This window comes from Onychostruthus taczanowskii, unplaced genomic scaffold, assembly GCF_017590055.1.
Source record: "Onychostruthus taczanowskii isolate IOZ18803 unplaced genomic scaffold, ASM1759005v1 scaffold14, whole genome shotgun sequence".
Taxonomy (NCBI): domain Eukaryota; kingdom Metazoa; phylum Chordata; class Aves; order Passeriformes; family Passeridae; genus Onychostruthus; species Onychostruthus taczanowskii.
This window is the reverse complement of record NW_024498573.1, coordinates 9,318,345-9,554,662: the sequence shown is the minus strand read 5'-3', so window position 1 is coordinate 9,554,662 and position 236,318 is coordinate 9,318,345. Positions and strand designations below refer to the sequence as shown.

Genomic DNA, 236,318 nt, shown 5'->3' with positions numbered 1-236,318 from the left:
TGGGGACCAGCTTCCCTGTGCTCTGTGCGTGCAGAGGTTTTGCTTAGTGATGTAAACAATACGAAGATGTTACCACAATAATTTTATGACTTTTCAAGTCTAGTTTGATGGCAAGTTGCACTCCAGCCCCATGGGCAGGTGATTATGGTGCAGAACACCAGAGCCATCGCTGCTCCTTGTCCCCATTTACCTGTCCTGGTGGCACGAGCTGGTGGGTGAGAGCGAGGCTGGAGCTGACAAAATAAATCCATAAATAATAAAAACCTTCATAAAGAAGCAGCACTCAGCCTGCTGCAGACAGGGTTTTCCCCAGCCCTCTCCAACTCTCCCAGACCAATCCTGGACCAGGGAGCAGAGGTGACCCAGAGTGACACAGGGCTGTGCCTGAAGGAACAGCTTTTGTGGTAGCCGCACGTGGGAATTGCTCTTTTCTGCAGGAATATGAGGCCCCAGCAAGGCCACTGCCAAGATCCTGATGATGAACACCCCACTTGTGCATGCTCCAGCCTGGACACTGCTGACTCTGGGCAGGCATCCCAGTGCTGGGGAAAGCATTTTTGGGAGTGCAGTGCCACTGGGCTGCTTTGCATTGCCACGTGGACTACACCAAGTGCCTGCAGAGCAATTTCATCCCCTGGGACAGACTAGGAGCAGCTGAGGAAACTGCCTGCAGTGGCACTTGCTGTGCCTGTGGAGGGACAGCTCTGCTATGGCTCCCAGCTTTGGCACTTTTAGTGAGCTCCACGTGAACCACAAGAGCAGCAAGCAATGCAGCAAAGCCACAGGGGAAGGGTGGAGCATCTGAAATCGTGGGCTCTTGTCAGGTACAAACACTGCTTGGCTGTACAATAGCTACTTCCCATGTGGTTAGTGCAAAGAAATGGTGAAAATAGCTGAAAGCAGCCTTTGCTGTCGTGATGGAGCAAAATCCACCTGACAGAGACAGAGCCCTGTTCCAGCTGCCCAGAAGCTGCTGCATCCCCAGCTCAGAGTCAAAAAGCACTTGGAGATCTTTTTTGGGTAAAGGCATGGAGTGTTTGAGCCAGAGGGGAATGGCTGAACTTCTTCTGGAATTAATTGCGGGCCCTTGGTGTGGGAGCAGCAGGACAGATGGAGGCTGGGAATGACAGATCAGAGCCCAGCCTGAGCAGGACTTCTACTGAGTGACACTTAAACTGCAAATGTCCCCCACTCACTGCAACTCCTCTCTGGGTTTTCCCAAGGAAGATGTGAACCCCAATATGAAATGCCTTTAAAACACAAACATGGCCTAACACTTGTCCTAATGTTTCCTACCCTACCCTTGATGAGAGAAGAACAACCAAACCAGCAACCACCAAGGAGCAAATCTGTGCTGAAGCTATGGGGTTAAAGAGCTTCTCCTTAGTCAGCTCCCACCCACGGGCACAGGAGATACTCAGGAATTACAGCTGAGCAACCCACCAATGCCAGCATCCACACTTTCCTGAAATTACAAAGGTTTTTATCTTATAAAAGTATATTACAGGCACATCTATAATGAATATCTTGAGATATCTGTATATGAAAATCTATATGGGTAAATACTATAGACAGATAGCTCTATAAATATAGGTTTTTATCTGCAGATATCCAAGATATCTTGAATATCTGTAAATGAAAAACTATATTCCTAGAATTTAAGGCTGAAAAATCCAATTCCACATGGGAAGAGAGAGAAGAGTTTGCCTGTGTGCTGAGCTGTACTCAACGATACTTATGGGTCTCCTCCAACTCAGAATATTCTCTGATCCTATGTGATTCTGTGTGGCACCAGCCACCACCAAGGCTCAGTCTTGGGGTGCTCACAGCACAGGAAGTTCCCTGCAGCCCCATGGCAGTTGTTCACCCTGGATAGGATCCATCCTCTGAACTTTGCCTCCAAGGAAGTATGACATTAGCAGCTACCAAGAAGCTGGGGTATACATCAGTGGCTTGAATAGTGGTTATCTTAAAAATATTTTTATTTTTTTCTAGTGTTCCTGGGTATTGGGAGCATGGCAGATGGGTGCTCAGCACCAGTGAGGGTGATCCAGGCTGAGGGCTTCCCCCTCTCCCAGCCCAGGCCAGGCAGCAGCACAGGACAGCCACTGTCTGTGTCATGCACAAATCTGCATTTTATGCCACAGCAGATGAAGAACTGCTGTTCTCACAGCTGTCTGACACAGCAATCATGCTTTGGGAAGCTCCTGGAGGAGGCAAAGTAAAAATCCACCCAAATACAGGCAGAACACTGCAGAAGCCCAGTTTTCTGAGCAGCCTCCACTGCCCAGGCAGGACCTCTCTCCCTGACCCCCTTTTCCCCCCAGGATTTCAGCACCCACTCCCACCCCCACACTATTGCTTTGTAACCAAAGGCCACTGCAAACTAGACTGAGATCACCAGATCATTTTATGTTAGACACTAAACAGACGTGAGATGATCACTTCAACTTAATTATATCATAATTAAGCCTTCATATTCCTGTCATCTGGAACTGTCAGAGGCAGCCTGAGTGGAGCTGCTGCTCCTCTCCAAGAGCCATCACTCAGTGCTTCTGAGAGGTGTCAAAATAGGGGTAATTTTGCCTGCAGAGCCAGCTCGTGGCTGTAAACAAGCGGCCGTGCTTCACTTCAGAGCTCTGCAGTGCAGCAGGGGGGCTCTGGCATCCCCTTGCCAGTGGTGTGGGCTAATGATTGTCCAGGGAGTGTGGCAGCCTTGGTGCCCATGTCCCAGCACTGGCACCAGCATTGCACCCCCACATGAAATCCTCCCTGCCTTGTGCGAGCCAGCTGTGTAAAATGTGTATTTAATTGCGTTATTGGGGAAAGACAAATTTAAGTCAGCATGTACGTTTCCCTCCAGGATCAGAAAATGAGGCTGGGGATATAAATGTGGGGAAGATGCCTTTCCCTGAGGTTCAGCTGAGCACAGCCCCCAGTCCAGCATATGCAGAAAGCTGGATGGGCTCTTTCTGTGCTAAGGAGAACCATGTTCCCTCCCAGCCTCTCTGCTCGCCAGCCTCATCCTGCTCCCTCACAGCCTCAAGACATCCATCCATCCAGGCTTTCTTCTTCTCCTTTGGATGCCTCCCCTCCAGGCCAAGTCACAGAGTTCCCTGTGCATGTAGACACTACTGTAACTATAATTTTATTATTATTTAATCTTATAAGCACCCTGTAAAGCTTGCAAGGTTTTATTTAGGATTGTCTGTCAAAATTCCTGTCACCTCTGTGGTTTCCAAATGAGTCATTACCACTGTTCCAGCAACACCCCATCAGCTACTGGGCAGGTGGAAAAGAATGTCTCCTTCAATTGAAGCAGTGATTAATTAGAAGTATAATAACTTCTGTGAAGGGTTTCCCTCGCTCTTGGCCAGTGCACCTGCGGCTGACCTTTTCTTTCTCCATGCTTTAACAAATTCCCAATTAATCATCCTGGGAGGTGGCCGTGACTCAGTGCCTCCTCCAAGAAAGCCGTGCCTCATTCTGGGAGCCCTCTGACCTCCAGCCCTGCCTCCAGCCCACGTGGCTTTTGGTCCTTGTCAACACGATCTGATGTGTTTGTGTGAGCCTGGCAGGACACACAGGGGAGTAAAAGGCAAACCACAGCCAGGCACTGGAGTGTGCTTGGCACGTGGCACCCAGGATGTGCTGAGCAGCTCAAGCAGGGACTCACAACCTAAAATTAATGTGAGGACAGACAGTGATGCTGATCTTCTTCCTCCACCTGCTCCATCCTCAGAAGGAGTTGGGGTGGGAGGCTGGAGGAGGGCTGGCTCACAGCCCTGCCCAGCCCAGGGCAGCCAGTGAGATGCTGTGGCAGGTGGAGGCATCACGGTGGAGATCCCACCCCTGGAGATCCTGAGCAGCCTTTGGAGCAGCTAACCCTGGAGTAGATTGTATTCCATGTGCTGCTGGAGCAGCAGCAGCCACTCTGCCCCTTGCTGTCCCTGTGTCCCCGCATGCAGAGCTGGCCCTGCCACCTCGGCTGACCCAGGCAGCAGCCAGGCAGAGAGAGGAGAGATCCAGCTGCAGGCAGAGGCACACAGAGCAAATTAGAGCAGAGCTGCTGAAATCCACACCACAGCTTTTTACATCCACATACTTTTTCAGGGGAAAGCTGTTAACCACATTTGTCTTCCTGAGCTGCTTATCTGATGAAATTGCTGCCCTTTGCAAGGGTATGTTGGCCCCAAACAGGAGCCTGTTTGCCCTTTCTTGCTCCCGAGTTTGACTTTCTGCTGTTTGTCTTCACAATTCAGCAATTCAGTAAACAGCTGCAAAGGACGTTTCATTCCTTGAAAAGAATCCATTCCTCTTACCCCAGCTCTGTGCACAGCAGTTCTGGAGATGGTTGCACAACTCCCTGAGCTCTTAAAAAACATCCGTGTTGAGAGGTTAAAGATTTTAAAGCCTGCTGCCACCTATGGATGGAAGGAAAGCAGTGAGAGCAGGAATCCTCCCGGGAGCATGCCTGACTGGAAGGACACCTGAACTGTGGATGAAGTCCTCGGCACTGGGGAGATGCCAGCAGCCCAGAAAGACAGGAGTTCCCTCTTTCTTCAGACAAAGCCAACAAAGTGTAGGACACAAAGGGCTGAGGGAAACTATTGGGAAATTTGCTACCCATCATGTGATACAAATAGTACAGAGAGGAAAAAAGCCTGGTTTTTGGCCTGCTGTGTTAATCTGATTATGGTGTTTTCACTGACAGACTGTAGCTTGCCTTTCCCTTTGCCTATTTGTTCTGTTGTAATTAAACCCTTTAAAATTGCACATATTTACATTCAGATTTCTAAGGTGGTAATTTCTGCCATAGTACTCAACAAGACACATGGAATGGATATTTGTGGGGCCATGAAAACTACAGAGCAGCATATTCCACCTTCACTGGAGGAAACAAGGATATGTCTAATATAGATAATGTTATAGACAACACATCTATAATATGGATGTGCTGTTTTTATAGCACTGTCCCTAGCAGAGCCCTTAGCTCATGAAGAAGCTCTTTGTGCCATAGCAGGGGACATCTCCCATCCCAAGAAAATCCCACCAGACCTCACAGGGAGCCCTGTGACCCCTGCCCAGCAGGACCAACCTTCACCTCACACTGGGCAAAGAGAAGAGGGCAGGGACTGTGGTGCAGACAAAGACCACGCTTCAGTGTTAAATGAGATGTTGTTTCATACATGGTGCTTATACACTTTTTTTTTTTTTTTTGCTCTGGTTATCCCCATGCATGCTCTGGAAGTAGAAAATGAGCTGAAAGCAGGCACAACCTGATCCCCTGACTCAGGCACCCACCACCTTACCCTTTAGAAACAGATATACTTTCAGCACAGTGTTCAAGATGTCCTACTGTTTTATTGGATTTTTTTGTTTTGTTTTGTTTTGGTTTTTTTTTTTTTTTTTTTTTTTTTTTTTTTTTTTTTTTTTTTTTTTGTAATTTCATCAGCTTCTTAAAAAACCTGTTTTTCTTTTATCCTGAGTCATTTCACATGAAGAAACTATTGTTCTAAACTGTGACTCATCAGTTTGCATCACCACTTTCCAAACCCCTCGGGGGCACGTGGGCTTCAAAGCAGGGAATGGGAGCCAGCCTTTATTTACCAATAAATAGGCACTTCATTTCTGCACTGACTCATGGCTGGTTAAGCCTTGGTTTGCTCCTATTCCTCAGTGAACCTGGAGTGATCATTCTGTTTGCTTTTGTAATCGTTTTTTATGAGGAGCATTCACATGAACCACATCTCACTGCCAATCTGTTTGCTGTTTAAGTACAAATGCTTGCAAGGAAAGTCAAGTATCTAAGTGACAGAGCTGAAATACCTGGAAATATCAAGTTTCTATAAACTGCCACAAGGCAGAAAACACAACTGTTGGTTAATGAGACACCTCTAATTACAAAAATTCATGGGGAAAAGGACGCCAACATCCAAATTATCCACTTCACTGAAGCTCTTACACAGATCCTAACTATATATTTTTGAAATCTGAATCAAAGGAGCTCTTTTGGAGCTAGAATCCCCTCTGTCACTCAGAGACACATCACCCCAGTCCAGCAAATGCAGCACCAGCAGCATGTGAGGGATGAACAAATTTTGCATGAGCAAAACTGAGCCTTGAGAGTTTAAAGGTGCAAAATGAAAGGCTTGATCCTGCTTTTCCTATGCACCAAAAACTCAGTAAGTCGCCTCCTGTCCTTCTCCAACTAAGTACCAATAAAGAAAAGAAACTAAGACTTTTGGCAGCATTTGTCCTTCTAACCCCATAATTGTCAAGATTGAATTACACTCAGCACCTTATCCTAAATACCTGATGCTGCACTTCCCTGTGGGACATAAATCAAATCATGGCTCAAATCTCCTGCAGCTGTAGTACCGAGTGCTCCAGCAAACCTTGCCATGGTCCATGTTAAATCCTTGCCATGGGCTGAGATTCATCTCCAAGGCAGGAGGAATGCACAGGGCACAGAGCAGCCTTAACACCAATTAATTGTGTGAATGGTTGCACTTGATCTTAGAGGGTTTTTCCAGCCTAAACAGTTCTATGATTCTGTGTGTCCAAGGCAAAGAAAAGCACAAGAATGTAACCTGAAAGTGAGAATAAAATTAATGTTTCAACTACAACTGGGATGATTTCTGTAAAGTACCCCAAAAGTGGGTTGCACACCATGACAAGCTTAAACTGGGTCATAAATTTCTGATTTTCCCTAACAGCAAGTAGGCAGTTAATGTGAAATTTTAACACATTTTTTTCTTGCCATCCTACTCTTTCATGCTGTCCTTTGTACACAATTAGGAAGCTCATAGTAAAACCACTTAAAAGTAATTTCTAGTCAAAATTTTGGCAGTAGTCACCAACACTTCACTGCTGGCAGAGCTGCCTATCCAGACAATATGGGGTATGTGTGCATTTGCAGGGGGGAATGAGCTGAATTTGGGGCTTTAGGGTTTTCTTTGGCTCTTGTGCAGCAGTAAAATGCCAACCTAGGCTCCTCACTGAACCCTTCCCATGCTGCAACACATGTCCCATAGGCTGCATTGCACAGGAGGGAGATGAAGGCACATGCTGCTCCAGGAGTTTGGGGGATGTTGTGTGTGAATGGAGGGGCACCATCTGTTTCTGAAAGGGCTGTGCTCAAGCATTTGCTGAAAATGAGGTGGGAGTTTGATTGCCTCTTCTGCAAAATGAGAAAATCAGAAATGGAGTAAATAAAAAGGACAGAGATTTGTTGGAGCAACTCCAGGGCAGGCCACAAAGATGCTCTGAGAGCTGGAGCATCTCTGCTCTGGAGACAGGCTGAGAGAGCTGGGGTTGTTCATTCTGGAGCCAAGAAGGCTCCAGGGAGACCTTACAGGCCCTTCCAGAACCTAATGGGGCTCCAAGAGACCTGGAGAGGGACTTCAGACAAGGGCCTGGAGTGACAGGGTAGGGGGAATGGCTTCACACTGACAGAGGGCAGGGTTAGACTGGATATTAGGGACAAATTCTCCCCTGTGAGGGTGGTGAGGCCCTGGCACAGGCTGGCCAGAGAAGCTGTCCAGGACAGGCTGTCCTGTCCTTGTTCAGGGCCAGGTTGGATGGAGTTTTGCTCTCCCTCCTTGCATGATTTTTTCACCCAGTTCCCAGGACAGGCTTTGGGTCTCCTCCCACTGGCAGAACTCCTGTGCCTGCACTCCTGTGCCTGCACAGACAGGCTGCTCCTTGTCCCAGCAAGCACCTGCCCAGTGCCACCCTCCTACTCACTCCCTCTGGCAATGGGCTGCATCCCAGAAGGCTCCAGCCAAGGACTCAGAGTAGGAGCAGCTCCTTCCCCACCACAGCCTCGTACTGTGCAGGTCACCACTGGTACCATCTAATGAGTGCAAAGGCAAAGTCTCCACGACCCATTTCCCTCACATCTTTTTTCCTTTTGCAATCTTGAGACTTGCACTTTTTTTTATATTTTGCAGAAAGAATCCAAGTCCCAGCCACACAGCTGTTTATTTCAGATCTGGAACACAGAAAAATTATTGTGGGTTTTTTTTCTAGATGCTGTCTTTGTGAACTCGTACTGTGCAGGTCACCACTGGTACCATCTAATGAGTGCAAAGGCAAAGTCTCCACGACCCATTTCCCTCACATCTTTTTTTCCTTTTGCAATCTTGAGATTTGCACTTTTTTAATATTTTGCAGAAAGGATCCAAGTCCCAGCCACACATCTGTTTATTTCAGATCTGGAACATAGAAAAAATATTGTGGGTTTTTTTTCTAGATGCCGTCTTTGTGCTCTTATGCCCACAAGGTGTCTGAGATATTATTACAGAAACTCACAGCATTTTCCCTCTTATCTGGTAACACACAGGATGCTTTTTTTGCTTTATTGCATGAACCTGCTTCCCTTTCACTAAACATCTTCCAGCAGCACAATGTTCTGCAGCAAGTTTAAATTCCTCTCTGGACTCCCAGAGAGGTGCAAGCCAAATGACAGTTGACCAGGTCAGCCAAGGACTTCACCAGCCCCATCTCCATGGTGTGCATTTCATAATTTCATGTTTACAGAGACATAAATAGACTCATCCCACAGTCACATGTGTAAGGATCTGTTACACATTCTTCCCTGCAGTCAGACTCGCAGCAGCTCAGTTAACTTCAACTACCCACAGAGGAACTTTCTGAGTTTTCTTTGTTTCTCACAAAATAATAATGGCAACAAACGTGTAAACTCCATACTGGCTCTCTCTTGCATTGTGCCTGACAATGGCTCTGAAAACACAAGCAGAATTTCCTCTGTTATAGAGATCTCTCTTTCTCAGAATGTTTAAGCATCAAAGTGTTGGAATAAAGCTCCACCCAAAACAGCCCAGCGTGCCACTAATTTACACCAGGTTTGTGAGGTATCTCCAGTAGCTCCTGTGTGAGGGAGGCTTTGTCATCCTGTTACAGACATGGGCAAACGGTGCCCACGTCAGGGAGGCACCACTTCCTTCAAGGCTGCTGTGAGAGCTCTTCTTGTTCAGGCAGAGACCAAGCATGACCCAATCCCTCCAGCCACCAGAGGTAAAACAAGGACAGGAGCCCTTCCACTCACAAGCATGATGAGGCAACATTAGCAGACTGAAAGCTCTGAGGCCCTGAAATGAAAGGCATCAAAGGCTCCAGAATTTTACTGTAAGATTTCTTACTATGATGCAACAAGTGCAATAAGAAACAGGCTCATAAGAAAAACAAGGGATATATTTTTTAAATTATTATTTTACCATACTTGCTCATAAAATTTTTAATTGTAATTCAAAAGCAGACAAAAACTAATTTGAAAAATGTAAACTAAGGAGAATGTGTTTTTAGGGTTGGAAAATAGCTCTCTGACAGTAGGTTGTCACACTGTCCTGTGGGCTAGGCTTGGTTTGATAAGTTTGAACTCAGTGCCAACCCCCACTCCATAGTCCCACCAACAGGGCTAATCCTAGAGGGCAGCTGGAGCCTAAGGAAGTACCAGTCACCTCTAAGATCCTATCTTTTCATCTTATTTTAGAATTGCAACAAAGGAAAGGCAATTTTTTCCATGTTCAAAGAGTTTTCCAGATAGAGGATTTTTTTACCATACACCCATAAACAGAGTTTGAGCAAAAATGAGACAGAACTATTACTATACCCACCCAAGAAAACCCAAACTCACTCCTAGATCATATACTGAGCACACTTTTTTCCTGATTTGGATAATTTGTCAAGAACTGCCTGTTTAAAACTCCTTCAAATTTCAAGCAAAATTTTATTTTCTATTCCCAATACTTGTATTTCCAGCATAGGATGGGACAACATAATAACAAATGCATCGACAACATGTTAAAGAACACTTTCATCTTTAGCTTTTCTTCTGCAGTTTATTATATAAATTACGATTTTCAACATTTCAGAACAGAAACACCAGTGCAAAGAGTGGTTTGTCCAAGTGCAAGGAAGTTACACGTCCCCACTGACCCCAGTGGATGAAGCTCAAATGTAACTCCTCAGTCCACAACTAACAATAGTGTGACCTAAATGTGAGCACGTTGTAGTCAACAAAAACACTGGACTTTGGTTGGGAACAACCAAATACTCTGACAGGACAAACAAGAGAAGAACAATTTGACCTCCAGCAAACCTGTGAATTCACTGGGATTGGAGACCACTCCCATCATTTTCTGAACTGACATTATTTATAAATAAGTGAATGCCAAATGTTCTGTTTGATGCTCAGAGCCAATTATCAAAACACAATAAAGCTCCCATGCATGCAGGTACTGTACTCCAGTGAATGCCACAGGCCACCTTTGGCACATCAGAGTCAGGACCTGAACACAGAAATAATCCTGATCTGGCAGAGGATAAATGAGAAAGCTTGGAGAGCTTTCCCATCTCCAATGCCAATAACTGTTGCTGAAAAATGTATTAAACCAAGACTGAAATACAGCAATCACCTCTCAGTTATACAATACATACTAGACCCCAATTTAATTACATCCAAGCAAAAGAAATCTTATTCAACCCAGAGACATTAGTAAATGGGGTCACTGCTGTGAAATACAGGCCACTGTCAGAAGTAGATATTAGGATCTTAGAAATCTGCATTAATTTCTCTTAAGGAAGTGTTGCAATGTAAAAACAAAATGAGACAATTCATAAATAACATCTTTATTAATGAGTTTTCTTTTTCACATTCTTTAAAGTGATGTTCAATTAAAATCTGCATAGTCAAGAGTGCAAAAAAAAATCATATAAGTCAGACCCAAATGTGAACACTACTTTTTTTGAAGCAAGACTGGCCACAGTAATAGGAATAAAATAGAAATAAATGGCCAGGGGGATATGGGGGGGGGGATGAGAACCACCAGGAAAATTCTCATCAGTATATTTGTCTATTAATAAAGTCTTCACACAAAGACACACAACACTCATTCACATTCATGTGCACAACAGAATGTAAACTACAGAAGAAAGGTCCTTCCTCTGCTGAATGAAATGAAATAGAGCAAGATTGTTTATGTATTTCACTGAGCATTGATCACCTATTCCAACAACATACCCAGCTGGATAACACAAGGAATCTTCATGCCCTTGTTACAATAACATTTCAGCCACCATCCCAGAGCAGGAACCAGGAAATCAAGAGTGTTTCCACAACACTGGGAACTATTCTTAACACACGCTTTTAAGCACCATCACCTCCCTTCCTTTTTAATTTTTAATAGGATTACCCCTTTCTTTAGTGCTGTTGTTCACAGTTGGTTGGAAGAGCAGGTGAAGAGGACCCCTCCAAGCCCATGCAATGGCTCAGCCTGTGGAAGTGCAGCACAAATCTCCACTTCCAGCTTCATTTCCATAAGCACGGGCAACACAGTCCCAAATCCCTCACATCAACACCACAATGTGACTCTGCAAGTAGTACTTTTTAATATTTACACCATCTAGTGATTTAGCTGTGGTTCTCTGCATTACAACCATCATCAGAAAAAGCTAGAGAAAAAAACCAAGAGGCACATCCCCTACATAATGGCTGTAGGTAGTAAAGACACACACTGTCCACACAGTGGTGAGAGGCCACTTCTTGCCTCCAGTTTGGATTTATGCAGCAGAGACACCACTCTACAGCTGAGCACGAGTTTAAATGCAGAATTCTCTATGCTGGTCATTTGGAAAAGCCCTCCAATGCCCTCACACTGAACTGCACCACACACAAACTGGGCTTAATCTTTTGCATGTGATTCTGCAGTAATAAACTTCATTTACAATTTATATTAGTTAGGTTCTGAATTATTCAGATGCACAATCTAGGACTGTGGGGAACTGATCATCAATATTCAATCACACCAGTTCAGGTTTGGGCAAGGAATAAGTCTCATTTATTTGATTTGTGCCTACAGCCTTTAGATGTGAGATTCAAGCCCAGAGGTCAAAAGAAAGTCATTTGTGAAATCAAATCAGTTGGAAATACACTTGCTGCCATGGATATTGGAAACATAAGGCCTGAAGTATTTTGGAGAAGATATACAACAGGAAGTAAAAGGGATTCAGTACAACTGGCAGCAGTTTGTATTTGTACAAGGACAAAACAAACTACACAGTGAAACTCAAACCCATCATAGTGAAATGGTGATTCCAGGGCTGAAACCCCACATCCATTTGGCAAATTAGGAGTAAAACTTGCCCAGCACAAGAAAGCACCCAGAACAGCTCCCAGTCAGCATCAATGAAACGTGCTCTAATACCCTTTCTTCAAAGATAACCTGCTTTCTCCTGGGGGAACTAACACTCAAAAGCAGGGAAAAGCATCAGAAACTAGAAAGAGGAATTGCATTTTACCCCAGAAAAAAAGTGCCCTGGGCAGCCAGCAGCTGCCACACTGGCCAGGTTTCAGGGCAAAACCACGTAAAAGAATCCATCTTGTCCTAAAAATAAAACTGGCCAATAAGTGTGAGCTGGTAAACTTGCAAAAGCAGCAATGGCAATCCCTTTTTTACCTGGAAATTTCATGGGCAAGTCTTCTGGTAAACCCAAAAATGAATTAAATTGGAAATGGGATATTTAGTGCAGTGGTATTCTTATTTCTTCAGAAAGAAACTGTATTTCTTGTGTCACATCAGGGGTTTAATTCAAGAGACCAGCAGATTAAGACCACTTTTATCATTAATTCAAGACTTACTTTGGCACAGCTAATTTAGAGTTTTTATATTTCTGGTAATTGTAAGGGCATCACAGTAGATTTTTCCTTTACTATGGAAAATCCTAAAATAAATACAATTTAGTCTTCTGAAAAAACCCACCTTACTCTGATCTACAATGAAGCTACTTTGTGCCTGCTTGTGTTTCAGGAAAATATCCCACATATTCAGATCAGCCTCACTAGTTAAGACACATTAAAATGAAACATTTCCCATTAAAGATGCCAAAAACTGGATTTAAATTTATTGCATGACGTTGCATAAGAAAATGTATTATTGAAAACTGTAAGGCATCATGCAATTATCCATCAGCTAATGATTTATTATTCCTTGAAAGATGGTTATATACTCTAAAGTTATAAAACCAGTTTCAAAAAAGTACATAAAAAATTTAACATAAGCATTAAATATTTTTCACATGTTCATCATTTTCAGCTGTTAAAAAGTGCATTCAAACATACTGTACTGGAAAGTTGCTCTGACCAAAAATGGTGCTGGAGACTCATTAAATTAAAAGCTGCAAAAGGATGTTGCATGGGATTAGAAAGCTCACAGGTTGTGGTATTTAAACTTACAAACTTGCTTGAAATAATTTTGCAATCCTCACACTTACAATTTAGCATCAATGATATAATTAGCTAAAAATGTGCATTTTTAAATTTGAACAGTCAAATGAATTCAAGTTACGTACACTGAGTGATCAAACAAGGAGCAGCCAACGCCGAGCTGGGCCAGGCAGTGCTGCTGTGATTGTGGCAGGGTCAGTTGATGTACTGGGCCATCCAGCGGAACCCCTCCCCGTAGCCTTGTCTCTTCAGCACGCTGCACATGAACACCTCCAGGGGCCTGGCATTCAGGTCCTTCAGGGGTGTGCTGCCCTGCAGAGAGACACAAACATCCCTTACAGTTCCCTTATAAACAACATCTATTCCACATGGATGTATGCTTCTATGGAACGCCCCTATTTAACTTGTGTTTGACACTGGAGTTTTGGAAAAGAAATTAATCTAAAATCACAGAATGGGTTGGGTTGGAAGGGACCTTAAAGCTAATCTCATTCCAAACCCCTGCCATGGGCAGGGACACCTTCCATTAGGCCAGGTTGCTCCAAGCCCTGTCCAAACTGGCACAAAAACACTTCCAGGAGTGGGTCATCCCCAGCTTCTCTGGGCTTGACACCTCCACAGAGAGACCAGAACATGCAGCCTTCATCTCAGTAACTCGTGTACAAGAACATTATGCATCTTCTCACGTGCATCCACACTGGACAGGGGGAAGTATGTGAAACCAGAATGGAACAGCAAACATGCAAAGAGAATTTTAGAGCTTATATTTGGTGTTCAGTCACAGTTCCATGCTCTGTTTGCAACAGTTTTCCAACCAGATTAAAAAAAAACATTTGCTACAAATTTTAGGACTGATCAAAGCAAAAGTGTGCCATGTGCTTGCTTGCCAAAATCACCACAGCGCAATAAAGCTGCTGTTCAACTGGAGATTCACAGTGGCGTCCATGCTTCATCCAACACATGTGGTGTAAAGACCAGAAAACAAGAGGGCAAAATGCAACAAACAAGAAACTAAAGATTTGTTCCTGCCTGACCTAAACTATGACTGGCACTGAACTTAAAGGGAGGCACCTAAGAGTGAATAATTATGCACAGAGGAATTGCAAGGCAGCTGCCCTCAGCAGAGCTGGTCAGCTAATGGGAGCTGTGATTGGAAGCCACAGTGAACGACTCTGTCAGCTGCAGGTTTCTTTCCAAGGGCCAAGGACATCAAACACCATTTCTAACGCTCACAAGTGGAGCACTGTATTAACTTTACATTAACAGGAGCTGAAGGATCACAAAGATCCTTACTAGAAATCTGCCTTGTTGATAAGAATGCCAGTAGGAACTTTCTCCTTCCCACAACCTACAAACTTAAGACTTCTACAATAGTATAAATCTATCTCTAAGCTTTAGGCAAATATGTTAGGTAGAAAATTATTAAAGCTTGCACTTGAAATGAGAAAGATTCTATTCAGTTTTCTCTCATAATTCACTCTACAACTATAGCCTCTGAAAACTGTTCCAAAATAGTGCATAAGAAAGTTGAAGCACTAAAACTTATTCCAGATACAAATACATTTTCTCTGAAAAAAAGTGGCATTAAATACGACATAAGAAGTTGTAGCAGACATACATTTAACACACACAAAGAGAGTCCAGGATTCATTCTATATAGTTATTATGGACTAAGTACATTATAAATTAGAAAAACATTTATTTTGTATTGCAGAGCAAACCAGAGTCAACACACATTACATTTTCTCTGAAAAAAAGTGGCATTAAATACGACATAAGAAGTTGTAGCAGACATACATTTAACACAGACAAAGAGAGCCCAGGATTCACTCTATATACTGTTATTATGGACTAAGTACTTTATAAATTAGGAAAACATTTATTTTGTATAGCAGAGCAAACCAGAGTCAACACACAAATAAGGCAAACTAACTGTCTAAGCAAAAAACCTCATTAAAAAAAAAAGCAATACCTTTCCTGTTGTCTGGCCATACAGACCAAATGTCTCTCGTAACCTCTCTTCACTGATGGCTTCAGGTCTGTCAATCTTGTTACCAAGAATTAGGATAGGCACATTAGCAATAGTTTCATCTGTCATTAGTGACTGCAAAGGAATGGAGAAAGGAGGACTGATTAATTTAAAATACAGAAGGTCAAATCACTACTACTCATTTGCAGGTGACAGCAGAGGTCTGCTGGGTATTTGAGCTTAGTTCTTAGAAATTTAAACTTTCAAAAGCTTATTTAAACTTACATCAAGTTCTTCTTTTGATTCAAGCAATCTTTCGTGATCTGCACAGTCCACCAAGAACACAACACCATTAATTGCAGGCAGGTAGTTTTTCCACACTCTGCGAGCTACAGGGAAAATAAGAAATAAAAATAAAAGGAAATTATCCCCAAATACAGAGTGATGCACATTGGTAATTAAAAAGCAACAGGTGTGGGGGGGTTTCTTAATTTGATTTTTTTAAAAATTCTTAGCTTATGTTGCCAGTCTTTGGGTTGCAATTTCATGTTTTACAAAGCTTGAAATAACAGAAAAAAATTATAACTTGCTCTAATGTTATCACTGTTCTATCCCACATGAATGCTGATGTATGGAAATGGTTTTTGTCTCCCCAAGAATTATGCCAGCAAAGGTAAGTATGAAGGTAAATGCAAGGAATTCAAAGCACAGAACTCCTCCTCATAGTATTAGTCAAAAGTTTCTCCTTCACTGCAGCTCTTGCTTAATCATATTTGTGGTTTGTGATAAATGGTGGAGATTGGCAAAAGAGCAGCCAATGTCTTTCCTGCTATCTCAGAAGAGTTTGGGAAGTCAGTCTCTGCAGCAGGGCCGTGTTTCTGATTGGAAGCAAACTCCAGCCCAGTTCAGTGAGCTTAAGTGAGTCAAAACACACTCCTACCTTGAGCATGTCCACCCAGATCGAAGGTAGTGAAAGTCATGCCAGCAATTGTCAGCTCTTCTGAAGCTGGAAATACAGAGAATTACTCTAGGTGAAGATTAGGCAGTGCTTTGGAAAAGTATGGCCTTCTAGCACATAGATTTTACTTCCTTTTGGTTCTTTCCAGTATTTTTTATTCAAGGAGAACGTAAGAGTAATACATTCTCTCAAAATCAATGGCACGTTCATGTATCACCAAAATGTTATTAACCATTAAAGCATGTGTGAAATATCTACAATGCTAAGAAGAGCTAAGAAGAGTATTCCTACTTTATTTATCCCTACATGTTACACAAACAACAGTTGGCTCTGACATCTGGTTTGCAAAAAAGATTTTGCATTTGGCATTTTGTTTTCAATACTGTTCAAGGCTTCTCCTCTTCACATCCTTTCCCAGTTTCTCACTTCCTTACTAGACTTCCCCAATCCACATTTTCAACCTGTATTGAACTTTTTCTCCTGCAAGGTTACCAGGATAACAATTACACAGCAACCTCTGAGACACAAACACTGATTTTCTAGTTATACAGAGAAGTTGTTCCCAAAAATTGCAAGCCCCTATCTCTTGCAGCTTCTACAGTACAAACCCTCTGCTTGATTGTTCTGTTTGTTATTCACCTCTGAATTTTACATGTAACACTCTGAACTATCCTAGACACAGTTTTTTTTAAAGATTATTTGAACTATCCATGGACTGCAACCCCAAAAATCCATTTGTATCTCCCCAGTTACACTGGTGGTCTTATAATCAGATCTGGCATAATCAGATCCTGCTTTTCTTGCAATCCCTCAAATGCTTTCTAGCTAAGGAAGAGCACTGTTAACTTACTGGGGTGTAACGTGGGGACGTGTTGGCCCAGTCTGTCATCTTTGAGCATGTGCAGCAGTGTCGTTTTTCCAGCATTGTCCAGTCCAAGAAACACTAGTTTGCCTGATTTCTTGTACAGTCCTAGAAGAAAAAAGGACCTGGTGATTAAACAGTTCAACAGGAGCTCATTTCCAGCACTAGAGATGATTTTGCTCCTAGGAACAACGTGTTACAGTCATGGTACAAAATACAGACCAGGCAAATTCCACCACACCTTTATCAGTGCCCTTTATCCACGTTGTACAAATGACATTCCCCCTTACCACAAGCCTGCTGCACCAGGTAACATGCAGCTGAGAGGATGCTTGGCAGGAGAGGCACAAATTGGTGGGAATGTGTCAATCATGAAAATGCATTCCATTATCTTAGGAAAAATAAATGGACTAAATGATACCAATGTAGTTTACTCTGCCCCAGCAAAAGGACAGTTCTGCTCACTGCTGGACAGTGGGCACAGACCCAGCACTAACAGCAGGCTCTGGACCATGGACAATTCTGAACCTGAACTCTGTTCACCTACCTCCAATTACAGCAAAACACTCATTTGAGACAAAAAAGAAAATTCAGACCTCAATCAGAATAATACAGAGAAACTGGATTCAACATTTGTGTATAAATTCTTTAATATTGGTTAACATATTATTTGGACAAAAAGTAACTTTCACCCACACCCCCAGGAAAACTGTTGGCTACATCCTGAATGGCATCGTCAGGACACTTCTGACACACTTTGTCCCCTGTGATAATGCTTTCCTAACAGGAATAAGAAATTTTATTTTCATTGGTTGTCATCTTTACGAAAATGTCTTCTGCCCTTCTTCTCCCCCTCCACTTGCAACCCCAGAAATGCAACAGTTGCTGTGAAGGAGAGGAAAGATGTTTAAAACACAAACGCCATATTTTCTTAAATTGGAGATTATCAAAGGGCAATTCTCTTACAACTTGTCAACACTGTATCCTCTGCCAGAATTAGTTTTCGCTGCTTTAAACTCATTGATATTCAAAGTAAAACATTAAGATAAATTAAATTTAAAACCAAAAAATCAATCCTGTTCTGTACTGAAAAAAACCCTCTCTTCTGTAACGCGCTATCCTCGTGCGTGTTGGGATGTTCAGCCAGCCCTCTGAGGCTGCAGCATTCCAGGGCCAGAGGTGCCTCTGCCCAGCAGACCTTTACACCACTGCTGTTTGCTCACCTCTCTGCCTCTGAGCTAATCTCAGGGATCACATTCCAGCTGGACATGTTTTGTAACTTGCAGGAATGAATATTCTCTCCTATTCATCATCTTATTTCATTAATGATCTTTATTACTCCAGGTTCTGCAGAGTGTCTTCACAGTTCTTTCAAATACAACTCTTACTTCCCAAACTCACCTTCTGACATGCCCATATATATACTAACTATTAAACTATTGAGTGGAGGAGAAAGTGTTAATGTTTACAGAGAAAGAAGTGGACAAACATTTTCATACACTAACTTACATCACAGGAGAAACGCCAGTTCACACTCACCTTATGAGTTAAACAAAACTCTACTGAACTATAGGAAAACAATAGTTTTCCCACTCTCAGCCTGCAGTTCCAGGAATCTTTGCTTCCCAGTCAGATGTTGCTGGTTGCACCACAACATTTCAAGCTTCCCAGGTGTCTTTCAGAGAAACACAAGACTAACAAGCAGCCATACTTCAGCTACTGGCTACACCAAGACCTGAGTTTTTATATATACATACAAATTAAAAAATGTTTTTGTGCCTTCCAGAAGTATACTTGTGCAAAGATGTTCTTCCTAAAGTGATCCCATTAGCCATCTGACAGGACAGCACAGGGAACTGTGGGCAGTTTCCCAAATGTTATGATCTGCCTTCTTCAACTCTAACTATAACTGAGAATGCAAAGAGAAAGTGTTTCTTTTAGAAAAAGAGGGACATAACAGAGGGAGCTGCTCCTCTGTCTTTCAGCAGAATTAGCCTTTGCTTGCACAGGAATGGAAGAGCAGGCCAGTGTGCAGTAATCACTGTGCAGCTAAGGAAGAAGAGATAAGAAAGATTAGTCAACTTAGTTAAAATTTCACTGGCTAACATTTTGATAGCAGGCCAAGGGTCTGACATTCAGTGCAAAACTTTAAACTTTCAACTGATAAAAGGTAGGTGGCACAGCTTGCTATGAGTTCTTAGCTTCCAATGCTTTTTGACCACTTCAATAAAATCCTTTGAACTTGGAAATTGTGTCTTTTACCTATGTGATCTGCAACTTCTGATCCTTTTTTTAGTATCCTAACATTAATTGTATCCTAACATTAATTTTCCTCATGGTTGTGGGGTTTTTTTCACCTTGGACTGATATGGCTTGCAGACTTTTTGAATAGGGAATAATTTTCTGAGGCTCTTGAGCAGATGCCAATGAAGTTTCACATTAATTTCTGAGGCATAGAAAAAAAATCACAGAACAATGCGCTGCTAAACATAAGAAAGGGTTTCAATATCTGACACTAATTTTTTGCAGACAGTCCCTCCTATTTGGATTCTGAAATGATAGCCTCACGTGCAAAAGAACTGAATTAAAATAACTGACTTCAGTTCTTTATAGCAGAGAAAAATCAGGAGAAGACCCATAAAAGCCAACTGCATTACACCAGCTTAAATGTAGTATGATTAGAAAAGTTTGACTTATTATGATCATGAAATAAAATGTATTTTTTTTCAAGAAGGATTAATGTAAGATGGAGTGGAGAGCACACTCTGGAAATGCTCAGTATTGATAAGTGAAACTTTTGTTTGAGTATTGCTGAATATCCACCAAACCAAATATTATTATTTACCCAGCAGTCTTATTTGAAGATAACAGAGGTGAACAGATATTTTACAGAAGAATAGCAGAAAGGAAAAACCCCAAACAATAATGACTTACCTAAAAACTGCAATACACTACTGAAACCACTGTAAATCCAATCAAATAGGAACATATCTGAATCTTATAGTCTGAAATAAAGAGAAAACATAATGCATTTAAGTTCTGTCAGAACAGCACATTAAGCACTGTAAAATATTTATAGACAACAAAAATTATTTCAAATCCTGTGTTAAAAATAATTTTAAAAATAGTTTTGGTATCACAGAACAGTTAACAGTCAAATGACAATAGCAAAGATTTTCCCCTCCCTTGGGATAACACTACATGAGCTGAAGTAAAAATAATTTTATCCAAAGTACAATTTGTTGAAGGTATGTGATGATTCACTGAAGATTTTAAACAGGATTGTAAAGGTGGCACTTCAGAGAGGGCACTAGAGGGATATCAGTGCAGATTTAGGGCTCCAGCCAGCCCTGGGAACTGCTGGGGTTCAAGAGGCAAATAAGTTTCAGAGTTGAATCTAGAGAAGTTAGATACCAAATAAATCCTTGTCCACACAGAACCTGTCTGTTTGGCTTGTCATGGAAAACAATTACCTAGCACAAAGCACTGGAATTACCCTTCAAAGACAGTGACCTCCTGTATTGCCCTGCACAGGCTGCCACAATTCAAACCTTAAATACAAAAGTTTTGTTTAAAAAAAAACCCACCAGACCCCCATATTTCTCCACTGAATTCCTTCAGCTTGGATTCAATAACAGAAAGCTGAGTTGAGAGCCCATACTAGGTTCATTATGTAGCCATGAGTGATTAATTTCTGAGTACTCATCTTAATTTCCTCATTATCTAAAGTGAGGATAATCATAGAATCATTGAGGTTGAAAAAAATCTCTAAGACCACTGAGTCCAACTGTTAGCCCAGCACCTCTGTGTTCAACACTTAAGCCAAGTCCCCAAGGCCACTTCCACAGGACTTCTGAGGGCTTCCAGGGTGGTGAACCCACCACTGCCTTGGGCAGCCTGTGCCAGGGCTTGGTCACCCTTGCAGTGAAGAAACTTTTCCTAATATGTAATCAGAATCTTTGCTGGCACAACGTGAAACTGTTTCCTCTTGTCTCATCACTTGTCACCTGGGAGAAAACACCAACCCTGACCTGGCTACAACCTGTCAGGGAGTTGTAGAGTGATGAGGTTTCCCCCTGAGCCTCCTTTCTCCAGGCTGAGCCTCCCTAACTGCTCCTCATCAAACTTGTGCTCTAAACCACACTGAAAGCACTAGTTTGACACAGTGAACTGTGAGCATTTTAGTTCTCTTGGAGACTAAAGGGCAACATCCTTAGAAGCCTTTAGCCAGCTAATTCCTACTGGAATACACGACCCCTGAGGACACTGGAGTCTGAGTGCCCTGGAAAAACTGGACTGCACTGCTAAACACAGCTGGCAGAGGCATCCACACTGCTACAGCTTCTCACCACACTTGTTTAGAAGCTGCAGGGCTGCCTTGGGGGATCACAAGAGGACTTCAGGGCAGCTTTGAGCCCAGAGCACAGCACACAGGAGCCAAAACGCAGGTCTGAACCAGCCCAAAAATCCAAGCATCCATCACAGCAACTGCACTCATGAGAGTTTCTTTGCTACGCAACAACAGGTCTTTCTCCAGGCTGAGCCTCCCTAACTGCTCCTCATCAAACTTGTGCTCTAAACCACACTGAAAGCACTAGTTTGACACAGTGAACTGTGAGCATTTTAGTTCTCTTGGAGACTAAAGGGCAACATCCTTAGAAGCCTTTAGCCAGCTAATTCCTACTGGAATACACGACCCCTGAGGACACTGGAGTCTGAGTGCCCTGGAAAAACTGGACTGCACTGCTAAACACAGCTGGCAGAGGCATCCACACTGCTACAGCTTCTCACCACACTTGTTTAGAAGCTGCAGGGCTGCCTTGGGGGATCACAAGAGGACTTCAGGGCAGCTTTGAGCCCAGAGCACAGCACACAGGAGCCAAAACGCAGGTCTGAACCAGCCCAAAAATCCAAGCATCCACCACAGCAACTGCACTCATGACAGAGTTTCTTTGCTACGCAACAACAGGCAGATCACACAGAGATAATGTGGAAAGAGGAGTGGGTATTTAAATGACCTTTGCTTGCACTGGAACAAAATCTGTCCAGATGACGAAGCACCAGGTGTCTTGGTTTCGCCACAGCTAACCCTTAAACCTTTAACCACGTCTACGTTACTCTGAACAACACAGCAGCAGCAACAGGCACAATTTTTAAGAATACCAATCAAATATGCTTGTCAATGCATAAACACCCAGTTACACAATGTCATGACTGAAACTGTCCCTTGCATGGCTAAAAATCAAAGGTCAAGAATAAGCAAACATGGCAGAACACACACGTCAGCAGATTTATTTATTGCTTGAGCAAAATACCAATGGAGAAAAGCCTCAGTGGGGCTTAGGGAAACGATCGACTCAAATAACCTGCAAATCAGGGCAAACAGCGTGATGTAAGAGAAGTGCTCAGATTACTGAGGTGAGAATAACTTCAGTGTTCAGTTGTATCAACCTGTTCCATCTATTACACTTAGGCTTATAAAAAACATCAACCAAAACAATCTTCATGCATTACAGAAAAAAACTTTAAGGGCTGAGATTCAAACGATTAATCTGAGAACAGGATTACTCTACAAACACAGCGGAAGTGGCATTAATACTGCTTCAATTTCCATCACCATAAGAAAAGTGGTGCTGGAAACAGAGCTACCCAAATCCTCCCAGAACAACCTCCATATCAGCTGGCAGCAGTTAAAGGAAAACACTTTCAAAATGGGAAAAAAATGGACAGCTAATTGTATAGGCACACAGGTAATATTTGAATAGTGATATTAAATCTACTCTTATCACACAGAAAAAGTAACTTTATAATTCAGAGCTGTGTCAAATCAAAGCATTACAAAACCAGAGTGACTCTGCTCTGGTTTCAAGAGTTGCTACGCTGAGAGCAAATTCAGGGAAGAGCTGAGGCTGTTGAATATATACGGGCTCAAACTCTCAGGCTCCGTTAAAAACACCACAAAAGCAGAACAATGAAGACTCAGCAATCACTGTTCACAAGTCATGATGGAGAAGAAGGTGCTATTCTAATGTTATTTCAATGGTTGATTTGAAAATCATCCCCTGGAAGCAGACAGAAGCTTTGAACAAAAAGCTGTGCTGCACCAAGACAGTCTTTTGATACCAACTACTTTTACAGGCATCACCAACTCACTGTGTCTCCACTGCGAAGATACCAAAGTTAACTTTCTAGTATCACTTCAGTGACACATGTCTACCACTGAAAAACACCCCCTTCAACCATGGTCAAGGTTATTTCATCAGCAAAGCACCACCCAGTAACTCCTGTGGAGCCAGGTCCATCACTCCATAGACCAAGGACGTGGGTTCACTTACTGAGACTGTGGAGAATGAGGAATTCCCCAGTGGCTCTGGTAACACCGAGCCAGCCTCCTGAAGAGAAAGCTGCTGACAGCATGGACTAGCAAGCAAACTCACTCACACCTCTTATCTTCGGAAAACTAGGAAATTTTTTCCTCCTACACTCAACTTGCTTTTTTTCTAGCTAAAAATTCATCATTTCACTTCCAAACCTTAGGACAGTGCTCACTTCACTCGTGGAGTTAAGGTAAGAGACAATATCAGGGTTTTAAAGAGCATTTAAAATGCCTTTATGGAACAAGTAGGAAACAGAAACCAGTGACACCCAAGTGAACAGCTCCTGTGTGAACTGGGAACACACTGTGCCACACCTGTGGGGGGACTGTCAGCAAGAGCTCTCAGTCCAGCCTGAGAGCACAAACATCAGTTTCAGCCACAGTTCAGTCTGAAACCACAACCTGCAAGCAATGGCTTAAAGCCTACTGCTAAGGGTGTATTTTTAGTTTTTCAAGTAGGATGGAAACATAATAACTTGAAAGTTATAACTTCACACATGATCACCATAACATTATAAAATATTACCACAGGTAACAAAAGTAAAAATCCCTAGGAAACTCAGTGGATAAACTGAGACTCTACAACACAGTTTATTCTTTGATTTGAAACTGCATTTGGATGTTGTATTTTTAAGAGCTAAGGAGAGGCACAGTTAGAAAATTAGGTAAAAGCATAGACTTTCTTAAAGTATTTTAGTAATTCTTTGACAGCAACTCAATTTTGAGACAGCAGAGTTTACCTGTGAAGACAGCACTAGAACACACGAGTTCCTAAGGGCACCTGATGCAGAGGTTCCGGCAGCCCTGGCTCACAAAGCCCAGCTGTCAGAGCACATCCTCGCTGCAGGGCTGCTGCACCATGCACTGACTTACGAACACAACCCTTCAAAGCAGTAACTTCCGAAGACAAAACAATACTCCACACAAGTACTGCCAGGTCGCTACAACGTGGCAGACGGCTGCCCAGGGAGGCTGCAGGGCACCCGCGGGTTATGGGGTTACTCAGCGCACCTCAGCATCGCAGACACACGGAGGCAGCGCTGCTCGGGACCTGCGAGCACCGGGACAGCCACACGGACCGGCCGGTGCCGCCAGCGGCCCGAGCAGCCCCAGTGCTGTGCCGGGGGGAAGAAGAGGGAGGGGACAGAAGGGACAGGAGGGAAGGAGGGGAGCGGCCGCCCCTCGCCCCTCGCGGCGCGCTGCCCGCGGCCCCGCGCAGGCCGCAGCTCGGCGGGGCGCGCAGGGACCCCCGGCCAGGCCCCGCCGCGGCCCGGAGGCCGCTCCCAGCAGGACACGGGGATGGCCCAGCGTCCTGCGAGGCCGGCCGGGGAGCACAGACCCCTCACCGCCCGCCCAGCTCACCCACCGCCGAGCCTGAGGTGCTCCGGGACTCGGGCAGCACCGACACCGACCGACACCGACACTCACCCGCGGCTGCGCCCGCTCCGCCCCCCGCGGCTCCTTCCGGCACCGGCACCCGCGGCGCACACGCTCGGGTGGGCTCGTCTGTGTTCGGATGGACTCGGCTCCGTTCGGGTTCGCGGGCGTGGTCTCGACTGGGCCGCCTTCGGCTGAGTTCGGCTGGGCTCGCCCCGGTTCGGTGTGACTCGGCTGTGTTCGCCGGGGTTCGGTTCGGCTTGGTTCGGCTTCGCTCGGCTCCGCCCCTCCGCGTGCCCGCCCAGCCCAGCCCCTGGCCCTGGCCCCGCCCCCTTAAGCCGCAGCGCCGCTCCCGGAAGTGCCACGTGTCCGCAGTGCGGCTGCGCGGGCCGCCCGGCAGTTCCGGTGGGTCCGTCCCCCCCGCCCGGGCCGGCGCCGCCACACGGGCGGCACCGAGCGCAGCCGGCCGAGCCATGGCCCAGCCCGCCGGGGCCCCCGCCGGCCAGCAGCCCTACAGCAACGGTGAGTGCGGGGCACGCTCGCGGGGCTCGGCGCGGGGTAGGGCCTGGCGGGGACGGCTCCCGCCCCGGGGCGCTTCCCCCGGGCCCAGGCCGCCCTTCGCCCCGGGGCGGCGGGGGCCGGGGCCGGTGCCCGCGGGCAGAGCGCGGGGAGGGGGTTCTGGGGGCGGCCCGTTCGCTGCCCGGGTCGCTGGGTCACAGCCGGCTGAGCTCGGTAATGCCCTCCCTGCTGCCCGAACACCCGCGGGCCGGGGCGAAGCGCAGCTGAACTGGGGGGAGAGGAGCGGCTCCTGCTGGGACCGGGCAGCGGCGGCGGCGAGGTGCTGTCGGACCGGGCCCGGCCCCGATTGTCACTGAGGAAAGCACAGAGCGGCTCGTTAGGCAAAACAAATCTTCATTCTGATTTATTTCGATGGCCGAAGTATCGCAGAGTGTATTTGTCGGTATGAATGAGACTCTTTCAGAGAGCCCGTGTCTGCTGCCGCGGTAACACGCACGGCCCGGACCGTCCCTCAGCCCGGCTGGGTCCCGGCCGGTGACACGGGTGACACAGCCGAGGTTTGACCCTTTGGAACGGGGCTGTACATGTGGCACTGTGGTTAGCGCTGAGCTCAGCCTGCGGCGCTGCGGGGCTTTCTTATCTTGTCATTCTCCTGAAGCCGACATTATCTGGTTCTGTGTGCTGCGAACTGGGAAAGTCTTGATTACTTTCTTCCCCTCAGAATGTATTTCTTTACTGCGAGATGTTGAAGGTGAAACTGAGCTTACTAGCCAGTGTTTTAATACAGGAATAAAAAATTCAGGGCCAGCCTTGTCTCTGTGTCTGTTTTTCTTGCATGTGTGCAAATCTGTGCTGATGGAAGTGTCTCCTGATTTCACATACACATCCTCTGCACTTGCTTCCTTAATTATACACTTGTGTGTTTCAGTAGCTGTGCTGCATCATAAGCAGTTCAGTTATAATGAGATCTTTTGATTTTTCTTCCCCCTCCTCCTGCACAGTGTGTTTATTGCTTTTCTTCAAAGTCACCAGCAAAACGACAATTTGCAATTAACTGTGTAGTTGCTTCTAGGGTCAGGAGAGTGGGAAGAGTATGGATCTAATGTGGAGAGAGAGGCTGTGTCCTGGAGAGCTTATGGGCTGAGCAGAGACTGTGCAAAGAGAATGTTAGCTAATGGAGTAACTGAGTGGGATGATTTACAGACTGGCATTGCTGTATGTTTGCTCATTTCCCTAGTGTCAGACTAAGCACATAATGGAAGTTGTGGAGAGGCAGCCGAGAAAGAGGAATTTCAGGCTATTCAGCTGTCAGGTGTATGAAAAATAAAGAACTGAAATGTAGAGTTATGCAAATCAAACAGTTGTTACGGTATGTTAGAGATAAAGTTTGGGTTGCTGGCCTTTGAAATAAATCAAATTGTTCAAGTGTGGACTGTTCATAGTGTATGTTGAGGGCATGCTGTGATCCTTGACCTTTATACTAACCCCAAAGCTTTATAAAGCAGTTTTGGGTGTAGTGAGTGCTGTAGTGGTGCTTACAGTGGTCTGTGAGCAAAGAAAACAGTCAGCAGGATGATAAATTGTTCTGTAGCTGTAGCCCTTCCTTGCAGCTTGTTGCTTGCTGAAGTGTTTGCAGGTAACTCCCTGAGCTTGCATGTCCACTAAGGCAGTAAATTGTCACAGCAGCACCGTGTGCTGCTCGGGAAATTGTTTAGCACAGAGCTTTGGGTTGCTTAGCAACAACCTTCCTCTCCTTCATTTCTGTTTGTCTTTTAATAGGACCAGTATTCTGTACTCATTTAATTGCAGGTGTCTAATTTGCTTTCCAGTTGAGAGATCTGAAGTGCAAGCAAGAAGGAGAAACAATTCTTTTAGAATGTTTTGCTCTTCTCATGTGATACCTTAGCAAGGTACTTTGATGTCATGAGGTGCTTTAGGAGCTGTTGGGTTTGGAATCCAGTGGGTCAGACTCAGATGAAGTGGACACTGGTGGTGACTGATTCCACAGCATTTCTTGGGATATAACTTTTCAGAGTGTTTATCTTTGCATCTCCCTGGAGCTTGGAGAGCTTGTGGCTGGCAAAAGTGATGTGCTGAGTAACTGGCTTAGAGTAGGGGACAGTGAAATTCTGTGTGGTAGAAAATACTACTTGGATCCTGGCTGTCCACATTAGTACTTTGGCTGTTTTATAAAACCATCCAGTGACCTTCATATGTATTCTGGTGCCATTCCTAATCTCTCAGAGCCTTAAATGGCCTTGTGTTGTTGAAGAGGAGACTTTTACTGTTAATAGGTGGCCTTTCTTCTATTACTAATTCCTTTCTGTGGTCTCCAAGTGCTGGCTGTTTTGCTGCTATGCAGGTGAAGTAGCTCTTCAGTCCACACAGAATTTCTTGTTTGTTTCTGGCTTCACAGAAAACCAGCAGCATTTGGGGAAAGCTGGGCAGCCTAGATACTCCATGATGGGTCTCAGTGAAGATGTCAGGCCAAGATGGGTATCTGGCTGCAACCAACCAGCAAGTCCTGAAAAGATTTTGTGCACTGTGAAACTCTTTGTAAAGGGGTTTTGTCCCTAAGTGCTATTTCTATAGCCTTTTTTGGCAGCTTAGTGCAGACTTGTCTTGGAAACATGAACTATTACATGAGGACGTCAAGACTTTTCATTGTGCTTCTGACTTTAAAAATAAAAATTGAAGTTGGAGCATTTATATTTTTTGCATAAAGTGCCATAGACAATATCAAGTAGGTCAATTTTTGGTATCACCTCACTTCCACTGTTTTATCCTTAAGCAGGGAAAAAAGTGCATAAGAGAGCTATTCAAATACTCTGATTTCTGCCTGGGATAGAGAGTCATGCCCTAAGGTGAAAAATCAAGTTATTAAATCAAATTTTATTTGCTCTGTATTTTTCCTACAGCTTATAGTGATGGTGTTATATCAGTGTTTGTGTGGATACAGTCAGAAGATTTGATAAGAATTCATAATTTTTAAAGTTAGCAAGTTTAATTGCCAGTAGGGTTTGTAAATTGATTGTTGGAAACCCATGTGATACACTGCAGGGTAATTTTTGAAGGTTACTCATAACTGTAAGCATTTTCATCTCAGTGAGCTTTTTCTTTAAGCACCCCTGATTTTAGAGAATTATTAATTTTAAATATCTATAAGCAGCATTGTAAAGACAACACACAGTAGGGTATAACTGGGTTTCCTAACTGAATGATAACTTGCATGTTGAAATTAATGGTTGGAGAATAATATGGTGTGTACCTTTTATGCACAAAGAAGAGGCAGTGAGGATGAGATCACTCATTGTAGTAGTTATATGGACCTGTGCAATATTCAGTGAATTAACAGCTGTGTGTGACCCAGAGCCTAAGGTTTTCTAGGGAGTGAGGAGCTGAATGATCAGTGCAGTGTTTGTCCTAAGAATTTCAGTGTATTCTGTATTTAGCTTAATTTATGTCAGAAATGTGTGAATTACTTTAGCTTGGATGTGTGAACTTGCTTGCCTTTCAGAATTTAGCCATTATGTTCTAATAGGAAACCAGTCATCTTTTTTTTTTTTTTTTTTTTTTTTTTTTTTTTTTTTAACGTGTAACTGTGTGTGTGGAATGTCTCCAGTATCTAAACTGTGTTTTTAGGGGATGAGGAGAGCTACAATGTGACTGGGTGAACTGAATGATACAACACTGGAAAGTGTTTTGGTAGTTGTGAAGGAGTCATAGCTGGCTGTGGCCTGCAGCATCTAGTGTGTTCTGCTCAGAAGGATTTCACTCAAAAATTGATAGTCTCTCTTCAGCATGTCCATTTTGTGGCAGTGGTATGAACAATCTCTAGTAGTACCTTTCTTGATGGAGCTCTTATGGCACTGGAAATCCCATGGGATTCTCTCAACCTGTTCCTCTGTAAAGCAGAAATCTGACCATGTTCTTGCCTGCATTATTTACTCTTTGGAGAGTTATTAACCTTTTTTTAAATTTTTTTTTTTCTTCAAATGAGTAAATCTTACTTCATGTATACCAACCAGCTTATGCATAAAGAGCATCATCAACCTGTCAAGTTTTTTATTCCTGACTGAATTATTTTATGATGAACTTATCCTTCATTCTGTGTTGGTGACCAGCTGGCCACTCACATGAGCCGTATGTGTACGAATAGTTCTCATACTAAAATTAACTGCAGAAACTTTCATAGATGAACTCAGTCACTTGAGAAGAAGCGTGGTGACCTATGCTGGCACTTGGCTGGGGGTGTCATTGTGGTAAGCTGACGTGTGGGTTGGTGTCAGCCATCGTGTGAAGAGGAGTTCTTACGCAATGGATCTTCCACTTTCAGTCTGCTCGTGTGTGCTGCTGCCAGTGCTGTGGGACAGTGCTCCTCTGTGGGCAGCTTGCTTTTGGGGGTTTCTGAAGACTGGATGGGATCCTGTGTGAGTTTCAATGCAGGAGCATTGATGGTACTGGAATGCTTAGTGGTTCCAAGGTTACTGCAAAACAAAATAAAGATGTAAGTGTCAATAGCAAAATACTGCTGAATTAATGTCCCTTGCATTAGTACTTCTGTCGCACCTAATGGTTTAAATTAAAAATGGCTTGAAGACTAATAAAATCCTAAGGAAATACATTCACAAGAACATCTTTTATTTTCAGAAGTGATACACAACACTAACTTCCTAAAGAGTGTAGTTTTTTTTCATTCCAGGCCCTGTTCAAAATCAACTGATGCATTCCCCAGATGGCCAGGGGTACAGCCCTGCAGTTCCAGGATCGTACTCCCATCAGATGCCAGCAAAGGTTCCTCCACATCAGTCTTCTGGACAGTACAGCTATAGTGGCTCTCAGAATGTTTCTCAGTTAAACAACTACCAAGGACCTGGCCAGACTCTCAATAGACCACCAGTGGCAGCTTTCTCTGGGTCACCAGTACAACAGCCAGGTCCTGTTCCACAAGTGCTGCCGCCTGCATTACAGAACTCAGCTGCTGTATCCTGTGCTGGGAGCTTTCCTCCTGGAGCCAGCCCACCGGTGCTTTCAAACTGGCAGTACAGCCAAACTCCTGTCAGTCAGCCACTTGGGGCTCAAACAAGCCATTTGGCTCATGTGCCTGGGACAGGGTCAGCTCAGCCACCGTCATCATTGCCAGGAAGTACAAATCCTGCAGGGAGTTACCAGTATGCTGCTTCCCCGGGGGCTCCTCCGCTGCAGAACAGCTACATGAAGCCAGGTAATCAGAACCTTGTCATATTCTGCCAATGTCCATTTTACAACAACCTTTTAACATAATGAGTGTAGAACAGACTCTGCGGTGACATTTGCTTGTGGGAGATTGTTAAAGCAGATGCACCCATCAGAAGTACCTGGATGCTTTCTTTGGGTTAGAAATGAAAGTTCTGTGCCCAGGGTGGGTGTTTCAGCTGGCTGGAACAGGTAACTCCTGAATGGTGTCCCATTGTTTTGGGATGCTTGTGTGGGTGATGCTGTTTCTGTGACTTTCACCATTTCCTGGAGTAGCTGTTGGAGCATTAGTATGTTTCAGTCCAGGACTTCACCATTGCAAACCAGCTCTATTTAGTGAGCATGGTCAGTAACCACTCGATTCAGGTAATTTTCTGAATAGCCTGTCAGTTGATGCAAATAACTGGAGCACAGCCTGGAAACTGAAAAGCATTCTGTGCTGTTGAAATAGAGGTCAGTTCAGTGGAAAGCTCCCTTCCCCCAAACTTGTAATTTTCACATTTAATGATAATTGTAAGTCTTCAGAAAGTACTCTGAAAGTAGGAGACTCTGCTCCTGCTGCTTTACTGCTGGTATATGCAATGGTAAAAGCTTTTCTAATACAAAATAGCTCTATTGTGCAGCTTGTGATTATTGTGGAAACACAGTTAATACTCAAGTTTCTCTTTGCCAAACTGCTGTATGTTGTTAGTTTTTTGCTCACTAAGCATGCAAAGAGGACTTAGGTACAGAAATATTTTCCATGTAAAAGCAAATAATTTTTCTTGTTAAGCGCTTTTAGTCTCATTAGAGATTTTTATTGATGCTAGTTTTTTTGCTGTGTGCCTGCCTAATTTTCTTATGCTGTTCAAAATGTCTTAAGCTTGCAGAATTTATTAAACTGTTTCTGACACTTAATTGGAATAAACAGTTAGTAGTTTGGAATTAGTGAGGAAAATGCAGAGAAATTTTGGAAAGAGGCATATAAAATGAGAGCAAGTGTTTGGGATAAGTAATTTTTATATCCATTCAGTCCTCCTGAGCCATTTCCCTGGTATTTTTTTTTTTTATATATAACAATGATCACTTTAATTAAACTTGTTTCGTGATTATTCCAGACTTGGTTATAGAGTTGGGATATTTTCTGTACATCTTGAAATTCTTGCCAACAATAGCAACAAAAGGCTGAAAGAGATCAGTAAATGCAGGAACCCAGAATGAGAAATGAACTTGAAGTTGAGACCCTCTACCCACATGTTAGCATTTATGTATGTCATGCTGTTCATCCTCTGAATAACAAGAATATTTGGAATTCAATCTGTGCATTTTGGTAACAAAACTTCTGTGATTTTTTCAGCTGGGCTAAACTCCTTCTAAAAGTTAATCTCTTTATAGGATCTGCACCTCCACCAGTGACTCAGCCTTTAACTCCTCTCCACCCTCCAAGGCCACCTTTAGGACCTCCACCCGTTGGTGGTCCACCTAGGCCACCAGCAGCAGTAGCAGGACCACCCAGTGCACAGTCTATGCTAAAATCAGCTCCAAACCAAGAAGGTAAGAAACAATTTGCTCTTTATGTTGAATTCAAACACTGCAACCTTCTGTAATATGCAGCCTTTAATATCAAGCACGTTGTTCTATTAGAAACTCAAATTGTAAAATTGATACTAATACAGCTAATAATTTAATCTGAAAAGAGTAGGTAAGGACCTGGAAAGAAGAAAAATTATTGTAAATATATATTGTATAATTTAAGAAATTTAACAGTTGAAAATAGATTTCCAAGTGCTGTTTGACATGGCCGTGTCTGCTGTAGTTGGCATTGCTTTTTTCCTTTTGTGTGTTGTAAAGTGATAGGGATCTCATTTCTCTGCATTCCTGACTGCTGTTAGGACAGAAGTCCATGTATGACTCCCTGTATTGTTCATTCTACAGGGAGAGATAAAATGTGGACCTTGCAATTCCTTGCTATTTGTGTTGCTGTACCTTATTCTTCTCTGTGTAAAATCACTAAAATACACATCTTGCATTTGTTAGCTTTCTGAAGGAAGTTACTAGAGGCTGTGAAGTGTCAGCTGTTGAAGACAGATACCTGAGTGTCTCCTGTGGGCCCTGCACAAATATGCCATTGTTTAAGAACTCCTCAGGGCTCTGTGTCAGACAGACTCCAGTTGTTTGGCATTTAGTGCCCGTGCTAGATGGGGCCATGTGCAGCTTTATTTTTACAAACATAGTTCTGTCAAAGCTGTTGGTTCCTTGCATGTTCAGATTGACAGTTTCTTATGTGTGGTAGCTCTGTGAGCACAAGAATAGTATATTGGATTTAACTTTGTTTGGAATGTATTAAATTTATTAGAAACAGCTTTTGCTTAGAAAATATTTTCTTCATTGTGAAAAGAAACATTTCCAGAGCCCTGGAGAGATAAAAATGTTTGGTCTATGAAGTAGGTTGATTGCTGCTAGGAAGATTCAGTGTGTAATGTAAGTTCCATTTTTTGGGTCATCTTTGGAGATTTTAATAAAAAATGGTAATAAAAATAGAGTACCTACTTGTTCCTAGCAATATATAGTTGTGTTAGTATATTTAGACATGGATGGCTTACCAAAAACTGTCCTTTGGGAGCACTCTCTGAGTCTCAAGGTTTTTCCTATCTTAGATTGAATTTCTGTCTTGACTGGTATGTGACTGTGTTAGAGCTGTTGCTGTTTGGTGAGCAGTAGTGAACTAAATGTGTAAGTGTAGGGATATTGGTGTTTCTGTGAATTATCAGGGGAAAAAGTTCTTCAGGGTTAAGCTGAAGGTTACTAAGGAAACCTAAGCTACAGGTTACTAGGAAACATAAGCTACTGATTACTTGGAAAACTACAGCTAGCCTAAAGAGGCTTCCTCTGCTGAGGAGGGAGCATCCCCTGACCCTTTACTGCATGTTAGCTTGGAAGCTATGGCAAATCCCTAATTGGAAGGAGTCATAAATGATTATTCAACCAGAAGTATAGGGACTTCTATTTTCCTTAAAAAAATTTTTTTGATGTTTATAAATGTCCTTTGTTGAGGTCACATCTGCCAGGGGCGTGTGTGTGAGAAAGAGGACAAAGTGTATATTTAATTCAGTTTCATCCTGGGTCAAAACCAAAGGAGATTCAAACTATGCTTACCTTAATATTCATCTAGCAAGTAGGATATTTTTTGCAATTACCTCATTAAAACTTCTTCATAACATGTGCAAAATTTTCCTGTGGTTGCTTTTCTTTAAAGGTGATGCCAGATCTGCTGCCAGTGATGGGTCTGTAGTGCAAAACAGCTACGATGCAATTGAAGGTGGTGGCCTCATGGGTAAGGCTTTGGGAGTAAAAGTGGTTGTTGTTATTATGGAACTTTTAAGAGCCTGGGAAAGATAGAAGTTTAAACATTTGTGTACAAACATATTTACTTGGTTCAATGCCTGTCTTGAAGCTAAATGCAAAATTTGAAGCCTTGACAATTAGCATGTTTGCCTGTGATATGTAAAGTAGGTGAGAGCCCTTTATGAAGTTGACAGCAGCTGTATTTTTTAGACTTAGAAACTAAACAGGCAGCTCTCCTGTTGTACTGATGCCTCAAGTAAGACACAGTTCTTCAGCAATTAAGTATCTGTCTACTCTGCTTCCAGCAACTCCACATCATTCTCCTGCAGCCCCAAATCTTAAGATGAATAGAAGTGTTGGGTATTCTTACCCTGCCTTACCTCCAGGCTATCAACATACTTCTGCACCTGGAGCACCAGGAATGAATGCATCTGCTTTGCAATATCCAGATGGATCAAAACATTTCCACCAGGTAAAGGTTGTCTGGTTTCTATCTCAGTACTACCTCTGGTGGGGGCGTGTGGATAAAGAAAAGTGATGTAGGTAGGTGTTGCGCATCCCTGGGATGCTGCTTAGTTTGTTCCCTCTTTGGGCACCCTTTGTTCAAGAGGACAGACATAGCCCAGAATTACTGCTTTTGCCTGTGCCTTGGTACCAGTTTGGAAAAGCTGTGTGCCAGCTCTTTGTGAAGTGTTCCACCCTCAAATCTGTTCAGGATGTTTCTTTTGAAACTTTCCGCTGCTTTTGGCAGGTTTCTCTTCCGTGGCTTTGTTATTGTTAGCTGAAGTGTTTGGTTTTTCTTTCCCTGAACTTTCAAAGTGAACTGACCAACACTTTCACCAGCTGAGCCTCTGTATTTCAAAAGTTTTATAGGCAACTTTTGCTTTTTTCCTCTGTTCTGTTACATTCATAAGTCAAGTTCATGTGACAACCAACACTTCTAAATATATTGATACAATGGCAGTTAGTACATGAGCAAAACAGACTGAAAGGGATATAGATGTGGTTTTAAACAGACTATGGGTTTCATCCAAGTAGCTGGTGCTAATTTGTGAAATTTCATTTGACTCTAGCCTGCCCTGGGCACTAATCACTTAACTGCATCAATGGCTGGCCTGAGTCTACAGCAGGAAGGGTTAAGACCTGTGAATCTTCTTCAAGAAAGAAATATTCTTCCTACCACCCTTTTGAAGGCTCCTGTCCCCAACTTGCATGAAGACATCCAGAAGCTCAACTGCAATCCTGAGTAAGATTATGCATTTGCTGTAATACATCAAAATAGATAGAAATAGAAATTCCTGCTTATAAATATAATTTCACAAAGTATTTTCTTAATTTTATGAGTAGAAAATATTGAAAATGGGCTGTTACAATAAAGGCAGTAAGTGGGTTTAACTTTGAAGGGGGAAAATGATCTTTGTAGAAAGTATGGAAGGAAAAGTTTGTTAACAAGGCAGCTATAGATAGGTATAGTATAAAAGCTTTATGCCTGGCAGTGAGTGTGGATGAGAAGGTATAAAATAGCAGTTAATTCAGTCAGGTGAGGTACACCAGAATGATTGTGCCTGAAGAAACATGGGTGGCCTCTATATTGAAAAGTAACCATTTAAAACAACGGAGTAAATGAAATTTCAAACAAGAGACTCACAGTTGGTTGATCAATTATTCTCTCTGAGGAGACCAACCAAACTGTGTATAGTCAGGGACTTCTGCTTTGCAAATATTTTTATGGTAGGTAAAGGAAGTAACAGTGCCTTTTTGACGCTGTTCATGCAAACAAGCTGGACAGGATTTGCAAAACTGCCACATACATCTGAACCTTGTGGAAGCTGCTGAGTGCTCAAGACTCAGAAAATGATAGTGGGATTGTTTATAGTTACTATGTTTTTAAAACCACCTTTTAAACATTGCTGGTTCGGATTTATTCCAAAATAATATTTAGTATATAAAGATTTTGTGCAACTTTGAATATTGTTAGGCTTAACTTTGACTTGAGTGACTAAAATGACACCCCATTCTGTGTAAGGAGCATTTGTATAAAATAAGAACTCAAAGTATGTACTGTGGGTCAAGCTCAGACAGAAACAAAATGTTTTGACAGAGATAAAGATCTTTCATCTGGGAACAGCAATTCACCATTAACAGCTCTAGAAAAATATACTGTACTGCTGAAATCATAATTTATTTGAAAGCCTCTGAAAATAACCCTTTGTCATCCATGTAGGTTGTTCCGCTGTACCCTGACTAACATTCCTCAAACTCAGGCCTTATTGAATAAAGCCAAACTTCCTTTGGGGCTCCTGCTTCATCCTTTCAAAGACTTATCGGTATGAGAAATATTCAAAACTTTACATGCTGAAATATCAACTATGCCTTTACTAGAGTCCAGACAGTGGACAATGAAATATAAAACAAGGGCAGGTATCTTGGCCCAGAAGAATTACCATAGTGACTGACATTTCCTTATTCCATACAGATTGCTGTAATTTTTCTCAATTATTTCTCCCTACCATATTTAAACCTTCAGGTCTCACTTCTTAATAAAAAAGAAAGCCTCCCAAACCTCAAAAACCCAAAAGCTTAAAGGCAGCACAGAATTTGGACTGTGATAGAGGGCAACACCTAAATTCCAGGTTGTCACGTATCAGTTGTAGTAATTAATTTCAAACCTAGTACTAATTCTGAACTCAAGACTTGACAAAGTTGAAGGCATTTGGATGCCATGAAATAGCCAGAAGACTTTGAATTTAGCGATGTCTTAAACATTTCTCAGTTTAACTGGTTTTTCAAAGATGTGGGCTTTTTTTCCCCCCTGCTTTTTGATGTGTATTGGGTGCAGGACTTGTTCTTAAACCAGTGTCAAATTTAAGAATTTAGAGGATTCAAAGGGAATCCACACAGTCCAATATGTTAGAGTGCAGTTCCTACCTGTCTTACTAAGGAATTGCAGTGATGCTGTGAGGATGCAGAAGTACTCCTTCTTTCAACAAGGATGCTTTGCCTCACTAGGCAGCACGGTGTGGGTGGTGGTGTTACCACAGATGAGCAGCTGCAGGGTGAGGATGCTTTAAAACAGGAAGCTTTTCTTTTCCAGCAATTGCCAGTGGTCACTTCCAGTATTATTGTGAGATGCCGTTCCTGCCGGACGTACATCAACCCTTTTGTCAGCTTCCTAGACCAAAGGAGATGGAAATGCAATTTGTGCTATAGAGTCAATGATGGTGAGTTTTAGATGTGCTTCCAAGTGCTGCAATTAACCTTTCCCACCTTGGCCTTTGAGACTGGACTGTTGTTGGCCACATCAGTAGGGGGATTGTTGTCAGTCGTGCTGGGAGTCATGAGAAATGTTTCCCAGTGACAGTGGTGTCCCTAAAGAAACATGATGAGCCCAAGTAGTCCCCCACAATACCCTTGCACAGTGGAGCAAGAACTCCACTGCCTGGTGTAGTTCTCCATGTGTTGCCCAACAGCCACAAAAGGGTTGATATATTTGATTTAAAATTCAGCACAACCAATACTAGTGTGAAATACTAATATATAAACTTATCTGCATAGTTCCTGAAGAATTCCTGTATAATCCTGTGACAAGAGTTTATGGAGAACCTCATAAAAGACCTGAAGTCCAGAATGCTACTATTGAGTTTATGGCTCCATCTGAATACATGGTAAGCCTTATTTACTTTTACTTATTCTTTCCCTTTGTTTTATTTTCAGAGGGAAGTCAGAGAAAGCTTTGTTTCAGAGGGTGCTTTCCAGTTCAGTAGAACAGCTGTTGCCTTAAGGAGTGTATCTGAGAACTCATGGGGAGCACCTCAGAGAGTTCACTTCTAAACATTTATGATGTCAAAGTTGTTCTATATTTAGAATATTTAGGTGTCTTTGGAAGAAAACTAGAATTCTGGTATTACCAAATAAGAGGCAAATGCATTCAGAAATTTTAGCCTTCATCTGTGTGCTGTTTTAGCAGTTTAAACTTGCAATAGAATGAATAAACCCAGTGTATTTGAAAATTAAAGGTTATCTTTTCTTTGCTCAGCTGCGTCCACCTCAGCCACCCGTGTACCTCTTTGTGTTTGATGTCTCTCACAATGCCATAGAGACAGGATACTTGAATACAGTCTGCCAGACCTTGTTAGACAATCTTGACTCGTAAGTACTTTTTTCTTAAAATCTCCAGTTTTTGTTTGTCTTAAGAAACTTGTGATAGACACCAACATGCCAGTCCTTTACTGCTACACCAGTATAAAAGGTAATTTTGAGGCTTGATTTTTAGTCTGACTATTTCCTATGTGCTTCATCAATCCCCCAAGAAATGTAAACATCATGTTTATCTTTTGAATTGTATTTTTTAGAAGCTGAAATTTGTATAAGTATTTTTTGCTGAAAAGAGTCATACATCTAATAAACTTCTCATAAAATGCATACTGTTTGAGCTTATAGAAGCACTACTTGGGGTTTTGCAGTTTGTTTATTTCTTTTCTTCCACTTCTGATTACCCTCTTAAAAGGTTTTCACCTGTCTGCTAGGTGACTCTAGTATGAGCTCCTTTTTTGTTGTGGTTTTTGTTCTTTCCAAAATGACTTAGTGAAGCTCTTGGAGTCTATCTGTTAAACTCATTGCTTGGTAACAACCACGGAGAGATGCAGTGGATGTTTAAAAAAAAAAAAAGCCTGCAGAAATGAAATTTCATCTTGTTGAACACCATATGTCTCATTTTCAGACTTCCTGGGAACACTAGAACAAAAATAGGCTTCATAACATTTGACAGCACAATCCATTTCTACAGTCTTCAGGAAGGTCTGTCTCAGCCTCAGATGCTTATAGTTTCAGATATTGAAGGTATGCAAAAATAATTTTTGTGATCAGTACCTATTAATGACTTCTGGTTATGACAGCCTTTAAAAATACATATCTGGTGGGAGTTTCTGGATCACACCATTAGTCTTTCTAGTAATGACTTTAGAAATACCATATGTGTGAGTTTGTTTATGAAGACATCTCCCTGATGTCTGAGCAATGCTGTGGCTGCTCATGACTTCAGACATGAAGACAGTTTTCCTAACTTCTAGTTTAATTTGTACAATTCTCTAGATTCCTCTTGAAATCCCAAATACAGATGCTAGACACCTTTCTATAGATTTTCTTGTGGCTGGTGCTTAGTGCTTGTCCTTCTGCCTTTTGTTTCAAATCACCTTTCACACTGGAAATATTTGCTATGTGGTTTTATTTAATAATCTTGATTATCCTTCAGCCCTGTTGATTGCTGCTCTAACATGGGATTCTAGCCACAGGAATGCTAATGATAAAAAAAAGAAATCCACATAAATATATTTACATGGGTTAATACACTGATACTGTGTATTTTTTTCCAATGAGTATGATGGTTGTCAAATAAAGTCAAGGAAAGCTTGATGTGTTTTGAAAAGATAACTCAAATATTTTTTCCCTTTCAGATGTATTTATACCAATGCCAGAAAACTTATTAGTAAATTTGAATGAAAATAAAGAGGTAAGAAGCTTTCTTACATAACTAGTGACATTTACATAATTGGGGATATGTTTGGTAATTTTTTGATTAATTAATGCTCATTAACACCAGCTCTTCAAATGCCAGGTTTGAGGCGAAAAAAGAGGTGTTTTATCTATGTCACTGGAAGTTCTTGCCAGCCTGATACAAGACAGTACTTCAATTTCCCTAGGACTTTCTCTTTACTCCTTTAATATTAGAAATGCTAATACTTGGTTTTGTTCAGGTGTTGGGTCTATATAAAGTAGAAAACCTTGAAGACTCATAGGTCTAATACTTTTTTCTCACTCGTAGCTAATTCAAGATCTGCTGAAGACATTGCCACAGATGTTTACCAAGTCCCTGGAAACTCAGAGTGCTCTGGGACCTGCATTACAGGCTGCCTTTAAACTGATGTCCCCCACTGGAGGTAGAATCACTGTCTTCCAGACACAGCTCCCATCTCTGGGAATGGGAGCACTGAAGTCACGAGAGGAGCCAAACCAAAGAGCAACAGCAAAGGTTAGGAAGGCAAAAAGGCTGTGAGAGTATTAACACCTCTGTTCTGTGCTTGTAGGTGGTTCTGGGATTTCCTCTTCTGGGTTAATTTTGTGCCTGTCTTGCTCCTTTTAAAGTAGCAGAAAAAAACAAAATACAGACTAAGCAATATAAACACAAATTAATTACCTTATTTTTTAAAATAAAATATTTTTAATCCATGATGAAGAATTGATTGTGTCCCTGGAAACAGGCAATAAATGTATGAATCCATTTGAATTTCTTTTGTATTTTGTAATACTTCACTGTGTTAACAGGATATACATCTGACACCATCCACTGATTTTTACAAGAAGTTGGCCTTGGACTGCTCAGGGCAGCAGGTTGCAGTGGATTTATTTCTTCTTAGTGGGCAATATTCTGACTTGGCTTCTCTAGGTAAGTCATATAAAGCTCTTTTGGGGTATGTAACTCTTGTATTTTGAGCAAATGCATAGAATCTACACTAATACTTAGTAGATGTACCTGATTTGAATTAATCTAGTGTGTCAAGATACAAACTTGTCCTTGCTGAGCAGTGAGAGTGAATAGAATGTCATCTTTAAGTCCTGGTTTAACCTACTTATCTTCATGTCCTCCCTTAGTGAGTCAGGATCCTTGTGCTACTGATACAAGTTGCAGAAATAGTTTTTTTCTTGTTTATGCCTTTTTAACCATCAGTGTCATTGCCTTTAGAGCAAGTTTTATTAGCATTTTTATTATTTTATTCTATTTAACCAAACTTTCAAGTGACAGCAATTTCAGGTCAATGGAAAATTATTTCACACCTGAAATTTATCACATATTAGAATATGCACTTGTAGCTACATTTGTGTCTGTATGCAGGTCTGTAACTGTGTGTTTGAGTGATTTGCAGGTGTGAACAATTTAATACTTTAAAGACTGCAGCAGCAGCTGTTTGCACTCTCCAATGTATACTGATTTTGTTTCAGGTTGTATATCAAGGTATTCTGCAGGTAGTGTCTACTACTACCAGTCTTACCATCATAAACACAACCCTGTCCAGGTGGAGAAATTGCAAAAGGAACTGAAACGATATTTAACTAGAAAAATTGGGTTTGAGGCTGTCATGAGGATAAGATGCACCAAAGGTCTGAATTCACCTTCTTAGATTTTTGTGGGGTGAAGAAGAGGGAAGTGGGTGTTTGCTGCTCTTTGGGAATGTTTTCATTGATATTCTAGCTATTTTGTAACCTCAAATGATTAAAAGGCAAAGATTAAAAAAGTAAAATTCAGTACCAGGGATAAGACAATTTTCTAAGACTGTATTTGCAGTGTGTTTTCTGGCATCCAAGTTCCAGTTTATAATGGCCAAAACTGGAAATTTTCCTGAACTATTCCAACAAGGGACTAGTTTTATAATCTAGATACTTTCTACTGCCATGAATTGATTTGCCTTGCTAATTCCCACTTTCTGCTAGGCTTTGAGGATTCTTGAATGGGTTGTCAGTTTGCAGTATTTCATTGAGAGGGAACATTCCAGTAGAGTCATACATTGATGGCAGATCTGTATATGGTGCCTGTACTTCACAGCTATAAAACCCAAACTGATTCATGATTATCTTGTAGGTCTTTCCATTCATACTTTCCACGGGAACTTCTTTGTACGATCTACAGACTTGTTGTCATTACCCAACGTAAACCCAGATGCAGGCTACGCTGTGCAGATGTCAGTGGAAGAGAGTCTTACTGATATGCAAGTTGTTTCTTTTCAGTCAGCTCTCCTGTACACCTCCAGCAAAGGTAAGGTTAGATTGAGTAGCATTTGTAGTATTGCTTCATGAAACAAGTATGGAGGTTACAGTTGTCTTTCCCTGCAGGTGAAAGGCGAATTCGTGTCCACACTATGTGCTTGCCTGTTGTCACAACACTGAGTGAGGTGTACCTAGGGGCAGATGTGCAGGCCATCACAGGGCTCTTGGCCAATATGGGTGAGTGTGCTAAGAGCTTGTTTGGATATGTGTGGATTGTATGCTTAAAGGTCTGAGCTGTAATCCTGTGGCTTAGGAGAAAAGATTCTCCCTCATTCTAAGACTGCTTTCGAAGTTGCAGTCCTAAGAGAGTTTTGGTTTTAATGCCTGGCTTAGGTGAAGGATCAGTACAGCTGTGTGTAATCGCCTGGGCTTAGCTTAGTCTGGTGCATCATCATGGGCCCTCAGCTTTTTTCCGAAGCACTTCCCCTAGAATGTAATAAAAGCTTAAGCTGCATGGACATATATGATGGAGTGAGAGAAGTTAACGTGTGTGGCTGTATTGCTGCCAAGGGAGGAACCCCTCTTACTGAGCCTTGCTCTGTTTTCAGCTGTGGACCGCTCCGTTTCCGCCACGCTGAGCGATGCTCGGGATGCCTTGGTCAATGCAGTGATCGATTCCTTGGCTGCTTACCGCTCCTCCGTGCTGAGCATCCAGCAGCCCGGGCTCACTGCTCCCTTCTCACTGCGCCTCTTCCCACTGTATGTACTGGCACTCTTAAAACAGGTAAGAGGGGAAAGGAAGCCAGCCATTAGGATGATTGTTCGGCGGGTCAGCCTCAAGTAAAAGGACAGTTCTTTGATGGAGAATGATTTAGTTCAAAAGCAGGAATTTAGAATTGTGCGTAAAACCAAAAGAATAAATGTTTTAAGCAATGGAATGGCAAAACAAAAAAGACACTGACTGGTGAAGAGAATGTGTCAGGGTACTGATAGTGTTTTCTCAGGAATCTCAGGTTTGTGTGTCTCTGGAAATGCAGAGCTACACAGCAGTTCAGTGTGGATTAGAAGAGAGCTGGGTGTGGCAGAGGGAGTTGGCTGGCTGTTCTTGCAACAGGTTTAAAGCATTTCACAGTATTTGCTCAGTGTAAGTATTTTTTAATTGAATTTCAATTTCAAGAAGTCATTTAAGTGTTAGACAGACTGGTTTCTTGGTTCAAAAAGAAATTTTGGATTTATACATCTTGGTTAGGAGTTAACCAGCATGTTCATATTGAGCTTTTTCATGTGAAAGGCTTGATAAACATTTGATCCAGTCAGGTGGGAGGAGTGAGCCCTACTTTGACTTACAGCTTTTTTGTTTGGTCCCAGCAAGTCAGGACTATCTCTTTCTTGTTAATACAGACCTAAGATTCTGTACGTTGAAGCCAATTGTAAACTGCTCCAATATTTATGCTTTTAAATTTCATCAAGTAGCATTTTTGAGGTGTATGTTAGTATTTCAGGGTGCTTTCATCTCAGCTGTAAGAGAGGATTGATGGTGCCAGGTCAAGGTTAATTCTAAAATCCAGAAATGGGAATGAGACTTGTGTGATTTATATGTGAAACACTGAAGAGAACTATGAAGAAGTAAAATACAATGAGAAAAGACTTAGGGTACATCTTTAAAACTTAAGTTAGAAATAAGCAGTAGACGATGTGTCTTATCTTGCAATTTACCTTGCTTTGCTTTAATGGTTAAACTAAATGCCTGGTTATTTGCAGAAAGCATTTCAAACTGGGACAAACACACGTTTGGATGAACGCATCTTTACCATGTGTCAGGTGAAAAACCAGCCCCTTGTTTACCTCATGCTCATGACACATCCCAGTCTGTACAGAGTCGATACTCTCACAGATGAGGTGAGTCTTGGCCTTGCTGCATAATCTGTTTGATCCCAAAGATCTGTGTGATGTGAAAGTAAATGTGTTAGAAATCTCCCAAGTTTTCAATATTAAAGCTGCACAGCTAAAATGCAATGTTTCATATTCTCCCACTTGTTGCATTTGTTATTTGGAACTGGATTGATGAATTCTGTAGAGAAGCTGTGCTTTGCTGTGGATGGATGGGGAAAGTTTTTTCCTATCTTATTTCACCTTTGCCTTGTGTCATTATCTTGCGCTATAAAATCACATATACATAAAGACATCATAATGTGGTTTTTGTCCCTTTGTAGCCTCCTTTATTTCAAAATATCAAGCAGTTTTGAGAACAGGGAATGTTTATGAAAAACCCTGAACAATTTTAGAAATCACACCTTTGGTACATAGCAAATCAGATATTCCAGTTCTAGAACTAATTAACTAAGATACATTTGATGACATCCACCCTCTCTAAATAAAACATTAAGATTTATTAGTAAATTACTAATTAATAAAGTAAATTATCACTTTAAGTATGGCTTGAGCTAAACTGAGAAAAATGGTCCAGCTCCAGTGTTCAGTGTAGTAGATCCTCCTCTTATTTAGCATTCTGTTCTGGTTTTTGGCATCAAGATGTAAACCACTGTTTTTCGTTCTTCTTTTAGGGAGCTCTGAACATAAATGACAGAACTATACCTCAGCCACCCCTTCTCCAGCTGTCAGTGGAGAAGTTGAGTAGGGATGGTGCTTATCTTATGGATGCTGGCTCTGTAAGTTGTGTGGTGGGGGGGATTTTAAAAAGTATCCAAATTTACTTGGTGTGTTCTTTCTGAGAACCCAAAATATGTACGAGACTGCTGAGGTGTGGTTTGGGTTGCATTAGTGTTGTTATTGATGGCTGTCTTTCAGGTGATGTTTCTGTGGATCGGGAAGAACTGTGGGCAGGGTTTTATCAGCCAAGTCCTTGGAGTTCCAAATTACGGCTCAATACCACAGAATATGGTATGTGCTTGCTCTGCTCGTCAGTCAGACATACAGTGCTGCCAGAATATCATTTGCATGAGAATTAAAATGCACTAGTCAGCTGTTAGCCCTCTAGTGGTATAGTTCCACATCCAAGGAAAGAAATAATTGCTGTTGCCTCTTGGAGTTTGTTCTCATGAAGACTCAGTAGGAAGAGGCTGACAGTGATTGAGTTTCTCAGACCTGTGGGAGCAGACTAAGAATGCTTGCAAATAGTGAGTACAGTGGGTTAGTGGGAAATCCTTTAGTTTCTGCAATAAAACAGGAATCAATCACAGCTCAGTCATCACCATTCTGACAGCTAATTGCTGATAAGAGTTTAGTACTCTTGACTATTTCAAGCCCCTTCAAAGAAGACAAGACTGAAACTATACATCACAAAATGTATCTGTCTGGGTTTTCTTTATACCTAATGAGTTGGGCTAGTTGAAGTGTTCCTTTTACTGTTTTTCTGAAAAATTTGTATTAATGAAACCCTTTGGCTTTTAGACACATCTCCCAGAACTCGAAACAGCAGAATCCATCAGGACACGAACTTTCATTTCTTGGCTGAGAGAACAGAGACCTTTCTTTCCTATACTATATATAATAAAGTAAGTGGTTTTTAACAGTCTTTTTGCTTCTGTAGCAACCTGTTAACAAGACATACTTGGATATCATATACTGAACTTTCTTAATGGAATTCTTAACAATAGTGTGTGCTGTGCCTGACAGATTTGACTACAGATATGACTTATGAGTTGTCTCCAATTAGAATTTCAAAAGACTAAAAAAGACTAAATGTCACAGAAGAATCTTTAGGTCATGTCAGATAAATGAAGTAAATGCTGGTAAGAGCACTTATTAGGATTAATCACTACTAAAGGCTATTTGAGATCCTCTTTTCATATGTCCTTAAGCTTTTGAAATGTCTTGCCACTTGACCTGTAACTTTATTAATGCATGGTAGGTAGCTCATGGCAAAAGTTAATTCCACTCAAACACTTATATTTTTGTTTTTAAGGGATGAGAGTCCATTGAAATCAAGTTTTCTGCAAAATATGATTGAAGACAGAACAGAATCAGCCTTATCATACTATGAATTCCTCCTTCATATACAGCAGCAAGTGAATAAATGAAACACTAGCCTTTGGCTTCTTTAAGGAAAGATTTTGCAGTAAAGAATGATTGTGCTTGTAATATCTTCATTAAATCTGTGGCCTGAGGCAGTTGATGAGAAGTTCTCACTGTGATTTCAACGAACTAAAGCAAATAAAGGACCACATCTGAGAATCAAATGTGCAACTACATAATATTGTACCTTAAAAAAAAAAATCAAACTGTTGGAACTGGTTGAGCACCTTTAATTTGCTGCAAATCGTGTTTTTACTGTAAGTAGTTGCAGCATGAAGTACATTTACAAAGGCAATACTGAAAAGGTGAAATACATTTTGTAAAATAAAGAGTTCTTTGTTGTTCAAAATGTATATTTCTGTAACTTTTTTGTTTTTTGTTTTGTTGGTTTTTTTGTTTGGTTGGTTTGTTTTTTTTGGTTTTTTTTTTGTTTTTTTTTTTTTTTTTTGTTGCTGCTAGATATAAAACCTCACAATACTGATCATGATTTGCAGGGAAATTCTTTCTAAGTGTATCCAGTGATTACAGACAGAGCATCTCAATGTTCAACTTAATGCTTAAAGTAGCAATGAAAGAAGTGTTCATTGTGAAATGAACAAATGCTTGTGAAGTGTAGAATCCAGTGCTTGGATTGGATTATGGCTAATAGGACTAAAGGTAAGCTTAACCTGGATAAGGTGGCTGAATTTCTTGAAGCTTTTAATAAGTCAATATTCTAATTTTAAAAGCAGTGGGGAAGAGTGGGCCCTACATGAGACAGATTTTCAAAAGTTACTGGCTGAGTTGGCAGCAAAAGTAGACTTAGGTAGATTGTAAGCTTTGCTTTTCTTCAGTGAAAGGAACAGTTTTAATTTCTCTTTATTAGTGGTGTGGGAGGGGAAGAGCAAGGAAGGTTTTCTCAGATTTTGTTTGGTTTATGTTCAGTAGACTTTTGGCTCTTGTTTACTTTAAGTGAATGTTGGGCCCCTCAGATCTGGTGTGTTTCTGAAGCAAGTTTGTTGGCAGCACTTCAGACCAAATGTTGGTCTGCCACACTGAATATTCTGACATTAAAACTGGAAATTATTTTTCCAAGAACAAAATTATTATATTGAATTTGAAGATATGTGTTTGGTTGCAGACATGCCTGAAATTTTAGAAAAAAAAAAGGTTTTGCTGCAGCTGTGTAATGAGCCCAGGTCCAAGGCCAGTGTGCACCAAATAAAATCTTCAACTATACTGAGATCCTGCCAGAGCTACAGTTTGAAGCTGACATCGGACTTGAAGTAAAAACTTATATACAAAAAATATTTAAATAATTTTATAGAGGTGTATTGATAATTCTTCTGTTTTCAAGATTAAGCTATCATTGATAGCTACCAATGTAAAAGGTATTTAAGTTACAGTATTCCAATGCCCATGGAAGTATTGCATATGGAAAAATCTTGGTTTGCTTTTTTATTTAACAGTGGTAAACATAAAGGTCTTTCAAAACCTACTTTCTGGGGCAGGTAATTTGAAGAGGTAAAACACTTGTGAGTGGTCAAATGTACTATGCTTAGGACGTCTGGAGATACAAATGTCAGTAGGGTCAACATTTGGGAAAACATTTGCTCCCATTTCAGGCTGTAGCTGCGTGTGATTGTCAGGATTTGCCTCACCTCAGGGGAGGGGTTCCTTGGGAGAAACTGTTCTTGAGCACAAGAAGCTAAAGTTCAGAACAATGGCTAAAACAGCGTGAAAAGATTATTGCAGAACCAATTTAAGCTTCCCTGTCTGCTGCTTCTGTAGCAAACAGGAATATATTTACTTGAACTGCTTTTCAGAGAATTGCACAGTTTCTAGTCATAGTCAAGAGGTGTCTTTTAAGTTTTGACAGTCTGACTTTTTATTTTTTTCCCCAGGGAGGGGGAAAGAGGTCTCTTCATTTAAAACACAAATGGAACCTCTGCACTTGCATAGGTTCTGCCCTAAACCTTGTGTTTTGGGTATATTATCATTCAGATGTTGAATTGAAAACCATCCTTGCATCAAATAGCCCACCCAAAGTCTATTTCTTCCTATGACTGTATTTTGCTACTATATCCCTTTTTTAAAGAAACATAAATACTGGAGATGGCCTCATTGCTTTGTGTCCACCAGACTAATGGCTGAAGATGTCAGTCTTTGTGGCATTTAGCAAGTTTGAAGTTGAGTCCCTAAGTTTTACAGAGCAAAACATGATAAATGAGTGAGATGAGCCCTCTGGGAGTTCTCTTCACTTTGGAAGAAATTCTCTATTGAACTTTGTTTATTCCCTTGCAGTGGGGGAAGCCTGCTGGCTCACTGGTACTGCTGTAATGGCAATACAGGGAACATGAACACACACACACACACCTGTGATTGCTTTTATACAAACCATTAAAAAATGAGGACGCTGAAGATGGACTGCAAGAGTGGTTCTGGTACTTAGATCTCAGCACCACAACTCCACCACCGTAAATGTGTGGTAAAGGTGTGTCTCTCTGTAGTCAAATGCTTTTTAAAAAAAACTGTTTCTTATTTTGACACATTAGTGTTCAGCCAACATTGTTACCATCCATTTTACTTTGCTTTCATTATTGTTTTTAAATTAATATATTTGAGTTTAAGTCCACATAGACTATGTTGCAATAACTAGAATGATTTTATTTAGAATTAATTTCTTAACAATTTAATCAAAGATGCAGAATGGCTGTTAAGTTAAGGGACCATTAAATGTGATTTTAAGGTTCTGTTGACTATTATGGATGTAATCCTTATAGTAAATTTAATTTTGTAAAGTAGTGTATAATATTGTAATATTAAATCTTTGTTCTCTGAACTCAAAGATTTGATCTTCAGTATGAAGTTATAAATCTTCCCCCTTCTGAATTTGAGACAGGATTTACTTGTCCTCCTTTTTACAGTTTGTAATTTTCACTGTTTTATTCCTGTAAAAAGTCATTTATAACACATGCAAATGCTTATTTTATCTGTGCTAATTTATCAGATTTGGCTACTCAATAAAATTAATTGAAAGAACTCATGCCAGTCCATCACTTTTTTCTTATAAATAAAAGTAGAACAATGTATTTAATTGAGAGAAATACCACGTTGGTCACAGGAGCTAGCTGACAGTGATGGTTGGAATTTAGCCTTCAGCAGCATTCCAAGATGCTAATCAATTTTATTTTAGGTAATCCTGTATCTTCATTTAACATCCCATTATTTCAGCAGCTTTTTTTTTGTAAAAACCATTCCATCTTAACGCTTGCAAATTTTTTTGAGATGTTGTCACTGCTGCCTCTGGCCCATTATAGATGAGCTAACGCATGAGCTTGGAACTCTGACTTTTGTGTTTAACTAAAATACAGAATTCTCTCATTCAGTGCGGTAGAAATATGAATTGGATTTGCCAGCTGTTTTCTTCCCCAGGCACACAGCCCTGTGCTGCTGCACTCCAGCACTGCAGCAGGGCTGCGGAGCAGCGGGCTCTGGCATCTCCCGTTCCCGGGCATCGCTGCTGCCGATGGGACCCCTCGGCTGAGGGAAGAGTAACGTGGCACTTTCATCACCTGGCACACGAGGAGAGGTTTAGTGCCCACAAAGATGAATACTGTGCCAGCTGGATCTTACTGGAAAGAAGTCAGGTCCTCGTTCTATAATGCCAGTGGCTCTGGCGGCCTGGAGCGGTGCAGTCTGTTGGCGTTTCCTCGGTGTGCCCCGCCAGTCCCGCAGCGGTGCAGTCCAGGCTCGCAGGCTCTCCCGCGTATGCAGCGGGCCAGCCCAGCGCTGCCTCGGGGTGTCCCCGTCACCCGGGTCCCCTCAGCGCCACCATCGCCCCTTCCCGGCCTCGCACCGTGACACCACTTTTGAGGCCGGCGCGGCCATCTTTAGTGCGGGCGCCGCGCCGTTAGAGAGGGGCGCGCGGAGCTCTCTCCCAGCGCTCCCCGCCCTTCTCCTGCCCCTACAAAAAATGGCGGCGCCTTCTTCAGCGGCTGGAGGCGGGCGGTGCCGGCGCCTGCGCGCTGGGCGGGGCGGGCCCGTGGTGCCGGGCCTGCGGTGCCGGGGATGGCGGACGGCGGCGCGGGAGCGGAGCCCTCACCGCCGGGGCCCCCCGCGGGGCTCTCGGCGTCCCAGCGCCGCGCAGAGCTGCGCCGCAGGAAGCTGCTCATGAACTCGGAGGAGCGGATCAACCGCATCATGGGCTTCCACCGGCCCGCGGCGGGCAAGGGTGAGCCCCGTGGCGGGTGCGGCGGGGCTGTGTGAGGGCTCCGGGGCTGCGGTGACGCCTCGGCCTCTCCGGCCGTGACCGCTGCCCGCGGTCCCTGGTGAGCAGGAGCGGCTGGTTGCCCTCAGGGACAGGGCCGGCTGGCTGCCCGGTCCCTCAGTGCCGCCTTCGTTCGTAGGGATGCCTCAAGCGGCACGACCTGCCCTGCTCCGCCAGGGACCCGCCCATAAAATCCCTGTGCCGTCAGAAAGGTCGGGGCTCGGGCTCGACACGGTCCCTGGATAGCGAGCGTACCAGCTGTCATTTCACTGCAAGTCTTTTTTTTTAGATGAAGAAACGATGAGCCTCCCCCATGTTTTTAGTCAGTATATGCTGGCTTTCATAGCTGGCTTTTTATAGCAAAATTATCTCACATTTGGATAGTGACATAGATGTTTGTGGTTGTTATGCAGAATTTTCTTGCAGAACCATATTTAGGTAGCTCAGTTATATCTCTGTGCATTCTTCAAATGGGCTGTCTTGTCAGGAAGGAGTTCTCAGATTTCGGTTTACAAGGATGCCCATGGGCTGTGAATCAGTCTGATGTAACACTGAAAAGCACTCCTGAAGTGTTAGTTCTTGCTCTGTGGTAGGTCCAGATGCGTTCTTGATTTGCCTTTTGTTCTCTGCCATCACTTTTTCTCTAAGATGGGTCTTCAGGCTTGATACAGAGCAGGTTAACACTGCCCTGCCTCTGACAGTAGACAGCAAGCTAAAGTGCTTCTGTTTGTTTATTTGTCAGGTATTTGTGCCTCTTCTGGTTGATTAACTTTCTGCAAATCTTTGTCTTTTTTTTTTTTAATGTCAATCCATGTATTTGGATCTTTCTGCTTGTATGTGCAGTGGTGTTGCTTAAGGAAGGTCAGTTTTAATATCTCCACTGCTTCAACTTCTGACCTGCATTGCACAGCTTTGTGTCTTGTGTCTGCTCCATGAAGGGTGCCCTCTTTAATCGTAAATCTGTCTTTTCTCTTGGGAAGCAGAGACCCAGGATCCTGACCCAGCACGGCTGAAGTGTTGCTCCATGTACATGGCGTGCATAACTCTGGTTTTATTTTTCTTCCTTAGATGACGAAAGCCACACAGAATTAAAGCTTCAGCACGAGCAAGATAAATCAAACTCCCTTCCCATTCCTTCAGTTTCCAAGCGGATTGTGCTTGGTGATTCTATGTGTAACGTGATGGGCTCGGCCGACCACGCGGGCAGCACGGCAGAGCTCAGAGGGGACAAGGACTTGTTTGGTAAAGCCCCAGAGCCGGTCACCGAGGGGACGGGCGAGCTCCGGCAGCGTCACCGCGGAGAGCTGCCCTCTGAGGCTGCGGCACGGCCACCCAGGCACGGCTTGGAGCAGTACCTGTCCAGGTTTGATGAAGCTCTGAAGCTGAGGAACCAGCTGATGAGCGAGAAGCCGAGCCAGGAGAACGGGAATGCGGCGGAGGAGTTTGACTCTTTCCGCATTTTCCGGTTGGTGGGGTGCGCTCTGCTCGCCATCGCCGTCAGGGCTTTTGTGTGCAAGTACCTGGTGAGTTCAGGGTCCTGCTGGGTGTCTGCCGGCTGCAAATTACTGGGAAATATCCGGGCCTGAAGTCTCTTGGTAGTGACCAAGTTGGGAACTTCAGGCACTCTTTACATTTCCAAAAATTGTATAAAACCTAAAAAATTGCTGAATTCTGTGAGATTAGTCTGCTACAAACACAGCCACTGTGTAACCACTGAGAGCAGCACATTTGGCTGTGGTTCAGGAGCAGATGCACTGGAATAGTTGTTGCAGCTTAAATCCCCTGCAAGTTTATTCCCATCTTGGTGAGCATATGAGTCAGCTGCTCCTCTAGTTCAGGGTCTGCAAAAGAATAATAGAGTAAGAATAGAGTTCTCATCTGTGGAAGTGTCCAAGGCCAGGCTGGATGGAGCTTGGAGCAACCTGGTCTCATGGAAAGTATCCCTGCCCGTGGGTTTGGAATGAGATGGCTTTTCAGGTCACTTTCAACCCACATAATTCTGTGGTTCTAATAATAACATGTGGGTTGTACCAACATAAGAAGATCCTGCCCATTTATCACCCTGGGAAAAGTAGTTCCTCAGTATTCCCAGTGCCAGCCAGAAGAACAGCACAGAGATGTGATGCAGGTACAGCCGTCCAGCTCCTGCATCCCTGGGCTCAGTTTTACACACTGGGCTCAGTTTTACACTCTGCTGTTCTCTTCTGCCATTTCAGTTCTTTAGGCTCAAGGAATATAGGGCAGAACCTTATTTTTGGCATGTAACTTGTCTACTTAGATTTGCAGTGTTCAGTAACAACTTTGCTGTGTTCCACAAATTAATTTTTACCTACTAATTTTCTTTTATGCTTTGGAAGAATTAAATCTTTGTGTTTCTTAGCTATTCTGACCAAGTTAATTTTTATATATTCTTTTCTCTTCCTTCAGTCAATATTTGCACCATTTCTTACTCTACAACTTGCTTACATGGGACTGTCCAAGTACTTTCCAAAGGTAATTTTTTTTTCAGAATTAGATTAATTTGAAGTGTTTTCAATTTAAACTTGTGTTTAGATTGTATTATTTTAGGACCAATGTATGTGAAGTATTCTTCCCTTGTTTTGAACTGTAGAGTTGAATGATCAATGCTGATAGTTTATACTAGTTTTTAATCTTTCCAGATTCAATCCAGGATCTTTTTTAAAGTTGCAGTGAAAACATGGATTAGCAGCTTGTGTAGCTGTAGCCTAATTAAAAGTGTTTGACCAGGAAATCCAGGTAGTTCTTTCATGTCTTCAGGAAACTTGCTTTTCTTCTAGACCATGCTCTTCCCTGGTTATTATTTGCTTTGCTAAGCAGCTGTTCTGCATATAATATCTGGATGACATCTGGGAGAGTGTTTGCTAAAAAAATGAGGCAGAATGTTGAGTTTTAAGGGCTCTGCATTCCAGTGCTGGTATTGGTTTGAATGGCAGCTTGAAATGAGGCATTTATCTGTGTGTGAAACTTGCTGCTTGTTAGCAAGATTTGCTATACCACTTGCTTTATATATTTACAACAGGTAATTGTTCCTGAAGCATTTGTTAGGTTGATGATTTTGTCAGGTCTGTGGTGCAGAGTGGGATTGAATGATGTTCAATCCATAGTTAAAAGGGAAAATTTACATTTTAAAAGGAATAATAGATTACTTGTAGAAAATCAGAATAAATCAGCAGTTGTTTTGTAGTAAGTATATCATAATAGTCATTCTAAGCTGATGTGTCACAACACAAAACAGTAAGATTAGCCTTAGATTTGCACCAGCTCATCTGCTACATCATTTTGATCTTTTTTCTGGTATACTTAAAATCCACTCTTCAATTTCAGAATTCAAGAGGTGGCTCCTTGCCACAACTTGCTTTTACTGCAGCTAGACCTGGGTGGGTGAGGTCAATCCCTTTGTTAACCTTCATTTTTCTCCCATGAAACACAGAAGTATTCTTGAAAGCCTAATTCAGATTGGATTAAATTAAAATATCCACCAAGTATCATCAAATTATTAGAATTTTCAGCCACTGTCACCTTTTCCTGCCTGTCAGACTTGCATCCTTGGGATTCCTCATCTTAAGGATGGAACAGCTTTCAAAAGGTTTTGGGACATTTCTGAGTTCAGAGGATAAAACTGCCAAAGTAAGTTGTTCTAAAACAGAAACAGTTGGTTTTCAACTCTAAATAATTTTTCTGTTAGAAAACTTAACAGTATTTACGGGGTTTTGAGCAACCTGGTCTAATGGAAGGTGTCTCTACCCATAACAGGGGGTTGGAATGAGATGAGCATTCAGGTCTCTTCCAACTCAAACCATTCTGGGATTCTGTTTTTTGCTGAATAGTGTGATGAGATTAATCCAGTTCTGACAGTGGAGAAGCCAGGCTTGGCTTCTTACACCTAGATTTCCCTTGTCTGGGAATGTCCCCACTCATGCAGGAGCAGCTGCCCAGCCTCACATCTCAGCCTGCTGGGAGAAGTAGTGTGAAGGAGGCAGAATATCCAGGATGAATTCTGCCTCTCTCTGGTAGATCCATCACAGCAGGAATGTGTCTAGGATAAGGGCTGTGACTCCTGGAGCACGTCTGGACAGAACCCATCCAAACCTGCTGCTCCTACCAATGGATTAGGATCGTGTGAAATTGGCACAACACTGGTGACATGCAAAGCAGAATTGGATTAGGAGAACTAATGTGATACTGGTTTTTCTTTCCCCTCTAGTGTGAGAAGAAGGTGAAAACAACAGTACTGACTGCTGCTCTTCTCCTCTCTGGAATCCCTGCAGAAGTGATCAGTCGCTCCATGGACACCTACAGCAAAATGGGAGATGTTTTCACAGATCTTTGTGTCTATTTCTTTACTTTTATCTTTTGCCATGAACTCACTTTGGTTTTTGGCTCTGAAGCACCATGACGGCTGTAGAATTCCACACAGTAGCTACACTAAAGCTTTCTGGACTGTGTTCCTTTTAACATTTGACTGTGCAGGCAGGTCTAAACCTTCATTAAAATTCTTACCTGTGGGAATGATTGAAAGGGACAGTAATTTTGGGAAAGGGGGGAGAGGAAGAGCAGGGTCCCTGACTGCCAGTTGTGTTGGTTCAGTTTACTTAAATACAGTGTCTGCACATTACAAAGTGAAGGTTAGGATGCAAGTGACAGTGGATGATTTATTTGTTTTAGTTAGATGATGCCCTTCTCAGCCTCCTTCATAAACATTTACAAAGCTGCCTTTGTTTTTTTCAGTGAGAACAAGAAGAGAATTCCCTTCAGCAGAACCATATATATGTGTATATCCTGTATGACTATAGCTAACCTGCTCATTTTGTGGTGTTCCCATTTTTTAAAGAAAGCTCAAAAGAAAAGAAATCCCTGTATTCTCTTCAAATGTTCACTTTCAGAATGTTGAACTAAGTAGCTGCTTCTGGAGAATGTTGGTGAAACTTGCCACTTTGTTGTCCTTATCCTTGCCTTGCCATACATTACTTGTTGTGATTGTGATTAATTTAATTTGATTATTGTTGTGGAAAAGAGCTAGGCAAAACCAACAAGCAGGTGGTCCTGGTGCTTACAAAGGTCATTAATCAAAAAGTAAGAAGAAAGAGAACTAATCATATCTGTTTATGAGTTTCCAGCAACCTAATCCTAGTGCAGTTCACATCTGTGCTTTCTGATACTTTTTTTTTATATTAACAGTTATCTCATATGTTCTCAATAGGAGAATTTTACATATTGGCACCCAACCTGCAGTATCGAATCTTTGCTCTAGTGTTTGTAAAACTTACAAGGGAAACAGTTTTGTTTTCAATCTCTTAGGAATTCTGCACAGTGAGAGGAAGTGTCATTCCAAATAGTCAATTTAAACACTGGTAAATCTCTATTGAAGCTAAATTTGGTAGTTTTTCAGGTTGTAGTTTTCTGTTTAAAATCTGGACTTTCAGGTAGTATAGGCTGTTGCCTGTTTTTAGCATGATAAACCACATACTTACCTTGGTATTTGCCTGCAGAGGTTTTTTTAGGGAGCAGATGTGTTTAATCGTACCTCTCTAAATGGCCCAGCTTTCAGCTGATTATTCTCTGTCAAAGCTTCCTCCTGTAATTTTAGTGATGCATTTCTGACTTTTAAATTAGATACATGTCTGTGGCTTCCATACAAGAACCTTATGTTTTGATTTGACCATTTTCATGGGGTTTTTTTAACTGGTTGTTATGGTGAGTATTATATTACAGATGTACAGGGCTGGGTTGCAGAAAATTCTGACTTAGGTTTGTTAGCACAGATATTGATTCAGCAGCTTTAAGTTTATTTATATTAGGTAGTCATTTCAGAAAATTGAAATGACAGTAACTTAAGATAAGGTTGAGATATGTAAATAACGAGTTTGCTCAAAAATTACTTGTTCTGATTCTCTATTTATATGCCCAAATGTAATACAAATAAATTTGAAACAAATCCCTATACCAGTACCTGCAAAAAACTATGAATTTTTAATCCTCACCATTAATCAGGTAAATACCCTTGCATGGGCAGAGCACCAGGAGGGGCTTGTGCTTGATTAAGAAATCTCGATGAAGAAATGGCGATCAAGAAACGACCTTTGACCAAGAAACCAGTCTGTTCTTTGATTCCGTTTTTAACTTACCTCTGTTGGTGTACACAATTCTGTTTCATGTTTATTGCCCATTGTTTTCTATTAAAAGTCTGTTTGTTACCCGCCTCCTCGGCGCTGCGTGCGGCCGGGCCGGGGCGGCGCTGCGCCCTCCGCCCGCCGGGGGGCGCTGGAGCGGGGCGCGGGCCGGAAGGGGCGGCGCTCCCCGCCGGGCTCTCGCCGTGCGGGCGCGGAATGGCCGCCGCCGTGTAGCGGGAGCGCCGCCGCCATGGGCCGCGAGTCCAGGTGAGGGAGCGGCTCCACCGCCTCGCCCGCCCGGGGTCGCGGCGCGCTCGGGGGTGGTGGCGCGGTGAGGCGACCGTGAGGGGGACAAAGGGTGGCGCGGGCTCTCCCGGCGGGCGGGCGCGCTGAGGCCGCCACGGCAGGGCCCGGGCCTGGAGCCGGCCCTGAGGGCAGGACCGGGCACTCGGGGCTCCGGCCGGGGCCGAGGGTCCCAACGCTGGGTGGGTCCGAGTTGCGGAGCTCACCGGCACCGACCCCGCGGCTCCCGGAGCACCTCCGGCCTTCTCGGGCTTGTTCCAAAATGTCGTAATGAGCCACGTAGGGGGCTTAGCTTGGTTTAGATGTTTGTGCTTGTGCCTTTGGTATTTGTGGATCACGTATATTTTGCCTTCTCCCAGCTGATGGAAAGACCCGATTGGGGTTGTAAGCAGCTCGGCAGTAATGTGCGCTTGTGCTGCGTGTGCCTCGGGCCAAACCTGTGCTCCAGGTGATACGGAGCAGCTCTCACCTATCAGGCTTTAAACCGCTTCCACAGTTTGCTGCTGCTGTCGGGCATGTGCCTCTGTCTCGGGGGTTAATCAGATTTTTATACTAAAGCTGACACCACAGTCCCCACATAAAGTTGTACTACACTGTAAGGGCTCCCAGGACTGTAACGGAGATTTACACTGAGAGACACGACTAGAAATTTTAACAACCACCTTAGGCTCAAATTAGTGATCTAGTGCAGAGCTGGACACTCCCACAGATCTATTTAAATTAGTTCCAGATGAGCTGGGGCAGCAGTGGGTGTACAGGGCCTTAGAGCCTCCTGAATGGAAAGCCAAGCTCTGGCACTCCAGCCAGCAGGACTCCGTTGCTTGTCACAGTATAGCTTCTCTGCTGAAAATGACAGGGTTCTTCTGTTTGGGCTAAAAATAATGTTAAAAGTGGGTTTAAATTTGTATTAATTTTCTATTTAGCATACAAAAAGTTTTAAAAGTGAAGATACGGTAAGAGGGTGAGAGTGAATGGTGGGTGGAGATGGGTGGGGGCTGCATGTGTTGGGGTTGGTGTGAAGAAATGTTGTCACACTGGGGTTTCTGCAACCTGAAATCATCTTTTTGGCTTTATTGCACGCTGTAGAGGAAAAAATAAAAACAAAAGTAGTTCTCTAAAACTAAAATGTTAGAAAAAGAGGAAGTATGAAGTAGATCCCATGGCATTTTGTGATGCAGATGGAAAGAAATCAAAAATCTCAGTGCTGATGGATGTTCTTTGCACTCAGCTATCCTGCTGATAGGCAGGATGTGGGTATGTGCAACTGTACTAACTCCAAGTGCTTGTGCTGCCTAAATATATAACATAACATAGACTAGATATAAAATACTGCTATTTTTAGAGCTGAACTATTTTAATACTACCATGGAAGTGAAACAAGGAGTGGGGGGCTTAAAGTCTTGCTTTCTCTGCTTCTTCCTTCTTCTCAAGCATGACTATTGGGCTTGTCAGGAGAAAGGGTCTGTGGGTCCTGAGCCACAGGAGAGTGAACAAAGGAATTTTTCTGGCATGGTGTCTGAGCAAGAGGAAATGGTCACAGTCAAGGTCCCTCTGTGACTTCCACACTCAGTTGAAGAGTTTTCTAGAAAATTCCTAGCCCTGCTCTGCCCCACAGTGTGGTTGGGATAAGAGCATTAATGAGGGGAGGAGAGGAGACACCCATCTCCATCACACTCCTCAAGCCTTGCTGACTTCTGACAGCTTCTGTTGTGATGTGTGAAACTAAAGAATTTCTGTTGATGTCAGCGTGGTAAAGCCATTGACCACAGCTGTGGCACTTCCTCAGGGCTTTATGTTTCTTTAATTCCAGTTTGACAGCTTTCCCATTGAGCAGAGCTGTAGTTCACCTGCCTTACATGGGTAAACATTTATTGTGTAAAAAGCAACAAAGAGCAGTTTTGTTTGCCTGACAGATTTTGGGATAGCTTCAAAGAGCCTTCAGCTTTTCCTGTATATAAAATAGAAATCAGTGGATTTCTGAAAAGGAAATTGTTCTTGATGTTCTGGTGTTCCCATGATGTGCTTATAGTAGTACTCTAAAAGAAAATCATGACCCAATAATCCTAATTTCAGCGTCATTAAGAGTGTATGTGCATATTATGTATACTATACATACAGTATGTATATTAATCACTTGGGCAAGATGACTGCAAGAGTTTAGGCATTTAAAAGGCCAGGAAGTTCAGGTGATGTTTTTTGCTTGCTGCACACGGTTCTGATGCTCACCCTCTGACTGTGCAGGCATTATCGGAAGCGCTCCGCGTCCCGGGGGCGCTCCGGGAGCCGCTCCAGGAGCCGTTCCCCGGCGGACAAGAGGAAGCGCGAGGACAGGCGCTCCAGGAGCCGGGAGCGGGAGCGCAGGCGCGAGAGGTCGCGCAGCCGGGACAAGAGGAGGTCTCGCTCGCGGGACAGAAAGCGTCAAAGGTACGACATCGGCTCCAGCCAGAGGGCCTGGAACTGACTGAATATGGATGTTCTCCCACTCCAGTTAGTTACTTTGCTGATGTCTGTGGTGGATTTCACTATGCTTAAGGCTTTTTGCTTATTAAATGCTTGCTGCTGCTGGAGTTTGTAAGTTCTTAGTGGTCTAGATGATTGGTGGGTTTCTTTTACAACCTGTTCCTCAGCAGAAGGCTAAAGTTATGCTATGAGCGTGTGCTAAGTAAAGACACTTTTGTTGCATGTCAGACGTTCAAGGAGTAGAGAAAGGGAACGGAGCCGAGAGAGAAGACGATCCCGGAGCCGAGAGAGGAGGCGCTCAAGGAGCAGGAGTAGAGGGAGACGGTCTCGATCCTCCAGTCCAAGCAAGAACAGGAAAGCAGAAAACAGGTATTCTTGTGTTCTTAGCTTTAGAAATGTGTAAAAGCTTACTGCAGGTCATTGTCTTTTAAATACATCTTGGTAAGGTTTTCCGATATAATTGAATACAGCACATAGTCAGGCTCTGCTGTAAAATGAGTGGGAAGTCTGTAAATGATAACAAGGGTCTGTACACAGCATAAGTAGTGATGGCACTCTAGAAATCATGACAAGCTGGAATCACAAAAGCTTTGGGAATAACTGTATGTTTTGTATCAGAATAGTCCAAAAAAAACAACTTAATGATATTTAATCAGCTAGAGGGAATTTTATATTTATTGTCATAAGCTAGCACAAGTTAGATTTAGATGCTTTCTTTTAAATTGGAAGCAAGTAAGTACAATAAAACCTGTTATAAATGGTTTTTGTATTCAGTGCAAGTCTGCCTGTTATGTTTGCATTGCATGAGTAGCTTTTCCCATGGAGAAGAGCTTTTGTCTGTCAGACTGGACAGTGTGTTTAGGGGGATGCTCACACTTCCATGGCAAGATGCTAGATCACTTTACCTTTCTCTAGAAATTCCACAAACAGGAAATTTGTTCTCTTTTCTAAATGCTGACTTCAAGGAGATGTAAAGTAAAGCGCAGAACAACTGGAGTATCAATTGTAAGAGCTCTGAAAATGAAGAAGTTACAAAAGCACGTGAATTGCTGGATTAAGTTAGAGTCTATATTACTGGTAGTTACAGGAAGTAGTTCCATGACATGGAAGGGTTGTCTAGGAAGCATTGTGTTTTGTGAGGTGTTTGAAAATGTAACAGGGTGATTATAATTCTGTTTCTGTCCATCATATATGTATCCTCCCCCTGAGAAAAGCTGTAATGTTCTAAGAAACCTTTGATCTTACCTTTCAGATCCAGATCTAAAGAAAAGACAGAAGGCGTGGAAATTTCCAAAGAAAAGAAAAAAGACAAAGATGACAAAGAGGAAGAGAAAGATAAAGATGCTACCACAAATGCTGTGGCCACTGAGGTAGAGACTTCTAACACTTGTAAATTTAAAAGATAAAGAATTTAAACCAGGAAGTTTGTAGATATCCAGTCTTCTACAGCTTGCTCACTCAGTGGTTACGTTTGTTTCAGGAAGCATGGGATAAAGCCAGTGGCCATTAATTTTCACTTTTTGGTTGGTTTTTGTCATAGAATTTTGATCAGAACAAACTAGAAGAAGAAATGAGAAAACGAAAAGAAAGAGTGGAGAAATGGAGGGAAGAGCAACGCAAGAAGGCAATGGAAAACATAGGAGAGCTAAAAAAAGAAATTGAAGAGATGAAACAGGGGAAAAAATGGAGTTTAGAAGATGATGATGGTATTTAACCTCTTTACATATAACAGAATACTTCTGTTCCTAGTAATATTTTTATTACAGTATCTTTAAAGCATCTAATTACTCTTCAGAATGCGAACTGTAAAATAAAAAAGCCCAGATCTGGTCATGGTTTCAGGTGGTTTAAGATACATTTTTGGTAAACCAACTGGAGAGATTTGTATGAGGAAAAATTATATAGTAATATAATGGGCTGTAGTTATTTGGGTGGACAATAATTTGTGAGGACTTGTGTCTTTCTCTGTCTCTTATCCCCATCTTTTTCATTCTTACTAGATGATGAAGAGGAAACTGCAGAAGGAGAAAAAGAAGGCAATGAGGTTGAAGATGAGGAGTTAGATCCTTTAGATGCTTATATGGAAGAAGTAAAAGAAGAGGTCAAGAAGTTCAATATGAGAAGTGTGAAAGGTGGAGGTGGGAGTGAAAAGGTAAAATCACTTGTTAAATATGTCTTGCTTTTAAAAGATGGAGATAACTTTGTGTTTTAATAGCAAAACGGCTTGGGGAAAATGGGGGAAGTGCAAAAAAGCAACAAGTTATATGCACTTTATGCATGTTTGCTTTAATACAATTTCCTGGTGTTTTTGTGAAACTGTTTATCGAGCATTATTCTGATAAAATTTCACTAAGTAAATAGGAAATAAAATGCATAATGTATCCAGAAGTACAAATATTCTGTGTGTTTTTTACAGGGTGGGTTTGGTTTTATACACTAGTGCATTCATTTTTTTAAACACTTTTTATAGAAAACTGGACCAACTGTTACCAAGGTGGTAACTGTGGTGACAACCAAAAAGGCAGCTGCTGAGTCAGAAAAGAAGAAAGGGGAGCTCATGGAGAATGACCAAGATGCAATGGAGGTAATGGAAATGTTTTGTATTTCTCTTGTGAACAGGCAAAGTGCCTGTTCTCGCCTCCTGTGCTTGTGTGTGGTGTTTGGCCTGAAGAGCTGTGAAGGGTGTGGGTATTTTGCTGCTCAGGAGACTGTGGAGGGTCAGCCTTGCCTGAGTCACAGACTCAACACCCTGCAGGCCCTGCAGCTCAGCCACTTCAGTCCGTGCTCTGTGGCTGCAGTTCCAGTGTTAGTGGTGCTCCTTCAGAGCTGAGCTGGGGGCATCTGTCAGAGCTGTGTGACACCAGTCTGCTGGCTGCTTTCTCTTAATTTCCTCTTACTGTTTCTTTTGTTTGGCAGTGATTATTTCTGAATGACAGGACTGGTAGTTGGCATTGGTAAATCTGTGAAAGTGACACAGAACAATGGTGAAGAGTTAAGGTTTGGGAGAAACATGAAAGCATTAGGGGAAAGAACAATTGGGACTCATAAGTTAAGAGCATGTCTTCAGTTTCATGTCTAGTACAGTAAGAAGTACCTGTTGCTTCTGAATAGTTTTGCTAGAAATGAGAAAAGCCAAACACCTTAATAATTCATTAATCCTAATGTACACAAAAATTGTGATCTCTGCAGTATTCTTCAGAAGAGGAGGAGGTTGACCTTCAGACTGCCCTGACTGGCTATCAGACCAAGCAGAGAAAACTGCTAGAACCAGTGGATCATGGAAAGATAGAATATGAACCTTTCAGGAAAAACTTCTATGTTGAAGTACCAGAACTAGCTAAAATGACTCAAGAAGGTAAAGACAAATACAACCAGAACACCTTGGGTACTGTTGAAGGAAAGAATGGTGAATTTCAGTGTGCTAAGGAACAGCAAATGCTTTGCAATGTAAAAAGCATTTGGAGCAACTTGCTATAGAAAAATGTTAAATCAGGGGCATCTCTATTGTTGATAACTTACTATAATTATATATGAGGCTTTGATTGGAAAATTAACCTGAGTCCTTTCAACCTAACTCCTGTGTTTATGTGTAACAAGCAAAAAGCTGTTTTTCTGGTAGTGATAAAAATAGTATTTAATGTTAAGGGACAAAGCAAGAATTTTTTGATCAGGGTAGTAGAGGAGTGTCAAGTTTGACTCTGTTAAAAGATAAACTCTGTTTCAGAGGTCAATGTGTACAGGCTGGAGCTGGAGGGAATTACAGTCAAGGGAAAAGGCTGTCCCAAACCCATAAAAACCTGGGTACAATGTGGTATTTCCATGAAGATTCTCACTGCCCTCAAAAAGTAAGCAAGCATTTTATGAACTGTATCATCCTTGATTTTGCTCACTGTGTTCTGTCCTGTGCCTACAAGAAGGACCTTTTACTTTGCTGCATAATGAATGCTAATGTCCATGTCTGTAAATGCTACATATATAGTCATCAGAGTGTTTATCACTCTGTGTTGAATTATTGTTATTAACTATCCTCTGCCATTTGTATCATGCTTTTCCTGCTCATTTTAATCTGTATTTTTCGAAGGGCACTGATAAGTATATGTAAAAAAATTTTAGCATAACTTCATGATTCACATCTGTCAGATTCTGTTTTGTTCTTAAAATGGTTTTTTTTCTTCTTTAAGACATGGCTATGAGAAGCCCACTCCGATTCAAACCCAGGCTATCCCAGCAATTATGAACGGACGGGATTTGATCGGCATTGCTAAAACAGGAAGTGGAAAAACTATTGCATTTCTGTTGCCCATGTTCAGACACATTATGGATCAGAGAGCATTAGAAGAAGGAGAAGGTCCCATAGGTAAAAAGATTTTATTTTCAAAGTTACTATTTAAATATAACATCAAGTATGTGCTTTAGATGGGATTTCAGTTCTTTGTCTGATTATAGGGAGAAGTGCTTACTAATATCCATTGATCAATAAGTGGGGTTTTTTTAGTTAAAGATCACCATGCTCTTTAATGTTGTTTTGTGATTACTGTGCTGTCTCATGTTGTTTCAGTAGCACTCCAATTGTGTACATATCTGGGAGACCTTCCTCCCTTGATTTTTACACTTGGACCAGATTTCCACTCCTGCCTCATAATGTCTCAATTATCTTTTCCTTGAAATTAAATTCTTAAAAATAGGAAGTAAATTGCTGTAAACATGATTACAAAAGATTAATTTCTATTGTGGAAATTACAAGATCTCTTATATTGCAATGTATGAGGAAAATGTTTTGCTTTTCAGCTGTCATTATGACACCTACACGTGAGTTGGCTTTGCAGATTACCAAGGAGTGCAAGAAATTCTCCAAGACACTTGGGCTTCGAGTTGTCTGTGTTTATGGAGGAACAGGAATCAGTGAACAGGTATGCAAAACACATGCCTGGCTTGTCAAAGAGTGCTTGGGCTTCATTAGTCAGTGTTTCTTTTGTAGCAAAGTTAGTTGCTTTTTCTTTTCCATTAATCCAGTACATTTGTAGTCTTCATTATAGATTTTCTTGGTGGAAATGGTAGTAATACAAAAGCTTTGCATGTAACTTAGTCTTAAACAATAATGATCCTGGAAAGTCTCAGATATGATCCATAAAAATTTCAGACTGTTTCTCTTTATGTATGTACTGAACATTAAATTAAAATTGCATTATTAGTGGGATATAATAGTTTGAAAGTTACTAGGAAGCTGTATTTTTCTGTGCGTTCCCCTTAAGATAACAAAAGCCAGAAAATAACTTTTGTTTATTGCATTATCAAATGTTGCATCTTGAAGTACCTTAGAGATTAATTTCAAGGTTTTCCACACCTCCACCCCACCCATTTGTGGAAACAACAGGAGTGACCATCTGTGGTGGAAGGTGGTGTGTCTGCTATCACTTGTTCATGATGTAACACTGACATTTCTTACAGGCTCTTAAGTGTGTTGAAGTCATATCCTCATTAAAAGTGCTTCAGGTGGTGTAACTCACACTGTCAGGGGTTACTCTGTCTGGAAGCAAAGTTCTCCAAAGACTTGAAGAAATTGCTAATTAAAATCTTTACATAATTTACCTTAGTAGAACAGATGTATTACAGCCTAGGTGGTTTTCTTTTTTGCAAGGTGATTTATGTTTAATAAAATCTGAAAGAAATCACAAAGCAAAAACTAATAGATTGTTTACGGTGTTTTGAAATCAGATAGCTGAACTCAAAAGAGGTGCTGAAATTATTGTTTGCACACCTGGACGTATGATTGACATGTTAGCAGCTAACAATGGTGAGTAGAAAACCTTTTCCTTTGGAGATTTTTTTTTACATTTGTTGTGTAATTCTAACAGATTCAAAAGATCATGTATTTTGATAAATGGTCATATGGAATTTTCTTATATCTCTTCAGGCTGCACTGTATAGCTATTGAGAATATATAGCACTAATAATAGGTTTAAGCATATATTGATTTGACATTTTTGGGGAGGACAGGAAATACTACATTCTTGAAGAGTTTTTGAGAATGCTTATCATTGTTAAACTTGAAATGTGCTGGTCCAAATTTTTTAAGTTGGAGTCATTTAGATAAAGGTTATGTAAGATTTGCTTATTTTGTCTGCCCGTTGATCCGTGCTAGAGTAGCTCAGCAGTTCCCCGCTTTACAAGAGCATCTGACTCTGCCTTTATCTGTTGGCTTTAAAAAGCAGAAAAAGAAGCCCTCCCTAAATACCTGCTCAGCAGTAAAAGAACTGACCTTATATCAGATATTCAGATTGATTAAACTGAGCCACTGCAGCTTTAAGAGGTTTTGTCCTAGTGTAACCATTGCATGCTTATTAGATAAAGTTTTATTATTAAATTATTCCACATCAAAACCTCTACTAAACTGTTGACATTATTTAACTTCTGTGAAAAAAGTACCTTCAAGACATATAGAACTGGGCTTCCAAGACTTAAATCGTCAAAGGTAGGTACATTAATGCTGTTCCCAAGTAATTTTACAAAGTTATTATTTGGGGATGAAAGTGTTAAGATGTTAAATGTATAGTAGTAGATATAAGGAATACTTGCTTTCTTCCTTAATATTGAACTCCATATGTTAAAAAATGCAGCGCGTAATGTCTTAAATAATTTGAGGGTTCAGCTACAATTTGCTGAAGCTGAGAGGACCAAATTCTTCTGTAGTTTGATAGGCACAAGTCTGAGTGATAGTTGTAGAAAATGTGACAAATCTTTTCCATTCAGAGAGCATTTGGCGGTGTCACTCCACAGCTGTGTGGAACTGAATGTGTTTATATTGTTTGAGAGTATGATTCTAAAACCCTTGAGTTAAATCCTTCTCATAAAAGGGAGTCTCTTCACTGTTTGGGAAGGGTGCTAGTTATCCTGTCCATTGTGATTTCAAAATGTTCACAGAAACACAACTTGCTTATTTTATTTCAACCTGTCCCAGAGTTTGGGGTGGTTCTTGATTTTAAGTTCAGTAGTATTACTGGGTAGGTTTTAATCTTTATATAAGTTATTTTTAAAAGACTGCTTACTCTGTTTTATGCCTATTATTAGCAGTGATCTAGAGTTAGTATGGTTGTCCTCATATAGTTATTCTTAATTCCAAGGAAGCATTACAGATTGTGTATAAAGGAATTTTCTGAGGCTGCAGCAGTTAGCACTGGGCTTTGCCTTCCACACATGCGCTGTAATCTCTAATATGTTCTTTCCTAGGTGCCGCTGTCAGATACTGGCTGATGTGGCTCCTTGCTTCAGCTCAGTCTTAGTTTTATGATGTGTTTTGGCGAGGGCAGTTTTCTGAATTTTACAGGTTCTTCTGGCCCTATGATGGTATGCAAGAGAAGAGTTTGACAAACTAAAAGGGCCTTGTGCATACTTACACATTTCCCAGAATGTATGTGTGATTAAAGTGTGAACATTAAAATTCACATTTAGTGAATTTTTAAAAAAATTAATTAATGTCTTTGTTAGAAGATAGTGAGACTATATAACATTTTTTAAAAATATTCCTAAGGGAAACTAGATTTCCATTTGATTTTGTTTCCCATGTGTTTTTTCCTCTCCTTTCACAGGTCGGGTGACAAACCTCCGTAGAGTCACATATGTTGTACTTGATGAAGCTGACAGAATGTTTGACATGGGGTTTGAGCCTCAGGTAATTCATGACATGAGGGGTGGTGCCAAAAGAGACTGTTTTTCACATCAAGGGTTTTGCAGTGCTACATTATTATTACACTGCCAGTGGATGTTCAAAAGGATGTGCCGCATATGGACAGTGGTTTAAGCTGACTGTAATATTTCTGTTACTTTCCTATCTATTATCACATTATTATAACATCACATTATCCTCACATCTAATGGAAGGTATCCCTGACCATGGCAAGGGCTTGGAACTGGAAGATCTGTAGAGTCCCTTCCAACCCAAACCATTGTGTGATTCTCTTTTTTGTTTTCAATGAATTCCTGTATAGCTTAGATTTTTCTCTAATACACAGAGTGTTTTACACACTCCTTTTGAATACTTGTGGCCATATGGTATCCCTGTGTAATTCCTTTATACAGGTGTTGTGTTAGTAGTTGTAGTCCGTTTATAAAGTCTTTGATGTCTCTTGGCAAGAGATAAGAACAAAATGTTGGAAATGCTGCTGACTTGCTGAGAGCTTTGGATATCCAGGGCTCTTCCAGTTGTCATAGGCAGTACTGTACTCCAAAACTAGGAGAATTCCTTTTATTTGTCTCTTGAGCTGTAGGGTTTCTGCTGCATTTCCTTGGATTTTTGCTGAGCTGCTGCCAGATTGCATGCTGCCATGCAACTTCCTTCTGAATGCAGCAAGTTTTGCCGTCTTCCAATGCCAGCAGCTTGGTGCCTCGTGGAAATCTGTAAAGAATGTTTTATAGTCTGGGAGGTGCAAATACCCCCTGACTTTAAAGATTACAGCTTTGTATGAGTGTGAGATGGAGTTGGAGCAGTTGGACGTTAACAGGGAATGCTCTCTCTCCACAGGTCATGCGCATTGTAGACAACGTCAGGCCTGATCGTCAGACTGTCATGTTCTCTGCTACTTTCCCCAGAGCTATGGAGGCCCTGGCCCGCAGGATCCTCAGTAAACCCATAGAGGTGCAGGTTGGAGGCAGAAGTGTGGTCTGTTCTGATGTGGAGCAACACGTGGTGAGTGTGATACATCTGCCTCGCCTATCTTCTCGTTTGCTTGCAAAAGGTTGTTCCCAGCAATGTTGAACATAACCCAATATACCCACAGCTTTTATTTTTAGAAGTTTCGTGGCCTTATTAAAAATGAACTTAGAATAAATTAACACCCTAATCTGCAAATGCAGTGTGATTTTTAAAGTTGGTTTTTAGCACTAAGCTGAACAGCTGTTTTACCACTAGCTGTTGGAACAGCCTGAAAAAGTCATCTCCTGTTGGTGATTTTTACTTTTATACATTCTGGATTTGTTTAATGACTCAAGATACAAATTATACTCTTTTGTATGTCTTTTTCCAGATTGTCATAGAAGAGGAGAACAAATTTCTGAAGTTACTGGAGCTACTGGGACATTATCAGGAGAAAGGATCTGTTATCATATTTGTAGATAAGCAAGAACATGCTGATGGGTTGTTGAAAGATTTAATGAGGGCCTCTTATCCTTGCTTGTCTCTCCATGGAGGTAATCTGCAAATTTAAGGATTTATATTAACTACTCCCAGCTAGGATGTTGGTATCCAGTAGTTAAAAATCACTTCGTTCCTGTATAGTACCAATTTTATTACTTCTTCATAAGTAGGTTTTGTTTTGTAATTGGGGAGGATAATTGTCTCTTAATTTGAAATAGTCATGATAGTTTTGTGTAATTACTCTTCATTGTTCTCTCTGAGATGTCATCAGATGCCAAATCTTGTGTCTGTGCAGGAGGACTTAGAGCTAACACCTCTCAGGGAATTTTACTGCTTGTTATTGCAGAGTAGTGAGTGCCATTGGGGAGTATCACATGATATTTTTATTTGAGATTCCACAGTAACAGCAGTTGTCACTTTATTTTTCTTCTATCAAATAGTAATAGAATGGATGTAGCAAGAGGAGAAAAATCTCTTTACAATGCTATCCGTCCCAGGGTATCTTAAAACTTACAGTATTTTTTTAGAGTGTTTTATATAAAATCAGTAAGTACAAAATCACTGTTCAGCAGGAATTCAGCAATGGAAGAGGGAAAAATATTCTTGTTCTCTGGAGATTTCTGTTGCCTTTAGAGAATGGACAAAGCCTCCAGATGAGGTCTCAGCTGAAGTACAAAATAGAAAATAATATTAAAAAACCTTTTGAGGATCTTGGTATGGGGAAAACATGGTAGTTGAACAATTAAAAGTTATTCTAAATAATAGAGGTTATTTTGGCTAATGTATTTTGCCTTCAAAAGTGTGCAAGTACTTAAGTTTTATTTACTTGCGGTTTTGGTTGTTGGAAGTTCGAGGGTACCTTGACCTGTGTACAAATTCTTGTGACTTAAAGCAGAGCTTTATAATTAACTGATTTGTCTTGCAGGTATTGATCAGTATGACAGGGACAGCATCATTAATGACTTCAAGAATGGAACTTGCAAACTTCTGGTGGCCACATCTGTAGCAGCAAGGGGCTTGGATGTGAAGCAGCTGATGCTGGTGGTCAATTACAGCTGTCCCAACCACTATGAGGACTATGTGCACCGAGCAGGCCGCACTGGGCGAGCTGGCAATAAAGTATGTACCCTCACTTGTCAGGTTTGGTTGGTACTGGCATTTTTCCCTTCTTTGTTCTTTGATGAAGTTGTTCCAAGGGATAGCTACAGAGGGAGTCGTTCGTATTGTTGGTGGGAAGAGTGTTTTTAGTATGTTCTGAACTTCAGCAATCTGAAATTTGGGAGTTACATGTTCTTTTGATGTGTGAGTGTTCTTTTAAATCCCATTTGTGGCTGAAAGTTTGGGTGTTTTTCACTTTTGGAAATGTGCCCTGCTAAATTGATAAGATTTCAATTTTTCAAACTTTAACCATGACAACACTGGTTGGAAGGAGAGGTTTCAGTGTTTACTCTCTTTGGATGATTACCTCTGTATCAGCTTCCTGGAAAGTAGCATTATTCATTCTACACTTCCACTAAAAAAGAGTTATTGCATGACTGTCGTGGTTACTTTCGTTGACCAAAAACCAGCATCTGTGCAAGGATGCTTCAGTACATTTACAGACAGTGTCTTTAGAGTTTTTCCTAATTGTCTCTTAAATGAATTTTGACCAGGGGTATGCATATACCTTCATTACTGAGGATCAGGCACGTTATGCTGGTGATATCATTAAGGCTTTGGAATTGTCTGGAAATCCAATTCCTTCTGATTTGGAGAAGCTCTGGGCTGACTTCAAAGACCAGCAGAAGGCTGTAAGTAATTCTTTCTTCTGTAGGGGGCTTGGTCCAGGTTTAATGGACCTGTGCATGCATGTGTCCAGTTGTCCACTGTACACACATGGGCCACCTCTCTAGGAACACAAGTGTGCTTGGCTGAGTGTGTCAGTGACCTCTAGATTTGGATCTTGAATGTCATTTAAAGAACTGTTCTTGAGAACTTAAGTATTGTCACCAGGTATGTAATAAATACCTATGGTATAAGAGGCACTTTGGCTTTTAACAAAATTCACATACAAGATATTGAAGCCCTTTCACAGAATTTGTATGATTATTTCTTGAGCTCTCACCATCAGAGGATCTCACTCATGTTGAAAAGAGTGACTTTGGAGTTTTTTCTGATATAAAAAAATTGAGGGTTTTTTTAACTGCATTTGAAAAGCATTTAAAATATATACTTACAGAAAATCCCAATAGGGTACTGTCACTGCTGAATTAACATAGGTTTTTAAAATTACATTTCATTTTGAAATGCAGCTTTTAAATTTGAAGCACTTTATGAATGTGCTAGGATTTGCTTTTTAAAGTTATTTTATGACTATGAGAACTAGGACTTGAAACTTCTAAGTATGATAATACATATTTTTGTTTTCAGGAGGGAAAGCTGATTAAAAAAAGCAGTGGATTCTCTGGCAAAGGTTTTAAATTTGATGAAACAGAACAAGCTTTGGCTAATGAAAGAAAGAAGCTACAAAAAGCAGCTCTTGGCTTGCAAGATTCAGATGATGAAGATACAGCTGTTGATGTAAGCACTTGGGAATAGGATTTAAGTTGCTTATACAATACATTTGATTTTCTTCCCCAGTAGGTTGCATAATACATTGTAGAGTGCATGGATTTCTATTATTCTGTGACCTTTGTTACTGACTGCACGTATTCTTCAAATATAGAGATACAGCTGTGAAGATCAAGATCTAGGAAGGTTTTCAGTGTCTCCTTTTGACTTACTGGTATTTTACACTTAACCTGTGTAGTTATGTAAATGTCACATAAACTATTTGGGATATTAATCTTGCATGAATGAAATAGAACAATGGTCCTCCGTTGAAAATATATTCTTATTTGAAGTGTTTTAAAGACATTCATGGTAGCATTTTCTATTTTAAATCTTACTAAATTCCTTTCTTAATGTTGGATAGATTCCTTTTTGTGACCTTGCAGGTAAACACTGTGTTCAGACTTTTTCCTGATTAGATCATCCTTTTGTTGAGCTGTGGTTTTGGGCAGGCTTCTACCATTTATACAATATTACTTTCTTCAAGAACATGTAAACTAAATGTCCCTTAGTGTTTCTTTCTTTATGATTACAAGATTATATAGTGCTAAATGCAGTGATCAAATAATTGTTATTTTCTTTAGATTGATGAACAAATTGAAAGCATGTTCAACTCAAAGAAAAGAGTAAAAGACATGGCAGCACCAGGAACATCAAATGCTCCTACACCATCAGCTGGGAATGCAGAAAAACTGGAAATTGCTAAAAGATTGGCTTTGAGAATCAATGCCCAGAAGAATCTTGGAGCAGAGGCACAAGTCATGGTTCCCTTCCATTTTAAGGTCAGGCTGTTTAAAGATCAATGTTACTGTTTTTTAATAAATGTTGTTCAGTTCTTTGTTCTGTGGTTGCCATTTGATTTAGTGTTTCTGCACACTAGTAACATACTGCATTGTTTATCTCATTTAGGCTGGGCTAACTCACTTACATAGGACTTGTAGGTGAGCTGATTTGTTTATAAGACTTGTTATAGAACCATAAATGCTTTGTCTGCCCTGGAAAAGAGTTAATTCATTACTGATAACATTACACAATTAGTTTTGTCAGCTTTGGCAGAGTTGCAGAACATCTTTCCCAGCTGAAGCCTGAGATGTACATGTGATGTACAATGTGTTTAGATGGAGCTTAATTGTTCTGTGACGTCCAAAGATATTTTAAGCTGAAAACACAAAAGATCTTTTCTTTGCAGGTGTGAAGGGAGTTGTTGAGAGGAAGGAAGGAAGAGCAGAAGTCTGGAGAATGTATTTGTTATGTAGACCATTATATGACATAGAGAGCTTTAATGAAACCCTTATTGGTTTATATAGGACTTTTTTCTACCTTGTTCTCAGTATGGACCTGTGCTTTTACAGGATGTGATGCAGCAGGCTACAAATGCTATCCTGAGAGGAGGCACAATTCAGGCTCCTACTGTGTCTGCCAAGACCATTGCAGAGCAACTGGCAGAGAAAATCAATGCCAAGCTCAATTATGTACCCATAGAGAAGCAGGAGGAAGAGAAACAGGATGGAGGACAGAATGAATCCTTCAAGAGATATGAAGAAGAATTAGAGATCAATGACTTCCCACAGGTAAGTAACCATTTTGCTATAGTCAAGTATAAATGACCATCATTTAACAAAAACTCTCTTCATACTTACACCAGTAAAATACTATGTCTCTATTTCTGATCATACCTAATTGAAATTGCTACATTAACTGTGATTACTTCTCAGGTTATATAAATGCAATGCCTTGGATTTATTCCAGAGAGTATCAGAAAAACAAGTATTCATTGTCAGACAAAAATCTCTTCACCCTCTACCCACTTCTCTAATACCCAAATCTCTGCCACTGTCTGATGTTTTTTGCAAAGGCTTTTCTGCCATGACAGATGCAACTCTTTGCCCATTTTTCTGTACCTGAGTATTTATGCCGTTCAAAATATTGCTGTTCAGATCTAACTCATCTGTTATTCAGTGGATTTATATTTCACAGTATCAAGTACAAATTCCCTGTATTGAGCTTTGAGGTTCCGCCCATGCTGGCAGAACTAATGGATTGCCATTTTGTGTAGTGCCTTTCTCCTTGTTGATCCTTTCATGTCCTTCACCCTGCAGACTGCCAGATGGAAAGTTACCTCCAAAGAAGCACTGCAGAGAATCAGTGAATATTCTGAAGCTGCCATTACAATCAGGGGAACTTACTTCCCTCCAGGCAAAGAACCCAAGGAAGGAGAACGAAAGATTTATTTGGCTATAGAAAGTATGTATTCTTTTTGTAAATATTTCTGTTAAAGATATGAGTCTAGTTTTGTAATTAGGCATGGAATTTCTGTAGTCAGTGTTTGGACATTGAGTTACAGACTCACTGCAGTTACTTGGCAATTACTGAAAAACACTTGTTTATCTTTATGCACTTATCAAGTGATCCATGGGGATCACAGAGAATCTTCTCCTCATCTGCCACAGAACAACAACTAATGTATGAAATCAGTTTGGAGGAGAGGAAAAGAATAGAGGAAGAACAATTAGCACAAGGAGGTCTGTGCCAGTGTGAAATAAGGAAGAAAATAAAATTCTGTTTAGGCTGTTAAAGGTATAAGAAATTGCATCAACTACTACAAGAAAAACTTGGCAAATGTCATGATGGTTGAGTTTTTCTCAAGAAACCTCGAATCCTACATATTTGTGAACAGTATCATTTATGACTGAAGTATCTTCTTTAAAAGAGTCAGGCTTTGGAATTCTGTGCAATAGAGTGTTCTTCATCAAATAGCTGAGGATATTCAGCAAATTTTACTGTGCTTCTGAAAGTACACAGCAGTTTTTATGCTGTAGGCTTTGTATACAGAAAGTGTTTAAGATTATCATACATATTTTTATCTTCAGGTGCCAATGAACTTGCTGTACAGAAAGCAAAGGCAGAAATCACACGACTTATAAAAGAGGAGCTCATCAGATTGGTGAGTGCAATATCCAGAATGCAGAGGGAAAGTGCCTTAATGTATGCTTTATGAGATTGCCTTCTGCAAATGTTGATGCTCTGGCATAAGGTTTTATTAATATCAGGGACTGGGACCTACAGATCTCAAAAACACTGTTTCCTGAACAGCCTAAAAATCCACGGCATTGCTTAATCAGAACACAGCTGCTACCAGCCAGCAGATGGAGATAACACATTGACAGAGCTTTTTGGATGAAGACCCCTCAAAGTGTTGGGTCCCAATAAATTTCCTAATTTCAACACCATCAGGCAGGGGAGAGGATAATTCCCCTCATTTTGATATTTTATATGTTTTGAGAGATCTGGTTTGCTGCAGCTTTACAACATACCCAGCAAATAACTTAGTGGGGTTTCATTGCAATTCATTTATCCATCTTCACTTTTAACTGTGATTATCCTCTTCTTTATTTGCAGCAAAATTCTTACCAACCAACCAACAAAGGAAGATACAAAGTTCTATGAGCATTTGGAGTTATTTGGAGTTATTTGTCTGCTGGCAGCTGGTGCGTGAAACTTTGTGGCTTCTGTTGTTTTTGCTGTTTACACTGCTTATTGTAAATTAAGAAATTTTTTTATTTCATCTTGTGGACATTTTTTTAACAGAAAATTGATACTTGCTGAAGCATCTTAATTGTCTCCACTAAAGTTATCAGTCTTAAAGCCAGACCAGTTTTGGTGGAACATGATTTAATTTGAAAGTACAGTTTATACACTTCTCATTATAAAGAATATGAAAGAAATTTAATTTCTTCGACAGACAGTATGCTGTTAAGTAAAATGAAAGTGTTGGGATTTGTGTTGGAAATTGTTAGAATGTTCCTGCTTCATATTGTTGAAATGGTTCACACATCAGTTTATACTGGAAAATTATAAAACACCCAAATAAAGGCAGGATTTTTCTCCTGATCCATAGCATCTCTCTGGCTGGTTCCACACACATTCATTCCCTGTACAAATGTCCCCGTAAGGTCAGAGAATCTTGCATTGATCAGAGTAGAGAATTTTATCCAAAAATACTTGAGATCTCGTTTTTAAGATTTTATCCTTCTCATGTCCCCATTTTTCTTTATCATCCATGTAATAGGTAACTCTTTGGGGTTGTTGTAAAGTGAAATGTTTTGTAGTACGACAATAGTTTTCCTGTTTTTTTCTAAACATCAGAATTTTAGGATTTGATTTTTTTTCCCCTCATTTGGTGACATAAGAATGAAAGCCTGTTTTAGTTTAAAAAGGAATACGCAGGGGAAAAAAAAAAAAGAGAAACCTCTTTTGTAATGAAATACAACTTTGTCACTCTTTTATAGTGTTCTTATATATACATTTAATGTGATTATTCCCCCAGGATTGTCATCTTTATTACTGTTAGGACGTGGCTTTAAGTAAAAGTGTATAGTGATATTTATGAATGAATTCCACAAATACTATCATTGCAGTCAATAAGCTACTGGGACAGGCAAGGCTGATGTTTTTGAGGGCTCATCCCCATAACCAGTAGGATTCATGATGGACTCTACTCCTAAGCAATTAACTTCTATCTGCTTGCCTGGAGCCAAAGCAGTAGCAATTTGAATTGTCTCATTCTAGCAGCTGCAAGACTTTCAAGATGATGACTTTCAAAAGGATTTTCATAGAAAGCTTTTCTTACCTGACACACTGGAAGAGATGTGTCATTTTAAACCAGCTGTGTATATACTGCTTTAACCCTGCTGAAGACAAATCATACAATCTGCATCATGGCTGTATAAATTCACAACTTTTCTTGCCAGACTTCAGGTAATTTAAGTGGCTCTTCGTGTATGCATACAACTGTCCATTACCCTGTCAGTGTACCTTATTTGCAGTAAAGGGAGGAAGCAAAGGAATGACTATACCAGCTTAACAACCTACTTTTAGGATAAGAACACTCCTAATGTAGTACTTGCCAGTATTAATACATGGAGGAGAGCAGAGAGAAGCAGCACACACAGTAACACTTCTCAAAACTTAAAACAGAAATCCCAGACTAAAGTTCTGTGATTACATTTAAATACATGTTTTCCTTCTCTTAAGGACTGGGGTTCGATGTCTGTCCTAGAAATTCTTTGTTGAATTGTCTAACTTTTGGACAGTGTTCCTTCCCAGAAGTGACACGTTTTGTGTAGTTAATGAAGAGCACTGCAGAATTTGGACAGCCTGACATGTCTTTAAAAGTCCTGGTTCAAAATATTCATACACTGATCTCTCCTAAAAAAGGCATGATGGAAATACTCATTGGGTTTCAGAGATGCAAAAATGTATAATCTTTAATTTCCTGGGGGTTTTAAATGCAATGTCAATATTCTTATGTTTTTTTAATTCCAGCAAAAATAAAAGCAATTTCACTGTATATTTTTCAGAAACTGTCTTTCTGAATAGCTCCTCTGTTTTCTGCATTTGCACTGCTCCTGTGGTTTTTCCTATGACAGTTAACTTCATGCTGTTTGGAGAAGGGTGATGTGAACAGACAGCTTGTACTTTTGTTTTTGTGCTGGAAATGCAATGCCACACAGCCCAGACTCAGTTAAGAAAGTCACAGTGAAGGTGTTTGGATACATGAAAACAGGAGCAAAATGCATAAAAGCTGGGGGAAAAGAAACTCTCAAATGTAAAAATACACGGGGAAATAAACAATGGAAACAAGATGAGGGTAAAAGTTTGGAGAAGATAGAATTCCATAATGAGAAGCTCTATGTAGTTCTTCACAAGCATGCCCATGGATCTAGACAAGATCTTTATAAACTTTGTGATTTGGCTGCTTTCCAGGGAATCTGCCCAGGTCAGACTGACGTTGCCAGTTGTGGGAAGAGCACAGGGATGCTGATTTTTCTAGTTTTTTCCTTTTAAATACACATAAGCAGAGCTTGTTCTGTTACCTGCCCAGGTGAAAATGCTACCAGCTTTCAAGGTTGCCTTTATGCTCTCAGTGAGTGAGCAGTGATGTTTTTGGTGGATAAGTGATAAAAGTATTTGGCACTGGATAACGAATTGTCTTTCTCTTGCATGTCACATAATGTGGTGGTGTCACTGTGCAGCAGCTCGCACCAGGGAGGGGAGGCAGAGTGAGACCCCTGCTCCCAGCCCAGCTCCCTCATTCTCCATGCAAGTGACCCACCAGAGATTCAAACAGCAATAACCCCCCAGCACCACCCCTGTGAAGGATTAATGCCCAAGTCATGAAAACAGGAGAGACTAAATCCAGTATTTTGTGTGGGGGAAAAAAATTCACAGCAAGATAAAAATGTGTGCTATCACAGTTCAGACTTATATTCCCTGAACTAATGGTTCATGGTGCCACCTTTTGTTTAAAATGGGCAGCTCAAGGCCTGTTTTGCATGATGACTTTATGCTGTAAACATAAACCTGGACAGTGAGTGTTGATCACAGCTAGCATGTTCTGTAGCTGTTCCCTGTGCTGGCTGCTTGAGATTTTACTTGTACATTTAAAGCACTGCAATTTAGTTAATGTGCATTTGGCTGCTAATTAAATAAAATATTCAGAGGCTAAAAGTACCATCTGTAGGGGGTTTTCATACTCAAGTCTTCCAAGTAGAAGAAAAAACAAAATTTTTTCAGCAAAGTTTTCCTGATATTCTGCCATTGTGGCAGCCAAATATAAAACAAACACCAAAGGCTGGATTTGGGATCTTCCTAAAATAAGAAAAAGAATGCTGGAATTTCAGGGAGTGCGAGAACACTCTGGTGTTTCAGTCCTTCAGGCATGTTTACAGTTGTAAGAAATGGTCATGACTTCAGCCAGAGTAGTGGCAGGGTTACAGACAGGTACCTGTGGCTGTGAGGATGGAGCCTGTGGAGCTGGCCTGGATTAGTTTTTAACTTTCTGCCATGGCCATGGTACTGTTGGTGGTGTGCTGCTGATCAGCTCATTTCCAAGGGCCTGGCAGTGCCCCAGTTTGCTGCTGAGGTGGTTCTCAGGGTGAGCATCAGGGGCAGGGAGGCACTGCGGGTGTCCCTGAGCGTTAGCGCCGGGCCCTGTGCGCGCTGTGGCCTCCTCACGTGATGCTCCAGGAATGCACTTTCCTTTGATTATTTTCCTTGACCCAGATCTCTTCCAAATATGGTCTCAGCTTAAACAAGTTTGTGTTCTTAGAGCCTGTGTTTGCAGAATAAATTCTGGCTTCCAGCTAACCATGGCTGGCTGTATGGGGGAGTGGAGGCAGAGAGCAACCTAAAAATGCAAAAATAAAAGGGGCACAGCTGGATTCAAATTTGTCCCAAAATGTACATTTTGTACAATGTTTATACAATGCTAGGCAGGAAGATTTGTTTTCATAGTTTTAGCTACAGTGGAAACAATTGTTTTTAAATAAATGACCATTAGTCTGAGTGATTGCCACCCAAACATTGGTTCTCTGAGACTTTTCATCTGAAACAGATTTAAATATTTTTCTTTAGTCAAACTGAGAGATACAAGATTGTTAAGCTGACCAGCATAAGCAGAGGTAAATTAATTAACATCTCAGATCTAAGTTGTTCTAGTGAGCTAAGAAATTATTAATAACCTACTGTGGAGTGAGCATATGATTAAGTTATTTTACATTTTGGCCATTCTAAGTATGAAGTTCGAAATCACAAACATTTCTCAAAATAATAAATACCCCATGGCAACTCTTCTGAAATGAATAGCCAGGCAAGGAAAATGCTACACTCAGAGTTAAGATTAAGGATTTTCATTAAAGCCTACATTTCCTCTGCCTGTGCACGTTAGCTAGGAAGTGAATTTGTAGAAATGATCAGCTCAGATAATTCACAGTTAAATAGACAGGAGGCAGTTCCCATACTGACTTCTCCCTGTTTGCTCAGCATGCTCTGGAGCCCAGGACTGGTGAGAAGCTCCTCTATTGGCAGAAGGAGGAACTTGTGCTTTGAGGCCCTTCCTCTCTTTGAAAATGTGGATCCTTCGGCGAAATCTCCACAGAGAGAAGGAGAATGGCATTTTGTGGTTTGGATGTGGGAAGGCTCAACATTTCATTGCATCACTTATCTCCCAGATAATTAATGCAATCATTTGGTACTGCTAATGAGTCAGTCCTTTAGAGGAAGAAAAGGAGGAAGCAGATTCACAACCAGAGGAGCACCCGTGCTTCAGGCACTGGGAGCTGTGACAAAAGAAGACAGTGGCAGAGTGGTTTATCAGTGTTTGGTCCCTGTTACAGTTTCACACGAGGGGACTGGGCCCTGTTGCTACCACATGACAATTTGAGCTGGCTCAGCTGGTGTGGGTTTGCCTGGATTTTGGTGCAGGGCAGTGACACCAACCTGGCCAGCACAGAGCCATGGCCAGTTCCAGGTCAGTTAGATCTTGCTCTGCTCTGCCAGCAACAGCCTCGAGAGCAGCTGGGTTCCAGCTTCCCAGCTAAGGATGGAGCCTTTCACCTCTCACACTGCACTTCCACTGCTCCAGGGTCTGCTGGCTTCTGTGTTCTGTTGAGACCACAATTTCTACAGAAATCAGGATAAGCCCAGCCTGACTTCATCACCTTCCAGATTAAAATATTGCAAATAACAGGACACCAAAAAGGTATCAAATGGAACCATTTTCCATTGGCATTTCCAACAGGCGTTTGAACAGCAGAAAGATGAGCTTTGTAAATAAACTGAATCATTTGCTAAATTAAGCTAAATAAATGCTGCTTTTCCCTGCTGCTTTCTTATATTGCAAGTGAGGATTCCTGCATGCATTAGGAAGAAATGGCAAGAATACGAATCATCATCTTGGCAGGATGTTTCACAGCAATTTTCGGCCTGAAGAGCTCCAAGTATTGTAGAAATGGAATATCTTAGTGTTGGAGTACAGCAGTCTGCTCCTAAAACAACAGCAGGAGAGGAAAATATTTTTAAAAGCAGAATTAACCATTTGTGAAAGCTGCAGGTTTGTTTCCTGGTCTTTTTTGCTTTTATTATCTAAAACCTCATCTGAATAATACACAATATTTTTCAGGCTCTTCTGTGTGTCAGTCATTTAAGGACCAATGTGGTCATTCAGGCCCTGGACCAAGGGTGCTCATGAAGGGCAGGAATCTGTTATGGCCATTAACAAATGTGCATTAAAAAATACGTGGGTCACAGCCTTCCACCAAGTGGGCAAAAGGTTGGATGGTGAAATGTGCTGGGCACTTAAAATGTTTCTATGGGATCTTTCTGTAAACAGTTGAAGTTTGAATTCCTGCAGTTGCTGTTCCTGCTTGCAGGTATGAAACTGTGTTTATAGGGAAGTGCTACTGCAAGACTGAACTGTTCAGAACACGGATGGATGAAACAAAGCATTTAATGACCAGTAGTCCCACAGATGGTCCATGGCTGGACCCAGGCCCGTGTGATCTACGCTGGAAACAGCAGCTGTCCCCTCTGCAGAGTCAGCAGGGACACAGAACTCTGTAACACATCCTTTTAACAGCCCTGAAGCTGGACTACTCTGAATGGATTGCAGCGTGTGGTGGAGTGGAGGTGATGGAGTCACCGCTCCTGGATGTGTGTGAGTAAAGACTGGATGTGGCACTCAGTGCCACGGTCTGTTTGACGAGCTGGGCATAGCTTGGGCTCCGTGACTCCAGAGGCGTTTTCCAACCCAAGTGAGCCTGTGTGTATACTTTTAACACAGAAGATACCACACTGCTCTGTCCGAACGGCAGTAATGGAAGCAGCAGTAATATCTACCCGGTCCAGGAATGTGCAGAACCATGCACGGTGCCTGTGCCCTCACCCACCTCACCTCTGCCCGCCCACCCCACAAAATGGCGGCGGCCGCGCGGCCCCGACCCCCGGCGGCCCCGGCCGGGCCCAGGGCCGGGCCCGGGCCGTGCCCCCCGCGCGGGACACGGGACACGCGAGGCCGCCCCCGGCGCGATGTCCCCGGCTGCGGCCGAGGCGGAGGGAGCTGTGCCGCCCCTTTGTCCCCTCAGCCGGCCCTTGGCCGCTCCAGGTGGGGCTGGGCCCTCCTGCTCTCCAGCCTGCGGCCGGGAATTGTTCCTTCCCTTCGGCACCCTCGGCTCCGTGCGTGGGGCTGTGTGTGTGTGCCGAGCTGTTAGAGCGTATTCCCATTCGCCTGGGGCATCTGGATGTGTGTGTCCAGCCCATGGATGTGTTTCCTGACACACCTGAGTAGCGGATGCCTTCGCTCACCTGCACATGGGGTACCTGGGGAGCCTCACGGTGTCCCTTCTGTGCCTCCTTCCGTTCTGATATAACGCGTGTCAGTGCTGTGTATTCTCGTGTTCAGTTATGGATAGTTTAATGCATTCTTGTTTGTGCATAGTCCTTCTGGTGTAATTAATTAACGAATAGTTGCGCCTTACATTGTTGTGCAGTTCTCCCTGGATTAACAGTTATTTTGATCCGTGTGTTTTTTATTTGTGTAAAATGAAAGGGTAAGAGGGGCACTTTGTTGAAAGATTTCTTAAATTATGGTTTATTTCTATTTCAGTCCTCAGATGCCACAATTTCTGTTAGAATTTTGTGTGTGTGCATGTCTGTACCTGTATCGCTCATATTTTGGATGCAGCCTTAAATAAAAAAAGTCCAACATGTCTTTCCATTGGCCATTGTTGAACAAATTCAACAAGTGGACTTTGTCTTTCAGCTGTCTCACACAAGGACACTGCCGTGGCTGTGTTTGGGTGTGTGGACAGGTGTCCAGAGCCTTCTGCATGGTCCTGTCACAGCGAAGCACTGTGAAAATGCACATCAGGAAGGATCCCTCTCTTAGGCTTGAAAGTCCTTTTGTGGTAGCAGGCTAGGGAGATGAGAGGGTAGGTGAGAACACCCACTGAGATGAATGAGCACCTCTTACCTCTCGAATTGTTCGAGACTGCAGCCCTGGGGAGAAGAGGGTGGGCGAGAACACCCACGGAGATGAATAAGCATCTCCAGCTCCTCAAAGCCCTTGTTCTAGGCTATGGCAAGGGCTGCTCCTTTTTATTTGGGAATAGCCCCTTGAGGTGAATGGACAATTCACAAGCACTAATAATCCTTTCTTTATAAAGATCCACCTCTACCTGCTCCATCATTCATATGCATATTTGGATTGCCTTGAAGTTTGGTAATTGCAGAACCACAGAATAATGAGGGTGCAGTTTCACCTACTCTCCTAAGCCAGTCTGTCTGGCCTGATGGCTGCCTCCATTCTGTGCTGCTCCATCCTCGGCTCTGGGGTTTTTCTCCAACCTCCATTCCCTGTGCTGTGTTTGGGACTTGTCATGCCTGTCATCCAGATCTCTGAAGTCTCTACTAAGACCGTCTTTTTGAGATCTTGTTATTTTTTTTAAGTAACAGTACCAGGGAGTGGGGTCAGTGGCAGCCAGTGGGTAATGTGGCTTAGGCTGACCTGGCACTGTCTCTGTGCTCATGGAAATGTGGGTTTCTGTTATTCTCTTGCCCCCGTGGCTACACACTGTTGCTTTTGCTTTCTTGTTGGATTAGTTTTCACCTGGATCAGATCCCTGGTGTTGATTTGTCCTGCTCTTGCACAATAGTTAGTGTTGGCAGAAGGAGTGGGAATGTGGGAGAAGAGGAAAGGGCAAGATTGTCCTGTTCAGAAAAAGGGTGGATTCAGAGTGGCTTTTCTGTTGATTATGAAACCAAACTGTCAGTTGTGCCAGTGTGACTGGAGGTGACCAGATAATTAAATCATTAATGCCATCTTCCTTAATTTTTGTGACGCTGTTTTAAGTCTTTCAAGGTGTCCTGTTCATCATCATCAGCATCATAGATGATCTTAGTTTTGGGGTGGGAAGAAGTCAGCTGACATCCTTGCTAATGTTAGCATCTGGTGAAACTCTGCCCTTGGATCTGGCTTATTTGTTTTTTAGGGTAGAAAGCCTAACAATTACTTGTTTGCCTGGTTTTGCAGTCAAATAATGAGTGACCCCTAAAAGTTCCGTTTACTTTACACTTAGCCTAGTGGTGCTTGCCAACATCAACTCTTTGTGAGAGCAGTTGAACTTTGTCTGTAATACAAAGCTGGTGCTTAGGCTTTGGAGAGCTTTGTTTTTCCTGGGGTGTCTGAATCAAAAGACTTGAGCTCCCCGGGGGCACAGGGCCCGCAGCCAGGTTGCAGCTCTGGTGAGGAGCAGGAGGCACAGATGCTGATGGGGGAAGGCTCCCACTCTGCCTGGCACGTCTGGGGAAGGGGAGTTTGAAGGGGGTGGATGTTTCAGCTCCAAATGACTCTTCTCTTCTGTCATATAAGAAAATGACTCTGGGTTACCAGGGGAAGGACCATACTTGTAAGTTGTATTGCTTGGAGAACTCTTAATTTCTAAGAATAACCAAAATTCCAAAATTATGTTGTCTCTTGATTTGTAGCCTTACATTATCATGTAGTGACTCTAGGAAGTCACCACTGTAAAGAAATAATTTTATATTTTGGCGTTTTATGTGGTGTCAAATAGTGAGAAAATACATATTATGGACCAACTGCAGGAGGGCCTTCATAAGCACAGTGTGGAAAAGCTGGTTATCGAACTTCACAAGTAGATAAGATTTCAGTTGTAGGTTCAGGTGTTACAGTGTATGTTGTGCCACTGATAGAATTTAATACTTAGTATTTTTAAAATATTTACACTTATGTGACAACTCCAGGTAAGGTGCATCTTTGTGAAAGCAAGCAGTTACAGGGTTTTAAAAAATGGGTAAGGCCCTGCTTTAGCAAGAGTTAATGTGTAGAAAAGGAGCTAATAAAGGGGACATGTGAAAACCATTTAAATTGATAGAATTCTTAGGGAGTGATGACAGGATTTCTCATACATGCTATCCTAAGAGAGAAGAACAGAAGTGACACCATATTTCTGTTGTGGTCTTGAAAGGCAAAATGTTCCTCCTGCTGCTGTTGCTGCTCAGCCCCTGGAAAGCAAAGGAGCCCTGTGGCGCTGCCGGGCCCTGGAGCTCAGCACAGAGCGTCCTTTATGAGGGATCCTGGACAGAGCCGGGCCTGTGCGCTGCTCCGCGGCGTTCGCTGGCCACAGTGGCCTGCAGAGCGCTGCGCACAAACCATGCTTGTGGCTGCTTGTCTTGTTAAGTAGCGAGTCACATACTTTGTATGTGTTGGATGATGATGAAAATGTGCTGCTACAGCCTCCCACAGCCCCATCCATACTGTGGAAACTATTGCAAGCTCAGCAGTGAAAAACCTCAGAAAAATGAGTGGGTGTTCTATACCAACCCTCATTAAAAGCAAAATTGTCCCTGTTGGTGTGAGGAGTTTATCCTTCCTGGTATTCATAATTTGGAAAGCTGTAATATAGGTGGACTTCGAGTTTTGTGCAGTTTTGCTGTGATTCAGGTGTGTTTTAGCAGAAGGCAGAGGCACTTGCTGAGTCAGGTCTGTTCTGGCACTCACCAGGGCACAGAAGGCAGGCTGGGGTGGGTGAGAGCAGAGCAGTTGCCTGCTGCTTGTGCTGGAACTGATTATTCTGCTCGGTGCAGATAATGGGTCTCAGGTCCAGTACTCAGTATAAAATAACAACTGAGCAAGTGCCTCTTCTGGGGGGCCTTGTGAAGTTCTCTGCTTATCAAAGGTTTCACCTTGTCTACACTGGCAGCTAAATCATGCCCGTGAAGAAGGCAAGATATGATGTTTGAAAGCCAAAGATGGCATCACATCACAGCCCAAGAGGATGTTTTCATGTAATGTATTTGAGTAGCTTTGATATTACAATTTTTGTAGTGAACAGGTCATGAATGGGAATTTCCTGCAGGAGGAAAGCCTGGAGAGAGAGAGATGGGCCATAACAATACTGGGAGCCTTAGCAGCTGTGAGCTAGAGCTGTATGCTAAGCTGTATTTTAGGGATATGAGGGGGGTCATGACCATGTCCAGACATCCTCCTGTAGCAAGGCTTTGTGGGGCCCAGCTGGATTGTCCTGTTCTTCCTAGCAGTGGTGGAACTTCTGTGCTTTGTTGCATGAGAAGCTGCCTGTTTTTTACAAAGCCAGCTTATCCAGTGCCTCCTCCCTTCCCCTGCACATTTATAGATATAAGTTACCAGGCACTAAAAGATCCGTACAGAAAATCCTCCACAGTCACTTTCCATCGAATCTTGTTGAAAACAACTTAATTTTCTTGTTGCAGTGCCTCATCTTAACTGTTTGTTGATACAGAGATATTCAGCCAGCAGTTAAATCAGTTTAAAAACTGATTTAAGTAAACTGTTGCAAATATTTTTACATGTCTATTTACAGGTTTAAAATGAGAAAGTTCTATCTTATTGGAAACTTTTTGGAGGGTTTTATTCAAGAATGATTGCACACAAAGTTGTATGTGTTTAGCTATACAATTTAGCTAGAGTGTAATTTTAAAATTGGCATAGCTTTGCATTTTATACCAATTTTCTTTTATACTGTATATCTCCCTGCCAAGAAACCTGCTTCCACTCCACGGGTAGACTCTCTACATTCTTTTATTCCCTACTGTAATGTGAATGAAGGAAAATTATGCTGGAGATTCCATGGTAGGGTAATTAAGCTTGATTACAGATTTCCTTTTAAAAACTTTCAAAAAAAGTCTTAAATCAAAGAAGATAAAAGAGGAACCTTGGCTACTACTTGAAATTTGCATGGTTTGTTGAAAAATGATGCAGAGAGGGGGGAAATGCATTAAAAAATCCTATTGGCAGTCTTCCACTGAGATTGGGGGTTTTGTTAAGCTTCTTCTAGAAAGAAATTTTAAACAGTTACTGATTTGTACTGTCTCTCTTCATTCATCCATTCCAGTGATGCTGGTTGTTGCCAGATGGAAGGTAAAGTATCATCAGCCAGGGCTTGTGTGTGAAGTCAGCGTTTGTCAGTGGTATTGCAGTAGACACAAAGCACATGCATATGGTGATGAAGCTCCAGCATTCATCAGCTACAGCAGGATATATTCACTGTCTAGGAGTGCTTATGATGGTTCTCCCCCAGAAAGATGGATGGAAAAATCCCCTCAAGTGTAATGAGGAGAAGAAGCAGAGAGTAAGAATGTAACACAGGAGCGCGAGTGTGAGCCTGGTTGGTCTCATGAGAAATACCAGCAGCCCCTGCTTTTATTCAGTGCCTTCTCCCAGCTCTGGTGTGTTCCTCGTGTTCCTTGGATACTGGGCAGCTCAGCTGATCCTTCTTTGTGGCAGTTGAACTTGGAGCAGTTTTTTGGGGCCAAAGCCAGTATTCCTGTGTTTAAAATGAGTACTGAGACAAGAATGCTGCTCGCCCCTCCAAGTGTTTCTAGTGGATCAACAAACAGCTGAACAGCCTTTCAGAGCTGCTGGGCTTCACACTGTCCACAGCAAAAGGACATTATAGAACCCTCGTGTTTGCAGTTACATATAATGAAAAATCTCAGGTATTTTTTGTGATAATTGCAGGCAGTTTTCTAGTGGGGTTAAATAAAGGAAACGGTTTTTTGACTGCTAATTGTAGAAAACCCTAAGCTTCCTTCTGTATTGCTGCTTGGAAAAGTCTGTCTGGTCTCTTGACCTGAGCTTATTTCCTTTGTCCTTTGCTAAGTGCAGGCTTGCAAACTATTCTTAGTTGTTTTGCTTGGACGTTAACAGCTGCAATAACAGTGGTTTCACTTTTGTTCTATTGTACCCCATGCAATGCACCAGGATTGTAGCTCTTGGATTATCTCTGCTAGAACATCTAATATTTAAACTGTATTGCTATCATAATTTCACAATTTGACATAAACCCATATTCATATATTTGCACAAGAGTAATGCACACTGTAATGTGCATTTGACAAGCCAGGGTAGATTGAGTGTTCCAACAGGGAATGTATCCTTTGTAATCAGGAGAAAAGAGCACGGGGATTTACTCCGGGGTAAATAGACTGTGCTGTGTGCTTTCTCTCTGGCTGGCAGGAAACATTTGTAACTGCCAAATAAATTCAGTAATCAATGGTAGAGTTTAAATTATGTTGCTGTAGGTGATATTCCAGAGCTATTGTAGGGAAAAGATAATAAATTTTCCAGACCTTATCTACTTGTGAAATTTAAGAAGACATTTTTGGTGTCTTAAGTGTGGCTGTAAGACACAGAAATACTCCGAAGGGCCAGATATTTATTGGCTTAATACTGAGTTCAGCATGGCTAAATATTACTATCTTAGACTTTGAGTATTTGCAGCCTGCTTAAGTTGTAGAACCAGTGTAGTTGAATGGGAGATGTAATTGCTTTATTTCCCAGGGTTGTTGGCAATGCCAACCATATCAAAATATCTCAGTGCTGGCATTGCTAGCAGCTTGAACGTGCTCTCCTAACTAGGACAGCAGTGGCATTTCTGCAATCCAGCATCTTGTACTTTGTTACAAATTCATTTCATCCCTCTGCTTTCCCAACTATGGCACCATTGTATTGCCAAATGACTTCTGTGTTTCTTTCTTTGACATTAATTGTGACATGAAATAAGAAAACTGATTTGCACTTTATTCTTTTGCTGCAGTTAAGCAAACAAAAAAAATTTTTAGGATCCTGTGTCTACTATACCAAGACAGTTATATCTTTCTTTGGCTTACAGCTGAGTCACATATTAATCTTAAAGCTAGAACAACTAAAATTTAGATGATACTTGGTTAGAAAGGTTTTGGAATCATAGATCAGCCAATATTGTAGGTCTTGATTTCTGAAATGGTGTTGTTCAGTTTTTTGACTTACTTTGTCCCTAATTATACCTATGTGAATAATAAGTGGTTTAAACTCTCCTTTTTAAAACTATGTGTAAAGGTTACTGTGCAGAACCACAAGTGAAGGCTTAATAAAACTGATTTCAAAAGTAATTTACTGACATCAATGCTGTTTACTAAAAATAGACAAAGTAGTTTGGACTAATTTATGAAACAGAGGTAACTTTTGAAAGATTCTCTTTTGTGGAACGCTGCAGTATATGATATATTGATACATACTTCCCTCTCCTGTTTTTTGGTAGAAAATGATGCACCCTGTTGCCAGCAGTAATCCAGCTTTCTGTGGGACCGGCAAGAGCTCTTGCCTGAACGAAGACAATGTGAGGGCCGCGGATCAGTTTGACCTCTACGCCACGCAGCAGAGCAAGTACAGCCATGCAGTCAGCCACAAACCCATTGCCTGCCAGAGACAAGATGCCTTGAACGACCCCCACTTGCAGACCACAAGTGGCAGGAATATAGAGACAAAAGATGAACTAAAGAAAAAGAAAAACCTCAACCGCTCCGGGAAACGCGGAAGGCCGTCAGGGACCACGAAATCAGCAGGGTACCGAACCAGCACAGGTCGACCCCTGGGGACCACCAAAGCAGCTGGATTTAAGACAAGTCCAGGCAGACCCTTGGGTACAACTAAAGCAGCAGGATACAAAGTCAGCCCAGGCAGACCTCCAGGTAGCATTAAAGCTCTATCACGGCTTGCAAATCTAAATTATACTTGTGGCAGTGCAGCTTTTCCTTACCCTATGGTGCATAACAGAGGAGTCCATGCTGCTGCTGAAACTAGCAGCAAAATCAAACAGCCTAATGAATGAAGGGAGGGAATGAGTAACTCCTTACTAATCTGCTTTATGCTGATTTTGGGCATGTTTCTTGAGTTTTCTTGTAATGTTTGCTTAAGTCTGAGCTTCTAGATTTTATTCCAATAATGCCATAACCTACGGGTGCAATTAATAACTTTCACAGAATGTTGGGAAGGCTTTGGTTTAAAGAGGCTTCTGTTGATTTAAAATCATAATTTATAAGGAAGTCTGAAATGATACATTATGCCTTGGTGTCAATACTTAAGTAATGTCCATGTTCCTAGTTTTAAGTTCAGTTTCTCATAAACCTAGATGTGTGGTTATGCATTAAATAATTGAAATAAGGAGGACAGAAATTGGCTGGCTGATGGTTCATGATGTGGCCTGTCCCACAATAAGCAACTTAGCCAGTTCTTATTTGGTAAGAAAAATTGATAATGTGGCAAGCCACATTTTCCACTTCTGCAGGACCTTCTACAGACCTCAGATAGACTTAGAATAGACTTAAAAACTTATACAAAAAAAAAAAACAACCCAACCTTTTTTTCTAAAGTGATTTCCAGTGACTTTTATTTCTGGAGTTGTATCATTAAGTGAATTTCAAGTCATGCTCCAAAAACATTTTGGAAGATATTAAAGAAACCTGAGCATTTGTACAGTGTGTTCCAGCTTCACAGCGCCTTACAAAGTTACTTTGCCATTAGGTGAGAGCTGTTCTTTTCGTTACACTGTTACAGGATTCTGCTAGGTAACTTTGAAATGCCTAGTAATATATATACCAAACCACAAATAATTCTTTGGAATTTGAAATATTTTATAAGAAATCAAGTACTGTTCATTCTAGTTAGGCACTTGATTAATATTAAACAGTATGTTCTTAAATCTGTAAATAGCTATTTACGCTGGCTTTTGCCTTTCAAATCTGTGCTTAGATGGCGACAGTTTAATAGCTTTTAAAGTAATAACCAATAATGTTTACAAATTAAACTTTTTAAATAGACACTGTTGCCAAATTTTTAGACTCAGTTTTGCCAGATATTCCTGGAAATAGTTATTTCATTGTTAGATGTTTGTACTATATTTAAGTTATGGAAGCTTATCTATCTACCAAAGGACACCATTTTCATGATTTATAAAAGCAAACTGTATAGCTGATGCAAACAGGATGCAGTTTACTGCTCTGCTAGATCCCAGATATAGAGCAATTCATCTATGCATGCATGCCAGAAAAAAATGTTGTTGGTTAACTATAAATACCTTTCTTGACTCAAACTAAAACCTCCCCTCCTCCCAAAAGAAATGTTCAATTTTTCAACTGGGTGTGTGTAATTTTTTTTTTAAGTGTGGGAGAATGTGTGAGTGTGCAAAATCCTTTCATCCAGACTTCAAAAGAAAAAAATAATCAGTCCTCAGTGTTACATATTGTTTGTTCTAAATTAATTTTCTTTTTTCTTTTTTTTTTTTTAATCTGGAAGAAAGTTTACGTTTAAGTTGTTTCACATATAGAATGACTTTATGATAAATTCGTAGCTTGAAATACCTGGGGAGGGGGAATATGTAGAGTTTGCAGATTTGGGGGAGAATAAAATTTGGGTTGAGCTTGTGCTGAATGGGTAATGATGGTCATTTTTGCTAACATAAATGCTATTCTGGCCTGCTGTCATTTTGACTAGACCTCTTGATTTCAGTGATGACAAGTTAAGAAACAGATGTCATGTTTCATACCTTTTTTATCAGGAAAAAAGCAGCAAGCCTTCAGGTGTTCCAGTGATGCCTAACACATATTGAGCTGGACTTTTGCTGTACTTTACAATAGGTGTGTTGAATTGTTTTGGGGGAACTGTGTATGGACTGGCAACTAAGACAATGAACCTCAACTTGTACTGGATGGCTCCTTAGTCGATAGATGAACTAATGGCAGCTAAATTGCTACTAAGGAATAGTTTCTTCATGCTGAAGCTCTGAAATCCAGTTGTACGTTCTGTTCCTCAACAAACTCGCAAGTCTGAAATTTAGCAGTCTCTCTCAGAAGATGTAACTTCTGACACATGCAAAATGCTAATGTGAGTTCATTCACCCTCAGGATCTGTGTTGTATTGGCTGTTTTTAATCAGATAATTTTTCAACAAAAGACTGCTTTAAGTTCTTTCCTGAACTCAGCTGGGCAAGCAGTCCTCTTCAGCTGAATGTGTAACTGCAGGAGTGTCACACCTCGCTGGCAAGGAACGTGTTGCATGTCACCACTGTACCTTGGGGAAACTCCACTCCTTACCTCCTCCTGTTGATCCTGTTTGCTCCTGTCTGCTCCTCACTTGTGCATCCACTCAATGGTGCTGTGCTGTGTGTCAGGAGATAATGCAGATAATGTATTGCTGTTCTGCTAGTATAATTTGTATTCAAGTATGCTGATGAAATAATGAAATCACCTAAGCAATTTCTGTTCATTACAGTGTTTATTAATTATATCAGATGAAATATAATCCCAGTAAAAACTAATTAATGTTGTCAGTTGTGAAATGATGAGCATCAAATAGAAAAGTGTTCAGAGAGCCCACAGTGTGCTGCTTGGCGCTCTGGATGTAGGAAGGAGATCAGAAGTGCACTGCTGGTGTTTCCTAATTCTGCTTTATTTTACATCTGACTAGAGCTTACTGGTGCCATGCAGTGAAGGGAAAAAAAAAAAGAGGAGATTCAAAGTGACTAGAAATGGAATTTTCAAATACTTCTGTTCTTCCTATGTATACTCTGCAGAATACATTGTGCTTTTTTCAACACTTTTTTTTCATGAGAAACACTGAAACAGCATGTTAATGCCTAAACTTTATTAATACCAATGGGAAAACTGGCATTTTCCCCCCATAGTATGAAAACATTACTTGTATGGTAAATTGCTTATTTTATATTATATATCATAATTCAGCTATTCATAAGCTAGGATCACTGTTGTGTGTTAACACTGTTCAGAAAACCGACATGTCAAGTTTAGGTTTTAATAATTTCTTTTAATTATCAAGTTTCTAATGTCTTATTTATACATAAATGAAATGTATTAGCTTGCTATTATTCCTTAATTATGCTATAAAGTTCACTGTTTAAGATACATATAGTAACTACTATTCATTTTCTTGACTAAATTTACTTAAACTTTAAAACCAAATAATTTTGCTACTATAAAGTCTTGCACTGGACAGATTCAAGATGCTAGCACCATATTTTGGCAGAAAAAAAAATCAGATACCATCAGAAGCAGCTGACTTTGGTATCAAAGGTGGTATTTTTAAAATCAGCACTTAGCTTTGTCATGAAAGCAATGTTCTTTATATCTTGGATTTAGTTTAAAGTAATCAAATAACTAGAGCCATTAAAGATCTCTCTTCTGAATGAATATGTTTTCATTTTGTCTGAAGGATCTTAATGTTCAGTCAGGACAAAACCAAGCCTTGTCAGTGAAAAGTGATGTATCTGTGAAGAGAATTACCTGGAACTACAATACACCGAGTAATTCAGATGAGAATTTAACTCCCTTCCCCATTTTGAAGAGCTTTAAAAGGCAGAGCAATGTGAAGTCATTTGTGCAATGGTTTCATTAGCTGTGGCTCTGCTGTTCTTTGTTATATGTATAATAATGTTTCATGCTCCCCTTAGAGTTGACAGTTAAAACAGCTGATAACAATCATAAATACTTGGAACTGCAAACTTCATTTCTGATTACAAAAAGTTTATTCTTCTCTATTTTAATGCATATATTTTAACACCGCTAAATATATTTATGACTTTAGTAGAAACTAGACCTTTCTTCTTGTGACTTTTCTTTGAAATAGAAGAATCTGTATTCTGAAATTTGAACCACTTTCTGTTCCTTCAATCTTGCATCATTTGCTTTTCCACAGGTTTACTTTGGGGGTAACAGTAATCTGTTCAATAACTAGTATCAGCACCCTGTCCTCTGCTGTAAAAAGCCTGATTAGATACTGTGTATGTTTTTATGTCCATGAACTTGAGCTACTCGTGTGCAATTATGTGTATGGGAATGGAGTAGTGTTCATGATCTGTATTTACATCATCATATGGATGTATATTTATTAATAAAGTTAATACTTTAAAACCTAACTTTTTCCCTGTTTATTTTTTTAATACCTTGTAAATTCTGCCTGAAGATGCCAGTTGACAGCATCACCTACTTGTTACAGGCGTGTTACATTCATATATTTGCATTAAGACAAAAAGAGTGTGCGTTGCAAGGTGTCAGGAGATAGAGGAACGTTGCTTATTTTTTAATGAATTGAAAACAGTGTGACAGTAACTTAATTGTACTTGTCCTTTCGCTGAAAGTGGAGAAAAGGGGAGGAAAGGAGCTAAACCCTGTATGGATAAATAGTCAGCTGCTAACTTTTCCCTCTGTTGCACATGGAAATCAAATTGAAAGTACTCATGAATAAAATTTTCATGGAATGGTGATAATATTTAATTATTCTGTGATGTATAAGACATATTTATCCCTGTATTCCAGGGATATTTGTGCTATGGCAGGAAGGAGATTATGTTAGGATTAAATTCACAGTAAGAAATTGTTTTCAAGTTGAAAATGCTGTTTTGATTGAAACATAAGGAGAAGGGGGAATGAGGCAGCTTGTTCTTTGCTAGTCTGCACCAGTTTGGATTCCCTTTGTGCTTTTGCTTTCAGGCTTGCTCCGTTATCAGCTGATCTAATTAAATGTTTTCCCTCTATGTGCAAACCTCATGTTTTCTATTTTTAGACTATTATGTCCTCATTATTAGTGCTTATGCAAATTGGACTTTGAAAGAAAAATCTTCAAGTGAGAAAATGTATGCTGTAAGGAATGACACAGTTGGAGAAGTGCACCTGAGTAAAAACAAAGCTAAAAATGCAGTTTCTGTAATAAATGACCTGCATCTTCATTTATACACATGTACTTGATATTTCCTTTTCCCGTGTGCATGGTTCACACTCCCCTCAGTCACGACTATCAGTTTTTGACAGATGCAGAGTTTTGGTAAAATCTCGTTGTGCGCTGCTGACAGTTTTAAACACGTGTGTTAAAAAAGATAGCAGCGGTTGAAGTAATGTGTTTATTTTCAAAATGTCCCAAATAGTCTTGAGATTTCACTATTAAACTGAAATAAAGGAAAAACTAATTCTGCAAAAGGAAAAATACAATTCCCTAAAAAGGAATATGGGAGTATTTATCTTGCCTTTCTGCTTGGGAGCTTTGGTTGAGAAGCTGCTAGACAAGAACTCTTCTTTTCAGTTTTAAAAAGACGCCTTTAGTTTGCCGTGTTTTGCCCGTACCCCAGCCTGCTGTAGGTTGAGGCACCGTTTGTGTGCAGGCGCCTCCCAGCCGGGAGAGGATGGGAGCGGGCAAATCCCTCGCCAGGCAGCTGCGGCTGTGGGGAATTGCTGGGGCTGCGACACGCTTGTACCAGAGCAGGATGGGATGAATTCCAGGCACTCGCTGCTCAGTCACAGCAGCCTGCCGAAGCCATGGGATGGCACTTGCCTCGTTGCAAGAATTTCCGACCAGAGGTAATTTAAATCAACGGTGAAATGCCTGCAGCAGCATCAGCAGCCCGACAGCCGGCCCGGGCAGCGGCTCCGGTCACCGTGCGGGCTCAGCCCGCAGGGCGGGCTCACAGAATCGTGGGATGGCTTGGGTTGGAAGGGTCCTTAAAGAACATCTTGTTCCACACCCCTGCCATGGACAGGGATGCCTTGCACTAAGCCAGGTTGCTCCAAGTGTCCACCCCGGCCTTGGACACTTCCAGGGATGACGGGGCAACCACAGCTGCTCTGGGCAACCTGGGCCAGGGGCGCACCATGCTCACAGTAAATTTTTTCAGAAAATAATTTTGGTAAAGAATTTTTTCCTAATATCTAAATAATTCTTCATTGTCCTGTCACAACATGCGCTTGTAAATAGTGTCTTGTCCCATCCTTCCTGTAAATTCCCTTCAGGTACTGGGAGGCCGTAATTAGGTCACCCGAAGCCTTCTCTTTTCCAGGCCGAACACTCCCAATTCGGGGTTCGGCAGGGCCGCGGGCAAACTCGGTTAAACACACCCGCTTTGTACCAACACGAGCAGGGTTCAGCCCCACTCCGCTGCCCCACCACCACCCTCGCGCCCTGAGGGCTCTTCCCGCGGAAATACGAGCGGCGGCGGAACTGGAAGTGTCCCGGGGATCCGGCGGAAGCGGTCGTTGTCCGGGGAGACGCGGCGGCGGCCGCCGGGCCGGGGCTGTGGGTGAGGATGTGGCGGCTGCTGCTGGCGCTGGCCTGGCTCGGTGCGAGCCTTCCCGCAGGTGCGGCCGGGGGGCTCCGGGTGCGCGGTGGCGGGGCGGGCGGGGCGCGGCGCTGACACCTCCCTCCGTGCCTCTGTCCCCGCAGGAGCGGCGGCGGAGCGGAGCGCGGGCGGCCCCGAGCCGGTGCGGTATCGCACGGCCGAGATGGCGGACGCGATGCTGGGCAGCGCGGCCCTGGCCGAGCAGCCCGTGCTGCTGTCGGCGGTGCCGGCCGAGGCGAGCGGCGGCCCGGCGGGGGCTTGCGACGGGGCGGCGGCGGGCGATGCATGCGGGCCGGCGGGGAGCGGCCCCGCGGCCGCCCAGGCCCGGGAGCGGCCCGTGCTGGAGCCCGTGCTGCCCGCGCCCGCTGAGGAGCAGAACGGCACCGACAGCGCCAAGGCTCCCAAGGTGAACTGCGAGGAGAGGAACACGACGGGCATCGAGCGCTTCACGCTGCAGATCCTGAACGTGTCCCAGGTACGCGGGCTCGCTGCCCGCTGTTGGTGTGAACGCGTGAGGCTGCCCCGTCAGCCTGCCGCTTTCAGTGCGTGGCTTAGTGAATTTCCCTGTCTAATGAAGAAAACAGGTGACTGAGCAAGGAGGCTTTTTGGGCCATTCTGAGTAGGGAAAAAAATGGAGTTAGGGCTCGCTTCATGTGCCTGAATGTGTTATCTCTGTGCCTGGAGGGTGCTGCCAAGCTTTCTGCTCTGTGGACTGGTGTTTGTCTTGAAAATCGTTAATGGCAATTAGTGCCAGCTCTTTTCTTGTAATGGTTATGTGTATGTATATTTTTAAGTAATACACTTTTAAAATTACCTTTAAAAAAGGTTATATACAATTCTCCACCTGTTTTAAAAGGTGTGGCTGCTTGATCAGTATTGCCACATATCTAATAGATTGCTGAATGCTGCATCCCTACACAGGATGTTAAATACTAAATATGTCCATGTTTGTTCTCATGCTTTCTCCAAGGACCTGATGGAGTTCCTGAACCCAAACAGCAGTGACTGTACATTGGTCCTGTTCTACACACCGTGGTGCCGCTTTTCTGCCAGCCTGGCACCTCATTTTAACTCTTTGCCCCGAGCTTTTCCAACTCTTCGCTTCCTGGCACTGGATGCATCCCAGCACAGCAGGTAACTCACACTCCCTGTGCTCTAGCTGCAGTTCATTTCTGTTAGCTTTGAGTTCTAAAAACAGGAGTGACTTTTTTTTCTACATAAACTGACAATTTTGTTTAGTGAAACTGACACTTTTGGTAATGGGACTGTCTTTATTTCTTCCTCCAGAAGATTTCATTTCCTTCATGCTTTGTTTTTTTCTTTTTGCAGTTTATCAACTAGATTTGGAACTGTGGCTGTACCAAATATCCTCCTTTTCCAAGGTGCTAAACCTATGGCTAGATTTAATCATACAGACAGAACGCTGGAAACCCTGAAAGACTTCATCTTTAATCAGACAGGTGTGTAAATCAGGCCTGGTGTGCCAGGGAAGAACAGCCTGGCTTTAAGGTCCAAATTGGGCTTTCCTGTCCCTGTGCGTGTTCTTTAAAATGAATGTCATAAAGACCCTGTGAAGACTCAGCAGAGGTTCACTTAATCAGTTGTTGCTGTGAGCTGGATTTCAGCCTGTGCTGAGAGCAGAAATTCAGCTCCTTGGGCTGCTGTCACAGAGCAGGGGGAACAGTGGGGTTTAGCTAGAGAGGTTGCCAGAAGGATGGAGCATATCTTCCTGCCCAAAGATTTAACTGAGAATGAAATAAATTAAACTCTCTTTGCCACCCAGCTAGCTCTCTTCTAATCCACACTGAAGTGCTGTCTGCATTTCCAGAAACGCACAAAAAATTATATTCCTGAAACACCCTAAATTAAATTTCCATGCTCTGAAAAACTCTCACAACTTATCCAAGGCTGTGCTGTGGGAGGACAGAACAAGCCTTCTCCTGTTATGCAAATACACATAAAAATCACTGAGTTTTTATATCAGTAAGTCATATCCTGGGTTTATGTTAATGTACAAGGGCTATCTCACCAAAATTCTAAGTCTACCTGTGTTTGAGCCTTAGTCTGAGAGCAGGAACAAAGCTCCACATAAACTAAAAAGCTCCAGAAAGCTCCAGAGAGCTACAGCCTCTCTGTATTTAGCGATTACAATGTTGACCAAGTACTTTGTTTTTTAGGGATAGAAGCTAGAAGCGACGTGGCTGTGACAGAGGAAGACTGGGAAGGGCCCCTGCCAAGTGTCCTGACGAAGGGCATAGACTGGCTGCTCCTGTTCTCTGTGCTCTTCCTGGCTGGCTTTGTCATGTACGCCACCATTCGCACCGACAGCATCCGGTGGCTCATCCCGGGACAAGAGCACGAGCACCAGGAATAACCTCAGATGTTCAAACAGGGACAACATTTTGCACTTACTGGTAAAGTGGGAATTTCTATGGACTAGAAGTACCTAAGAATGAACTGTTGAATTTGTTGGTTGTAATTTATAATAATGACTAAAAATTGGCTTTATTTATGAAGTGCTGAATCTGTGACAAGCAGATTTGTGGTGATTCCAGTGGTAAGTGAACAAGTATGAAAAAACATGAACTAAAGTATTTATTAAGCTGCTCTGATTGACTGCTTTTTAATGGACTTTGATGTAATTAGGGTTACAGTTCTAATTTGTAGATCAGGGAAGATTTTTACATCATATTGGTCTGCGTGTGGCACTGCAAGGCAAATACTGATGAAGGGAGGTGTTGGTACATTAGTTTGACTGTCCATAAAATGAACTATGAAGATGTTTTAAATGATTTTTCACTCCCATGGAGGTGACTGTTCCCACCTCGGCACTGGGGTTCAGTGCTGGTTTTCTCATTGACTTTGCTCTGAGTTTTGACTTAGTAACAGTTCTTTATGAGATTTAGAGTCACTTCCCAAGCTCACCTCACTATTTCTGTGAGTGTATACAACTTACTTACCACATCCAACTTCCTGTTGGATGAAATTGTGTTAATTGTCCTTTAAAAAAATAAATAAATCAGGTTTTTAGTGTAACCTTTTAAGTCCCTTTCTTTCAGAAGTAAAAACATGCAATTTCTGAACTACAGCTCACCTGCCTAAATTAGCAAGACCAGTCTTGATGTTTATTTAAATTTCTAGTACCAGTTCCACACTTGGGGCTACATAAAGAATTTATGGGGTTTTTTAGTTATGATTAGTATGGAGGGCTTTGGATAAGGTATGGACTGGTATGTTGTGTGGGGTTTGGATTATGTGATTGCATAAAATTGATCATGGTGGAGGCTTGCCAAAGTATCCTAATAGGTTGGTTTAGAGAGCAAATTAAACTAACATAAAACAAAGACAGTCTTAAGACTTATTGTTTGACAGACAGCTCAGATCCCTGCAATGTAATTCTTCATGAAATTCTCTGCTGGCTCTATCTTTTTTCAAAAAGGAAGCTGCACTGGTAAAAGTTCGGTGTTACTGAAGATAAAACTGGGATGGATGTTATTAATAAAGATTGTGAACGATAAATCGAAGCATTCTTGCCTTTGCCATCTGGTTCTTTTGCGAGGCCCAGGGTGGGATTGTCACCGGTGCTCATGCCCGCACCGCTGAAGAAACAGGGATGTGTTTACAAACAGGACGGGGCTGTTCCAGTGCGGTCCCGTGGGGTGGGAACGACACCTGCCCGCTCACTGTGCGGCAGAATCCACCCGCGGCCGGCAGCTCTGCTCGGCCGTTCTCCTCCCGGGCGGGTGTCACAAATCATGGAATCATCAAGGTTAGAAGAGACCTTTTAGACCGTCCAGACCAACCCTCCCCCAGCACCGCCACCGTCACCCCTAAAGCCCATCGCCCATCCCGGCGCCTGTGAAGCCCTGCAGGGCTGGTGACTGCACCGCCTCCCTGGGAGCCACGGGGTCCAATGCCCGGCCACCCCGAGAGAGAAAAGGTTTTCCTAAATGTCCTAAATCTCAGCTTTAGGCCAGTTCTGGTCCTCTCACTGCAGGCACGGCAGAATAGATCGGTGTCCCCCACTCCACCTCCTTCCAGGGAACTGCACAGAGCGATGCGGTGCCGGGGCCTCCTCGTTCCTGACCGGTGGCCGCTTTGCCGGTGCCACCCGCGGCCCCGCGCGGCTGTCGCGGCGGAGGCATTTCCCCTCCCCCCGCCGCTCCGTGGCGCCGGGAGCCCCGCGGCCATGGTGAGGGCGGCGGCGCCGCGCCGGGCCGGGGGCGCGGGGCGGAGGGGAGACGCTCGGACAGGCCGCGGGTCGGGCCGGTCCCCGGCCCTGCTCCCTCGGGGCTGGGGGAATTGGCATTGCTCAGGCTGGAGAAGCCTCCGGGGAGAGCTGGTTGCCGCCGTTCAATACGCGAAGGGGCACGGGGAGAACTGGAGAGGATTTGGGGCAAGGGCGTGGAGGGAAAGGATAAGGGGGAATGGCTTCACGCTGGTAGATGGTTAGATGGGATATCGGGAAGGAATTCTTCCCCGTGGGAGTGGTGAGGCCCTGGCACTGGCTGCCCAGAGGAGCTGTGGTTGCCGCATCCCTGGAAGTGTTCATCCAGGCTGCAAGGAAAAAGATAAAGTGGGAGATTCCAGTGGGTGTGGAGCAGCCTGGGATAGTGGAAGATGTCCCTGCCCGTGGCAGGGGTGGAACAAGATGGGCTTTAAGATCCCTTCCAGCCCAAATCATTCCGTGATTCTCCCTGTGCCCCCCACCATCCCATCCATTTTATTTTACACAAAGCTAATAGTGAACAGCACATGCAGGGTTCAACCCTCGCCCCTCAGGCATGAGACTTAGTTCTGTTTTTTTATTTTACTTGATGACTGTTTTGCCTGGGCTTCTTCCAAACAAACATTATCCGTCACTCGGTCATCCCCAGCACCCGACAGCCCCTGGCCCTGAGTGTGGTGGGTTCCAGCCCCTCGGGTGCTCGGTCAGCATTGGCATCCAGTGCCCATTCCTGCTTCCTGGGGTCTGGCCATGCCCTGACGAGCTGCTGAGGGCTCTGAGTGTGGAAACGCCATTGCAGTCTCCCGCTTCATCTTTTTCCTTGCTGCTTTCTGCTCCATTTCTGAACATCGTGATCTGTCAAGGGGCTGACTCAGGACGTGGCCTCCACAATGCGAAACGTGCTCAGTGTTCACCAGGGCCTGCATCAAATGTGGTCTCCGTATTCCTATTAAAAAGTCTGTGGTCGAATCTCAAGTCACAGCATTGTCTTGTCAATGGCCATGTGTCAGGTGCGGTGCCACGAGGGCACTGCACTGTCCCCAGAGCTGGCACAGGACATCTCTGTGCCAGCTGCACTTTGTGTTTGAGACAGCAAAGTCCAGCAGTCCTGGACTTTGCTCTCTCAAAAAAATACACCTCCCTCATGATTTTTTGTGCATTTGCACAAAAAATTTGTGCCAGATAAAAACAGTACATTTCAAGATGGCCTTTAGCTTTGGTGATTTTTGTATATGCTTGAAAAATAATAAAAAAAAAAAAGAATGTAAGAATTTTATGCCTATGACGCAGTTGTAGCAATGGCAAATCTGAAATTTGTGTTCTTGCAAGCCTAATGTTGTGTTTGAAGTGTAAAGTGCCTAAATTAGTTCAGTTTGGGACCTGTAAAACCCATCTCTTGTTACATCTCTGTGTCCCCTAAACACAAACAGCAGCAGTGTTGCTGTTAGATTGATTTACTCCATTTGGGGCTTTTAATCCTATATTGGTGAAAATGTTGCTCCTTGGCCCTCGTGCATCTTGAGGCCTTGCTGAGGTCGCATTAATTGCGTTAATTCCTGCTCTGCCCGGGCTCACAGCCCCATCTGGTGGCACCGGGGCTCCGGCTGGAGCAGCGGCGGGCAGAGGCGGAGACTCGGGAGCTGCTGAGCTGGTCCGAGCGAACCTCTGGAGCAAAACTGCCCTTCTGGAGCATCTCACAAAGCTGAGCCAGCTGCTAAAGTAAAGACTAAACCAATCCGAATGTAGCTGTACTGGAGAGAAAGGTTCTTCCCACTAAAGCATTGCGTTTATCTTGAGAGTCTGAGACCCCTCTCTCAGAGCATGTGGTCTGAGGAAGGGCTCATGCTTTAGTCCCTGCTTTTAGAAAAAAAAACAAACCTCTTCCAAAGGCCCCACAGAACGTTCCTCTGTGTCCGGCTCTGTCCTTGTGTGTGGTTCAGCCCCTGATTCAGATATTTAAGCAGTGTGTTAATCTGTCGTGTCTGTGTGCTCAGTGGCATCAGGAGGACTCCTGTCACTTCAAGTAAGCCATGCTTAAACACTGGTGCTTTGCAGAATCTAGTGCTTTTACCAGTAGCTTCAAACTTTTTGTAATTGTGTCTTTATTGACATTTTTGTCCTTTTGATTTAGTTACAAAGGTCTTTGTTCCTTGTAGAACTCCATAGCTGTCTTAAAAGTCCGTTCCCACTTTCTTAAGATAGTAAAATACAAAGTAGGTAGAGTGCAATCTCCTGTTTTTCTTCTCTTTTTTGAAATAGGTATTTCCTGGTATCTTTCAGCCTTATAATTGTACATATAGCAAATAATGTAAATAATCCTTTACTTACCAGACAGAATGGAACATTTGGAAATTAAATGTGATGTTACAGCATCTGGATAATTCAGATAACCAAGGTTACAGGTATGCTGCTGTCCAAATTCATTCCTGGGAGTCTGTTGCTTTTCACTAGTTTTGCACAAAAAGCACTTGCCCGAATTTAGCTGCCCAAACAGAAATGGCAGGGTTTGGCTGGTTTGGGTTAAACTGCTCTGTGAAATTATAAACAGTAAGAAACTGCACAGTGAATTTTCCATATCCTCACCTTTGCACCATACATAACCACAATTTCATTGTGTGGTTTTCTTATTGTTGTACAAAAGAGAACCTCAGCCTCACTTGTGCCATGCCTTTATTTTTTCCCTCAATAGTCCTCCCAGTCTCACTGGTTGACGACAGAGGAAAGGAATCAAGTTTTACTGGATCTCAAAGCTTCAGGCTGGTCTGAGCTGGGAGAAAGAGATGCCATCTACAAGGAGTTCAATTTCAAAAATTTTAATCAGGTAATGATTGTTATATGCCACTTTTAATATAAAGGAAATGTAATTGCTTTAATTTCCATACGATCCTGATGGGAAAATATTTATATTCAGAAGTTTGGGAGTATCCTGGTGGGGCCAAATCCTCTTGGATTTGCCCTGATGAATTGCTCTCAGATTTTGATCTCATTAGGTGGAGTAAATTAATTCCATGTTGTAGTTGATAAGTAGATTTGTTCTAATATTACAGTTTCTTGATTCTAATATTTAGGTTGGGGTCAAGGTTGGCATTGTGGAATCAGACAAAGCAGATTTTTTTTTCATTACTAGCACTCATAAATAAATGCTGGAAATACATGACTGATGGGCAGTGGGAACCATTTTTGTCAGGGAAATACGTGAGAAAAATAGGTAAATATAAGAAAGAACAGAAACTTTTGGCAAGCAAGGTGGGGAAAACAGGAACGTTTCACCTTCTAAACAGGAAGACAAAGTTCTAGTATATCCTTGATTGAGTTGTAATAGCTATCTTGCAGTGTCTTTGGCACACAGAGTGCACAGTACTGATTTTTATTTACCTCACTGGGTTTTTGTTTGGAAACAGGATCCTGAGCCACATCTCACACTCAAAAGAACTTGTCTCAGACATTAGTTACAAACTTGCTTTAGAAATACTGAATTTGTCTTGAGATCCCTGTTCAGCTACATTCCACTGAAAATGCCCTTCTGAAGAATAATGATTTTGCTTAGATAAAGTCACATTCCCAGAACATGCATTTCCTTTTGGTTTTATTTCTGAGGGAGGGGTGAGCTCTTTCTTGGGAGGGAAAGAATTCCCAGGGGTTTGTTGGGATGATGGGTTTCACCAAGCTGGTTCTTTCCCTCACTATGGAGGGAATGACAAGCTCCAGTTTGGGGATGCTGTGGGTTTGCTGGTGTGTGTAGGGACCAGGAGCTGTGCTGTGGGCTGTTTATGTGCCTGTGCCTAGACCCAGAACAAGATGTTTTAGGAAACCACAGTGAGCTGCATAAACAATCATTTGTAATGCTGGCCCTTTTTTTTTGCTGTTTCAGTAGCTGTCATATTAAGGAAAGCCCAGGCAGCAGAGAGAAGGTGGGTGAGGTGAGCTGGGAGAAAGCAAAAGAGAAAACAACTGCAGAAAAACCCAGCTCATTAGCAGGACAGTGCTGGTCCAGGGAGCACGTCCAGAGCCCTGAGTACATTTTTATCCTGAATGTTAATACAGAGCAAATAGAACCAAATCAGTTCATTCTGAGGCAGTGAAGGGGAGAAGCCCATGAGAGGGAGCTCACAGGAAGCCTTGGTGAGATGTGCAGGCAGCTGGGGGCTGGAGCGACCAGGAATGTGGCAGGATAGAAGTGACCCTTGGAAGAGCTGAGATTTTCTGACTTTGAATATTCATGAAATGGCATCTCTGCCTGGTTGTGGTCAAAGTCTTTGTTGGTTCAGCACAACTAGAAGTGAAGTTGCCCTCAAAATTATTTAAAAAGTGGTTTTGACCGCTGTAAATGAGTAACTCAGTTTGATCAGTTGGATTTAGACAGTCCCTGTCTGCCAACAGACAGGTGAGGAGACAGATCAGTGTCCTGCACCAACAGATAGCTGGAGAATGCATTGCTTTGACAAAAATTTTCAAAGTTTTTTGTTGTTGTTGTTGGGGTTTTTTTTGGTTTTTTTTCGGTTTTTTTTGGGTTTTTTTCAATGTAAACTTACCTTACCTACTAGCTTAGGCAGATATCCATACATCTTCCTGACTTGAAGGGGGATGGAGCACATACCAGTACAGGAAGTTGAGTATATTTAAATTAGCTTGTTGGTAAATGATGAACTATATGTCAATACTTATAGTACCTATAGTCATGGAAGAGTACTTTATAAAGTAAATGCCACTTGAATTTTTTGGGAGGTATAAGAACAGGGTCTTCCATTCTTAGCTGCCTTCATGGATGTAAGGCAGAAATGAGAGCAGAGACTGTGACTTGGCTTCAAAAGGAAATTTCTGCCCCCAGTTGGGAGAAAAAGCCATGCAGGTGGGTGCTCTGGGCAGCTCTGGTTGAGTCAAGTGTAGATGTAAATATCTGAGGGCAGAATTTCACCTGTTGATTTTTATGGATTTACTGCAGTGTCCCCTTTGCTGTTGCAGAGGGCAGAAATCATTCCTGTTCTTGTAGTCCAGGAGCAGGCTCAACATGCAGATCCCAAGGGCATTAGATCCTTAGCTGGTATTACAGAGCAGGTATTTGCCTTTCAATAAGTTAAAGCTGAAAATAAATTTAAATTATGTATGTATGCTTAATTTTATTAAATTATGCACATATACTTGTATTTATAATGACTATTGGTAAACACGGTGTTTACTACAACTAGGAAACAAATGACAGAAGTGGAGCTATACCTGCCTTGTACTTTGGGAGAATTTAGTCCTGCAATGAAAAAATTGAGCTTGTAGGTACAACTGCTTTCATTTAATGTAATAAATATTGTATTTACAGGATTTAAAGTGTTGAGTAAAAATCAAAGGACTGAGAAATGTCATTTCCTCAGTGATCTTCTTGCTGCCCTTTTACAGATGGTGTAAAATCAGGTGTGGAAAAAAAAAAATCACCCAAAAAAATCACCCCCAAAAATACACACACACACACACAAAAAAAAAAAAAAAAAGTAGTTGAGCTGACATGAAAGGTATTTCAAATTTATGTATTGCAGATGATATTGGTATGATTAATGTATTCTTTCTTTTTTTTTTTTTATTGCTTCTTGCAGATAGTGTCCATGATGCATGGAAAATTCTGTGGCTTCAAAATCTATGCCAGGTTTACAAAGTCTATGTATGTCAACAGATGTTAAGAATATAAACACAATTTTTATTATAAAGTTGTGCAAATGTGTAGACATGAGTTTGGTTTATGTATATTATTTTCAGCATGAGAATGAAATGAAACTTCTGTGGAACAAGAGTTATTTAGATTCCTGAAGCTTTCAGGCTGAGATTAGTTCAGTTAAAAGCGATCAGCAGTGAGCTGCCTTTGTGAGGCTGACAAGCTAATGACACTTCTGGCTCAGGGAATTAGTTTGCAACCCAGAATTTGAAAGCACTGATGGTGTTTGTTATTCTGAGGGTACATTTTCACAAAAATGGACTTTGGTGGTACAATTCTCTGAAATAAGCTGGAAACCAGCCTGGGGTTTCTGCTGAAAGTGCTTGGTTGGTTTTGTTGCTGTGGATGCCCACCAAGCACCAGTCCTGGGGGACTGGATGTCATTGTATGTTCCCAGTATGTGAGGCAGGCTCCTGGTGAGTTGGTGTCCTGCATCTGGCATAAAGTACACCAGGTGGGGGGTAAAAAGCAGTTCAGCTGTAGAGGAGGGTGCTGTGTCTAGAAGAGCTGTGCTGATGGCACCAGTGCCTCTGTTCCTCCCTGTGCCTTGCAATTGCCCTGAGCTGTTGCCACTGTGGAGTGGCAGGTAGGCAGTGAGGAATTAACACTGGAGTCTTTTACCTCCAGGACCCTCGATGGGGTGCACTGGCTCAAAGCCCTTGGGTTGAGTCCCTTTTCCAAAGGAACATGTGCTTGGTTGAAAGCTCTGGCTGTGAGTGAGGTTTTGGAGAGGAGGTGGGCTTGGAGCACTCCGTGGCAAGCCCCAATTCCTGCTGTGCATCTGAGTGCTTGTGAGCCTCTACAAACCTCACATCAGGGAGCTTCTTTGGGGCCTCTCTCCCAGGCTGCAGGGAAGAGAAGAGTGGCTGGTGAGGCTTTCAGCCACGGTGTAGCATCATGAATTGATGTTGTCATCCGTTCACATTTTTGTGCTACTGAAACAAAACTGTTTTCTTCCTATGTCTGCTCAAGCCAAATTGGGAATTGGGACAGAAAGTTAGTTTATGACTCCAGATCATGCTGGTAACTTCTGCCAGCATTTCAGGTCAGTTCACCTTGGCAGCAGTGATCTGGAAGAGGGGACGGACCTGGTTTAAAATGTGAATTTCTCCCAGATTCATCTCAAGCCCAGTCCTGGAGTGGGCGGGCAGCTGTGAAAGGCTGTGAGTGCAGGGTGCCAAGTGCTCACTTTGGGTCCTGTATCCAGCTGCTCGCTTTCCCTGAATTTGCAGGAACATCTTAGCTCTGAGACTTCCATGTCTCTTGTCAAACTTGGTTGGATTTGACCAGAGGGTTTAAGGGGCAACTGCCTGTGTGATTGCGTTTCCGTAGGTAATCACACCAAGGCAGCAGATGCAGTTAGGAAATTACAAAGGTGGGCAAGTTTGCTGATGGTCAGGTTCAGAATTTACAGCTGCTTTCTTTTATAGGGTAAGTTTTTAATTAAGTTTGTTTTTAAAAAAAAAAAAAAAGAAAGATTGTGTAGGAAGTCTCCATAAGACCTCTAACGTCATTTTCTAAAATGACAGGAAATCAAATGCTCTAAGAGTTGTCAAGCTATTTCAGATACATTTTTTCTTTTGGGGCAAGAGGGTGGAGGTGGAAGATGAGTCTGAGTGGAGAGGACGGTACGGAAATGCTGTGCACTAAGAGTAGAGGCACGTGTCTCAGTGCAATTTGTGTCTTGGGTTTTGAGAACATATTTAAAGATGTGCAAAAAATCTAGGAGTATTAAATAAGTTATTTTTCTCACTTTGCATTTCCTTTTCAGATTTGCTGTCTCTCTTGGTTGAAATCTGGGAGAAAAAAGTCAGACAGTGCATGTTATGGTACATGCCTTTTTTTCCTCCCTCCTGGTGATGCCAATTTTTTTTTATTTTGGCTGTAGGGAGACATGCTCAGATTTGTCCCTTTAAATTGACGATCCTTGTTGTGTGATCCCAGTTACACATCCAAACGAATTTGGTAGGATATGCAATGCATACTCTTGATCTCTTTCAATGGCAGTACTTGGTGCCAGATTCAATACAATCTGGGTCCATCCCTCCTTTTTCTACTCCTGGCACGTTGCTTTGTTTTTTACATTCATCAAAGGTTGGAAAATTTGGTTTTATACGTATAGGCAGTGTATTTAGTTTCCACTTTATGTACTTAATCTTTTGGCTGTTTGTCTAAAATACGTCCTCGCCTTTTATGTATTGAAAACATTATATCCTTTAACTTACAATCTGCAGAGTTAAAATGAATTTTATGGTAAATATTCAGTTGTGGACCACATCTCCAGCTTTTTATATGCCACAGCGGTCTTGTGGGTTTTTTTCTTCTCCATTGTCTGATAGTGAGGTCATTTTCAGTCCTCTTGAGATATTTTATTCCCAGCCAGATGCAGGCCATATATTAAAAGTAGCACCTGTGGCTAATATCACAGCAGCTTACCATAAATTTACATGGTAACTAGGATTATATCTGTCAAGACTGTTAAAAAATGTCTAGTTTTAATTTGATTTCCAGTATTGAAGGAGCTCTCCAACATTTTGCTTCATAACTATATTTTAAAAGTTAAAATCACTCCATTGTTAAGTTTTATAGCACTCCCAGTGCCCATTAAGTTGATTTGTTAAACGGGGGTCAGAATAAAGCAAGTTGGCTACAGGAGGATCGGAAACCAACCCATTTGTGACAAATTTAGTCCTTGCGTGTGAATCTTCTCGGAGCCCGGGGAGTGATTGGATTCAGGTGCAGCCTGTGTCAGTTGTGTTTAACCTCAAAGCCCGAGCAGCCTCAGCCCAACTGTCACTTCTGCTAATCGAAAGTTAGACCTATTTTCATGCATTTTGGGGGGAATTGCTATTTTTAATGTAGTAGTGCTCTGCCAGCTCTTTCTGCTAGAGTTTTGCATTTGATTGCCTGTCGACTAAAAATAAATTATTTTTTTATCCAGCTAGGTAGGTGCTGGTTTTCATATAGGCTTTCAGAAACTGCTTCATTTTCCATTATCCTTTGAGTCCTCTCCCATATGCTGTGATTTGTGCACCTGCAAAGTTATGAAAGTATTTCATAACTTTGGTAGTTATGTTGGTAGTTATGTTGTTCACTAACTTCCCAGCGTTTATGAATACAATGACCGATTTACAATAAATCAGAATTATTTATGAGTGGTTTTACAGAGTTGGAAATATCTTTGTATCTGAAAATAATGAATTTCGGGCGTATTTGCCCGTTGACATTTTCTTTTATTAGAAACTGATAGTGAAGTTTCTGGGACTGGCAGAGGTTGACCTGCAGGCCAAAACACAGTCAATGAACTGCATCAAGTGTCTCAGAGCAGAGCACCGTAAAAATATGATTCCTGGATGGTCACACCTTCCTTGAGTTTATTCTTGGGATTGACTGAGTAAATAAGAGTCTCACCTCTGAGTCGGCAGGTCAGGGTGCAGCTGTGGGACCTGGCCATGATCCACCTGCCCGTGCCACTGCCTGCCTCTGCCTGTGGGACCAAGGTAGTGCAGGGTCTGGGGAAATGAAGTGAGAGGTTCCAGGGAGATGGCTTGTTTGGAAGCTTATGATTCTCCTTTCTTGGCCTTGGAGAAGGAGGAGATGACACTGGGGCTCTGGTCAGCACGTCCGGCATCCAGTGATTCTTCCAGCTAACTGGCAGTCAGTGGTGAGGAGTTATGCAAAGCTTGGAGGTCTGTATTGGTGGAAATGTGTGATCTGATTGTGTCTAAGAAGAAATTAAATCCTTGGAGCTGGGAGTTGGAAAAAAAGGTATTTATTTTCTTCTCACAGCCATCGTGGCCTGCCATGTACAAACCCATAGAACTGTGGGATGGTTTGGGTTGGAAGGGATCTCAAAGCTCATCTCGTTCTGACCCCTGCCATGGCAGGGACACCTTCCACTAGATCACTCCAAGCCCTGTCCAGCCTGATCTTAGACACTTCCAGGGATGGGACACCACAGCTTCTCTGGGCAGCCTGTACCAGGGCCTCCCCACCCTCACAGGGAGGAATTTCATTCCAATATCCAATCTATCCCTGCCCTCTGTCAGTTTGAAGCCATTCCCCCTTGTTCTTTCACTCCATGCCCTGATAAGAAGTCCCTCTATGTCTCTCCTGTGGCCCCTTTAGGTGGTGGCTCCTCTTTGTGCTGTTGAGTATCCTGTCTCCTCTTTGCCAGGCTCTGGGTGTGCAGGTGCCACCGCCCTTGTGTCCCACCTGCCTGACAAGTGCTGTTACAGTACCCATGTCACCGTTACAATTTCATTGTGGCACTGCCAGGGGTGTCAGGCCACCGGGGTTATTAAAATGTCACAATATTAATAATGTTTAAATAAAGATAATTATTTTTAAAGTGAACACTCATGCATGGTCATATGTCCTTCATCTCCATCATGCAAAATGTCCCATCCTGGTTGTGGTAGAGTTTGGATCAGTTTTGTTTTGTTTGTTTGTTTGGGGTTTTTTTGTGACTTAAGTGTAATTTGGCGTACTCATTTTCTTGATGAGCTAATCATATTTCTCCCTAGAATAAACCATTATTTTATTGTTTATAATTAGTGGGGTGTGGTGTTTCTAATTGCTGAGTTTCTCCCCTCAGTAAGCCTGTTGTATCTCCTTTTATGCACTCCACTGCTTAAAATCTGCCCAGTTGACCTTTGGGCTGCTCTCCATTTGACTCCAATACAAATGCTTTTCTTAACAGATGGATTTATTATCACTCAAGTAAAAATTATTACAGCATTTGTTTTATACTTGTTGCATGCATCGATCTGAAGATGCAAAAGAAATTATTCGTCAAAATGCCTTTTGGATCTCACAAGCTGTCTTGTAGATTTGTAGAAGAAGAGGAGTTTATCTTTTTTTTCAGCTGCACAGATTGTTTGTTTCAATTAAACAGAATAAATAATGTCCTATCAGCCATATGGACAGTGCTCAAAGAGATAAATGGGAGCAAGTCAATCTAATTTTAGCTGCATTTTGGGCACTTTCCATGATAAAACACCTTTGGAAAATGAATGGAAAATACAATGGGTTTGAATTCAGTTGAACAGTTTCATTTGTGAAAATGCAAGTATGACTGCCTCTTTTGAAGAAGATGGTTCTTAGATGAACGTTTTTATCTTTTCATTTAAGGAAAACTGGTTTCTTGAAACTCCTTTATGCAATAAAATTTATTTTTTGGGGGGGACTGGAATGATGCTGGTTAAATGCAATCCTGGTTCTTTAACCTTTTGCATGCCCTTGTTTTTGGAGCAATGCCTGCCTCCAGTTTCAAACTGTAAATTGCATTTAGCACCAGCAGCTCTCGCTTTCCCATACTCCCACAAAGGAGCGACACGCTTTGGGATATTATTCTCTGCAGCTGTAATTAAAACTGGACTCCGGCTGGCAGAATAAACTGAAATAAAACTACAATGCCCCTATTTCAAAATTAACCATTACTCACCAAAAGCACATCAAACCCACTTAGCGGACATCCGTTAATCCCGCCGTGAGCCGGTTCAGGCTTTAATGCACACTGTTTTACACGTTAAGGGGTTTGAAGTCGCGGGCCAGCGCTGACCTTTCGCATCTGCTCCTCTCGCAGTAGGAATCTCCGCTCGCCGCTCCCCGTCAGGGCGGATTAGCGTGACGAAGTGCAGCTCTTCTGCTGGCTGCAATTTCGGGTTTTGATCAGAATTATTTCTTTCACAAACAATCACGTTTGGCTAAAACGTTACATCTGCTCTGAAAAGCCACTGGCAGGGCCGTCGTTTATCAGGGCGAGGCATGTGGAGGTTTTTTTAGCTCTCTTTTATAAAGCTGCAAACCCAGTTCTCGTGGCTTTTTGGGGGAGAGTTTCCTTTCTTGCTCTTCCCCTTGCCCTTTATTCCTTTAGTTTTGTTTGGCTGAGATGAAAAGTCATTTTGGACAAACAAGAAGCTGGGTGTGATGTCTTGGAGAGGTTTGGTGAGAACACAGTGCTGAGTCAGCACTGCACTTTTTGGTTTATTTATTGCTAAGGATACTTTGAAGTAAAATGTTATTTATTCCGAGGATCAGAGGGAAAAGTCCTGATTACACCATCTACCATGATTTTCCTTGGACTGGGGTGAGAATAACAACAGACAGTTAAATGTATGTCTGTGTATGTCCAAGGTGTCCCTGGTTGAGGGAACATTTACTCTGTCTTACAGTGGGTGGGTGCTCATAGTGAGCAAAAATACTGTTAAATGTACAAGCCCAGAATGTTGGGTTTATGCACGTGTCTTGTAATGCCCAATACAACAAAAGCCCCAAGAGTTGTACAAAGGGTTTCCCTTGGTGGTGTGCTCATATGAATTTCTAAAAGAAGTTTGCTGTTCACTGGAGCACTCAGAATTACTGTTTGCCTCCCCTCTTGAGCCTGTGTCTCCATTTCCAGATGGACCAATGTACAAGCAGTGTGGGTTGCTCAGAGAAACCTTTGTGTTCTGGTAAAAAAACAACCAACAAAAACTTCTCAAAATATTGCTCATTGAACATACTCTGTCACTTCCAGGCATGCGCTTGGAGCATAAAGAAGGGGTCTGAAGACAGTGGATAATGTTAACTACAGGTTGAGTACTTGAATTGCTGGCAGTTAGGTGAGCCTTGCTTCTTTTACCCTTTCCTCTGTGACCTGCTCCAGCCATTCTTCCAAATAGCAGAGACAGGAGATGAACCTACATATCCCAGAGGGAAGAGTGGGCATGGCAAACCAGGCAAGGGACCCAGCTGTGTGGAGCTTGAAGGATAACCCCATCTTGTCTGGGAAAATTCTTGGTCTGTCCTACTCTTTTTTCCCAAATGATCTGTTGTTTCTAGACTTGAAATGTCTTTTTTGTAAAATAACATATGAATTTTATGGTGCAATATAAATTAGCAGCCTGTCAGTGCTGGCCCAGGTAAGTCTCCTCCTGAGTTCACTGCCCCTGTGTATCATCTAAATTCTTCTACTTAAGGTGACCAAAGATTAAAACTCATTCTGACAGTACAGTAGGACACCTTCAGCAGTTCAGCTGAGTGAAATGATTCCCTGACTAGATCTGACGTAAATGGTCCTTAGTTTGCTTTATTGCAAATCTCTAGATCTTTTCAGCTTCTGGCTTGGCCAAGAGAATGATGGGAAGACCTGTCCAAATTCCTCATATCTCCATCATGTTTTCTCTGTTGCGTGTTTGAATTGCTGAACTTGTATTTAAAAAAACAAACTAAACCAAAAAAGCTGACGGGATAGTGGAAGATGAAATGGTCATGAGACTAACATCTTCTCTTAATCCATCATAAAGCAAAGCCTTTCTTACCACTCTTTGATGTGTTCTTAGGATCATAAATGGCAAATATTTAGAGGATTATCAGAGGCAGGATATGATTGCCCTTGGATGCTCAGCAGAGAAGATGCTGGCTATTAAACTGATAGTGTATGTAATCTTGGCCAAAAGACCAAGGAGAATTTTTTCTGAGCATCCCTGTGTTATCAACAGCATGGATGGCATGTGAACTTCACTTTCATGTCTGCAGAATGAAATCATTCCCTTGCATATGAGTTAAAACAAACATTGGGGAAAATTGCAGAATATTTTGTTCTGCTCCAGTAAAATCTGTTTCATCCAAAATGTGGCATGATGGGATAATGAACTTCTCTGTTCTTCTACGCCATACCTGCACTCTGTAAAAGTCAGAGGGTCTGAGAAACTTTTAGAAGGGGAGCATTCACTTCATGTCATGGGCTGGCACTGTGCTGTCAAGGATGATTCATTGCTCTCTGCCTTAGCAGAGGGCTCAGATGCCTGAACTCAGAAGGCTGGGACTGGGGGCTCCCTACACCTTGTTACTGCTTTATTTTTATTGTGGTTTGTGTGATGGCTTTATTACAGTGCAGCCAAGGGTTTGATTTGCTGGACCAAACATTAGTTTTAGCAAGTCAAATTATCATTGTTCTTTCAGTTGTGCGGCCAAGAAAGTTTATTATTTTAAGTGCCTGATTACTTTAGCAGGTGCTCAGTTAATGGGGACTTCACTGTGTTATTTCATGTTTTTAGGTGGGGTGCAAAAAGCTCATTTTAAAAAGTCATGTTTCTTGAAATAGCTATTTTTTTTTGTGCAAACCTCCTAAGGGCAACCTTTATATTCCATTTTTTAACACAAAGCACACAAAAATGGCTTGGGAGGTGGAGAGCTGCATTGAGATTATGACATGGCTGAAGGATTTCCACCATGCTCTAGTTCAATTCTGAAACCTGGGATTATTTCCCTCTTTTCCTGGAAAATATAATTTAGAGATCTATAATTTTTAATAAATAATATAGATTAGTCTATAAGTGCTGAGGGACCTGGAGGAAAAAAAAAGGAAAAATTAAAGCATTTATTTTCTATATTTTGATATGAAATGATGCTTCACAAATATCACATGACCTAGTTGCAGGTGTGGTTGAGACTTAGGGTATCTACTCATTTTGCAGAAGTTTTATGGGCAACTATCATATTTATCTACCTATAAACAAATGAAAGTATTTTGTAATATGGTTGTATTGGCATTGAAACTTTTATCACTTCCAGAAAGTTTTTATGCTGCCTAAGACATCTCCATATTCTCTCTCTTCTACTCCATCAAATCTATAAATCTTCCTGGTGGAACAGGTGACCAGTTTTGGTGTGAAGTCTGTTTATTGAATCACCAAGAATATTATCTGTGTTCTGTTCATGAAAGCCAATGAATAATGAGTGATTGCAAGTGCAATCACTTATTATAATAATAAAGGAGAATAGGAAAAAAATCCTCAGCATGGAGGCTGCTGGAAAAGTCAAGACGTGGTGAAGAAGAAGGTAATACATGTAACATTTTGTGGTTTGTTATCAGTAAGAGAAAGAAGGCCTAAATTCAGCAGTTGTTAAAATTCTGATATAAACAGGCTTACAAAAGATCAGGTTGAGGTTTGTTGTGCAGATTGCATACGAGGTTTTTTACACACTTAATGAGCTTGAGAGAAGAAGGAGAGCAAAGCAAGGAGCAGCATTGAAGTGCAGCAGCTGAGTGCTCTCTACCTTCCTCAAAGTCCCTTTCCTTACACTGATCCATGTCCATTGACCATAGCAAAATAATTGAATTTGCTTTTCAAAATGGTTGAATCTCAGATGGGGCAAATGACTTTTGCATCTGCTTTATGACTGTTAATGGTTTTAAGGTGAAAGAGAGTAGATTTCAGTTGAATATAGAAAGAAATTCTTCCCTGTGAGCGGGGTGAGGCCCTGGCACAGGTTGCCCAGAAAAGCTGTGGCTGCTCCATCCCTGGAGTGTTCAAGACCAGGTTGGATGGGGCTTGGAGCAACCTGGAATAGTGGAAGATGTTCCTCACCATGGCAGGGGATTAGAACTAGATGGTGTTTAAAGTGCCTTCCAGCCCAGACCATTCTGTCCTTCTGATTCTGCGATGTCACAGCTTCGGTCACTGCGGAGCTGGGAAGGTGAAGCCCAGAACTCCAGTCCCTTTGCAGAGCTGCAGCTCGAGCACTGTCACAACTGTGATGTTCTAGTGCTGCACTGGGACAAGAGGGTGCTGAGTAAGTGCAAACTTCCCTTTGCCACAAGTGGCTTTTCCTGGGAGAGCATTCCTGAAATTGCCGTCTGTCATCTCCTGTGGCTCTGGACATTGTACCGGTACCTGTGTGAGAAACGTCCCCGCCGAGGCAAGGCTGTGCCTCCCAGCTCCACTCCTCTCTGCCTCCATTTATTCTTCATGTTCCTCAAATTGGTAAATCATATGACAATAAACAGAAATACTCTCAGTGAAGAGAGAAGGGGAAACTGTTGTTTATCTGGTCAGGTGGTTTAGATTAGCAGTGATGCTGGTCTGTATTATGTTACTTTAAATCATAGTGTCCCAACAGGACATAAATTATGAAGATTGTTACAGTATGTTTCATCCAATGTAAGATCAACAAATTGGAATAATTTTTTTAATAGGAAAATCAGTGCTTTGGCAAGGTTATTGTTGAAGAATTTAATTTAACTTGAGCTTTGCTTGCATTATTTCTTAATATATAAAAACTATTTGCATAATGTACGAAGTATAAACATTTTTAGAATCAAAGGCAAGAATGCCTTTTCCAAGATTACATGGAGTGGCAAACTGCTTAGAATAGATCAGTGTTTGTGATTTTGCTGTCAAAAATGTTTGATATAGAGCTGGCAAGCTGGTTTCTTCACTGACATAATTGTAAACAAGTGTTGGGAGACAGAAACAGCATTCTTTGGAGAACATGGTGTAAAGGTTTGCACATTCTCTGCTGCACATCTAACACAGCAATGTTTACAGCTGCAATAGGAATGTAAATAGGTAACTTTTTTTAGAGTGTAAGGCAGCATTGCATTTTTGTGTGAGTGATGTATGCAGATAAGTATGGAGGATGTGAATGGTCAGCTCTGGATTTTAAAAGAACATTGTAAACACAGAAAAGCATTGACAATTCATTTGGAAATTGGAGTTGTGGGGGTTTGGAGTTTTTAGTTTCAGATACTGCTATGAAGACGGAAATGGCATCTCAGTCCATGCCAGAGTGTCTTTAGTATTATTATTCCATCCTTTCCCCTCATTATTATCCTTCAGAGTTAGGAGCACTGCTTTCCCCAGTCACAGGTGATGCTGTGGAATGGGAAGGTTGCCTCTGTTGACAATATTTTGCTGCTTGAGTTATTAAAGAGGAGAAAACCAAATTTCTACCAGTGATTCAGCAGATGTTGTTCACCTTCAGACCCTGTTGGCTGCCCATGCCAGGGTGGAGAGAGTAGAGAATTGTGGGCACAATACCTGATCTGTCTTGTCCGTGCCTTGAGGCATGGCAGAGAGATGGGGGACATGAAAAACCTGAGTTTAGCTCTATGTTGGTGCATGATTATTTGCATTTGTAATTGCTGTCCCGCTGTTCAGGGGGAAGCAATGAGAAGATGTTCACCTGATTTATGTTGTATATGAACCCAGACACAGATGAAAAGGAGGAGGAAGATATCTGATGCCGTGTGGATCCAGTGTCCCTGAGGGTGGTTCCGGCAGATTGATGATGCAACAGGGAAGAATCCCAGTATTGGGATTCCTGTGGTTTTGGGAATGAGTACCTGTCCTTCTGTGCTGCCATCAGCTTCCTAAATACTATTTAGATTCCTCCTTTTTTTTGTGTTTTAACTATGTTGTCATTTTCAGATAAAGAATGTAGCTTTGTGACATGATTTATGCATATTTATACAATAAAAGTATTTAGTGATGGAGTAAATAGAATCAAAATAAAACAAAGCCCAGTTTTTTTTCCTGAGAGCACAAGAGAAAATGTCACGAGAGCTCTCATGACTAGCAGCTGATCCTCACTTAAAATATCTTGACTTTAAAGAGCTTTTTCCTTTTATGTGCTGGCTTGTAGCTCACTGTTAGGTAGTAATGTCAGCTGGATACGTGAAAGCTTCTGGAGTTTGGGAGTGAACCTTAATGATTGATTTTATTGTTACAAGTGTCAAACTCTTAAGAAGAATACATGCTGTACCCTGGGTACTTTATGCTCAGGTGAGTGGAGAGCAAATGTGTGAGGTGTAGTCATCTCCTGTGTGACAGTGTCACTGTAACCTGAGTAATTTATTAATTTCCCACTGATAAACGGTACAGATGCAGCCTGGGAGGTGGGGGGAGGGAAGACAGGTAGCCCTTGCACTGCAGAAGGTCAGGGTTAATGCTACCTCCAGCGTTATAATGACAGATGGGAGGCAGAACCCTTAATGTACTTGTGATTAGCACATGCTTTCCTTGGCTGGGCGTCCAGAGGATTTAGGAAGCCCGAGTGCACACTTCATTTTAAAACAAACAAACAAAAAAATTAAGTGTGCATGGTTATGTTGTTGAGCCTTTCAGCTGTTTTGCTTAAATATCTCCACTTGGAGTCAAGTACTGTCAGCTGCTTTCCTCTGGAGATGCACGGGGTGATCCATCACGGGGACTTGCGGTGGGTGATGTATGAGCACAGCACAACGACCTGTGAGCCTTTGATGTATAACTCATCAAGATAATGTTGGCAAGCATTGTACAAAAGCAGCGTGTTTAAAAAGTATTAAGATGAATGGATTCCTTGCTTAAGAAGTGTGAAAGGAAGAATAATAGCAGATTAGCTCCGGGATCCCGCGGTTCTCCCAGAGCTGTGCCGCGCTGGGCGGGGCAGAGGAGAGGATGGAATTTCATCTTTCCTCCCAGTTCAGACAGCAAAGTGTCTGGCCCTGCTTTTCCCATTCTCGGGAAACAAAAGTAACATGAAGTCTTATTTTGTGATAGTGGATTATATCAGTTTCAAGAGCAGTTTGACAGTTTGACCAGTCACAAAGCATCATGAGGCAGCTGAATTCTTTTATAGTTTACCTTGAGTTTTTTTCTCTTATTTAGGTTAACTTATTTTTCTAAGAGTAACCCTGATTTTTATCTCATGGAGCCATATTAGGGCTGCTAGTATTTAAGAAACATTTGAAATGTGATGTTATGACTGAAACACCATTAGTTTTTAGTTCCTTCTTTCATGATCTTAAAAGATATGAAGGGAAGAGATGTACCAGCACACCCAGGCATCTTGTCTGTGCAGGATTGCTTCACTCCTTACTTACATTGCTCTTCATGGTTTGTTGCAGGGACTCTGCACTCCGCCACCCCTTGGGTGGTGTGTTCTACATGTGGAGTTCCCTGAATGTCTGGATACTATTTTAGCCCAAATGTCCTAAAAGGGTTAGGTTAAAAATGTGTCTAATATGCCTATTACTGAAAAACCAGAATACTTCATAATATTTACTATATCAAAGTCTATTTTAATACTTTTTGTGGCTTCTAGAATAAGCACAAAACCTTTCTTTCTCCTGTCTTTTTATTTTTGAGGGAAAAACCAGAAAAAAAAATCTCATCTGGGTCTGAGGGACTGCACTTCCCTGTTATTAATAGAGTGAAAGTCAAGTCTGTGTTGGGTCTCACTGTCATGAGTGAAGTGGTTGTCCCACTTTCATCAAGAAATGTGTGATGGTCTGATAAACTCTGCCCACCAGTGCAGTCTTGACAATGATCTTGCACTGCAGACTGCATAATAATTTTCATTATTTTTAATTAAATTTGAAGAAGTGCAGACTCCTGCTCAAATTAAGGTTGGTTGTGTTGCCGGAATGCGGTAATTACTTTAATTGATCACAAGATAGTTTCCTTGATCACCAATTAGACCAAATTACCGATCAAGTTTCAAGACGTGAAGAAATGTCCAAACTGATTTTGTGTAATAGTGTTTTCATATCTAATCAAACCTAAAGATCTTTTCCTTCCAGAGCCAGTTGTATTTTCCCAAGGAAAGGTTAAGGCTCTACAAATATAAAGGTGATTAATAAACAATAGTGTTCCAATTCATTTAATTAGTAAAGGAAGCATTTAAGACCTTAATGGAGATTGTGTTGGTGAAATTGCTCAGTAGAACCGTAGCTCATTTTTTTTGGTAAGAGTTACACTTTGTGTGTAATTAAAGTAAACTGAAAGGCAATGGGTAAGTTGCTGTGGGTAATGTGCAATGAGGGAGAATGTTTCCTGGCAGAGCAGGGCATGCAGGAAGGCGGGCAGGCTTCATCCTTCACTGTGACACTGCATTGCACTGGTTGGGACAGTTGTGGGCAGCTGGAGCAACAAACAGCAGGACATGTCCTGGGGAGAGTCCTCTGTGCTGGAATTGATTCCTTTTCATGAGCTGGACAGCCTCAAGTTGAGCAGTCATTGGTAGGATGGACAGTTTTGTGACCAGTGTCCATTTTATCCAGTTGCACACTCTACTCTCTGCAGGGAAGGGGCAGTGGGGTGTCGTGCTGGTGCACTGACTGGGGGGATTTGGTGGTCTGCTGGTGAGTAGGATTTGTCATCTGAAGTGTGGAGGAAGGTCTATAGAGCAAATTAATTTTAGAGTAATTTGCTTGTGTAATTCTCTCTGTGTGCTTTCTTGGAGCAATAATTATTGTCTCACCATCAGGGACTGTTTGCAGTGTGACCTGGGCCTGTACATGGGCTGGTGAGTTCCTGGGATGAGCAGACACCAACAGAGCATACACAAACCTGACAGGGGGTTTTATAAATTTATTTTTATTTTTTCCCTTGCTGTTTGTTTCTGTACAGGAAATTTGGTTGCAGACACATCACTGTTTTAAACTTTTGAGGATATATCTGTGTATAGATTGCTGTGTTGGAAATAGCATTCTTATTAAGACCCTGGACACTCTAAAAACATTTAAATCATCACTGTTAATGGAGAAGTTTTACAAATCATTGCTAACATCTGATGCACAACTTGCAGCTTTCTACTTCAAAGCACACTGCTGAAACATGGGCAAACTTTTAAAAGTAATTGTTCACTCAAAGTAAAACTAAACCTAGCGAGAGCTTCAAGGGAAGTTAGATTCTCCTGAATTTTGGAAAGCTCTTGGGTCAAAGAAGAAAAGCTTTTTAATTGCTGACAGTTTGGTGATTTCCAAATGACAAACCTCATTGGAATGATTTTCTCTGATTATAACGTTTGCATTCATTTGACTGGCAAAGCGACCAACAAAGTCATTCTTCATCCAGGCACCAATTCTTTTTTTTTTCTTAAAGGTTTTTGCAATTTGTGAGAGGGAAAAAGACTTGAAACTATTATCAACCATTATATGTTATTCATTGACCACATGTTTGTTTGAAATGGTCATCACTTGGTGGAATGTGGGCTATATACATTCTCTTCCATAAATTAGCACTAAAAACCTACCTAAATCAGGTACGGTTTTGTGGAGCTTGTTGTATTATAATCTGATCCAGACTGTAACGTGGATGTTCCTCCAGCTTTGCATGTTAATTCAGGTCCTGAACCCGATGGATGGAGCTTGGTATGAACAAAGCCTGCTGCTGAGAGGCGTCCTGCTCACGCTCCCAGGCCCTTCGGGCCCCACTGCATAATTACAGTCTTGATTTGCATGGACGTTCTAATTTTCTTTACAATGCAGTGATTTGCTCCTAAGTATTTTGGCAGGGGCCTGCTATTATTTTCCTTTTGAGCCTCTGATAAAACCTGTGTCCTGGGGGAGCATGTAGCGACAGAGGATTGGAAAACCTCTTTTAACTAATTTAAAGGGAAAATATGTCTCATAAAGCAGAGGGGCAGGCCCACCTGCTGCCTTTTTCTCTACAGTGAAATAAATAGCAGAATGGTTAAATGGAGGGATGTGTTTCTGGAAGCAGTGCTGGTCATACAGTGGCATGGTGCTTAATTAGAAATGGCATGTTTCTAAGATGCAATAGGAGATGGGGGACTTGGGATGGATATTTAAAATCCCTGCTGATGCCAGAGGTAAAATCACTGCTGTCCTGCAATAGCTTTGAGTCCTGGGCTAAGTCATGTTGAGCAGGGTGATTTATCGGGGTCTGCAGGGGATCATTTCAGCCTTATAGAGAACATACCAGTGGCATGAGAAGTTCAAATGCTTCTTTAGCACACACAAACCCAAGGTGCAGCCAACTGGGGTATCTTGAGGAGATTTTGAGATTTTGAAGTGAATCTTGCCAATCCACTGCCAATCCTGGCAGGTGGAGGAGTATTTTCCTCTTTGCTCTCTCTTTCCCTAGGCTTTTGGATTTATGACACGTGTTGCTCTCCAAGCAGAGAAGATGAATCACCACCCAGAATGGTTTAATGTCTACAGCAAGGTAAGATGTTCACCGGCCCTAGTTACTCACACAGCAGTGGAGTTAAGGAGACCAAACCACTGGCCCATTCTCTCTGCCTCTATTTGTAGCTTGTCTACAAGGTAAGGGAATGGGAAGTGTCTATATAAAGAGATCTGAGATTTTAAAGAGGTGCTGAGATTTGCAGTGGTGAGGAATCAAGAATGAAGCTCTTTGCGCCTGCTGCCAGCTGTATGGTTGGGGCCTGTGGCTTCACCTCTCTGGCAGAGATCTAAAAGTAAAACAGAAGCCTTTAAACTCTTACTTAGCCAACCTGAATAAATTACTGTTTTAAAACTACTCACCAGCTCTCATTCCTGTCTGTGCAGCAGGTCAGGAGCTCAGCAGTGTAGGGTAGCAGAATGCTGGTACCTAAATGAAAGCCTGCCAGTCTCAATTCAGTTTTGATTTTTTAAAAATTGTAGGCTCCTATGTCTCAACATAGCAGCTTATAAAATTTGTTTATAATATTACCTAACTGATGGTGGTCTTGTATTTACAAGGGTTACAAGGATTACTGCAACCCTCGAATGAAAGGTGCTGTGTGAAGGGAGAAAAATTATTGCTCTCACTTCAGTTTTGTTTTCTTATACTTCTCATTGCATTGTATCACGTTGTTTGTTGTAGCATTTAGTGAATATATGGCAATCCCACTAAAAATAGACCAAAAGAAAGGACATATGGACAAACAGCCTGTAGGTCAGACCACCACCCTCAGAGCAGGACATCCCACCTCCCCTTGTAGCTGAAACTCCCAGCAGAGACTCTTCCTCATCAGCCCTTCATGTCACCCTGTTCAGGGGTCACTGGAAAAAAAACCCTGATCACCCACTCCTCCTGATTTTCTTGGATTTCTTTCCAAAATCTCAGTCGAAGGCAAGACAAAATAATGCCCAACTTGTCATCTGGCTCAGTCTAAACAGACCTGTGAGGCAGCTGTGTCATCTGTCCTTTTTTTTTTTTTAATTAATCTGCAGCAAGCTTAAGAATTTTTTCACCTTTGGGATGCTGGTTCTTAACAAATACGAGCCCCTGACCCAGCTCTTGGCAGCTTGGTCATTTTCCCGGGTTGTTCATGAAACTGATCCATGGAATTTAAATGTAAAGAGTGAATGATTTAATCAGATACCTCTTCTTGGATGAAACCCAAGAATACAAAGCCTGTGTTATTCTGCAAAAGGGCTCATCTGATTAGATTCCAGGCTCTGTAAAGACTCCTCACCTGCAGCATCTTCTGGTTTACACGAGCAGGGAGGGTCCAGCTTGGTGCTTGCCAGGAGCACCAAGAAAAACCAGCTCACTATGGAGACACACAGCGTCCCCAGTGAACTGCTACATGTCAGAAATCAAGAGATCAAAATGCCTTTGTAACCTCTTTCTTTTCCTTTGTGACAGGTTCAGATAACCCTGATTTCCCATGACTGCGGTGGGCTGACCAAGAGAGACGTGAAGCTGGCTCAGTTTATTGATAAAGCTGCTGCCTCAGTTTAACCAGGATGTAAATAGCTTTAATACAGTGTCCACTTCTATTTTGTTTTTAAATGGTATCTCTCTTTCCTTGTAATCCTGATTTCCAAAACCTGTAGAGTGAAGATATTTTGTAAAAGGAGTTGCTGAGCTTTTCTGACCTTCAGTACCTTAGTCTTGAGACCCCTTTGGATGCCTGAGCTTGTCCTTTCCCATTATTGGTTCTGCAGGAGGATGCAGTGGATAAACCAGCAATAAATAAGTTTTGAACAATCCTTTTTTAGAAACTAAACTGTGCTGGAATGAAACCAGGAGCCCACCCCTGTATTGGTGTTCCCCAACCAGCTGCCTTATGAGCTTCCTCCCTCTTACGGTTTTGTACATCTCTGCGCTTCACAGTGTAAGAGCAGCCTGGCCTGGTCAGTCCCCTCTGGCTTGGTACCATCATCTCTGCCATTGACCAGTGACAAGTGCAAGGAGACTGGACAGAGCAGTGCAAGCTGCTGCTGATGTCTCCTTGGAGTTGCAGCTCAACTGGCAGGAACAGCTGTATCCAGAGTTGCTGCTTGAGAGCTTCTCCCTGTCTGAGAGTATAGAATCACGTAACCACAGACTGGTTTGGGTTGGAAGGAGCCTTAAAGCTCATCTCGTTTCAACCCCCTGCTGTGGGCAGGGTCACCTTCCACTAGACCAGTTTGCTCCAAGCCTCATCCAGGCTGGCTTGGACACTCCCAGGTGCAGGACTGGATCTTGGAGTTGCTGAAAACTTTAGCACCGGTACCGCAAATACAAAATGTCCCGGTGAGCTCCCAGCTCCCACACCATTAAATGAAGCCTGTGCTTGGGTGCTTGGCCAAGTCAGTGCTCAGCTCCCTGCAGGATTGAGCCTCTCTTGGTTTGTAATGCTCCAGTACCTGCTGGATCAGGCCGGGGGTGGCTTGGCCAAGTGCCCGGAGCCCTGGCCAGGGCTGCCGGCGGTGAAGGAAGCGGCATTAGCAGGATTCTTGCTAAGCTGGGCTTGACTGAAGCTATGCTCACCCACTTTTTTTTCATAGCTAGAATTGCTTGTTGCAAACATTGATGCAGGAGTTGCAGATCCCGCTGACAACATTTAAAATATTTCCTTCCGTGGTTTGAATGTCTTTGCTTTTATCCTATGATCCTCCCCGAGACAGATTTCCAGTGCCGGCAGGGAGATTTCATCCTGCTTAAAGCTTGCAGGAGGGCCTCTCCCCCTGCAGTCCCCCTGCCGAGTGTCCCCAGCGTGCTCTGTCATGCCCTGCCAGCAGCTCCGGGTGCGGCTCTGCCGGGAGATTGACACCTCCCAAATGCCGGAGTGCATTGCTGGGATGACACCGGCGGCGCAGCCACCAGCTACCGAGAAGTGAGACGCACGGGTGCCAAAATCTATTTCGGGGCTACGTGCGAGGTGTGTGGTCTCTCAGATATTTTGGGATTCAAAATGCCATGAGCTGCCACCCAAGTGACGGTGTCGATAAAATGAGGAAGATATTTTTTGTAAATCCTTAGCAAACACACCATCACTTGCTAATTGGTCACACGCAGGAAGCAAGATGTTGGGGTTTATTGTCAGTAACTCAGCTAGGGATATCAAGTTAATACCTAAAAAGACCCAAATTCAGACTACGTGCTCAGCTGTTCTTTTCTCACAAGTGCCTTTCCCCAGTGAAGTGGAGGATTTCCCTGATATGGTTTGCAAATGGTCACTGTTGTGGAGAGCGAATAAAACTAAAACAAACAACCAGGCTGTGATGTCTCCTGTTTGTGGTGGGGAAGTGAAATGAGCTTCACCCAAAGTTTTGACAGCATCTCTAATGAAGTGTGTAAAGTCTGTTGTTCAGAATTTATATATAACACGTGGGCTTTGAATAAAACCAATAAAATCAAATTCCTCCTTTGTAATTTGTTTCTTTATTATTGTACTTATGTGACAAAGCTGTTTAGTTTGAAGATAAATTTAAGATAAATAATATTTAGTTACTGGGAGGTCTTTGGTTTAGAATATTGATATTTATTTACATACTCTGAGGAAAAAAATGCCCATCAACTAATTCAGCTCAGAGAGCTGCGCTGTCTGGCTATGGCACAAAGCTGTGCTGGGGATGTTGAAAATCCTGACCAGCAAAGAGGCAAAAATACTCAGGAATGAGAAGGATGAAGCTTTGAAATGCTTCGTTTTATGGTCAGTGCTTATTTAGCCATAATTTTAGTAATTTAGCCATAACATAGTAATTTCTTGGTAACTTCTGGGGCATCCCACAGACCTGTAAGCAAGGTGAGCATTGCTGTGAAATGTAAATAATAATCTAAAAATAGGTCCTGGGGAAGGGATGCACAGTGTCCATGAGCTGGAACTTCACAGCAAACTTGGACAGCAAGGATTTAGTGGTAGGCTCTGGTTTAAGGCCAGGAAACTCAGCCTAAGGCTCCTCTTGAGTATGATTTGCTCTGCTCTGAGCAAAAGCAGCCAGTGTACAAGGTTTGGGCCTTTCCAGGTGGTGGCATCGCTGGAGCTGTGCTGCTCTGTGGAGATAGGGCTCAAAAATGGGCTGCTCAAAATGCAGCTTCCTCTGCTCTGCTGGCTTCTCCTCCCGGGCAGCTCGGTACCTGCTCCCCAGGAGCCCACAAAGTTGCACCCCAGGGCTGATGTTGCTGCTCCTGCAGTCACCTTTCCCTGTTTGCTTCCAGGTTCACATCACCAGTCACCAGGTTAAATATTCCCCTGGAGTGCTAGGGGTTTTTTTGCTGTAAGGCTGATTGTGGCTTGAAATATTTGGATAATCCATCAGAAACAGCCTTCTTGCTGGCAACTCCCCTGTGCTGAGACTGATGTAACTTCCTGTGTCACCCCAGAATCACAGAATAATGAGGTTGGAAGAGACCTCTAAGATCACTGAGTCCAACCTATGCCCCAACACCTCAACTAGACTATAGCACCAAGAGCCATGTCCAGTCTTTTTTTAAACACATGCAGAGGTGGTGATTCTACCACCTCCCTGGGAAGAGCATTCTAGTACTTTAGTATTCTTTCAGTGAAAATTTTTTTTTCTAATCTCCAACCCCCACCACCCTTGACCATGGTGTATGGGAAACTCTGTCCCTGGGAGACCCTCCAGTAGTGCTCTGTGGCCACAGGAAATTAAAAAGCAAAAACTCAAGGCTGAGAGAGCAGAGTAGGAGAGATACCTGCAGTGTGCTGTGTGTTGGGATCACTGCTTGGCTCCTGCGAGGCTGTAGATCAGAGCTTCACAGCACCAGCTCTGAAACAGGGCCAGAGAATAATCCTTTTCTTTCCCCATAGTGGGAGCTCAGGTCCAGTAAACTGCAAGAATCATATTGAAATGGGAGGCAGTGGCATCAGACGTGCTATGGGGCTCTGGGAATGGGTTTCCACAGCTCTGCAGGAACACATTAGAAAGCAAAAGTTTGTGAGTTATGGCTCAGTCTGGATGCAGCAGCATTCCTCCTGCTCTTCCTCCTCCTACTGGCTGCCCAGACTGGTGCTGGAGTGGCTGAAGAAGAGGTGGGTTTTCTGTTCATTAACCTCTCACCTTGGACAGTTTGGACATGAGAAGGCTGATGAGGATCTGTCCTCACCCAGCCAGCTCTCCAGGTTGGAAGGATAGATTGATGTGGTTAATTTTAACATGTCCAGGACACATCCCTGGCTCCAGGATGGGGCTGGAGGGATCACAGCATCCCTTGGACATGTCTGGGCTGCTGTACTGGTCATCACTGCTCCTTCATTGGCCTTGTCTGGAGCCTTGGGGGTTCAGCAGAGTAAAGCCACAGGGTGGATCCCATTGGAATTTTTGGTTGGTTTATGTGCTCCAGATGGCTCAGTGCAAGGTCAGGGGTGCAGCATCCATGGATCTGGGTGATGAGCACAATTCCTGGGTTTGCCCAGCCCTGCTCCACCACTGTCTTTGTGCTGTCTTGTTGCTTGCCAGGTCCTCAGCCCTGCTTTGTCTTTCCCTCCTCTGAGGGACTTTTCAATCCTGCAAAAAGCAACTTTGAAAGCTTTACACTTTCCACGGCTTCTTCTGGGTGTGTGCATTTCCTCTGGCCCTTTCAGCCTCAAGATAATGAGGGTATTGTCAATTAAATGAAGTTAATGGGTTCTTCTGCATGAGCTAGTTTCAATTCTTCACCACTGTTTGCTCCAAGAAACAAATATTTGTGGCTTGCTCAAAGTTACACCTCAGGAAACATGTGTGTGTCCTGGAATGAGTGCTCACAGAGTGTCCAGACTTGCAGCATGGAACTGCTGACTAACCAAAGTAAACTGGCAATTTTTAGTGCTCTTTCTCCTAAAGATCCAAGGCAAGGAGCAATCATGGATGCTACTGACATGTTTACATAAAGGCTGAAGTTCTGTCACTGAGCTGGATTCTTTGGTGAGGAACTGGCAACTCATTTGCAAGTGAACTCTGCAAAGAGCCCAGGAATGGCTGCCAGAGGTTCTCTGGGCAGAGTCGGACAGTCCACATGGACTGCAGGGATGCTGGAGCCTTGGGAAAGTTTGCTCTCCCACTGAGAGCAAAGGTCTGTGCTTGGGCTGCTGCACCGCTTCCAGACATGATGGAGAGAAGGGAGGACGCTCCCTAAAGCTCAAAGGCACAGCCTCTCATGGGAGTGCTCAGCAGTTTTTGCTGTTAGCCAACAGGATGGGGGGATGCTCTCCATCTCACTGCTGGCTGCTCCCACCCTGGCATGGAGGCAGGCTGTTCCCCTGGGATGCCAGGAGGGATGATGCCCATGTCCACACTGCATCACCATGGCTGATTTCCTCCTCCCAATTGGAGCAGGTGTGCCTAAACTGCTCAGAAATGCAAACCCAGTAAATTAAGAATTATCAGCCTGTGCTAATGCCAGAATTTCATCTATCCAGGAATTTGCCCCAGCATTTGCCTGTGTGGTTTCTTCTGGAAGTGACCTCATAAGGTGGTGACATCAAACAGCCAGTTCCACCCTCCCAGCTGTGGCAAGAGTCACTTGGAAAAGGTGAGAAGCACCCAGCGATTTCATGGAGCCATTGTAGAAATGGCACATGGAGCATCCAGATCCTTCTTGTGATGGGTATATTGCCTCCAATTTTCTTATTAGATCCCTACAGCATTTACTTGGGGCTGTTGCAAGGTGTGCTCCCAAGTGCTATGGCCTGGAGGGGGTGGATGGAGGGCACAGGGGTTTGGCCCCCGTGGGCACTTGGGGTGGCTGCCAGTTCACCGTCCTCCCCTGTGCCATTGCCTGCACTGGCCCAGAGTCTGTGTGAATGCATTTCAGCTTCAAATCCCCTCATCTGTTTGATACTTATCATTCTTAAAAAGCAACTGTTTGCTCCTTTACTAAGCAGCCCTTTCCCCCTTGTGGTTTTGGCTCAGCTGGCTTAAGCACCCTTTTCATACTCAATTTTCACATTGAAAAATCCCTCTTGGTCACACTCCTTGATTTCCTTGTCTTACAAAAGCCAGCTACTGTATGCAAACCTCTGAGCCTTAATTGTATATCCCAGTAATATATAGCCAGGCCTGGCTAATGTCAAGAAACCCAGTCACGAGCATCGGAGGCTTCCAAGAGCTCTGGGGGCAGGAGCAGGCTCCCTGCAGGGAGTGCGTGGCACGTGCCAGGCTCCGAGGAGCCAGGGGGCTGCAGGATGTGTGGACAGGCGGGCAGGACCCCCCACCTGTCCTGATAGTGACTGTGGCAGAGTGAGCTGCCTCACACTTGAAACGGTCCCTGTGGGCAGAGAGATGTTTGGGACATTTATGTGAAAGTGCTGGCTCAGTGTGCGAGGTCTGGCAGCCGCAGGCAGCTGTCTGGGCTCATCTCCCCAGGTCACAGATCCTTCATGCTGTTTACACCAGTGAGCTTTTGCTGAGGCTGTACACAAGTCCCATCTCCTGCTGAGAGAGCGGCTGCAGCTCCGTACAGCCAGCTGCACCCTGGGCTGCTTCTCAATCAGAGTCACCACAGGGCAAGGAGGGGACTGTCCCCCTCTGCTCCTCTCTCGTGACACCTCACCTGCAGCACTGTCACCAGCACCGAGGGGCTCAGCACAGGAGAGATGTGGGCCTGATGGAACAGCTCCAGAGGAGGCCAAGAAGGTGCTCAGAGGGATGGAACAGCTCTGCTCTGGAGACAGGCTGGGAGGGTTGGGACAGGTCTGAGAGCCCTGTCCAGAGCCTAAAAGAGCTACAAAAGAGCTGGAGGGGGACTTTGGACAAGGGCCTGAAGTGACAGGACAGGGAGGAATGGCTTCACACTGGCAGGTTAAGATTAGATATTAGGAGGGAATTCTTCCTCCTGAGGGTGATGAGATACTGGCACAGTTTTCCCAGAAAATTTGTGGCTGTCCCATTCTTGGAAGTGCCGAGTGGGATGGGGCCCTGAGCAACCTGATCTAGTGGGTGGCATCTCTGCCCATGGCCGAGGGTGAAATGAGATGGGCTTTAAGGTCCCTTCCAATCCAAACCATCCTGGGGTCCAAGGATCTCAGATGATGCTCCTCACTGCCTTTGCCCCATGTGTCTCACCTGTGGACAGCACTGCACACACCCACCTGGAGGGACAGCCAAAGGTTTCCAGACCCTCTGCATGCTCGAGCTCCTCAAGGACAGCAGGGGGATGAGTGTGGAGCTCTGCTGTGGTTAAGCCACACCAGAGATGGGGATCCAAACCCAGGAGCCAGGTGAGGCTCTCCTGTACCCATGTGTCAGGGGCCACCTGGCCCAAGAGGGGCTGATGCTCGTATTAGCTTATGAGAAAAGGTGAAAATTAATAATTCCTGATTTTTTGAGAAGCCCATGGCTTGGCCATTGTATTCTTGCACTGTTTCTTTTTCCCTGAAGGAGGGTTTTTTTCTACTACAGCAGAGTAGACACAGAAAAACCAAAACCCTATAAAACACAGGTCATGTCCTATTCTTGGTCTGTGTGTATTTTTCTCTCCAGCACACCATCTCCTACTTTATTTTCTGCTGACGACTCTGGAGGTTTATTTTTCAGCAAGGAGCTTATGTGGGCAATGAATGCTCAGCCAGAATTTCTGCCTGTAATTAATTGGCTGGGTAGCCCACCAGAAGTGGGATGTTTATGGGCACAGGGCTCTTATAATGTTCACTTCTGAGCCTTCATTCCTCTAGTTTGGATCGTAAACTTCACTTATCACCAGACTTTTATATGTTAATTATTCTGTGTAGCTGGGAGAAGGGAGGACATGCAGAAGTGCATGAAATAATGAATGATTTGGGCATGGGGGATTAGATGCTCCAGTTTGGGCTGACTGTCTATGAGAGAGAAAATTGATGCATGGCAAAGTGGGGAGAAATTTAAATCAGGGTAAGTGTGTGCTTGTTGGTGGAGCCTCACACTTTGAACTTGTGGAACCCAGTGCCAGGAGATGCCTTACCTGGGACCATGAGGAAGAAAACCTGTAGGATAAGATTTGGCACCATTCCCCCCTGAGACACTTAAAATGTTGAGGTACTTTGAAAAAAATCCCACTCAGCACAAATCTGCAAGTTTAAGAGCCTAAATGCCTTTGAAAATCTGGGCCATGCAGGATTAGGTTTTGATGGAAGTCAGTGAGACTTAACACCTGAGGGACTGGGACCACTGGGAAATTGCATCCTGGCTTTGGGTGAGAATGCCTAGAATGGCATTACTGCGGGAAAAAAATGCCAAACAGAAAAATTCTTCAGTGTCTCACAGTCCCTTCCTGTTCCAGGGATGCTATAAATATCCTGCCAAGCCCTACCACGCTGCTGTTCTCCAGCTCCAGGGGCATTTGGTACTTGGCTTTGTGTCCTGACCTGAGGAGACAAGTGCCCTGAGCTACTTGCCACCCCAAGAGACAGCACCTCTTTGCCTAAAATTTGTTTAAAATGTGATAGAGCCATCTAAATGCATTTTGCTGAAGGTGCAGGAGGCTGTTTATGCCTCTGTGTGTATTGTTATTTATTAATTGAAGCCTAAATTAGACCTCAACAGGTTAGCAGTATTTAATGCAGAGAGCTCAAACATGCAACACATTCTTGGCACGTTTCCCTTTATTAATTAAAAACCTCTTTAAAACACTCTGCCTTCCACCTTGGAGCAATAAATTTCCACCTTGAGGAAATAATTTCCTTGTTGTATTCCATACAGAGACGTTCTGTTAGCTGCAATCCCTGTTTCAGTGTAGGCCCCACTCAGCCTTATTTCAAATTCAAAATAAACTTTCAAAAGGCCAGGTTTTTCTGTTAGAAGGGGGGGTGGGGGGGTGGGGGGGAAGAAAATCTTAAAAAATCAACTTTTCTGCTTTTTAAAAATATATTTGGGATTAATTCCGATGTCGTTTACTGTTTGTGCAGACTGTGAACCACAAAGCTTCTTCTTAGTAAGAACTCACAGGACTCTGCAGCAGGTCCTGAAGCAGGCAAAGAATCCTTGGCAGCCCCAAATGAGCTGATGGTCCTGCATGGGAGGCACTGCCTGCTGCAGTTGCTGGGAGATTTTTATGGCCCCCCTGCCACCCCCAGCTCTGGGTGGCTGGTTTTCTTTATGTGTGCCCCAGCCCCAAACTTGCCCAATGTCATGACATAACCTGGCAGAAATGTCACCTGATTTTAGGGCCTGAATGGCTTTTGTTGCCCTGCCAGAGACCTTGGTGTGCAGGGAGGCAGGAAAGGTCTCTGCTGGCTCCTCCAGGAGTTCAAACTAAACTCAGCAGGTTTGGAGGTGAGAGATGATTGCAGACTTCTGTCTCTCATCCTGATCCATGCTGCAGGCACTGAGGGCAGCAGAGATGCTGCTCTATCTCCAGTTTGTTCTCAGAACATGAGCAACCAACCCCATCTCACTGGAGCAGGTGGGCTGTGGGCAGTCAGCACTGTCTGCAGATGTCAGATGTTGTTTAGCAGGGAAAGATGGGAATGAACTGCTTTCGGTGGAGGAAAAAATTCCTGTTCTTTCCTTGCTCACTTTTATAATTATGCAGGCTGTAGATCCTATACACCTCCTTGGTAGGTTCATCACAGGTGCAGCTAAGAGTGTTCTAATGGCACACAGATCTTAAAGTATCAAAAAGGTGGGGGAAAGATCCTGATCGGTTTTGTTGTACTTTGTCTGAATTTAACTTCAAAGCGAAGTTTAAAAAGAAGCCCTTTTAGGTCATGGCAAACCAAGAACCCTGTCCAGAACAGCTTGGGCTCTCTTTCTGTGAGCACTCACAGGAGGTCGTGCTCCTTCCCGTGCTCTCGCAGCCCAGTGAATTGATGGATCCAAAATGCTGCTCTGGACTTGAAACACATTCTGCAGGAGAGCTCTGCACTGCTTGATAAAGGGCTTTTACAAAACTGACTTGAAATAAAAGCAGTAAAACTGTCACTGAAATGTAAATGATTAGAGCAACGTGACTCTCTGCTTCCCCCAATTCTTCTGCTCATTCTTGCTTTTGCAAATATAATTTTAAAATAACCAGTTCAGGATGCTTTGGTGGAGAGTGTTCTTGCCTTTGGGCCAGAAAGTACTAGACTGAGTGGGTCAGTGGTTTGGGTGCCACACAAGGGCAGGGGTCCCTGCAGAGCTGCAGGTCCTGCCTGCCTGGGTGGGCACTGGGGGGACCAGTGGGGCACAAACTTGGGATGAGCATCCCCATGCCACCAGCACCCAGGAGCTCTGCCTTCCCTGGCACATCTGCCTTCTCCAAAAGCAGATTGGGAATAGGGATCACAGACAACCCCCTTTCCAGCCAGAGGCAGGTGTGAAGCAAGTGGAGGGTTCTATGGGGTGACAGCCCCAAGTGTCACCTCCTTCTTGCTGACAGTGCTTTTTTCCTGTGCTTGTTCTTCCTCACAGCACAAAATCACTGAAGATTTCAGTGAGCTGCTGGATGACATCAAAAGACTTAGTGCCACTCTGATATCATCATTATCGATGGGTTTTGTTTCACCATCCCATTTATTGACCTGTATTTGCCCTTCCTAGATCTCCAGGATGACACACTGAACAGGAGTGGTGGAGCAGCTCTGACAAGAGAGACTCCAAGTCACAGGACAAGACGCCCTTCAGAGGTAGAAAATTATTTTCTTGGAACAAATGGATATTTTGAGTCTGTTTTCCCAAGGAAAAATGTGTCTGCTCTCAACATGAGCAGTGCTGAGAGTCTAGGAAGGCACCATCATATATGTCTCATACTGGAAATAGACTGGTTTGGTTCCCATCAGAAGGACTAATGCCATTTCCCAGCACCATGTACTGTCAGTGTGGAATCAAGGTTCATCCCAAATGTGATCAATTTCCTGCTGGAAAATTCACTGTTTTTCACTGTTCATTGTGCCTGGCCCTGGCATGTCCTGGGATTCACAGGGTCCTGGGTCTCCCCTGGATGCAGAGCCCTGAGCAAGTCTCCATCCTCATGGTCTGGCTCACATGTCCCTTCCCTCAGCACACCTGGGCGAGAGATGAGAGCTCATTCCAGGTCTATGGGGACAGTGGGGTTGGAGAATGTGCTTGCCTTAAAGTCTGGGAGGTGAGGAGGACTTGCCTTCTTCTGACAGCACTGGTTCAGGCTGTTCTGGGCTTTCCCTCAGCAATGGACTGCTCTGGATCTTGTGTGGGGAGCAGCTAACCCCAGGCAGCAAGTCTAAACCATGTAATGGGAAAAACCTCCCACAAATCCCCCAAATGGAGACTGCTGAGTTTTACATATCTTGGGTTAACCTTAATGTGGTTCAAGCCTATGATCACAGCTTGATACCCATTTGTTTAAAAAACCCACAGTCTCGCCTGGAGTCCAGAAACAATTCCCTGGATATAAAAAAAATTCCCTTTTACCCAAAACTCCAGGTGACTGTGGTTATTGTCAGGAGTCTCTGAGTTATTTCCTCCCTATCAGTTATCAGGACTGGGGCTTCTGCAAATGTTTTGTATGCACATGGCACAGGTTGTGAAACAACTCCTGGATTGCCTCCTTTGATCTTTTGGGAGAAAATTATTTTGAAAGCTATTAAAGAGTAAAGATATTAAAGAGTCAGGAGGCTCATCACTCAAAATTCTTGGGATGTCTCCACTGCTCCTTGCTCTGCTGGGTGGATGGAGGGGTGCTTGCCAGGTTCTCCATGTACCTTAGATGAGGCCCTTCCCATTTGGCACAGCATTTGGGGATCTTTTTACCATGCTCTTCTCTCCCTGCAGGTTGCATCATCATCGTTGTGAACGTACTGGCGTATTGGGAGAGACTGTGGAAGTCATGAAAGAAAAATCTTCATCAGATCATAAGAGGATGAAAAGTTAAACTCCTTTTAGGCAGAACGTGATCCTTGGTGGCTGTCAGAGCTCTGCCTACAGCTTGTGCTTCAAACCTTCATTGAAATAAGCCAGAATGATTGACAAATAAGCCTTTATGATTGAAAATAATTCTGGAAATATCTTCTCTTTTTCTGTGAGCTAAATGGGTGGAAGTGCAGCCACCAGCTCTGGCCCTGTGCTGGGGGCAGCTGATGGAGGGAGGAACTGGAGCAGCTGCGGGCTGGGAACGGATCACAGCCCCGGTCCTTTTCCTGGAAACCTTGTCGCAAGGCTGGGACTGGAGCCCAGGCCTGCAGTGCTCTCCCTGCCAGCTCCCTCTTTCTAAGATCAAGCAGCCCCAGCACAGCAAAAGAGCTGCTCGAGTCAGCAAACCGACCCGCTCCGAGGAAACGGGCTGTGACACCTCGGAGATGCTCTGACACTGGTTAGCACCTTGGAACGACCTGCTCGGCCTCCCCAGCAGCCCTAGGGCAAACACACCCACACAGCTCGGGGGAGTCGGAGAAGGGACGAGGAGGCCTGTGAGCAACACGGGCTGTGCCAGGACAGAGCTGCGCCCCAAGGCCTGGCCGCGGTGGCTTGGGTGGCAGAGCTGATGAGCCACAGGCGATGAAGGCTGAGGCAGCTGACCCCGCAGTCATGCAGGCCCTGGGGATTAGCAGAGCAGGACTGGCTGCACACCAGCTCGGTGTCCTGTGCTATGGCAGGGACCGAGAAACCATGTGGGGGTGACCAAAGGGAGCAGAGTGCCTGGGGGAATGTGCCTCTGGGGGTTTGGCCCTCTCCTGGCTGGGTGTGGGGCAGAGGGGTGTGTGCCTTGCAGCAGGGGTGCTCCTCTGCTCCTGCGCAAAAGGGCTCACGCCCTCCATGGCCTGGCTCTCAGGCAGCGCAAGCTGTGCCTCTGACAGCATTGCTGCTATAACATCACGCCCTCCATGGCCTGGCTCTCAGGCAGCGCAAGCTGTGCCTCTGACGGCATTGCTGCTATAACATCAGGTGGGTTTTTCTCAGTTTTTGTGACCATTCCTTGTGATTCTGCACAATCAGTGGGAGTTCAGCATTGCCAGAGGAACACAGAATCCCAGAATGGTTTGGGTTGGAAGGAACTTTAAAGAACCTCTAGTTTCAGCCCTGCTGCCAAGAGCAGGGACACCTTCCACCTGACCAGGCTGCTCCAGGTCCTGTCCAACCTGCCCTTGAACACTTCCAAGTTGGGACACCAGCATTTTCTCTGGGCAACCTGTGCCAGTGCCTCACCACCCTCACAGGGCAGAATTTCTAGAAAATATCCTCTTTTTCAATGTATTATGGCTTTCAGCCATAAATAAATGAGACCCCAACAAGAGCAGTCTCTAAGCAAAATTATTGCTGCACCCCTACAGAGCAGAGTGGGTTGATCTTGCAGAGCTCTGCCTGCCAGTGTTGAGGCTGTGCCTGCCTCTCACCAACCCCAGAGAGCTCGTCTGCATTGCCCTCCAAAATCTGCCTTCCCAATCCCATTTGTAGTGTTTGTGCCCCAAAGCCTTCCCCAAGCCAGCTGAGAGCTGAGAACAGGAGCTCCTTGTAAAACCGTGAGGGAGAAACCAGTGACACAAGCTCCTGCTGAATTTGTTTTTCATGTTCTCATTTGTAATCATTTTGTGTTTTATGAGGGATACTTCCTAAAACTTTGCCAACATGATGGAAACATATGTGGTGCTCTTATTCATGATGTGACCCTTTTGGTGGAGAGAAGAGATGAAAATCCGCTTTTCTCTGACATCTCCACAGCATATGGTCCAGTGATATGGAAAATCAGTGGTGTGGGGTACCTGATCTTCCCCCAGCCATGCTGACTGTTCACTCCTCCAGAATCACAGCCCACATAATCTATGCATGTACAGTCCCCAGGTAGTTTTTCTTGCCAATTATTTGTTTAAACTTTTTCTCCTTCTCTTAAAATTTTCTTTTACTAGGGGTAGCCCATCTCTGTGGCCTGAGGGTGACACTAAAAGTATTGTTCGGAATTTTCTCTGAATTGCAGGTTTGCTCCTGTGCTGGTTTCAAGGACAGAGCCGAGCTGGGGGCAGCAAACACTATCCCTAGAAATAGTTATTGCAGCTTTCAGAGCTAATGATGCCAAGGTTAAAGAACCTTTGCCTATTTAAATTAGTAAATCCCTTTACAAAGGGTATGACTGAGTTATCAGCATCACTGGCTCTATTTGGGTCACACCACAGCTGTCACTGAACAGGGACAATTCCTGCAGCATTTGTGTTTGGGTTAGTGACAAGGGTCACCTTGAGTCCATGAGCCAGGACTGCTGCCATCCCTGGGTGCCCAAAAGTGCAGGGCTGGCTCTCACCAGCAGCACTGCACCTGCAGCAGCAGCATGCTGTTTGGAACGCCCAGCTCAGGATGTGGGTTGTTGCTTATCCTGGTTTTCATTATTTAGTGGCGAGAGAAAACTTTTGTGCAGAGTAAAAACAATCCCGAGCCTTCCTGAGTTTAAAGGAAGGGCTCAGACAGGTTGAAGGAATGGTGTGCAAGGACAGGACACTGCAGGACAGCAACCAGTGTGAAGGAACACCTGTCATAAAGGGTATGGAGGTACATTTTTAACTGAAAATAAACTGTTAATGGCAGGAGAATGCAACAATGACAGTGGTGAGTAACTCAGGACAAATACAGGGGCCAGGCAACAAAAGTAGCTACCTGAAAGGTGGAGAGGGGTAAATTCCTCTAACCTGACCATGGACTGAGAGAGCTGGGCTTGTTCAGCCTGGAGAAAAGAAGGCTCCAGGGAGACCTTAGATCCTCTTCCAGTGCCTAAAGGGGCCGCAGGAGAGATGGAGAGAGTCTGCTTACAAGGGCATGAAGTGACAGGACAAGAAGGAATGGCTTTAAGCTTAAGGAGAGCAGATTTAGATTAGATGTTAGAAGGAAATTCTCTCCTGTGAAGGTGGGGAGGCACTAGCACCGGTTGCTCAGAGAAGTGCTGTGTTGGGATGCTGCTCAACTCCTTTGATCAGGCAGGCAGGGCAGTGAAAAGCAGCCCTCTGAACAATGTCTCTGGTCTTGGGAGGAGCCAGCAGCGTGGCTGGTGCCCAACAGACAGTGGGATGCTGCCCCTCAGCTTTGTCCTGGGGAGACTCTCTGAGCAGACAAACTAGAAATGGGGGTTCTCGTAAGGACGCCCCTACTTATTAATGAGGGAAATTAATGTACTTTGTGAGTTGAAGTCTCCTGCAATCTGGGCTGGTGAAAATTAGGACCAGGCCAAAAAAAGTCAAGGATGCCTGCACCAGTGTGAACCAGACTTCATAAAATAGAAAGGAGAGGCCCCTTTTGTCAGGCGATGGCTTTTCCTCAGAAGCTAAATGATACATAATGTTTATATAGTGTTTTGCCTCTCCTAAATGCAGGCTAGACATTAATTGATTCCAGGTTTGCTCTGTGAAGTAGGTCAGCTCTTTCCATTTTCAGATAAAGGAGTGGTGGGATCTCTGAGAGGTGCAGGGGGGTCAGCGTCGGCGCCGGCGCACCTACACGGACGGCTGCCCTCCCCGTGGGACCATGCTGCCACCCCAAATGTACACCACTTCTGATGTATGTGGAAATCAGCTGGGACTCTGTAAACCCAGCTACATTAAGCCCGGTTCAAATGAAATCTGTTTATGTCTCCATTGCTCGCCACTGGTCAAAGCAGGACTTAACCAACCTAACGCTGTTTGTGTTCAAAGCCTCTTAAACCCTTGCTCTGACTGTCTTGAAGTGAGATATAAAGTACTTGCTGGGACCTGGCTGGAGGCCAGGGAACTGTTTCAGGCTCCCCTCTCTCTTCTGCTCGTGGGGCAGTTTAGAAAAAGCATGGCACATTTCAAACAGTGATGGAAAAAAATAATTTTAATTCATTTCTGTTTACATAATGTTGGAAGCTTGGGAGGGTTTGGGCAGACAATTATTAATGGTTTGAACTGGCGTGGTAAAAATATTGCCTTGGTCTGGGAACATGAGCTGGCTCCCCAGGCCCTGCTGCTGGGTCAGCCAAGCACTGGCTGCAGGACTCAGGGAGCAAGGACTCAGTGGCTGGGTGGGTCCCACTGCTGTGCTTCCTTTGGCATCTTGGAAAGAGCCCATTCTGCCCGTTCTGCTGAGGCTGAGCTGCAAAAACCCAAAGCCTGGATCTGGGGAAACACCCTGCTCTTCCCAGTCACCTCCATTTCTGGATGTCCAGCATGGAGATGTGATCAGATCAGAGGGGCCCAGGGCATGCCCACCCTGGGAGCACCACTCCTTCCCTGCAGTCTCAAAGCTTAACTGCTGAAAGGTTTTTGTCCAGACTTTTGGGAGCATGGTCCTTTATTTTTGGTCAGTACCTTGTGTGAATCAGCTCCAAAGCAGGTGGAGCCATTCCCAAATGTGCAGCATGGTAGTGAGAGGGTAATTGGGTCCTGTGTAAAGTGCCCTGAGCTCTCCAGGTGCCAGAGGAGGAGAGGATGGGCAGGCACTGTCCCACCTGCAGCGTGAGCCTGGCCTGTGTGTTCCATCCTCACATCCATCCCTCAGAAGACTCAGACACAATTTTACTGGTCTGTCGATCAGGAGGACCTGGCACCTATAAAACTGCTCTTAATTACTTCCCAAGTTACTCACCAGGGTGATATTGGTTTTGTCCTATAATATTATGTCCTATTAGTATATGTGTACTAATCTGCCTGATTAGTATACAGCACTGCCCACCATAACTCTGTTGTCTTATTTATTGCTGTGTGATCACACACTGTGTGCATGTGTCCATGGCTGGATTTTGGACACCCCTGGGCTGCCCACAGAATCTGCCCATGCTGGTTTTGCTTTCCAGCCTGTGCCTACCACACTGCAGCACCTCCACACACAGAGCTGTGATACTGCTGTGAGGCTCTAGTGGGTTTTTTAATGCCTGCACAAGGGGTAACAGCATGAGAAGCACCTGTGAGCCTGGTTTGGAGGGTGACAAATTCCAGGTCCTCCCTCCTGGTGTGTCCAGCTCACACATGGATAGGGAGCAGGGATTGTCCCCTCTAGCCATGGCACTGGCTGCCTCTGATCTGCTTTGCTCTGCTTTGACACCTGAGATTAAAACAAGGGCTGGAGTGGCTAAGAAGATGGTAGAGAAAATGACAGTTGGGAAATAAATCCATGCCAGCATCAGTTCCTGCAGCATCTAGACACTGCTTTGAAGCTCTGCCCTCAAAATATTCCCTCCGTGATCCATGGGATTACCCTGCACCACAGCATCTGAGTGGCAGCATTACGAAATTCATAAGCACACGCTTTATCTGCCTACTTTGCAAGTCATCCTTGCCCAGCAGACAGCAAGACTCTGCTCAAAGGCATGTTGGTGTTGGAGGCTGCATCTCCTGCTGCTGCCACTTTGGTTTTGGTGAAATCAGGCTGGGACTAATCTGAGCCCATTAACTGACTCTGACGTGTTCAAACCCAAATCTGCAATGTGTGAAATATTGTATTCAAAAGAGAAAAACTAATTTATGAGGATAAAGTTTGGAGGTTTTATATGCAGCCCAGTGACTGGTCTTCTCCAGAGGACTTCCTTGAGGGGTCGTGGCTTATTTCTCCAAGGCTGCAGACCCTGGGCAGTGAGACACAGACAGAGAAGAGGTTTCCCTCTGCAATCATTAATTGCAGTATGGTTTTTACCTGTACTGGGAGAAGGTGTTGGATGAAAGATCTGTGAATAACACATGGGCTGAGAAATGCTTCATGAGCTTAGTCATCACCTGGGTGAATCAGACAGGGAAAACAGCCTTTATTCTGCAAGATAACCACATCCCACAGAGATTTTCCACTTGAGAAAGGGCTCAAAGTTTGTTCCAAAATTGTGTTACCAAGTGGAGTCCAGCCTCATTTTGCACAAGAGGTAATCTTCAGATGGATGCTGTGTTTGATGTGACACTCACAGGTAGCATGATGCTCTGATACATGAAGTTGTGTTACCTGGAGCCATCTCAAGGAATGTTTTAGGGAAGGGTTTGAGCTCAGTAGGAGCTCCCCTAGTTCAACTAGTGGAGAGTCCAGTTAAAAGAAGATTAGGAAAAGTCCTGAAAATGGGTTTTCTGTTATAAAAGGGATCAGCACCTGAATCCTGCCATTTGTGCTGCTCTTGCACACCCATGCATCAGAGCTTGTTCCAGCTGACAAAGTTATCCTGGACTGATGCTAACATGGGAAGAGGATCAGTCCCAGAACTTTGAGACTATTTTAATTAAAATACTTACGGGTATGAAAGAGCATGTGGGGAAAATGCAGCTGGGGACAATGGTGAGAGGAACAGCACAACAGCTCAGAACAGCACAGAAGCAACTTCAGTGAATGTTTCATGGCTTACCACCCTCAGCATGGGATGTGCTCCAGAGGCTTCTTTTCTGTCCAATTTTCCATTTTGCACTGGAACTGGGCACTTCTGAGCAGATGTGTGTGGGTTTCTGTTGGCCTGGTGAGCTGCAGCTCTGCGTGGCACACTCTCCTCTGGGATATCCCCAGGCAGGCTGATCCCAAGCCAGGTCCTGCCTCACCGTGGGGTTACTGCCTGTGGGTGCAGGTTGGTGATCTGGATGGAGACTTTCTGGAGTCAGGTCCTCAGCCCCCAGGCTTAGATGCGACAAAGAAGAGATGGTAAATCAAAACATTCGGAAATCTGTTTCTTATTTACTGTACTGCCAAGCTGCTGTAAGGCTTGCCGGAATCACAATCCCAGAAAAGCAGAGTGGAAAGGATTTTCCTACTGATATTGTTGGCAGTGGGAAAGACCTCGCTGCCTGCTGTGGGCTGGGACAGGTGGGGATGGGATCAGGGACAGACTTTCTGTTTGCTTGTGAGGTAAGGTAAACATTGCAAACATTCCTTGTCTTCCCTCAGCCCTTCTCAAGAGGGGCATTTATTAAATATTGGGAAGAACTGAAGGCAGACTGGAATATTTGGGAAGGGATACTTAGAGACACATTTTAGTGGTGACAAGGGGTAAACGTGTCAGATCATAGTGGCGGGAAAAAGAAGTCAGATGCTCAGGCCACAGCAAGTTTTGTTGGATGTTTTCATGCTCACAGCATCACCTGAAAGGATCTCCCAGCACTACTTACCCATCAGGCGTGGGGAGAGATGCCAAAGTGTGCAGAAGATGCTTTGTGGAAGCAGGGAGCTCTTCCCAATGTACCAAGGCCCCACATCTTCCCTGTCCCCCCTCAAGTGTCTGCATCTCTCCTGGGAATGTCAGACATCATCTCACACACTGCAACCAGGGTAAGCTGAGCAGGGAAAGTTTCCCAGAGACTTTTGGGCTGTGATGCCAGGAGTCATTATTGCCTTGGCAGAAGCAGCCACAGTTGTTCAAACCTGCCCTCTACCCGTGAGTCAGAGTGGAAGTGCTGGAGTCATGGGATGGCTCCGAGCAAAGATGCAAAGTTGGGAGTTGCTTTCAGAGATTCTTATTTCCTTGAGGGAAAGTCTGAAAAAATATTAGTATAAAATTTTAGTATAGTAAAATATTAGAGGGAGCTACAGAGTGTCCAGCAACCTCAGAGCCTGTCTGCAGCCCTCAAGGGCAGCAGTGGGCTCTGCCAGCTGTGATGGCAGACAGCAGCACCAGGAGCCTCCCTGCCTGCAGGGGATGGGACCATCTCTGGGGCCCCAGCAGCAGTAGTGCCATGGAAAGCAGCCATGCAGTTTGTGGGTGCCTATGGGTGGGCTGTGGCACTAGGGACATGTCCTGTGGGCTGCTCAGGGCGTGTTTTGCAGAGGCAGGATTCACTGGGCAACCACCTTCCTGCTTGGAGCACGAAGAGACACAGCCCACAGTGGGACAGAGCCCCAGGTCCTGTGGGAAGGTCTTGTGAAAAACCAAGCTCCCATGTGTGGGGCTGCATTTGTGAGTGTGTCCTGCTTAGGTCAGAAAGCACGAGGAGATGGCTCAGCAGGGTTTCCTGAGGAGAAATGGCTTTGGGAACTCAGAGGATCACTGGTGGTGAAAGCACCTCTGCTCAGGGGGTGCCAGTCCCCCTCTGGTCTATGGAATGGAGGAAAGAGCAGAGCCAAGGGGAAATAAACCCTCAGAATCACCAGGTGGGGAACAAGAAATGCGAGATGCTCACTCTCCCAGCATCATGTCCATGACAGCTGGCTCCATCTGAGCATGGGGAGAAGCAGCAGAAAGGACTGGGGATAGAGGAAGTCTGGGATGGGTGCTGGTGGAGCTGGCTCTTTGCAAAGGTTCTGTGGGGAGAACTTGGCATGAGAACTGCTTCCAACATGTGGAAACTGCGGTGGGATACAGTCAACCTGGCTCCACAGGATGGCTGAAGTGGTCAGAAGCTGGTGGTGGCAGGGATGTCCTGGGGTGGCTGTTGGACCATTCTGAAGGCAGGTGGGAATGGAAACCCCAGTACCGAGCTCTCCCCAACCTTGGGGAGGTCCTGTCACCTCCAGACTCCAAGTTCATGGCTTAGAGCCATCTCTCGTTTAGTCCCAGTGAATTACTGAGCCCCAGGAAGCCAGCCTTACTGAGGCTTTTGTAGAAGTCAAGGGCTCAAATTGAGCAGGAGCTTGGGGAAACCGTTTCCCTTGTTAAAATAAATGTATTAGTTTAATACGTACCAGGAGAGGATAGGGAGTTCTCCTTGTTAAATATTTACCAGTCAGACCCTGCTGAGGACTTACTTGGAGCAATTCAGCTTTAGTGATTTCCTTCTATTGTGGTCTAAGTCTCCAGCATTGCTGGGAAATGCAGCAGGGCCAGGACAGCTGGTGACAGACCTGAGCCCCAGGCAGAGGAGCTGCAGCTGGGGTGGCCACCCGTCCCTCTGGGGACACTGCGGCGCCTCAACGTGTCCCCAGATCTGCTCTGGGACCTAAACAGAGATGTGGACACCTGCCTGGAGAAACAGAGGGAGCAGCCCTGTTCCCAAAGGGGAGCAGAGCACAGGACAGATGGCCAACCACCAGGCAAAAGAAAATAAACATTAAGGAAAGGTGAGTGTGCCTTACCTGTCTGTCATTCCTGAGAGCATCCCGACACCCCAGACTCATTGCAGTCCATTTTAACAAGGAGTATTGTTTCTTTGGGGCCTCATCATCTTGGGAATGGGAATAACTGTAAACAACACAAATTGTGGATTACTTTAATTTCCCTGAAATGTCCCTTCTGCTACCTGATGGTGGAGTTAAGCCATGTCTAATAGCTCAAGATTGCCTGACACTGCTGTTCGATTTATCGAACCAATTTTATATTTATGCGATTTACATGTATATATATTAACCTGACACACATCTACATAAGCAATTTGTCATTTACAAGTTCATATTCCAGCAATCTCTACAGTTCTTAAAACTGGAAACACATTTTTTGGTAATCAAGTTAAATTTGGATAATTTCTATTGTTAGTGACTTCACATTGTTTTGTAACACTGTTGCTTTCCCTTAAACTCCGTAGAATAAAATGGAAAAATGAAAGCCATGAGGCATCTCTGTAGAAATGCTCCTGCCTCCTTGGTTCCCTGCTCTCCTGAAGGCAGCAATTGCAGATTGTCAAGGATTCGTCGTTGTGTGTTTTTTAAAGAATGACTTGATTAATAATCATAAGAGAAAACAGATGCGTGAGGTTTGAAACTAACTGTGGATATTCCAGGAGACATCAATTGTTGGAAGTAAACAGCAGTCCCGATTCAACAAAGCTCTTAAGCAGACGCTTAACTTTGAGCATGCACTTAGCCCAGGCTTCAGGGAGGTGTTAACATATGTTCTGCTATATAAGGAGGGACTTAAGTGCGTACTTACAGTTAAGCTTGTGCTTAAGTGCCTTGTTGAATTGGGGCCAACAATTCAGCTCTCCCTCTGTCTCCCTGACATTAACTGTGCCTGACATCCAGGAAATTCAAACAGGGGCTGCAGTAGTCACCTATCAGCAGAACTTTTCCCTTCAGAATGGGGCTGCATCTATTTTGCAGCAGGGCCGAAGGGCTCTGGGTGGCAGGGTCAGGTCACCCCAAGCACCTCCATGCCCCCATCACTCCCCATCCCTTGGGATCCCCACAGCACCACCTGTAGAGAGACAAAATCCCCAATATATTTGTAAGTATCTGTGAAGACCCAGCCTCGAAATCTCTTGTCTTTTTTATTGTTTTTTTTTTAAATCAATAATTTTTTCCATAATGTTCTGCATGTTCATCAAAGATGTCTGCTTTCTTTGTACTTATTTTTAAGTGGTTGGGTTTTTTTTTTAAGTCCTGAGTAAGAAGAATTGTACTGTGACATGATTGTCAAGCTTTATGAATGAAAAGTTAATTTTTGCCATTTTTTGCCTTTTTAGTTTTTTACAGGCTTTATCTGCTGAGTTGTACCTAGCAGGTGAATATGGATGGGAAAGGCCTCAATGTCTTCACAGGTTACTGATGACCTTCTGGACCAGCCTGGATGCTCTGGATGCCCTTCCAATTTCCTCGAGACCCTTGGCTGTAGAGCCCTTTCCTTTCAGACCCAAATCAATGAGGATGAAGATCTTAGCTCAGTGCAATGACACTTTGAATCAGCATCACTGAAGAACCCAAAACCCAGCTCACAGCTGTGCCTTGGGTTCAGTTCATCATCACTTGCTGGATTTTATTTGCAGTAAACCAGATTTCTCTGAAAACTGAACGGATCTTGTTTCATGAGCCAGGGAGAGCTCAGTGAAAGCAGCTAACAGAGTCGATACCTCCAGTTCCAAATCACACAAGGCAAATCCTGAACCAGACATCCCCAGAGGTTTCCTGATCTCCTGATCTGAAGTTCTGCCCTTCTTGTGACCAAAGGGAACTTTTGAACTTGCTTCAATGGTGCCAGAGCTGCTTTCTCCCCAGGATTTTATTTATGGGTGGTTTTTAAACTGTGGGTATAGCAGTTGCCTTTCCAGCTTTCTGTCTATCCTGTTTCTGTCCAGAAGTCACAGCTGGGGAACCATGCTCACTGCCAAAAAAAAAGAGTTTGTTTTACCTGCCAAAGCCAGGTGTGAGGGGCATATACTCCTCAGCTAAAATTGTCTCAGGGAGCATCTCCAGGTGCAACACCAAGTTTTCTTGAATAAAAAAAATATATAATATATACCTCAAGGATCAGCTCTTCCCTGCTTATTTTCTTTTCAGATGGCAGCATCCAAGTTACAGTTATTTCTGTCTTGGAAAATAAAAAAGTCTACCAGCGGAAAAGGAATGTGAGTTTGCAGCAGAGTTTGGTACCTGGAAGGCTCTGGGCTGGAGTGCACACTCCTGATTTATGGTGTACTTGTTAAAACCACTTGTTCTTGTCATAACAAAACAGATCGAAGTGGTGCTGGGTAGAAGGTCCCCTTCTAGCTGGCACTTCATCATGGCTTCTTACTCTGTCTTAGGTTCTGGGGGTTTACAGTTATATAAAACTTAATGAATCAGTATACTTTAGATTTCCTTCCTAATGCATATGGGTTCAATTAACTGCACTGTTTGCTTATTTAAGCGTTTTCATTAAATTGCTTTACTATATTTTCCCGCAATTGAAAGGGAACATGGTGGGGCTGATGCCATCTGCCACCACCAGTTTAGCAGAACCTTTTTCTTTGTTCAGGTCCATTCTTTTTTATTAGAAGAGACCCTCCTACCCCTGGTTCCCTGCGTGCCCCGCACTTATTGCATTCTCCTCTTCTGACTGCAGACTGATAACAAAAACCTTGAGCAAGGGCCTTCATGTATGGTATTTTTTAAGGGTTTCTTTTACAAGATCAGTTGTGTTTTGCCCCGCATCCCCTTCCCTCCCCCTGCCTGCAGATCCCTTTTTTGCTCCAGCTTGTGAATAAAGGTCTGTTGCTGTTACAATGGCTCTCAGCTCTTGCTGCCTGGCTCTGCAGGGTGGAGGATTGCTGTGGCCAAAACACCCAGCCAGGCTGCAGGCTCAGCCCAGGACAGCAAGAACAAGGCAGGAGAGGTTTTCTCCTCATTGTTAAGGAATAGCTGATCCTAGGCATCTCACCAAACCTTCCTGAAGGTCCTTCTCGTGGCAGGGGATGGTGTCCCTGCCTTCACCCACAGCTTATTTTCTGGATTTGCTGCTCTTAGGCTTTACACACTGCTCTCCCCCTGCACAGAGGGGATGTTTTATTAAATTCCTCCATGTGGTTTTGCTCCATCTTTTTGAGCTGCCTCTTGCAGCGTAGGTGCTCATTGTGAGTGGCCCTGTGTGTCCTGAAGGTGTCCCTCCAAACACCCCACACTGCCCAGGGATGCCCTTCAGGGATGGACAGTGCCTTCCCCTCTTTTACAAACTAAACTGAATAAACTCACCCACCTGATCTGGAGTGCAATCTGCACCCTGTCACACAAAGCAAGGGCTTTATACACATCACTAACAGAAAAAAACATCCTGGAGAATATAACAAAAGAAGGAAAAATATTCATGCTGAAGGACTCTTGTCCAAGGGCTGGATTTTTTGATTTGGAAATGCAGCATTTGATATTGCATTGTTGATCTGCCATCTCTGGGTTAGGAAGCAGAGGAGGCACTCGTGCTCCTGGAGCAAAGGGATATTTTGCAATACAGTGTGAGGTGGAAAACGCCCCAGCATTTATCATTTTCTGTTCTCTGCTACAAGCATTTTATGTAAGAGAAGGTGCAAAGGCAATAAACAACTTGCCCTAAAGGCACACAATGAATCTGTGGCAAGGCCAGCATGAGAAAGGCTTTTAACCATTGGTTGCAAAAGCCCTTGTCCTCCCCAAAGTCTAAGGGAGCTGCTGTGTTTGTGGAGGGCCAGAGGATGCTGTGAGACCCTCACCCAGCCTGTGCTCCTTTTTGTAGAAGGATTTCAGTTTGTGAAGCAATGTACCAGACCTAACATCTCCAAGAATGACACAGATAGAGAGAGACAGAGAGAGAGACAAAAACAGAGGAAAAGAGAGAAAGGAAGGAAAAGAGAGAGAGAGAGAGAAAGAGAGAGAGAAAGAAGGAGAGAAAGAGAAAGAAAGAAAGAAAGAAAGAAAGAAAGAAAGAAAGAAAGAAAGAAAGAAAGAAAGAAAGAAAGAAAGAAAGAAAGAAAGAAAGAAAGAAAGAAAGAAAGAAAGAAAGAAAGAAAGAAAGAAAGAAAGAAAGAAAGAAAGAAAGAAAGAAAGAAAGAAAGAAAGAAAGAAAGAAAGAAAGAAAGAAAGAAAGAAAGAACCACCCTTTAAACTCTTTTGTTTGCAGTAAAGTGAAATTAAGAAAAAACAAAATGTGGAAAAACTGAATTTAAACTGAAAGGAGAAATCTTTCTCCCAGGTGGTAAGACTTTTTCTTCCTTTTCTTATTTTCAAGAAGGTTTTCTGATTTCTGTTTTTTTCAATGAAAAATGCAACCAAAGTAACAAAGATGTTACAAAACACCTCTGAGTTGTAAAATTAACCTTGTAGGGGGAGTGGGCATTACCAGGAGAAACATCAGCTTGTACCCCTGAACGTATCCCAGGTCCCCCCCTGCTCAACAGCTCCTGGGCACGGGGACCCCAGCCTCTGCTAACAGCCCCACACAGAGCTGCTGGGATCTGCCAGAATCATAAGGAATCACCCAAAAAAACACCCAAACTGATGCAGAGTCTGGACTCTGGGAGACTTTTTGGGAGAGTGGTTTGACAGCCCTGCCAGGTCCAACCTCTCTCTCTGGTGCCCTTTCTTCTGTAAGTGAGGCATAAAATAAATTTAAGCTGCTGGCTGTGGTAAACATTCCCTCCAAACATGCCTGTTCTTGATGTCCCAAATGCAGATATTCAGTTGTAGAAGAAAGTGGAGAAAAAAAAAAAAAAAAAAAAAAAAAAAAAAAAAAAAAAAAAAAAAAAAAAGAAAAGAAATTAAAAGAAAAGAAAAGGATAGAGAGAAACCCCGACGCTTCCAAGACACTAAAAATAGACTCTGATCACTTACCAAATGGTAAAATGAAAATGATTTGCTTTGAATAGTCTCCAGAAAGGCTCAGATACAATGTCTTGTGGAGCAAAATTGAATCAGTTGAAAGTGCAGACGCCAGCTCAGCCTAATCCCTCCCAGCTGCTTTGCTTTCCTTTTTTTCCAACAAGCAGCCCCTAAAAGTCATCTCCCTAATCCTGCAAACTGAAATTCAATCTTGTATTTTTTTTTTTAAATCAAGTTTCAAGCCTGGGGCTTGCAGGGTGGGGGAAGAGGAGGAGGGAGGGCTTTGGGGTTGCCTCCTTCCCCTCGCCCTGACTGCAGTAAACACAGCCTTGAATTCAAGGAAAAGCTTTAGACTACAATTCACTTGGCTTGAGCCAAACACACAAATCTGATGCCTTTAAAGCCCCTCCAGCAGACGGTAGATAGCTTTGAGATGTTCACTAAATGGCTGTCTGGTTGCTGCCTTTTTTGTTGCTGATTGGGGGCCCAAGGAGACCTTGTCTCTGGGTTGTTTTTGGCTTTTTTTTTTATTTTTTTTTTCTTTTTTTTTTTTTTTTTTTTTTTGGTGTCTGCTGTTATCAGTGATTTCGGGTTGGGCATTTACCTAATGCAAAGACCAAGACAAACAATTTCTCACAGAGGCTGGTGATTGCAGCCAGCAGTGCATGTACGGGCTCTGCTATCTCGGGGAATACTGAGAGGTATTTATGACACTTTCCCAAGAGTTTCCCGACTCCTGCCCTCCACTCCCCCAGTTCCTGCCACGTGTGCGGCTTGCAAGGACTCAGGAAAGCCTCCTGGGACATCCCAGTCTTCAGCTCCCTCCATGGCACTTGGAAGCATAAACCCTTGTGCTTCCAAATCTGCTTCGTCAGTCGTTGCCACCTGATGGTTCACTGATCCCAAATATTTTTGGCAACAAATGGTACTGGTTTGATTTTGGAGAGTAATTGAGAATAAATAAAATAACAGCAAAATGTTCAAAACTAAATCCTACAGCTCAGCATCCTGACAATTCAAATTCCTGGGTCTGAATTCTTCCGAACTCAGGGCTTCAGAGGTTTTCCCCCACTCAGCCATGCAGATTGGTCCTATGAGGCTTTTGTTTGAACCCAAGTCAGGGTCCAGAATCTGAGCAGGAAAAAAAAAGACATCTAAGAGTAAGAAGAAGACACCAATTTTACTGGACAGAAACTCCCTCACAATGGCTGCAGGCAGATTTAAACTCACCTGGTCAGGGAAAGATTCTGAGTGCCAAAGGAAAACAGGAAACAAAACTTGCAAGAAAGGGAGGAGAGCTGAGCCTTTGATATGACTTCTCTTACCCTGACAGTATAATAACAAAAAACCCCACACAGTGAAAATCACACTTTTCACTGATGCAGATGATTATTTTGTCTGTTCCCAACTTGCACTTTTCCTCCTTTTGTTGGCATAATGGCCCACAACCCCCGCAGAATGGCAGAAGCAAACTTGTACCTGTTCACAACTGATTGTTATTTCTGCTCTGAGATTCGTGGGGTTACATGACATTTACTCAGATGATATCCATTCTTGCTTTCTGTACCCCTGTGCCCATCTGTGTGATACAAGGCTGGGTCACTGAGAGTGCTGAAGTTACGTGGAACTGAATTACCTCTTGTCTAATGAGGGAGAGTGCATTGGGCACCCAGATCAAATGGCCCCATGTGCTGGCTGGTGGATTTTATGGTGTAAGCTGATGGACAGTTGAGATAAACATACATAATTAAATGGGTAGAGGTACGCAGGTACATGGGGGATGGATAAATTAGAATAATTGGCATAATTATGTAGATATACAGGGTCTGTGCAGAGATATTAATGCAGAAGATGTGATGGTGGAGGGAAAGCCTGTGCATGTGACATGGACTAGGTGGCCTAGCCAGGGTAAGGACGGTCTTGATGCACGTCGGGAATAGAAGTGGGATGTGCTGTGCTAGAGCAAGGACTGCCTGGGTGGATGGAGGGATGGATGGATGGATGGATGGATGGATGATGGATGAGCAGTAGAGCTGGGAATAAGGGGCTGATGAGCTGCATGGTGACCCTGTGGGATGAATATGGGAACAGAAGAGGGGCTGGCTGGATTTGCTATAAAAGAGAAATATTTTAAAACATGCAGGTAGGTAAGGGAAAAAGGAAGGAAGGAAGGAAGGAAGGAAGGAAGGAAGGAAGGAAGGAAGGAAGGGAGTTTGATGGAGAAAACCACATGGAATGAACTGCAGCACACCTGAGCCTGATGGCCATGTTAAAATGAGCACATCGGTGTCTGTGTGTCAGGTATTGGTTTGTGTATGGACGTGGAACACATAAATATGGAGCAAGAAAGCTGGACTGGGTAGGTAAAGTAATTGCTGGATGGCTGAGAATTGAAGTGGAGTAAGTGTAATCTGGATAGACTGAAATATGGAAAGCAGGTATTGTGAGTCTGTAGCTGTTCTAGGTAGCAAGGAAATAAGTACAGAGAGAGTAGAAAACAGGGAAATGTAGGGAACAAATGGACACATGAACTGTTGCTGTGTCTGTTGACATGTTTAGGGATGTAAAGAGATGTTTGGCTACATAAATTCCAGTGACATGAGCAGCAGTGGTGCTAACACATCTAACATAGGAAAATGGATATAGCAAGGAAAAGGTGATCCACTGGAAGTACTGGGAATACACTGGGAATATTCTGAGGCTGGTTCAGCTGAGTGGAAATCAGATGGGTGGGTGGATGAAGAGATGGTTTTATATACTGGCTGGATTATCAGGGGAGCTCATATTAGCTAGAAATGTTGACTAGATAAAGCTGTAGAGAACAAATTAAAGTAGTTAAGGCCAAGAGAGAAAGAGAGAAAGAGATTAGATTGAGAGGGACAAGTTGACAACAGACAGAATATGTGTTGTCTGGGTAAAGGAATGGAAAGATAGCTGGAAGAATGGAATAAACACATGCCAATAAAAATGTGCTGATTGGGTTAATGGGGCATTGATTATGGGGAATGTAGATAGAGGGAGGAACAGATAAAAGAAGAACAATAGCAGAGTTAATAGATGAGCAGTGAATAGAATAACAGATGAGCAGCTCCCATAGAGAGGGTATCTGGTGATCGAGACTCCCTGCAAACACACAGACAGGGAACTGTGGAAAGGGGATGTACAAGACATAGGGGAGTGGAGAAAGCATGGGGTCAATGCACACAAAAAAATATAAAAGGTACAGACAGGAGAGGGGTGAAAATATGGGAAAAAGCAAAAAAGCACTTTAGGAGGAGTGAGGTAAAATAGTAATGGAGTAAATATAGTGCATATAAATTCATGCAGAATGAAGAGATTATGCTAAAAAATAGCAAGCTTGGAACAATTAGCAAGCTAACAGGTTGGACCAGCTATTGGGTAGATAAGGAGACAGAAGAGTATTCATGAGCTGGGAGTGTTGAGAAATTAGCCTGATGGCACGAATTAGAAAGATGCTTAATGGAAGTGTAAATCCTGGACAGGATGATTGATGAAGAAGGATGTGGGTGCACATTCAGATGAGTGGGTACCAGGAAGTTCATCAGAGTGGGTACGAGTGAGCAGAGAAATGAATATGGATGGAACAAGGAGGGAGATGAAAATATACAGTTTGGGATGTACTATGGAAATCCAGACAGATTAATTGAAATTTGCATCAGATTAATTAGGTAGGTAAGTAGTCACAGGCGCTACCTTAATGAGTATGTATAAAAGAAATAGAAAAGATATTGCTAATCGTGGCAGTCGTTGCATTGATGTCTTGGGCATGACAAAATCAGAAGGGTGAATACATTAGTGCTGTAAAAAAGGATGAGAGTGATTAGTATATGGGAGATAGATTAGGTGTGTGAGACATGAATGTATGCAAAACAGGCTAAGAGGTCAGGTAAATGAGAAAACATGGGGAAAATGGATTATTAAGTGTTATGAAACTCGCCTATGAACACCTACAGGGGTGTGTAGGAGGGAAAATTAGATGGACAGAAAGAGAACAGATCTGTTTGCACAAGAAATAAGCATAGAGAGATTACATGATCAAGGCTGACATGTGACTCCCAAATCAATCCTAAAACTAACACTAATTCTAAATTCTGAAACAAACACAACTCTTAGCTTAATGCTTATTCTAACGTAGCACTAATGCAAATCTAAACCAAAAGTATTGAACACAGCACTAATCCAAACCCCTGACCTCACCTAAAACTGCACCCACTACCTAATCCTAGCACAAACTAAGGTCTCCCACTGACCCTGATACCAATCCTATCCTACACCTAAGCCATGCCTCACCCAAACCTAGCTGCAAACCAAACATAATGCTAAATGCTGAACCAACTACATCCCAACTTTAAACCAATCTCAACACAATTCCAGCAAACCTTGACCCTCACTCTAAGCCATAAGCCTTAACCCTGTCTCTAATTTAATCTTAACCTTGCATCTTAGAGGAATGGGTAGAAATGTGTGATACATTTTTATTTAGCTGATACCAAACTGTGTTAAATCATAAGAAAGAAGATTAGGTAAATATGTCAGAGCTGGAGTGGTCAGGTTTATGTATTCTTAAGTTATATGGTTTTGTTGGCAATGGGGGAGCAAGGCTGGCTAAATGAGTGGATTCAAGGTAGAGATGAACAAGTGAAACATGTCCATCTAGAGGAGTTATTGCAGAGAGCTCAAAGGGTGCATGGAGATAAGTAATGTAATTCATAGCTATGATTTCAGATCAGAGATCAGATAGATGAAGATATATAGAACGGAGTGAGGTATGTAACCAGTGGTTAAATCACATCTCCAGGTAGAATTGCAGTAGACTGTTATTGGTATGAGATAGACAGGTGAGGAGCGAGGTGTATGGGGGAGAAAAGTAAAACTGATCAATAGACACAGCAGGGAGGAGCCTTGGAATGAAAGGGTGTCTGTGGTGTCAGAGCTCGGGGTGTGTGGGGGTAGGACAAATAATGGAGTGGGTCCAGGTCAGGACATGAGACAGGACCATGGACTGGCAGTTTCTGCATTTTCCAAATGATGACCCTGGCAAATGTGACCAGCAGAGGTGCCTGCCTCTGCCTGGTGAGGTTTAGCTTATGGTCTGTGGGTGGATGGAGAGAGATTTGTGCAGGACATTCCAGCCCCAGGCTCCACTTCTGAACCTACTTCTGGGATGCTCCCCAAAGCTGCTGCCTTCTCCAGAGCAGGGAGGGGAGGCTGATGCCTGTGTTCCCGGGGAGGGGGAAGCAGGCTGGCCCCCAATCTCCTCTGCTTTCCAGGTTTTCTGTCAAAGGTTCAAAACCTGTCCCTGTAAATGTTTAGAGAGTGGGGTCTTGCTTTGTGAGACCATAAGATTACGTTTGGGATCTGACTTAAAACAGGGATGGTGAGAGCACAACTCTCCAAAATGCTTTCTGCACCTTGCCTAACTTTATGCTTAAATTTAAGCAACTTTAATTTGCTGGCTCTAACAGCAGAGGAGCGGGGTGCTGTGGTTACCCATGGACCACAGCCCCACTGCTCTGCAGCCAGTGACAGATCTCCAGCTGGCCTCCCTGAGATCAGGGCTTCACCTCATGCCTAGAAGCATTTCACTGAGTAATTTCCTTGCTTAAGTGCTTAAGTACTTTCCTGAATTAGCTCTTAAAAGAGTGAACTCTCCTTCTAGACTTTCTGGGAAAAAAGAAAATAAGGGAGTGGATGGAGAATGGGAATTTTTGAGGGCGCCCAAATGCCAAGAGCCAGCCTTTGGAAGGGCTTTGGGTTCTCACAGTTTCACCCAGGCAGTTAGTGGAGCCTCAGAAGGAGCCAGAGCAGAAGCCTCTGGTAGACACTGGTACTGGGTGCTTTCAAAGATCCCACTATGTACTTAGCTGTATCTTCAGACATCTAAATCCCTCTAAAAGTCTCACCCTTAGTGTCTAAATCCCAGGTGCCTAACTCACTTCTAGGAAAATCTCACACCAGGGCTGAGACAGTGAATCTTTTTTTTTTTTTTCCTTTTTCTTTCTTCTTCTTCTTCTTCTTCTTCTTTTATTATTTTTTTTAATCTGGTCCTTACTCACATAGGGCTTTTGAAAATCCCACTGCTAATCTCCTATACCCAGGCATGTATCACTTTGAACCCTGTAATATAAATTACTTTGTGCTTCTGGGGGACAGCTACTACTTTGTCCCTGCTCATACTAGGTCAGATTTTTAGGTTTTGCATATTAACACAGAGATTTTCTGGGATTTTTTTTCTGACAGGGGAGGTCTGAAGTTGCTCTGCAAGACTTGAATTAGCAACCCGGAGCGAGTGCTGTTTTACATGTTATTCCAGGGAGAATGGCAGGCTGCCGTGGATGGCAGGGCTGCATCAGCAGAGGTGTCGGGAGGAGCTGGTTCTGGGCTCCTCATTTACATCGGCGGGGTTTGCCCCGGGCACAAGCCTTCGCTCAGCTCCACTGATCTCCTGGGAAGATTTGTGAGCAAATTTGCTTGTCTCTAGCAGAGACTGAACATTGTTACCTGGCTTTCTGCAAGAAATGGTTGAGTGAAGAAGGGGGAAAAAAATCAAATACATATGTTCTCTCATTTTTCTTCTTTTTATGTCCTATGAGAATTTTTTATTTGTAGGGAAGTCATTTGGTAAATAAAATTTTTGTGTTGCGTACGCTTTCTTCATTAAAGAAATTGGAGTTGGGGATAAACAAATTATTTTTTCCTGTAAAAAACCCCATCACTCTGCAGAAGAACAGGCTGGATGCCATTGAAACATTTTTGATAGAAAATCTGCCTGCAGCCCTACTGCTTAATCAGTTTGGAACAGAGGGTAGCCCATGGCTTGTTAATAAGAGCAGCTTGTCCAAGCAGTTCACACAATGGTGAGCCGCAGAGGAGGCTTGCTGCATAGTTGTGGATTTTATTTTGCAGCTCTGTTAATTAAAATATATTTTACTTTGAAGGAGGTTTTTACTGTTTTCTATGAGGCTGAGCAGAGAACTGTTCTCTTTCATAGATTAAAGGAGGGGTATGAAGTATTTTCTCAGAAGTAACAACTCAGCTTTGTTTGATGGGCAAACTGAGCAAAAACACTGTGTAGTTTTGTGTTTTTGTTTGTTCTCAGTCTTTGTATATGGGCTGGTTTATAAGTTGGTATATTTGGCTGATGTTTGATAACATCAAACTAAATATTTCACATACAAGTTGCCAGACTGAAACAGAAAAGTCCCAGATTCTTATTTAATTGATAAAGTAATTTTTACTTATACAAGCACATACTAAAATAATAAGGCCTGAAACTGTGCCACTGAAGTTAATGACAAACCCTTCATAGGTTTCATATAAAACCTGTATTTTTATTATCCCAGTTCCACTGACTTTTGTTGCAAGATTGCAGCAAAATGTTAGGGCATTTCTAGGTGTTATTTTTATTATACAAAACCCCATTAAAATCGTTACTGAAGCATCCTATTAATTTAAATGGGACTTTGCTTAGTTTGCTGGGTTCCAGGCCACAGATAAAGAGAAGTATGCAATTTAGAATTAAACTGACCACAGCTTTTTATTAGAAGACATTTAATCTTGAACGGACTGCGCAGTCTGAGGCATAAAGTATTTGTGAACTTCATCTGGGCTGGTGCAACCAGAGCTCCACTGTGCAGCCACTCCTGGTTGGTCTGGGACCTCTCAGGACCACGCAGCATTCCCAAGCAAACCCAGGCAAAGCTCTCCACAGGCAGCTTTGCTTTGGAAATGCTAATAGGTAAGCCAGCACACCCAGAACAAATGGAAAACTTGATTCCGGTATTTCTCTGGCTCCAAGGATCTGCTTGCCTTGACAAAGCCTGCAACCAGTAGGCAGAAGGCTGGGGACTCTGTGCAGCACACGAGGGAAGGCAGGGTCCTACCGGGACGGAGCCTCTCGGGATGAAAGTGATGCAGCTTCAGCAACTCCAGCTCGAGCTTCACACACTGGAAACCACCGGGAGGAATGTGCAGGGCGAGGGATGGAAAACCATCGCCTCCGGTGTGTGGAAACACCCACCAGCCAGATGCCGGCAAGGGGAGTTCAAAAACCAGTGAGAAGGGTGGTGGTGAGCGGTATTTTATACTGCCCTCCCCCCGTGGGGATTGTGGGGAGTAATGAACCATTAAATGACAGCCTTCCTCGCTGCCCCCAGCGTGGGCACACACCTGGGCACCTCCAAAGGCAGGCTCAGGAAAATGTACTTGGGCAAGGCAGCCCAAAGCCGCGCCTCAAACACTCCAAAACCCCGAATAATTCAAGCTCTAACCATTGTGGGGGAGACCCAAAGGCTGCTGGAAGCAGGGCATCCCTAAAAGAGCACGGCGAAGGTGAAGGAGCTGCTTTCTGCTCGCTGTCTCCCTGGAATTTTCCTTTCCCTGAGCCATAAATATGTCAAAATGCCCAAATGTCGCCCAGCAGCAGCAGATCAGCTTTCCGTGGGACAGTCCCAGGGCGGGGGGACACTGGTGAGGGACAGCAGCACAGAAGGCTGTGTCCCTGGTCCCCCAGCTCTTTCCTGCACACAGTTTCAGGAGGGGCTGGGTGGTTCAGGACTCCGACAACAACTGAAACCTGGGGCAGGCTTTGGCAAAACGCGAACGCCGCGCTCTGATTTCGGGCTAATGGTGCTACCTCCAGGAACAGGAGAAAACGAACACCTAAAATCCTGGCTAAAATCCTAGCGGAAGGCTGGCAGATCCACTCCCGCCTGGAAAAGGGAAGAAAATCAGTCCTTGTGCTGCTCTGGTGACACTCCCGTGGCTGTGGGGAGGGATGGAGCAGCCGGGGAGACTCGGAACAAAGACCCTGCGCAGCCCCCCAGCCCGGGACGGGCGCGGGAGCCCCCGGGGCACAGGGAACTGCGGTCCTCGGGGAGCGGAGCCATCCGCGGCAGCGCAAACACCGCGTTTGGGCCGGGAAAGGGCCCCGGCCATGGCTATTCCTGCCGCCGGCTCCGGATATTTCATCGATTCGTTGTGTCTGTTATGGCATTTGGGGCAAAACATTAATAGTAATCGCAATGGTTAATAAATAGTAAATAAATAGCAATTAAATCAGAGGGGTTTGTGCTTGCAAAAACTTAAAGGAGAGGGAGAATTAATCGAACAAGCTTTAAAATTCAGAATGTCGGGGAATTTGGAGAAACAAGAGAAAAACGCACCTTAGCCAAACGGGACGAGCGGCTGCGGGAGAAGGAGCAGTGCCAGGACTGCGACCACCGGGGGGGCTGCGGGGTGCGGGGTTAACTCTGCGGGGAGGAAAAACCCGACCACGCTGGGATTTGGAGGGACGCAGCAATGCAGCGGCAAGGAGGGCTGGATCCCCAGCTCCGGCACACAGCGGTAACAGCCTGCCATAAAATCGGACCTGGGCAAGGTTTCCTCTGCCAGGGCTGCCCCGGGGCTCCTTCCCTGTCGGGACGCTGCGGGGGACGCGGGGACAGGGCACAACTACCGGGGGAAGCGCGGGGGGACCTCCCCAAAATGTCACCACGGGGAGAGGGACAGAAAGTTGCTTTTCTTCTTGTATAGTCGCTCTCTTAAACACAGCCAGAAAAGAACATTAAAGGCATTTCTAGATTTCGTTTCGGTTTAGTATTTTTTTAAGTTTTCTTTTTTATTCCCATGCTCTTAATTTTGAAAAAAAAATCACAAAACATAACTTATAAAACAATATATATACTGCATCCTTATCCACAACAGCATAATTGAAACATCCAGCGTAACGTTTACCACAGGTGTGAAATACACTGGGAAAGAAGTACCGTGTGCATTTTATGTCTCTTTGTCATCTACAGGTAATAAGTATCGACAAAAATAAGCAACAAATATGCCTGCAATTAAACTTCATATGCCTTTTTATGCGTATTAATAAAAATCATATTTATAATTTCCATGTTTTGTTTGTTGTTTTTATTTTTTTCCAACAAGCACTTGTAAAAGTATCTATATTTACATAATAACACCTTAAGATAATAACACCTTAAGAAATTTTTTTGGTTCCTTGTTTTTCCTTCACATTTAGAAAAGCAAGGAACACTTTCAGCTTTGCTAAGAACCTTTCCGGACGCCGAGGCTCTCTGTTTCTCTGGCAGAGATGCAGTATCTGAAATCACTTCATAACAAACCATTTTTCGTCTTGTTTTCGAGACTTTATAAACGGGGGTTGGTTTTCCGTTTTACCTTTCAAAGAGAAAAAAACACCCCCTGCATTTAAATAAAGATGAATGATAATTTCATTATCAGGATAAGACTTTGGATGGGGAAAAAGATGAACAGTTTTCGCATTGCTGAAGGGTTTCTCTGCTCTCTCACAACGGGGGATACTGCAGTCTTTTGGAAAGGATGAAGAGGTAGGAACCTTGAGCTGCTTAGTATCAGGAATGACTGGATTAGAGCTTCCAACTAAAGAAAAAACATCAAGAATCATGCATTTTAAAAACAGTTTATTCAACGGCCAAGGACAATGATCCGGCACAATGCAACGGTAGATATAAATATAACCTTATATAAGTGGTTGACCCTCGTCATTATTATTTTAATAGTTTCATACCTAATATTTCAACCATTTTCCCCCCTGCAGATTCTATTCTGCGATTTGGGTTTTTTTCCTCCTCCCCTCTTCCCCCAACCTTTTTTTTTTTTTTTTTTTCCGAGTGTGATTCTGTTTCTCAGTGGTAAACATTAACCAAACTCTTCCCGTGCGACAAGCGGCCAAGAACCGTCCCACCATCTCTCACCCACCGAGGCGTCCCCTCCTGCCGCCCTCCCCGCGGGGCAGCGGCCGCCTTACCGACTCCTGTGCAAGTTCAAGTAAACACATACAACCCGCATAATCCAGAGAAAAAAATTGCAACTCATCCATGTACCAGATTTCGGTGTGTCTCTTGCAAAAGTTTTCTGGTCCGTTTACGGTTTTAGGTGGAGTTATATATATTTTTTTAAATTTTTTTAAAAATATTTTTAAAGCGCTGTTTTGTTGGTTGCATCATTGTTTTGCCTTTTTTTTTTTTTTTTTTTTTTTTTTTTTTTCCTAGACAGTCGAAGTCCGAGGAGTTTTTGGGGCTTTTTTGGGGGGGCGGGGGGTTGTGTGTGTGTGTGCTTTATTTTATTTTTTTCCCTCTCTCACTTGCTTGGGTTTTGCTTTTAATCATCATCGGGTTTAATTTTTTTTTTTTCTTTTCCGTTAAACGTCGCTTTGCTTCTGCTTTGCTTTGTCGGCGGTGCTTTGTCGGAGGTGGTTTGTGTCAAGTCCGTCAACTGTTGTACTGACAGGCGTTTAAACTAGAGCCGGGGCTTTGCAAACTGCTGTAGCCGAAACTGGAGTGCTGCTTTGATTTCAGTCTGAGGCTGGCTAAGCTGGAGTTGCAAGTGTCCCGGTAGACGCTGTAGGGCGAGCCCGGTGGCCCGTAGGGACAGGCCGGCGAGGACATGGCCGAGTTGAGCGAGGAGCCGCTGATGTTGTTGATGTTGTTGAGGCCGGAGTTGGCCATGCCCGGCACGGCCGAGTGGCCCATACTGGAGGGCATGTTCATGGAGGGGATGCTGCTGGGCGCCGAGAACATGGACTGCGAGGAGAGGGGGCTCATGGAGTTGAAGAAGGTGAAGCTCTTGGTGGAGAGCGGCGCCGGGGTGAGGCTTTTGGTGGCCCAGTTGTTGTAGGGGTAGCCGGCGTACATGTCATCGTAGGGCTGCATCAGCCCGCTGAACTGGGGCACGTAGCCGTTCTTGCACAGGTCCATCTGCTGGTTCCGCTCCCGCTTTCTCCACTTGGCTCGGCGGTTCTTGAACCAAACCTGCGTGGGGAGGGGGGAGCGACACGTCTGGGTGAGTGCGGGGCCGCAGCAGCCCCGCGCCCCACCGCCGGTGCGCAGAGGCGCGCAGGGGAGCGCAGGTATCCGCGGCCCAGCGCCCGCTCCCCCCGGCCCGGCCAGCTCCTCCGGGACCCCAGAGCGGGCTCCGCGACCCGCACCGCCCGTCCCCGCCGCCCCCCGCCCCGCAGGCTGCCTGCGCGCACGGCGGGCTCTGCGCGCATCCCTCTCTGCTCAGCGGGATGTGCCGGCCGGGATGCGCGCAGCCGCCCCTGTGCCTGCGCTGGTGTCCGCGCCCCCCGCGCCCCCGGCCCCGCCGCCCCTTTCCCGGAGCCAGACGGGGGGCGCAGACACGGCCCGCTCTGATTAGGGCCGGCTCGCCCCGGCTCTGCCGCGTTTCCGAAGGCTAATGCTGTGTAATAAAAGCCCCCTGTTACAGATCATAAAAAAAGGGATTAGATTAGTATGTTTAGGTTAAAAAAAAAAAAAATTCAATCCCCGCATTGCCCTCGGATAGATGCAGCCTCTGCCTTTATATCTAATGAGAATTTACAGCCCTAACTAGGAAACAGAGAAGAGGGGCTGGTCCCGATGTTTGATGCGAAAACCGGTTGCAGTCTCTGATTATTTTTATAAGTAATGATATATAAAAATCATATCTATCTATCTATCTATCTATCTATCTATCTATCTATACATATAGCCTTCGGAAAGCATTTGAATCCCCCCTGACTGAAGCCGGGCAGCTCCAAAAATCTTTAAAATTGGTTAAAAATCTGCATCCTGCTGCCGCTGCCTGCGCCCAGGCTGCGAGCCTGCCTTGCAGCATCCTCCCCACCGCAGCCCGGATTTCTCCCACCGAGCCGGGGCCCTGGAGCTCCCTGCGGACACCGGGGCCCCGGCCCCGCGCAGGCTGCGCTCCCTCCGGAGCCGGGGTGGGGGCGGGGGGCGGCTCCTGGGGCCTCCCCTCCCGGCGCAGAAATGGCACAGCTATTATTAAATACCGGGCTCAAGGATGGAAACTCCGTGGGGGAACGGATGGCGGAGTCTATTTTAAAAAATAACAATAATAAAAAGAATCCTGTATAAATAGGAAACGAAAGCCAACATGTTCAAAACCTGTAATATACTCCTCGGAAGGTGCTTCCAGACAGGAATTTCCTGAAAATGAGGGTAATAGTTTTAATTATGGCTCCTAGACATTTTAAAGGAAGGCCCTCATAGCAAATTAAGGTTAGATTTGCAATCTGCCATCTCAAAACATCAAACCCAAACATCTCCACACAGAAGGAGAACGAAATTATGTTAATTGCAACTCATATTTTAGTTATATTTGTTCCCTGAAATATTCAACCAGTATTAATGCTCAGGCTTTGTTTTGTTTTAAACTCAATTAAGACAATGCTTTCAGACGCAATTGTTTCAGATGGGTGTTTACTTTTCAAATGTTTAAAGCAGAATCTCTGTAATCCGATTTGGTCACTCAAGGTTTAATTGCCAAGTTAAAAACAAAAAACGAAAAGAAAAAAAGAAAAAGCAGCTTTTCCGTGCGGTGGGGCTTTGCTGCGCAGTTCCCGTTTCCTTCTGTGCTTAGCCCACGGTCCCGCGGTGTGCGACCACTGCTGAAACCGCGCGGGGAAATGTCACGGGTGGAAAAAAGCACTTGGGAGGTGGGCAAACCGAGACACGGAGACAGACCCACAGAGACCGAGCCGCTTCGGCCCGGTCGTTCTTTGCCAGGAACTTTCGCTCATAAATCTCTCTAAGGAACTGCCGAAGCACACAAACACACTTATGCATATACGTGTGTGTGTGTGTGTGTATATATATATATATATGTATACATACACATACACATACACATACACACACATATATGTTTCTCGCCGTGTGCACCAACATTGCCCAACCCCTCGAGGTCTGGCTAAGACGGGAGCGCATATATATATATATATATATATATATATAATACAATATAATATATATATATGTACTGTATGTGTATACAGACACCACATATATATGTGTGTGTATATATATATATGTATATGTATATATATCTATATAGATCTATATCTATATGTCTATATATCTATATATCTATATAGATATATATCTATATGTCTATATATCTATATATATGGTGTCTATATGTCTATATATCTATATATCTATATATATGGTGGCATAGGCTCCGAGGCGTGTAAAAATCGATCGCCTTCGCGGTACAAGTTTGTGTCTTTCGGCCTCCGCAAGCATCCCGCGGCCGCGGGGGACGCGCGGCCGGGAGGGGCCGGCACCGAGCCGCACCGTGCGGGCTGGAGCTCGCCATCCCGCTGCCGCCATGGCGAGGGGCAGTGGTTTGCTGGGAGACGGCCGTGGCGATTTCTGGGAATAACCAGAGCAATGGGAAATTGCTCGGATGGGATTTTGCTCCATCCTTGCGACGATTTCCGTGCAGGCCGGAGGGTTCTTCCCCCCACAGTCAGACCCTTCCCCACCCCGGCCTTTCGCTGCTCCCTGCACCGCTGGCCCCCACTTTTCGAACCGGTCCCCAGGGCAAGGCCGACGGTCACTCCCCGCTCCGGGAGGCATCTCTCCGTGGCCGAGAGCTGAATTTCTCCTCTCCGACCTGGATCCCAATTTTGGTCATTAAAACCCAGCCCAGAGCTGTCCCAGAAGGGCAGCTCCCCCGAGCCCCCCAGGCTCCGGCGGCCCCAGAGCAGAGCTGGCTCCCGGCGGGGCAGCAGCCCCTCTTACCCGGACTCGGGGCTCGGTGAGGTTGGTCCAGACGGCGATCTCCTCCCGCATGCTCATGTCGGGGTAGCGGTTTCTCTGGAAGGTGGCCTCCAGCTCCTGCAGCTGCTGGCTGGTGAAGTGCGTCCGCTGCCGCCGCTGCTTCTTCTTCTTCGCCGGGTCATCGGCGGCTCCGTCTTCGTTTTTCTGCTCGCCGCTACGCTCTTTTTCTGCGAGGGGTCGGGTTGGGGATGGTCGGTTTATTTGGTTTGGTTTTGTTTTGTGTTTTTTTTGCTTTAGTTTTTTTTTCCCCAGTGCAGGCGCACAAAGGCAGACACCCCCGCCCCGCGCCCAGCGCTGCCCACCCCACCGGAGGCACGCGTGGGGGGCACCCACTCGTGTCCCGCTGGGCCCTGCACCCAGCGAGCGCCCGCAGCCCATCCCGGCCTTTCCCGGCGCTGCTGGGGAAGGAGCAGGAGCCCTGCCGGGCCCCGGCACCGGGGATGCAGCAGGAGGGACCCCCAGAGCGGCTCAGAGCGGGCCCGACCGGTGACTGCATTCGTGGGGAGCGGGGTCCCCGTATCACCGCCCGCTCCGCCTTTCTACGGCACCTTCTCGCTCCCTCCAAACCAAAGCGTGATCTTTGCTCCATTGTCTTTGTTGTGCTCGGCCGCGACAGGAAACTTTGGAAGGGCAAGGGTGGAAAACCCAGGAGCAATTAATTGCAAAAGGCCCCTGTCCGCTCCCCCACTTCATTCTCTTTTCATAATTATTTTATTCTTCATCTTTTAGGATTTCGGTATTTATTTTAACACAGGGCTGAGCGAAGCCCTCCGCAAAAATAATATCGGAAGAAGGAAAGAAAAAAGAAACCACCCAGGAGAGTTTTCTCGGCCGGGATTTGCGCGGGCTGGGAGCAGGAATTCAACACCGGCCCTGCGAATCCCCTCTCCTATTTCGTAACGGGCTCTCTGGCTCTCCCAGCCCGGTTTCGGCCCTCTTTGTCCCGGCTGAAGCGCTCGGAGAGGGTCTGAAGGCCCTGAACCAAAGTGCAGCCCGGCTGGGCCCGGCGGCCCGGGGAAGGTGCGGCCGGGCCGGGCCGGGCCGGGCAGGGGGCCGCGGCCAAGCCCCGGCCTCGGTCCTGCTGCGGCAGAAGGGAAAAATCGCAGCGAGTTTTCTCCTTTAGAGCTTTTTCTCTCCTCCTTTAAAGAGTTGGTTTGTTTTTTTTTTTTTTTTTTTTTTTAAGCCCCTTTTGGAGGGTTTTTTCCCACCGCGTCGGGCCCGCGGGCATTTCTACAGCCCCGACCTCTGCGAGGTAAGCGAGAGTCTAAAAATAATCGCGTGCTGAATCCAGAGCCCGGGAGGACTCGTCCTTGCAAAGTCATCCTTGGATCGCACCTTGCTGGGAACCCTGCACAGGGAAAGGGGTGAGGGTGCGAGCGAACCTCAGCTGCTCAGTGGAACCCCAAAGGGGCCGATGGCTCTGCGGGGTTTGCAGAGAGTCCCAGGCCGCTCAGCACAGACCCATCGCCCCAGGCCCCTGGTCCCAGACCGGCCGAGCCGCATGGCCCAGCGGCGGCGGCGAAACAGAAACAAAAGTCACCCCCGCCAAAACAAATCCTCCCGCTTTCGGCAGCGAACGGCTCGGATAAACCGGGCCCAGAGGGAGCGGGGGCGATCGGGAAGCGGCAGGGGTCCCGATGGGCTCCGGCCCCTCACCCAGCACTGACTTTAACTCTCCCGGTCCTCCCTAAAAATCCGGCCTTAGCGCAGGGCTGTGATACTATTCCAAATCATAAGGCAAGGCATCTTTAATCAGTTTTTGTAACTAATTTTTTCCCCATTGAAAAAAAAAATATAAAATCTAAAGGTATTTTGCAGGTTCTCGGAGAAGAAAAGCAGGCAGGTCCTGAGCCCTCCGGCAGCACCGAGGGGTCACACACAGGGGTAGGGCAAAATGGAGCAAATCTCCCTCTCTAATCTCCAATAATCCCCTCTAATCTCAGAGTCCCTTCCAGACGCCGGTCTCTAACTTTGTTTGCGAATCAGGCCGGGAGGCACAACCCAAACCCTCTTTATCACGGAGTGCCACTTCGGGACCGACTCTTACAACAGCCACTTTCTAGGTTAAAATTCCCAAGAGCAACAATAGCTATTAGAAAACCAAAATTATTTAAAACACAAACTCCCTCTGAAACAGTCTTGCTGGAGAAGGAATATCACACTCCTTCTTTAAGCTTTTGTTCCTCTCTTCTACCTTTCCCTTGTCATTCTAAAAATGTTGTTGTTTTAATTAAATGCAATCTGAAGAGCACAGCGTTCCCTGTAGCCCTCGCACACGGCGGTCAGGGCATGGGGATCCTTCCCTTTTCCTGGGGGGAAAACGCTCAGCTCCCAAGCAAAACCTCTCCGCGGCCGCGCACATCCCCTCCGCGGCGGCCCGCGCTGCCTGCCTTGGCCCCACGCTGCCTCTCCCGCTCTGCCTGCCCTTTCTTTCTTTTTTAATTTTTTTTTCGCTGACAGAGAGATCTTTTTCCATCTCTGCACCACCCGAGCTGGAAAATAAACCCGGGCAAAAGCTGACATTATTTCAGAAACATCCGGCAAAACCGCACTCCCCGAAGAGCCCCCCCTTCCTCCCGACCCCATCAATTAATAACGACAGTTTTTTTATTTAAAAATAAATAAAATAAATAAAAGAGAGCAGCTCCTGGGATGGGACCACGGAGCCATGCGTCCCCCGGGCGGGCTGTCAGCGCCGGGCACGGTGGGGGAGGCAGCTCCAGGAGGGCCCCTGCCCCCCGCTCCGATTCCCGGGGCTCGGCTGGGATGGAGCCGCCGCGATCACCGGCAGCTTTCTCACCCCTGTCCCTCCATCGCCTCCGGTTGCGCGGGGGCGCAGGCTGAGCACCCCCGGCCGCCCCGAGGAGGGAAGGCGCGGTGGGGAGGGGGAGGTAGCCCGGGGGGAGCGGGCCGGGGCCGCGGGGGCGCGGGGAGGGGGAGGGTTACCTGGCACCTCCGTGTCGGAGGATTCACTGGCTGAGTTGTCGATCGGGTCTCTGGGTTCCGAGGATCTTTGCAAATGGAAGCTGGAAGCCATGTCATGGGAGGGTTGGGGTCTCAAGCTCTCAGGCAGTCTCTCCAAATTCATTCCACCTTTAAAGGAATCCATGGCAGGGGCGCCGGGCTGCCTGGGGGAGTTTGCAGGTGTTTATTCCACACAGAAAGGAACAAGGAGCTTTTTTTTTTTTTTGCTTTTTTTTTTTAAGAAGAAAAAAAAATCAACAAAAACCAAAAGCAAATCCACTTATTACTAACAGTATTATTTTAAGGGTGTCGGAAGCAGTCTGGGCAATGCCTGGAAGGCGGTTGTCTCTGCTGGGGAGAGGCACGGCGCTCCGGCCGCATAGGCAGGGAAGTGGTAAAGATCCCTTATAGAGAAAAGCGAGTTGCGAGTTGGACAGTTTAAAGCTAAAGAGATTAAAGTGACCTGCCCTAGAACAAATGCCTGTAGTTAAACGGGGCTCCTCCCCCTGAAGGTTAAAACCTCCCCGTCTCGCTCATGCATCACTCCATCTAGCGCTGGCCCAGCCCGGCCGCGCGGGACCTAACTCCGCACTCCCTAACTCCGCACTCCCTAACTCCGCACTCCCCGCCATCCGCGCCCCTTGCGCGTCCGCGGCCAGACCCGCGGGCCCGCCGCCCCCGCCCGGCCCCCGCCGCCTGGCAGCGGCTCCTTCGGGAGCGCCTTCCCTCCTCCTTCTCTTCACCCGCCTCCTCCCCCAAACTCGGTGATGTATTTAAAATATTTCACAAACGAATGGAAAGGTGAACAATCCTCTGGGGACCCCCGCCCGCTCCCAGCACCCCGTCAGTTCGCCCCCTCCGTAATCCCCCAGCAGCGGGCAGCGCGCAGGTTGCGCCCCCACGCAGCACGGCAGCCCCACGGGTATCCCCACACCCCTCCAGGCTGGGCCCCACGACCCACGGAACCTCCGCACCCAGCCGTGGATGCGCACCCGCGCACTCCTCAGCGTATCTGCGCGGGGCTGAGTGACCCCACCACACGTTTCAGTGCCACGGGAAAGATGTTCCTGGAGGGTTGCTTGGGCTGTGGGCTCTGTCTAAACTGGTTTTAACCTTTTTAAACATTATTTTCCAGGCTGCGGGGGTTATAAGAGCGCAGCCCGGGAGCAGCGGCAGTGCCATCTCTCCCATCACATCATCTTTAAGCACATGATTAATAACAAATAATTTTCCTGCTGCAGCCGAACTCGCGGTGACCCTCGGGAGGGGTCTCTGAGACTGTGCCAGTCCGGGAGCCTGGGCAGCCAGCGGGGAGGGGGGTGGGAGACCCCCACACCTCCTCGGCAGACCCCTCTCCTGCATCGGTCCCGGTGCACCCTGTCCCGAGGCAGGGCGTGTGGAGCACGGCCCGTTCCCAGTGCGGCCCACGCAGGCCGGGATACGGCCTCGGCCCTCCTGGATAACACCTCGGTGTCTTGGCGACAAACCCACGGGGAAGGAAGGTGGGAACCGCTGGTACCGGGGTGAGGGGAAAGGGGAGAAGGGAGACGGGAGGAGGACCCTGGCTCTGGCTGCCTAGGGAGAGGACCCTCTCTCCTCTCTACTTTCTCGGCTCATTTTAACTGATCTATCCTGACACTCTATTTTGCTTTCAAATCAAGTAAAGATGTGGGAGAGAACTTTTGAACTGTTTTATGGAAAAGTGGAGGGAAGCAGTGTTCCAGCCGTGCAGGCTTTTTCTGACCTTGCCAAGGTGATGGAGTCGGGCCCGCCCCGCACCCCCGGCAGACCCCGCAAGGCCTGGGGACCCCAGGCTTGGGGAGCCCAAAGCTTCCAATTCCTTCACCTTTGCTCTTTAGCACCGTTCAGGGGATGCATATGTGGGTGCTGTCACGATCAGCTCTCCCGAGCTCTCTTTCTTTTTGTTGATTTTTTTTAGTGTCATCTTAATGTCCTTCTGCCTGTTCGCCTCTCCTGGCTGAACTTCGCTCATGAGTCTGGAGAACTGACTGGGAATTTCGAGCACCCGAGGTGAACCAGACAACCTCGGGGCAGTTTAAGATGGACGTGGTTTAAAATGCAAATATTTACCAGGGTCTCTGAGCCTCAAGGGGCTCAGCTGATAGAGGACGCACGGGAAGGATGGAGACGTCCTCCAGTGTGAGAAGCAAGAGGTGGGAGCGGCCTTTCTTCCAAGGAGGAGGGAGGTGAATACACTGCAAACGTGCACCGTGTCTGAGACCCTTCACCGTCCCCTTTTTTCCCTTTATTTTCTGGATGGGCCTGCGGGGGCTCCCCCACCCTCGGCGGAAGGGGGACGGAGCCCAGCGGGCCGTGCTGGAGGGAGGCGTTGACCTTAAGGGTCTTTTTCAACCTTGATGGTTCCATGACTCTGCCAACAGCCTGGCTCCGCTCCGGCTATTTTAAACCCACTGCTCACAGCAGCCTCCGACCCTGAGGCAGCATTTTTTCGTTCCTTTTAATTTTCCCCTTTTTAATTTTTTTTTAAAATAATGCTCCGAAATACGGTTTTTATTCTGTTCTATAAAATCTAGTTTTAAAATAGTCGTTCTAGGTTCAATTCCCCCCGGCTGGGGGCAAAGACAGGCTCTGCCCGGGCACCAGAGTGATTCTGCCGAGGCGGCGACCCGGGTCCGATTGTCTTCCCAGGCGATCGCAGCCCTCAGCTCCTCAGTTCCTGGGGTGCCACCGGGGCAGACATATCCCAATACCGCCCTTGAACAGAGAGTAACGGGTTGGCCCTGGGGAGCCGGAGCAGATCCTGGTTCTGCCCTGACCGTCTCCATGAGTGTCCGCGCCCGGGCCGTGGCGTGGGCGGGCTTTTACTGCACACCTGAGCACGGGTCGGCAGTGGGAGAATATATCTATATCATAGGTCTATCTAATCTAATTTTATATCCATCTAATCCATACCATGTATCTGTCTTTTCTGTGTGTCTCATACACCTTTCGTGGATTTAAGGGCATCCTCTCACTCCGTGATCTGTGCAGCGGGCGCAGTCCGACAGCACAGAACCAAATCCTCCCGGTTATTCCCATTGCTGCTCCCGACACTTATGTCACGACAGCAGAGCGCGCCTCCAGGGCGGTCACCCCCAGATTTGCGCTTTCTCCTCTTCCCTCCCATCCGAGCGCGCTCTGCTCAGGGATGGCGAGGACATCTCGGCCGGCAGCTCCTTCCACTGGGCGCTACGTCACGGCTCCATTCGCGTGACGTCATTCGTTGCCTCCCTGACTTCACGTCACCCCTTTCAGCCAGGTCACCACCCAAGGCAAACCTTGATGTCCCACTTGGAGCCGGCTGCTCTTCCTGGGCCTTGGCAGCGGCCCAGCGGCCCCACTGCCTGGGCAGGACGGGAGCACCGGGCTCGGGTGCCCCTTTCTCCCACCTCCTCGGGAGGATAAGAAGCTCGGGGAGGAGCTGCAGCAGCTTGGCCGCAGAGACCCCGCCGGGACGTCCCTGGGGAGCCGCGACCTGCGTGGGCGTGGGAAGGGCCGGGAGAGGCGGAGGGAGGGCAGGGCCGGGGAGAGCAGGACCCGCGGAGCTCCGGCGGGGACCCGGGGCGGCGGGACAGCTTCGCGTGGGAACGCTCCGCGTGGGGCAGCCGGAGAGCACCGCCGCTCCGCGCCCGCGCAGCCACCGCGCTCCCGGCACCCCGGCGTCAGGGATCTGTAAAATGATGGAAACCCGCACATAAAACCGCACCACTTCCTCCTGCTATAAATAACCCCAGAACTAAGGATGGCGCTTAGAAACAAATCAGCCCTGGCCACGCCAGTGACAGCCCCATGTAGAAGAAATGCGTCCGAGAGCGGGACTCTCACTGTCCTCGAGAGGACAAGCGCCGTGTCACCCCCAGGTGTCTGGAGGGGATCCCTATTCTCGGAGAGGCGCTCCCATCCCCGGCTGGTTGCGGTGGTTGCAGCCAATGCCAAACCACCTGGGCCATATATCAGGTGGTGAAGTTCAGTCTCTGCCAGCTTTTCATTTTCAGATTTATTACCGTTGTATAGACTCAGATTCAGTCTATAAATTATTGGGAATTGTTACAAAAATGAAGACACGTCCTCCCAAGCACATCTCTACAAGAGAAGAGAGGAAAGCCTTTTGAGAAACAGAACTGCAGTGAGGCAAGAGAGGAGAGAGAAGCCCCCCAAGGCAAACCCAACCAGATTCAGTTCAACTAAACCTAGCCAAACGCAGTCCAAACAACTCCAATTCAAACAAACTCAGTCCAACCAAACCCAATCCAGCTCAACCAAATTCAAGTTCACCCAGCCAAACCAAACCAAACCAAACCAAACCAAACCAAACCAAACCAAACCAAACCAAACCAAACCAAACCAAACCAAACCAAACCAAACCTCAACGAATGCAACCAGACCAAGCCAAGCCAAACCCAAACAATGCAATCCCAGCCAAACCAAGCCCAAACCAAGACCGCCAACCTCCCTCGGTGCTCCCTTTGCTGAAGCCAGGAGACCGGACCTGCTGCAGGAAAACAACTTTTAATAATGGAACCATCCAAAAAGTGCCACGCGGGCACGCTTTGCTGATGCATGGCTGTGGCCCACGGGCTGACCACGCGTGTCGGAAGCAGCAGGGTCCAGCCATGCGCGCTCGCTCGAGTGTGTGCGGGACTGCGCGGTGTCCCGCGGAGCACGGAGCGCACTGCGGGGGCGGGGGCTGTTGTTGCACTGTACCGTGGGGGTCGTGTCCGTCGGGGAAGTGTTCTAGGGGTGCCCTGCCTCAAAACAGCATCACCCCAAACGAAAAGCATGACCCCTACGCACAAGGTGGAGATCCGCGTTTATGGCCCCGCGCAGGGCAAAGCTCTGCTCTCCCCAGGCGGCCGTGGCCCCGGCCTGAAGGGAAAAGGAAGCAAAACGCCAAATCGGCGAAAGGAGCCCCAGAATCCCCCGAGCTCTGCCGGAGCTAGAGCCGGGTCCCCCACGGGCAGGGTGGAGTGGGAAGCAGAGAGAGGGAAGAAACCCAGCCCGAAGTGCGTGTTAAATCGCTCAGGAGGGGAAGGTGGAAAATTACGCTGGCTCTCGGCCGGCCTGTCCTCCTCTGAGCAGCCAGGACAGCAATTTTCCTAAGAAGTAGAGCAAAACGAAAACAGTCCCTTTTGGACGCGGAGCCGTCGTCCCTCCATATGTCGGCCAAGCCTCCGCCTTCCGCGGGAGCGCAGGGCCCCTCCGCGCCGCGGATGCTCTGCGGGAGGGTTTCCAGCGCCGCTCTCGGCCCCCCCGGCCTCGCACTGCCTCCCTGCCCCATCCCGCTCCCCTCGGTCCTGCCCCACCACCTCGGCTCTCCCCGCCGCTGAAACACGATGGGGGAAACACCCAAGGAGATGTCCGGTCCTGGACACTCCCGGGGCACCTGGGACAGCCGGGGCTGCCTGCCCGCCCCGCCAGCCGCATCCCGCTCCGGGGCTCCCCCGGGCGCGGCGGCCAGCGGCAGCGCTTGAAAAAACTCGGGATGAAAAAGTTGAAGGCTTAATGTTTTCTGACAGATACAAATGATACCCCAAGGCTTTCTTGAAATGCAACGACTGACGGCTGGAGAAACGGTTTTTTTATTCGGGTTTCTGCAGCTGGAAGCAGCCAGGGGTGGAGTGGGATGGTGCTGGTTCACTTCGGCCGTCATTCTACCAGCACCCCGAAAATAAAACCATTCCGTAGTTGTCCGACGTGGGACAACTTCTTTCAACCCCAAACCCCTGGCGGCACGGTCTCACCCTTGCCAGGAGATGCCTTCCAGCCCTGCTCGCGTCCGTCAGACCACAGGCACTGAACTCTGCTCCAAGAAAATATGAATTTGCTGCTAGCAGCGGTTTGGATTTGTCTTTGATAAACCTGATGTGAGTGGGAGAGTGTCAGTGCACTGCAACGACAGCGTCGGAGGCTGGACAGTTCAGGAATACGTTGTTTTTTGTTTTTTTTTTTGTTTTTTTTTTTTTTTCCCTAGGTGGGGGAAAAAGAGGGAAAATCACAATATAGCCACACAATTCCCTCTCTGGGCAGAGCGAACATGCTTTTCTGGAATACGTTGTTTTTTGTTTTTTTTTTTTTTTTTTTTTTTTTTCCCTAGGTAGGGGAAAAAGAGGGAAAAATCACAATATAGCCACACAATTCCCTCTCTGGGCAGAGCGAACATGCTTTTCTGATTAATTGACGGAGGAAGGGGCACCGGAGTTTGCTAGGAAGCCTGCTCATATTACTCTGTGCATCTTTAGATCCCGAAATGTGGCTCTTTTGTGGGCTCAAAAAGATGCCTCTGAAACAGGATAATCAGAGGCCCGAGCACTCCGTTGGCATTTGTTGAAGACTCTTCTTCAGGAGAAAAAAGAGGCTACATTTAGAATGAACGACATTAGGTTTCCTTGTGGGTTTCCCCCACCTTGTTTTGGGCGAGCAACCTCTTAATTGCTCCAGCATTTGAATGGGGGAAACATATTTCCATTCAAGAGGACATTTCCTGAAGGACTGAAATATTCTAATAATGCACTGGACTCTCCAACGTGCTTAGAACAGCAGCGAATCTCTGCAAGACCTACACATTTCCTGCCTTAAAATGCAAAATCAGAGAAATAATTAACCTTTGAGCACGTTCAGCTTATCTTCTGTATTATTTTGTTTATTTTCCCTCATTTTACACTTTTTTCCTTTTAAATTCTTCTCTTATTTCCTTTCCTTCTCCTCCTCGCCCCTCCCCATATTTTTTTTTTCCTCTCTCCTAATTTTTTCTTCTGATTTCTTTTCTTATTTCCCCCCAAAGCTCTGACGTCGCCCCGCTGCTCAGCACACCGCGCTGCTCCCGGCGCAGCTCCGCTCGTCTCCAGGAGCAAACACCGCCGAGATAAAGGCACGGGACACTTTTCTTTCCAGTTTCATTGTGGGAACGGCCGTATCTTAACGGGCACATCTCGGCAGAGATAGGAACACACCGCCTTCCAGAGGGCTGTGCTAATCAGCGCGCCGGGTTAGATATAAAAGTTCAGGGCAAATAAAACGAATTAGTTTTATTAGCACGTTTAGGAGGCGGTCTAACGAAGGAATTCCGCTTTACTAGAGAATGTTTTCTCCTCCCCTTTTGTTATTTAGAAGCAATATATATCCGAGCTGTTCATCACGGAAAGGAAATAATGAATTGCTTCATTGGCGTTCATTTTCTGGGAGAAACGTGCTCCCTTCTTTAAGCCCGATAAGAAGGAGATATTTATATTAAAAAAAATTATATTTGGAAAGACAGATTTTCATAATAACACATGCATGAACAATGAAACGCACAGTAAAGGAGAGGTGGCACAGCCACCAGGTTATTTTTCGGCACTGGGTTTCGGTAGGAAAAATCTGCCTCGGTCTCAGGCGCCTCTAACTCGTCTAAAACTTTCCCAGGGAAATGTGGCCACGGCTCCAGCGCGGGATTTCCAAGGACTTTGTTCTTATTTCAGGCAAATGACGGATTTTTGGGGAAGTTCTGCCAGTGAAGTAGACCTCAGGAAATATTCGGAAGTCAGTTTTTATATAGGCGGCTGGAGCTGGCGCAGGGAATAACCTGGAGAACACGGACTTTGGTTTGTTAAGTGGAAAATATATATATTTAAATTGTTATTTAAAAAAGCAAACAACATCTAGGTTCTCAATTCAAGCACTACGTATCATTTTATGGTCAATTCGTGACTCGGACTTTGTGTTTGTCTGCAGTGTGACTGGCAAAATTTAGGGAAAGGGGACGAAATAATAGAAAATAATAGAAACAATAGAAAACTCGCTTAGTGACAAAGTTTTTAACGTGAGACTAAAACCGAAATCCCCGAAAGATAACATGGTGGGCATTCCTCACGTCCATTTAAGCAGGGCTAACACGCGGAGAAAAATAATTTCTCCCCCCGTTACAGGACTTTGCTTTGCCAGAGGAGCTGCGTAGAACCCGCGATACATGTACTTCCCAAAGATGGTGCCTATTTTTAAATTAAAATGAAAACAAAACAAAAAAAAACAAAAAAAAACAAAAAAAAAAAAAAAAAAAAAAAAAAAAAAAAAAAAAAAAGGAAAGCACGGGGGCTGTACAGTATTATTTTCCTGAAAAGTAAAATTCATCGACGGCCCAGGGTCTCTCCGCCCGCCCTCCCTGCGCATCCCCGGCAGCAGCTGTCTCTTCACCGCGGCAGCGCAGCCCCGCTGAGGCACCGCGCAGCCCCGGGCCGCACCACCCACACCCCGGCTCGTTCCGGGGAGCCCCAGCCCCGCCGGGGCCGCCCGAGGCTCCGGGCATCGCTGCAGCACCCGGCGCTGCCGCCACCGGCCTCCCCGCCGAGCGCACCGGGACGAGCCGCGGAGCGTCCCGAGCAGCAGCGCTGGGGCTGGAAACGTTACGGTGCGTTTGGAAAAAAATTAAATATATATATATACACATACATAAAAAAAAATAAAATGAGGTAACCCCTCTGGAATTGCCTTTCCCAGCGCATTTGTCAGAGCTGACGAAGCGCAGAGGCCCCGAAAGAATTTATACACGGTATAAAGATGTCAAGGACTGCGCGGAGAGCGGAGCGGGGAGCGCGGGGCGGGAGGCGAGGCCGCGGGCAGGGGCGCTCCCCGCGCCGGCCGCACGCCCCGGCTCGGCTTTGTCTCGCAGCCCGGAACGCTCCGCACCCGCGGCCGCGCCCGCGGCCCCGCAGAGCCCCGAGGAGGCGAGCGGGGCTGGGGCAGGACGGCTCCGGGGCCGGACGCGGCACTCGCGGCGCGGGGCGGGCCGGGGAGCGGATGCACGCGTGGGGCGGGCCGGGCGCGGCGGGGAACTCACCGGGCGGTGCGCGGGGTGCCGGGCCCGGCGGGCGCTGTGCGCGCCCCGGCCGCCGCTCCAGGGTTTTCTTGGGAGATTTCCCCGTCTCCTCCTGACGTCAGCCCCGTCCCAGGGTGCCGCAGACGGGGGAGGGCCGGGGCCAGCGCCGCCCGCACCGGGAGACCGGCGGCTCCGGCCGCCCCGCACCTCCGTCCCGCCGCCGAAGGCATCCCCGAGCCCGGCCCCTCGCTCCGGCGGCTCCCGCCCGGCCGAGCCTCTCTCGGGGGGCGGCTTCGTGCTCCTGGCTACATGGCCCCTGCCCTCTTCATTTCCTCCCGGATGGGGCTTTTGTCCGAGGGGACAGGTACAAGGAATGGTCTCTTTTTTTACTTCTTTTCGCACCCCCTGAAATACTGCCTTGTTTCAGGACCTCAGTGTGGAACTGGGAGCACGGTGCTGAGCCCCCGGGGGAGGGCTGCGGGCAGCAGCCAGGGCTGCCCGGGCTGGAGGATGCAGGGCTCTGGGAGATGCTTGCCTGAGTCATATCGGCACACTGAGCTCTCTGCTCATTCCCAGGCCCTTGGTCTGCTTTAATTTTCCAGGGGTGCTTCTGGAGTTCCAGACACTGCACTTCTCATACCTACCCCCTGGAAGTTTCCCTCCGGAGAGAAAAACACAAAAGTCATGCAGTGACCAAGCAAACACGACAGCAGGGGTGTGCCTAGGGCTTTCCTAAGTACAGCAGGTCGCACACTCGTACACACACAGGCTATAACTGTAGCTGAAAACTAAGGACAATGAATATGGAATGGATCAGAAAGATAAATAGCATAAAATCAGGAACAGTCCAGTCCCACACTTGCCATTTGTTATAGAGAGAAGAAGTAAATGGGATTCACATGTTGAGCATTAGCTGGTTGTTAGTCTGTAAGATAATATTAACTTCAGCGCTTACTGGTTTACTCCAGTTTTCCAAAGGCAGTTCCAGGAGGCACCAGCCTGTAATTTAGGATGGCACATACTGTGTGAAAGAGGCTTTGGTACTGGGGCCTACCAGCACATCAAGGTGATATTAACATAATAAAACTTTTGGAGAGGGAGTAGGAGCTCATAAATTAATGCATTCTACTGTTTTAATGCTGGGAGCTAACAATGTGTTTCCTGTTCAGCTGATCATCTCCTCTGCAGCCTAACAGCTGTTTTAAAGGTGCTGTGAAACTGAAAAGAGGGGGGATGATTGTCTTTAAATCAATGTTTAATGATGTGTTATTAGGAGAAAAGTCTTCCTCCAGCAGATGTTTACATGTTGAGGACGGAGGGGAGCTTCCCAGGCTGTCTGTCTGTCTGCCTGAGAAGCTGGGGAGACACCCCATGTCCTTCCAGTCTTGCAGATGGGCCAGCACCGGGCAGCGCTCACTCAGCACCAGGAGAGCCTTTGCCCAGGTCTGTGGGTGGGTGCTGAAGAAATTCTTCAGGAATGTTGGACTAGAGGATCTCCAGTGGTCTCCTCCTACTGTACCCAGCCTGTGATCCTGATTCTGTGAAGGTTTTCAAGTAATTTGAGTCATGACCATGAGCAGGTGAATAGGGCAAATACTGAGAGCATTCTGCCCATGTGCAGCCTGGGTTGTGGTTGTCAAGATCCTTCCTCCATAAAGATTGAATATGGATGCTGGAATATCCCCCAGCCCAGGAGCCTCCTTCTGGAGGGACAAGCTCAGGGTGAACTCCCTTTTAGAGGGGATCAAAAGACCTCTGGAGAGACAAACAATTGGTCAGAGACCACCCAGCAGGGCAGTGGGGCTGGTTTGTGGCCTCTGGGCTGCACGGGCAGATTACAGATTCCACCCCTCCTGGTCTGGGAGACAGTCCTTGCTGAATGTGTGTTATAGGCTGGGAACCTGACTGAGCTCCTCAGCCACACAGGTCAGGTAGACTGGGACATTTCTGAACACTAACAGCAGGCTTCAAGTACTTGAGAAACAAGTGTAGCTTTGAGGCAAGATGTAGGAGTGAACTGAGATAAGGTGGAAATAAAAGCTCTGAGTATAAGCAGGTGCCTAAATAATTTTATTTCCTTCACACTCAATTCAGAGTGTGAAGGAAATTCAATTCCAGATAAAAGATGGTCATTGCAATGCTTCTCCCCCAGAGAAGACATTAGATGAATTGGGGTGTGTCAATAACACACCAGGGCTTGTGCCCAAATGACAGCGAGGAGTGTCCAGAGCTGCAGGGGGCTGGGAGGGAAGGGCACCTCACCAGCAGGTGACCTTCCCAATGCCAACCAAACCAGCATCAAATCACCTCCAAGCCAAGCCAGTTTCCACAAGTATTGGCTCCACAGCCAAGATGGTATTCTGTATGATGGTGACACAGATTGTTCCTACATAAAGAGAAGAACCCTTTGCAATTTCTTTTTTAAACCGTCACAAACATTCATTAAAATAATGCCTCTCCATATTTCCAAATATAGTGAAGAAATTACTCTCCAAACTCACTCATTCCTTTATTTGCTGCCTTCCCTGTTAGCCCATCCTCGGAATAGCGTCTAAAAGGCCACATTGCTTCTCTAGGAGAAACTGGGATGTTTGGAACATGACTGGATTGTAACATTTCTAAGCTTCCCAGAAGAGGCAAACTGTAAAAGAATAAGCTTCTTTCTGTGCACGCACATTTGTTTTGGAGCCAAATGGAAAGGAGAGCTCAGAAAAAGAAATGACAAATTGTTTGGAAAATATTGTCCTTCCCAAGACAGACCTAACCATATGGGGGGAAGGGAGTCAATAATGAAATTTTCCCTCTATATATGAGTCCAGCAGCCCTCCCATTCACTCCGCTGGGAGCTTGATGTGAGTCAGGCCTGCAAGATCATCCATTCAGGGCAATATTTCCAGAACTTCAGTCTCCTCCCTGCTTCAGTCTTATTCCCCACTGAAAGAAGCCTACATCTCACATTTATGGGAAGAGCAGCGGGATGAGACCCAGTGCTGTCCCCGTTTCCCCCAACCTCACCCACAGCCTGACATCGCTGATGGAAAAGGTGTCCATCATGAAGGAAAAGCAGAGCAGCTCTGACGCTTAAAAACGTATCTGTGAGTTTATGCAAGGAAAATTAAGTATGAGCATTGGGAGAAGTCCTTTTTCCAGCCCTGCCCAGTCTCCTGGTGTGATTCCAGCATGTTGCATGAGGTTTATGTGCTTGCAACCAGCAAGCTGACCTCCTGCCAGGACGTGGGCAGGTTAAGGCAGGAAAAGGTATTGGATAAGTAGAAGAAGCTATACGAGAGCAGAGTTTATTGGCATTTTGATCATGCTTATGAAAGGTTCTTGCAGCTGCACTGGATCAATAAAGCTAGACCCAAATCCTTTGTGGAAGGAATGAGGTAGGCATCACTGCCTTGTGGTTAGATGGAAACAGAGAAAACACTTTTTGTGGCAAGGAAATCCCTTCACTCCTTTAAAATCACTGAATTTATCATCATTGCCACCTTTGAGTAATAAACACACGTGATATTAATGCATCCCAAACTACTAATAGTGTCAGCTATGCAACAACAAAAAAACCCAAACTTCAGCAATTGTGTGAGTCAGCAATTAGCAGCAGCCAAAGCCTTGGAAGATGTTGGGAAAGAAGTTTCTTTTGTGTGTGTGGTTGTGTTTATTCCCTGGTGACATGCTGCTAACAAGCTGCAAACCAAGAATCACCCACAACAAACAGAAACAAACAAAGTTTTGTAGAGAGTGGTAATACTTAGCTTAATTCTCTTAAAAAAGAATTATAGCCCAGTTTGTGACAACTGGAAAGGCCACATTTACTGCAATAAAACCTCTTGGTATTCTTCAGGATGACATTTGGAGATGTTTCCTTATACAATGTAGATGTTAATGGGAGTAGATCTCCATCAATGAAATATTGATGTATTTCTCATCTTTGCACTTGCAGGATTTTTTGATTCTGCAGCTTGTGGTCAGTTGTTTACTTGCCAGTGAAATTGCAACCCATTTAATGATGTTCCAGAGATCTGTCACAGGACTGACCACCAAAGCACAGAGTCTTGGGGACTTGGACAGTAGGGAAAAGTTACTTAAGGTCTAGACATCGATCCAAATATCTCTACTGCAGTCTGTTCCATGCATTATGGGTTTTGGGGAGGGTGATAAATGTTCCATATACCTTCAATTAACCCAGATGCTTCCTGTGCTCTCACAAGGTAGTTGTTACCTCTGACTCCAAATACTGTGTTGTGCTTGGTATTATTCACCTATGCTTTGACAGCACAGCAGTGTCTCAGCTCATTCACTGCCTGAATTCCACACTGGATCTGAATGTGCCCTGTATTAGACCCTGGCATCTACTCAAACCAGCTTATTAGACCTTGTCAGGAAAAAACCCCAAACCATATAGGTATAATATAGATACTCAAGCATACCTTTAGTTGAGATTCGTTTAGCTTTGGTTGTATCAAGGAAAAAACCCCAAACCATATAGGTATAATATAGATACTCAAGCATACCTTTAGCTTTGGTTGTATCATGGACTGAGCCTGTACTCACAGGTAAATTTGTACTCATTCCTCTGCTGAGGGGAGAGAGGTGCAGTACACATATCTGTCACTGGGTATGTATTTTATTCCTGCTTCTTCCCCAGAGATTGGCTTTGGGCCAAGGTGAGAGGAAGGAGAGGGGACTTTGGCCCAGCCAGTCTTGATTCCTGAAGTTAAATAGTGGAACAAGACTTAGAGCCAGGACCATGTCCTCCCCTGCCCCATGGGACCTTCTCTGTCTTATATTATTATTGCTGTATCTATTAAGATTAATGACTTCCAAGGCCATTCTAAAACTATTTAAGTGCCTGATGATCCATCTGAAACTCATCTCCAGTCTGTGCACAGGTCCCAAACATTAATCTTTATGGGTGACCATGCTGGCTTGTGGGTGGAAATGAGGTAAATGCACATTATTTGGCAGGAGCTATATAGGGGATAGAACTCTCTGGCAGCAGACACAGGGCTTCATACAAATGAAAACTGATGGCTTAATATTTTGTTACATTTTCTCCCCCCAAGAGTTATTGCCTCCTAATTGCAGGCATGGATTGAACCGTAGAGCGTTCTCGTTCTGGGAGAGGCTGCCCTGTGTTAGCCTTGGGCTGTCACCCAGGGAGCAGGGGCCAGGGGGATCCCCTGCTGTTCCCACTTCTTGCCCTGGCTGTGCTCAGCACCAGCACATCCCACCCCAGTGTCTGCAGATGGGGTTAAACACAGGCTGGAGCTGCACTAGAGGCAGCATTTCTGAGGGAATTTGCACTTTCTGTGTGGTTCCAGGGAGGATGCAACCAACTCTGCACTAATTTCTCAACATGCATCTCATTATTCATGAACCTACCACATGTAGCTGTATTTAGATGATTTTTATTTGCCAAACCTGTCATCAAGATCTGCTAAATTCAGTGAGCAGAAAGGAGAGATGACTTCTAGAGGCAGCCTGAGAGTGTCCAGTGGAGCTGATGTGAAAAACCATAATTTTTTACATCTTCATGTATTTTACAGCAGAACAAGGCACTGAGGTGAGGATGCTCAAGGTGGATTTGGTAATTGCACATTAAAAGACCTGTTGGATCTTATTGCATCCAAAAGCTTTGCATCTCAGGAGCATCCTCAGAGAACTCTCCTGTGCACTCATGATGCTACTCCTCATCATGTCCCCATGCTCCAGAGAGCACCATCCTGCCAAAGATCACAGAACCATGGAATCATAGAATGGTTTGGGTTGGAAGGGACCTTAATTTCTGATTTCAAGTTTGGGTGCAAATATTTGCTGCTTAGAAAGCAGATGAATCATCCATGTCTGTAGGTTAAAAACACATTTAGTATTTTTGCTCTCCTGAGTGGAACATTTACAGAAGAAGACTAACCTGGATCTCTCCCAGGCTGACCACAGCATAATCACCAAAACTAGGTGTAAGGTTAAAATGAAACACCTGCATGGAAAATGTTTGCAGAAGAGAAGTCCTTGTTTGCCTGGGAGCAAGAGAATTAAAGGCATTCATCCAGCTCAGTGAATTACTGTGAGATCTATGGGTGGGAAGTGCTAAGTATTGCAATTATTATTTACTATATATTAATATTTGTTATTCAGGAGGATTTGTGTGTGGAAGGAACTTGGAAGATCTGGTCTGGCTCTGTGTGTGCTGGAGCTCTCGAGGGATTTTTTAGTGTCTACCACAATTATAGATGAGGACTGAATGAAACCTTGTGGTTTTGCTCTACAAAACATTAAATTCAGTAACTGCCCATGTTTTCAGGGGAAAAAAAAAAACCCAAACCCAAAAACTTTCAGAATGTATTTGAATGATATTTCAATGCTCTGGCTGGAGTGTAATATTTTTTAAAAAGCATCATATGTGGCTACTGGGGAGAAGTATAGGCTTAGGTTCCTGGTCATAAAATCAAGCACTACAGATGAGGGTGTCAAGTACTTTAATTGCCTTGTTTCCCCCAGCCTGCAGAGAAAATCCACCTGTATGTTTGCAGAGGTGTTTTTGCCTCTGTGTTGCTCACAGTGGTGGGTATTTTGTGTGAAGGTGTACCTAGCTGCAGATTTTCTTGCTTCACCTTTTTGGTACCTGCAAAAGAGAAAAGCAGAACACTTCCCTGTGGACTTGGGGAAGATGGATTTTCATGTTTTGAAACACGGCACATCTTTCTGGGTGAACTGCAAAAATTGCCAAGAAACATTTAAGGTGTGTTTGTACAGTTGCTTACTGTACCTCTTCAGATTAGTGAGTACATTTAGATGTTTAGCTTTAAAAACCAGAGTTTATTCCTCTTCATTCTTAAGTAAACACTGGAAGTTCAGATCCTCCAGACCGGATAAGACCTCTGGTTCATCAGGTCTGGCGTTGTGCCTCTGGCAGTGACTCACATCTGATAGAGGGAGAAGCTGCTGTGAGCACAGGCTGCAGTGGGATGGGGGATGAGGGATGGACAGGGGCTGGGATGCAGGGAGCAGCTGCATACTGCATCCTCCAATCCTGCCCCTCCTGGGAAGCAAACCCTTTGGTTTCACATTGTTACATCTTCATTAGTTTTAAAACACTATGGAATATTAGATATGCTTCTTCATGAGAGTCTCATTGCCTTCATCTCAGTGTCCACAGAGCTGCTGCTGTTTTTTAGCCTTGGCTGTACCAACACTCTGCCAGGAGAAACCTCCAGTTGATTCTATTCTTGCTCCCTGTGATGTGCTGGGGTTCTTGGTCATGGCTCACTCATGTGGAAATTGCTGGTGTTAAAGTCTGCAGGTGGGAAAAGCATTCTGCGGGTTCACTTCAGCGTTTCTAAGCGCTCCTCCCAGTGCTACGGTGTGTCTGAGCTCAGCTGCGGTTTGGTTTCTTTAAACTTCAACCCTTATGTGACATATAATAACTCTAAACTGCATTACAAGCCAAGATTACAAGGTATAACACGAGGTGAAACAGTATATGGGAAATAAGGATGCATGAAAGATTTTGTACAAAGGAAGTAACCCACTGTACATAAACTGGGTAGTTGCTCAGGGCAAACCTTTAGGATTTGATGGATTATTATCACTGAGATCCAGTGTTAACGAGTGTTTATTTATTATAGCTCCCTGGTCCTCCTCCTCCCACCATGTCCCAGCCTTGGGGCTCTAAAAAACTCAGAAATCTCACTTCTCCCTGACTGCCTCATCACCAATGCTCAGCATCTGGGATCTGCATTTAATGCTGGAGCTCAGACCTGTGCTGCTCGCCTGCTGTCCACTGTAAATAAACTGGAGAAACATGGTATGACTGAATATTTAACACACCTGTCCTCAGAAGACTTGTGTCTCTGCACCTCATTCCGTGTCCCAGTTCTGTCACCCCACTGGCACCGCTGAGGCTGAGGCATTGTACCTGATGCTTTTCTCAAGAGCTATGAAAGGTGATATTGTTCTAGTTCTGTCACCGAATGCTGCTGCTGAGCATTTCCAGCCCCCTAATTACAACTGTAAATGCAGTGAGTCAGATCTCGATGGATGGCTTTTCTGTGCTGCCTTCCTCTTGTTTGGATGACTGACTCTTCCTCATGAAGGTCTGAATGGAAACCCTCCCATGAAAATGACCGGAAATCCTGTTTTCTGGACAGGTGCAGATTTTGTGAGATACAAGAGCTTCCTAGATTTGACTGAAGGAGTAGTTTGATGCTGTCAGTCCAGGACAAATAAGGCAGAACAAGGAAATTTGCTGCAAACTTGCAATGCTTCCATTCCCTATTTTCTAGCACTTCATTTGGATAATTTGTTTTACTCTTCTAAATTTCATGTTATCTAACTGTAAACTGAAAATCAATGCAAAAGAAACCAGCTCCACTTTAAATTTTTTTTTTTTTTTTTTTTTTTTTTTGGTAAATTGTAGGTGGTATTTGTTTTGGTTGGAATTTGGGAGAAGTGTCTGTGCCCTAGAGGCAAGAGGTGTGACCAGCAGAGCAGGGTGCATCCCTAATCCGCTGGCTGCAGTGACACTCCTGGCAGGGCTGGGAACTGGGAGCCTCTTTGTCTCTGACAAAAGGAGCATCACGTTCAAAGCACTTGATAAAATATTCCTCCTGTAGAGATGGAAAGGAAATAACCTTGGACGCCAGAGACAAAAATTACATTATCCATTACGCCTGACAGCACATAGCCCAGGCTTTAGTCATGGGTAGTCATAACCACCTAAACTGCTGTACTCCCATGTCTTCCTTGGAAGGATTATTTAGCAACCTAACACATTTCATCATTGGGAAATATTTCCTGATATTCAGCCTAAACCCTTCCTTTCATAATCTCATCCCATTACTCTTAATTATGCCATCTGTACAACTGCAGATAATTTCTCTCCCTCCTTGCTGTTTACAACCTCCAGATACTTTTAGGCTCCTGTCATGTCCCCTTTGCTATCCTCCAGCTGACTGAGATGTATTTGGCTCTGCTTTCCTCTCCTTATAGCCCACACTCTGTATCCCAGCTGCCTTGCCATGGTCCTCTGCTCTTCTCCAAACCTCCTTCCAGCCTCTTCCCTGCCAGTGCCCTGCCATGAGGGACTCTGGTTGGAGTGCTCCTCACAGAGCTGGATCAGGAGAGCTGTCCTTGTGTCCTGCAGGACACACACCGGTCCCCATGACCTGGCTGGGCTGTCATTGGTGCTCCTTTCCCATCTCCTGCATCTTCTTGGACCCAACAACGTTTCTGACTTGCTTTGCCTTTCTTCCAGAACTTTTCTCAGCTCCTTTCCATCCCAGAGAAAAGAGAGACACGAGCTGCTTCTTCCCTGGGCAGCAGCACTTGCTGATCTACTGCAGAGACAGCACCATGCTATTTCATTTTCTGGAGTTTTTTCACGCAGAGACGTCAAACCCAGTGGCCATGTGCGGGATGAGCGGTGCTGGAGCTGGCTGCCCGGGCAGCCCGGGGAGCCTCAGCAGGAGGAGCGCTGCCCCGCAGCCTGCGGGATGCTGCGAGCTTCGCGTCCCCCTCTGCCGCGCTCGGCTCCCGTCATCCACCGGCAGCCGTGAAACCCGAAACGCCTCCTCGCAGCCCAGGGCAGGCTGCTAATTCCTCCCGGTGTAAATTCCCACTCGGAGCCGTTTCCTGACAGCGGGCGGAGGGCGGGCCGGTGTGGGATGCCTAGCCGCTACAAATTGGAGCGCTGAGTGGCAGCTCTCGCAGGGATGCTGCGCTCCCTTCTCCTGACACGCCGGGCTGCCTCGGGCTGCAGGCTCTTGATCATCATGGCATGTTCCCCTCGGTGTCCTGCAGTTAATTATTTCTGTGTTGGGTTGCAGCTATCATCTTCCCCTGACCAGCAGTGCCTGCAGCAACGACAAAAGCAGGAGCAAGAAGGTGACTGGGAGCCCTGGGTGGTGGCTTTGGGGCAGCTGGCTCCATGCAAGCCCTTTCCCTCCAGGATTGCTGTGCCAATGCTGGAATGGAAGTCTCAGCAGTGAGATTTTTGCCTTCTTCCTTCTTCAGCATGTCAGGAGGATCCAGATGCACTTTATCAGTGACAGGAGAGACAAGCTGGAGCAGGCAAATGCCCAAAGGCAAGGTCACAGCTTGTGTAGCCTGTGGATGATGATCTCTGTCCTCCAGAAAGTGTCTCTGGAGGTCAGATTCTTGTGTCTTACATGAAGGCAGTGGAGAGCTGGGCTGGGAGGGGAGACAGCCCTGGCTCAGAGCTGCAGCAGCCAGGTCGCACACAGAATCACCCTGGTCATGGTGGCAGGGCATGACCTTCCTCCTGAAGGCACAAACCCAGCAGGATCAGATCAGGTTGGAGCCCTCTGGTCCAATCAAATCAGCCTGGGAGGATTCAAACAACCACTTGCACGTGCTTAGTGATGGCTAATGCCTGTGGTCACTGTGCCAGAGAGGAGCTGCCTCAGGCAGAACCCATTCCTTCTGCCAGGACCTCCTCTTGGGGGGGTTGCAAACACATAGCTCCTTTGAAGGGGAGCAGCCAACATCCCTCCATCAAAGCCATCACCTCTGGTTTTGCTGGTGGTGACACTGCTCCTTGCATTTCACACCTGTGTGAGCCCCAGACAAGGAGTGCCCTGGGAAAGCCCCATCTCACAGCTTTCCATTGCTAACCCCTCCAGCGAGGGCAGGAGCTCCTGCAAGCCTGTTCATGCCAAAACACCCACCAGGGGCTGTGCATCACCTGCTGTCACTGTCACACAGGGAGAGGGCAGTGCCAGGCACACCAGGCAGGCACAGCTCCACGGGCTTGCCCCTGCATGGTGTGGGAGAGGAGGCTCACAGCCCCTCACCTCCTGTCACACAGAGAGCTGCTCTGTGAACCTTGAGCAGCAGAAGTGCTCAGCTCCACGGACACAGCTCGGCACATGCTGCCTGGTACTGCAGGCAGGTCTGCTGTCAGGCCAGAAAGCATTTGCCCTTCAAAATATGCTTTGAATAGCACAAAACTGGCACCTCCTTTTAATGCTGAAGTTGGGGAGTTATATTGACAGTGTGAGTCACGCTGCCCTGTGCTTTGGGAAGACCTTTGCCATGTTTTGCACACACAGGCAAACACCGGTGGGAAGGATGGCTGTCACGCTTTCCTTTTCCTGATTTCAGCAAATTAACATTACTAGGAATACAGACAAGTCAATTGTGAGTGGTTTGGGAAGTGTAACTTTGTACGTCTATCTGAATTTGCCGTAAGCCTCTGTGTTTTAACAACCATTGTGCTGCCACTTTTCTGTTTGCTTATTTCAGCTTTATAGTCTGCAAATCAGCAGCTACTGACAGATCTTAATTTTCTCTGTTTTATGTATCTGGATCTGACTAAATTTGAGACTTAATTTGTGCTTTTGTCTTTGTCAGGGAAATATTTCTATTTATTACTGGTAATTTTATTGACATCAGGCAGTTTTGTACAGAAATGATTCAATGTTGCATGTGTCCTATTTTTTCCCCAAGGTTTTGCTTAGCTGCATGTTTGTACAGCAGAACACTTTCTGCTGTTCTTCCTTGTACCTATTCTTTCAATGAATACTCTTTCACTGTGATCTGACAAGCTCATACTGCTCCAGTGCAACAACTTGCCCATACATATTGTGCTGTTGTATTAAAGAGCTCTCTCATTATTTCAGTGCAATGTGTATCTCCAGCATTTGTCAAGGCTTGTTTGATTCAAATGTGTTTGTCTTATCAGAGGGGAAAAAAACCAACCAACCGTTTAGAACTGTCAATGGGGACAATTAATAACGTTAAAAAAACAAAAAGAAGAATAGCACTCCGTGAGGAATGCCTTGCTGTTATGGCACCAATGAGGAAGTCAGGTACTGGAGCCAGTTTGGAAAGGAGCTCTGTGTTTGTTCCAGGCTGACTGCAGGCCCCAAACAGGAAGAGTCATGTAAGAAGATGGGCAATGGCTGGAAGCACCAGGGATGTGGAAGCCCCTGGGTGTCCTCCCCTGGGGACCAGCACTGGTCCAGGCAGGACTAAGGTCACCTGTGTCCAAGCATGAGGATGGCTGAGAGGTATGCACTTCTCCTTAGTGCCATTTCTAGATAATGGAATTATTTCCTGAAAGTCTGAGTTATTTGTCAAGAAAACTTAAAGTCCCAGTGAAAATCTCAAGTGGTATTAAAAAATCCTCAAGCGGCACCATTGGCGGGATTTCTTGGAAGTCCTACATTAATAATTTATTAGTTGTAGTATTCTTTATTATAAATTCACTTTTTTAGTCAAAAGTGGCTAAAAAGCTGAATTTCATGCTTGTTGACCATTTTGTTTTTCATGCTGACAGGTGGATCAGAGACAAGAATTTCAAGGCTTTTACCTATGAGGCTCGACTCCTACCTCTTGTACTAATTTTATACTGACATAGTCTCATCCCCAGCACAGATGCTGTAGAAATTACACAGGTGTCAGTTTTGCTCCAGAAAGCTTCCATGGAACTCTGGTAAGCTGAGGAGGATGTGTCAATCTTCTGTGGGGGTTTTACACCTGCAAAGCCCCCACATTCAGTTGCTCTCCAGGGTGAGAGTGTGGACTGTCACTTCTTGCCTTTTTTTTGCCTCGGGAGCCCATCAGTAAAAAAGATGTCACTGTATCCCATTTCAAAATGCTCTGTGGTAGCAGTTGTAGGTGTTGTTGGTAGCTGTCACGAGTAGTTCCAGGCATGTCTTATACTAAATTAATTTTGTTATCAGATAATAAAAGGATGCAGTTTTTATTTCTCAGGATATACTTTAATTTCTTATTGTTTTATTTGACCCCCTGTCATGACCCAAATCTGAGCTGTCCTAGTGAACAGGACTAGTTCTTACATCAGAGGAATCAAGTGTGTGTACGTTGTCATCTACATAGCACAAATTAAGTGATATGACTTTGCCATTGGAAAAAAGGGAGTGTCTTTTGTTTAACGCTTGCTTTGCTCTTGCCATCATGCAGTGCAAAGCCAGGAGCTCCCCTTCCATGTGAATTCAAGGCTACTCAGTGTGACTCCTGGTGTTTTGATCCACCCTGAGGAGCAAAAACCTGAACTTCGACTTTTCCTCAGATCAGAAGACTGATGAAAATGAAGACACATATTAGCCTGGCTTTTTAAATTTTCATTGACTTGCAATCTCTTTTGGACTTTTAACCTGTGGGCCTCTGTGGAATTCCTCATTTGCAGGGCTTTGTGCTCTGTGGAGCTCACAGGGTCCCTCTGAAGACAATGGGCCCCTTCGTTTTCAAGGAAACAAGTCCCCAAGAAGAAAAGGAAGATCAGCCTGTGGGTACTAGGTTTTCTAATTAATGAAAATGATTAAAGTATCTTGACCCAGATATTGCCAAAGCACGGAGTATAAGCATGTGGATGGCTTCTTTTGAGCCTCTCTTTCTTTTCCTTCCTTGGCCAGAAGAAATTCCTGGCAGTGGGATGCAGGGCTGTTTGTACTACTGATTTGGTGCTCTTCTACACTTACTAAATGGACCAGAGCAATTCCCACTGCTCTCAGCCTGGATTGTTTTGCCAGCACTCAGTTCACTTGGAAAGCTTTGGCCTTATTGCACACACTCTTTTAAGTGGTTTTCAGTACTCTCCATAGAAAGAGGGGGAAAAGAATGATCCTGTGGAAATTTTGGAAAAAGCTGAATATAACCTTGGTGTTCAGCTGACATTCAAGATATTCAAGGCTGTGGTTTGCTGTTTTTTACTGCAGCTCCAAGACAGTGCAAGACCAAGGCACAGATTGTCTAAGGTAGTTAGATTAGAGTCCTTGTTTCCAAGTGCACCTCCACATCCAGGTCCATCTTTTCATCTGTATTTTGCTTATTGCTGTCAATGTGTGCAGAGACCTCTCTGAAAGCAACACCTGCTTATATTCCTTTTCTGCTATTTCATCCCATTAAATGCATTCTTTCCTGAAATGTTCCATGATGACATGACTCCAAACCTTGACACATGTGGATTTTACTGGGTTCTTTGCACATGTTCCTGGCAATGATCTGCAATCCCCAATTATGACTGTTAGTAGAGGTTCAGTACAACTGAACTCAAAACTTGAGCCCCAGAGCTGGTCTTTCTGCCTGGAACTGTGATTTCATGACATTTCATTTCAGCAGTAGGCATGGCTGCCAAGGGTTTGTGCTTCTCCAGGGAGAGGTTGGTCCCCATTCCCCCATGACCAGCCCCTTGGGTGGAGCCACTAGCTCCACAAGACCCAGCTTAGGCTAAACAAAATGAAGCATGAGGAAAAATGGAGAATGCATTTTTCCTCTGAGTTTTGGACGACCTGGAAAAAAGGTGCCCCAGGGAGTCTGAGCATCTCTCTTGCAGTGAGGTGGCATTGCCTGGGGCACCTTGACTGGGATCAGCTCCCACTCAGCAGCATTAGGTACCAGTGCTGGATTACCCAGCCCTTCCTTTTCATAACAAGCCAGAACATTTTCCACTATGTGTGCTGCAGGGACCATGGTGATGGTGACTATTGTGTCAGAGCTTACTGAATCTTTCAGGAGTTCTGGGTATTTGGGCTTATGCCCCAAGGAGCATTTCCATTACTATTGCTTCTTTTTGCTCCTGCAGTGGTTTTGTTGTGTCCTTTTCCAGTTCAGGTCCCTGTTTCCCTGGGAAATAAGTTGCAATTACTCCTTGCTTCCTCCTGAGTCTTCCTGTGTGAGCTTTGAATTTTATGGGAAACATGAGCTGCTGCCATAAAATCTCCATCTCCTTTGTCCCTGAATAGCATCATGGATGCAGCAAATTGCACATCCCATGTTTGGGGTCTTTGATGGTGTAAGATGATTTGTGCCTCATCCTCACAGACATCTAGATCAGCTTTGCCTTCCTTGGGAGGTTTGAATAGCTGAGGTTGTCAGGCTCTTGTGGAGGATGGCCCAGGTCTGGAAGGGGCTGTTCCCAGGTTCAACAGAGCCTCATGCCAGGCTCTGCTTAGGAGGCTTAATTCCCTTTCCCACCAGACCATCTGATTACAAATAACCGTGACTGAATGTTGTATGTCGAAATCCATAATCCCCTGCAAATTGTTTAAAGTCTTGTCCACTGAGCTGCAGACCTTTATCAGACAACAATTTATGGGATTTCATGTCTGGCAAATGCAAATATAATGTGTGCTGGGACATGTTTTGGTGTCAGATTCTCTATATTATTGGATAATATTATATAGTTCCAGGCTCATGTGAGTAATAACCCCAATTAAAATGTGATCTTTGCCAAAAAGTATAAATAAATCTGCTTTAGACAGCTCAAATATTTTCTTGTCAAGCTATTTCATTTTTTAAGACCCCATTTTTATTTTACAAGTTGCTCTTCTCAACATTAATCCATGAGCAGCGCATTGAACATCACGGGCTCTCCTTTCCTTTTCCTCTAAGAGGCAAATGGGAAATAACACTTCCATGTCCAAAAATCCTTGTCTGGATGATGTGAATGAAAAATTGTAAAGTTGCACCATGTTGTGAAATAGATTTTCCAATATTTTTTCTTTTGCTGAGGTTAACTTTTCTGTGTTGGGAAAGATGTCTAGCCTGGGAAAAACATCTGATCTGGGCAGAGGTTTGTGGTGCAGACACCTCCAAACCAGACCTACCCCAGCTAACAGCAAGCCAAAGGCAGCAAAACAGGCAGAGTGTTGCCACTCCAAGTGAGTTATCCTGGGCTCAGGGCTGCATTAACAGAGCCACTGTGCCTTTGGTACCCAAGCAATGGGCTCTGGGCAGTGTGACAGGCTTTGTAGAGGCACCAGCCTGCTCAGAGCAGACTCACAGATCTCAAAGTACTTCATTATTTTTTTTTTTCCAGTAGAGACATGCTAACATGCTTAAAATAATGTTTGCAGCCATTAGGCTGTACTCACAATTAGTGCAGATCTTGGGGTTTGCTTGGAATGGAATTGTGCTAAGTATAAGGATTTATTGCCCACCTCACATTTGGATGCTATGTTCTATTCTACCAGTAAATTATAAGGGCAACAGATTGCAATTGAAATTCTTAGAGAAATTTGGTTCTTAACCTCTTACTGGATGGCTGGAATTGGAAGAACAACTTATTCCCTTGCACCTAAAAGGTGTTCAATAAATGAACTTTTCTAGTCATTTCAGCTTGAAGAGGCTGGCTTGCATGAGCATTGCCATGAGCTTTATTCTCATCTGGAGGAAAATGCAACTAGAAGGTGAAAACAAAAAGGAAAAACATGGTCAAACATGCTGCAAGTCTAAACCCAAGCAGTGCTGTAATAAGACTTAGACCAGCTCTGGCTCAATGTGGGAGAAACTGGAGTGGGTTTAAATGCTTGGTGTGGTGGTGAGGTTGTGCTTGGGGGGAAATGAGAAATCCTGCAGGATCACATCTCCACAGGGACATCCCACCCCTGCTGGGTGCCATTGCTTTCCTCTCTTTGATCCCCAAAACCATTCTGATCCTTCAGGACCTAGCTATGAGTTTTTTTGCCTTGCTGTGGACTCAAGCAATTCTTAGCCCTTCACTTGGGCTCCTGCTGGCTGGGGAGGGTATATTTTTAAATGGTGTTAGTGGAAATTTTGATTCAGGACTTTCAGAAATCCCTGGAACTGAAAGCTTGAAGTTCAGGCTGTTGCATGGTTTCCCTGGACACGTCTTCTTTTTTTGCCTGGAAATTTTATACCAGTGGAATCAGGGGATTTTACATATTCATCCAGGATTTCCAGCATCTGGTGCCTGGCTGGAGCAGTAGCTCTGCTTCACTGTCACTGACAGGGACCCCAGGGCAGGCTGTGCCTCACCCCGAGCCTGCCAGGAGCTGCAGAGCACACAGCTCACCGCAGGCAGCGCCCAGAGCTGGATCCAGCTGCTCTTGTCACAGCTGGAGCTCAGGAGGGATGCTGCCCTGCCCTGAGGGGTGCAGCTTCCCGAGGCAAAGAGCAGCATCAGCGTGGGGCTGTGTCACACAGCAGAGCACCCGGCGGAGTTAATGACCGGGGAATGCTTGGGTCTTTCATCCTCCAGCTCACTGTGAGCTTGTGAGCCCAGGAAGTGCTTTATCTTCAGGTAAATTCTCAGAGAAATCGTTTCCTCTTTAGCCTCTGAACAGTAGCTCGGTCTGGGGGAGCCAAACCAAACCAATCAATTAAGGATAAGAAGAACACCAGTTTTCAGAGAGCTGATGATAAATTTTCACTGGGCTTGGCAGAAGCCTGTGGTATTGAATCCAAACAAAAACTGGCTCCATGGGTGCCGAGACATGGAGTTTCCTCAGCTCCTTGGCTCTGTCCTCATGAACTGATTTCAGCTTCAGCCTGAGAAGATGAGAGACCTTTCCAGCACCTCCCTCAGCTCTGCTGCTCCCAGTGTCCATCCCTCAGTGCTGCTGGCATTTCATGGCACATGTTAGAGGTGTTGTGAGCACTGGTATCCTGGAAATGACAAACCTTCTGTTTGTGTAAAGTATGAGCTTCAGTTTTCTATTTCTGAAGTATTTAATTTTTTTCCCCCTTTTATTGTATTTCTTTCATCAATTTTTTTTTACACATTTCCAAATTCTTTGCAGAAGCATGAGAAAAAAATGTTATTTAAATGGATTTAGACATTTTTGTCAAAACTCTGTTCACTCTGTGAATTTGACAACCGTTTCAAGAAAGTTTTCATAAAACTGGGAAGCTTTTAATCCAATATATCCAATACAATGAATGTATTTTCTGCTTAATAAGGAGCATATACTTACTTTTTCTTTCCCCTAGACATGACTGGTTGTCTGTTCTGTGGAGGATGGTGCAAATGGATGGCTTTACACATTCATAACCAAGGAGTAAGGAACAGAAAGAAGTCAAGATCCAACCACCAGCTTTGTGAATATGAGTTCTTACTGTCTTTTCTTTCAATAGCAAACTAGTGTGTGCTTTCAGAATTGAATGCCACTGGTTCCTTGATGTAACGTTTTGTTTGGAGCCCTGTCACACATTTCAGGCTCTTCCTTGCTGAAGAGGTGCCTAAAGCAGGTGGTTAAAAGCAGAAATCCCTGTTGAGAGCCTTCAATTTCTGTTTATCTTTCCTCCAAACCCAGCATGAGTGCTCTGATTTGTATCTTATATTTCAAAATTTGAACAAACTGGAACAACTGAGGTTTACCTTTTCTTCTTTCCTCAAAGTAGTGATGAAAATGTTTTGAAGGGACAGTAAAAATTGTGATTTTAGTTTATTTCTGCATTGGGCTAAGAAAAAGTAGAAGTGAGGCAGTTTTCATGCAATTTCAACTACCAGGAGAGCTTTCTGTATAAAAAATGTATTCTATTCCCATGGTTTCATGAAGGGACATTCATTAAACTTTTGTGGGAGACGAACAAAATCCAGAGAGCTTTTCTAAACATGGGAACTGAAAACTAGCACACTGTTTAAGAGAGACAATAGAAATCAATTTAATGAGTTAAATCTGACCAGAGATTAACTTTGTTCAGGATATTTTCTAATAGGAAAGAAGCAGTGGGGTCATCCAGATCCCTTTGAAAATTTATTGCTGTGCTCAGGAATTCCTCGTACATCCCAGGACTGGGAATCTGAGCAGCAGGCTGTTGTGGCAAATAAAAAAATAAATGGTGTTATCTTGATAGCCAGATAACACAGTATCTGCTCAATAAAGTCATTTGGAGAATATTGTTTGTGAAAACCTCTTTGCTTTGGATCCATTCCTTCTTCTTTCCGTTTTCTGATAAAAAATCCTAAACACCAAGCAGTTAAAGGCTGCCATAAAACTGAGAAGAAACACTGACACTGGTGCTTTATCATGCTCCATCTGGGAGGCGAGCCAGCTCTTCCTACTTCAAGTTTATTTCTCCTACTCTGCTTTACCTCAGATAATGTCTCATAAACAGTTAAGAGGGTCATTTGTAAATGTCTTGGAATGGTTATTGCTCTCATATACGCTTTGGATCTTCGTGCTTAAAGTGAGTGAACATCAAGGTAAAAATCAAAACAAATTCCCAAGCCTGGAGCAAGGACTATTTGGGAATGCCTCCTGTTCCTAGGACAGAAACATTGCCATTTTTCTCCACCTTATTTTTAAAATTTTAAGCATAATCTCTCAGATTAAGTGAGACTTACTTTCTTGCCAAGCTTGGTGTATCACTGAACAGCTTTTAAACCAAGGAGCAGGACACCTGAAGGGAGCCTGGCTGGAGCATTTTAACAGAATATGGTCCCAAACAAGTGGGTTACTGAGCAGCAAGTCTCTGGGGGTAAACTGCTAATTTCATCCAGGATTAGATTGTTTAAATTAATTAAACCCACTGGTAGCCAGCTACAGCAGCATCTTTGGGAGGGCATGGAGACTTTTCTTCTCCCTCTTCTCATTTGTGCTTTATCCATTGGTGCTCCTTTTTTTTGGGAAAGGAAAGACCCCTGCCTGCAAGTATTACCTGGTTGCCTGTAGAGCCCAAGTGCCTGCTCCAAGAGCAATACATGGATTTATCTTAATATATCATTACACATTTATCCCCTGACCATCAGCACATGATCCCCACAGCTGGGGGTGCCTGTGGTGCCCTGTGAGCCAAACTGTGGTGCCTGAGCTGTGGGATGCAGGACAGGGGCAAGGAGCTGGTGCAACACAACCCCCCAAACTTCTGATGTGCTAGAATAGCATCCCTGAGCCCTGCTCTGGGCAGAGGCAGCAATGAGGGCTCCATCCCCACACTGCTCTGTATGTCAGACCATGTGGTGAAAAATGGGCCTTTGGCTAATTTCTTGTGACTGTGTTTGAAGAGGCAGCTGCGTAAAAAGACATTTACAATAATCTTTCATGTTCTCCAAAGGAAAAGAATCCACCTGTGTAATCTTTCAAGTTGAGCTTCCCTCAGGTCTTGTTTAACATTATGAATATGGCAGCTCATATAATTTTATTATCTGAACTAAATATTATTCCTTCTCTGTCTTCCTGCTCTTTCTCCTAATCCTTATCAATAAAATTACTAAGGTATAATGATTTTATAGGCTGCTGCTTCTTTGTCTTCTTCATTTTATTACTTCAACAGCATCCTCTTCAAATAAATGAATTAATATCACAATTAGAAACCCAAAGCAACTTTACACGACCCACACAGTGACATCAGTCATGAATGCAGAAACAGAGATGACGAGATATTGACTTGGGATATCCCAGTTCTGAAAGGATAATAGAAAACAGCAAAGAGAAGAATGTCTTGAATTCGGAGAGGAAACTGGGATCTACTCCTAAATTTGATTGGAATTATTTGAACATGGGCTATTTGGAGAGGTTCTGCTCTGAGCATGTCTGCTCCTTCTTTGGCTGTAGGAGAAGGGAAGGTAATAAATTCCCTGGATTTATTGTGCATGTACAAAGTGCTGGGGAAGTGGGGTTGTGGACTGAAGTTTTGGAGAAGATTGCATCCAGTCAGAGAAAACAAACTGCAGGAAGTGCAACAAACAGAAATTTTTATTTACTGTCAATACCAAGGAACTCTGAAGGGCTTTGAATAATAAGACGTGAAGCTGGGGCTTGTAGACTCAAACTTCATCTCTTTGCCTTCAGCAAAAGGGGTGCAGTGTGCCTTGACCCTCCATAAGGCAGGAGTGATGAGAGACACCTACATTAGGCAACATTAGAGATTCCAGCTGATGATTTTAGTGCACCCTGCAGCAATCACTAAGTAATTATTATGCACTAATTTCTTTCAGCCCAAGCTTGTAGTTTCTACTCTCCCAGGGGTAATTTTTGACTGCTGCACTCAGTGTGGTATCACTGCTAAACTTGCTATGAGTGGATGTGTCCAGGTCTGAGTTTTAGTGAAGAAAAATCCCTTCTTGTGCAATACAATATATGTCATTGTAGGCAGGCTGTATTAGTTATCCTTTCATATGTGGAAAATAAATGACCGTAAAGCTTGCAAAGTCACACTGTCTGTATTGATTGTCTGTGTCTGCCGAGATTCCAATACTGGATCTCAGTGATTTAGAAACAAAATTAAATGCTCCAACTAATTATAGTTCTCTGCATGTATAGTTGCCTCTGAGTATTTGCAGCTGTCAGGTTCAAATATTTCTAATAACTGTGGCTGTGACATTTGTTCAACAGATGAGGTAAGAATAAAAGAGAAAGGGGCAGCAGCTTGGTTTGAGGAATGGAAAGGAGATCAGATACAGAACTCGATGCCATGGAGCTTTATAGCACAGGTTTGAAGGTGGACTTGGATGCACCAAGTTTTACAACTAAAACTGAAGAGCAGGTGGTGTGATAGCAACTCAGAGAACAACAGGGAGAAAACACCTTGTGGAGGAAATGCTGAGAAATATGAGTTACTCCAAGCCCAAACCTGAGAAGCCTGAATGTTAGGGTTCCTCTCAGGGGGGGTTTAAGGTCCTTGAGCAGTTTGTGTCACTTCTGTCATGTTTTCCCATGAAGGAGAGCGGCAGTTTAGAGGTGAATGTCTTACTCTAAAATTCGTAATCACCAAATCATCTGTGCAGAGGCCTTCACCTCTGGGCTTCCTGTGGCACAACCTGGAGTTTGAGCCCGCTTCACCCTGCACCATCCCTGCATTTCTGTTCCTTTTTCTGCAGAGTTCTTCATGATTTCCAAACTGTGCTTGGAGGTTTCAGACTTGGAACACCCTACCTACCTGTGTCTTGCATAGCTGACTTTTCTCTTTTTTCTCCCTTGCAAATAATTTTTTACACATTTCTGTCCTCAATTGCTGCAATATGCTGTGTGTAAGACATGAGATACCAACAGCAATCTAGTTTTTCAAAGGTTTCCCTTTGAGAATTCCCTGAGAATTCCCATCATGACATTGTTGACAGGAGATACCTTAAAAAGAAAGCCCCACGAGGAAAAACACATGTTTGGGTTTGGGTTTTGGTTTTTTCTTTTGTGAGGGGAGGAGTGGAGGGGGGAAAGCTTAGTAGTCTATTCTCAATGTGTACGTCTCAGATCTGTGATCTTTGCTGCAGAATCCAACTGTGCAGATCTATCAAGTTCAGCCATGCTGGGGTATGCCACACAGGTGGATGGTTTAATCTTGACAGTTGAGCTTCCAAGTGAAAGGAGAAAGAAAAAATGAGATGAAAAACATGCTAAAACCTGCTCAGCTCCCAGCCAGGCTTTGGAGCTGCGCTGCTGGGTAACATTGCTTGTGGAACAAAGGCTCAGCAATGGGTGCCTCTTTCCATCACAGGTACTGTATTGGTTTTCCTAAAGCAATTATGAAATAGCAAGGACCCTCCCAGCTCACAAAATAAGGGAGGTGGGGTGCAGTTCTGCTTTGATGAGGAAAAAGCAGTAATGTGGATGTGGCCTTGGAATGCAGCTGAGATCCTTGAGCAGAGTGGGTGTTTCACAGGGGAATGATGATACTCCAAATCTGTACATTTAGGGATGGGTCTTTAAAACTGCACATCATGCACCCAAGAGTTTTCATTTCCTTTAAACAGGAGAAAACATCCTGTTCTCAGGAGGAATATTTCAGAGCTGCCTTGCTCACCCACTGGCTTCACACTCTGCTGCCTCTGGAATGCCTCAGGTTTGGGTGCAAGTTGCATTTCTGCTGCAGACTCCCAGCTGCATGTGTAGAGTTAGCATGGCTTGGGTTAACATTAAAAAAGGGAAATGTTAATGAAATGCTTAAGCACATACCTATGACACAATCTGAAACAGGTGGGTGTGGAGCCGTTGAAGGGCTCCTGCTTCACTCAAACCATATGTGAAACTCCTATTGCCATCCTAGGAACAGGGATCAAGGGCAGGAGATGACTGTTAGTGAGCATGATTTAAAACTGACTTTAGAAAGAGTAATTTATGCTTTGGAGTCTTCTCAGATGTGTACCCAGTAGGAAATTCTGTAGCTACACCTGTTTACACATCTTTCAGCTCACTGAGATGCTAATGAGAAACCCAGCCATCATGGGCACGGGGAGAGACTGTAACAATTACTGAGCCCCAGAAAGAAAATGGGTTCCAGTGACTGATTTATCAGCAGGCTTTCCTGAAGGACAGATAATTCACACCAGGAGTTTTGAGGGGCCACTGGGTTGCACTCAGATTTCGTAGGACAGGGCTAGAGACTGCATCCAACTGGGCTGGTAAATACACAGTGATCTGGAGCCAGGGGTTGCCCAAGACAAAGATCCCTTTCACCTCTCTTCCTTTCTGCTCACACCCACATTTTTAAATCTCCATGTGCCCTTCATGTTTGTGAAGACTTTTAGACTTGAAATGCTGAGACACACTGAAGAGCTGGTGAAAACCAATAGATGTGCAGAGATATTTCTATCGGAGATGCCCGAGCTGGGGCTGGATCACAGGGTGGCACCAGCAGCCCTCTGCAGAGCAGTAGGTGCTGCACCTCTTCATGCCTCAGGAGTCTGGGCTGGGAGTGGTGGGAGTCAGGAAAATGCTCGGGGAGGTTGCAGGATCAAATGGGTTGCTTAAGTACTAGTCATTATAATTTTGTTTGTGAAGTATCATTTTACTTTCTAAAGATAAAAATAAACATGGTGAAAGATGAATAAGGCTCAGTGTAAATGGCCTTGGAGGCTTAAGAAGCCGTTCCTGCAGTTTTGGGATGCGATTGTGCGATGCGAATATGCTCCCATCAAAGCCACTTGGAGACTCTAACCACAATCTCATCACTCCCCTTGCTAAAATCAGATTGCAAACCAGCAACAAGACTTCTGCTTAATTATAGCCTGAAGAGTGATGTTTGGGTTGGTGAATCATGTTAGATTTCACACTGATAGACGAGGAGTACAAATGCTGATACCATCTGCAGATTGGGCATGGTTCACACAGCAGGGTGAGGAGCCTTCCCGCTATGCTGAGTCCCTGGCAGGTCCCTGCTCTCAGTGGGACCCACACTGGCACCACAGAGCAATTTATTTTCTGTGCCAAGTGCAGCTTTCCTGCTGTGCAGCCTTGTGCTTGCCCTTCCTTTTGTCTCTGAAGGCGCTGGGAATTGGAAAACTCCTTTTTCTCTTTGCATAAGCAGGACAGAAATTCAAAGGGTTCTGCTGAATATTTGTTAAGATACATATTTATGTGCAAAACCCTCCCGACCCCTCAGAAACCATTAAGTTAAAAGAGGATAAAGATAATTTACTTATGCCTTAGGGTGGTTGCTATTTAAACCCCGTACATTTATGTCTATTTACTCTGGTATTTACTAAAAAAGCATAGTTAAATTAGCAGTTGCTGCCTCTCCTAGACCATTTCTGAAGGATCTTACAGCACTACTTTAAGGGAACAAACTCAAGGATGAACAAACCACATCATTCTGGCTGTAGGACAGTGAAAGCAAACGCCTCTTCCAGTGGCTACAGGGAAACAAAAGGGTGTTTTTGGATTCCTCAGTGTGGCAAACTGCTTATTTTGGTGAAAACCCCAGCTTTGCAGACCGTGTTGTCACCACACACTGCAGGAAGCATCAGTGGGGTGGTTTGCCCTGTCACCCAGGTTTGCACACAGGTTCCTGACATCCCATGGTCTCCAAAAATGGTGCAGAAGGGGCAAAATCCTCAGGGCTCTCCCTCTTTGGGCTGGACAGGGTTCTTTTTTTCTGCTGAGGGGTGCTGGCAGTAATGGCAATGGTGCAGTGGATAACTGCCTGGCTGTGCTTAATGACCCGAGGCACGGCAGCTCCTCTCAGCTGGCTCCCAATCCCCAGGAAATGCACCTCGGCTTGATTACTGTCGCCTAAAGAGTCACACATGTACTGGGGGAGCCTTCTTTTCATTAACTTCACCTGGGCCCAAAGAGCTGCTGAAGAAACAGATTTTTTCAATCAGATAGTGAATTTTTTATTAAATGACTTGGTTTCTACCCCTTTTCTCTTCCTTTCCTGCTGTACAGGAGCTATCTGTGTTTAATGCTGCAATGGGATCTTACCCTAAACTTGGCTGTGTCCCTCTGAAGTGATGGTGTTGATAATTAAGATGTGTTATGGTTTTCCACGAAGTATACTTGTACCATATGGTTATTCAACATATCTCAGAGCAGAGACTGGTCCTGAAAACTGATGACAAGGTGCAACGGGTGGGAATTCAGAGTGAAAAGTACTGCAGCATTCTAGACAATCAGGAAGCTCTGTGCTCCTGTACCTGCCTGCCTGGGGTTCCCCTGCAGATGACTTTGGCAGTGGTTTAAGAAAGGAGCAGGCAGGGTTGTTGTAAGTGTAATTAATGATGTATGGTAAATGTTTGCAAAGCAGCTGAGAAAAAAAAGGTGCTGGGGCAGGACTTGGGTTTTCAGCCTGCAGTAGCTGCACTAAGGAGGGGGACCTGGAGGTCATGTGGCTTTGGAGGAGTGCTGGAAGAGTTGAATTAAGCATGAATCAGAAATATTTTTTGAATAATGAGGTAAGATGTAGAAATGGATTTCTATTCCAGAAACAACCTCCTTCTCCCTCTAAATGAATGCTTTCCAGAGCTGTTGAACCATGGGTGTTCCATGTTCAAGGCTTAGGCTCCAGTAGTGGGTGGGAAATTCATGTACTCCTTGCTCCAGAATCAAGAACAAGAACAAATCTGCTCTTTCCCAGACAGAAAAAAGCCACCAGCACCCAGAAACAGACCGTGATGGCCCCAAGGACCAGGCTCCCTCCTGTGCAGCTCTGCTGGGCAGCAAGGGTGGTACTGCTGCCCTACTCCAGGTGTCCTTTCTTGGCTTGCTGGTGAGGGCAGGAAGCATTTTGCATGTGAGGCAACATTACTTTGGCAAAAAATTATCCCTCAGCCTTGGTACCGAGCTGCATTTGGTGAAACTGCTACTGGTTTTCACCTCTCCAAGCCCTGCCCTAAGCTTTTCAGCTTGTCACTCGTGTCATTGCAATGTAAGAATGATTCACCAAGCCCAAAGATGTCTGGAAACGGCAGATTCAGGATGTGCTTAAAACAACAACAAAAAAAGCTTTATTTATTAATTTACTTTTTTTTTTTTTTTTTTTTCTCCTGAGCAGGCATCATCTCTCCACTGCTGCAGAGTGCTTTGTGTGGAAATTCTGGTTTTGTTTTGCTGTGAAGTACAGAAAGTGGGTAAATGAGATGTTCTTCTAGCAGACAGGTGTGGGCTGGATTCTGGGGGCTCCTGTACAAGTTCTTTGTTCACATGTGGTGTGAGGAAAAGGGCAGAGGTCAATTTATTCAGTTTTCTTTTTAGTATCATTCAAAAGTTAGAAAAGATCCCTCATGTCTTACATGTTCTTCGCTTTGCTAAGACAGCCTTCTGAAGAAAGTGGTAAAAAAAAATAAAGCTTGAAGCAGTTCCTGTGTACAACAGGTTAAATAGCTTTGAAATGAAATGTAAAGTAAATAACTTGGACGTATAGTTATTCCTTTTTCTTGGTGAATTCTTAGATCTCGCATGACATGGAGATCTTATTTTCAGGAAAAAACCATAAAACCCCCATATCCTTTGGCATGGTTAATGGAAATCAATCTGAATTGAAATTTCAACTGTTGGTAAATCAATGCCATCCCCATGCTCTCTGTGAATACTTGCCTGTTCCTTAAAGATCATGTTTATATTTATTTAAAAAAAGGCTGCACAGTGTTTGACACAGAGTGAAATAGACACTGCTGGTGCTTTATAGTGATCACAAAGGATTGTGAGCTGCTACAACCCATCTCTGGAGAACAACCATGGGTTATGTGAGCCTGCTCGCCCCCTCCCTTGACAAGACCATGCTGCGTGATGTACCCGTGTCCCTGCTGATGGCTGATCTGAGCGCAGCTGAAGCTTTCCACGCATCTTGCATTTCCCAGAAAGAGCTTTTCCAGTGGCCTCAGACTGAAATCCAGCTGCCTGTGAGTGGTCCCCAGTGTGCAGTGCAGCTCCACCTCTTTAGCAGTGGAGCTTGGCGGGCTGGGCTGTTTGCCAAGAGCTCTGTGTCCTGGGAGGTTGTCACTCATCCCTCGCAGCAGCCCCTGCCCGCAGCCATCCATCACCGTGTCAGCAGCAAGCCCTCGCTTGTTCCTCTCTGTGGATCACAAGCAAAAGAAAGAGACATCCAGGGAAGGAAGGAACAGCTCTATGTGTCTTGGTGTCATTCTCCCAAGGGTGCTTTTTTCAGGGTGCACGACCCCTGGTGAAGGCCAACCCCACACACGCTGAGAGGGGCAGGGGTGGCACGGCAGCAGGCACTTGCACAGACAGGTCTCTCCAGCTGACTGTACCTTCCCTGGTGCCACTGGCCCTTCCAGATGGAGGAAATGTCATACATTAAATTCGCCATCCAGAAGTTGCCTGCTGGCTTGTGTGCTTAGTTTACCTGTCTCATTTACTGCTTTTATATTAATTAGTTCTCCACATTCCACAATGTCACTTTTCTTTTCTTAGACGTGTGTGGGACAGATTTCCAGGCTGTGTGCCATAGTCATCAACCCAGGGAATTGGGAATATGAATGTCCTTGAAGATGCCAGCTTTTTCCCAGTCTCACATGACTTGGAGGATTAACCAGAGACTTCTTAAAAGTGCCATGGGAAGATGGGTGCTGTGGGATCCAGTGCCAATGCCCTCCTTGAGGATTTTTCCTTCTGGAAATATGTGAGGAAAGGATATCTCTAGGCTGTTTGTGCAGATATTTGTGGGTCCAGTGCCTCCTTCTGTGTTTGCACTGCATGCCTGTACCTTGTTGACTGGCACATGCAATTTTTTTCCCTGTGGCAGCCTTCCTGTCCCTACAGACAGCCCAAACTCTTGGAGACTGCAGGAATAAACAATTTTTCCTGCATCTCCACTGCTGCAGGAGCTGCACAAGGGCTGCCTGCACGGCGAGCACGTGCATTGTGTGCCCCATATGCAGCCATCTGGTTCTGCTGAAGGTTTTGATCTCTCAGCCGGGTTTGATTTATGTGGCAAGAGCAGCGGCATTCCCATTGGAGAAGCCGAGCACAATGGTTAATTTTGCCACTGCTTAAGGGTGAAGTTGGATGCCACCAGGGCTGAGTTTTGGGTTGCCCCTTATTGGACACATCTGGTGAAGGGAAGGCTCTCTGCTTGGGGCTGGCCCACTCTGGCTGGGTTTGGGCCAGGCAACGTGAAACCCCTTTGCATTTTCAATGCCTCCTGTCTTGGTTTGAGGGAATGCCGCTTTCATCGCAGTCTGGGAAAACGATACTGAGGGGTATTTTTGTGCTACAAAAAAAAAACTAATGCAAGGGTTTCTAGCTTGGTGTAAAGAGGTTTTTCGTCCTGTTGTGAAGGTGGGAACATCAGGTGGGGTGTCCGTGGGATGAGAAGCCTCAATGAAATGTTTTGTCAGGGCACTGCTCCTGGGGGCTCAGTGACATCTTCAGTTTGCATGTGGGGAATGTCACATTGCTCAGCTTATGTCCTGAGTCATCCTCATGGACACTGATGTTTTTTCTCCTTTTTCTTAATTTCACAGAGGCTGTGGAACACCACATTCAATGGTTGTGTACTTGAAACTCTTGTGTGTGTTTGTTTTTTTATAGATAATGTGACTTATCATGGTGCATTACCGTAACTTTTTACTATTTCCTTTATTACACAACATTTTGCAAAGTTCATGAATGAATAGTCATTAGTTCCAGCTACTGAATGTGTCTATTGAAGGTATTATTTCTGCCCAGGAGAATCCCAAAGAAAAACCGAAATAATAATTTGGTCTAACCCAAAGCTCTTTTATCTTAATTTCCTAGTGAAATCCAGCTGATGTCAGTGGGATGCATCAATTTAAGTCAAAAGAGCATTGTACTGGCACAAAGGGTTTTGGGATGGGAACTGAGAAGAGAAAACTCCAATTGAAATGTCATAGGAAAATTGGGGAGAAAAAAGATCTACTGACCCAACCTGGAACGAGCAAAGCCCTTTGCAGCAGGCAGGGCTGGTAAGCCCTGCAAAAAGTGATTTGTTAAGGTTTGAGTGTGTTTCTGTGATGTAGATACTGGAAGGAATTTTTATGGGATCTGGCCCTGGAATTGAAAGGATTAAATAGCAAAGGAAAAACCAATGTGCTATTTGTAACTGATAGTGCAAAGAAATGATAGTTCTGGTAGGAGCTGGAATTTGAGTCCCAGTTGCTGTAGCCAGCCATTTCTAACCATCTGTGGACAGCAAGAGCATGGCAGTCAGGGCTGGAGAAATAAGCTGCAGCAGTCCTGCATTTCTTCATGTCCTCAGGAAGGATGTGCCATGGTGGGGACACAGCCCCCTGAGTTGTGATGATTTTGTTTTTGAAGCCATCAGTCCGTGTGTCAGAATTAATCCATGTGTGTTGAGTTGGAGGTGCTGAAGGGAAGGTCCACAGTGCAGTGTCAAACCCAGCTGGAAAGTGCCTGAGACAGGAAACAAATCACCAAAAACTCTGTGCAGCACTGCAGCCGGGCTGCAGCAACACACTGTGCATCATGTGCTGCCATGGAGTGCTGATCTGTCTTCCATCAGCAGGCTTTGTGCTTTTTTCTATTGGATTTAACCCAAAATACAGCAATGTTGTGGTCAGGCTTGCAGGAGGGAATAAAGGAGATATGATAGTCTGGGAGTTTAAGCACAGAACTGGAAGTCAGTTCAAGGTCCAGCCCTGTCTCTTGGTAATTCAAGGTGTTTTCTGGGCTCAATCCACAACCTGGCTGTGTTCTCTTTCTGTCCTGTGCATCATGATCTTGGAGTGTGATGGGATTCATTTAATTTACAGGTATTTGGAGAAGCACCTGTAGCCCAAGAGGGAAGTTGGTACAGGACAATCACCTCTTGCATTTTGTGTGTGCACCAGCTGTGAGCTTGAATTTTGCTACCAAAATAGACCCTTGGACTGGTTTTGGTGCTGTCTCCAGGTCCCATCTACATAAAGAAATCAGAGTGTCAGTGAGAGTGAGAATCAGGGACCAGTTCCAGGGCATTACCCTGGGCATTGGGTGGTGTTATCTAACCAGAAGTGCTGGGATCTGCAAAGGCTGCTGCCAAGCATCTGGGAATCGCAAAGGTGCTTCCAAGACTTTCTGACTTGTCTAAGGGTCTTAATTAAATGACTCATCAAGTGACACACAGCTTCCCAGAAGAAGGAGAGCCCTTTGTCCAGCACCACAGGGAGCAGGGTCCGTGCCTGCAGAGCTGCAGTGCTGCTGCAGCTGGTGTGACTGCGGGCTGCAGAGATGGCAGCGCTGCTCCCTGCTCTGTCTGGGCTCTCCTTCCCTCCCAGAGCTCCTGCAGCTCCGGGCAGGGAGCACAGCCCTGCAGGATGCCTTTCCTGTTGGCTATCTAGCATTTTGAGTCAGGCCGTTGTCCTGCTGCAGAAGGTGGTGGGAGGAGGGAAGGGACTCCAGGCCTGCAAATTAGCATCAAAGGCTTGGTGCGAGGTTTATGGGGACATTTACTGGTGTTGTTTTCATTATTTACACCAGTCTTGGTTCTAGGAGTTCTCATTAAAAGCGTAATAAATGTAAAAATATTTTACAGGCCAATAAAAGCTCCAAAGCAAAAATAGCTTTATATAGTGTGATTTTTTTTCTTTTGCAAAAGACTGTGTGGTATCATCTCGAACCTGCTGATTGCTGATGGGATGAGAGAAGCCCCTCCATTCTGATGTATAAGGGGAAGAGATGGGGATCAGGATTACTTTCCAGGCAATTAATTTGTCAGGTAATGGGTAATTCTTAGTCACTGACTTTGATGAGAACACATTATGGCAAATATAAATATTTTCCTTTTTTTTTCCTGTGGAAAAGACAGAAAGCCAGATAATTCATATTATTGTTTAAAAAAAACATGATGAAATGTATCCAGAAAAGCACTGGAATGGGACTGACAAAGAGAAAAGACATTAATGTTTTCAAGTTCCTCTATAAAATATGTTTGCATAAACATGCTGTATGTAGTCAGACCTAGCCTATAGTTTCTGTAAGTACGTCAAACAAAGAGAGTGATTTTGTGCCAAATCCTCTGTTAGGTTTGGGATGTGCAGTCCTCTGCAGAAGGGCAGAACTAAAATGAGGGAACACTTTGGAATGAACTCAGCTTGGAGACAATCCAAAAATCTTGTGGAATGGGCGGAGACAAAAAAAAAATTGAATTTAACCATTAAATCATCCAGCAGCTTGATATCTGTGACATTTATCTTGTCTCAAAAATAATAATGTTCCACAGTCTTAATGACATCTAAACATCTTTGATCACAGAGCAGACAAATTTGTCCAAAAATGATAGATTTGTCTGTCTCACCCAGGTTATCCCAATAAATACTGAGTCAGCTTTGCAAAAGGAGTGGTTGTCAGAAGTGTGGAATGAACATAGATGTGCTTGACCTAAAAGAAGTTGGAGGTCAGCTGCAGCAGCCTGTGGACCTCCTTGCTAGAAAGTCAATTTATGATTCCTGGTTTTTAGGCTCTGGCATCTGCAAATGCTGTAAATAAAATAATTTAATTTATTTCTCCAGCTGAAATGTGATTTTTTTTTTTTTTTTTTTTTTCAGATGGACTGTAAAAGTTGTTCTCATAATTTTGCATGAACAATGATTTTTGCTCATGCAGGGTTTTGGTCCTTTTTTTTTTTTTTTTTTTTTTTTTTTTTTTTTTTTTTTTTTTTAAAAAAAAAAAAAAAAACAATGTTTTGCCAAAAAAAAAAAACTAACCCTGTACTTGGAGAGGGAATGAGGAGGACTCATTTCTCCTAGAAGGAGCCTCTCCCTTTTTCCCTGCCTGCTGACTGAGCCGACCTGTGGCCAGCATTACAAGGGAATTACCTCTCAAGCACCAGGAATGTGTCAACCTCCACAAAGACCAATAATGGCATGACCAGCTCAATGCCATTTTTGAAATCCAGTTCAAGAACTGAGTGATGCCAGGCAAAAACATTTAAGTATTTGCATCCCATCTGGCAGGTCTGAGCAGAAAGCTCAGGAAGACTGTGCAATTACACCACAGATTAATTTGGACTTTCAACCTGAATATTCCACTGCTGTTTTTTTTGTGTATGTCTGTGACCAGAATTAAGTTTCTCTGCGAGGCTACTTCAAGGGGAGGCACAAACAAGCCAAAAGTCACACAACATTTTCTTACCAGGGAATAAATTTAGATCCTTGCCTTTTCTTTTTCTTACTAAAATGTTGGAAAGAAATGTGGGGCTCAGAATGGGATGATTGCTGCAAGAAAACATGGCTGGTTTTACTGCCCTTGCTATTGTGCCCCAAGGCCACAATTAGATCTGGAATCCCATTGTGTCAGGCATTGTCCAAACACAGAGGAAGGAACAATCCTCAACTCCAAGGTCTGCAGTATTGATTAACTTTTATTTGTTTGTGCAATTACTAGTTTATTATTATGCACAGTTATTTGCTTTATAAGGCAAATGTTCTCAATTCAGAAATAATTGAGGAATAAGTCATAGCATAAAGCCATGCATTGCATATAGGTAACATGGAAGTATTTTTCTCATTTTCATGAGTGCCTGACTGAAGTTTCAGGTTTTCAGGCAATCTTGGGGAGTTGCACTCATGGCCCATGAAAGCCCATGTGATCAGGACACAGAATTCCTGGCAGTTCCTTGGGAACCTCCATCCTAAAATAATACACTAAGGGTGTGTGAAACAGCACAGACCTGGGACTAACAGCATCCCAAATCCAAAGCTGGTTCTCCTGCAGTAATATATATCTTGTTTCTGCAAAAAATGGACATTCTGTGAATACAACTTTATAAACCACTGTCTTACAAAATACACTTGATTTAACTCGATCATTTGGATAATCTGTATGTCTCTACACTGGCTGCTGACTAAAATACCATTTTCTTGTCTACACAGTGATCTTGGCTTTCCCATTGCACTGCTGTTATCTCTTTTGCCATCTTGTAATTTACAGGAAATTCAGAACTGGATGTAATCACAACTCATAATTTGAAATGCTAATCTTTGACCTGTCAGTCCAGCTGTATCACATACAGTCTGCTCTATTAAACTTTAATGCCTACCCTAATAACCATGTGAGGCTAGAAATCCAGGGATTAGCTTTGATTCCAGTTTAATTACTGATAGGTGCCTGTAGTGTTGCAAAGGACTCTTTCTCTTCTGAGGAGTGCTGAACATCTTTGCTTTGATTTGTTTAAACTCTGCTGAAAGTTGATCTATCATAGTTTTTCTCCAAATAGGACTACTATAAATTTGATTTGATTTAATTTATCTGAAGAATGGCACACTCAGAGCATCAGTGACTATTTCTCACTCTGTGTGTACTGCAGCCTGCCTGCTGTAAATATTCCAGACATTGGGATGCCAGGAGAAGAGGTGAATTTTCTTTCATTCAGGACCATCTGGATTCTGTGAGTGGGTGGAAGACTGGGTATGAAGCAACATGATTGTGTAGAAGATGGGTAAAAACCTGGCCCTGTTGAAACTAAGGGTAACATTTCCATCGACTTCAGTAGAGCCAAGATTATCCACAATATTTTGGTTTGGGCTAATAGCATTTGCATTGTCCAAAGAGATGCTGGTAAGGGAGGTAATTACTGTTTTTGCTTGTGTCACTCAGCCACGTGAGTGCTCTCTCCATCTTGTGTGGGTAGGAAGGTGTAAGATCAGAAGTCTGGTGGCGTTCACTTGTGTCAGAAGTGGGTAAAATTCACAGGCATGTGGTCTTCTGCACAGTCAGTGCTCCTGAGTTACATGCTGGAAATCATAGAGTCATTCAGTTTGGAAATGATTAAGATCATTGAGTCCAAATGTAAATCTAAAGCTGCCAAGTCCCCCACGAAACCATGTCCTCATGCACCACGTCTACAAATAGGATGCTTCCATAATTGTGAGTGCCTGAGGACGCAAGAAGACCTGTTTGGATTGCAGACTGGAAACTCTCTTGGCAAAAACATCTATTTCTTTTTCATAGGAAGGACTGGCCACTGCCCCAGAGAATGAGGTCGTGCACAGAATCTCCATGGTGCAGGCCTGTGGTTACCCCAGGGTGTACTACTGCCCTCCAGCCACCCAGGCAGCTCCTCCCAAAACTGAAGGACAAGAGAAGCCAGGGAAATGACTCCTGCAGGTATATTCAACGATATTGGTGAGCAGAAAAAGACTATGGAGGCTCAGCAGATCCCTACTGTGGCCAGAGGTTCATCTGTGGAAGGAGCTTGCAGAGGTTGTGTTTCTGTATATGGTCTGTAAAACCTCTCCAGCTGGTTGGGAATGTGGTTTTATATGGATGTTTTAAAATTTGAAGCATAGCACTGAGTTGAATCAGGAAGTTTTATTTTCTTAACTTTTTTTTTTATTATTTTTTATTTGTTTGGGTTTGGTTTTTTTAAGAATGTATTTTTTTAAATGCAGCTTGCACTGGAAAGGTCTCTTGGGATGGAGTAGCATCTCTTTTAAAGCATACAAAGGCCAGAAAACTAAACACCCTGACAGGGGCTGCACTTGTCTGCCAAACCTCCTTGTTCATACACTTGCTCTGTGTGGCCTGCTGGGAAACACAGGCATTCCCTGGTGCTGTAGCTGTGAGCTGAAGATCCTCTGTATGAGACAGAGTTTCCCCCAGCACATCAGACTTTCCTCAGAGTTGTTCAGACAAAGATTTTAGTTTCACGTCAATTTGGAACAGAACTCATTACTGAAGCTTGGGTTTTGGCTTTTCCTTTTTTTTCTTTCCAAATGGAATTCTTGTTGTTCAGCCAGTCCTTGCTCTCTCAAGCTTGTGACAGCCCCAGGCAGCTCTGGGACTTCATTTTCAAGCAGGATCTACCTTTCATCATCTGAGTGCTCTTCTCTGAGTGAGCACCTTGTCCCTTGTATTCCAAGGCAGATAGTGAGTTCAGAGTGGATTTTTTGGGATACCTCACCAATTTGTTTCAATCTCTGAGAGATTTGGAAGGACACCTTTGGCTGTGAAAAATGCTCGCCCCTCTGAATCTAGGCTTATTGGCTTCCTAAGTGTTTTGTAAGGATTCACTGTAAATTTTTTTAGGGACTACTTTGAATAAGTACCTGAGTTGCTGGTATGGATAGGTGGAAAATTTTAATGACTCCTGTGTGTGGTTAATAGCTATTTTTGTGCATATTTCAACAGCTACAATGGTTACACCCATAAATTGAAAAAAAATAATCTCTTTCCCGTCTGCTGGCTTTTCTTGTGCCTCGTGTATATTCTTGTTTATTCTGCTGGGCTTCCAAGATGGAAGTTTGTACAAACATTTTAGAGTTTTGAAAAACAACAACCAGAGGCAAAAGAAGAAAAAAAGAAAACAAGGAGCAGGGCGATCAGCTCTCAAGTGGGTCCCTGCCTCCTTTGCTTTACCATCTGGAGCTTCAAGCTGGCATTAATTTTTATAAAGTTTGGGACATCAAGAACCTCCTGTTTTCTGCTCTGTAAATGAGAGTGACATGCTATTTCTTTCATGTATATTCTTTGGAATTCATCCCCTGGCTGTATAGCTTCATACTTCCTGAAGATTATGTACATATGAAGGAAATAATCACAGCAGAAGCCACCCAAATACCTGTGGGTGATCAGATAACCCAACCTGTTCTACAGCTTTTGAAAATCCTGAGTCAGGTGTTTGCTACCCAAAGAAGTTTCCTGAAAAAATAATTTCTGGGGTTTGCACACACAAAACCGTTTTATCTCCTCTTCTAGTTTTTGCTGCAGAGAGGTGAGGGATCTGCCGACACACGAGGAGGAGAAGTTGAGGGAAATGGGTGAGTGAAAAGATTCCTCCAGCTGGCACCAGTGGCTGGGAGGCTTCTCATGAAGAGATGAATTTTTTATGTAAAGGAAAAGCAAGTACATCTTGTTCATCTGGTTTGTCACTTGTGGCTGATGTAGCAGTATTTTCAATGATCATCATGCGTACAGTTAATGCTATTTTGTATAATTCATTGATTTCCATACAATCTCTCTTGGCCATACTTCCTATGCAGGGAGCCAAGCATGCCAACTGCTTTCTGATATTAAATGTAAGTTAAAAACACAAAGAGTGTCTGATTTTCACATTGGTTCTCCCCAGCTGCAAGTAGAGGTTGGCATTAGCCAAGGATGCTGGCTTGGTTACAGTCCAGAGAAGCTCACCCAGGTTTTGAGGGACACTTCCCAACCTCCATGGGCTTCAACCAGAGGAAAGGATGACTCGGTCTGGCTGCACCACTGTGGATGCCAGGATGTGTCCCTGCTGGACACAGAGGAGTAGCCACCATCTGTGTGGTGGTGACCAAGGCCACGGGTGGTGTTGAGGGCACCAACAGACCCAGGCTGCTGCAATGGTGCAAACAAAATATCTGTGTGGAGGCCAACCACGTCCGATGGGTTGCAGCTGTCCCTCTGCCTGCTGGCCACCCCCACCCTGCACCAAATGTAAATCATCACCCTTTTCCCTTTTAACATAACAGTTGTGTCATTTAAAAGCTCAAAGAGCTGAGAAAAAACTCTACTTGTTTAGAGAAACCATTAAAACAAATTATGAGCATTTAATAAATGGGGAAAACTGTCTGTTTGTCATAACACAGAATTTTTCCTTTAAATAGCCAAACAACCACCCAAAAGGTTCCTTATAGATGGGTGTGTTGGGGGATATTTCCAGGGCTAGTCTGCAAGAAAGTACTGGGGTCCTTTCTGGGAGCCTTTGGCCCAAATTGCTCCACAGATGGGTGGAGGGCTCAGGATGGGGTAAAAAGCTGTGCTGAGCTCCTTTTGGGACTGGTGATGGAACAGGAAAGCTTTCCTGGTCTTGTGGTACCCCGACAGGCTGGCACACATTGCCTCCACCCTGTCAGTGAGGGGATGGGAGCACAGGAGCACAGTGCCCAGGTACCACACTGTGCTCAGCTCCATGAGCTCCCCTTGGCTGCTCCTTGGGAGGAGGGTCTGCCTTGCATGTAAATGGCAATTTTCCTAAAGCTTAGATGCATCTCTTGAATAAACAGTAGCTTGGCCACTGCCTTTGGAGAGCAGTTCAGTGTTCTTCTCACTTCTCATGTGATACATCTTTTTTTCAAAACATTTCCTGATCCTGAGCTCCTTCCTCAGGTTGTGGGAACATTCAGGTTTGGATCTGCAGTGTGTGGGCTGGCCTCTCTCCAGTTGTTTAACAGATGATTGCTTTGGATAGGATTATCTTGGACAGGCAGAGAATCATCTCTGCAGTGCTGGGGCCGCCTTCGCCCTGGGAGGGGGGAGTGACCAGAGCTGTGATGCTCCTGCCTTTGCTGGCAAGAGCCTCCTCCTGGCTCTGGACCTGTGATCCCATCTTTAGCAGCTTTTAAGTCCTTGGTCCATAAGAAGATTGATTGATTGGTCTTAAGAGATTGATTACTGGTTAAACCCCCTTGTAATGGTCCTCTTTACCTTTAGAGCCTTCCAAATTTTGGGAGAAAACCTGCTGTGTGTTTCGCTGTTTGGTGAGTCAGGAGCCTGAAGGTAATTAAGTGCTCAGCTTTTAAGTGCACAGCATCTCTTTGTATCACAGCACTGCAGCTTCACTTGTGTGAAACCTGACTTGGCTCCCAGCAACTGCAGTCATGGACAGCCACGGGGTGTGTGCAGCCGTGCTGTGGACCAACTCCTGGGGGCTGCAGACACTGTTTGACACTGCAAACACTGCCTGAGTGTCCACAAAGCAGGAGCTGCAGCGTGGCAGGCTGATCAGGGAAGGCAAAACTAGATGGGCTTTGACAAATACAAAGCTGCTGCATCCCTGACACTGTTCATCCACTTCTGATGGGGCAAGGGGTGACTTGCTGAGCACTTGGGGCACTTCTGTCATGCACCCCATGTGGTGGCTGGCCAGTTTACTGGAGATATCTCAGCTTGTGGCTGGCACCCCTACAGGGTGTTTCCATACGTCTCTGAAAGTGCTTGGAGCCACCAGTTTTTACAAGGTAGTTGGCCCAAGGAAGGAAGCAAATTTGTTCTACTGTCATGATGGAATTGGGAAAAAGTGGAGGTTAGAGAAAAAGGAAATCTGTTTTGGGCAGACCCCATATTGGCTGTGGACTCCAACAACATGGCAGGGTGGGAGCCTGGTGGTGTTTGTTGGAAGGTGGTGTGGAGGATTTTGTTGGATCTTAGTAAGTACGTGAATTTGGAGATGGTGATTTTTAAGGGTTCAATTTAATTTTAATTTCTCTGTGGGGTTCATGAGGAACCAGTCCTGTGAAGGTGAAGGTGTGAGAACTGCATTCAGCAGGGAGGGTGCTTCCATAAGGGCCAGTGGCAATGTCACTCCTGGGAGCTGGCACTGGTTAAGTGAATCAGCCAGGAAGAAGTAGGTATGAGAAAGGCCAAATAAATTTGGTTTGTGATAAGGAAGATGGCAAAAGATATGTCCTGAACAGAATTTTGGAGATGATAACAGAGGAAGAAAAGGAAAGAATGGAAGAAATGTTACAAGGGCTAAACACAAAGGTTTCAAAAGAGGCTCAGTGTGTGGGCAGCACTGAGATGGTTATCATGGCTAACTGCTCAGTTACAAGTTTTGTCATGGACAGATAGATTAAGTGGCTCCACTGCAAAAGTGGCAGTGTGGTGGGGACGCCTCTCCTTAGACATTGCCAGCAGTCCCAATGTCTGGCCACAAAATGTGGGGTAAAGCCCTTCTCCCTTGTATCACTCTGCTATGAGCTGAACTGGTTCTAGCCCAGCCTTTCCTGTCCAGCCAGTTTGAACCTGGCATTTGAGGTTAAGCAAAGTGTGGAGGCACATAAATTCTAAAGGAGCTTACCTAAAAAAAAGGGCATTTGAGAGATGGTGACTGGAGGGCACACTGCCCTTCTGGTGCACCCTGTCCCTGGTGCATTAACTCCCTTAATGAGAGGCACTGTGTCAGACTGTCCAGCTCAGGTTGATAACAAGTATTTTATTACCTTCCTATCACTAAAAAAAAAGAGGAAGAAAATCCTTTATTCAGCCTTCTCAGTACTTTAATCTCAGAGTCCTCCTCAATCCGATGTGTGGAGACTTTTCTTTGTGAATTGGGAGCAAATTCTCCAGCTTCTCTCCCACAGGTTCTAATCCCTTCTTTTGTTTCACCATGCCGTTGTGTAAGCAGTTCCCTTGAGAACAGGGCTCCAGGAATATATAATTAAATCAGAAGTTTGGCACTAATAAGTGATCTTATCACTTTGTTGGGCTTTTTTCAGGGCTTTGTGTGATATTCTAGGTCGCTCATTTGAAGTTATTTAATTACAAGGTCCCCACAATAGAACCAGGGCCTTGGATGGTGGGTTTTTTTTTTAATCTGGTTTTATATTTTTTTATTGTACCATGTGTTATGATGCTTTGTGCACCAGGTGACCTAGGCGGGGCTGACAACCCTTCAGGACTGTCACTGACAAAGCTGACTCGGCAGATTGTTTCTGCTATGAGTAATTCCTGAGAAGGAACTCCTCTTCAAGCCCCAACAAAGTGGTTGAACCCTAGAACATATGCTACCATCAAGCCAAGGGTTGGAGCCCACTGGGGACTGTGCCCTGCCTGGGGCAAGAATAAAGCAGGAAGAAAGCCAAATCCTGTTGAAAGTCCCATTCCCAGGAGTTTTCCTGTGTTCTGTGCTGCCCAAAGCACTTCTTTTGCCGGCTGTGGGCGGTGGAGCTGTGCTGTGACCTCCGTGGGGCGGGACTGTTGCCCAACACAGAATTTTCCATGGCTTGAACCTCTCCATTGTTCAGCTCCGGGGGTGATGAGGTATCAGCCCTCACCCTTGAGAAGCCTCAGGGCCTGAGTTGACTAGGTGTGAAGTTGTTTGAGTACTTCAAGATGAAGATAAGATATGGAGATTTAAAAAAGCTCTATTAGAAACCTGCCATCTATTGAAGTGCATTCTAGGTAATGGGTATGTGTGTTCAGGATGGAGCTAAAATGGATAGAAAAACAGTGTTGTAAGAGTCCCTCCTCTAGACTGTCTTCAGATCACTCAAGCTCCTCTCTTCATTTTTCAGTACAGAAATAATTTTGACGACTAACCTGCATCTCCTCCCCCAAAAATGTGCAATAAGACTGAGAACACTGTGAGGCATGAGTGCAATAACACAAAGGCTCTGGTGTGGTGTGCTGGTGTGATTGCATGGTGGAATGGCAGCACGTGCAACCTAGGCCTTTCAAAATGCCAAAACATGTTTTGGTTTGTATTTTATTTATTTATTTATTTATTTATTTATTCCCAGAAGAATATTCTTTTAACTCTCATCTCCATTCTTGCTGCTGGTCCACTGAGGAGGTGAGAGCTGGGCTGCCATGAGCAGGGTGACAGGTGGGATGGTTGGCTTTCAGCCTCAGGGAAGGTTGGAAGGAGCCATCAGTCAGCTGGCAGCAGGAGCACAGCTTCAGCCATGGGTCCCTGCTAGATAGCATTTTCCTAAATGCATTCAAGCTGTATTTCCCCCCTTTGTTACTCTTTTGCCCCATGAAATGTCAGACAACACTCCACATATCTGAGGTTCCAAGCTTTCAAACATTACACAATCTGTGATGGAAATGGGCTTTTAAAAGTATCTGTTTGCTTGAAAAACTTCAATCTCAGCAAAAACTATCCCTGGGATGCCCTTCCCCCTCTTTAAACAGCAAAACCGAGCTTCAGCAGTACCAGCTCTATCTCTTGGCACGACAGTGGAAAATCCTCTGCTTTCCATTGGCCATGTGGCTTGGGGTAAAACCCTCTCTGCTAGTTTAATTCATCAGTGAGAACCTGCTGACTGATGTCCTACAACTGGCCTGGCACAGTTTGCTGCACACCTGAACCTGGAGCTGATCCAGGAGCTCCATCTCCTCGCTATGCTCAGGCAGAATCCTCTGAATCTGAATTAAATAGTAACACAACAGACGTTAATGTACTCTTCCAGTGTCATTTTCAGTCCCATTTTGTTGCTTTTCTGCCCACTTGGAATGCTGCTCCATTTATTAGCTTCTTATTTGCTTTCCTTCCAGCTTGCTTACCTATCATCACTAATTACAGAACAAACAATGGCAGTAATACAGTAATGAATAGCAACCTTTTGGGGTTTTTTTCTTTTGTGTGTAGGTGCACCTGGTTCAAATATTTAAGATAAATGGGAGTGGCTTTCCAATTCTCTGCTTTGCCTAGCAGCACAATTTCTATCAGTCAATTCTGGGACAGTATGAGTAGGCAGCAGGAGGTTATGCCAGGTAGGCAGAAGGAAAGGGTGTTCTGACATCTCCTGTAAACACAAAATTCAAGGATTGCTGCCCAGCACCATCCCTCCCTTTTAATATTGTTTCCTCCCCTCGATTTTGTGCTGGCATTGTTCTTTTTAGTTCTTTGAGATCCTGTTGACATCGAGTGATGCTGCAACTCCTTACTCCTTAATGTGACCCTGAAATCTCAATTCCCCACCAATTCAGGAAAAGGAGAAATTTATAAGAGAAAAGAAACCTTTCCTGTACAAGTACCCTAATGCAACACAACACTTGGGTTAAACAGAAGCACAGCTCCACTGATTCCCGGGTCTGAATCCACATAAAAGTATCTCTTCGATCTAGATTTGGGATTACAATGGAATAACAAGCAATCTAAATCCACTATTAAGTACATCAATAAAAACACCTCACCACCGAAGCTTAAGCAAGTCTTAAAATGCACCTCGAAGTAGGAAATTGCCTATTGAAAGTGAAATAGTTGTTGATATAAAGCTTTTAATTAAAATGGAATTAGTGTTTCAGTGAATCTTTCTGTATTTCCTTTCATTATTTTACAGGGCTGGGCAGAGACATGTCCCTATCTGGACCAGGAATGGCTCTGACTGGGCATCAACTTCCACCTTGGACCTCTCCAGCCCTCTGAAAGATATTTTGACCAATATGATATGGATCAGAAGAACAGTATGTTTGTTTGTTTGCTTATTTTCAGTTAATAACCATAATTATTTATTTTTTAAAAATCCACTTCTGCTCTGTTAACATCTACTACCAATCTCCCTGCAGGGAGACATGATCTGCTTAGTGAAAACAATCCCCAGTCACCTGCTGAACTGGTTGGATGTTATTTTGGTGTAGTGATAACTAGTTGTGCTCGGGGATAAACCAAGAGTCACTTCTTGAGGCATCCATTATTTAAGAGACTGAAATGAATCACTCTCTCTGTCGATTCAAATGGATCATTAAAATACTGCTAGCTCCAGAAATAATAAAATCATTTAAATTGGGCCTCAGAAAACTGAGAATTTGTCTCAAAGGTCTTGAGATCCTCCTTCAGTAGTAGCAGGAAGGTGTTTATACCTTGTCTTTTCATTCCTGAGCCTTCAGCTTAGAATCAGGATGGCTTTTTCTGCAGCTCACTATGCCTTTGGAGAAAAGGAGTTTGAGCTAATTTTCTTTCTATGTGTCTTCAGCAGCTAAGCATTTAAGAGTAATGTTCAAAGTGTGATGCCAGAAATTTGTCTTTCCTTGGTGTGGTCTCCCACTGGACAGATTCAGGGTGCTCATTCTTTTGTGTCAGACTCTCAGTTTGCAGTATCTATGTTCATTCCCAGTGTCTGTGATGTCTAATTGAAGGAGCACATCTGATATATCTGCAACAAAGTCCCATTTACTGACTCTGCATACCCTAGTCTTGTGTCTGTGTATTTTACTGTGTCTATATTTTTATTTTACCAGTGTGAGTGCTATGAAGTGCAAGTCCTACTGGAGCTGTGGAACAGTGCAGTAACTTCCAGCATCCTGTGCTTGCATGAGACATGGTGAGATGCTGAACTATGCCAGGGAAATGCCTGGGATGAGGTGAGCCTGATGTGGGCATGCTGGGGCTGGGCAGGAGGAAAGCCCATGTGAGTGCAGAAGGAAGGACACGCTTTAATTGCAGCCATTTACCTGCACATCAGGAGCAGGAAACATGCATCATCCTCAGGTCACAGCTCTGCCTTGCAGGAACAGCTTTCATCACCTGCCCCCAGTGTTTCCCCAAGAGTTAAAAACTGTGACCTGCTGGGACATGCCTGAAGCCTCCAGAGGTGAAGGAAAGACCAGGCTTGGGGTGGAGACACCCACACCCCTTCCCATTGCAGTGTTCCACAGGGCACGGCACTGGGAGGGCTCCTCGCCCCCACGCTGCTTGTTTGTGCTGCTGGAGGAGGAGGCACAGGCTGTGCACTCCCTGGCTGCTCCCCTGCCCCTGCTGGGTCCTGGGAGAGCTGCCCTGTGCCCAGCCTTCCCTGGTGCTCCACTGATGAGGTATCATGGCTGTGTGGCTGCTCCCCTGCCCCTGCTGGGTCCTGGGAGAGCTGCCCTGTGCCCAGCCTTCCCTGGTGCTCCACTGAGGAGATACCGTGGCTGTGATGGTGCACTTTCCCGGTGCACAAGAAGGAGGGGGTACTCTGCATTTGGAGAAGGAAGTCTTTGTGTTCAGCTTCTAAACTTCATCTGGCTTTGAGGCTGGACCTCAGGGTGCTCCTCTCCCATGTGAGAGCCTGCCAGGCTGGGTGCTGCAGGGGCAATGTGTGCAGGAATCTTCTCTGCAGATGCCGACACAGTTTACGTCTGAGATAAGCGCTGAGCTGTAAATGCGCAGAGAGGAGCAGAGAACTTCTGGGAACTTTAGACATCTGGAGAACTTTAATGTAGAAAACACAGATGTTTATGGATGCTTTCTGCAGAGTCATGAAGGGCTGAAGATCATAATTTTGTGCTTGTGCATCTCAGTCCTTTTGCAGATTTCTTGGCTCCACAGATCGCTTCTGCAGTGGCAGAGGAATGATTTGGTTTAGGGCAGCATGCAAGCTTCTCAGGACAAATGGGCTTGCTACATCCATGAAAGAAATCTCTCTCTGTCTCACTTTTCTCTAATTAAAATTAATATATTAATAATTACAAAGGTGTTGGAAAGGTCATTAATGTGTGGCCAAAATCTCAGAATTTTGTGTGAAGTTGCACAGGACTGCAGAGTACTGTTTCAGAGTACTGTTACTGTCAGTTTATCACTCATTACAATAATCCAATTAATTAATGTTCTTTTTTAGTGTTGACTGGCAGGTATTCTATATCTAATATTGAATAAAAATAGCAACAGTACTTCCCTTGTTATTTTGCACAAGAGCAATTCTCACAATTTGATCACCAGTGGGACAAATAAAATAACAATGGGATATTCCAACAAGAGGCAAGGTGTGCAAATTGATCTGGATAAATTACACTGAGCAAAGAAACCCCTCCAACAATTCCAGTGAGCAGTAGGAGGAGAAGAGTAGGGAACACATAACCTGTTTCCAAATGGGAACTTGGAGTTCATGGTATCCCTTTGCCATTTTGTTACAATACTGCCTTTTGCTTTGAAAAGAGACTTAGATAGGATATCTTTAAAATACTACCCATTAATTAGGTAAATACTCTAAGCTCTCTTTTCCTCCTGAGTCCAGGGGAGCTGAGAGCAACAGCCTCCCTGCACATGGTGAGAGGTGATTTACTGTAACCCCAACATAACAGGTATTTTCTGGGGCTGCAGCACACAGACATACCATTGATAATTCTGCCTTTGTTTTGATTGCTTCCAACTGCAGAATGAGGGAGACTTAATTGGCAGAAATTACCTCATTCCTGCCTTGATTAAGGCCTCCATATGTGTTTTATAAATAAAGTAGTCTTTTCAATTGTTTTATCACTTGGAGGTTTCAGCAGACTAAATATGATTTATGGTGTTTTGCCTCTTTCCCCAAATGGGAACCACTTCTGACCATCTGCCCTGCTTGTGGCCGCAGGACTGGCACACCAAGAGCTGCTGGGTGGAGGTGGCTGGGCACCCTCCAGCCCTCCCTGGGGTGTTTGCCCAGCCCAGGGCTCAGCTGGGAGCAGGGTCTCCATGGGGTTGGTGTAGGGCAGCTGGCAGCAGGGGCCCAGTCCCCAGGGCTGTGTGCTCTCTGTGCTCTCTGTGTCAGGCTCCCTCGTGGCATGGCCAGGGCTTGCCCTGACAGCTCCTGGGCAATGCTGCCATTGCCTGCTGGCTGAATTCCTCTGTTCCCTTTCTTATTGTATTGTAATAAAGGAATAAAGCAAATATATATATATATATATATATATATATCTCAGGCTTTTATAACTATTTGGGCTGCAGTGTACAACCTCCTGCAGCTTTGGGAAAGGCTCTTGGAGGGAGCACCAAAGGGCATCTCCAGCCTATGAGCTGCTGGATTATCCCCCTTCATGCCTGAGGGAAGCGGCTGAAGATGAGCTTCATCATGGGACCTTGCCTTCTATTTAGTCCTGTCATATATTATATCATCATATCAACAATATCATATCATATAATATCATATCAATCATATCATATCATATATCATATATCATGTCAATCAAATGTTTTGTGCTGGGAGGGACCTTAACACTTATCTCATTCCGACTCTCACAGACAGAAACAGCTTCCACTGTCCCAGGTTGCTCCAAGCCCCATCCAGCCTGGCCTTGAACACTTCCAGGGATGGGGATGGAGCAGCCACAGCTTCTCTGGGCAATCTGTGCTAGAGTCTCCCACATTCATGGGGAAAAATGTCTTCCTAATAATAATAATAATAATAATAATAATAATAATAATAATAATAATAATAGTCCTCCCAAATCCACCCAGTGTGAATTCATAGTCAGATGCGGAAAGATGAGGAATGATTAAATGATGCTCAGGCTGGTGCTGAGCTTTGAAACCTGGATTGATGCATTAAAAAGAGTTTTGTAGGCAAACAGGGGTGGAAAAAAAGAATGAATAGAAATAAAATAGAGGCCTCATGTGCCAAATACACTGCTTACTCCACTCCACATTGTTTCAAGCCTCTTTGTTTTCAAGTAGCAGTATTGCTTTGTCCAATCTTCTGAAATCCTGAGCTTGGCTTAAAACTAGAGCTGAAAATGTTTCATGTTGGGTTCTTTTATTTGCTCTCAGAAGGATGAACATTTTGCACTCATGTGCCTTTCAGGAAAGCTGGATATGTGCTAAATTAAAAAAAAAAAAAGAAAAAAAAAAGCTTAAATTGTTGGGTTAAAAACTGATCCAAGCTCTAAATCACCAGTAAATGCAGATGACTCATGATAAAATGATGAGAATTGAAAATACTGTTAGACATTTACAGAGATAAGGAGAAGAGGTATATTTAGTGGGATTCTTGGGTCTTAGCATATGGTATTCTGAACTGTCTAGAGAGAAACATGCTGATTTCCTCGGATTACTTGATCATGGTTCACTGAGTTCAGGTTTTCTTTCCTTTTTATTTTTTTCTTGCTAATTCAGTAACAGTGAGTATTCTTGTGAATGAATTCATGCAGCTAAGCACATTTTAGAAGAGAAGGATGTTTTTTCTAACAAAGATAATTTCCCGTATGAAGTGCAGGAAAAAAAAAATCCCAAAGAAAAAAAGTTTTGTTTATGTACTTGTTAGTTCTGACTTAAAAAAACCCAAAAAACCAAAAAACAAAAAACAAAAACAAACAAACAAACAAATAAAAAAATAATAAAAAAAAAAACAACAAGTGAAAAAAAGGTGGCCTGAAACATCTGGATGCAAAATTCCAAATAACACAATTTGGGGGTTTGTGCCAGATTGGATGCAGCTCAATGACAAAGCTGGAATTCAAAGCCAGCACATGAAGCCCGCAGGGAGGCTGAGGAAGGATTCGGGTGGGTGCAGGACAGACTGTTTCTGCTTTTCATCCACAGGATGCTTCAGATAACAAACATGAGCTCTTCATCCTGTCACCAGCTCTGCTGCAGAAGGTGTTGGTCCTGTCACAACTCAGGACTCATTTCTTTTGGAAATGGGGCATCCATAGGAAGGATTAATGGCAGGGTGAGGGCATTCTGCAGAAACCACATGTGGAGGGACAGCAAGCTGGTCTAACACCTTTCCTCCCTGGGAAAACCATCAGTGCAGGGCAGCCTGACAGACAGGTTTCTGCTCAGGGTCACCATAAGGACTGCTGAGGTGACACAGCCAAAAATGAGCCCTTGCTGTGTATGGCAGTCAGCAGCAGTGACAAGTGACATGGAAGGAGGGGTTTCCCCAATGGGAGCAGGCAGAGGCACTGCAGTCTGGTTTTCCATGTGCTCCCTGGAACAAGGAATGCAGGGGGGAGCTGCTGGCATTGAATTAAATCCTTCCTTTGTGGCTGGTGGGGAGAGAAGCCCTGGGCTATTTCTGTGCTGATGGCATAGCCACAGGAAGAATATTTGGGTTTTGTGTCCCCATCCTTTAAAGGAATGTCACTGTGTGAAAACCCGGGGCCCATGTATGACCAGAAAGGTTTTGGTTGGAGATGCTCTTGCCCTACTGAGTTGGGAAAGAAAAAACACCTAGAAAAACCCCTGCTTTTGCCTCTTTTGGAAGTTATAACAGTAGCTTCCCAGCAAATATTTCAGGGTGATGTTTGAGATGTGTGCTTGCCTGGAGCAGAATTCCAGACACCACCAAAGAGTCCTAGCTGGAATTTTGCCTCTGCATAGCAGGGGCTGGTGCCAGGGTGAGTAAGGGAAATCTCCTGAAAACCCCATGGACACAGACCTTCACAGATGGTCTTTCACTGAGGACTGAAGCAATCTGTTGTTGTTTCCAAACTGGGCTCTCAGTCCTCTCTGGGATGCTCAGCCAGGGAAGCACTGGTCCTCCTGGACCAGGCCAGACCAGTGTTTGCAGTGTGTGTTGGGGACAGGTGCTTTGGGGACATCTGGCTGAGTGAAAAGCTCCCTGGAAGTGCCAGTCCTAAGCAGTGCAGGGAGGTGAGGGCTGCTGGCAGGAGGGGCACAAGCTCTGGTGCCCTGGAGCTCCTGTGCCCTCTGCTGCTCCCCAGGTTGCCCAGATACTGACCATCCTGCTCCACTTGCCAAAAGTTGAGTGCTGGGCAAAGGTAAGGATTATTGGTTAATGTTTGCTGGACAACTCTCATGCCTGTCTCATGTGAATAGGAGAAATATTTTTCCTCTTTCCTGCCCTTCAGATTGGAGCCACTCTTTATTCAGCAGATTTCTCGGGAGAAATCTGGGAAGAGGGAGTGTGTCTTCCAGAGATGTGAGCTGAATAACAATCACCAAATCCCCCCCTTGCATCAACTTCTGCTCCTGCTCCTGCTGTTCCATATTCTTTGTGGCAGAAACATTGGAAACAGATTTTCTGTGTGCAGAAAAAAGAAAAACTGAACAGCCATCAAGATGCCAAACAACATAACATATTTTCCTAGCTCAGATATAATTTCTGATGTCCTTAATGAACATCCAGGTTTCCCTGAAACGTCTATCCATTGAGGAGTTTTTGTGATAATGTTTGCGTTAGGCTTTTGGTGGGCTCAGGCTCTTGGAATCATATTTGAACTTCCTTAGCTTTCAGCACCATTAAGTATATTTTAAAAACACATTAAAAGAAATATATCAACTTGGTTTAGACTGAAACCTGGGTTCGGGAAAGAAAATCAGTAAAAAGAAAGTTTCACAAAATACAAATGGAGTGGGAGTGTTCTCATTAGAGGAAAAAAACCCCAACATATTATTCCAAAATAATTTCTTTTATCTTTTATTTTTGCCTTTTTTTTTTTTTTTTTTCTCTATAGACAGGGCAACTCAAACACATAAACTTTGTGCTTGTGAGTGAGGAAAATTAAGTGACCAAAACTCAAACTTCTGCAGGGCATGCGAAACAAAAGTCCTTGGGTTTGGGAAACAAAATGAAACAGGAACACCAAATGCAAAAATATGTTAAATAGCACCAGAAGCATCTGCAAGTTTAAACAGAAACATGTAATTAAAACATGGATTGTTTCCCTGGAAGAAAATGTAGGAAATTTTCCTTTTGGTGTTTCCATAATTTAAAAGAACAGACTCTTCCCAGACTCTTGCCCCCGATTTTTAATCTCCAGGGACCATTACTGAAAAGCCCAAATTCTCAGTTCTTCCTCTGCAGAAAGATTACTAAAACAAGGCTTGGCTCCTTTTTCTGCCTTCTGTTTCTCTGAAGAGTTTTGCATGCATTGCTTAGAAGAAGGAGGTACACGTGTTGGGGAGACCTGGGTGCATCTGGGACACTCTGGGGACACTGTGATGTCTGTGGTTGGGGCTGTCCTCCCACCAGGTGCTTCACCACAGATCTCTTCTCGGTCAGAAAGTTTTTGGGTGAAAGGCCATATGTTTTTCATGGCTCCTTGTGGTAATGGGTAGTCAGGACAGAAGAAGAAGGGGCAATGCTAATGACATTAATAATGGCACAAAATCTCCAAGAAGGCATCTAGAAGCCTTGCAGCATAATCAAAGAAGCACAGATTGGTTTGGATTGGAAGGGAAAGACCACCCAGCTCCAACCCTCTGCTGTGAGCAGGGACACCTTCCACAAGACCAGGGTTTTCCAAGCTCCCTGGACTTGAACACTTCCAGGGATAATGAGCCTGTGCCCTTTTAAAGGCAAATCCTCCTTGAAAGCTCTGTCGTGCTATTGTGTGATTGCCCTTCACCTGAGTATTTCTTTGAGTCTAGCAGCAACTAATGTAATTACCAACAAAAATGCAGTGCTGCTCCACTCTCTATAATGCCACTGTTTTTCTGTTGGCTTCAACACCAGCCAGGTCTTCCTTCTGGAGTACTGTGTAAAGCAGAAAGGCAAGATGTGATCATCCAGCCCCTCCAGTGCTTTTCATCTGCCTCTGATTTTTGTCACGGGTGCAGCCAACCCCTCCTGTTTGCTGCCCTTGTGTATGGCTTAATATGGAAAACACAACAGGGGCTGCCAGGCTGTGTGTGCTACCATGTATGGGGAAAAGGACTTCCCCAAAGCAGAGGCATAAATTCTGCTTTCTACTTACGTGAAGAATAAAATGATAATATGAACCTCTGTCCTCTCCTTGTTTGGGTCAACAGTGTAGGAATGCCTGGTTATGAATAGGAGAAAATGTGCTTTTAGGCAGATAAGGAGAACAGCAGTTTCCACTGATTTAGGTGAACAGCAGCTTTTTCCAGGCAGAAGACTCTGCAGCTGGAAAATCATATTGAAAATATCAGAGAGGAAGAAAAAAAAATAATTAAAAATAAGGCAATATCTTTTATGCCTCTAAATTTTTTCTAGTGCATCAATCTATGCATTTATCTAATAATATAAATTCCAGTTAAGTTTTTATATTTTATTATCGTTAATAGAATTGTCAAAATACAAAGCACAATGCAATGTAATGTAATTTAATGTAATATAGTATATATATCACATATAGTAATTACTTGTCTATAGTATGTGGTCTGTTATAACAATATATTACACCTTAATATATGAATATGCATATTATCAACCTACAGCTAATTAATAATATACATGCTGGTACTGCTGGAAAAAGATAATGCTGTCAAAAAACCACTATAATAATTTTGGAAGATAACTCAGAATTAGCACAAAGTGGTATTGCTAAGCTCTGTTTAGAAACCTGAAATGACCAGGGCATATATATTAAATCAGCAGGATGGGAATAACTGAAAGTGGGAAGACTGATCATGGTACTGCTTGGTGGAATTTCTATGTGCACCCTTCCTCAATCCCAGCAAGAGGAGCCCTGGATGACTCAGTCAGAAGGAAGGATCAGTGTGGATGGCTCAACCTGCTGCTGCTATTCCCCAGTTTGCTTCTGAATTTTAAAATGTCCTGTCCTGGTTTTTAAAGCCCTGGTTATAAGAAAAAGCTGAGAAGGAAAGAGAACTCTTCCCTTCCAGTGATGCCCTCACCAAGGGAGGGGAGAATGAGCCCTCAGCCTGGCAGGGGCAGCTGCAGATCCACACACACTGCGGGAGGGGCCAAGAAATGCAATATTATAAAAAACTGAGGTATTTTCTTAAAGATAAGATAATAACATATCTTCACAGTTACCATCTTCTTGGAATTTTATTTTAGTAGTTTGAATATCTTGATCTGAATTTTTATCCAAATAATTACTCTGGTACATAAATCTGCCTGTTAAGCTGCACCCAAGGGGAGGGGTTTTGTATAAAGCTGCCGCATTAGAAACCTTCTTCCTTGTGGTAAAGGACTTAAAAAGTATCCATTCCCTTGTGTTTATACAACAGACCGTAACAGCTCCAAGGACTTGAGAGGTGGTCAGGAGTGTACTTTCTGCTGTGAAATCTCCCTAAATATGTGTTTACCTAATTCAGGCTTTGAGCAGCACTCAGGTGTTGCCTGTGACCAGCTGTGGGGCTTGGGGACCCCAGGGGGTCCCTCCCCTCCTGATGGCTCTGTCTGGGTGGTGTCCCTAGGAGCACCTGGTCTAGTGGAAGGTGACCCTGCCCATGGCAGTGGGGTTGAAACGAGATCACTTTTAAGGTCCCTTCAAATCCAAACCATGTTATGATTTAATTCTATGGCTGTGCTGGACCTGGCTATTGCAGCTCCCAAATCCCTGCAGTGCCACCAGTGCCAGCTTCACCAGCCAAACAGGATTGGAGACTTTTCCCACTTCCACATCTAACCTCACTAGAGATGGATTTATCTGAAGGATTTATATTGGGAAGAATTTGTCCTCAGCCTTCAGAAGTGGATTTCTTTGATAAATCCAAGCATTTTAAAGAACTGGAGTAATTTCCTATTCTGGGCTGGTTTTCCCTCAGAAGTGTCCCAAGTAAGCCTTGATGGTTGGATTTGGACAGAAGCCATAAATACAGAAATATAGGGATTTTTAGCTTGTTTGTGTGAGTGCAAAGGGTGCAACTGTCTGAGGTTAGGGGCAAATCCTGCTCTTTGGTCACACAGGGAAAGGTTTCTGTTCATGATCCCTTAGAGTGGAAAAGGGTGGGCAGCACCTTGTGTGCCACCAGGGAAGATGCTGAACTGAGATGACAAACTTTGGTGAAGTGATAGTGAATGTCCACTGTATCACATACAAATATAAAACACAGCCAGATTATACAGAAATTAATTTTCAACTAATTTCCAACTTTTGTCCAGGCTTGTTCTGTGTAACTAAAATCCAAACTGAGTTAACACCTCACTACAGACTATAAAATAATCTCTGGTGTGACCTTTATTGAGGGCGCTGTTCTGGGAAAAATGTATTCAGCAGCCAAGTGGTTAAATCAAAATAACAAGGGCTATTTATCTAGTAGCTCTCCATGGCTATACTCAAGGGGGGCATATCTACCTATTTGTCAAGTCATTGACAATAGCCTATTTCTTTCTTCCTACCCATATGCTTTATTAAAGAAACACTTGACCTACCTGTCACATCAAACTGCTTCCTTTATCCAAAACAGAATAATATAGACATTTCCCTTAAGGGAATCCTGATGCAAATATATAAGGACAGGTTGCCAATTTGTTGAGCGTATTAGGGTACAGAAAACTGTCAAGGGAAACAGCTGTAATACAGAATGTTCTAACAAGCTCATTTTTCTTTTTTTTTCCTGTGGTACTTTTGGTCTCTCTTTAGTTTATATTATACGATTTGTATGTTACAATTTTTATGGACAGCTGTCAACTGCAACTCGTCTTTTTCATTTTGAAAAAAAGAAAGGGAAACCTTCAGACTCCTGGGCAAGGCTCAGATCTATTGTTTGGTCTTTCACAATAACTCTCACAAAGCCTTCAGCTGCTTATAGCTGAGAAGAAAGTTATGGGATAGAGGACGGAAAAAAGAGTAAAGCTGTTTAAAGACAGAGAAGGTTCTGACTGTGATTTGAAAGGCATGCATTTTCATATGAAGCCACTTAAATGCACGATGACACTTCCCACTCTCACCTGTCTGCTCCTGTGCTGCAGAAAGGACTCTGTCTTGCCCTGGATGAGTGTTTTGGTTTCAAGTATGAAATGACACAGAAAGGTTCAAATGTGGCATTTTGCACAAGCAAGCTTTGCTGTGGCTGAGGACTGGGAATGGGAGCCAAACTGCAGGAATTCAGGCTTCCCAGTGGCATGGTGATTAAACCCCAGCCACTCAGTCTGCACTGCTGGTTTTGGTTCACAGGTCCAAAACATTCCTGGCTTTCCAGCAAGGTGGTTTGGTGATGTTGTAGTTTCCAAGTGAAGTCCATAATTTTCAGCAACTTGAATCTCCTGAGACCAGAAAAGATTAAGAGTCAAATCCATATAATTAGAGGTATATGTTGTCTAGTGGACAAGACACAGGCTGTGCTACAGGAGCAAAGTACATTAAAGATCTGTTCCACTTTGACTGCAGTTCCACTGAAATCAGGGGGGTTACCCCAGAGATTAATTAGTCAATTTATGCTTGTTTGCATAAAGGATGACACAGATCATCAGCTGAATGAACAAAAGTTCAGACACTGCAAGTCAGGGCAAGAGGGGAGAGAATTAACCATGTCAGGGTCGAGGTCAGAGCTTGGGCTGATCCGGTTGCTGTGCCAGAGCATCGCGCCTGCCGTGTGCCTCTAACCAGTGACCTGTGATGAGAGGCCACCACGGGCTTTGGCATCTCTAAGAAAAGTCAGATCACCCAAAGAAAATGTCTCTAAAGGGTCATACAAATATTTGTGTAGAGAAGAAAAGGAGTGCTGGGATCACCGCATGAGAGGCTGTGCAGCAATGATCTGGTATTTCCCCTTGGTCTGAACTTCTGCCCTGTTCCTGCTCCCTGTATCCTCACAACTCCTCTTCTCAGTGGTGTGAAAAAGTGATTCCTTATCCTGTCTTTTAATGTGGGAGTGCCCAAGTGAAGACCAAGAGCAGTAGGTGGCATCCTGGTCCTGCTGAAATCTTGTGGAGTTGTCTCATGACCCTTTTCAGGGCCAGGAGCTCACACAGATGTTAAATATTGGCACTGTGGAAGGAGGAAGCTCTGGTGGTCTGGTGTTGCTGCTGTGGGCTGAGCTGAGAGTGGCTTTAGGGAACATTTTTTTGGCACAAGGCTTATGAAGAGACTGAAGTGTGTGATTGTAGGATATATGCAGGGATGAGGAGAAGAAGATCCTGAAAGCATATGTGTAGCACTGAGTCTGACTTTACAAAAGGACTGGATAGTTTGAAGTCATTAATAGATTTTCCATAGGAGATTATCCTATTTCCTTGGAATACTGTGGAAAACAAGGGAGAGGGACCATCAGACACCACTTTTTTGTTCTGGCATTGTAAATACACCAGTGTTTGCTCACCAGCTGACCTTTCTCTGAAACAAGTGAAAACATTGCCTAATTTTTTGTACAAGTTTTGAATCTCCAATGCATTTTCTGGGGCCAATCTGTAGCTCACACACAGAGAGTGCATCATTTATCATCCCATTTATTACCGGGACTAGAGCAGAGCCAACAGCTTCTCCTCTTTCACTCCCACTGACACACTTGATGACACTTAATGATCTCTTGTCTAAATAGCGATGTGCTCGAAAAAAGACTTTATTACCCAGGGGGTGGTGTGGAAGTGAATGTGTTACTGGCCGTGGTGTATTTGGTAAATCCAGACCCCTCAGTGCAGCCTGGTGTCTGCAGAGCTCTGAGTTACACCATGTCCCAAAACCGGGGAGCCAGTGGGACAAGTTGGGGCAGCCCCAGGGAGGACAGCAGCCAGCAGCACAGGCTGGATTCAGCACAGCCTCCTGGACACCAGCATCACCAGCAGCAATTAGACATTGATCAAGTGCTGTCCCAGGAGCTGCTTGCTGAGTCATGTGAGACACCCAGTGGGCCAGATCCCCTGGAACAAGCCCACTCTAGGCTCCAGCGAGGATCTGGGTCATGGATCCTGGGGAGTAACTGTTGATTAGAACTCAGCAACTGTTTCCTGGGGGGAAGTTTGAAAAACAAGTGTGTCTCAATCTTGCTTTTAAAAGGACACATCTTGCCAACAGAGAGGATTTTTAATGGTTTTTTCTTTTGCAAAGGGCATCCAGGTATGAATCCTGAAATGTTCAGGCAACATTGGTGTAAACAGATTGATTCGGGAATTTTGTATTATGGAGAGAAGGAGTTCAAATATTGCAGCATCCTCAGCAAAATCCCACCAGACACTGCTTATATTGCAAAGCAGCTCATTTGGTTTTAATTCATCATGTACCATGAGGTTACAGCCTGTTATAGTTGCTGCTTGCTTTTTAGCTGTTTTCTGTTACTTTTTTTCTTCTTTCCTTTTTGGCCTTTTTTTTTTCTTCCTTTTTCCCCAGAGCTTGTGAATTGCAAGGTCAAGCTAAAGTCAAACTTCACCATTTCAGTGATGAAATGCAAGCAGATGTGGCTGTTTCATGTGACACTGTGCCTGCCTTGCTGCACTGGGGTGTGTGGTGGTGTCTGCACCTTGGACCACGTCCTCTCCCCATAGCTCAGCAGTGCCAGTTCTCCTGTTTGGATTCCAAACTCGGTGCCATCCTGGCTGTGTCTCATCCCAGGGAAATTGCTTTAAACCTCAGCACTTACATTCTCACAGCTGCTGTTTGCTTGGCCTTAGGAACGACTGTGGGCAGGTGATTGATGGGTGGCGATGGTGTTTTCCTTCACAACACTTCAGAGTCTGATTTTCTCAAAGACATCAGGCTTTGCCACAGAGTTTCCTCTGGCCCCACCACTTTCTGCAGGTCTATTCATTTGCTCTCTCAATGGTTTGCAAATGATTGTGCCAAACACCAAAATGTACTACTGAGTTAGCCTTTAGGTACCAGAATAAAAGCACAGCCCTACCTAGAGTGGAAAAAGTGTGTTTGGCAGGGAGCATTCCCCTTGCTCAGCTCATCCTGGGTCTGGGGCACTCAGTGCTTTTTATTCGCAGGTTTCAAAAACTCATGAAGGTGTTCTGCATGAGACTGGTAAAGAGTGGAATGTTACTGGCTTATGTTCACAACCTCACAGTGTGCACTGAAGCTGGAGTAATTTGAGATATTGTTTTTAATTGTTTTGCTGAAGTTATTCACTATCCAGGCAGAAAACATACATGAAGTTTTTCTTTTTTTTTTTTTTTTAGTGATGGTGAGGAATACAGGGTTAGCAGCATCATGAGAATTAATGAATTTTTAAAGAAATTTGAGGTTAAGTCCTGGAAATTGTTTCATCTCCTGGTTTGTGTATACATTTTGCCAGTTTTCAGAGTGGGGTGTTTTCATATCAATGAAAACTACCTAAGTGAGGGAATGCACTGTATTCCTCCCTCAGAAAAATCCCAACCAGGCAATATTTTTCTACTCATTTATCAGCCCTACATCTTTCTAGGTCCAGGAGAAATTTTTATTACAATGTCAATTAAAATATTTATTCCCAGAAAAATGCCAGACCAAATATCTTTCTGAAAATCTGAAGTAATCTCTAAGTAAAATAGAAAAGGGGGTGGCAGCTTGAGCCCTCTGGTCAGCAGGGAAGCCAGCATTCTTCCCTCCCTGCATCACTCTCCTGGTGCTTCTGTCCCAGTCCTTTCCTTGACGTTGTTTTGTTCCTATTGGGATTAGCCTGACCACCTCAGTGCTCTCAGAGGCAGGACTGGGACAGTCTGAGGGATGTCCCTGTACAAAGGAAAGGAAAGATGAGGGTCCCACACCTCAGGAACATTTCCTTGCTGAGATACATGGAGCTGGAGCAGCTTCTAGACATGTGTTTGTAATTTCTTGTTTGGTCTGTGTTGGTTCTGGGAGTTGGTGCATTTTTTGATTTGCCTGCTGAAAGGGTTTCACACTTTTGGATACCGGCGTTTGATTAGTTTTGATGATAACCACAGTAGTACAATTCTGACTTCCAGATTGCTTTCCAGTGTGACACTAAGCAGCCACCCATCTCCAAGGCTGAAGAAATTCACATGTGCATTTGATTTTTTTTCTTTTTATGAAGATAGAAAGAGTGTAGTATACTTACTAGGACCAAAAATATAAGGAAAAAAAGCGCACATTTCTCACCCCAATCACATCTCTAAACCCTTGTTTTAGGGAGATGTCTGTGTGACCTTTTCCAGTAAAAAGGATGTGATCTATCACAGAATATCTCCCACTCCTTTTTTTTTATCATCTCCACTAGTTATCTACCTGAGCAATTCTTACAAACTTTGTGCAATGAAGAGCTGCATTTGTCACACAATGATTTAAGAGAGTTACTGAACTTCGGAAGGAAAATTAGTGGGAATTCTTGCCCAGAGACAACATAATATGAACATGACAGAAAAAAAGCAGGCTAGCATTTCTATCACCCTTTTCCCTGCCTACTAATGGTTTTGATTCTCATTATTTCTCAAATGCCAAGAGTAAAAACCCTCCAGGGTACCAATTAGCTGTGCCCAGTCTGGATACGACTGCTCTCATCCAGGACATATTTTGAGATGCTGAAGCTCTCTTTGGGAAAAGGCAATTTGTGTGCAGCTATGTTTGGTAATTTTCAAGGACTTAATCTTGCTGGGAAATAGAGATGGACTCATACTTAATTTAATTTAAACCAAAGCTTTTTATTAATTGAGTTTCAGTAAAACCAATTACCATAAATGGGAACTTGGGATCTGTGTTTGCAGATTATTTTTGTCTGTCTCACTTATATTTTATTAGGGGTTATACCTTCTTGAAAAAAGACACGTAGAATTTATTTGAGAATGAGCTTTTGGTCTTCTCTCAACCCTCTTCACCTGCTTTTACATTTTTTTTAAATTTTGAGAGCTGAGCAATGACACTGACAGTATTTATGACAGTGTGCAACTGTGTTTTACATTTCTGTTCCTTAACCATATTGCATACTTAAAGCACAGTTTTAGTTTCAAAAACAAAACAAAGGTAACTCAATGGCTAAGATGAGAACATTTTGGGTTAGAGCTGAGGGCTGGCTCTGGCCAGGATGCTGGGGTGCCTGGGATTCATGGTTATGGGCACTGACAGGGGCACATGACTGCTGGCAGCACCCAGCCTTGCCCAGCGTTAATTGCAGCTGCAGCCCTCTCCCGAGGTGGTGCTCTCTCTGCTTTGCAGATTAGGAAGCAGATCTGCTAAGACCAATGCTTTACTCACATGAATAGCTCCATTGAGTCCTGCATGGCTATTAAGTGACTTAAGTTCAACAATATATTAAATCTTTGCTGGGCCTAAGGCAAATTGTAGGAGGTTATTTAAAAAGTCTGCCCTAGCCTTTTCCTGAAGCTACAAAACCAACCTTGTCAGACCCTGCTACTTTCCCATTCCTAATTTTGTGGCTTTTGCATTATTTTGCCCCATTTCTCTTGCAGACACGGCACTTCACGTGAGCATCCTCCCTCTGTCACTCCCTGCCTGCCCTAACACTGACCCCTTCCTCAGCCCTTTGCATCTCTCCAACTCACCTGCATTACCCTGAACTTCATTCTTCAGACCTTTAATGGGAACAAACCAAAATAACATCAGAGGAGTGGCTTCTGCTCTCCCTCGACAGCCAGAGTATCTCTGGGTTTAATAACATTGCAATACTGGCAAAAGCAAAAGAGGGAGCTGCTCCTGGTGGCTGGGGTCCAGCAAAGTACTGTGAGCTGTCCTTGCTTAATCCCCAGTGAGATCTCCCCCATAGACTCATTATTTAGGATTTCTTGAAATGGACAAAAAATGAAAAGAAAAAGGGAAAAAACCCACCATCCTGAATAAGATTTCTTTTGGATCAATGTTTAGTGTGCTGGAAAAATTAAGAGAGAAAGATATTTGTAAAATTCCATAATATTTTCTTAGCCTTGGAGTAAATATTAGTAGAGAAAGCAATTATTGTGCATAAGAATTTTCTGTTGTGTCTCTTTTGTTTCTTTAATTTAAATGATTGCTTTTTTGGCCCATCCTTGAATAACTAAGTAGAGGTGATTAAAAACCTTCAAGTCCTTCAGATTTATTGTCCTGTAACTATTTTTGAAAGCAGATTTAGTATCAGCATGCTATTTATATTCCCTGAGAGCTAACATTTCAGATACTATACCAATATATCAATGCCTGATGCAAAGCAGATTGCACTGAAGATGTAGAAATGTATACAAGTAGCAAACTGCTTATATTTAATAAAGAACCAAGATATAAACATATTTTAATACAATGGGCTTTGAAATCGACGAGTTCCTACTGTTTTACTGCATCCACCTCCCTGGTGTTTCTCTCCTACATCCCCTGTGCAGCATGGAGGGGCACTGACACAGAGCTCAGCTGCACCCCTGGGGTCAGCAAATACAGGATTGATATTTTCCCAAGAGCTGTGTCAGGTCAGCTTTTTGTGCACACTGGGCTTATTTTTATCCCAAAATGCATTTTCCCTTCCCTGCTCCAGTTGCCTGTCCCAGGGCTGTCTGCTGCCCTCGTACTGCCCCTCTGCTCCTGCTCTCCCCTAAGCTCTCCTCTCCATGCTCCAGCGTTTCCTGCTTGTTCTGGGACTTCTCCAGGAGATGCCACAGGTTGCCAAAATGCCCTCCTTGGGCTCTCCTTGCCAGGGCACTTGCTGAAGCATCGTTGTGGTCACCCTGTGCAGTGCCAGGCTCTGGTGAGTGGGGAGAGGAGGGATGGCTGTGAGCAGCCCTGGTCCCAGTGCCCAAAAACTGCTCTGAGGCTGAAGGGAATAGCAGGCAGGCAGCAAAGACACATCAGGGAAGAGAAACGGGCCACAGTCAGCTGCTCAGCGTCAAGGGGCTCCTAACCTCAGGCTCATTTTGGGCTCTGAAGGTACTGGTCACCTCTATGGTAGAGAAGCGTAAATGTTCCATTTTATACAAATATTTAATTCCCCTTTGTCTAGTCAAAAGCCAATTGCTGTAGGGGTTTAAGGCCACCAGCCTGGTCGTGCTCCTCATGGATGTCCCCACTGTCACACTTCATGCCTGCACTGAGACTGGAGGCTGAGACCAGGCTAAAACCTTCCTGCTGCCCTTCTGCCTCTTTTGCATCTCACTGCCATGCTCCTGCTACCTCTGCACTCTTGTGTCATACTTGACCTTCTCTATCTGAGATAACCAAAGGTTCTGAAGCCTTCTGGTGTCTCTGCTAAAACCTCCCACACTCAGCTGAGGCAAGGGCAAGGAACCGTGGAGCGGAGCCCAGCTGAGCTTAGCTGAGCCAGGCTGGGACTGGGCAGCCCAGCAGCTGGCTGCAGCTGGATCCACACTGTGCAGCCTTCACTGCTGAGCTTGGGACACGCTTGTTTTCACCCCTGTCCTCACCCCACTGTTCAGGAAAGTCCACACACTCCTCCCCTCCCTCTCTGCCTTTGATGGTTCATTCATATTTTGCTACCTGCAGCAGGCTCCAGCTCTTCCCAGAAATTTTCTCCCCCATCAGATGCCCCCTCCATCCACATCTAACAACAGCACTGCCCTATAGCCCCAGGAAGATTTCAGAACTCCCTCTCCTTTGGGCACAAATACTCTGTATCAAATCCCTCCGTATTCCTCACATCATTCCATTTCTGTGTGGCCAGGCAGTGAATCAGCCACCACTGCCCCCATCTCTGCCCCATCTCTGCTCCATCTCTGCCCCATCTCTGCCCCATCTCTGCTCCATCTCTGCCCCATCTCTGCCCCATCTCTGCTCCATCTCTGCCCCATCTCTGCCCCATCTCTGCTCCATCTCTGCCCCATCTCTGCCCCATCTCTGCTCCATCTCTGCCCCATCTCTGCCCCATCTCTGCTCCATCTCTCTCTGCCTCATCTCTGCCCCATCTCTGCCCCATCTCTGCTCCATCTCTGCAAGCCCCCTCTGCCATGAGTGCCCTGGCCCAAGTGTCCCCTTCTTGTCCCCAGCACCCATTCTGTGCCTCGAGGAGTGGTGGGGATTTCCAGAGCCTCTCTCACCACCCTCCCAAAAGCAAGCCCTTTCTGCAAGCCCCTCTGTCTCACCGCTGACTGGAGGGGACAGGCACAAATATCCCAAACCCACACTGCCACTGCCACCTCTCCCAGGACGTAGGGAGCACTGGAATGGGCGCTGCTGGGATCTTCTGTCACTCTGCATCTCCTCCAGCAAGGACATTGTTCGAGGAGTTACTATCCCAGCCGGTTTCCAGTGGTGCTTCCCTTCGTGCCACCTGGTGGACAAAGGGGACATTTTCCAGCTTTTTACTTCACAGAAGAAGGAGCACCTGGGAAAATTAATTTTTCAGTGAGGAATTTGGTTGAGCATCACCCGATTTAAATTTTGTGTGATGAGAAACGCAATCCTGAGACATTCTGGGGCAAGCCCCAGACCACCCCAGCAGTAACCATCGATTTCTTACCCGTGCTAATGTTTATGCATAATAATTTGTTTTAGTTGTAATTATAGCTGTTCAGTGAAAATTCCTACAATGACCTTAACAAGCGAATAACTTTTCTTCTTCCTGTGCTGCCAATGAATTCATGCTTTTATTTAGGCTTGAGCAATTGCTTTCTGATTTTTTAACAAATGTGCAGTTTGAATCCCTCCTGTGGCCAATCCTGGGCAGGCTGCGACAGACGGAAGCACTGCTAAAAAGCCCGTGGAAATAGAAAAATAAAGTAAATAACAGTGAATATTCCTGGCAAGTGTTTCTTTTTTTCAATTTATGAAGACAAACATTGCAGGAGTAACTTGGTTCTGAGAGATATTTTTGTTCAAGGATTAGAAGTAAATCCCTGAATTGAGGTGCTTAATGAAATGAACCAAAATGGCTTTTGCACTCAAATCCCTGCAAGAAGTGTCCAAACTGAGCTGTGAAATAGCTTCAAATCATGATTAAATAGGGAGAAAACTGCAACGTGCTCAGGGCACATTTCAGAATAGCACAAGATGCTGATAGACAGGGAAGAAATTAATTGCTCAGAGTTTTCTCCCACTATTAACAGTTCAACACCCTTCTGCTTTAATCCTCTGAGGAAAACCCTGCCTTTAGTGAGGTCCATGGAAATTTTAGCAGTGATTTGACTTGGGCCAGGATTTTGTCCTAAATCTTTTCATAAACTCAACAAAATGACAATACAAAAATATACATCATGGACAAAAATCCTGTCTGGCAGCTGTTGGTAGCTAATGCCGTGGATAACATGGGTCACTGTGAAGCCACACTACAGAAATGAAGAATTTCTTTGTGAAAATACCCTGAAACCTCTGCAGGCAGAGCGAAGAGGCAATTTGGCTATAGCCCTCTAACTGATACCCAGATTGCTGCAAACGACTACCACAAAATCCCTGTGCCTACAATTAGCTTGGACTGTGATTTTATGTCTCACTTGGCAGGCGAGGTGTCCGTAACATCCCACGGAATCTTTTGGGGCAGTAATACATCTGTCTTCCCCAGGACATTCCACTCAGCCACCCAAAGCCCTGGCTTTGTTTTTCTGAAACAAAGGGAAAAATGAACACAAATTTAAAATATTTTGACTTTGATTGAGAAAAATTTCATGTTTTACTTGGAAAAGAAATTAATTGTTTTTATTTTCTTCAGTGGAAAAATCCATACAACTTAGATTATCCAGACACAAAAAGATTATAATTTTCTAAAGAAACAACCTGCTTTCTTCTCAAAGATTCAGTTTTCACCAACTCAGAAAAACTTGCCCTGACTGAGATTAGTCAAAACATTTTAGTTTATCTCAGACTTCTAAAAACTATCTGCAGCAATTAAAAAAGCAATCTGGCCAATCAAAAAAAAATAAAAAGATGAAACAATAAAATGTTTCAGCTAAAAAATGAAGAAGAAACAAAGACTGTCGGCTTTCCTCACACGCATTAATTTCTTTTTACCTCACTGGAAATTTTTTTTGGTAAAATGTTTGCTCCAAGGGCTGTCAGAAGGCTCAGCTCCACAGGTGCTCTGTGGGGAGGCAGCGGGTGCCCAGCCAGCTCCCCTGGCCCAGCTGTGCACAGCTGCAGCAGTGACAATGCCCGTGCTGGGGACAAAAGCCACCCTCATCCTTGGACACTCTCAGCCTGGAGTGCCTGCCCAGAGACAGTGCTGCCTGGGAGTCAGGGATGGAGAGAACACAGGCAGTGAGCTGGGTGGGATGTGGGAGGCAGTGGAGGGAGAGGGTCAGGAATGACAGGGGACATTTTTGGTGTGGGGAGCACAAGCGGCTTAAGCCGGCTTTATCAGCGTGTTATAAACTGGCAATCAGCAGGGCTGAGATTTGGCAATCAGTCAATACAGGCTCAAAAACAGCCTGGAGGAAAAATGTACCTGGGATCCACTTAAGGTGACCTTTGGAAGGAAGAAAAACAAGTTTAAAAGAAAACAAATATTTCACAGTGGTGTTTCAAACCAGCTCCGTTTAACTGAGGGTGTGTAAGGACATTATTCCTCTGTGTGTGGGAACTCTTTGTGTGCTTGGAGCCTGTAGTGACATGACATGCTTGTGGCCCTGGCCAGGCTGGGTGCCCCACCTGCCTGCACAGAGCACTTTTGACTCCTGTGAGCTCCTCAGTGCCTCCAGCCCAGGGCAGCAGCAGCAGCAAAGCTGCTCCAACCTCTGCTGGGACAGCCCCGGAGCACGCTCTAACAGAGAGGCAGCTGTGCCTCTCCCCTATTTATTCTCTCCCCAAATGA

At 44.3% G+C, this 236,318-nt stretch overlaps 8 protein-coding genes and 1 long non-coding RNA gene across 20 annotated transcripts; 7 read left to right on the top strand and 2 right to left on the bottom strand.

The window, feature by feature from the left end:
• Positions 1-10,640: 10,640 nt before the first annotated feature.
• On the bottom strand, positions 10,641-25,044 carry SAR1B (secretion associated Ras related GTPase 1B). 4 transcript variants are annotated; one of them, XM_041397617.1, is made up of 7 exons: positions 24,777-25,044; positions 19,973-20,043; positions 17,027-17,146; positions 16,159-16,224; positions 15,504-15,607; positions 15,222-15,353; positions 10,641-13,561 (listed from the first exon to the last, which is right to left on the bottom strand). In XM_041397617.1, exons 2-7 carry the CDS (start codon positions 20,025-20,027, stop codon positions 13,445-13,447), a joined length of 594 nt encoding a protein of 197 aa, XP_041253551.1. In that variant the 5' UTR covers positions 20,028-20,043; positions 24,777-25,044; the 3' UTR covers positions 10,641-13,444. The 4 variants fall into 4 exon arrangements, with proteins under 4 accessions (XP_041253551.1, XP_041253550.1, XP_041253549.1 ...); XM_041397616.1 differs by having other exon boundaries at positions 24,781-25,043; XM_041397615.1 differs by having other exon boundaries at positions 24,843-25,041.
• Positions 25,045-25,128: 84 nt separating this feature from the next.
• Positions 25,129-48,678, top strand: SEC24A (SEC24 homolog A, COPII coat complex component). 4 transcript variants are annotated; one of them, XR_005952130.1, is made up of 25 exons: positions 25,129-25,313; positions 30,013-30,534; positions 31,920-32,078; positions 33,781-33,858; positions 34,175-34,341; positions 34,943-35,115; positions 36,094-36,196; positions 36,964-37,090; positions 37,425-37,534; positions 37,906-38,018; positions 38,590-38,708; positions 39,323-39,378; positions 39,691-39,897; positions 40,191-40,311; positions 40,866-41,024; positions 41,503-41,676; positions 41,754-41,864; positions 42,236-42,411; positions 43,389-43,526; positions 44,192-44,296; positions 44,436-44,528; positions 45,039-45,142; positions 45,553-45,919; positions 46,157-46,319; positions 47,946-48,678. XR_005952130.1 is itself a non-coding variant. In XM_041397612.1 (23 exons), exons 1-23 carry the CDS (start codon positions 25,265-25,267, stop codon positions 45,665-45,667), a joined length of 3,279 nt encoding a protein of 1,092 aa, XP_041253546.1. In that variant the 5' UTR covers positions 25,129-25,264; the 3' UTR covers positions 45,668-46,015. The 4 variants fall into 4 exon arrangements, 2 of the variants coding, with proteins under 2 accessions (XP_041253546.1, XP_041253548.1); XR_005952129.1 differs by having other exon boundaries at positions 46,157-48,678; XM_041397612.1 differs by lacking the exons at positions 46,157-46,319; positions 47,946-48,678 and having other exon boundaries at positions 45,553-46,015.
• A 986-nt stretch (positions 48,679-49,664) lies between these two features.
• Positions 49,665-56,128, top strand: CAMLG (calcium modulating ligand). Its single transcript, XM_041397514.1, has 4 exons — positions 49,665-49,875; positions 50,980-51,434; positions 52,339-52,404; positions 54,137-56,128. The coding sequence occupies exons 1-4, from the start codon at positions 49,713-49,715 to the stop codon at positions 54,326-54,328; spliced, it is 876 nt and encodes a 291-aa protein (XP_041253448.1). The 5' UTR covers positions 49,665-49,712; the 3' UTR covers positions 54,329-56,128.
• Positions 56,129-56,186: 58 nt separating this feature from the next.
• On the top strand, positions 56,187-78,367 carry DDX46 (DEAD-box helicase 46). Of its 2 annotated transcripts, XM_041397513.1 has the most exons (24): positions 56,187-56,309; positions 58,587-58,769; positions 59,034-59,174; positions 60,058-60,175; positions 60,346-60,511; positions 60,806-60,957; positions 61,276-61,389; positions 61,995-62,160; positions 62,530-62,650; positions 62,987-63,162; positions 63,594-63,715; positions 64,521-64,599; positions 66,392-66,474; positions 67,324-67,488; positions 67,826-67,988; positions 68,861-69,054; positions 69,588-69,725; positions 70,345-70,494; positions 71,109-71,306; positions 71,877-72,095; positions 72,624-72,768; positions 73,395-73,468; positions 73,924-74,012; positions 78,349-78,367. In XM_041397513.1, the coding sequence occupies exons 1-23, from the start codon at positions 56,293-56,295 to the stop codon at positions 73,969-73,971; spliced, it is 3,132 nt and encodes a 1,043-aa protein (XP_041253447.1). In that variant the 5' UTR covers positions 56,187-56,292; the 3' UTR covers positions 73,972-74,012; positions 78,349-78,367. The 2 variants fall into 2 exon arrangements, with proteins under 2 accessions (XP_041253447.1, XP_041253445.1); XM_041397511.1 differs by lacking the exon at positions 78,349-78,367 and having other exon boundaries at positions 73,924-75,874.
• A 1,639-nt stretch (positions 78,368-80,006) lies between these two features.
• Positions 80,007-92,108, top strand: CUNH5orf24 (chromosome unknown C5orf24 homolog). 4 transcript variants are annotated; one of them, XM_041397640.1, is made up of 3 exons: positions 80,007-80,020; positions 87,441-87,870; positions 89,815-92,108. In XM_041397640.1, exons 1-3 carry the CDS (start codon positions 80,015-80,017, stop codon positions 89,895-89,897), a joined length of 519 nt encoding a protein of 172 aa, XP_041253574.1. In that variant the 5' UTR covers positions 80,007-80,014; the 3' UTR covers positions 89,898-92,108. The 4 variants fall into 4 exon arrangements, with proteins under 4 accessions (XP_041253574.1, XP_041253575.1, XP_041253572.1 ...); XM_041397641.1 differs by having other exon boundaries at positions 89,736-92,108; XM_041397638.1 differs by lacking the exon at positions 89,815-92,108 and having other exon boundaries at positions 87,441-88,880.
• A 2,084-nt stretch (positions 92,109-94,192) lies between these two features.
• On the top strand, positions 94,193-97,820 carry TXNDC15 (thioredoxin domain containing 15). The gene is made up of 5 exons (XM_041398022.1): positions 94,193-94,317; positions 94,403-94,773; positions 95,269-95,432; positions 95,628-95,758; positions 96,476-97,820. The coding sequence occupies exons 1-5, from the start codon at positions 94,266-94,268 to the stop codon at positions 96,670-96,672; spliced, it is 915 nt and encodes a 304-aa protein (XP_041253956.1). The 5' UTR covers positions 94,193-94,265; the 3' UTR covers positions 96,673-97,820.
• A 649-nt stretch (positions 97,821-98,469) lies between these two features.
• On the top strand, positions 98,470-123,337 carry PCBD2 (pterin-4 alpha-carbinolamine dehydratase 2). The gene is made up of 4 exons (XM_041397991.1): positions 98,470-98,490; positions 101,216-101,347; positions 119,863-119,943; positions 121,357-123,337. Exons 1-4 carry the CDS (start codon positions 98,488-98,490, stop codon positions 121,450-121,452), a joined length of 312 nt encoding a protein of 103 aa, XP_041253925.1. The 5' UTR covers positions 98,470-98,487; the 3' UTR covers positions 121,453-123,337.
• Positions 123,338-127,431: 4,094 nt separating this feature from the next.
• On the top strand, positions 127,432-132,814 carry LOC121332542. The gene is made up of 3 exons (XR_005952157.1): positions 127,432-127,556; positions 131,418-131,503; positions 132,627-132,814. It is a non-coding gene; the product is annotated as an uncharacterized LOC121332542 (long non-coding RNA).
• A 25,077-nt stretch (positions 132,815-157,891) lies between these two features.
• On the bottom strand, positions 157,892-173,124 carry PITX1 (paired like homeodomain 1). Of its 2 annotated transcripts, none has more exons than XM_041397763.1 (4): positions 173,088-173,124; positions 164,237-164,418; positions 161,252-161,457; positions 157,892-158,476 (listed from the first exon to the last, which is right to left on the bottom strand). In XM_041397763.1, the coding sequence occupies exons 2-4, from the start codon at positions 164,397-164,399 to the stop codon at positions 157,937-157,939; spliced, it is 909 nt and encodes a 302-aa protein (XP_041253697.1). In that variant the 5' UTR covers positions 164,400-164,418; positions 173,088-173,124; the 3' UTR covers positions 157,892-157,936. The 2 variants fall into 2 exon arrangements, with proteins under 2 accessions (XP_041253697.1, XP_041253698.1); XM_041397764.1 differs by lacking the exon at positions 173,088-173,124 and adding an exon at positions 164,546-164,658.
• Between the last annotated feature and the right edge of the window lie 63,194 nt (positions 173,125-236,318).

Coding starts and splice junctions, on each gene's coding strand:
- SAR1B (XM_041397617.1), bottom strand. CDS start 20,027: ATGTTCCTATTTGATTGGATTTACAGTGGTTTCAGTAGTGTATTGCAG. Junction 16,225..17,026: donor CGTCCCCACGTTACACCCCA/GTAAGTTAACAG, acceptor CTGTATTTCCAG/CTTCAGAAGAGCTGACAATT. Junction 13,562..15,221: donor ATGGCCAGACAACAGGAAAG/GTATTGCTTTTT, acceptor GTCTCTCTGCAG/GGCAGCACACCCCTGAAGGA.
- SEC24A (XM_041397612.1), top strand. CDS start 25,265: ATGGCCCAGCCCGCCGGGGCCCCCGCCGGCCAGCAGCCCTACAGCAAC. Junction 33,859..34,174: donor TGAAGGTGGTGGCCTCATGG/GTAAGGCTTTGG, acceptor CTCTGCTTCCAG/CAACTCCACATCATTCTCCT. Junction 41,677..41,753: donor CCTGTACACCTCCAGCAAAG/GTAAGGTTAGAT, acceptor CTTTCCCTGCAG/GTGAAAGGCGAATTCGTGTC.
- CAMLG (XM_041397514.1), top strand. CDS start 49,713: ATGGCGGACGGCGGCGCGGGAGCGGAGCCCTCACCGCCGGGGCCCCCC. Junction 49,876..50,979: donor CCGGCCCGCGGCGGGCAAGG/GTGAGCCCCGTG, acceptor TTTCTTCCTTAG/ATGACGAAAGCCACACAGAA. Junction 52,405..54,136: donor TGTCCAAGTACTTTCCAAAG/GTAATTTTTTTT, acceptor TTTCCCCTCTAG/TGTGAGAAGAAGGTGAAAAC.
- DDX46 (XM_041397513.1), top strand. Junction 62,651..62,986: donor ATTCTCACTGCCCTCAAAAA/GTAAGCAAGCAT, acceptor TTCTTCTTTAAG/ACATGGCTATGAGAAGCCCA. Junction 64,600..66,391: donor CATGTTAGCAGCTAACAATG/GTGAGTAGAAAA, acceptor CTCCTTTCACAG/GTCGGGTGACAAACCTCCGT.
- TXNDC15 (XM_041398022.1), top strand. CDS start 94,266: ATGTGGCGGCTGCTGCTGGCGCTGGCCTGGCTCGGTGCGAGCCTTCCC. Junction 94,318..94,402: donor CGGTGCGAGCCTTCCCGCAG/GTGCGGCCGGGG, acceptor CTGTCCCCGCAG/GAGCGGCGGCGGAGCGGAGC. Junction 94,774..95,268: donor AGATCCTGAACGTGTCCCAG/GTACGCGGGCTC, acceptor GCTTTCTCCAAG/GACCTGATGGAGTTCCTGAA.
- PCBD2 (XM_041397991.1), top strand. Junction 101,348..119,862: donor ATTTCAAAAATTTTAATCAG/GTAATGATTGTT, acceptor CTCTTTCCCTAG/GCTTTTGGATTTATGACACG. Junction 119,944..121,356: donor GGTTTAATGTCTACAGCAAG/GTAAGATGTTCA, acceptor CCTTTGTGACAG/GTTCAGATAACCCTGATTTC.
- PITX1 (XM_041397763.1), bottom strand. CDS start 164,399: ATGGATTCCTTTAAAGGTGGAATGAATTTGGAGAGACTGCCTGAGAGC. Junction 161,458..164,236: donor CTCCGACACGGAGGTGCCAG/GTAACCCTCCCC, acceptor GACCCCTCGCAG/AAAAAGAGCGTAGCGGCGAG. Junction 158,477..161,251: donor TCACCGAGCCCCGAGTCCGG/GTAAGAGGGGCT, acceptor CTCCCCACGCAG/GTTTGGTTCAAGAACCGCCG.